Here is a 245,790-nt window from a genome sequence, read left to right on the forward strand (position 1 = left end):
TTTCTATGGAATATCTCCCTCCCCCCAAAAATGTACCCAGCAACAATTAAAAAAAGGGAAAAAACATTTCTCCATTCTCTTAAAACTCAAACAGTTAAAGGATTTTGCTTGTACTGTGCACTCAGGCAGGATTTTTTGTGTGGAGACACCAAGCATGGAAAACTTCAGCCCCAAGAAGTTAAAAAAAAGTCTGAAAACTGGGGCTTATCACAGAAACTATTTTTCATTCTTTACTATAGAGGTTGCTACAGTTACATAACAAAATGAAGAGCTATGCACATCCTCTGATTATTGGATTTTATTTACAGTTTATCATTAAAATTAAAGATTGATACATAAAATATCAAATAAACCTGTACAAGATCACAGCCCCTGGATTATACATTCTCACAGGACTCAAAATAATTTAACATAGCTGCACCAGCACTTGGGTATAGTACTCCATGTAGTTCATTACTGTATCAGAGACCAAGGGCCTGGAGGTAAAAGTTACAACCTGAATTAGACATTTTAAAATTTACCATAAATGTCTTCCTAAAACAAGGAATCTTCAAGTCTGGAAGTCATAACTGATGGGTTAGCCATGCTCCAAGACCAGAGGCAGCTAATGCCCTCAGATTTTTTTGAACTGATCCCTCTATAAAACACATTGCAGCCCTAGTTGAGAAGTGTTCGTAGCTTTTAAATCCTAGAAACATTCAAAACGTGTATAAGGAGGGAAATGCCAGAACAGAGGATTCCCTGTTAGGAGGGGAGATTTATAGTATTTTTAAATAGTCTATTCCCTATATACAGCAAATCCTCCATTTTTACATCATACCAGATGGGAGTAGCAATCAGTCCACCTAGAACAGAGGAAGGATGAGCAGAATTAAGAGCAGAGGATCATCTCATAAAATACTCAAAAAATAAAATTCTTTCCATCTTAAGAAATTGAAATGGATCTATGGAACATGCTGAGACCTGAAGGGCTTATACCTGTCTTATAATATAGTTCTATATTGAATAGATGTTTGAAAATATACAAAGACGTGACATGCTAGCTTACGACACAAAGCACCAGATTTTAGGACTTTGTCATGACTAAACAGCATTTAATTGCCCGGCCCACCTAGGAGATGGAAAATAAGGTACTAGAAATGAAAAAGTTAGAGGGTGACAAAGAGATGAACTATGGAGCAATCCAGTCGCTCACCTGGATGCCCTAAAGTATTAAGAAATTTCTCACATTGAGGAAGGAGCACCTAATTACCACAACATGGGTGGGAGGGCAGGTAAAGGAGAGAAACTAAACCAGAAAGGATCCATTTATATTAACTTAGGGAAAACAGAATGTATGCCATCTGATCAGGCCCTATATTGTAAGTCAGTGGCAGCCTTTGGTCATTAAATCAATCAAAAAACCATATAAAATGGTGAGGGTTATAGCAGAATCTGGAAAAAGGAAGGTATTCTTTCCTTTAAACATATCCCCACATGTAAGCGAAAATCCTGCTCAGCCCCAGAGCTCAGAACAGGGCTGCACAAAAGAGCTGCTCACTGTGGCACAGAAGCAGTAAGACTGGAGTTGTGATGTGAGGCTGGGGGATAGTTTGGAAGCCAAAAGTCAAAACAGTAGCTGCCTCTGTGGTGTTGTAGACATGACTAACCCATTCGTCATGACTTTCAGACAAGAGCATTCTCTTTGTACAAGAAGATAGCTTCCATAAACCAGTCACCACACTCGAAGCATAAGGAACTGGTTTATTTCTGAGGCAAGTCCTTCAGAGTGACTCCACAAATTGATTCACCAATGGTATTCCAAACTGTTCCGTAACACACACAGCTCGTCAACTGGATTGGCCTATTTATTTCCTTATCTTGTGCTGACATGTATCTGAGCTGGTGCATGAAAAAATGGTCTCTTCTCCAGAAGCCCCTTTCTTCAGCATGTCTAATGTTGGCAGAAGCATTATTGAGGTATAGAAATGGGCTAAAATCAGCCTCAATTTAGGTCCTCTTCATCCAATAGGGACTGGACTGTTACATTCCATTCCCACCTTTTGTGTCCCACTCTCCAGGCTATAATTGCAAATGCATTAATCTGAAGGAGAGCATAAACATAATAAGCTTATGGACCTCTGTATACTAGTGGCACTGACAAGTAGGCACTCAGAGTTAAAATTCACGTTTTGGGGAGAGGGACTACAGAAACCTATCGGTGGGTCACAAAAAAATAAATATAAAATAGAGTCTATGCCATTCAGCTTCAGTTACATGATATGCATTGATAGTGCAAACCAGCCTTCTTCTCTTTGCCTCTCCACCTGTGGGACAGAGGGGTAGGAAGAGGAACTGAAGTGAGATTCGTACAGTCCTTTCACTCCCACAAGCTTACCAGTTATTACCAGCTTCTACAGATCCTCTAGCTTCCCACTATATGACTACTACTATGATAACTTCTCTTTCTGCTATCAGCACTATGACATCTCCCAAAAATACAAATGCTGATCAGACAATGGCCCAGCAGATAGTGTTACTCTAGAGTGTTCCTTTTCTTCCTGTTAAACAAGGAAGCTTTGAAGGAAATCTCACCCTCAGCAGGATGCTGGAAATCTAGATTGACCATTTTTCTTTAAGTTTGGAAAAAAATTTAACATTCGTTAAATGAGAGTTACTGACAGCACGAGACTAATGCCATGGACAGGCCAAGTAGGTTCTGTGCAAGCTTGCCAGCCTCCCAACCCCGCCTATGGCTCTTACAAATGTATCTCAATCTTTACTTGAAACCCTGTTTGCTTTTTCAGTCAATGGTTGTTTCTAGTCAGACTAAAAAGAAAAGGAGTACTTGTGGCACCTTAGAGACTAACAAATTTATTAGAGCATAAGCTTTTGTGAGCTACAGCTCACTTCACATCGGATGCATCCGATGAAGTGAGCTGTAGCTCACGAAAGCTTATGCACTAATAAATTTGTTAGTCTCTAAGGTGCCACAAGTACTCCTGTTCTTTTTATGGATACAGACTAACACAGCTGCTACTCTGAAATCTAGTCAGACTGTCATAGGTACCAAATTCTGTGGTGGTTGGATAATGTGCACAAATGTCCACTGGGAGAGTACAGTCCTAGCGTTACAGGAGAACTTCAGAGTTACGAACACGTCAGGAATGGAGGATGTTTGTAACTCTGAACAAGCTATGGTCGTTCTTTCAAAAGTTTACAACTGAACATTGACTAATACAGCTTTGAAACTTTACTAAAAAAAAAATAAAGGGAAAGCAGCATTTTTCTTCTGCACAGTAGTTTACATTTAACACAGTACTGTACTGTACTTGCTTTTCTTTGTTTCCGCTGCTGCCTGATTGCGTACTTCCAGTTCCAAATGAGGTGTGTGGTTGACTGGTCAGTTCATAACTCTGAGGTTCTACTGTACTTCATTTGTATCTTGTAGTGCTTTAACCCAAGTCTCTAGAGGCAAGTGACTAGTTACATTAACACACTGCAAGAGTGTCCCCTGCATGCTGCCCCGATTCGGATTTCTGTTCTTAATCAGAGTAGCTTTTTACTTCAGTTGATTTACTCTGGACTGACACTGGTATAAACAGAGCAGAATCCATCCCAGTATGTGTCTAGAATCCTCAATACATATGTAGAACACAGCAGTGAAAGCCCATAGCTGAAGAGAATGCTAACATGCAGCCTTATTTAAGTCGTACCTTTGTCCTCTGATTGACAGGTGTCAATTTCATACTTCCCGAAGTGGTACTTAATGGAGAACAAGTCTTGCTAGAGGCACCCGTAGATCTATACGCATGTGAGGTGAGGTGGAAAAGAGAAGGAGGAAGCGAACACTAATACAAGATCAGAGACATGTGCCTGGTATCTACATCAACAGCCTCCAACAAACCACTTAAATCTTTGTCACAAGCAGCACTGTTATGCCAACTGCAAGTATTGAAAAGTTACTGAAATGGAAACATCCTCCTTTGTTATAATGAGGGGGAAAATCTTCATCTCTAACCCAAACAACTAAATTCCAGGGTTTTTTTGTTTTTAAAGTATTACCCAATTTCGTTGTCACAAGAGCTTCACTGCCCACTCTTACACCACACTGCCTGCTTGCCATATTAATTCCTCGGGGCTGGTCTATACTACAGAGCTAGGCTGTGAAAAATTTCATGCCCTGTGCAATGTATTAAGTTAAACTAAGCCCCAGTGTAGGCACTACGAGGTCAATGGAAGATTTTTTCCATTGACGTAGCTACCACCTCTTGCAGAGGTGGATTTCCTACAGTGACAGAAGAACCCCTTCAGTCGCTATAGTAGGTAAGAGTTAACAAGCTACACCTGCCACAAAGAGTCAGCAGGGATCAGTCAATCTCCCAAGAGGATTCCAACACTTGCTAACAGGGTGAGCTCAACAGAAGACACTTGCTACCCTGTTACAGTCCATTTCCAATCTCTACAGATTAGACTGTAATGAAACCATAGAATGCCAATCATACCTGGGAGAATATGGTAATTTAACACAGTAGGAAAAACTCTCCCACCATTTGTTTGTCACCCACTCAAACAATCTAATTAGTTGGTTTTACCTTCTTACACTGGCCCCACTCGCAGGGGAAGGAGTATCTCCTTTGGAGTGGTCCATAGTTTCTGCCACTGGAACAGACACCTCAATTGTCCTCTTTTCATTTTCTAGAGAGTAAGGGAATATTGCTCAATTCTGGTGAAGGTGCAGTAACCCCTCCATGCATGAATTATTTAGTATCTTTCATTTCTGTCTGTTTTATGTTTTTACTTCTCCATTTTCTTAGTTTACTATTTGTATTAATATTGCAATGGCACTGACAGACTCTAATCAGGGATCAGGATCCCATTGTGCTAGGCACTGTTCCCCCCCCCCCCCACACACCCTTTGAGTTCTAGCCTTTATGGTTTTTCAGTGGTTTGTTACCTAATGGCGTTTTCCCCTTCCTCAGTTTGCTTGCCATTTCACTTCAAGAAAGGATTAAGTTGTCCTAAGTCTGCAGGACAGTTTAAAAAAAAAAAAGCATGGTAGCTAATCCATGGAGCTTGAACTAGCAGGGAAGAATAAATTCTGCACTGACTATTCTCTAGTGTGCCATACAGTTTAATCATCTCAGAGGATCCTGCAGGTCCTCAGCAAGGAACCAGACCTAAGGGGAGAGACGTCTCAAAAGGCAGATAGCCCTGGGACACGACTAAGAATCAGATGACCAAATTACTGAGTGGGATTTTTAATGAGAAATTTGAAATAAAATATTGGACTTTTCACTCAGAGAAGCTCTGCAAAAAGGAGGCCTCGTCAAGCTGCTTCCCACTGTGGAAGCAGAACGAGGGGAGGGGAGGCATTCCCTTGCTGCCCACGACTGACAAGTCTAGTTCTGCGCCCAAACTGTAAGCAGGCTAACAAACTCATTGTAGTGGCTCTATGGACATTAGCATGATGAAGAGTGAATACAGCAGGCAATGACACAACTGCAGCAATTAGTTACATATAAAAGTAACTTTAGGAAAACGTTAGCTGATGTATTTTTACCTGTCTTAATGAAATTTAGTAGCTGTAAACAAGGAGAGCCTACACCACATGACCAAACAGCTTTCAGTGGATTGTCAGCAAGTGCACTGTTGACTACACTGTTTGGGAATTGCTGATTTAGTCAACTGAAGGTAGTAGGTACAAAGGTAAATACCTTACTGTAGAGAAAAAAAGGAAAAAAAAGGGACTACATACCAGTCCAATTTATGGGGGGAGGTAAAATAGGCGATACTGGTGGAGAGATAGGGTTGACAGTGGCCAATTTTTGCTGGTCTATCAGCTGTAGCAGTTTACCACGGGCTTCTGCACTTTGGCGGTTCAGCTCTGTTATTCGTTCCTCCAAGCTCTTTGATACTTCTGGCAAAGTCTAACACAAATCATTACAAACAAAATAAATTTGGAAGTTTCAAACTTATATAAATGAGAGAGAGAGAGAAACCACAAACACAGAGTGCAAACTGAGGGTAATATGACCATTCTGATGTACTACAGTTCTATACCCGCTTCACACAGCTGTAAATAACTAGACACTGTGTAAGACAATGGATACTTAAGCCCTTAGGCTACAGCTACACAAGGAAAATTAGGACCCCTAGTTCACCAGCAATGCAGCTCCACTGATGGTAACACGAGTCAAGGCTGTAGTGGAGGCAGGCTTCAGGTGTGTGTGTTCTCTATTGCTACTCAAAGCAGTGGCCTGTCTACACTAACCAGCAGTGCAGCTCAATTCCAGGTCCCAATTTTCCTAGTGTAAACAAAGGCCTCTCTTTCCCACAAACATTAAGGCTAAGCCAATCTGGCTTACATGCAACAAGAGAGTAAGGCTTTTTAAGTCTGCCATGCATCCTTCACTCGCCAGCACGCAGACAGCATTGACTTCCACCTTCCAAAAGGCTGCTTGCATTGTTATCATGGCCTCACATGAGGAACTGCAGTTGCAATCTCCAGTTAAAGGAAAATTGGAAGATGAGGGAGTCAAGCTAGCTCAAAGACAGGATGAGGTTTAAAAAAAAAAAAAAAAAAAAAAGAGAGAGACCTCCCCATACACAAACAAGTTCTTTTACTCGCCCCCTTACAGTGCCAGAGAGAGAGACCCAAACCTGATACCCCAAAAAAAAAAAAAAAAAAAAAAAATCAATACTTTGTGGGAAATGGAGATGGGGGATGAAGGACAACCCAATTTTTACCTTCTCTTACGTTCTTACCTGTCCCTGCATGGCTGATCCTAAACTAGTGTTCATATTTTGCATTGTAATTGGCTGATGCAGGCCATCCCCTGCCTCTTGAGAGCGATCTCTGAATTTGCTCAGCTGAGCTTTGATAACAGAGTTCTGCAGTGTCAGCTCAGCTATCTGTCCTAACAGATCATTGCTTTGAGTGTGCTCCTCAGGTGCACTGGGCTTCTGCTCCTCCCCAGAGCCAGCAATGGCCCATCTGTCCATTGGGGACAAGGTGCTTCTCCCTTGCTGACCATCTGACAGTAAAGAACTCTCCAAGTCTTTGTGTATGGGAGGAATTTGCCACCTCTGGGTGAGGAGACGATTCTCTTCATTTGTGTTCTGAGTTCCTGCAGAGGAAGGTGAGCTCTTTTGCCAGTTTGGCTCTCTCTCAGTGGTTTCCATAGATGGAGAGATGTGGGATGCAGGATATGTTTGAACTGTCTTCTTCAATGCTACAGACAAAGAGTAAAGGAACAGCAAACAAGCGGTCTTCAACATGGGGAGTGACTGTGCAGTACTAACCTAATGGAGCTAAGTCACAGAGAAGGGCTTGAACTGTAACACTCAACGAAGGATGGGGACGTGGATAGTTTTCTATTCAGGGTACACCATTGGCTCATGTTCCCCAAAAGAGGTCACTGCAAGTATTTTAACAATTACAATAGAACCGCAGAGTTACAAGCACCAGAGTTATGAACTGACCGGTAGAACCAGAAGTACGCAATCAGGCAGCAGCAGAGACAATCCCCTGCCCCCCAAACAACAAAAAACAAATACAGTACAGTACTGTGTTAAATGTAAGCTATTAAAAATGAAGAGAAAATTTAAAAAAAGATTTGACAAGATAAGGAAATTGTTTCTGTGCTTGTTTCATTTAAATTAAGATGGTTAAAAGCAGCATTTTTCTTCTGCATTTCAAAGCTGTATTAAGTCAATGTTCAGTGGTAAACTTTTGAAAGAACCACCATAATAGTTTGTTCAGAGTTATGAACAACTTCCATTTCTGAGACATTTGTAACTCTGAGGTTCTACTGTACTTGGATTTAAAGCTAGCAGAGGGGAATGGGCTGAAGAGCCAAGGAAGAGAGGAGCTGAACTTTTCAGTTTGCAATATCAGTTGGAAACTTTGAAATAAACATTTATTTTGTGGCTGAGTAAGTCCTCCATTTTATAAAGATTGATCTCTAGTTATTTTCTGCTTTGTTACAGCCCAGAATCAACATCAGAGGAAATATGCAAAATGCTGAAAATAGCGCATGTGAGTTACCCGCTGCTAAGCCAGCGCAGTTTGTCTTTTCCCAAATTACAGCATTTGAGTACAGAGCGACTTCTCTCAGAATTTGGAAGTAAATCTGTAGTTTAGGAGTTAACATTTTTTAAAACAGGTTTTTTAAGAAATTTAACATCTAATGACAGACCATTTATCACCCCTAATAACAATATAGTGCAAACTCTTCAGACTTCCGATATGGTTAAAAACTTACTGAAACCTTGTACATAGGCTACATTTAAAAATTATTTTGGAGGATTAATAGTCATTTTATTTCTGTCATGCTTTGTAACTGAAAGTTTACTCGTCAGCAGGGGCTGCAGAAATTGAGAGTCAGCAGTCGACAGAAAGACAAGCAAACAGGAGAGGGCAGAAACAGCTCCAGCTGCAGAGGCAAGAGACCTGGTTTCTGATGCCAGGCAGCTTCTAATGGTGCCAGGCACCTAGTTGCCCCAACTGAACTTGCATAGAAGGGCTGCCTCCAAAAAAAACACGTGGGCAAGGCCAAATCCTGGTGGAAGTTCATTCAACAAAGAATTACTATTTGAAAGAGGGAGCACAATATATTTGACACCATATGTGAAGGATAATGATCTCATTCTGTCCAAAGACACAGATCACCATCTCACCATTCTGAAAAGGAGGGAATTCCTGGATACTCTTCTGTCTAGGTGGAGATAACAATACAGCTGGCTGGAACACATGAGCTGGCAAACTGCTGCCTGCCACTACAGCATCTGGGGGACTTGACCACTGATGAAGTTTCACAGGCAGCTCCTCCTGTGAGAATACAAGTGTGTTTTCCCTTCTGAAAAGATTGGTCCTGGGCACAGTAGAGTATAATACAGGCTTCTCTGAAGACGACAGACAAGGCAAGAATTGGGGGCATTAGAAACAAAATATTTTAGTACATGAGCAACAGAAAAATAAATTCCTATCAAGATAGGTCCTGCATTCAGACAACTGAAAACGTGGTGGAGGGGGGGAGAGGAGAAGAGGGGGAATTTACCTAATAGTATTTTACCTTTGATGAAGAGCACACTCGGAAAGGATATAAAACCTTAATATATCCAACGTAACCTTCTTTCTGTATTTCTGAAATTGCTTTCCATCTCCAAGATGGAAATTAAACTTCAGTGATCAGATTGTAGAACACCCCATAAGAGACTGTCACCAAGCATGCGACTCGTCAGTTGTTCAGAATGCACACGAATATGCATCTGACGCTTCATTGTAAAGTGGGCTGGTTGACAGAAATTTAGCTGTTACCACTCTATTTCCAGTCATTCTGTGTCGTATACCCTCCTTTTAAATCCACTCTCTAACTAGTATGCACATAGCCATCTAAACCATGGCTACCATTCTCATCTAACTGCTTGCCTATGACTGGTTTGTGTACACGTCGCCATCTGTTTTGGACATGCCAGGGAAGCACAAAATGAAAAACATGACTGCATTGTTACAGTTGGTTGTGAGATCATACTTAGTTGGAGTACACGCGCACACACACACCCACTCCCCTTAGCCCCCATTTGTGTGACCTTATATCTGGATTTCCCCTTAACAGCTTTGTTCAGGGCATTAATGCCTGAAAGGGAAAACCGTAGGAGGGATAAAGCAGGACACGGCTGATCACAGAACTGAATGGCTGCATAACAGCGCTCTTAAAGGTAAAGAGCCAAAAGGGAACTGGTCTGTCAGAGGCATTGCGTACAGTTTGTAGCAGATGTTACTAACTAATGTCAGATTATGGGGAGTCTACTGCTCAGAATCACTGTTCCTCAGTAACCTTAACAAGGAATGAGAAAATCCTTCTTTATGTTTTCTCCAAGTAGAAGTATCCTTCCAGAGCTTCTTTCCTATGTGTGGAGCCCTGTGTGGATACAAAATTTGTATCTGCATGCAATCTGTGATCCGCAAACGTGGTCCACGGATATAAAATGGATATACACCGATTTGCAGGGCTTTACCCACGTGTCATTTGCCTCCTCAGCACCAGCTCCTCCAACTGACTCATATGAGGCAGTTGGCTTCCCTGATTATCAAATACCTGCTGAAGTAACTAATGAGTTAGCCTCCTCTACTACTGCATCAGAAACACCTGGCTTCAGTGTCTGAACCATCCAGAGAGGAGTCAGAAGGGAATAAGAACTCTCCTTCGTCAGGAGGTACAGAAAGAAACATGCTTTGAAGCTTTGACTCTTTTGAAAGAGTATTTTTGGAAGACATCCCAAAGAGGACAGAGCATTTGGAGGGGTTACTTGTGTTCAAAGAAGGGGAGCTTTGCTCTGAAACCTCTGGAGTTACAGCAGGAGCAGCTATAAGGGCTCTTCCTGAACAGAATCCTCATAGAAAGAGTAAGGAATGGGCCATTAATTGTAATAGAAATGTTTGTGGTATAACCACATCTACAGCATAGGTCCATGGTTGGTTACATGACTGATCCTCACAGTCCAGATCGAGGCTTGGAGCTGCCAGTGAGGTGAAAGAGGGGATGTTAGAGAGCTTATTGCTTCATTCTCCCACTTCCCTGGTCCTTCTCGCATGAACAGAGAGCAACAATACCCGAAGTCCGAAGGTGCAAACAATTCAATGTTTATTGGGGTGAACTTCCAGCAAGCTTAAATCCAAGTTCCTTTTTCCTTATTTTCGAATCCCAACTTACTTCCTGTTTGCCCCTAATTTATATAGTAATATTCTTAGCTATACCTTAACCAATCATTCTACTGAAATTTAACTAACCAATCCTAACATATTGTAACATGATTAGCTAACCAATTATATCCCACCACCTTAATTAGTTTACACCCAGCAAAATTAATTATACAGCAGACAATCACAGAACCAGACAGAGACCATGCCAATAAACAATAGCAAAGTGGGAACTATAATGACAAAACAATACAGAAGTGAGGATTTCACAACTACATCTATAAAGACATAAGGGTTTCCCAGCTGTGTCTATTGATAAGTGAGTTCTTACCAGACAGAAAACTATCAACCTAAATTTCCTTTTACATCTTCTAGGCACTTCCCTTTCTCTGGAGGTGACAGGCATTATCAGGACAGGAGTGTATTCCTAACAGCTCAATAGCACCTCCTTTCAATGTGACTAGTTTGGAATGGGAGGATGTGACCAGTTGCTTCCCAGCTTATGGCTGCCTCTGTTGCTTAGCCAAAGGCCTTAGCCTAAGAACAGGGCCTCAGACTGTCACAGTAAGAGAAGGACCTTACACTGGCAGACAGTGATTTTGATTCTTTCTTTTATACCTCTAATTAGCCAAGTGATAAGAATACACCTAAATTCTTAAAGTACAGGCCTTTGCAGACAGGCCTGAATATCTATATCTTAACAGGGGACCAACCAGAACTGTATAGAAGAGAATATTAAATAAACAAACGAGGACAAGATGCCTGTAAAATCCAAAGGTTAGCAGCCGTGTCTCAGGGCAGAGCGTATGAGATAATAGCTGTTTACTGTGGCACAGAAGCAGACAACAGTTCCCAGGTTTATATGGGAGGTACCTAGAAGACTCAAAGAGGATCCATCAATCAGCCTCGGACTAGATGATTGTGTATGACAATTTACTGCCAAGCATGATAGTTACTATCTGGCATAGTCCCACTGAATTCAATGAGATTACAACAGGTGTCTGCTGGGTCAAGTTCTGGTTTGTGTCAATGATTTCTTGGCAACTATTCCATACTGTCATAGGAGTTGCTTGGAGCTGAGGGCGTTTTCCAAAGTGTCACCTAGGATTCTAAAGTTACTAATGTGCTGAAACGACACCTACCTTGACTGTTGACTGGAACTCCAAAATCTGTTGGACTTCGCCCTCTGTTAGGATCTGTTATAGGGAGGCTTTTGAATGTCTGAGTGAGTGAAATCAACTGTTCATCTGTTACCACCATATATTGCTGAAGCCTTTTCTAAGGGAGGGGAAAAAAACCACATAAACAGAGATCTGTGTTCTAGGGACAAAAATTAGACAGATGTATTATTCCTCTGTTTCCCCACTTAGTGCCAAAGCTTTAATCTGATCCCAGTGAGGTGCCACAAAAAGGCATCTCTGCACTTGTCTCCCCTATTTCTCTCTCCTCTTTTTCCTTCCTGACTAGCCTCATCTTTTATTGATTATCCCCCGAATGCTCCCCATCCTCCTCTTCCTTCTCCAGGTTGCTTTCTCTTATGGCTGCAACTTCCATCCTAATTCACAACAGCTGCAGAGTGACACGGTGAAACTAATAAGACCTCAAGTCAGTTCCACTTCACTGCCCCTCTAGTATTAATATTGTGAAAGCAAAGAGGCAGAGTTTTAAGCATGTAGACTGCACAGTGGGTGTCCATTAAAGTAAGGCTAAGCTGTACTAAAATAAATCTTCTGTTAAAGTTTAAAAGGATTTTCTCAAAAAACGTTTCTCATTACTCCTTTTAATGGATAGGAATTTGGAGCTTGTTGAAGTGAGGAGAATATACCACTACTTAGAATGAGGCACAGAGGGTTGGCATTACACTTCCACAAACCCCTCTATCACAACGCCCCCGCTATTACGTTCCTCGTCTCTTTAACTATCATATTTTCAATGCCGATTTGTAGCGCCGTCCCTTGCTGATAAAGTCCTTTGCCCCCTATGCTGCTCTGCCAATGCACGTCAACTCAGACACATCACTCTAGAGATAAAGAGCCTGCTTAAATCTTTCACTGCATTAACTCCTGCCTTGGGCTTCATAGGGTGTCAAAGGAAAGGCTCAACATCTTTGTACCTGTATGGCAGCATTTTCTTCTCTGACCAGAAGGATTTCAGTTGTCAGAGCATCAATCAGTGCTCTGTGTTCATTCAGCACCCCCTCAAGCTGCTGCCTCATCGCTGCTTCCTGACGCAGCTGCATCTCACTCTGGGGGGTGGGGGATGAAAAACACAATCAATCATCAATAGAGGTTCATGTTTACAAGAGGGAGTAACTCCAAACCTTGCTATCAAGTTAACATAGAAATACAGCTTTTGCTACCAGCTTTAAGGTGATGTCAGTGTTACCATTGCAATCCTGTTTTATTGCACATACAAACTGATACTCTGCTTGATTTGTGTTATTGTCCCTTTCCCACTCTCCCATGATGGCACAGGAGTAGGGAAGACCTTTCAAACTCCTATGCTTCTTTCTTCACAGCCTTTACGAAAGAGACATAACCCGCTCTTGGTGAAGCATTCTCATTCTACTCAGACTTCAACTCCATACTATAGGATTACACACAGAAGACAATGTAGTTAAGGGTGCTGGACAGTGCTCTGTGCTGCTCATGTCTGGCTTGATCTTCCTGGCCATTCTGGTGAAGAGAGGTCAGACCAATTGAAGGAGAAGGCATCTGTTCTCCAGTATTGTTTCTACCAGGGCTGGGAGCAGAAGAGATCGGATTTTTTCCCCCCTTGTTGGAGGCAAAACAGGTCTATTTAGAAAATGCCCTTTTAGAGGGACATTAAACAGAGGATATTGTTGTTCAGATCCCACTCCCCTGAGATCGACAGTTTGTAAATTGCTCTTATCCTTTAACATAAGATAATGCAATGGAGAGACATTTCCTCTCTGTCCAGGGAGAATTCTAGATGCTTCCTCTCACTAGCAATGAGGAGCTGAGAGTCCTGCCTTGCCTGCTGACGTAGACCACTGCCATCTTGTCGTCAGTGGTGGTCAAGAGAGGGGAGAGGTGTTTCAGGACTTTAGTGATGGCACTGATCTCCAGCCAGCTGATGCGCCTCCTGGATTCTGCTGAAGATCATTTGCCCAGCTATAAGTGTGACAGCACGAAGGCTGATACAGGGGTCAATGATACTTATCACTGCTGGATCTGAAAGAGGTTTTCCTTGAGTTTTGTATATTATGCTACCACTGTAGGACACCAGCATTGATGACATGAGATACAGAGGACTACACGTGGAATCCTCACTGTGATTTCCCATGGAGAAAACGAGAGCCTGGAGAGGTCGTGTGTGGAGAAAGATCCACTGGACTGTGACTGTGCTAGACACATCAGATCAAGCAGATAGAGTGCTCCTCCAAGTGGTTATCTGTGAGTTATGAACAAGACGATCTACATCCTTTATTCTGAGGATGCACAATCGGGGCCCCAAATGCTGGAGATCCTGAGAAGTGTTGGGGAGCTCTTTTCCAGGTTAAAGACAAAAGCTGCGCCTCTGCGGAGCTTGAATTACCCAACTGAGCATCTCAGATGGCTTCTGCTGGCACTCAGACTCAATGAGAATGTCACCTGTATAGTAGTAAATGTAAATCCTCTCCTCCCTCAGGGAGGTAATCAGGGCTATCAAAATCTTGGAGAAAAGCTGTGAGGCCAAAGAGGGGGACAAAAGGAGGATCATGTATTGGAAATGATAATTGTCCAGAGTGAAGCACAGATACTGACAGGCAGATGTAAGAGGACATGCTGGTATATCTCCTTTAAGCCTATGGAACACAGGTAAACCACTTTCTGAATCTCTTAAAACTAGGAAGGATAGGTTTTCTAGCCTGACTTGGATGCACCAGACTGTTTGATTGGTTTAGGTATGGACAGAGCCAGGACTGAGCAGAACAATTCCATACTTTTGGGGAACTCAAACCAGTCTGAAATAAGAGCTCTGGGCCCTAGTGGTGTTGGGGGACAGGGTCAGTGACTGCAGCCAAATGTGTCTCCTAGTCTTATGTGCTTTGTTTATGGTGTGCCAGGAGAGGAAGGCTTTTGAAGTGGAGGTAGGGCATACACAGCACAAACCAGTATTGTGGTGTGTCAATGCTCTAATTTTTTTTTGTCCAACAGATCTTTGTGGGCAATAGCATTCACAGGATGAGTGGCTTTGTTTTTTATATATATATATATGTAAAAGCAGTAAGAAGATTTTAGAATTCACTTCAGGACATGACCAAATTTATTCCACTTTTCTTTAGGGATTTTATACAGTTTGGCATAGATCTCAGCAGTAGAGGGTCCCCCCCTTTTCACAGAGCTATTCTGCATTTATTGCCTCCTCCAAAAAGAGAGTTTAGTGTTCGAAATGCAGTGTCTCTTGCTTTTATATTTAGAGGGAACCTTAGCAAAGGCTTCAAGAGACCAGAGTTTCCCTTCCTGCATTACTTATTTTAAGGATAATGTACCAATATCCTATCAGAAGTTCTGGATTCTGAGTCTATATCTCCAGGACAGGAGCCAGAGGAGAATTCACTCTCCACAGAGGAAGAGGAAATAACCTCTCTGGAGGCTCCAAGACCTCTTGGAATGCTCTTTTTCTAGGATGTGTGGCCCATCCCTTGGCAACACCTCGCTGGCTGAACGGGGAGGGAGGTTAGCTAGGCAAATAAGCCAGGGCTGCAGAGTCCTTCCAAGCATAACCCCCATAATAGCTTTAAGGAGAAGACAGTGGACTGTGATAGTCTCATACAGGCAGCATCTCAGTAAGGAACAAGGGTCTCTGGGTGCACAAGCACCACCACCAAGGGGACAGTCCCAAGGGTTACCAGTATCAAATATGGTATGGCTGTATTTGGCTTAGCCACTGCAAAAAGAGCAGGAGACAGCCCCACAAGTCACACAGCTCTGGCTGTATCCCTTTCAATCACAGTTTGACTGCATGGCCCACAGACCATATCTATGGGCTGGACATCACTCAACTCTCTCAAGACCTGAATGGAGACTCACTTCCAATGATGACAGTGACAGATGGTCAGGAATCAATTTCAGCCCAACTTCAGCCCTGCTTGGTCAACAGTATTTTTCAGCTAGGGTGAGGGACCAGCCTCTGCTGTTTGCGATGCAACCTCATCTGTGCCTCAGACACAGGGGTATAGCCTACCCAAATCTTCGCAGTCCAGGCCTAGGTCCAGTGCTCCCAATGAGGGGAGCACAGCACAAGGAAGCAACACAACAGAAAGGAGGACTGTCATCCAAACGCAAGGGTCTAAAAAACCCTGTGCTCAGAGCAGAGCGGTTCACTGTGAAACAAGCAGCAGCTAGGTGCTGTGATGTAGTTCCCAGGCACTTGTGGAGGAACCAGGAAGGGATGGAGATCTTTAGCATATAACTAATTCCAAAGCCCACATACCTAAGACAGATAGACAAAAACCAACTGATTGTGAACAAAGAAACATTTAAACACCCAATATTCTGAATATGCATTTAATTTTTATAGTTTTAGAAAGTGTTCTAAGTGGACTACATCTCTCATTGAAGTAAATGGGAGACCTCCTGCATTTCAGTTCAGTGAACTCCTGCCCGTTTATTAATAATTTTACCTTTTTTAAATTGCACACAATCCTAACAAAACTATTACAGATACTGAGATTGCAAAGTAAATGACTTGGAAGTTAGGAAATGTCTAAGTTAAGGTTGTAAATTAATCTATAATCTTTGTGCTTATTCATTCTAGCTACAGGAGCAGTTCACATAACATCTACTCACCTCCTTGAGGTAGCGCATCAGACGACAGAGTGTGTTCACCAGTGACATGGTGAACCCTGTGAGGCCATGACCGTTTTGCATTCTCTGTACTTCACGGCCTGTCCATCGCTCATATTCCTCCATTTCATGTTCCACTTCATGTATCATGTGATTCAGGACATCCAAGCTAGATTTATTGCCACTTGGGAGTTCGAAGGAAACTGCATTAGCAAGAGAATCATTTCTTCTCTGTTTGGAAGCCATCTGTGCAGTTTGATTTCTTTTCACTGAAAGAGAGACAGAGACATAAAAAAAATACTTTAAATTCCAACTGTGAGTTTAACAATGTTTGTGATTCCAATAAAAAAAACAGACTAATTTTTGTTGAAATAAGCCATGGGAGAAGTACTCTGTTCCAGCACTATAATGGACAAAGGAACATCAAAGATGGATGCATCCTAGTCATTCAGATTAATACAGTTTGTTTCTAAATCCTCAGAAACTGGACTTAACTCTGAGGACCACCCTACTGACTTTCAAGGAGGCAGAGACCACACCTGGTTTACACATATGGTAAATGAACATCAAAATAAAGGCACCAACTCCAGCATTTGTTTATACTTTTATCTTCCTTGGCAGATAATTCAAAACTATTTGTGGGTGAACTCCAACAACCATGGAAATATTCAGCTGATCAATAGCCTTCAGCCCACAAGTACAGGGAAGGACAAATGTACATTGAATTTCTCCTCCTTCAGGCCTCACTTTGGGAACCCCTGGTCTAAATTTCTGCAGAACCAACACTGTGTAGAAGAGTTGACTCTTCTACAAAACCCTAAGTATTGAATACATAGATTGATCACCACCATAGATCTGTGCAATACAGCACAGAAAAAGTTCCAGGGAGTGCATGAGGACAGCCATGTAGAGAGGTACAGGTGAGTTAGCAGGGAAGTGAGTAGCATGAAGGTACCCCATCTACATTCCCCAACCTCCCATGGACCTTTGCTATGCTCCTCAGCAGGAGTCAAAGTTTGATAGACCTGCTCAGGCGCATCTGACCAAGACTTAGCTGTGGGGAAGCAGAGCTGAGGCGTAGTGGGTGGGATGGGACTTGCAGCAGAAAGTGCACCTATAATTAAGCTACTAGCTCCACTCCTGAGGCATCTTCTCTGTCTGACAATCTTCTGAAAAACTACAGGAAGCGAGTCCTCATATGAGCCGGAGTGAAGAAACTGGAATAGAACTGCTGCTGAAGAAGGTTATAACCTCCCAGCATCTCAAAACATATGGATGACACTCCATCCCCAAAAACCCTTAAAACACCCTTGTATGTCCTACATGGCAGCTCCCTCAATTGGCTCCCCACAGTCCTGCTGCCTGGTGGTACCAAAATAGCAGTGGCAATATGAAGCCCTGGCAATGCCACACTGCATCCAGAGCTCGTTCCTCATGACATTGTTGCCTCTTTTGCACAGTGAATCAGTAATAGCACGATGTGGATCCCAGTCCATATGAACTGAGGTATTAACCCATGAAGACTGCACTTCCCCTCTCAGCCACTTCATGCAAATTTATTCAGTTATGTGGAGTAAGTGGAATTATTCTTTATGCACAGAATTGTCAAATTTCATAAGTGTCCAATCCATACAGCATTATGTGACAGACATTTTAGAAGTTGGGAGGGACCTGGGTAGAGAGACTGTTTTGGGTCCTCCCTCCTCTTTTGAAGTCAGAGGCATCTAAAAAAATTCAGACAACATCCAGACCAAATTTCATACAGGAAGAATTTTTAAATGTTTCCTAAAAATTAGTAAGTATTTTCCTAAAACAATTTAAATGAAAATTTCAAATTGTCCCCTGAAGGGCTGTTGTGCCAAATTTGGAGACTAAATTCAACACACAAGATTTCAGTCCTTTATGAGCAGATCACAATGCAACCATAACTATGTAGTCACTACTTCTACCTCTGTAATCTTAGCAAGTACCAGAGCTGAAAGTAAAACTCCAAGCAAAGAGAGAGTGTACTGTAACCAGGGATCACAAGCAGTAAAGAATTCTCCTCTTTCCCTATCAGCTTAAGTACTAAATTGCTACTGTATCTTGACTTTTAACTCCAATAAATGACATTGATGATCAGTACTGTTTAATGAAAATATGGTCTCAACCAGAGCTTTAAGGGACACTGGAGGAAGGCAGATACACTGTCTCAGGTACAAGTTACTTTGGATGAAATATTCATTTTAAAAAGGATCAGACCTTTTGTTGAAACTTGCTTTTGCTTTCTTGGGTTTGGGTTCAGCACTTGTCTCACAGTGTAAGAGGAATCTGAAGTCTGCTCTTCATCTTCATTCTGAAGCCTTGAATGGACTCTCTGGACTACTCTGGTAGCATTGAGGGCTGATTAAAAACAAAAAAAACAAATCACACATACGAGCCCACTCACACAACTTTAAGTGATTAACTGTAAAATATTTCATCCAATGCACTAAATGTCTCCACAACAACTATGTGGATGAAACCAGACAATCACTACACTCACAAATGAACTCACACAGCAAAATGATGAGACAAAAACACCGTATCACCCGTGGGCAAACACTTTTCACAAAACAAATCACTCCATATCTGACCTCTCAGTCCTCATCCTCAAAGGAAACCTGCACAACAACTTCAAAAGATGAGCCTGGAAGCTTAAATTCATAACTTTGCGAGACACTAAAAATAATGGACTTAATAAAGACACTGGATTTACGATTTATTCCCACAACAATCTCTCACACACTAACCCCCCTTTTTTGTCCTATGATTGGAGAGATGTTAACAGGTCACTTCACTTAGAATAAGTGTTAACTACTGATGCTAAACCATCTGTTCCACCTTGTATTTAGTTGTGACACGGAGTACATTTACCAGACTGAAGAAGAGTGCTGTCTCGCTCAAAAGCTCGTCTCCCTCACCAACAGAAATAAAAGATCTCTCACCCACCCTGTCTCTATTTATAAACACAATCAAACTGCCTGTGCCTTACTCCGCTAACCCAACTCAGATTTCTGAAACTCTATTCCTGTCCCTTCTCTCCACTAAGATTATTCTGAGTAAGATGCTGTTAGCAGCCTATGTCCTTTGAGAGTTAATGTTCTAGCACAGCCAAACCTGCACCTCCTGACAATGGCAAAGCAGTTGTTGGAGTCACAGCTACATTTGCTTTCTGTGATGGGGTAGGAGTTCTCAGTTGCTTCTCAGCCCGTAGCTGGGAAGTCCCGGCAGCGTTTTCTTCTTTCAGTAAGTGGAGTAGCCTATATATAAGCATAAGAGAGAGAGTACAAGGTACACTGAAATCTGAAATGACAATGCTTACAGCTAATCTTTACCATCTATCCATAAAAAGCCTCTCAAAAAGTCTTTACTCCTGGGGGAATTCTGTGCCACTGCACACGTGCAGAATTAACATCCACTGCAGAGTTCTTTGCTTCCCTAGAGAAAAATGATTTTCTGACAGAGAATCAAAACGAAGCCACAAGAATGCCCTCAGGAGTAAAAAGTACTTAAAATTGCTCAAACAAATTCCCCATTAATGCAAAGCCTCAAATTCCTAGAAAGGAGTTAAATCCTTCCCCACTCTATTTTAGTTATACAAGTACTCCTCCACTGTAACCAACACAAGGCTGGTCTACATTATGAAGGTTATAGTGGCATAGCTACACAGCTGTAACCCCGTAGTGTAGATGCACACTACAATGACAGAAAGGGTTCTTCTGTCACTATAGTAACTCCACCTTCCCAAGTGATGGTAGCTAGGTTGACGGATGAATGCTTCTGTTGATTTAGCTGCATCTACACCAATGTTTTAGGCTGGTGTAGTTGCGGCACTCAGGAGTGTGGATTTTTCCCATTCCTGAGTGCTTTAGCTATGCCAAGCTAAGCTTTAACCTTAGAGCAGGCCATGACATGACATTTGACATTTCCTCCAACGAAACCAGCAAGTGTGCTACTTTAAAAACTCCAACACAACAGCCGTCAAACCCAATGCTACTTTCCTCAATCAACTCAAATACACATTGCTATAGTTGCAAACCAACATGGCCAAATGTAATAAAATTCTATATAAAAATTTCATTCACAATATAAGTTGCTGAAGTCAATACAACACTGATGGAGAACCACAATCAAGGAAACAAAAAAGGTACGTCTATACGAACCTACATCCACCAGACATCCATACTAATCCACCAACACATACAGCAGACCGTCAAACAACGCACACCACTACCCACAATCACTCAAACATCGTAAATACTAGCCAACCTTATTACTGAGCACATACCTTGTACAATGAAACAAATACATGATCTACCCCTTATAGCACTCACAAGACAATCTTCTAACCTCCAGTTATTCAACACATAAGTACATACGCATATGTTTCTGAGAGAGAGAGAGAGAGATCACTACTGAGAGTTAAAACACAAATAATGGAGGTTGTGATGATGAATGGTGTATATGGAGGATATGATGATATGTTAGCTGCAGTGAGCACATGTTTGCATAAGTTAGGTATGATAGCAATATGCTTAACTTCTTTTCCAGGATTTTGAGTTTTGCATGAGTGGTTAACTCTTCAGTGCAAGAGTTCTGGTCTTTGTCTGGCACATGCAAAAAAAAGATGAGGTCTGCTATGATCTCTTATCTCCCCTGTTCTTCTTTCCTCCACCTCCAACTTTTTCACCTCTATGACTAAGACTGAGGCTTCTGACGCACTTTCTATCTCTAATACAGCCATCTGTGCCAATGACCCCATTCCCTCCCAACTCCTGATCTCTCTCAGTCCTTTCCTCTACAGATACAAACATGCTGTAGTCATCATCCTCCACCCCCAAAAGACAACCCCCAAATTTCAACTGCCTCTGACTACTACCCCTCCCTTCTATCCTTCACATGAGGTAACAGTACATACCATATGAAACTGTTACCTCAAGTTCCAAACTCCATCCTTGATCCCCCGCAATCTTCCTTCTAGCCTCTTCACTACAGTGAAACAGCTCTTAAAGTCTAACAGACTCTTCTTAGCCAAGTCCAAAGATCTCTACTCCATCCTCATCATTCTTGACATTTCCTCTGCTTCTGACATGGTTGATCACACCTTTCCTCTTTATATATTATCTGTTCTGGACTCACAGTGCAGTTCTCTTCTGATTCTCCTATTTGATCATGCCTGCCATGTCTGTCAACAGGTCCTTCTCTTCCAATCTCTTGCAGTCCACTGGGGTCCCACAGAGTCCTGTTCTTAGCCTGCCCTCTTTTCCCTTTACACACTCTCCTCGCTGGGTCCTCTTAATTGCTATTAAGGTTTCAACTACCAATCCAATTCCACAAGTCAACCTATTATTTGTACTGAGATAGTGCCTAGAGGTCCAAATCAGGAATGGGAGCCCACTGCACTCTGCACTGTCCATACAACTGAAAGAAGACCCCTGTCCCCAAGTAGCTTACAATGCAAATATGAGACAGTGGGGTGGGGGAGGTAGGAGAACACAAGGTAACAATGAGACTATTATGGTAACTGTAATAAATATCAGTCACAGCTCACCAAGTGCTCAGTCACTGCCAAGTGTTTTGTAGGCATCATGGGAGAGGTGAGTTTTAAGGAGAGATGTGAAGGAGGATATATCATAATAGCTTTGTGGATATTTATGGGGAGCAACTCCTGTGCATAAGAGATAGCGATGGGAGAAAGCACAAAGGTGTTTGGACATCTGATAGTGCTATTAAAATACTATGGACAAGAAACCTTACGATAGTGGACTGAGACAGAAACACACACTGACCTGTTTGTGTCAATGTTGGACTTGAAGTGCAAAGACACATCCTGTTCATTCACACTGCCCTCTGACTGACAGTTGGAGGAACCTTCCCCTTCTACTTCATTGAGAGCCTGTCTCAGAAAAACACAAGACATCTCAAAAGTTACATGACAGCAATTTAAACCCACCCTTCAGAAAGGAAAAAAATAAAGTAGTTGTTTTCTGGGAAGTGTTTCCAGTGAAGTCTCTGTATTGTAGTTCCCCACCTCTAAAATATGGACAAAAATAATCGCATCTTACAGAGAAGACAGGAAATAAATTCATTAAAGTTTGTGAAGCACTGGGATACTACAGTGATGAGTACTCTAGAAAAGACCACAGGAAATGAATACTTCAGTATTCAATGCTTTGTTTGGTTGTGTACAGTAAGGCAAGGGCAACACAATGACTGAGGGTAAAAAATATTGAACAGCTGCCTCATTTCCTTAGTAGTGGCCTTTCTAGCCATCAAATGAGACAGGGATATTGTGGAAAAAACATAACATATGGTCATGTAATTAAGTGGAAAAATTAATACTGCCACAACAACTAAATTCTAGTATTTCTTAAGTTTTGAAAGATTCACTTTGCAATCTAAACAACATTCTTTTAATGTAGGTTACATATAAAAACCCACACATAAATTGCATTTCCAGCACATGCATAAAAAAAGTGACGTAATGCAATGAAAAGGGCGATATTTCATTGTGCACATAACTTAGGAAAGTCAATTCAGAATTAAGATCTCCTGCAGTAACCAGAATTTTGCCCTATGTATGCTGTACAACAGGATCTTTGGGCAGGATTTTCAAAAGAGCAGAAGAGTTGGACACCCAAATCTCACTGAAATTCAATGGTGATTGGGCACTGCCTCCCTTAGCTTCCTCTGGAAAGCCCAGACTTTCAACCTATCATACAACTCACATGCAGCGATACAATATGCTACATAGATAAATCCTAGGCCACAGCAAAAAATGCAAATAATGAATGCCTTCATTTAAAAAGAACCCAGTCTGACTGGCAGAGCAGTCCTGAATTCAGTTTAGGATATTATGTATTTGTGCAAGGTGCTACGGCGTAAATATTAGTACAGAATCATAACAGGAAGATTACACTTATGGTAGATATGACACTTTCATGCCAAGACCCTATTTTCTGTCATTTGTAACTTTTCAGAAAAGTAGCCCTTTGGGATGAAGTCTCTTATCCTTGTTCTCACCGTCAAGTTAATATTTTTGGTATGATTTCAGATATCAGTTATCTGAGGGGGGAAAAGCACATTAAAAGTTATTCAAATTTTTCTTGTCTAAAGCAAAAATGATTTTGTTTTAAAAGTTCAAACTTGCAATTTATGCAGGTTCTGCTATGGTTACAAAAAAAAATAGTTAACAGACTTAAGTGAACATCAAAAGAACACTCTGAATGCAGTCAGTGAAACAGCCACATACAGAGATATCACTGCACTGAAATAAAGGCATCTGAGTATCTCTCAATGTGTGTGCATTCAGCTAAATGTCAGGGAAATTAGTTCCAGATTTAATCACTTCTACTTTTACTTTTTAAGAACTAAAACACAAATGAAACCACGTTAATGCAACATCAAAGTTGATGCTTTTTGTACAAAAAGGTAAGGAAATCCAAAGTCAGGGTTCCCAAAGCAACCCAAAATATTTTCTGCATAATATATGTAGTTTTATCTCTGTATGCAGTATTAAACATAAGTTATAATAATATATACACTATACACAAAAGACCTGATTTAGGATAGCTTAGGAACCTTAATTTTGGATTCCTGACTTTCACGCAAGTGAAGACATAGCCACAGAACTCTGCATTGAAAACGTAGTTTACTTGCATTTACTATACAGTCCATATAAAGAGTACATTACCTGGGGATCCATGATAGATTCACTAAGGATGGAAAGCTGTGTGGGAGGATCACTTTTTTGTACAATGGGACCTTGAGAGGATTCCAGGTCACAATGAGGAGCCATTGTTACATTAGGGAAACCTAGAGTAGACAGAGGAAGACAGGAAGTCATAATACACAAAGGGCTACTTAGCTGATAAACCATTATCTCAGGAGAAACCAGGTCCAAAGTCCTACCACTATCTCAGGACTTCTGTACCATAAATTAAGCCCCTTTTGTCTCTGAGATATATCACACAAGTCAAGGGGAGATGAACATCACTCCTGAGTAACCCTAATGGCCAGCCACAAAGTCACACTACATACTGGGTGGAGGGTTAGGGTTGCCACTGTACATACTGATGTAATCAGAGAAATGTGCACATGCACAGAGGAACATACGGTCATTACAAGTGAAAGAGAAATGGCAATCCACAGAAAAGAGATGAATGAAACTGCAGAGCCCACCATTCTCTCTGGTGAGAAGGGCCAATAGGTTTTGCATTCTCGATCAAGAGCAAGCAAGAGAGACCCTCATTCATCCACTGACAAAGCTCCAAGGGCACCCAGGACTATGCATCAGAGGCATTCAGGAGTGAGACCACAAGAACTGCCATAATGAATCAGATTCTGAGGTCTATCTAATCCAGTACCCAGATGCTTCAGAGGAAGGTATAAGAACCCTGCAGTAGCAAGGTGTGTGATAACCTGCCCCTCACATTAGGTGTCATCCTGATCTGTAATAGTTAGGAAGAGCTGGTTCTCCTTTGTACTATGTTAAGGGAACCAACTATGCTATGCTAACTAACCAGATCAACCAAACAATCTGAGCTAAACCAAATTATCCAGTCTACAACTTTGCCACACTTTTTACAAATTTTGTCCAATTTCACAATCTTAAATGAACTGCCTTACACAAATTAGATGGTTTACCTGTATGCCTGCGAGGAGCATCGCCAAACAGGTCTTTCACCACAGCCATGGCTTGATCAGATCTCTCCAACACATCCTGCAGCTGATACTGATCAGAGAGAATCTGAAGGCACAGCACAGAAGAGACTTCATACCATCATATACAAACTGATTTCCCAAAAAATCAGGATAAATACATGGATTATGGAAAGGAATTTTGGTATCATTATCCTTAACAGGTAATAACAGAATAGCCAACTATCATAGTTCTGGGGTTAACTCTGCCTCTGCCCCTTCCATGGTCTGCTCACAAGCACCACTTTAGTCTCAGGTCCCCAGCTGTCACCTCTATATGGGCTGGGACCCATGTCCCTCTCCCTTCAGACTGGGGATTTAAGCTTGCAGTCCCCATGCAGTTCATGGTGATTATCCCAGCAGATCAGACTTTAGTCTGGCACATGCAATTCACTTTCTTTCAAGGGGAAACATCAGGAATAGGAGTGGCCAGCCAGCTATCACAAAACACAATATATGTATTTTAAGACAAAAGCATTACTGAGACAACATATAATAAAAACACCTACACACACTAAGATTACCAAGTGTTGCCTTCTTCCATGTGTAGACCCTGGCAGGTTCTAGTCCTTCAAACCCTTCCAGCAGGGTTTGCCTTTTTGATTACAATTCCATGTCAGTTTCTGGATCAAAGTGAGGAATACCTAACCAATTCAGGCTGACCCTTTATACGACAAGCTCTTTCCTTGTCCTCTTGAACCCAGTCTCAGCCTACATAGGCAAGTCCCCCCAGAAGGTGGTACTTCTCTAGAGTTGTTTACCTGTCCTGGCAGCTGCAGTAATTACCCTCCACTGATGTAATTCTTAGGGGAAACTTGGTAACCCTCCACCATGAAGCTAACATACAATCCCTAGCTCACAAACTTTTATAGATACAAGAACTTGTGACTAATCCCATGGCCCACAGCAACTGGCACATCTCAAATAACCATGCTGCAGGGAATTACTGGCTGTTTGAATCAGGGGAAATAATTTAATTGAGTAAGAAGCTATTGCCTCCGGACTGGAGTCAGATAGTGCTGCTGCAGTCAGAACTCAAAAGCTGGTTAAGTAGTAGTATTACATAGTGTTTAAGGCAGGCCCAGATAGAGAGGGACAGAATTAAATTCCAAATTTAGGAACACCAGATCACCGGCTAGTGCTTACAGCTCCTCAACCCGTTTTGTCAATTTTCTTTCGCTTCCCCCTCCCCACCCTTCCTGCCCCTCTTTTTTACACTCCCCTTCTTGCTGGCCTCCTTTCTTTTGATTAAATACAGCCATTGCAGGTACAGAGGTTCCCCAGACACAAGAACCTTAGCATTTCCACTAAACAATGGAGTCCATGGTGTGTGTGAGGGGGAGAAAGAGACAAGCACAGGATACATCGCCCTTTCACAGCTTGGAATTTAGAACTGTAAGGATCCCTGCACAGCAGTATTCAAAAAATGGCTGGGGCCAAGGCATGGGCAGGGGCCAGGAGTAAGATCTGATACTATGTAGACCACGTGATCACATCTCCTTGGGGCTTGGGTGCCTGTTAACCATGGAGCCTACTCCAACCAATGTTCTGCAGTAGCTGAAAGAAGAACACCTAGGGGTGAGCAATTCTGTACATCAGCCAAGCTTGATTATTCAGCCAGGCAGTGGATTTCGACCTACAGGCAGGAACAATTTTCCATTTTGCTACAAGTCCTTCATAGCAAAGGAGATGAGGAAGAAGATGCAAAGTGCGAGTTTCGTGCTCCTGGCAAATTAAAAACATGTGTTGAAAGTCCAGACCTAGCTCTTACCTCTCGCATGAGGGCCAGCTTCCTTTTCTCTAGGGAATCAGGAGCCCCCTGCCTCTGCTTCTTCCATTTTCTCTTCAGTGCTCTCTCTTGTAGCTCCACATGCACCAGTGCTTTGTTCTTGGACTTGTGTATCTCATGACGCCGCACCTATGCGAGCATGGAAGAGAATTTGGTTCAAATCTAAGGGACAGGCTAAGGCAGTGGTTCTCAATCAGGGTTCTGGGGACCCCTGGGGGGCCACGAGCAGGTTTCAGGGGGTCCGCCAAGCATGGCTGGCATTAGACTCACTAGGGCCCAGGGCAGAAAGCCAAAGCCTCGACACACAGGACTGCAGCCCAGGGCCCCGAGCCTCACCACCCAGGGCCGAAGCCAAAGCCTGAACAATTTAGCTTTATGGTGCCCCCTGTGGTGTATGGCCCCAGGCAACTACCCTGCTTGCTACACCCTAATGGTGGGCCTGGCTTTTATATGCAGAAAAACAGTTGCAGTGGCACAGCTGGGCCATGGAGTTTTTATAGCATGTTGAGGGGGTCTAAAAAAAAAAAAGAAAGGTTGAGAACCCCTGAGCTAAGGCACTCTTACCAAGCAGCAGGGAAACTGCCAGTGGGCTCTCTTTTTTGGATCTACCAATTTATGCATTGGGTACAGTGAAGTCAAACCACATGTTGGTGATGCCAGTAATGTCACCATCTATGAATGGCAACTGCAATCACAGAGTCGACCACTCCGTGAAGAACAAAAGTTTAAGTTACCTCACAGAGCAAAGGGCAAGGGGAAATGTATGGGTTCCCATCTGCCCTACATTACTGAAACAACAGCAACAGCTGTATCCAACAGTCCCAGAAATAGTGTCACCCAGAACACTGAAAACAAGGCAAAATGCATTGCCTGATTCAGCACTGCTGTTGAGTATCAGTATCTCCACCCCCTGAATGGGATGCATGTATCCAATTCAGATTAATAGCACATTTAATGTATTAGATTCTCACAGGCCTCCAAGCACCCTGATTAGAGAATAATTAAGTTATAGAATTTAGAAAGAGACTTATGTCATCAAAACTATTCTCCTCACAAGAGATATAATCCTAAATGAGCACAACACTACACTATATGTTAGTGCTATCAGCTGGATGGAATTGAACTCATACTTTGCGAAGAATAGCAGCTCTACATAGCAGGAATAGTAACAGTGGTGTGAACCTGTTCAACCCCCTGCAAGAATTAAGGAAATGCCAAGACTAAAGAACATATTTTTCAGCCTTTTCTTCAGTGAAGATGATGCAGGTTAAACTTATCTATTGGAAGGTTTTCTTTTCCCCCATTACCCCATGTTGGAAAACATTCTAGAGGGATCCACTGGAAAATATATCAGAATATTGGTTAAAATAAGCTGGTTTAAGGAGACGTTAAGCAGATGGACATTGCTAAAAGAAGGAGTTGTGCATATAGTTATTGGGGGTAAAAAGCTATATTTAAAAAAGGTTTCGGTGGGTAGGGAAGGGAGATTAAGATGTTATAAACAAAACACCTCATAGAAATAAAATGAAATATCTGCCCCAGATTACCAAGTAGATTGACCAGCTATGGAATAGAGGTAATGACAGATTTTTGACTTACCATGTCTTCAGGAGTTGCACGATGAACTGTTAAATCATGGACAGTGCTCTGCAAAAAGAAACAAGAGAACACAAATGCAAACACAGAGGTGGAATCAGGCACTGATGTTTTTTAATACCCTATTGATTTGCTCTTTAAGTTACGAAAATAATAAGCGCTCCAAGTTTAGAGACGTGTCTATTGATAAATAGAACAGAGATGGCATAGATCACTTTTACAGTTCTACACAATATTCCATCAAAAAACTATGTTAAAAGAATATTAATTTTGCTTTCAAAAATCAGGCAATGATAGTGTGGAATCCTAACTCTGCCCCCTTGGGCGCATACATCATGACACAATCTTTAATTATGTGATGATCACATATTACTTCTCAAAAGGAAGAGAGGGAGGATGGACCAATTTTAAGGCACTAGCATAGGATTTGGTTTCAAGTCCCTGTTCTGCCAGACTTCTTGTGTGACATTGGGCAAAATACTTAGCCACCCTGTCTCGGTTCTTTATCTATAAAGCGGGGATAATACCTCACAGAGGTGTTGTAAGGATAAATACTCTAAAGGTTGTGAGGTGTTCAGATACTACAGTGATGGTGGCCATAAGAATACTTAGGATAGAAATAATACAATATTTTTCCCCCTACAAGCTCACATACATGTGTATGCCAGAGAGTCACTCTATAGAAGATGCACAGTGAATGAGCCAAGTGCTTCATTTAGCCTACATATTTCTGACTGTGCAGGCAAGATCCAGGATACTCTATAACAAATGACTTCTACTTCAAGGTCCCTGGCTTTTAATGATGCTTTGGAGCCGCAGGCTGAAAATCCTGCAGCACCTTCAGATAAGATAAAAGATGGATGTGTTCATTTTCATATTTAATTAAATGAAAACCAATATGTTTGATAATCCGTATGATAATCAGTATGATAATCCTTGTAGAATTTAAGTTTTCAGTGTGCTGCAGAACTTTGTGTTGAAAACTCAATTTCATTTGTAGAAGTTGTCCGGGGTGCATGCAAAAAGAAATTGACAATGATGGCAGTGGATTGGGGAGCAGCAGGGCCTTTTTGTACCTGGGGAGCAGGTTTTGTATTTTAGCACAAGCATATTCATTGAATATTCCTCCACCAGTGATGAGCAGTGAAAAGAGTTTTAAATGTCAACATTGATATTACCACTGGTAGATTTCAAAGTCAATACCTTGTTTCTGTCTAAGGTTTATGCAGCCTGTAATAAATGAGGCAGTTCATTTTGTTATTGTTTCTGGCTGTCTACATACTGACACAGCACAGAATCAGTAACACTCTGTTCACTTTTGGAAAGTTCTTTTTACAGCCATAAGGCACGTACACACAGGGCCCAATTCACCATTAACCTATGTGTCTAATCCTCATAGTTCAAAGTCAGTCATGGAATTTTACACCTACTTCACATTGGTGTAGGCAGCTATAGAAAACATAGAATGAATGCCTCTCTCTCTTTTTTTAAGTACAGAAGCTTAGATTCTGGCGCAGGAGGTGGAGTCTACAAACTGTGACCATGAAGTAAAACAGGACCCTGTGTATTATAGAAACAGCAAATTATATAATATTGTATTTCTATAACTTTTTGTAAGGTGAAGCTTATACAGCACATGGTGAATGGAGTAATGGATCCTCAGTGAGAATTATCTACCTATCAAATGTTAACCTGTGTATGCAGATCTGACTAGAGGATTACAGATTTCAAGGCCAGAAGGGAGCATTGTGAACATCTAGTCTAACCTTTTGAATAACTCAGGCCATAGAATTTCCCCAAAATAACTCAGAGCAGATTTTTGAGAAAATCACCCAAGCTTGATTTAAAAGTAATCAGTGATAGAGAATCCACCCCGACCCTTAGTAAACTGTTCTAATGGTTAATTACCCTCACTTTAAAAAATGTGAGTTATTTCCAATCTGAATTTGTCTTCCAGCCATTGGATTGTGTTATACTCTTCTTCGCTAGATTGAGCGGACCATTATTAAATATTTAATACCCAGGTACAGAGACTGTAAGCAAGTCAATCCTTAACCTTCTCTTTGTTAAACTAAATAGATTGAGCTCTTTGAGTCTACCATTATACAGCTTGTTTTCTAATCCTTTAATGAATCATTCTTGTTGCTTTTCTTTGAATCCTCTCCAGTTTATCAACATTCTTCTTGAATTCTGGGCACCAAAACTGGATACAGGACTCCAGCAGCAGTCACACTAGTTTCAAATACAGAGGTAAAATAATCTATTCCTACTCAAGATTCCCATGTTTATGCGTTCAAAGATGGCATTAGCTCTTTCGGCAACAGCATCACATTGGCAGTTCATGTTTAGGTGATTATTCACAACCTCCACATCTTTTCAGAGTTACTGCTTCCCAAGGTAGAGTCCCCATTCTGTCAGTATGACCCACATTCATCGTTCCTAGAGGTATACATTTACATTTAGCTGTATTAAAACATATATTGTTTGCTTGCACCCAGTTTAGTGGTCACTTCTGTTTAAAGACAAAAAACTATGCTCTTTCTACATCCAGATGATTTGGTGCTGAACTGTTTTATCCCAAATTTTCCCAAAAATTCAACTTGGGGACAGAGCCCTGAAAACTTTCAGCCTGGAAGGTGAATTTTTTGAACAATTATAAACAGCCAGCTGACGAGAGAGGCAGAGACTGGAAAGTGCTAGTACTCTTGCAATCTTAAAGAAAGATGTCACATGCCCATGAGCTGTAAGAGAGCACCTTAAAATGAAAGCCCGTGGAATAGTCTCTTCAAGTCTATGCATTCCAATACCAGACAGATTTGTATCACAAATTTGACAGATTTCAGAAAGTTGGGGAACTGAATAGATTAAATTACAATGAACAGATTATAGGTTTGAGCCTTCATTCACTAGAATCCAACAGGGCCAGCTCCACTGAGTTCAGGCATTGGAAGAGACAAACATGTCTACCTTGGCTAAACCAGAAAGGCTTTGTCTAGACTAGGATTTAAAGGTGTGATGTTAGTTGACAAATTTTTAAACTTTAGTGTAGACAGGGTCCACTGCATTTAATGTAAACTAAACTGCTCAAGTCAAAGCCTGTGGTCTGCCTACTTATCACATTCTAATATCACACCTTAAATAGTAGGTCTAGACTATACTCTAGATATACTGGTATAGCTGAACTGCCAGACCCCCTAGTACAGACGCAGCTTAAGGAGTTTTTCTGTCAGCACAGTAGCACCACCTCCCCAGACATGAGCTATGCTGACAGAAGCACTCTTTACTCCTGGGGGAATTCTGCACCACTACACATGAGCAGAATTTATATCCCTCACAGATTTCTTTGCTTCCCCGCAGAAAAATGACTGATGGGGAAGCAAAGTGAAACCACAAGAGTGGTCCTGCGACCCTTCCCAGCAGTATGTTTCAGGTGCCAAGAGCAGCTGGCAGAGAGGTAAATCACTGTGGGGAAGGGAGAGGGACTGGCGAAGACCCGGCTGGTGGCTCCTACCCTGTGCCGGGCTCAGCTGCTAGTTCTGGCTGGGCTGGGGAGGACAGGACTTCCTCTTTCCCTACATGGCATCCAGGACCGGGTCAAACCCATCCCCAGATTTCTCCCCCAGCGGCAGTAAGATCTGCCAATTCCACCCTGCCCCCACTTCCTGCAGCCATCACTCCTCAGCTGCAGGGGAAGGGATCCCTGTGCAGAAAGCTGCTCCCACATCTGCCCAACCGCCATGCAACCAGCCGCCCTCATACTCGACCCTCCCGCCGAGCCCCACTCCCCCTGCACCTGGGACCACCTTGCCGAGCCACCCACACGCAGAACCCCACTCGGCTGAGCCCCAACCAGCTGCATCTGGACCTTTTTTTGGCATCAGATTTTTAATTGTTTTGGTGCAAAATGCCCGTCCAGGAGTCAACCCCCGGTGGGGGGGGGGGGGCCTTTGCCAGCGTAGCTAGGTTGGCGAGTGGCTGTGGTGTTTCCACGCCCCAGACAGACACATCTGGGCCAACAAAACCTTGTGGTGTAGGGCTGGCAGCGGCCAGGATGAGGCCACAGGCGATGCCCCGGCTCTCGGTACGCCAGGGGCACAGCCCCTTCAAGGGAGAGGGCTCATCAGCGGGGGGCAGCCACCGGGCGCAGGAAGAAAAGGACACGGAAGGGGGAACCGCAGCCAGGCTGCCCATCAGCGCCGGGCCGGGCACAGGCTGGCAGGGGACGGCAGCCTCCACTCGCACGCGCGGCAGGGCGGGCTGGGGGGAGGCGGGGCCCCGGGGCTCGCCTGCCCGCCTCTCCGGAGCCCGCCCCCCGCCGCTCGCACCCGCGGTGCCCAACCAGCGCAGGAGCCCGCGTCCCCCGGCCCCCTGCGGCCCCAGGCCTCCCGCACCCCGACTGCGATGGGCGCGGCCCCCCCGTGCCTCAGTTTCCCCCGCTGTACCGGGCGGGGGGCTCCACTCACGTCCCAGTCCCGCTCGGCCGCCGGCGGCTGCTTCTTCTTCGCTTTCGGAGGCTTCTTCCCCGGGGCGCGGGGCCGCGCCACCCGCACCAGGGACATCGCGGGGCCCGGCAGGCGGCAGGACCCGGAGGGGGCGGGGCCGGAAGCGCAGGGGCTCGAGCCGCCGCCGTTAGAGGCCGGCTTGACCCCGCCCCCAGGCCGCTCCCGCTCGTCACCAGGGAAACCCCGCCCCGGCCACCGGGCCCCGCCCCCGAGCACGAGGCAACCCAGCCCCGCCCCCCCGCACATCACGGACCCCACCCATACCCCTCCCTGCCCCACTGATCCCCCCCTCCCATACTACCTACTGTCTTAGTGTACCTGCACCCCACTGACCCCCCCGGCATAGTAGCCATTGCTCCACTGTACCCCCCATATACCCCACTGCCCCCCCACCCATACTACCCACTCTCCCAATATACCCCCAGCTCTCAGTAATCATCCACCCCACTGTCCCCATATACCCCGCACTGCCACCCCAACAACCCGCTGTTTTCCACTGCCCTCACAACCCTCATTAATCTTACCCATTTCCCCCACCGCATTCTGGCCGGTCATACTGCCCTTAATGTGCCCCGGTCCCCATTGATCCTCCCCAACTGGCCCAATACACCCCACCCTGACTGATCCTCTCACTCCCTCTCCACCCTCATTCCTTCCCACAGTCACCTCACAGCTTCTCACCCAAACCACCAGCCCCTTCTGTACCCCCCAAAGATCTTCCTCGCTGCCCCCACCCCTCACTGCCCCCCAATGTTCCCCCACTGTTCCCAGACCACCGCCCTGCCCCCATTCCCCATCACCCCCTCTCCATGTTCACTGTGAAGGCATAAGAAGCAAAGTTCTAAGGGGAAGTCTCCATTGCAGTTAGACATCTGTGGCTGGCCCATGCCAGCTGACTCAGGCTCGTGGGGCTCCAGCTTAGGAGCTGTTTCATTGCGGTGTGGACCAGTGGTTTTCAACCTTTTTTTCATTTGCAGACCCTTAAAAATTTTTGAATGGAGGTGCGGACCCCTTTGGAAATTCAAATTGTGGTCCGTGGACCCCCTACCATAGAAGCCTTAGGGCTTGTCTACACTATAAAATTAGGTCGACTTAATTTAGATTGACCTACAATCACCACAGTAATTCAAGAGGCTGTTGGTGTCCACACGATCCTCCTTCTGTCAGTGGAGCCCATCCTCACTAGGAGCACTTGCAGTGCACTGACTGAAGTGGGGCATTGGGGGGCACTTACAGTTGAGTGGGGGGGGCACTGACAGCCACATGGGGCTCACAGTTGTAGTTCCCCATCCGCTCTGGATGGGGAACTCCTCCCACGCTCAATTTCACAGCATAGAGCCTGTCAGCAGTGAAATTGCTCAGAGCAGCCACACTCTTACAGCTCTGGGAGCTCCCTGGGGAGCTGAGAGCCCTGGCTCTCAGCACCCAGCAGCTGGGCTTGGAGTGAGGAGCCTGGGCAGCAGCCCAGCGGGAGCCCACAGGGCTCCCAGGAGGGAGAGGGGAACCGGGGCAGCAGCCTGCTGGGAGCGGGTAGCCCGGGGAACAGCCAAGCTCTTGCTGGAGCCAACAGCCTTAGCTGTGAGCTAGGTGCAGGGTTCACAGCAGGGAACCTACTAGACTTTCTTGTCAATTTCAGGGCTTTAGCCAGCAGCCCATGTAAGTAATGCAGTGGCAACACAGACACTGCGTCGCCCTAACTATACAGACATAAGCCGTATGCCTTTGGTGCCTTACATCGACCTAACTCTGTAGTGTAGACCGAGCCTTAGACAGAAAACTGACTGAACAGAATTCAAATAAAAATGCTGCGTGTGTTTGGCACAGCATTTGATGCAGCATGAGAAAGGGCACTAAACTGTGGGCTTCTATGGTAACAACACTTCCTGGTTTTGACCTGTAGGTGGGGGTATTCACCTATTTTTGATTGATCAGAGAACCAGAATGCATTTTTGAAATCACCTTTTGCTAGGGTTGCCAGTTGTGGCTGGATATATTCCTGGAGGTTTCATCACATGACATAATCTTTCATTAAAGATTAATTTTTAATTCCTGGAGAGTCCAGGACAATCTTGGAGGGTTGGCTAGCCTACCTTTCACTGACAACCTTAGACATACCACAGGTTGAAAACAACTTGTGTAGATGTTGGAGCTGGGACTGCGGCCCCAGCTCTGGGACCATCCCACCTCGCAGGGTCCTAGAGCTTGGGCTCCACCCCGGGCCTGGACATCTACATGGTAGTTAAACAGCCCCTTAGCCAGAGTCAGCTGGCACAGGCCAGCTGTGGGTTTTTAATTGCATTGTAGACATACTCTTGCCCAAATACTCAAACAGCTCCTCTACCTAGCATACACAGACAGCTTCTGGTTTGCTAACAGGGAAATGCTGATACCACAAGCCTGAGGACTCAGAGGCTCGTTACAACTGATTTGTTGAGAAAGGAGCTGTTGTGCTTTAATGGAGCTCAACACTGGGGGGCTATTTCGAGAGGGCATGGGAGAATCATCTCCAAAGTTATCCAGAAAAACAGATGGAAGGATAAGAATGTAAAGAATGAAGCCAGAGCCATCTGCCATTGTAGGCGTGCCATTGAGCACTTGAAGAAACATGTAAAAGGGGCCAACCAAAAGAATCCCTCTGTCAAACAGGTGGGCTTGTCTATACATAAAAATTAATCAGGAATAAAGTAGGGTATGAATTTCAGGTATATATTTCACATATGTATTGTTAGAGGTTGACAGTGTAACCAAACAGTTCCTGTCTATCGCTGTATTCTGTTAATTCAGAGATCACAAGGAGATGTTAACATTTAAATGAACTGTGCATGTAATGATATCACTATCTTCATTTCTCTTTGAAGTATGTAGTAAGATTTCAACAATTTCCATCCCACCATCAACCTCAGCCTGGACCAGTCCACACAAGAGATCCACTTCCTGGACACTATGGTGCTAATAAGGGATGGTCACATAAACATCACCCTATACCGGAAACCTACTGACCGCTATTCCTACCTACATGCCTCCAGCTTTCATCCAGACCACACCACACGATCCATTGTCTTCAGCCAAGCTCTACGATACAATCGCATTTGCTCCAACCCCTCAGACAGAGACAAACACCTACAAGATCTCTATCAAGCATTCTTACAACTACAATGCCCACCTGCTGAAGTGAAGAAACAGATTGACAGAGCCAGAAGAGTACCCAGAAGTCACCTACTACAGGACAGGCCCAACAAAGAAAGTAACAGAATGCCACTAGCCATCACGTTCAGCCCCCAACTAAAACCTCTCCAATGCATCATCAAGGATCTACAGCCTATCCTGAAGGACAACCCATCATTCTCACAGATCTTGGGAGACAGGCCAGTCCTTGCTTACAGACAGCCCGCCAACCTGAAGCAAATACTCACCAGCAACCGCACACCACCCAACAGAACCTCTAACCCAGGAACGTATCCTTGCAACAAAGCCCGTTGCCAACTGTGTCCACATATCTATTCAGGGGACATCATCATAGGGCCTAATAACATTAGCCACACTATCAGAGGCTCGTTCACCTGCACATGTACCAATGTGATATATGCCATCATGTGCCAGCAATGCCCCTCTGCCATGTACATTGGTCAAACTGGACAGTCTCTACGTAAAAGAATAAATGGACACAAATCAGATGTCAAGAATTACAACATTCAAAAGCCAGTCGGAGAACACTTCAATCTCTTTGGTCACTCGATTACCGACCTAAAAGTTGTAATTCTTCAACAAAAAAAACTTCAAAAACAGACTCCAATGAGAGACTGCTGAATTGGAATTAATTTGCAAACTGGATACAATTAACTTAGGCTTGAATAGAGACTGGGAATGGATGGGTCATTACACAAAGTAAACTATTTCCCCATGTTTATTCCCCCCCTCCACCCCCCACTGTTCCTCAGATGTTCTTGTCAACTGCTGGAAATGGCCCACCTTGATTATCACTACAAAAGTTCCCCACCTCCACCCCCGGCTCTCCTGCTGGTAATATCTCACCTTAAGTGATCTCTCTTTTTACAGTGTGTATGGTAACACCCATTGTTTCATGTTCTCTATGTATATAAATCTCCCCACTGTATTTTCCAGTGAATGCATCCGATGAAGTGAGCTGAAGCTCACGAAAGCTTATGCTCAAATAAATTTGTTAGTCTCTAAGGTGCCACAAGTACTCCTTTTCTTTTTACCTGTAAATGGTGGGAGGTAGGCAATTGCCTTATGTTAATCCATGTAGCTAATTACCAGTGATGCTTAGGAAATTGGAGGCTACTTCAAAACCACTAATCTTCACCCAAGGAACACCTGCTGTCAAGAGGCTGACAACAGCCTGCCAGGAATTTATAGAAAACTCTTGGGCCCTGATCCTTTCATCTCAGATCTGCTTAATCTTCATCAGGGGAAGTCTGAGTGTCAAGACTGAGGTCTCCAGTCCCATCTGGATTACCCTGATATTGAACATTGGACTGTAACTAATGAACTGATTCTGGAATGGACTCTTTGCAATGCTGAAGCTCACAATCTCTACTATGAAAATTACCTAAGAACTATATTCATGTCTGTATGCATAATGATCTTTTAACCAATAATCTCTTTTATTTTTAATAAATCTTAGTTTCATTAATAAGACTTGGCTGTAAACATGTGTTTGTGTAAGATCTTAAATATTCATTAACCTAGTGTGTCCAATCCTTTGGGATTGGTAGAACTTTTTATATGATGAACAAGATTTTCAGTAATCCTTATCATATTTGACTTTGCTGTCTGGATGGGAGCTCAAGCCTGGGTTGCTTTAAGGGAACTGTGTTTCTGGCTTCTGGCTAACCAGTAAGGTATTATAGAAGCTGTGTTTTTGCTGGCTTGGTGAATCTAAGTATTAGAATAACCACCAGTTTAGAGGATTGTCTGCCCATTCTTTGCATTTTGCCCTAATTAAGCAATCTCAGCATGGCCCCCCTGGGACTCCAGTCACAAAGCCTAACTCCAGTACTATGCAAACTGGTTGAAACTAAAGAACAGAACTATCAGACTCATATGTGAACACTGCCTGTTGTGGAAGAGTCACCATAGCTTTTGCCTCACCAATCTATTTGAATTCTTTGAGGAGTCCAACAAACATGTGGACAAGGGTGATCCAGTGGATATAGTGCACTTGGACTTTCAGAAAGCCTTTGACAAGGTGCCTCACCAAAGCCTCTTAAGCAAAGTAAGCAGTCATGGGTTAAGAGGAAAAGTCTTCTCATGGATCTGTAACTGGTTGAAAGATAGGAAACAAAGGGTAGGAATAAATGGTCATTTTTCACAATAGAGAGAAGTAAACAACAGGGTTCCTCAAGGATCAGTACTGGGATCAGTGCTGTTCAATGTATTAATAAATAACCTGGAAAAAGGGGAAAACAGTGAGGTGGCAAAGTTTGGAGATGATACAAAATTACCCACGATAGTTAAGTCCAAAGCAGACTGCCAAAAGTTACAAAGGGATCTCACAAAACTGGGTGACTGGGCAACAAAATGGTAGATGAAATTCAATGTTAACAAATGCAAAGTAATGCACATTGGAAAACATAATCCCACCTATACACACTAAATGGTGGGGTCTAAATTAGCTGTTACCACTCAGAAAAGAGATTTTGGCATCATCATGGATAGTTCACTGAAAACGTCTGCTCAAAGTGCAGCGGCAAGCAAATACACTAACAAAATGTTAGGAACCATTGGGAAAGAGAGAGATGATAAAACTAAAAGTATCATACTGCCACACAACTATGTTATGCCCACACTTTCAATTCTGTGTGCAGTTCTGTTTGCCCCATCTCAAAAAATATATATTAAAAATGGAAAAAATACAAAGAAGGGCAACACAAATGATTAGGGGTATGGAACAGCTTCCATATGAGCAGAGATTAAAAAAGATTGAGACTGTTCAGCTTGGAAAAGAGAGGACATCAAGAGGCTATGGTAGAGGTCTATACAAATCATGAATGGTATAGAGAAAATGAACATAGACACACAAACCAGGGGGAATCCAGTGAAATTAACCCATGAACCAGGGGTCATCCTGTTAAATTAATAGAAGAAAAAAATAAGGAAGTACTTCATGCAACACACAGTCAACCTGTGGAACTTGTTGCCAGGGAATGTTGTGAAGGCTAAAAGTATAACTGGGTTAAAAAAAAATTAGGTAAGGTCATGGAGGATAGATCCATCAATGGCTATTAGCCAAGATGGGCAGGGATGCAACTCCATGCCCTGCTTGTACTTAAACCTCTGACTACTAGAAGCTGAGACTGGATGACAGGGCAGGAATCACGCAATACATTTCCATGTTCTGTTCATTTCTTTTAAAACATCTGGCACTGTCCTTCTTCAGAAGACAGGATACTGGGTTAGATGGACCACTAGTCTGACCCAGTATGACCATTCTTATGTAGACCCTCAATTGAGTCTGATCAGCTCTAGCTTTAAACACTGGAGAGGAGAGGCTCAGATGGTGTCTGTGATTCAGAGTTCACACAACCAGGTAGGAACACCTGCTCCCACTCTCTTTGTCTTTTACTGCTTAGCAAGTGAGGTTCAAGTTAGGATGCCTCCCTCAATCAGGGTATGCTAAGTGCATCTCTGCTGCCCTTTACTCAGACAATAAGTACAACAAAATTTTGTTACCCCTGTATACAGTACTATGTATATTGCAATGTACTAATGCAAATTGTAACCCAAAATCAGCCAAAATTGATCACTTTGGCAAAGCAGCTCTGTCTGTTGAACACGTAGGCAGAATAGGCATGTTTATGCAAATATGGTCTGCTCCTGAAGTCTTTTCTCCCAGTTCATCCCTAATGTTAGGGGATAGCTCACTCAGACCCTGTTTACACTTGCAGCACTGGATTGCTATTGGTCAGTAGGCAATCAGTTTGGAGTTGGAAAATCCTCAATGGAGGCCATTGTCATCTGAGTGTGTAACACCATTAAGTGTCTCTTGCTATACAGGAGTGTGGCTCTCGGTAATGTACAGAAAATAGTGGATGTTTTTGCAGCAATGGAGTTCCCAAACCGTGGAGGGGCAATAGATAGCACGCATATCCCTCTTCTGGCACCAGCACACCTTGCCGCATCTCACCCCTAGCCACTGAGGACATCAACAGAAAGGGATACTTTTCCATGGTTAAGCGATTGCGAGTGGATCACTGGGGACTCTTTGCTGATATTAACGTGGGCTGATCAGGGAAGGTGCATGATGCTCACTTCTTTAAGAACACAGGACTGTTCAGAAAGCTACAATCAAGGACATTCTTCCCAGACCATCAGGTTACCACTGGCAATGTTGAAATGCCAATAGTGATTCTGGGAGATCCAGCCTATCCGTTGGTCACCTAGCTCATGAAGCTGTATGTTGGCCACCTCAACAGCATCAAAGAAAGATTCAACTACTAGCTCAGCAAGTGCAGAATAACTATTGAATGTGCTTTTGGTAGACTGAAAGGATGCTGGCACTGTTTATTCACTAGAACGGATCTTAGCAAGGCAAACATCCCCATGATTATAGCTGCAGGTTGTGTATTGCATAATATCTGTGAGGCAGAGGGAGAAAAGCTACCCGCAGGGTGGAGGAGCAAGATGGAACAGCTGTTTACTGAAACTGAACAGCCAGACACTAGGGCTATCAGAAGACCCAACCATGGAATTACATGGCTCAGGGAGGCCTTAAAAGTACTTTAACAGTCAGCCACAGTAGTGTTGTCTGATTCTTTTATGAAATAATGTCTCTTGTGTGTACAGGGATTAAATATGGGTGGGTTACTGCCTCCCAGTATGAATCCTGTGTTGCTTGCTGTAAACTATTAAATATGAGCGGGTCTTGCCTCCTGCTATGAATTCTGTTATGCTTGGTGTAAACTAACGAATATACTCTGAGTTTCCAAAAATAGAATGTTATTGTGTGCAAAGAAACAGGCATCAAAAATAAAGTGCAAACAAAAGCCTTTTACCAACACTGTAAGAGGGTGAACCATACTTTAAAACCCCAAATAAAAATAGAAGCAAACAGTGAACATTTATGTTCACGGATGTAAAACCTACTGCAACATAATAGGTTGTAGTTACACATTCACAACGCTTTGGCTTTCCCAGGTGGTGTATGTGTAGCTATGGTCTTCGTCTTGTCCCCAGTGTGGAGTGGTAGGGGTCAACATTCCCTTTAAATTTTCTTTGTACTGAGGGGGACTACAAACTCCACTGACCACTACATTTTTGTCCTTGGGCAACAGAGAATGCGAATATTGTGATATTTTAATTAAACTACTAAATAAAGAAAAATGGCTGGGAGCGCTAATGTAATCAGTGAAATATATATTGTGCATATATTCTCCTAAAATCAATATATTTATTAAAAACTACACATTTACAGAAAATATAAAATAAAAGCAAATATTAAATTGAGTGCCTGGCAGATACTATACATGTACCTGCAATGTGGTAAGTTTCATGTTTAATGAACATGATTTACTCATTATTATGCTGGAAATTTCTTTCATCTGTATTTCTCAGTTGTCCAGTGATGGTAAATTTTGTCCAGGTTGACATCTCCGTTTGCTATGAGGAAGTATTTTATTCTTACAAGCTGGTCCATATGGTTAACCTCTAGTCTGTTGCAAGACTTAGTTTTGATTGGACTCATTAAACTAAACCCACATTCACAGTCAGCATTTGAGGCTTGAAAGGTGCCATGTATATCAACAAACTGAACCTGGCCTGTCAACTGATTTTCTTTCAGCATGTAAGTTACCATGTCAGCAAATGTTCTTATTATATCCACTTTCATTTTTTCCACAATGATAAATTTATCCTGTGTGTACTGCTTGCAGATGCATTCAGTTATTGATCCATCTATTTGCACTGGTAGATTCAAGTCTGCTTTGTACTTGCCCATGAGTTGACTAACATGTTCTGTGCTGTAATCAAATTAGGCAAAAACCAGTGCTTCAGTATTAAATGCAGGCCACTCTTGCAGCTCATTCTCTGGCAATCAACAATCTAGATGGTCACCGAGTTCTGTACTAAAGTGGAGAACAGCTGCTGCATAAACAGTATTGGCAAGAGATGCCATTTGTTCCCTCACCTTCTCACTCCAAAGAGCTTTTTCTCCAAGACACTGTGAGCAAAATGTTGCTATTTTGGCCTTAACATAGCTCAATGGTTCTCGAACTTTTTGTATTGGCGACCCCTTTCACACAGCAAGCCTCTGAGTGCAACCCCCCCATATAAATTAAAAGCAGGGGATTTTAATTAAATTTAAATTTAACAGGGGCTCAGGCTGTCAGCCCTGCACCTGGGGGGGCTGACAGCTCACAAACCCCAGGTAATAACCTCACAACCCCCTGAGGGGTTGCAACCCCCAGTTTGAGAACCCCTGGCATAGCTAAATGCTTCAGAGGTAGTGAGATAACTTCTCTGAAAAATTAGGCCCAGCTGAGACAATTCCCCTGAAATATCATCAAGCAGAGTCAGTGCAATACAGTACTGGGGATGTGTAAGCTTTTTGAGACCATACTTAGCTACGGGATCATTTTTTCTCATTGACATCTGCAATACCGTGGTCTACTGTTACATCATGATTTTGCAGGGGGGCATTTATAGCAGAGTGATATAATAACCAACACACTTCATTCAAAAGCCTGAATAATAATGCATAATAATGTATGCTGGCCAACTTCTCATATTTAGTTTTCTTAACAGCTGATCTGCTAAATATTGTATATACAGTGTGTCATAGTATATAATGCACTGACTATATGTTTCCAATTCTTTCCTCATTGGTTCATGTTTTCAGGCACCAGTGATGCCTAGGTCTTCTAGAATAAGGCTCGGCAACCTTTCAGAAGTGGTGTGCCGAGTCTTCATTTATTCACTCTAACGTAAGGTTTTGCGTGCCAGTGATACATTTTAACATTTTTAGAAGGTCTCTTTCTATAAGTCTATAATATATAACTAAACTATTGTTGTATGTAAAGTAAATGAGGTTTTTAAAATGTTTAAGAAGCTTCATTTAAAATGAAATTAAAATGCAGAGCGCCCTGGACCAGTGACCAGGACCCGGGCAGTGTGAGTGCCACTGAAAATCAGCTCGCGTGCCCCCTTTGGCACGCACGCCATAGATTCCCTACCCCTGGGCTAGTAAGTATGGTACACATTCTCTAAGTAGCACAGCTACACTGTTATGCTTACCATCTGGAGGCACCATCTGAAGTGAACATAGGCATTAGCTGTATATCCAGATTGTGATCCATGTAGAATTGTTTGATGGCTTCTTTAATATGCCAAGTATTGCATGCAGGGGTAATGTCAGCAAATGCAGTCTTGTGGGTAACATCATTCGGAGCTCAAAACTTGATGTTAAGGATTAACATTTTGTGCATTACAATGTCAGTGCTCTCGTCAACTATCAGTGTATGAATTACAGATAACTGCCATGATGTCACTTTGGACAACTGCATTAATAGACTGAACAAATTCAAATGCGCAGTTCTTTCTTCTCTAGCTGGTAGGAAGATTAACTTATTTTGCTACCTGGTCTCAAATGTGCTGCAGGAACATCATGGATTAATTTATTTTCATAGCAAGGAGTACTTTATCAATCAGTGTTTTTATTTTGTCTTGGTTTGCTCTCTGATATTTCAACATGCTTCTCTCAGCTTTCAGTAGACTCTGCTAGTAAATGTTGGATTCCAAAGCCATGTTTCCAATTGTGTAGAGTTTTCACGGCATCAACGTGAGCTTTCTGAACTAAGTGGCATTTTAGATAGCCCAGTTTCCATTCACTTAGCTTTAGCTTCCGAACAAAAATTATATATGACCTAACACTGACTGAATCCAAAAAAATGTCTCCCAATTTCAAGAAGCCCCTTCCTAGGACGTCAGTTGTTTTGGTTTCCATAGTTTCCAAATGCCAATTGTCTTTAAATGTCAAACTGTATTTTTTTTCTGTGCCACTGTTGGTGTCTGTACTCCTAACTTATGCTTGGATGTGGGGTTGTTTAAACAAGGTACCAGTCTAAACCGGTGGTTCTTAACCTTTACTGCAGCCTGCACCCCTTTGGTTCTCAAAATATGTTCTTGCACCCCTTATCAAAAATCATTGAAGGAGGTCAGTTCTTTAAACCTAGATATATTTTTTGTTTATATATTACAGTAATTGTTAAAAAATGTATAATGTTAATAAATACGTAGGTTTGATGAAACAAAGTCGTTGTACTTACATGCCTGTGCTTAATTTGTGGTTTTGGTGATTTACCTTCTAAAAAAATCTGGCATGTCTCACACCCCCAGAAAGGGCATCTCGTACCCCCAGGGGGTGCGTGCACCCCAGGTTAAGAACCACTTCTCTAAACTGTTTGCAACTGACACAGCAAAGTGTGAGCTACAAATACAGAGGAAGCAGTGAACAGCACAGTGTTGTGAGGTAACCCAAGTCTTGTATTGCAGGAAGATTTTGGTGTCCCTGGCCCTTCTACATCCACATCTGGGCTAGGGAGAGACAGAGGATGGTCACTGAGTGGGCTCACTGCTCCTGATACCCACTCTCCCTCTCCCCAGCCCAAGGTGGAATGGTCACCAAGCCTGGCCCAGCTGAGCTCTGGCACTGCAGTGTGATACAGCCACCCTGACACTCCGTTCTGAAGAGCCGGGGAGATAGATCCCAGTGCCCCTGGCCAACACCCTACCTAGCTAGAACAACTGAGGATATTCTCATTCATATGAATCTCTGATATAAATAAAAAAATAACAGCATTATATACAGTAAGATTAGCACAAAATAAAAGAAGCATTCATCTCAATGGAAACTTAAGCATGAAGTGGTAGAGAAAGGCGGTCATCAGTAGATCTATAACAAAACAATTGGTTGCAAGTTGAAGTTTCCTAAAAGATTTAAAGCACTTGCTCATTGACCATGTGGTCGGGATGTAATGTGGTTGGGGGGCACAGCCCCCAAAGCAGCAACAGGGGTGAGGCAAATAGAAAAGGCTGTGCCCCCCCACAGTACCTGGCCCTTTTCCCCACACCTGGGGCCACAATCCTCCCTCCTTGCCAGGTCACCTAGACACACAGGAGCCCAAGACCCCCTCCCAAGAGCCTCAGCCCCTACTGTCCCCTCCCAGGAGCTCCTGCCTTCCCCACCCTTCTCCTTACACCTCCCTGCTGGCTCAGGTCCCACCCCACTTCCCAGACCCCAGCATCCCCAGTTTCAGCAGATTGAGGACCCAGCATGCAGACCCAGGTGCCAACTGTGCTCCCAGCATGCATGGTAGTTACAAGATCGCTGCGTGGCCATGTGTGCACACAGATTACAGTGACCATTGGTAGGGATATGGATGTACATCATGCTTGCCACCTGGTATCTTGGGAAGCTTAGAGATCTTTGACCATGGAGTTCTCCAAAGACTGGAGTGTCTGCTGAGTCTGGGGTCTTTGGGCACGTAGGTCAGCAATGGGTTGCAGCATCTGAGTTTCTTGCCTGAGCAAACCCATGATGTTCTAATGCATTTCCTGATGCACTTCTTGGGCCTTTTCCCTCTCCAGCAGCAACTGCCATCTCCATTCTTGGTCATTCTCTGTGGTCACAGGCTCAGTGGATCCTCCCCATAGACTGGGGGAGGGTCCTTCAGCTCCCGGAACCCAAAGAGGGAGACACACCAGATCCCCCACTCACCCAGTGCATGTATATCAACACATATGTTACCTTGCTGGGGCTAGAATGAAGGCTTTGCATTGTCGAGTGAGCAAAATTACACAATGCAAACTCCTGTGAGGAGGCATAGTGATCTTGTAGGGGGGACTGGTCTGTGTGGGGTACAGAAAGAGACTGAAGTGCTGCAGGGAGAGAGAGGGGACAGGGAAGTGCTGTCAGCAATAGGCCTCGATCAGAATGTAGCAAACGCTACTGAGTCACTTTTTATGCTGGGGATCGCACCTAAATTTCAATTTCCAGTCAAACAGTAAAGTTTAAACTAAATAAATAAAAATTAAATAAATGAATACATAAATAAATTTCTTAATAAGCTAATTTTGCACTAATATTTTAAAAAGGTAAATAGGAGGACTGGGGTAATTATAGGCCTCTCAGCCAGACATCAGTTCTGGACAGAATAATGGAATGTCTGATATGGGACTCAATAAAGAATTAAAGAAGGATCATATAATTGAATTAATGCTAATAAACATGGGTTTATGGAAAATAGATTCTATCTAACCGGATACCTTGTTGTGATGAGATTGCAAGTCTGATTGATAAAGGTAATAGTGGTGATATAATATACTTAGACTTCAGCAAGACATTGTTGCCATATGACATGTTGATTAAAAAACTAGAGACAACATGTTGCTCATCAAACGGATTAAAAACTAGCTGACAGGTCTCAAAATGTAATTGTAAACAAGGAATCATCAATGAATGGATGTGGTTCTAGTGGGGTCCTGCAGGCATCAGTTCTTGGCCCTCTGCTATTTAAAATGTTTATGATGACCTGGAAAAAAACATGAAGTCATCATTTCAGATGTCACAAAAATTGGGGGAAGGAGTGGTAAATAACAATGAAGACAGGTCAGCAAAACAGGCTAGAGGTAAACGTATACATGTAGGGACAAAGAACGTAGGCCATAGTTAGCAGAAGGGGAACTGTGTCTTAGGAAGCAATGCCTCTGAAAAAGACTTGGAGGTTATGGTGGATAATCAGTTGACCGCAAGCTCCCAAGTGCAACAAAGTAGCCAAAAGGGCGAATGTCATCTTTGAATGTATAAACCAAAGGAATATCAAGTAGGGAAGGTATATTAACTCTGTATTTGGTGTGACCAATACTGGAACACTGTGTCCAGTTCCGGTGTTCCCAATTCAAGAATGATGATTAAAATATGAGAGGGTTCAAAGACGAGCCATGAGAATGATTAAAAGACTAGAAAACACGCCTTATGGTGATACAGTAGAACCTCAGAGTTACGAACACCAGAGTTACTGGTCAACCACACACCTCATTTGGAACCAGAAGTACAATCTGGCAGCAGCAGAGCGGACAAAAAATAAAATAAAAAAAGGAAAGTATAGTACTGTGTTAAATATAAACTACTAAAAATAAAGGGAAAGCGGCATTTTTCTTCTGCATAGTAAAGTTTCAAACCTGTATGAAGTCAACGTTCAGTTGTAAACTTTTGAAAGAACAACCTTTACATTTTGTTCAGAGTTACGAACATTTCAGAATTATGAACAACCCCCACTCCTAAGGTGTTTAACTCTGAGGTTCTACTGTAGATTCAAAGAACAAAATCTGCTTAGTTTAATAAAGAAGAGATTAAAAGGTGACTTGATCTCAATCTGTAAGTACCTACACAGGCAACACAAATGTGATAATAGGGGGCTTTTCAATCTAGCAGACAAAGGTATAAGAAGATCCAATGGCTGGAAGTTGAAGCTAGACAAATTCAAACTGGAAATCAGGTGCAAATTTTTAACAGTGAGAATAACTTTTCCTTTAATTTACAAACAAACCTGATTTCTAAATTAACATGATGGCTAGAGAAGTACTAGTTATGATTATAATTTATATGATAGGTTGCTCCAAATCCTGTTTTTGAGTGAATATTTAAAATGTAGGTAAAATCATTTTGCATTTTCCCTCCAGGTCGTTTGTTTGTTTGTTTCTATGACGGCTCTTGGTGACTCTGATGCAGGTACTCTTTCTAAATCACCTGTGGGTGAGGCTGAGCTCAAGTTGTATCTTCTTTTAAAGATCAGAATAAAAATCATTTAGATTCACCAAGAGGCGCTAATATATCTTAGATCTTTCTCCTCGGCAGCAGCATATACCCATGAAATGTTCCTGACCTGTAAAAAATGTTAGACTAGACCTCTGCTGCCTTTCAAATGGACTGACACGTTACTGGTCTGTAGGGTCACGAAACCAGGTTTCTCTTTAAAGAGTAAGGTAGCCCTGAGCATTAATTAGAATGGCGCTTGATCAGAATGGCGGTAGGTCTGAAGCAATTGAGTGCTGCAGGAGCGGACACTTAGCCGTCTGTCTCGCAGCATGGGGAAACCACATTGCATTGAATAATTGATTTCCAATCCGGGTAAATCAAAACAGTCAGCAGAGCTGGAAGAGCAGCATTTAAGAATGCATCCGATGAAGTGAGCTGTAGCTCAGGAAAGCTCATGCTCAGATAAATTGGTTAGTCTCTAAGGTGCCACAAGCCCTCCTGTTCTTTTTGCGGTTTTCAGAGAGGCTCCTTTGAACATGTCCATACATTTCCTAAAACCTCTTAACCCGTAAAATAACTGGGGCTGTGTGACAGATGGGAACTATGCGGTTACGATACGAAGGCAGGTCTTGTTATTGACGGTTTCCTGCTTCCGACAAGGCACCTGCTCTTCACAATTTTGTCCTGGATTTGTTTTACTCGACTTGAGCTTGCTCCCCCCGTCTCAGCTGGTCGAGGCAATGCAGAGCCAGGATTCCTGCAGGAGAGCGGCTGTCGGTTTTAAACCAGCTAGAGATGGGGGTTAAACACGGCCCCCCGGCGCCGAGCGCTGTTTCCAGCCCAAGCCCCCCCCGCAAGACGATCCCATTTAGAAACCACTGGGCTACGAGCCGGGGGGGGGACCAGCCATAGAAACGATTGCGGCGAGGCCAATTGCTTCGGCTCCCCCTCCCTGCCCGGGGGCAGAGTCTGACTGCAGCTCCCCCCGCCGGGGCCGGCTTCCCGGCTGCCCACGCAGGACTGGGGGTTTGTAAGCCGGCACCTTGCTGGCTCTCTCCCAAGTCCCCAGGAGAGCGGCGCGGGAGCTGCGCGGGCGCAGGGGCAGGAGCGAGCCGCAGCCCCTCCAGGGGAGGAAATGAAGGCGAGGGCAGGGAAACCAGCCCGGCCCCGCTCTCAAGGTTTCCTCCGTGTGTCACCCGCGGCGGGCGAGGGCAGCAGCCGGGAGCCCCGCGCGGAGCCGTAGCCAGCCTCGGGCTCCGGGCGGCTTCGAAGGGCACTTTGCAGTCCGGGGCCAGCCGCGGCGCGGGGACCATGAGCGGCCTCGCCTTGCTCTGCGGCTTGCCCTGGCTCCTGGGGGTGCTGCCGCAAGAGCTGCAGGCCGGGGCTGGTGGAAGGAGCGGCCGCCCCCCCCCCCACCAAAGCGGCGGATTTCGACCGGGTCTACGCAGGGACGGTGACCATCAACCGCGAGGAGATCTACGCCTTCAATTACACCAGCAAGCCGGGCCAGGTAAGGGCTGCCCAGCCTCCGCGGCCGGCCGTCGCTCCGGACGCCTCCCGAGCCCGCCCAGCTGCAAGGCTTCCTGAAGACTTATTGCTAGGGTGGGAGGTCACCGCACGCTCCCGCTCCTCTCCCGAGCCCTTGCCTGGATGTGGCTACCCTTCCCTGTGCCCAGCCACGCAGGGAGTGCTGTTCCCCAGCACAGCGAGGGGTGCTGTGCTTTCCCTCCCCGGGCATGCGGGACATGCAGGGTCTCTGACCCCCCCCCTTCCCCACAGCCCCCCCCCACACACACACCCCGCGCTGCATTAGCTTCCCAGCCGCGCAAGAAATGGATGCGTCCCCCACCATTCCGCTGCTCTTTGCACATGCCGCCTCCCTCTTTGGCTGGGGATTACGTTATTGTGATGTAACGATCTATCCCCAGTCGCCACCTGCAGCTTTGAGCCTTTTCCAGGGCTCCCCCTCAGCCCTGAATTTCGCAAAATAAAAGGGAAGCAATCACACTCATTTATCCGGGCAGGAGGAAGGACGTGGCAGCCTTCAATTGCATAGATCGATGCTATCCTAAGAAGGTCACATCAGCTGAGAGGATAGCGCTGTACCAACGCAATTATCTAGGCAACACACCGGTTTTGTCTAACTGTTCCCAACTTCCTGTGGTCAATGTTTAAAGGCCATAGTGGAGTTCAGTAACTAGTACATGGGCAAAACATCTATGCTCACAAACCTTTTTGTAAGTATCATTTTTCACACTTTAATGTCTAAGTAAGATCAGCATTCTCTTCCGAGACCTGGGACCACACATCATTAGTTGAGATGTAAGGGTCTCTATTGCAAGTAATTTAGATGATTCACAGTCGGGGGGAAAAGGTTGACTGATAGAGGTGTGCTTAATTTTGGTGGTGGTGGGAAGAAACTTATGTTCTAGCCTAGTGTTTTTCTGCAGCACCCTTCTCTATAAGATTTAAACGCTAAAAGTCTTTCCCCATCATCACAGTCCTGAATTATCTCTTAAATTAATATAGTACCTTTACATCCTAAAGCAGTGGTTTTCCACCTGTGGTCCATGGACCCCTGAAGTCTGCAGACTTTCTAAGATTTCCAAAAGCCTATCTCTCCATTTGAAATTTTTAAGGGGTCAGCAAATGAAAAATGGTTGAAAACCACTGACCTCAAACAATGGTTCTCAAACTTTTTTTTTTTTTTTTTTTTTTTGCAGACCACTTGAAAATGGCTGAGGGGCTCAGCAGACCACTTAATGAGCTTTCCAAATGTTGTTTGTACCGTTAGCTAACTATTGTAAAGCACTTTGGATAAAAGGGCTATATTTAAAAACACCCTTAATTATTTTTGTTCTACAAATAAAAGCACATAACTCATATTTTAATCAGTAGTCTTACCTTTCTAATGTGATGGATGTGCTCTCTCTCCCCCGCCACAGCAGCCCCCAAGCTGGGGCTGGGAAGGAGCGGGGGGGTCTCTCCCCCGCCACAGAGGTGAGGCTGGGAAGGAGGGCCATCTCTCCCCGGCAGCTGCAGCCCTGGAGCTGTGGAAAGTCGCCTCTTTCCCTGGCTGCCGCAGCCCTGCACATCCCACGTTCCCCCCAACCCCCTCTTCTCACCCACTCCCTATGCCCCCCAAGGTCACCACCTCACCTTAGATGTGTGTCTTCTCCAGGGTCCAGGCACCTAATTAGTGGAGCCATGTCTGCCCGGCTCCACTAATTAGGTGGGTGGCCCTTCATTCTATCATGTGCGACTGCCAGGCACGCACCTTAGAGGGAACTATCCGCAGACCACCTGAATGGAGCTCATGACCACTGGTGGCATAGGCGCCAACTTCTCATGGCGCCGGTGGGTGCTCACGCTGGCCCCGCTCTGACTCCACCCTGCCCTGCCCCTATTCCAAACCCTTCCCCAAAGTCTCCACCCCCTCCCTGCCCCTATTGGACCCCTCCCCAAATCCCCAGCCCCGCCGCCTCCTCTGAGTGTGCCGCGTTCCCCCTCCCCTCCCAGCTCTTGCTGTGTGAAACAGCTGGGAGCTAGGGGGAAAAAGCAGGCATGCGGCACTCTCAGGGGAGGAGGCGGAGGCGAGCTGGGGAGGGGAGCTGCCGGTGGGTGCAGAGCACTCACCAATTTTCCTTGTGGGTGCTCCAGCCCCGGAGCACTCCCGGAGTCGGCGCCTATGACCAGTGGTCCACGGACCACAGTTTGAGAACCTCTGTCCTAAAGCATACCAATATGGACAGACTTGTTCTGTCTTCAGTTATACAGAACAAGGGATTAAGGAATATTTTTTGTAAGCTATATTTCTAATGCTCTCTAATAAAATGAAAAAGGTGTTAATGGATGCTAACAAGAAAAATGGGATTTTTAAAATAAATTGAACTCTGGAATATAAAGTAATCCAGCACTTTATGGATTTCCCTTCCTTCTCCACCTCCCCCTCCAAAGTGTTATGTAAAATATATTCACCATTAAGGCTACAGGGCTATTTCAGTGTTTTGTTGATGTTAGTGATCTAACCAAGTTTTGCTCTCCTGGTTCATGGAAGCACTGGATTGAGGAGGTTGAGAGGATGTATAAGCAATAAGCGTTATTGCAGTGTCTTTTGCTGATTGGTGATATGAACTATGCTTCCCAAGGTGATTTGGTACTATGATGATGGCCATATAAGTGCATAGCTAGCCAAGTAAACTCTGTAGAGCAAGAGGTCTGTTAGTAGAGAACACAGATTTAGTGATTTTAGTTAGTTCATTTTACTGAATTAATTTCTAATATGTTATAGAGAGCTGAATGCCTTTACAACTTCTAAAAATAGGCCCATAGGCAGGAATGGTGATGAGGGTAGGCAAGCAGCCTATGTTAACTCCCAGATGTTTAACAAAGTCTGTCTGGTACATCCCAAGCCCACCCTCTACTTTCATGCCATTGCAAGAATTCAGAGCTCCTGCAACGAGAGAGAGAGAGACAGCAAGTTCCAGGCTCCATTGCAGCTGTCTGTGTTTCAAAAACCCCTGTCTCCGTGCCCCATCAGACTTCAGCACAAAGACTTTTGCACTGAAGTTAAACCTGCAGTGAACACCTGACATTCAATAAGGTGGAGAAGTCTGGATACTTGAGTAACTAAAGTCAAGCTTCATTTTTAATTAATTTTTTTAAATGAATAAATTCTTCAAATATAGCCCATGACACACCTGCCGGGGGGGTGGGCGGGGGCACATTGCCAACTCCTGGTGGGAACAGGGAGGAAAATCGTTTTGAAAATGTTATTGTGCTAAAAGGCTTCTACTGTGAGGAGAACCCAGAATGGACCCAGCACAGCCTCTAGTGAGCTTGGGTTTATTCAGCCAGAAGCCCCACAACTGCTGGCATCAATTAGCCTTGTCAGTATCCTCCAAGAAACTCTGGCTTATTAGAGGCAATTGGCATCCGGCATGTGTTTTCCCCCAGAAGGTGGGGATATAAACCAGCAGCAGAGGCCACCCTAGGTCAATCATATGGGGGCTCTTGAACACAGCTGGGTGTACATATGTCTGCATTTTGTCCCATAATTGATTCAGAAAGGTAGGTCTGTCCTAGGGTATTTGTGGTCTCACTTTTTCTTTGGTTGCTGGTTGGAGGGAGGCTTTACTTTAAATTGAGACTCTACGCAGGTGGGCAGATTCCTTTTGTACCTGGTCAACAGCTGCAGTGTAACGGAACCTCTCAGGATCCTTTAGCCATTATAAGCTTTGGCTCAGTGAACCTCGAGAGTCTGAGCAGCTATCAGGATTTATACAGTACTAAAAAATGATACAGCAGAGTTTACCTTCTAGTAGTGTGACTTAATATTCATTCCCCTTCAACAATCTCCCCAGTCCCCAAAGTGCCTCTCGGTGGTGAGTCAGCTAAATTTGGCTAATCTCGTGCCATGCCTCTGGTGTTCCTCCGGAGTTTCCCCATCCATTCGGATTAATTTTGTGTTCTGGCCGACTAGCCAGAAGCTCTTCATGCCTTGAGATGGAAATTGATGGGGGCCCACAAGTCTTCTGCGTGGATGATTAATCCTAGTTATGGCAAGTCTGTGTTGAGTGCAGGAGCATTTTACTCCTGGAAGGGCTGCAGAGGGAAAATGTGATTCTAACTGGCTTCATCTGGCCTCCTACCTCTGGGTAACTCCTCTTCTCCTCACTGTTCTGAGGGCAGATATACAAAGCAGGAGACAAACATTCAGAGAGCCAAAGTAATAATGACAAGACCTGTGGGTCACCATTTGCCCTAGCAGCAGGCCCGCTGACTGGGGAAGGGGACAATTACCCAGGGGCCTGGGCGATTTAAAAGGGCCCGCAGCAGCCGGGAGCCCCGGCCCCTTTTAAATTGCCCAGACGGGCCGCAGGACTCCTAGGCACGCGCGGGGTGGTACCGGTGGTGGTGAAGGTAGCTGGGCGGGCATGTGGGAGCCTTGGCCATGCTGGAAAAGCGTGCCCAGCCGCGCAGCCGGCGGTAGATCACTGGGTGCCCAGCAGCACAGGTGCAGCACCCGCCCTGGGGCTTGGAATTGCTGTCGGGAGCCTGCCTAGCAGGCTTTGTGTAGACTCCAGTCAGCCATGCCCATTTCTGTGGCTGCTGGGCTGCATAATGCCTGCCAGCATGCCTGGCATACAGTCAGTGAGGGAGATGGGCTTAGACTTCTCTTAAGCTCTTGCTGGATGGCAGGCTGGGAGCAGAACTGTTGTACCTAGCTGGTTCTCCCAACACCTCTCCGGTTTCTAGAAAGGACTTGGGCCTGACTGACCTCAAGAGACATTGGCTGCCTCTAGTCGCTCCCTTCCCATGCTGGGCATAGACACACATGGTTAGAGGAGGAGATGGCATGTGTAAGACCTACATCTGTCTCATACATGCATGCAAAGTCTAGTGGCTGTAGCACCAGGGAAGATGGTTCTGTTCCTGGGTCTGCACGAGATTGGCTGTGAGACCTTAGGTAAGTCACGGCCTTCCTGTGACTCAGCGGCCCTCTGTGTAAAATGGGAATAACAGTATTATTTGTATCTATCAGGTTGTATAATGTCCACAATTGTAATAGATTTCCATTCGTTTGGGCTCCTCTGGAACATAAACTTCTAGCCCACATGCATCACCCTGCAGGATCAAGCCTATATATAAAATGACCTTATATTGTTTCTCTCAGTCTTTCTGATGGTAATTTAGGAATGTGCACCACATAGTGATATTAACATATGGCTCTCATGCAACACTCTCCTTGTCTGAACTACACTGGCTGCACTGTCTATCACAAAACTAGTCGTGGCTCTGAGGAAAAGGCAGAAAGCCAGCAAGCTGCAGGGTCTGGAAGCACTGGAGCCAGCAGCAGGAGGTGCTCTGTGCCTGTTCACTAGGCTACTCTGCATTGTTTGGCTTCTCTGGAGGGGGACTGAGTGGAGCAAGCCACTCTCTTCTACCCCTTTGCTTGCTTTCTCATGGACTTGGCTGCAGAAGGGCCCAAATACTTCGTTCAGTTTGACTTGAGGGCTATTCTTCCTAACAGAGGGAAAGCAGCACAGAGCCAGAGGAAAGCTGAGATAATGGCTGTAACTGATTGGCAGAAGTAAAGCACAGGAAGCCACGATGGCACTGGAGGAACCAGTGGGTGAAATGTCTGTTTGGTGGGACTAAAAAATTTCTGCACATACTTCTTTTTAAATTAGAAAATATTTAAAACAAAAGTGAAACGTTTCTTACACTGCCACAATACGGCACACAAAGGGGAACATGGTCCCTGCCCTAAAATTATTAGATGGCTGGAAGGCCAACTACCTCATCTGAGTTTTCCCATGTAGCTTTGCTAGCAACTGCATTGTTCAAACAGCTGGAAGTCCTTCATTGTGGTCTCCCCAGCAGCAATCTGAAATTGCTAACATTGCTACCTGCATAGCTGTTTGTTTAATGGGGAACTGTTAATTGGTTTTTTTAATGTTTACATTATTACACAAGTGCATTCTGGCACAAATAACAAAGCCAGTTGTGTGCCCCGCAAAACTCAAGCAGGCAATTAGGTAAGTAAACATCTAAATGATGACCTTACTGGGGACCTCAGGGCTTGGAAGAGGGTAAATATGGAGCAGCAGTTAATTTTACTAAGTCCTAGTGAATTTTACTCTGCTGGCAAAACAGAGAAGGCTCCATGCAGCTGGTGAGAGAACCTACCCTGCTCCTATACAACACCAACCCAGGGACTTTGTGTGGAAAGAAATATGCCACAGTTATGGAGGAATCCAAGAGAGCTACCTTCTTCATCCCCATCAACTCTGCCAGTCACCCCAACTGCATTAATCGTATTGGACAGCCAACTGTCTTCTCTGTGCAGAGCTTTGGCTACTTCCTTGCAAAGATTAACTCTGCACAGGACAGTCTCTGGGCATGAGGGATGCCAAGCTAGAACAGAAATCAGAACTTCACCCTCCTTGACAGAGGTTGGACCAATTGCACAAGTGCATAAAATAGAAGCTCTGTGAGACATCTGGGCCATCATATGTGCCTCAGGCCACTGGACGTAATGGCTAGCAAAATCCAGCAAAGAACAGTATCACCCCCTACTGACCAAAATCATGAGCACTTCTCCTGGAGCAGGCAACTTACCTGCTGGACCCCCAAAAGAGTGTGATAGTCCAAGGATGATCGAGAAACCAGAACTGTGCTAACGATCTTGCAAACTGTTGCCCTGTCTCCAGCTTCCCTTTCCTGGGCAAATCCATTGGATTCTGAACACCTCCACTTTACAACAGTCTGCTCATATCCTGGCGCCTTCCTAATAAAGATCCAGCCCAGCCACAACACAGAGCTGGCTCTAATAGGGTTAGTGGATGACACTTTCCCTCTCCCTGCCCTTGTGGCTATGAACAGAGGCCAAATCTCAGCGACCCTACTACTCATCCTGTCAGCAAGTTTTTGACAGAGTGCTCAGAGGCTAGCTACTGGCTCAGGTTTCATTCCAAATCTGGCTCCTGGTGGTGCAGGTCACCGGAACAGGGGGAATAGCTCCTGGGTCTCCCACCACCCAGGTGGGTGCCCTAACCACTGGAGTACAGAGCCCTTCTCATGCTCTCTCTTTGGCCCTCTGACTCTTGAAGCTGTTCCGTTGTGTGTAACTACTTAAACAGGAGAGACTGAAGGAGCCCTACACCAGACTATCCTATAGCTCAGTGGTCAGAGCAGGCACCTGCAGCGGGGGAAATGCTGGTTCAAACCTGTTTGCCCCATCAAGCAGAGGGGGGAAATGAACCTAGGTCTCCCACCTCCCAGGTAAGTGCTCTAACCACAGGGCTAAAAGTAATGAAGTGACCACCAACTCCCCCCAACTCTGTGTGGAGTGAGGCAGGTGCCTAACTCATTCTCACAAGAAATGACTTAAGCTGCCTGATGCCAGGAGAGAGGTTCCTGGCTGTGACTCCCAAACAAAGATAGGCACTTCCCTGCAGACCAGACTCCATGAGTGGGACGGAGCTCAGGATACATCCCTCTCATCAGAATCTCCCATTGGCTAACTTAGGCAGCTCCCTGCCTAGCATGCTGGCTTTGGCAAATTGCATTCTATGGTGCCTATCTCTCTCCATTCATTGTCCAGGAGTGGAGGTGACTAGCATAGGCTGTATGAATTGCATTGTTTCAGTGATGAGTTGTTTTTTTGTGTGTTTATTATTATTATTTTTTTTTAGGGGCCTAAAAGTTGGGCATTGCAATGCTCAGCATAACAATACTTATGTCCCTTTATGTGGACCCTGGACTGGCCCTTCACACTAAGAGTTTATGGGGATTAGCAATAGGAAACAACAATTTACAGAGAAGGTAGGGAGGCAGCAGTTGCATCATCTTGGAGCTCCAAATTTATTTTCCTTCAATGACTTCCCACTCAGATTTGTCATTCAAAACAATTGGTAGGGGGAGGAGGAGCAACGTTCTGCACTGACAGTCAGTTCATTCACTGCCACCACCCCCCAGCTCAGCGGAGATTCAATTGAATTCTCTGGTTTCAGAAGGTGCTTTAAAGCCTACTGGGCCAGTCGCTCTTGGCCACCTCCAAATTGGCATGATTCTGCCCCTTCTGCAGCCCTGTCTCTTGCCTGTCGAACTTCGTAACAGCTTGTGTGCCTGCACGTTAGAGATGTTCCCTGCCCAGTGCTTTGACTTCGTGCCCTCAGTTTGTCAGGCCCAGGACCAAGCACTGAGGGAGAAGCGTGAGACCTCTCCCTTTTCCCTTCACAAGTGTCCCTAGCATCTGCAGGGGATTGCATCAGCGATTCTGCACTAAGGCCAAAACTTTCTTTTACCCCAGCCTGTTTGGGGGAGGGAAGAAGGGGAGACATTTCCTCTTTCCTCCACCTTCCGGCAGAGTAATTACAGTAGCCACTGCAGCTCCAATACCTACCCCCTATGACGGACAGGAGGCGCCATATAGTAGGCTTTCCTCTGGGAGACCCTAGTGTTGAGCCCTCTGCCACCCAGGAAGTGTGCACCCCATACATGGGTACCCCAAATCCTCCCTGCATGATTAGGGGAACCCCACTGGGGTGCCCTTTGCTCCCCAACAGAGGGAAGCCGGCTTTGCCCCCCTGATGCTGTCCCCCCAGCTCAGCAGACCCAGAGTGTGACTCTAACTAGAACTGATAACATTGCCCCTGGGGGAAGGCTGCCGCAACTGCAGCACTGCCATCCCCACTGTGGCATTCTCCAGTTTGGGGATGCGAGGGCTGTGGGGAAGCTCGGCACTTCCTGGGCCTTGCGCTGCAGGTAGATAATACAAGAAGCACAGGTTAACTAAGGGTGTAGCCTGGGAGAGGTCTGTGCTTTGCGGGTGAGGTTAGTGCTCCTGACTTTAGATAACGACATGAGGATTAATAATTTACTGACTTGCACAAGCAAGATTGCTTGAGGTCTGTGGTTGCAGCCAAAGCCTTGTCAGGAAGGGAGATGACCGTGCGTGGGCAGGCCATTTGTCTGGTTTTGACCCAGATGGTCCCTTTTTTGGGGTGGTTTGTCCCCGTCTGGTACTGGGACACACTCAGTCGTGGGTTTGTCTGGCATTGGCCAGGGGGATGCCAATTTGAAGAGTGCGCCCCTCCACTCCTGCCGGCATAGCCTCGCACACACTAGGTATGTGAGGTCACGCCTGTGGGGCTGGAGCGGCATGCTCTGCAAATTGGCATTCTCTGTATGGTGTGACCTTATACGCATCGGGCATGTCCAGTCATGCAGCAGAAGTGGTTCCACGTTCTTTCCAGAATAGCTGGTATTCTGGGAATGCGTGAGTGTTCACGCTAATGATGTGTGAGGCAGGTTCAGGACAGCCGGATTTTAAACAGGATGCCAGCAAGCCATGGTTCTGGATGGAGCGCTCAGGATGGCATCTGGGCAGTCCTGTATTGCACCAGTAGGGCTCAACCTAAAGTGTAGAATAAAACGTAAAAAGAACAAAAGCAATGTGCAGGTAGAAATACAGACTTTACATCTTGGTGTATCTACAGCTCTCCTCTTACTCCAGTATTTCTAGGATCAGACAGGAGATGTTCTGACCTCAGCCTCAGTTACTGCCTCCCTCAGTGTGTCCCTTCCCTTCTGTGTGCCTCGGTGTCCGCACCTGTAATATGGAGATAATACTTGGAATCCTCATTACAAAGGATTCCGAAGAAATTTGCTATCTGTATATCCTACATACGTTATACAGCAGATTAATGCTCTCAACCTGAGGCCAAGGACCAACGATGTCTGCAGAGCAGTTCCAGGTGACTCATGAAGCTGCAACTGCCAAAATTGTGAAGCATCTATCTTCAGGCAGCAACAGTTCCTGTTAGTAATAGCCTGGTCTGGGTGCCTCTTGGAACTTCCTGAGGTGTCTTTGGCCAAGTAAGCTTATAAAACCAAGCACTGTATGCACCTGCTTCAGGCCTTTCTTTGAAGGAAGTGCTCTTGTAATCAGATTTGTGCAGGGCATCAAAACTGGAGGGGTCACAAACTCAAAAGGACAGAAGCAGTCCACCCAGTGACCTAGTGAGATGCGAGCAGTGGAAAATGCAGACAATAGATGATAATGTTACCATTAGTAAGCATTTCCTGTATGTCCTATTACTAGCTATTCATAGGTCTTTTTACAGTATTACTGCAGCACCCAAAGGCCCCAGTCAGAATCAGGCTCCTATTGTGCTAGGTGCTGTACGAACACCTGGACAGACACTCCCTGTGCCAAAGCGCATCACAAGATTACAACGCATTTTTTTTTTTTAAAAGCTCTGAAAAAAGATGTAATGAACAGGAAGAAAGGAGGATGAGGGTGGTGGTGAGGATAAAAAAGCTATGTTATCCTGACTGGATCACTCCAAATAAAGACGGCTTTTTTTTAAGGAGCAAACACGAAAAAACACCACACAGTCAGACACTCTAGTGACTTTGGCATTATTTAAAAATACAACAAAAATAATGCCTAAATATACGTGAAGTACAACAACACAATGCAATATAACCCAGCACCAGCAAATAAGGCAATTCCAAAGCCTCAGCGTCCTGCAACGGTTTCCCAACTCTACAATTACCTCCCCCTACATCTTCATTTTGGAATATCGGGGGAAGGGGTTAAATTTTGCAGCATGCCCTGAAGATCACTGGATTTGGTCTGTTTCAGATTCCTGTGCATGTATGTGGAAAATTCCAAAGCCATGGGACCCTCACAGAAAATGCCCTGGCAACAGCCCAGTTTATGTATGCCAGTCAAGCTTCAGCTCAATGGCCGCTGATCTTGAGTGTGGTGCTGTGGCATGGGGAGAGAGGAAGTCTCCCAGATAGGTAGATCCTAAGGCATTTATGGCTTTAAAGGGCAAAACCCAATGCTCTTTAGTCTTTAAACTAAACCCACAGAGCACGGAACACTGGCTTAACATGCTTGTGGCGAGAGATTCCCCTTACCAAGTGGGCCACCATATTCTGGCTAGTTTTAAGGTATAGTGCCATGCAGAAGAGCTCACAGATGGACAGCACTGGGCAAAGGTAATTGGTACGCTAGGGCTGGTCCCATCTTTACTCCATCCCAGAACTCATGTTCTATTTGATCCAGTGTTGGATACTGGTGGTTGTCTTATAGGCAGCTCAGCAGTCTTGAGGAGAGATTTATAGGAGGAAAGGGTAGTGGCCTTACAGATTGATTGATTCAGGGAGGAGTTGCCATAGGCAAGTAACAGCATGGAGGACAGTGCTGAGTAATCTGTGGGGAGAAATGGGCGGTTGAGGTTGGCATCAGGTGGAGGAGCAGAGGTGTGAGGTCGTTGTAACAGGAGATGAGTGGATAATTGGGAAGGATTAGAGCTGTACAGGGCTTTGAAGCTTGAACTCTGGCGGAAAGCAGGGAGCTATTCAAAGAGGAGAGCCAGAGTGATGAAGATAGCAGCTCCATTTTTTTATGGACTGTAGAGGGGGCAATATGGGCATCCAGGAGGAAGTGAGCTGTAGCAGAGTGTGTTTTCGCAATCTGTTCTAGAGATTACCCCAAGTGAGCCAGTGAAAAGGGAGAGAGCAGGCAGTGAACCTGGAGGAGTTCACTGGGCTACAGTAAAATATACTTTGTTCGGTAACATTTTAGCCTTACGTACGAGAAGCTCAGGGTATGTCTACACTACGGAATTAGGTCGAATTTATAGAAGTCGGTTTTTTAGAAATCGGTTTTATATATTCGAGTGTGTGTGTCCCCACAGAAAATGCTCTAAGTGCATTAAGTGCATTAACTCGGCGGAGTGCTTCCACAGTACCGAGACAAGCGTCGACTTCCGGAGCGTTGCACTGTGGGTAGCTATCCCACAGTTCCCGCAGTCTCCGCTGCCCATTGGAATTCTGCGTTGAGATCCCAATGCCTGATGGGGCTAAAACATTGTCGCGGGTGGTTCTGGGTACATATCGTCAGGCCCCCCTTCCCTCCCTCCCTCCGTGAAAGCAAGGGCAGACAATCGTTTCGCGCCTTTTTTCCTGAGTTACCTGTGCAGACGCCATACCACGGCAAGCATGGAGCCCGCTCAGGTAACAGTCACCCTATGTCTCCTGGGTGCTGGCAGATGCGGTACTGCATTGCTACACAGTAGCAGCAACCCATTGCCTTCTGGCAGCAGACAGTGCAGTACGACTGGTAGCTGTCCTCGTCGTGTCCGAGGTGCTCCTGGCCACGTCGGCCGGGAGCGCCTGGGCAGACATGGGCGCAGGGACTAAATTTGGATTGACTTGACCAGGTCATTCTCTTTAGCCCTGCAGTCAGTCCTATTGAACCGTCTTATGGTGAGGAGGCAGACGATACGGATTGCTAGCAGTCGTACTGTACCATCTTCTGCCAGGCAGGCAAGAGATGAGGATGGATAGCAGTCGTATTGCACCATCTTCTGCCGAGCAGCCATGAGATGTGATGGCATGCAGTCCTTCTGCACCGTCTGCTGCCAGCCAAAGACGTAAAAGATAGATGGAGTGGATCAAAACAAGAAATAGACCAGATTTGTTTTGTACTCATTTGCTTTCCCCCCCCCCCCCCCCCGTCTAGGGGACTCATTCCTCTAGGTCACACTGCAGTCACTCACAGAGAAGGTGCAGCGAGGTAAATCTAGCCATGTATCAATCAGAGGCCAGACTAACCTCCTTGTTCCAATAAGAACAATAACTTAGGTGCACCATTTCTTATTGGAACCCTCCGTGAAGTCCTGCCTGAAATACTCCTTGATGTAAAGCCACCCCCTTTGTTGATTTCAGCTCCCTGAGGCCAACCCTGTAAGCTGTGTCGTCAGAAGCCCCTCCCTCCATCAGAGCAACGGTAGACAATTGTTCCGCGCCTTTTTTTCTGTGCGGATGCCATACCAAGGCAAGCATGGAGGCCGCTCAGCTCACTTTGGCAATTAGGAGCACATTAAACACCACATGCATTATCCAGCAGTATATGCAGCACCAGAACCTGGCAGAGCGATACCGGGCAAGGAGGCGACGTCAGTGCGGTCACGTGAGTGATCAGGACATGGACACAGATTTCTCTGAAAGCATGGGCCCTGCCAATGCATGCATCATGGTGCTAATGGGGCAGGTTCATGCTGTGGAACGCTGATTCTGGGCTCAGGAAACAAGCACAGACTGGTGGGACCGCATAGTGTTGCAGGTCTGGGATGATTCCCAGAGGCTGCAAAACTTTCGCATGCGTAAGTGCACTTTCATGGAACTTTGTGACTTGCTTTCCCCTGCCCTGAAGCGCATGAATACCAAGATGAGAGCAGCCCTCACAGTTGAGAAGTGAGTGGTGATAGCCCTGTGGAAGCTTGCAATGCCAGACAGCTACCGGTCAGCTGGGAATCAGTTTGGAGTGGGCAAATCTACTGTTGGGGCTGCTGTGATGCAAGTAGCCCACGCAATCAAAGATTTGCTAATATCAAGGGTAGTGACCCTGGGAAATGTGCAGGTCATAGTGGATGGCTTTGTTGCAATGGGATTCCCTAACTGTGGTGGGGCCATAGACGGAACCCTTATCCCTATCTTGGCACCAGAGCACCAAGCCGGCGAGTACATAAACCGCAAGGGGTACTTTTCAATTGTGCTGCAAGCCCTGGTGGATCACAAAGGACGTTTCACCAACATCAACGTGGGATGGCTGGGAAAGGTATGTGACGCTCACATCTTCAGGAACTCTGGTTTGTTTCAAAAGCTGCAGGAAGGGACTTTATTCCCAGACCAGAAAATAACTGTTGGGGACGTTGAAATGCCTATATGTATCCTTGGGGACCCAGCCTACCCCTTAATGCCATGGCTCATGAAGCCGTACACAGGCAGCCTGGACAGTAGTCAGGAGCTGTTCAACTACAGGCTGAGCAAGTGCAGAATGGTGGTAGAATGTGCATTTGGACGTTTAAAGGCACGCTGGCGCAGTTTACTGACTCGCTTAGACCTCAGCGAAACCAATATTCCCACTGTTATTACTGCTTGCTGTGTGCTCCACAATATGTGTGAGAGTAGGGGGGAGACGTTTATGGCGGGGTGGGAGGTTGAGGCAAATCGCTTGGCTGCTGGTTACGTGCAGCCAGACACCAGGGCAGTTAGAAGAGCACAGGAGGGCGCGGTATGCATCAGAGAAGCTTTGAAAACAAGTTTCATGACTGGCCAGGCTACGGTGTGAAAGTTCTCTTTGTTTCTCCTTGATGAAACCCCCCGCCCCTTGGTTCACTCTACTTCCCTGCAAGCTAACCACCCTCCCCTCCTCCCTTTAATCATTGCTTGCAGAGGCAATAAAGTCATTGTTGCTTCACATTCATGCATTCTTTATTCATTCATCACGCAAATAGGGGGATGACTACCAAGGTAGCCCAGGAGGGGTGGTGGAGGAGGGAAGGAAAATGCCACACAGCACTTTAAAAGTTTACAACTTTAAAATGTATTGAATGCCAGCCTTCTTTTTTTTGGGCAATCCTCTGTGGCGGAGTGGCTGGTTGGCCGGTGGCCCCCCCACCGCATTCTTGGGCATCTGGGTGTGGAGGCTATGGAACTTGGGGAGGAGGGCAGTTGGTTACACAGGGGCTGAGGTGGCAGTCTGTGCTCCAGCTGCCTTTGCTGCAGCTCAACCATACACTGGAGCATACTGGTTTGATCCTCCAGCAGCCTCAGCATTGAATCCTGCCTCCTCTCATCATGCTGCCGCTACATTTGAGCTTCAGCCCTGTCTTCAGCCCACCACCTCTCCTTCCAGTCATTTTGTGCTTTCCTGCACTCTGACATTATTTGCCTCCACACATTCGTCTGTGCTCCCGTCAGTGTGGGAGGACAGCATGAGCTCAGAGAACATTTCATCACGAGTGCGTTTTTTTTTTTCTTTCTAATCTTCACTAGCCTCTGGGAAGGAGAAGATCCTGTGATCATTGAAACACATGCAGCTGGTGGAGGAAAAAAAAGGGACAGTGGTATTTAAAAAGACACATTTTATAAAACAGTGGCTACAGTCTTTCAGGGTAAACCTTGCTGTTAACATTACATACATAGCACATGTGCTTTCGTTACAGGGTCGCATTTTGCCTCCCCCCACCGCGTGGCTACCCCCTCAACCCTCCCCCCTCCCTGTGGCTAACAGCGGGGAACATTTCTGTTCAGCCACAGGCAAACAGCCCAGCAGGAACGGGCTCCTCTGAGTGTCCCCTGAAGAAAAGCACTTTATTTCAACCAGGTGACCATGAATGATATCTCACTCTCCTGAGGATAACACAGAGAGATAAAGAACGGATGTTGTTTGAACGCCAGCACACATACACTGCAATGCTTTGTTGTACTATGATTCCCGAGTACGTGTTACTGGCCTGGAGTGGTAAAGTGTCCTACCATGAAGGACGCAATAAGGCTGCCCTCCCCAGAAACCTTTTGCAAAGGCTTTGGGAGTACATCCAGGAGAGCCGCGAATGCCAGGGCAAAGTAATCCTTTCACGTGCTTGCTTTTAAACCATGTATAGTATTTTAAAAGGTCCCTTCTCCGCCTGCCGGGTCCAGGAAGCAGCCTTGGGTGGGTTCGGGGGATACTGGCTCCAGGTCCAGGGTAAGAAACAGTTCCTGGCTGTTGGGAAAACCGGTTTCTCCGCTTGCTTGCTGTGAGCTATCTACAACCTCATCATCTTCTTCTTCTTCTTCATCCCTAAAACCTGTTTCTGTGTTGCCTCCATCTCCATTGAAGGAGTCAAACAACATGGCTGGGGTAGTGGTGGCTGAACCCCCTAAAATGGCATGCAGCTCATCATAGAAGCGGCATGTTTGGGGCTTTGACCTGGAGCGGCCGTTTGCCTCTCTGGTTTTCTGGTAGGCTTGTCTCAGCTCCTTAAGTTTCACGCGGCACTGCTTCGGGTCCCTGTTATGGCCTCTGTCCTTCATGCCCTGGGAGATTTTGATAAAGATTTTGGCATTTCGAAAACTGGAACGGAGTTCTGATAGCACGGATTCCTCTCCCCGTACAGCGATCAGATCCCGTACCTCCCGTTCAGTCCATGCTGGAGTTCTTTTGCGATTCTGGGACTCCATCATGGTCACCTCTGCTGATGAGCTCTGCATGGTCACCTGCAGCTTGCCATGCTGGCCAAACAGGAAATGAGATTCAAAAGTTCGCGGTTCTTTTCCAGTCTACCTGGCCAGTGCATCTGAGTTGAGAGTGCTGTCCCAGAGCGGTCACAATGGAGCACTCTGGGATAGCTCCCAGAGGCCAATATCGTCAAATTGTGTCCACAGTACCCCAAATTCGACCCGGCAAGGCCGATTTAAGCGCTAATCCACTTGTCAGGGGTGGAGTAAGGAAATCGATTTTAAGAGCCCTTTAAGTCGAAATAAAGGGCTTCATCGTGTGGACGGGTGCAGGTTTCCATCGATTTAACACTGCTAAATTCGACCTAAAATCCTAGTGTAGACCGGGGCTAAGACACTGCATTTCCACATCTGCAGGCATGGTTTCGATTAAGTTTCTGTGGCTAGGACATCAAATGTAAAACAGTAAAAAATCTTATCCTTTTCAGTAACAGTCACGGGGAGCAGGAAAGGAAAGGTGTGAGAGTAACAGTCTAGTGAATGGTGTTGTAGTAAAAGCTCTTGGATGAAAAAATTAATCTATTTATGAGGCCTACACAACTTATCTGGGAAAGTATTAAAAGATTAATTAGAGGTTGCTTTCTGGTCAGCTGTACTGCAGTGTATGTGTCCTGAGGCCTTTACACATTGCAGCTTCCTCCCAGGGTACAGTGTGGCAGATACAAAACTCTGTAATAACCCTGTGTTGCTATGGGGGCGGGGCGGGAAAATGTACAGTGCAGTAAAAACAATGCTCCTCCTCCTCCCATGTAATGGTGGACTGCCCTTCCAAGAGGTTAAATGTATTACGGAATGGCTCTAGTAACTCCATAATTTTGGTTGCATCAGGGTGTCTGCTATCATCGCAGTTTGCCCCCTCTCGGCCCTACTCCACAAGTGTATCGTTTTCTGTTTGTAACAAGCTCTCTCTGTTTGCCACGGGAGCTCTCACACGTTCTTGTGCACAATTTGCTAAAACTGGGCTAAGTTCCACTAGTACAAATCACAAAAGCTTCCTCGGCTACCCTAGGGGCTTGCACAGTGCACCTACACCAATTTCAGTGCACCAACTGGGGCAGTTTCAAGTGTAGATGAGGAATGAGAATGACAGCTGTTTGCAATGTGTTTGTAGAGTAAACTGTGAAAGATGGCTAGGGCTTTTCATTTTCAGTTTTTATTTTATTTCATTTTTCCTGGGAATTTATCAGTGTTTATTTCCACAACAACAAAAATAGTTGAAAATCAGTGCAAAAAACTATTAATAATTTTTCTGGGTAAATATCAGGGTTTATTTTGGTGGATGAAAAGTCGATGGGAAAAATATTCGGTAGATAAAAGCTTTGAATTCCGTTCATCAATGCAGAACTAAAACAGAACTCAAAACACAATGCCGCCTCTGAGTTTAAGAAAACAATACATCTCTAATCCCAGATAAAACTTTTCATTTGAATAAACCGTTTACTGTTGTAGACTTAGAACTACTAGTCTATAAATATTTACATTTAATAATTGGGCCACATCATTTGCAGTGCACACACTCAGCTTCATCCTTTTTCTCCTGTGGTGTGTTGTTGTTGTTTTTTATTTATTATTTTTTAAATATTTTTCAAATATTTCCTTGTGTTCTGAAGCATATTCTGATAAAGATTTTTGTTTTCTTTCCATTGTAGTGTGTCAGATCTTTAGACTGGTATCTGCTAACAGCTTGAAATGTGTACATGGTGGGTGTGAGACTCATCAGTACCTTAAGCAACCATGCACACAAGCTCTCAAGTGCATGCACAACTCGTTTATGGTGTGTATCTTCTAGACTAATCAACAGGCAGCTTTGCACATACACACAGACTAATGTGTTATCGTAATACATAGATCTCATGCAATGTATTGTACTTTCCTCATAAAACAAGTTATTTTTATATATTTGAATGATACAAAAGTGGGGTGAAAATCAGAAGGAAAAAAAAACTTTGTAAAACCTGGGAATTTTTCGGTTAAAAATCAGTTTAAACTGAAAACTAAGGGGCTTAAAGATGCCTAACCACAATCATGCTTTGTACCTGGTTGCACACCCTTTAGGAATGAGGGGGAGGAGGGAAGGTTCTGGGATGAGAATGAGCTGAGAACATCAAAGTGACCTGAAAGGTATAACAGTGCTACAAATCAAGGAAAGAGGAGTGAGCAGCGGCTGGATCTGTGAAGCCTTCAGTCTCTACAGCTGTCAATCACTAGCACCTTCCATCTGCTAGAACCTGCAGGGCTAGAAGCTGTGACCATGGTGGTTCTGGGCTGCTCAGGCCTCTGCATTGCCATTGGAGGCTTAGGCTGGGCTTCCATGGGAGGACCCTGCAAGGCTGGACTTGGCAGAAAGTACTGCCCAGCAGAACCTGAATGGTGGCCCCTCATAGCTCACTGATGGGCCAGTACCACTGCTTCAACCCAGAAGCCGTGAAGGGAGCTGTCTGAGCAACAACACAGACTGCCTGCCCATGTTTGCTCCAGACCCTAGGCTCCAGCACCTGACCCTGTTTTGTCCTTGTCTTCACTATTCAATTGCTAATCTGCCCTGACCCTGATCTCCTGGTAACCAGACTCTGCCTGCCTTGGGACACCTGATTCTCGGTCTGTCCACTGGTCCATCTCAGACTCTGACTTCCTGGAACCTGACTTAGCCCGACTCCCGCTCTGACCGCTCAATCTGACCACCCATGTTGCAGTCATGACTCCATCAGTTCAACACTATTTTAAGGCTCAAAAAACCCAAGACCTAGAGACTAATCAGATCAGAAGGGTTGGGGGAGAAATTCAAGTCACAGGGTCACTGAAGTCACCTGCACCACCCTCTTTTGCCAGGAACCCACAGTGAATCTGCAAAAAGAAAGGGAGTACTTGTGGCACCTTAGAGACTAACAAATTTATACAAGTCCTCCTCTTCTTTTTGCGAATACAGACTAACACGGCTGCTACTCTGAAACCTGTCATTATGCAAGACAGTGAATCTGGTTTCTTATTTGCAAGCAAGATGAATTTGCAAACCTACAAGAATATATTGAATGTGGGAGTATGTGTCTAACTCTGAGTTGTGTGGCTTCTTCACAGTTATGATGCATTGAGACCACTTATATTTTTAAATTAACTAGCACTTCTTGTTAGCTCTCCCAAAGTGCAACTTAATGCAAACATGCCGCTTAAATGAATAAGATTTACGTTTATTTGGAACAAAAGAAGGAGAAGAAAATCAGAGAAGTCATTCAAATTATAGTAACACTTTGGCAAAATGTGTGTCAGGTTTGATCTAGGTAAACCTGGCTCTTCCTTAATTAGTGATACCATTAGCTGTACACTCAGATTATAGGCCCTAATATTGCAATTGTACTCCTAGATTAGTATTTTGGTAATATTACAACTGCTCCATTTCCAGTAGGTGTTTCAGCCAGAGCTATGTGAAAGGAAATCCATCAAGCCAACTTCACTGTGTCATGTGAACACAGTGGAAAGTGGGGGGCGCGGAGGAGAGATCACTAAGATCAATTAAATCCCATTAATAGCTGAAAATGACGACTTCATTTGAAGGCAGCTGTCATCATTTCAAAGCCAATAGTTAGTCTCTCAAGGATGTAGCAGAACTCTGCCTCTGTCATTGGACTTATTATATCCCTGCCAGCCTAGCAGTGAACAACACTGCATATATATATATTCCAACCCCAGCTGCTGAACTGTACTGATAGGCATGATGTATAAATGCTGACGGGGTCATCATGTGTGAGTGCCTACAGTCAGAGCTGAAAGATGGGTGTGGTATCATCCATACATCCTCTATTGGGTTTGATAGGCTCCTCTGGTAGGGAGATGGACTCTGACCAGATGGGTCTCTTCCATCTATCACAAGGATCCCCTTCTCAGATTGTTAGAAATTCAAAGGACTCCTCAGAGCATATGCGATAAAATATAGAAAGGTCATGTCACTGGTGCTGCAAACATCTTGTAAGTGTTCCCAGGACAGGCAAGAGTGGATGTCTAGTCTTAAATCTACCCTGTTGTGCATGTGTCTGTTATGATATGATATGACATGGCATTTAATTCTATGACCATGTATTTACTTCTCAGATAATGCACTCTTTAATAAAGAGGCACATGTATAGAATCTTGTCTTATTGTGTTCATGCTCTGTATGCCAGACAGTCCGAGAAAGTAACTTTAATGTGAAAAATATGTTTTATGCTCTAGTCCTGCAGCTTACGGCAGACGATGAAGTGCGGTGTGTTTATAGTGGAAAAAATGCTGATATTTATAGGGGGGTTAGAATTAAATTACATGAATGAAACACCAGAGACAGTATTGCATCTTTCTGTGCATGTATAATTGCTACTTAATTGTATTACGTTATTCGCACATGGAAACCCACCGGCACCGTTTTTTTGGTCAACTTATTGAACACTTCAGTTTTCAATTTAGTTCTAGTTAGATAAATATAAGTATATGGATAACCTTCAAATCAGCTGCATACAAGTAAAAAATATTTCCCTAAAATTTTCAGTCACGGGGGGAAAATAATGTGATCATATTTTAAAGAAATCATATCCAGTATTGGGAATACATGGCATTTGCGCTCTTAAGACATTTTGTGGATAAAGCACCTGAAAAACATATAGTTCCACTATACATCTAAAAAAATTCTGTAGCTGAGTTATTTCTCTGAGAAGCAGTTTCTGAAATACCAGTCTACCAAATCCACTGTTCAAAGGGGCATCTGGCTATTAAAGAAGTGACATCATGGGCGGGGGGGTATCAAAGGCAGGGGGAGGCTGTGCCCCCAGGCCCGTTTCTGCTTCCCGGGCTGTGCTGCGGGAGGCTTTTCCCCGATGTGGCTGGGGCTCCAGGCTAATGGGGGCTGGCCTGTGCTCTGGGGCTGGGGGAGGGAGGCTGTGCTGCCCGCCCGGCTTGGGAGGGGTGGGGGGGAGTGTACGCTGCCCAACCTCACAGTGCTCCGGGCCTGGGGGGGCGGGGCGCGCCGCCAGCTCCTCTGCCTGGCATTCCGGGACTGGGGGGCTCAGGTGGCCGGGAGGGGGGGAGAAACGGACTCTGGGCTCCAGCAGGAGGGGCAGGGCCTTGAGCAGAAGGGGTGGTCCCAGCTGGGGTCTAGCCTCCCTGAGCCCAGGGTTCATCCACCGCTCATGAGTGACATCCTCCTAAATATACATGGCTTATTTCTCCCCTGCATCCAAGTCCTTAGAGTGCACAGAGGAGGGCCACAAGGGAGCTTGTTATAGCTCCCTGATTGTGTGCTGGCCTGGCCTGGGTGTTAAGTTGCCATGTAGCTGATATAAGATGCCAGTAGAGAGAGAGCTTTGTCATGCTATGCCCCATTCACCCACAGCCTGTCCCTTACACTGGGATAGAGTGGGGCAGCTGCCAGCAGGTATTCTCCAATGCCCATTTATGACCGAGGATCTGGCCCTCTTTGTGCTGAGTGGCACAAAGATTGCACCAAGAGAATCTGTCCCACAGTACCTGAGGTGTTGAGAAAATTTAGCAAATTAAGTATTACAGAACTAGATTTATATAATATGTGCTGAGCATGTTTGGGTTGAGTTGAGAGGCAAGAGCAACAAGGGTGATGTTGTGGTGGGCGTCTGCTAGAGACCACCAGACCAGGAGGATGAGGTAGATGAGGCTTTCTTAGGACAACTAAAAGAAGTTTCCAGATCACAGGCCCTGTTTCTCATGGGGGACTTCAATCATCCTGACATCTGCTGGGAGAGCAATACAGCAATGTACAGACAATCCAGGAAGTTTTTGGAGAGTGCTGGGGCCAACTTCCTGGTGCAAGTGGTGGAGGAACCAACTAAGGGTCGTGCTCCTCTTGACCTGCTGCTCACAAAGAGGGAAGAATTGGAAGGGGAAGTAGAAGTGGGTGGCAACCTGGACAGCAGTGACCATGAGATGGTCGAGTTCAGGATCCTGACAAAAGGAAGAAAGGAGAGCAGCAGAATATGGACCCTGGACTTCAGAAAAGCAGACTTTGACTCCCTCAGGGAACTGATGGGCAGGATTCCCTGGGAGGCTAATATGAGGGGGAAAGGAGTCCAGGAGAGCTGGCTGTATTTTAAAGAAGCTTTATTGAGGGTGCAGGAACAAACCATCCCTTTGTGCAGAAAGAATAGCAAATATGGTAGGCGACTAGCTTGCCTTAACAGAGAAATCTTTGGTGAGCTTAAACACAAAAAGGAAGCTTGCAAGAAGTGGAAACTTGGACAGATGACTCGGGAGGAGTACAAAAATGTTGCTCGAGCATGCAGGGATATAGGCCAAAGCACAAATGGAGTTGCAGCTAGCAAGAGATGTGAAGGGTAACAAGAAGGGTTTCTACAGGTATGTTAGCAACAAGAAGGTCAGGGAAAGTGTGGGACCCTTATTGAATGGGGGTGGCAACCTAGTGACAGATGATGTGGAAAAAGTACTCAATGTTTTTTTTGCCTCAATCTTCACAGACAAGGTCAGCTTCCAGACTGCTGCACTGGGCAGCACAGTATGGAGAGGAGGTGAGCAGCCCGAAGTTGTGAAAGAACAGATTAACGACTATTTAGAAAAGCTGGACATGCACAAGTCCATGGGGATGGGTCTAATGCATCTGAGGGTGCTGAGGGAGTTGGCTGATGTGATTGCAGAGCCATTGGCCATTATCTTTGAAAATTTGTGGCGATGGGGGGAGATCCTGGACGATTGGAAAAAGGCAAATATAGTGCCCAACTTTTAAAAAGGGAAGAAGGAGAATCTGTGGAACTACAGACTGGTCAGCCTCACCTCAATCCCTGAAAAAATCATGGAGCAGGTCCTTAAGGAATCCATTTTGAAGCACTTGGAGGAGAGGAAGATGATCAGGAACAGTCCAACATGGATTCACCAAGGGCAAGTTATGCCTGACCAACCTGATTGCCTTCTATGATGAGATAACTGGCTCTGTGGATATGGGGTAAATGGTGGACGTGGTATTCCTTGACGTTAGCAAAGCTTTTGATACGGTCTCCCACATTATCCTTGCCAGCAAGTTAAAGAAGTATGGATAGGATGAATGGACTATAAGGTGGCTAGAAAGCTGGCTAGATCATCGGGCTCAATGGGTAGTGATCAATGGCTCGATGTCTCGTTGGCAGCTGGTATCAAGCGGAGTGCTCCAGGGGTCGGTCCTGGGGCCAGTTTTGTTCAACATCTTCATTAATGATCTGGATGATGGGATAGATTGCACCCTCAGTAAGTTTGCGCATGACACTAAGCTGTGGGGAGAGGTAGATATGCTGGAGGGTAGGGATAGGATCCAGAGTGACCTAGACAAATTGGAGGAGTGGGCCAAAAGAAATCTGATGAGGTTCCACAAGATCAAGTGCAGAGTCCTGCACTTAGGACGGAAGAATCCCATGCACTGCTACAGGCTGGGGACTGACTGGCTAAGCGGCAGTTCCGCAGAAAAGGACCTGGGGATTATAGTGGACAAGAAGCTGGATATGAGTCAAGAGTTTGCCCTTGTTGCCAAGAAGGCTAACAGCATATTGGGCTGCATTGGTGGGAGCATTGCCAGCAGATCGAGGGAAGTGATTATTCCCTTCTATTTGGCACTGGTGAGGCCACATCTGGAGTATTGTGTCCAGTTTTGGGCCCTCCACTGCAGAAGGGATGTGGAAAAATTGGAGAGAGTCCAGCGGAGGGCAACGAAAATGATTAGGGGGCTGGGGCACATGACTTAGGAGGAGAGGCTGAGGGAACTGGTCTTATTTAGTCTGCAGAAGAGAAGGGTGAGGGGGATTTGATAGCAGTCTTCAACTACCTGAAGGGGGGTTCTAAAGTGGATGGAGCTCAGCTGTTCTCAGTGATGGCAGATGACCGAACAAGGAGCAATCGTCTCAGGTTGCAGTGGGGGAGGTCCAGGTTGGATATTAGGAAACACTATTTCACTAGGAGGGTGATGAAGCCCTGGAATGGGTTACCTAGGGAGGTGGCGGACTCTCCATCCTTAGAGGTTTTTAAGGCCCAGCTTGACAAAGCCCTGGCTGGGATGGTTTAGTTGGGGATTGGTCCTGCTTTGAGCAGGGGGTTGGACTAGATGACCTCCTGAGGCCTTTTCCAACCCTAATCTTCTACGATTCTATGATCTATGTGCAACTTCACTTGAAGTCAAGGGAATTTTCAGATGTTCAGCTGTCTTCGAGATTTGGAAGACAATGCACCATTGTTTTAATTATTACAATATTAATTAGAAAATCAGTGGAAAAATATATTGTGATCATGTAATTTGACTGAATGATAATGTGTGCACATAAGGAGGTAGGGTTATAGTCACAGGCAACTTTTGGCAATGTCCATCTTTGGAGAGCTGAATTATGCAATTCTTGATTTTTTTTTTTAAAAGAGAAATACAGTATTTAATCTGTAGGATGCAACTATCTAGGCTTCTATACATATAATGTATATGTACACAAATTATCTGAATTCGGAATAACCAAAATGAATTTGTCCTCGAATCCAGAAATCACATGGAAACTAATTGTAGGAAGGCGTTTGTTATTCCTTGATAAATAGCGTTTACCTATCATAGGTTATACTAGTGCAAGAGTGGATTGGCCAGTAATATGCACATCCAGTGCACTGTTCCCGGGAGCTGTGCCTGGACTGACCCACCAAAGGTTGGAGAAGGTGCTGTGTGTGTGTCCAGCCTTCATCAGTTTCCATTAATTGTGTTGGTTAATGGTTCCCGTGTGCCCTCTGTTACCAGATTTGCCTGTTACTTTGGGGTATGCTCATTTATTAGGGTTACTCTTCTGTAATTCTATCAATGTACTACTTGTGTCACTTGTGTTCTCATACGGAGCTCTACTTCTCCCTTCAGCAAGTTCCCTCCCAATGGAGGTAGCCTGCAGGACCTAAGTTCCCCCGGGCTGGGTTCTTCCAGCCCCAGAATCACTCAATCACACACACACACACACACACACCTCCAGACGTGCTCTATTAATCAGCACTCCCAAGCTGACCCCTTATATGTCCCTGGACTCAACAGTCTGGGTCGAGCAGCACTTCCAAGCTGCCACCCTCATATGCCCCAGGTTCAGCACATCCCTATCCCCACTTTCACATTACAATTCTTCTGGTAGTAACGCACTTGATGAGCAAACCCTACAGGATTTTTGGGTGCTGCAGGGATCTTTAGCTTTAGCTGCACAGCGAATGGGGAAGCCAAAAACACCCATGGCGGGGGGGAGGGAGGGAGAGAGAGAGAGAGAGAGAGATTGAGAAGCAACCAGCATAACCATGAAAGTTATTTATTGCCAAGTAATAACCATACAAGGAGAGCCAAACAAAAAAACCAGTTATAATATTAAATTTAACTTAAATTTGATTTTTAAAGTCAGGTTTAGAAAGCTATAACTGATCACATAAGTCAGGGTCAGAAGGCTACACCTACAGAAAGAGCTGGGTTCTCACCACTCTGTGAAGCTTGAATGGAACAGGGTTCCCAGGTGTTGGTGGTAGCTCAGGGTTCGGAGTGCTGGAGACAGGCAGAGCCCCCAGCATGATCAGTCAGGAGAAGATGAAGTCCCAATGGAACTCATGCAGATTTGGATCCAGGCATCAGAGCACTTACTTGAGCGTGGGTAGGAGTTTTTGTAGGGAAAGAACAACGCTTCCAGGGAGAACACTAGATTTGTTTATGGGTAAACTGATGGCTCAAGAGAGTATACCAAAGTTTTGTTCAGGCTAGACAATAGGAACTGATTATTCCTGGCTATGGGCAGTGTTCCTTCAAGGGAGCTCACAATGCAATTAGGTAGCTTCAGTATTTTGGATACCAATCAAGGATTTATTACTAGAGTTGGTCTGATAACTGCTGAGCTGGGTGTGTGCAGGCGTGGGTTCATTAACATCTGGAGCAGAGATCCCCCATGATGCAGTGCTTCCCTGCTTTTCTGGTCCCAGAGTTCCGTGCGGTTCTTGCCTTGGAATCTCCGTTCTCCATTCTGTATGCTAATAGAGAGGCCTCCCTGTCCCACCTTTGACGCAGATGAGGCTAGGGGAGTTTCCTTAACCCTGTCCCCCTTGTCCCAGGGGTTTAGGTGTGTCTCCCACGGCCTTCTCATTGGTTTCTGTAAGTCCTTCTTCTGATTGGCTTTGGCTCAAGCAGAGGCTTGGGGGTGGGGGGAAGGTCTTTCATGAGTCAGACAGGCTGGGTTCTGGGCCTTGGTTCCCCAAGAGCACAGAGCTGATAGGTAACACCTCATTTGCGGAACAAAGGGTGCTGGAATCACTTCACTTGAACATTTAACCTTGCAATGGTTTGGTTCTCTAGTGTAGATGGTGTGACACTGCACCCCATATTTTCCATAGTGATATTCTGATATGGTTATAGCATAATTATGATGCATTTTATGCAAGATCAGTCATGTGAGGTGTCATTGGCAAAGTCATGACTTGCTGAATAGGGTAATCCTGTTCGTATGCATGTATCATTTTTGCATCTGAAGTTATGAATATTGACTCTGCATCTGTATTTCAAATGTAGTTATACTGGGGGAACACCCACTAGACAAGATACTTTCAAACTAGATAGTGGGTGGGGAAGGACCTTTTTCAGGGCAATGGGCCATTAGGGAAAAACAATAGGCCTTAAGAGAAGATTATCTCCCACATGGGGAGCCTTCCTGAGAATACTACAGACAGCCTGTGAGTGATTGCTGCTATGACTTGACAAGGATCTGTGATCAGACCACATAACTCTAGACTCCATCTTGGAATGTTAGTATTTTTCCACAGCGGTGTCTGGGAACCAAAGCTTTGAAACAAAGTGTTCTTGCCATATGCAAAAGCTGTATAAGGCAGGGAGTGACATCATCTGTGGTTCTTCACTCCCCATACAAGAAGACTCTGGGAAACACCTGAGGAACAAAGATTGAACTGGGGGAAGTGCTAGACCCAAGCTAACAGCATTTCTAGTCTGTGAATGAAACACCTGGGGATTCCAAGCTGTAAAGCAAGTGTAGCTTGCCCCTTAAGAATCTGCAGCCAGTTTGTATCCTCTCTTAGGGTGAGAATCTGCTAATGCATATCCAATCTATTTAGTATATTATGCTTAATTTGTGGGTTTTTTTGTTTGTTTATTTGCTAGGTAATCTGCTTTGATCTGTTTGCTATCACTTAAAATCTATCTTTTGTAGTTAATAAAGTTGTTTTTGCTTTATCTAAACCAGTAAGTTGGAGTGATGTGTATGGGAATCATAGCTCAGGGGCAAAGGCTGTTGCATATTCCTCTCCACATGGAAGAGGGGGGTGAACTTTATGGGTTTATGCCATACAGTTCTCTGTGCAGTACACGACAGTATAATTTTGGGTTTATACTTCAGAGGGGATGCATGCATGGGGAGCTGGGAGTTGCCTTGGCTGTAGCCATCCTATGCAGGGGCTGGTCAGAGAGCCTGCATGTAACTGCAGGTGGGTGTGGCCCTACCTGTATGAAGGCTGGTTAAAGTGCAGGTTCGAGGGCTTTGTAGCTTGTCACAGCAGTACAGTGTGAGAGGGAGCCCAGGCTGGTGGGTCAGGGGGCTCAGTGGTACCCCAGTTCCAAGTGGCACACCGGGGGAAACCTGTCACAGATGGATCTAGAGAGAGAAGAGGAGAGAATTTGAGACTAGGATTTCAAAAATCTTCCAGCCTTTTGTTTAGGTGCAGCACGTACAGGAAATGTCAGATGTAAATTTTCTGTGTATAATCACCCTCTCTTTTCTCTCCTTCACCCTGTTCTAGGCTTACTTCTCTTTCCTCTGCCCCATTTTGCAGTGCCCTTTGGCTGAGCTGAGAATGTTTACAGAATTCATTCTATGTCGGGTACAGGTGTGGAGCCGGTAAGGGTACAGTGATTTGTCAAATGACAAAAGATACTATGAGATTAATTCTATTCCATTCTTATTTTATTCATGTGAGTGTCTCTATTCAGTTGCACAGGCAGGAGTAACAGCAAGCTTTCCTATGCAAATACACACGCTTCCTCGCCAATGTGCATGACCTGTAGGGACCACATCCATGCATATAAAGAGAGCTCAGCAACACTATCCCTTCTATCCTTTAGCCTCTCGGCTGAGATCGCTAGCAATGGGGAAAAATGTGGCAGAGCCACGTAGGAGTAGCAATAGGGTAGAAGGCTGATTATTTCTGGACTTGACTTGGTTTGCACGTTGCATGCATGCATGGTTGCTGATTTCTGACATGACATAACTCCCTAGATCTCAGCCTATCTTGGATACGTATGACCCAGCATTGGATGGGGAGGACTGGTGTGTTTGGGATGCCTGACTAGAGGGGAGTGGCAATGAGTCAAGCTCCGTCTACACAATCACAAACCCCACCCGTGCTCTCAGAGAAGATACACATTTTCTCCATTAAGATCAGTGGCAAATTAGTTATCATTGCCGTGTGTGTGTCTCTCTCTCTCCCTGTGGATTTGGGCAGGCAGCCTTTGGAGTTACATTGGGAATTTTTTGTTGCCAGCAGTGCTACAAACTGGATTCCTTTTATTTTTAATGACAACATACATTCTGCAGAAGCTGCTATGGTGGGTCCCCAAAGCAGTCCCAGTCTGTATCCTTGGGTGTACTGGGTCATGCGCCAACCCTGATGTATGCCCCCTCAAACGAAGTGTGTGTGTGTGTGTGTGTGTGTGTGTACACGCGCACACACATGCAATACCTAAAAATGCCCCAAAAGAGGGTTTTTCTAAAGCTTCTTGACCCCTTTGTATCATCGTTAAGGTAGAAGACTTAAATGGATGAGTTTCTATCACTCCCCTGTCTTGTCTGTAACATAATAAAATAGTTCTTGTTGCCATGGCAACATGAGGAAACTGGCATCTGGCGTGGGAATACCTAGCCTCTCTAGAGCAGCTTGTCTCCTGCAGGCTGCCAGGGCCCCACGCTCACAGCAGACTGCAGTTTCCCTTCTTTTATGACTTGTTACCTTGCTGCTCAGAGTTAATTGAATTTGCATGCTGGAGATGGGCCACTGGGGGGAGGAAAATGGATTCTGAACAGCACTGTTTTCTGGGTCACCTGGGATAACCGATTTGCTGTAGATCAGGACCCAGCAGCCAGATGAAGCAGCTTTCCCTTTTTTGCTTTGGTGTAGGATCTTGGTGGTAACTTCCTGTTGCAAAGAGACTGGCAGCATGTTTGCTCTATAAATAAGGAGTGGCCTGGCCATATGTGTTGCTATAGCAGCAACAATGAGATTCAGACCCTGAATGACAACTGCATATCCTACTTCTTAGTTTCAACGTTCCTTGATTGTACTCACGCTGTCTTCCTTACTCCCTGCCTCACCTGCTGTCCACTATAAATGTATAGCAAACCCACACAAACAAAAGGCAGCTTCTTACGCAGGGGGTTGATCAATATCCATGGTGTAGCCTTGCAGAGTCAATTCAACTACAAGGAAAGGAGCTCAAGTCTACTCTGCCTCGTATATCAAACTCTCAGCTTATGGCTCTGGCAGTGTTGCCATCTGTCACCATTTCATTGCCAGTCTCTCATTATTTGGTGTTTTCCCTTTAAAGCCTCAGGTCCTAGAGTTGAGGTAATATGGGATAGATAAAGCATAGTTACATGCTTTAATTTTTAAAAAAATGAAGGTTTGTTTCTAGCCTTCATAGCCACAGATACCAGCTTGAAAATGTGACTGGAAAGTCCCTCAAAGTCTCTGAAAGCAGAAAGCAAAGAAAAAGGGTCCAGCATTTATCATTATTTAAAATCTCATGACTTTTTGAGGTTTGACTTATGATTTTGAAGGCTGAGGGGTTGACAGTCCTGTAGAATCTTTATTACCAGTGATAAGGGATATGGTGGAAGGTGCCTAGCTTGACTTCTAGATTGCAGGCTATGAGAAAGCGTGTTGATGTAAACTGAACCCACATGAGCTTGGAGTCATTAAGCAAGAATAAATGCACCAACAGTCTTCTCAAGTATAATTGCGCTTTAACTTGCACACCGCCATTTACATGCAGTTGTAAACCTTTGTTTTGGGCATGATCTGTAAAGACTTTTGCTACAGTGCAGGCTGTTATCTCAGTCTCCATGTCCTTCAGTGCCCTGCTATTGGGCATGCTATTGCCATTATGGAGTGGGGTGGCACTTTTACAGGTCTAGCTCTTAGGGATAGAAAGATTCATAGATTCATAGATATTTAGGTCAGAAGGGACCATTATGATCATCTAGTCTGACCTCCTGCACAACGCAGGCCACAGAATTTCACCCACCACTCCTACAAAAAAAAACCTCACACCTATATCTGTGCTATTGAAGTCCTCAAATTGTAGTTTAAAGACCTCAAGGAGCAGAGAATCCTCCAGCAAGTGACCCGTGCCCCATGCTACAGAGGAAGGCGAAAAACCTCCAGGGCCTCTTCCAATCTGCCCTGGAGGAAAATTCCTTCCCGACCCCAAATATGGCGATCAGCTAAACCCTGAGCATATGGGCAAGATTCATCAGCCAGATACTACAGAAAATTCTTTCCCAGGTAACTTGGATCTTACCCCATCTAAAACCCATCACAGGCCATTGGGCCTATATACCATGAATATTTAATTACCAAAACCATGTTATCCCATCATACCATCTCCTCCATAAACTTATCGAGTTTAATCTTAAAGCAAGATAGATCTTTTGCCCCCACTACTTCCCTCGGAAGGCTATTCCAAAACTTCACTCCTCTGATGGTTAGAAACCTTCGTCTAATTTCTAATCTAAATTTCCTAGTGGCCAGTTTATATCCATTTGTTCTTGTGTCCACATTGGTACTGAGTTTAAATAATTCCTCTCCCTCTCTGGTATTTATCCCTCTGATATATTTATAGAGAGCAATCATATCTCCCCTCAGCCTTCTTTTAGTTAGGCTAAACAAGCCAAGCTCCCTGAGTCTCCTTTCATAAGACAAGTTTTCCATTCCTTGGATCATCCTAGTAGCCCTTCTCTGTACCTGTTCCAGTTTGAATTCATCCTTCTTAAACATGGGAGACCAGAACTGCACACAGTACTCCAGGTGAGGTCTCACCAGTGCCTTATATAACGGTACTAAAACCTCCTTATCCCTACTGGAAATACCTCTCCTGATGCATCCCAAGACGACATTAGCTTTTTTCACAGCCATATCACATTGGCAGCTCATAGTCATCCTATGATCAACCAATACTCCAAGGTCCTTTTCCTCCTCCGTTACTTCTAGTTGATGCGTCCCTAGCTTATAACTAAAATTCTTGTTATTAATCCCTAAATGCATGACCTTACACTTCTCACTATTAAATTTCATCCTATTCCTATTACTCCAGTTGAAGTGTGGCTGAGGGGCCTGTTGTGGTCCAGGTGAAAATCCCTTAGGATTCAGCCATGTAGGAACAGGCCGTGCTTGGTACATATTTAATTGTTATTTCAAAAGCTTCGATCACTATTGCCTAACATTCCTGATGACTTGCAAAAGGAAGCCACTAACTTGTGTCAGCATTCCATGCAGCTTCTTGAAAGAACTTTGCACCGGGTTTCCAGCAAACATGAGCCAGAATACAGTGGGGCCAGGCAAAATGCTGCTTGGTTGCTTCTTGAAGCAAGGTTTGAATCCAGTGCCTTCCATACTACAGCACTCACCTCAGCCCCTGGAGCTAAAGTAGTCATTTCTTTTACTTGTCAGCAACAGTAGTCGCTCATCCTCCTACATTGTCCAGCCATGACAGGGGAACACACACCACTCATTCAAGCTGTAGGCTATGCTGACACCTTCTTTTGAAAAAAATACCCTTTGACCGAGGAGAGGCAAGTATCAATCACCCCTTATACCTATGTGGCAAATAAGGACAACAGAGGTTTCACAAGGTCATCAGTGGTAGAGCCAGCAATAGAATTCCAGTCCCTCCATATAGAATCAACCCTTACCCACACCGCATCTTGTTACATTTAGACCAAACCTTTGTGCTTGGCTTCGCAATCTGAAAACTGACCTCCCCAGAGCCCCGTGAGAGGCTCAGCTGAGTTGGCCTGGCACGTAGCTGTATGCACTGCTGGATTAAGGTATAAATTAACTAAGCTACAGTTTAGGGCCTCGCAATATGAGGGGCCTCTAAAAAAGAAAAAACTGACTTCATTTCAAGTTTTATCAAAATCGGTTGATAAATAAAGGAGATATGGGAAAAAGAAGATTCTCTCTCTCTCTCTCTCTCTTTCTGTATATAGATATTTTCATTCAAATATGACAAAAATATACACATCTGGCTACACCAATACCCTTATCCTACCCTAACCCTTCACTAATTGTTCATTATTGACAGGCAGGAGGCCAGGGGTGAGATAAACGATAATTGCACTTGTAAAATTTAGTATTTCTATGAGTAAGTCTGCTATCAGTCTCCTAAGGCAGCATTTTGGTGGCCAGCTACTGGTAAAATTCTGACCGTGCCTTCATAACTTATTTAAATAAATAAATAATCTCACCGCTGATAAAATTGGGGGAAAATGTGAGGTCGGAGATGCCAGTGTCGTGCAGCAATCCTGCCAAGCTCAGACTCGTACGTTAGTGTGTTCTTTCTTCTTTTGATCTGTACATACGGCGCTTTCTGCTTCATGCACTATCCATACTTCACATGATTGACTTTTCAGGTGATCATCTTATGGAGTTGGGTCGAGTGGATCTTGAGGAGGATAAATTTGTGTTGGCTTCCCTCCGTCAGTTTCAAGAACCTTCACAGTAAATATTAGAGAGTGCTGATGAAAGGATAAATAGAGGGGTTTGAAAGAAATGAAGAAATGCATATATATCAAAATATTCTGAGTACTTGCTGAGCAAGTTATTTCAAACTATGTGCATATATGGTTTATAGGCTATTAAAGCCTATAATATTCAATATATTTGCTTGAATATAGGCTAGTTTTTCTCACTTTCTCAATGCTGTCTAGAGATTACCAGTCTTTCTTTTGCTGGTAAATTATTTCTTTCTCTTTGTGCGTATAGCTTGTTGTCACTCTGTGTGTCCGAGGTGTTTACTCAAGATTAATGAGTGGGCCTGCGGGAGACAGAGGACAGAGAATTGAATGCAAAGAGAGATGTTTGCTTAGAAAAATGGCTGGGATTTTCTGCTCTGCGGGTTTGGAGCACATAAGATAATATTTTATTCTAGGTAGTATGCTATGTAAAAAATCTTACATAGACTTATAAATCACATATCCTATGCATAAGACATTGTATTTTTATAGTATGGCAAAAGAAAAATCCCAACAATTCATTGTTTCGTAGCAAAAATTAAATTGGAATAAACATTTGTAAATATACTTTATATATAGTCTGGATAAACTTTTTGTATTTCCCTAACAAAATTAATCAAACATTTTTTCATTTATGAAAAGATGGATAATTTTCCTTACTCATGATGTAAAAAAAAATTATATATCCTCTCTTCTTTTCCTGTGAGAACATAGACAAAATAGCACTAACTTTCACAGAAATATCCTGGTAAAATAACACAGTTTTTTGGCATATATATAATAAAGAATATTTGTTATTGTATAGATATATAAATCTCAATATTTATAATATACAATTCATTTTTTACTGGTTTCATTAAAAACTTTCTGCTACTAATTTTAGTACCAATATTAGGTAATTCAGCATAACCTTCTATAAAAACAAAACAAATCAATTTATTGGAAAACTACAATCTGCAAACAATTTTCAGATAGTTTGCTACTTACCTGGGTATAATTCATATTAGGGCTGTCAAGCAATTAAAAAAATTAATTACATTATTAATCGTGCTGTTAAACAATAATAGAATACCATTTATTTAAATATTTTGGATGTTTTCTACAGTTTCAAATATATTGATTTCAATTACAACACAGAATACCAAGTGTACAGTGCTCACTTTATATTTATTTTTTATTACAAATATTTGTACTGTAAAAAAATAAAAGAAATTGTATTTTTCAATTCACCTAATACAAGTACTGTAGTGCAATCTCTTTATCATGAAAGTTGAACTTACAAACGTAGAATTATGTACAAAAATTACTGCATTCAAAAATAAAACAACGTAAAACTTTGGAGCCTGCAAGTCCACTCAGTACTACTTCAGCCAATCACTCAGACAAACAAGTTTGGTTACAATTTGCAGGAGATAATGCTGCCCACTTCTTGTTTACAATGTCATCTGAAAGTGAGAACAGGTGTTCACATGGCACTGTGGTAGCCGCCGTTGCAAGATATTTACGTGCCAGATGCGCTAAAGATTCATATGTCCCTTCGTGCTTCAACCACCATTCCAGAGGACATTTGGGGAGCAAAAGGGGCAGTGACGTTAAAGTGCCGCTGTGGTAGCACTTTAACGTTGGCTGCCTACGAGCCGGTGCCGGCAGCCACGTCTTCGGTACACCGTGCCTACCCGTACCGGCCCACTCCCACATCTGACGGCACTTCAGGTTCTTCAACCTTGGGTCGAGTGCTGTAGCTATTTTTAGAAATCTCACATTAGTACCTTCTTTGTGTTTGTCAAATCTGCTGTGAAAGTGTTCTTAAGTGTTCTTCCCCACCACCACCATGTCGTATAGTTTCCACTAACACTTGCCTTTCCAACTGTCTCCCCCCAGGTGGATGCAGTGCGGGTGTATGTGAAGAGTGACTCGGAGGACCTGCAGTATCCCATCCTGTTTGTAGTTCGCCAGCAGAAGGGGGTCCTGTCATGGCAAGTCCCTCTGATTTTTCGAGGCCTGTAAGTGACAGAGATTCTCTTTGCAGTTTGTAACAGGCCCTCCTTTCCCAGTTGCTAAATCTCACCATTTTACTGTAAATCTGGGAATGCTTGGTGCGGTGGCTTGTTTAAGTTTCCCATGGTCTCACAATTGCTGGCATCCAACTTGTGAATTTCTCTTGGTCAAAATGATTGACATTTCCCATTAGCAAGGTAAATTGAACAGATTGATTCAATTTAGCAGTGCCCGGTTTCCAAAGTGTATGTGCAGAGCATCCTGGCCCCTGGCTCTCCGGTTGGCAGCACTGCCAACTGGCCATGCTATGGGCTACTCACAGTTGGCAGACAGCCTCTACACTTCCTCTTCTTATTCACCAGCACACACTCTTCTCCCCCTCATCCCTCGAATGCTGTGCAAAATAGGACATGCTGAGAAATACAGGGGAGACGCTTCTCAAAAGCATCAAGCTATGTCCTCAGGCATTTCAGTCTGAGATTCACACACCACACCTGTTTTACAGCTAGTTGGAGGGGTGTAGTTAAATAATTCTTGGCTCTTGTCAAGATTTTCCTGTATCTGGCTTCATGAGCCAGGGGAGCAGATGGTAGGCTGGGACACCCAGAATAAGTCACTACAGTTGCAGGAGGGAACATTTCTGCAATGGTTGGTGAACCTGCCTCTGTGATCCACCAAGTCCTGCAGAGCATCCAGTTGATAAACTGTGAGAGGAGGGGCCTATAACTGGTACATGCATCCCATCACTAGCATTTGCACAACTCAGGGACTGTAATTGTTCCTAACCAGAGATCTCCAGCACACCTCAACCACATGATGCTGCAGCACACAATGGGTAGGCAGGTGCGCCTCCACCACCAAACTAGTTTCCAACTGACTGGTGGCAATCTGGGGTTAAGCTTCCAAATGCTAATCCCCATTCAATTCTCCTTGCTGAGGCAGGCTCTGAGGCACTGCAGCGTCAGGGAAAACTCAGTGGAGTTCCAGGGAAGTGGCCTTGCAAAGCCTGAGGTTCTGAAGCCACTGCTGGTCATCCAGGGTCTGTCTAAATAACTGTCTGCTAGAATAAAAAGAAAAGGAGGACTTGTGGCACCTTAGAGACTAACCAATTTATTTGAGCATAAGCTTTCGTGAGCTACAGCTCATTTCATCGGATGCATTCACGAAAGCTAATGCTCAAATAAATTGGTTAGTCTCTAAGGTGCCACAAGTACTCCTTTTCTTTTTGCAAATACAGACTAACACGGCTGCTACTCTGAAATCTGCTAGAATAGAAGGAGGGTGATTTTCTGTTCCATTTTATTTGGTGGCTGTTGGCTTTTTTCCCTTTTGGCTGCTGTAGTTACCAGAGGACCTACAACTACCAGGAAGTGAGCCGTACACTCTGCCCTTCAGAACCCACGCCTGAGATGGGACCTTCTGAGCAGATCATATTTGTAGACGTGGCTTCCATGGCGTTGTTTGATATTAAGTATGAGCTGCTGGTCACGAGGCTCAAGAGCTTCCAACTCATGTAAGCAGGATTATGAACATATGCAAGTGGGATTGGAGTGTGTGTGTGTTCATACAGGGTGGAAACTGCTCCCACTCACATCTAGGTAGATACAAGCATAGTGTCTTCAATTATGCTCTCTTCACATCCTAGGGGTAGCCAACACCTGATTCAGACTAAGGTGAAATCTGCCCATAATGCGCCTCAATAGCTATGCACTGTTGTGTGGGTAGGGGATTCCTTCCTGACTGATGACCTGGGGCCCTGAAGCATGAGGTCTGCTTACTTCTGTGGAAACCTGAGCAAAACATTCTCCTGTCCTCTACCGAAATCCATCCCCAGTCTGACTCCATGACCTTCTGCACTATTTTTTCTTTAGTTTAAACTGAGCTTGGAGTTTGTCATTGTGCAATAGGTGCTGACTGGCTGGGTCCTCTAGCTGAGCACTCTATCAGGAGCCCGCTCATTTATTTCTCACAAGACATAGGGAGTCAGGACATATCCTTGGGATCAGTGCTCAGAGGGGAGCTCCTTCCAATGTGTGTGGGGTGGGAAAGGATCAGTTGCTTTGGTAGCAGGGTTCCCTGCACCTTCCTGAGCATGATTCCTGGAGGTGTGGGGGGATTTGAGTGGAAATGGGATAGGCAATGGGAAGGAAGCATATCTTTCTCTGACACTTGCTGGGACAGCCAGAGGTGGTATTATGGTTCCAATGGAAAGTTACCGGCAGGGGCTCTGCTCCATGAGGGAATCCCCAGCAGAGCAGCTCCGATGAACCTGTGCTGGCAGAGAGGGGGCATAGAGCCAGAGGACTTCTATGCAGACGGCCCTGTGCCCCGATGGAGCTCTGAGATCTGAGGGGTTTGTGGACTAGCTATCCTGCTTTCTTCTGTAGGCTGGGGTTAGGGGGGAAGTCCCCAATCCCACATATGCAAGCTGTGGCCATTTCTTGGCCCTTGCATGTGTATGTCTGCAGAGGGGGGCACAATTTAGACTAGGATTATTTTCAGCACTACTGCTGTCAGATGGGCTGATGCAGGGGGAGGGAGATGCAAGGCCAAATGGGGAGGAGCCTGCTGGGACTGTTAGGGGTACATATCTGAGCGCAACAGGAACAGCAGTGACATTGATTGAGAAACCCCCAAAACTTCTAATGGTTCCCACCAAATCTCTTCGGTAGAAGGATCTTAGAATCTAGACTGTAGGCTGTCACAGCTAATGGTGTGGAGGGACCTGGCACCACTGGGATCTGTGAGTGCAGGAAGGCATTTTCCCATTGTAGCTGGCCACTTGGTTCTGGAGGGCGTGTCTGGAGATTTAATTTTGACTGTTGGGAACACCTGCAGGCATAAGCAATCCATCCTGGCCACTGGCCTGACAGGTCAGGCTGCTCAAACGGTTAGAAACCAAGATGTAGAGAGCCATGCCTAGTGGCTGGAACAGTGGTAGTCAGGTCTAGTGGTCAGTGCAGTGGCAGCTGAGCCAAGAACCGGAGCCAGAGGTCTGAGCTGGAGTCAAGAGCAAGTCTGGAACAAAGCAGGAGCAGGGCTGGGAACAAGGCTGGAGTCAGAGCAGGCTAAGGCCTGTGGAGTTTATCATCACAATCAGGCAGGGGAGACTTCAAGCCACAAAATTATGTTGGGCAGACTGAGGTGCTGCTTCTCCTGTGAGTCTTCTATACCTGCTCTCAGAGATAAACCAGCTCCTGGTTTGTAGATTGGCTGGGGCCTAGCATAGAATGACTCATCACTGCATGTGGCTTAATCAGGCTCTCCTTCAGGGATGACTCACACCTCACACCAGGTACTTAAATGTGATCCTCCCCATGCCAATATGAGGGAACTGGGGTTATTTAGTCTGCAGGAGAGAAGAGTGAGGGGGGATTTGATAGCAGCCTTCAACTACCTGAAGGGGGGTTCCAAAGAGGATGGAGCTCGGCTGGTCTCAGGGGTGGCAGATGACAGAACAAGGAGCCGTGGTCTCAAGTTGCGAGGGGGAGGTCTAGGTTGGATATTAGGAAACACTATTTCACTAGGAGGGTGGTGAAGCACTGGAATGGGTTACCTCGGGAGGTGGTGGAATCTCCATCCTTAGAGGTTTTTAAGGCCCGGCTTGACAAAGCCCTGGCTGGGATGATATAGTTGGTGTTGGTCCTGCCTTGAGCAGGGGGTGGGACTAGCTGACTCTCCTGAGGTCTCTTCCAACCCTAATCTTCTCTGATTCTATGAGGCAGTTAGTGCAGCAAACTCCTTTGAGACCTTATTCTGTAACTAGGGAGGACCAACACCATAGCTATGCAGCAGCATCTCCTGATCAAGCAGCATTGAGATCCCCTCCACGCCCCATCCTGCTGATCACTTTCTCCATGCACCACTAGAGCTGGTTGAAATGTTTTTTGGCATTGCTTTTTCCATTGGACAATGCCAATTTGTCACATTTGAAATATTCAGCAGGAATATGTTTTCAACAACTTTTTTTGTTTTGGGGAAAAAAAACTGAATCAAAGCATGTTAATCAGAGTTAACCTTACTGGAATGGAACACTTTGATTTTTCCATTTCAAACTGCCTGTTTCTAAATGTATTTTATAAATCATAGTATAATATAAAATAAATAATTCAAAATAAAGTATGAAAAAATATAGATTTTTTTTTAATTGAACCATTCATTTTGCAGGAACTTTGTGAAATTTCAGCTTTTTATTATGATTTGGATTTTTTTTTTAATATTGGACTTTCCCTTGGAACAGATATTCCAGTTCCAGATCAGCTCCGTGCTACTACCCTGTCCCAGCAGGAAGGGCCTGACTCTCTCTCCCAGTGCTTAAAGCAAGTAGGACTAGTTTGAAAAGAACCGTTCCTACAAACATAGAAGTGTAAGTCCCTCACTAACGCTTAGCTCGCAGCCTTAAAGTCTCCCTGTACTTCATGAATGCAGCTTTGAAGTGCAGTTCTCTGAAGATGCTGTGTGTGTGTTGGAGCATTTATGCTGTGAGCGTTAGAAAGTCTTCACTCTATTTATTTCTATCTTTTTTAGGACAGATAAAGCCTTTAACTTCACTGCCAGCCCTTCTCAGCCTCAGGTAAGCAGGAGCCCTACGTGACATCAGCTGCATGTGTCTTTTCACACACAAATGAGTTCCAGTGTGATCCTAGCAGTTAGAGATGGCAAAGAGCTATAGGATCAAACCCACTTCCCTCTCAGGATGCAACCTAGTCCATTGCTGTGGCATCTGTAGGGTAGAGTGAAGGGGTAGCACTGCATAATCTCTGCCCCTCCTGGAGCAGGTGCCAACCCTCACATAAGATATTCAGCTCAAGCAATTGAACAAACCAGAAATGTGAACTGGTGCAAACAGACATCATAGCTTGCTGTGGGATGAATGCAACACTCCACAAGCCCGGCAACCTGCACTGGATGCGGATGCACGGCGCTGTGTGCTGCTGGAACAGAGTGCCCAGTATGGACTTCTGCACTGTTGCAACTTACATTGGTTCAGTCACTCTACTACAGTTTGCTGAGATGCAGTCAGTTCTCTAGTGCAGACAAAGCGGCAAAGGATGCATCAGACTTCAAACTGCTACCAGCGCTTGAGTGGTCTGAAAAAAAAGTGGTGGGGAGGGGAGGGGTGTCTGTCTGCCCATAGCCCTGCCTAGCAATCAATTTTGCTCCTCCCCACCATTGTCTCTGCTCCCCCTGCAGCTCCTGGGGCTCTTTCTTCCCCACCAGGCCTGGGAGAAGAGGGTGAGCTGCAGCAGGATCCCCTCTTCCACTTCCCAAGCTGAGCGTTACCAGGAGGAAGAGGGAGGAGCAGGGGAACCATCCTGTCCCCATTGCTCACAAGGAGTGGAGCCTGCTCCTTTCTCCCTCCTGTGAGGAATGATGTTGGTTTTTGAGGGGACAGGGGCGAGCTCTGCCTGCTTCCTGCAGCAGCCCAGATTGGCTGCTCTTCCCCAGGGAAAGCAACTAAACAAAGGGGTCTATGCCTCCCCCCTCCCCTCCAGTGGTACTAAAAATGTGCCCCTCCCCCCGAGCATCCCGGCTCACTATTTATCATAGAATCACAGAATATCAGGGTTGCAAGGGACCTCAGGAGGTCATCTAGTCCAACCCCCTGCTCAAAGCAGGACCAATCCCCAATTTTTGCCCCAGATCCCTAAATGGCACCCTCAAGGATTGAACTCACAATCTTGGGTTTAGCAGGCCAAAGCTCAAACCACTGAGCTATCCCTTCCCAGAGCTGCAACCCTCAACACTTTAAGTACTATTACCTCAGCTGCAGCCGGAAGGTGATGTTCCGATTGATGAAATCATGACTCACTGATAGGTACAGACTCTTGGTTCAGTCCAGCCCTCTGACATCTGGAATGTCCAGGCCAGCAGCCATTTGGGGTTTTCCATTGCTGCCTATGCCAGCACAAGCAGATTTTTCTAATTCACAGCACTGAGGATCATTGTAGCAGCTCTCTTTAGCCATGAAAACCAGCCACCTCTATGGATGTGGGGATTCAGAGGGTTTCTCTTTGAAGATGAGTGGGGAAGTCCACCCCCCGCAGAAGTAGTGCCAATTAATCTAAGATCCAATCTGCAGATGCTTGCCAACAGATCCCTGGTGTGGAAAATCGGTCCACTGGCTGCAGATAACTGTTCTTTCCAAACCGCAGCATCCTGGAATCTGTTCACTCATCACAGTCAAGACTGTGTCAAATACCCTCTTCCTAACCAGCAGGCTCCTATTATAGCCTTACTGGTACATCTGCATTTAGATGACTTGGGTTTGTATCCTGGCAGACACTATTATATGGTTCTTTCTACTCAGAAACTCTCTCATTAGGTACTATGGATTTTTTTTAGATACAGTGATATTTTCCTGCCTCTTGGGCCTCGTCTGTCCTTTTTCTATTATTTATAGCCAGGCATTATAATATTCCCCTCTTCTTATCTTTCTGCCATGTTTAGTAGCTCCTATTAAGTCAAAGTAGTCTTCTCTTTACAGGAATCCCCATTGATCCATTTTTTGCCATCAGGCTTCTTATATTATTCTATGGACACTTTCATATAATTTTTATTTACCATTAGGAACACGGAGATGGTGCTGTTAGTTTCTTAGGCACTTGTACAAAGCCCAATAAAGTCCATAGGAATCTTTTCATTGAATTTAGAGGGCTTAGGATCAGGCCCTGAGCCATCTTTGATGGAACTGCAGTCCATTTGTCACAGTGGATAACATACGAGATTGTTAATTTTACTTTAGGGTCAGGATGCCCAGAACACCATTTTAAAAAAACACCCTAATATAGGCTCACACTATATGTATACTCCAACTAAAAAAAATACAGCAAGAGGACACCCCCAAATATGCCACTATGGCTAAACAACAGAGTAAAAGAGGCAGTTGGGGGCAAAAATGCATCCTTTAACCATTGGAAGTCAAATGCTACTGAGAAAAATAGAAAGGAGCATAAACTCTAGCAAGTCAAGTGTAAAAGTATAATTAGGCAGGCCAAAAAAGAATTTGAAGAGCAACTAGCAAGAGACACAAAAATTAACAGCAAAAAAGTTTGAGTATATCAGAAGCAGGAAGCTTGCCAAACAATCAGTGGGGCCACTGGACAATCAAGATGCTAAAGAAGCGCTCAAAGAAGACAAAGCCATAGTGGAGAAGCTAAATGAATTCTTTGCATCGGTCTTTACTGGAGAGGAGTTATTATTTTTAGTTGACAAATCTGAGGAACTGTCCCAGATTGAAGAGTCCGTAGAAGAGGTTTTGGAACACACTGATAAACAGTAATAAGTCACCAGGACAAGTTGGGGTTCACCCCAGAGTTCTGAAGGAACTCTGATATGAAATTTTAGAACGACTAACTGTGGTATGTACCCTATGGCTTAAATCTGCTTCTGCACTAGATGATTTGCAGATAGCTAATGTGATCCTGATTTTTAAAAAAGGATCCAAAGGCAAATATGGCAATTATAGGCCGTAAGTCTAACTCCAGTACCAAGCAAACTGGTTGAAACTATACTAAAGAACAGAATGATCAGACTCCTATGTGAACACGATTTGTTGGGGAAGAGTCAACACAGTTTTAGTAAAGGGAAATCATGCCTTACCAATCTACTGGAATTCTTTGAGGGGGCCAACAAACGTGTAGACAAGGGAGATCCAGTGGATATAACAGAAGTACTTATGGCACCTGAGAGTATGGCACTTATGGCACTAAATTTTTGTTAGTCTCTCAGGTGCCACAAGTACTCCTTTTCTTTTTGTGGATACAGACTAACACGGCTGCTACTCTGAAACCACTGGATATAGTGTACCTGGACTTTCAGAAAGCCTTTGACCAGGTGCCTCATCAAAGGCTCTTAAGCAAAGTAGGCAGTCATGGGATAAGGGTAAAATCCTTCTGTAACTGGTTAAAAGATAGGAAACAAAGGGTAGGAATAAATGGTCAGTCTTCACAGTGGAGAGAGGTAAATAGTGGAGTTCCTCAAGGATCTGTACTGGGACCAGAGTTGTTCAACATATTCATAAATTATCTGAAAAAGGGGCAAGTAGTGAGGTGGCAAAGTTTGGAGACAATTCAAAATTAATCAAGATAGTTAAGTTCAAAGTAGATTGCAAAGCTTTACAAAGGGATCTCACAAAATTGGGTGACTGGGCAACAAATGGCAGACGAAATTCAATTTTGATAAATGCAAAGTATTTAAACATAATCCCAGCTATACATACAAAATGATATGGTCTAAATTAGCTGTTACCACTCAAGAAAAATCTTGGAGTCATTGTGAATAGTTCTCAAAAACATCTGCTCAATATGCATCGGCAGTCAAAAAAGCGAACAATGTTAGGAGCTGTTAAGAAAGAGAGATAATAAGACAGAAAATATTATACAGCACTATATAATTCCATGGTATGCCCACACCTTGAATACTGCATGCAGTTCTGTTCACCCCAACTCAAAAAAGATATATTAAAAATAGAAAAGGTACAGAGAAGGGCAACAAAAATGAATAAGGGTATGGAGCAGCTTCTATATGAAGAAAGCTTTTTTAAAAACTGGGATTGTTCATCTTAGAATAGAGACAACTTGGGGGATATGATAGAGATGTATAAAATCATGAAAGTTTCTCCACTTTCTGTGGAGAAAGTGAATAAGGAAGTGTTGTTTACCCCTTCACATAACACAGGAACTAGGGGGCACCTGATGAAATTAATAGGCAGCAGGTTTAAAACAAACATAAAGAAGTATTTCTTCACACAATGCACAGTCAACCTGTGGAACTCGATGCCAGGAGATATTGTGAAGGCCAAAACTGGGTTTAAAAAAGAATTAGATGTTTTTATGGAGGATAGGTGATCCATCAAAGACTATTAGACAAGATGGTCAGGGATAAAACCATGCTCTGGGTGTCCCTAAACCTTTGACTGCCAGATACTGGGACTGGACGACAAGGGATGGATCACTGGACAATTGCCCTGTTCTGTTCATTCCCTCTGAAGCATCTGGTATTGGCCATTGTTAGAAGCAGGGCCGTTCCTAGGGGGTGTGGGTCCCGGGGCAGAAGTGATGTCACTTCCGGGACAAACCGTGCTCGGGGCAGGTAGGGGAGCCTGGAGGAGGCGGTGCCTCCCCAAACAGACCAGTTTGCTCCCCCCACCCAACACACTCACTCAGGTTCACCTGCCACCTAGTGCTGGACAATTGTGCCAGCCCGTGGGGCCCGGAGTGGTCACCCCGATTCGCCGTCCACTAGCGACGGCTCTGATCAGAAGACAGGATACTGGGCTAGATGCGCCATTGGTCTGACCCAGTATGGCCACTCTTATGTTCTTATACAACACAGGATGGGTGCCTTTTAATTGGCACACCACCATTTTTATAAATCAAATCAAGTAAGTATTGAATGAATTGACCTAGACTCTTTTTACAATCTAGAGCAATGCAAGAATAACCCCAAACAAGAAAAGGAAATACAACTATAACAAAAAGTGCTCAGTGACCTTAGTGCTCAATTTCTGCCCATTTCCCAAGTGCTGAGAAAGGAATTTAATAAAATTGCAAGTGAGAGAGGTGTTTTATTATGCAACTAAGGTGTGCAGATAAGGAAAAGGTTACTGTTTTAATTGTTTCAAAGAACAAGGCTAGGACTATAACAGGGTTTAAAAGAGAACTGGATAAATTCATGGAGGTTATGTCCATTACTGGCTGTTAGCCAGGATGGGTAAGGAATGGTGTCCTTAGCCTCTGTTTGTCAGAGGGTGGAGATGGATGGCAGGAGAGAGATCACTAGATCATTACCTGTTAGGTTCACTCCCTCTGGGGCACCTGGCATTGGCCACTGTCGGTAGACAGGATCCTGGGCTGGATGGACCTTTGGTCTGACCCCGTATAACCGCTCTTATGCTCTGAACTGAGTGTCTGAGTGGTGTGGGTCTGACGAGCCATAACTAATCTCTATGAGAAATTACAGGGCAACTAGAGTAAATAAGTTTCATATCTGATGTTAAGAAACGCTTCAGTTACATTCCCATTAAAATGGTTTCCCCTTTAACTGTTTTCACTATTTTTTTCTTGGTTGTAAAGTCCATTGCTCATTCGTACAACCAGAGGAAAAGAGCTGTTAAAAGGTGTTTACTTAGATCAAATGCAGCAGCAGTCAGCCAGGAGGTGAGCAACTATAAAAGGAACAGTGGGAACTACGAGACAGGTTTCCTCCTGAAAATTTTGGAAGCTCTTGTAGATAATCACTCAACAAAAAGTGACCCATTTTAGCATGCCCTTGTGATGAAGTGGGACTGTTCTTAATGTTTCCTCTGAATACTGTAGGGGTGCCTCAGTTTCCCCAATGCATTTCTTAAGCCTCTAAGTGGTGGGATAAGGGGGTGTACTTGTTGCAGAGCAAAGGGCCAGTGTACCTAAATGGCCGACACTCTGTCTCCTGGCAACTGATGGCCTGGGCCCTTCCCCCCTGCAAGGTGATAGCTAAAGGGGTTGGAGAACAAAGGAATCAGGTGACCTCCTGGCCCGGGAAAGGGACAAAGCCCAGAGGAGGAGGGGCTGAAGAGTAAGTCAGTTGGAAGCTGTCTGGGGACAAGAAGTGAAGTGCAGATGTGGTTGTCTGGCTCACTGCCCCCCAAAATGAACCCGGCTGAGGAGTCCTGTTCTCTGTACCTACAAGCTCTGTTTTAGACCGTGTTCCTGTCATCTAATAAACCTCTGTTTTACTGGCTGGCTAAGAGTCATGTATGACTGCGAAGTTGGGGTGCCGGACCCTCTGGCTTCCCCAGGACCCTGCCTGAGTGGACTCACTGTGGGAAGCGCACAAAGGGGCAAAGGATGCTAAATGCTCTGAGGTCAGACACAGGAAGGTGGAAGCTGTGTGAGCTTTATGCCCTAAAAACAGTCTGCTCACAGGGAGGAGACTTCACCAAAGTCCTAACTGGCTTCATAGGAAGCAGTTCCTGAGCATCGCACAGGAACTCCATAACAGCCCTGTGCTGGGAACTGCTCAGGAGGATGCTATGAGACTTCCTATGTTGGTCCTATGTTAATTCCGTACTTGGGGAATTACCCAGGGGGCTGTTCCACCCCTTTTACATTCAGAGGAGTATAAAGTTTTCCACCCCTGCTGAAGGTGGGGTGTCTGTGTAACTGGTTCTCAGGCTCTGTCGGCAGGTAGCTGCAGATTCTTGTGGTTTTTGGCCAGAACGAAGGGACTCTGCATAGATCTGAAGGAACAGGTTCAGCTGATTTTCCAAGTGGCATTTGCTAGGATTTACAGCTGTAACACAGACATATTTTCATTTCACAGTAAGCCCTTCTTGTCTGTAAAATGGATACAGAAACTGGAAAACTTGGAAAAATTCTGGTTCAGTTCTGCTTTGCGCTCAAAATTGGAAGCAGGAAAACTGCTTTGTGAGGGAAATGATTCTTGCCTGTCTCCAAAGATAGGAGTATGAGGGCTTGCTCACATATAAGGGCTGTGAAATGAACTTAATTATTAACACACATCCGTGGAAGAGCTGAGATTAGAATTTATAGTCCGCTGGATCACAGGCCAGCATGACTTAAACCCACAGCCAAAAGCAAAGGGTATCTTGCAGTTGGTGCTTTGCCTGTGTACTGCCTGGAGTCATGCAAGAAGCAATGCAAAGCTGGAAACATGCTCAGTGCAGCTGAAATGTTTGGAGATTTTAGTAGCCGGTCTCTAACACCCTGCACTTAGCCTTTGCAATTGGCAATTTTCACAGGCTTATCCTCTGGCCAAATCTGGATGACTTTTCATGGGGATAGAAAAAGATACTTCTGTGGCTCCAGGGCTATCCCTTAGCCAAATTTCGAATCCCAGCTCCAAAGCATGGGGGCACTACAGTTCTTCAAAGAAATTAGGAAAAAATTGTTAGCATTGGCAAAGCTACCCTAACATCATTCTCAGCAATGGCGAACCCAATCTCCCTGAAACTTCAAAAATCAGCCGGAGGAAAGTAGCAATCACTGACTTTTTTTTTGTTTTGTTTTGTTTTTTTGTGGCTAAGTCAGAACCAGAGGAAAATGTTAGGCAATCACAATTATAGCCTACAGGCTTCCGCCCCTCCCCTGCCTATGTAATGGCATTCTAAATCATACAGAAACTGCTGGAGGCAATTGTTGCCATTGAAAACACTTTACTATAAAATCCCACCTTTTTAAAAACATTATTGTATTATGTTGGAGTATTATGATGAGCAGGAGTTGAAACTGAAACTGCTGAAATTCTGGTGCCATGGAGGTATCTGGGGTTAAACTCTGTGCGTAGAGGGGCTGGTGCAGTCTGTATCTTTGGCCAGCCATTGAGAGGAATACAAAGGCCTTTCAAAACACTTGAACTCCAGGTGACTAGTTGGACTGCAGAAGCTTTCCATGCCTGATTTCTCAGCCTAGATACAGGGGGCTGTTCTGTTCTTTTGGGGATGTTCTGGAGCCAGTGGCAGAGGGACTCCTGAACTGTAATGCACAAATGGGAGCACTGATCCTGTTTTTTCTGCAGTATTTTCTGTACAAGTTCCCTCCAGATGTGGATTCCATCATCATCAAGGTGGTATCTGAAACAGTCTATCCCTGTTCTGTTGTCTCCGTCCAGGATATTGTGGTAAGTCTAGAGAGGGGGCTCTCAGCTTTCAATGGCAGATAATCTAGAGTGTAGGCTCTGGGCATTGGTATCCTACCTCTATCACCATGTGTGATGTATTTCAACCAGTAGAGATATGAAGCCTCAGGGGCCTGTACTGCAGAGTAACAATACAGGAGGAGCTTGAAGGGAGGTGAAGGGCCTGTGGAAGGAATGGGAAAGGACTAGCTGCTGAGTTCTAAGTAGCTCCTCAGGTGATATTTTTACCAGTGTTAGTGAGGGTAGTGAGCAAGTTAATGATTACGCTCCCATCCCAAGATCTGAAGGTGCTTTTCCTTACCTGGGAAGTGGGACAGTACCATTCTCTCTTCATTTTACAGATGGGTAAATGGAGGCACAGAGAGATGACATGAGGTGTCTTCTTTCCCCCCATTTTCTCTCGCCATCCCTCTCCCTCTCCCAACCTTCTTTGGTCACTGTTCCCCCTCTCTCTCTATTACCTGGCCCTTTGTCCTCCCCTTTTCCTCTGGCCCAATCTCCCCCCTCAATCTTTTTCCTGAATTCTAGTTCATACCCTCTGGTCCTCTCCCATTCATGCCATGACTGCCTCCTGCAGGTGGAATTTGCTGTTGCTCAGAGCCAGGAAGCAGCAGTATGGGCCACCTATTTCTTCTCCCTTCCTGCCCTGCTATGCAGGATGGAGAGGCACACTCAGAGTGAGGGAGCAGTGAATAGGGGAGGGAGAGGTGAAGGAAGCAGTCTTGAAACCCTGAGAGCAGCCTCTAATAGCTGGGAGGAGGTGGTGAAGTGGAAACAACAATCCTGGCCTGCAGCCCTGCTCATGAGTGGCCTTTCAAATGACATGACTGAGAGGGCGACAATGCGGGCAAACGTGTGACTGTCACTCCACATGGCAGGTACAGAAAGGGGAAACATGGAGCTAGGGGGTCTGTCGTGAGGAGGTTCGGGATATCAGGAAAATGAGGACCAGGCCTAGACTCCTAGTAGAGCAGCTTAGATTGCTATAACAAATGTCTTCTCCCCTCTGCTTTATCGGGGCCTTCAACTGAGAGATTCAGAGTAAATGACCTGGCTGTTTGAAGCTGGGTCCTTGCTGAGAGAGACCACTTGAGCCCTGGCCATGGCTGGTATTCTCAGCACAGCTTCGCTAGCCCCTGTATGCCGCTGAGGTTGCTGCCTGTGGGACTCCAGGCTGGTCTCCTTCAGTGCTCTTCATGAAGCCCTGGTGGGGAGATGAGGGGAAGATGACAAAGCCAACTTGAAAGCCCAAAGGAGTGTATTTTTATTAGGTTTATGGGAGTTTTTTCCACATCAGGCCTATCGAGGAAAGCCAGTTTGTGCTCCTCCTGGCTCAGAAAATGCAGTTGGATTTTTCAATTTTTTTTTATTACTTATGCTTGTTTTAGTGTCCTGTGTATGATCTGGACCACAATGTGGAGTTTAATGGTGTTTACCAGTCCATGACAAAGCAAGCTGCCATCACTGTACAGGTGAGATGTTGATTTTGTCAGTGCTAATTTCCAGTGACCCTGTGTGCCTCCTCTCTGCTTAATCTTTTTATCTGTGGGATACTGGTGCTCAAGATCAGGGGTTCCTGTGCTTTTGGATAGCATGGCCCACATCTTAATACAAATGGAGAGCCAGTTTCAGAGAGAGATGGTGACTTGCCTCAAGCCACACAGCAGGTCAGTGGGAAAGCTGGTTTAGGAACAAGGAAGTCTCCCAAGTTCTAGATTTCCTTCTTATTTCTCTAAGAAATGACTGACTCCTAGAATACATTTTGTGTGCTTGAGCCAGTCACATGCTGCTTTGCAAAAAATGGGGACCTATTTTTATGGGTAATCTCAACAGAAGGGCTGAATTTCTGGTATGTGTCCTAACTTCAGGCTTTTGAGCCTGCCAGCCACTGTCTCCAGGGTCTTCACACTTTACCCTAGGTGGGCAGGTAGGGAAACCCAGATCTGCCCTTTGCACTGAGCTGCAGCCCAGGGACCCTGTATGAAGCAGAGGAGATCTGTTTGTTCAGACCCTCTTCTGTATCCCTGGGCTGCTTCCTACTGTGACTGGCATCTAGTCCTTCCTCACAGTAGAGTTGTCAGGCATCCGGTTTTCAACCGGAATGCCCAGTCAAAAATGGATCCTGGAGGCTCTGGTCGCTGCTGACTGGGCCATTTAAAGTCTGGTCAGCAGCGCAGTAGGGCTAAGGCAGGCTCCCTGTCTGCCCTGGTTCCATGTGGTTCCCTGAAGTAGTTGGCATTTCCCTCTGGCTCCTAGGTGGAGGTGTGGCTATGGGGCCACTGCGCACTGCCCCTGCCCTGAGCACCAGCTCCGCAGCTCTCATTGGCCAGGAGCTGCTGCCAATGAGTGCTGCGGAGGCAGTGCCTGAGGACAGGGGCAGTACGTAGAGCTTCGTGGCTGCCCCTCCACCTAGGAGCTGGAGAGAAATGCCAGACACTTTTGGGAACTGCCTGAAGTAACTGCCACCCAGAGCCCGCACCCTGAGTCCTCTCCTGCACCCCAACCCCTGCCCCAGGTTAGAACCCCCTCCCACACCCTAACTCCCTCCCAGAGCCTGCACCCCCTCATGCACCCCTACTCTCTGCCTCAGCCCTGAGCCCCCTCCCGGAGCCTGCACCCCATGTCCCTTCCCACACCCCAACCCTCTGTCCCAGCCCTGAGTCTCCTCATGCACCCAAACTCCACCCAAACTCCCTCCCAGAGACCGCACCCCCTCCTGCACTCTGAAGCTCTCAGCCCCAAACCAGAGCCCACACCCCCAGCTGGAGCTCTCATCCCCCCTACACCCACACCCAAACCCCTGCCACAGCCCAGAGCCCCCTCACTTCCTGAACCTCTCATTTCTGGCCCCACCCTAGAGCCCATACCCAAAGCTCAGAGCCCATTCTGCCTCCCACACCTTATTCTCCAGCCCAGAGCCCATTCCCACACTCCGAACCCCTAATTTCTGGCCCCACCCCAGTGCCCTCACTCAGCCTGGGGAAAATGAGTGAGAGTGGGGGAGAGTGAGCAGTGGAGGGAGGGGAGAAGGAGCGAGCGGGGCTTGGCATCAGAGAAGGGGCGGGGCCTCCGGAGGGGGTGGGGCAGGCGTGTTCAGTTTTCTGCAATTGGAAAGTTGGCAAGCCTACTTTAGTCTTTTCCCCAGCTGACTCTTCTGCTGGTCCCAAAACAAAGGGGATCCAGACTAGTTATGAGAAACAACAAAGCTACTGTACGAGGCCTATCTGTCCCAAAGGGGCTCTGCTCCTTCAGAATCTCTAGTTAGGCCCTGTCCCAGCTGATCCTGCTTTCCAGGCAGCTTCAAGGCAGTCATATCACAATGGTCCCCTCTGGCCTTTTGAATCAATGTAATCTGGATAGGCTCTGGCCCCAGCCAGGCTTTCTTTCACAGGGCTCGCTCAAGAGGCCCAGTCTCTCTCCCAGTTAGCCACCATTGAGCAGTATTTTTTCCTCTTTTCTCTCCAGGCTTGACACTTTGCACATGTGCAACGGGGTGGGGCTGACTGATCCCACAGGCTCTCATTAGCTCCTTCCTGATGATCAGCCATCACAGGCTGCTAGGTCTGGTGTTTAGGCATTTGAATCAGTGGCCTGGCTTTCAAGAGTGGAGAGCACCTGCAGCTCCCAGTCAAATAAACTGGTCTGCAAGTGCTCAGTACGCTTGAAAGTCGGGCCAGTGATTTACATGCCTTAATATAGACCTAGCAGCCTAACTTTAGGCCCCCAGTGTTGAAAAATCTTGCCCTGAAGGCTTAAAGGAACGCTAACCGGCTCTCTGGTTTACAACGTACTTCTCATTCTAGTGTCCCTGTGCGCTCCCACCTGACTCACCACTTCAACTTCCTGCTTTATAACTCATGGGAGGCGTGCCAGTATCCTGGTGTAATGGCACACTACAACCTTAAGCTGACCTATATTAGGTTGACTTACAGCCACGGCATTAATTACTGTGGTGGGTCATGTCCACGCTACCTTTCTTCTGTCAGTGGTGCACGTCCTCCCCAGGAATGCTTCCACCGACTTAAGAAGGGCCGTGTGGGGAGCTGAGTACCTGGGCTCTCAGCTCCTCTCTCAGCTCATTGCTGGGAACCTGGCTGGGCTGGCCCTTCTGATGCCCTGCTCCCTGCCAGGAGCCCGGCTGCCCCACCCTGGGCTCTCAGTGGGGAGTGGAGAGCTGGAGGGGGCAGCCAGGCTCCGGGCAGGGAACTGCATGGAGCTGGGAGGAATGACAGCCAACAGCCAATCTAAGTAACCAGCAGTCTCTATGCAGACACTGTGTTGCCCTAACTACATCAGCATAAGCCCTATGGCTCTCAGGGAGTTGGAGTTATGTCGGTGTAGTAGGGCACTTACATTGGTGGGAACAAAGCTGTTGTGTTTACACTGACATAACTAAGGTGACGTAAGCAGCCTTACGTCGACCTAACTCTGTAGTGTAGACCAGGCCTTAGTCCAGTGTAACTCTCATACTCCAGGTGAACATACCTGGTATGTATAGTTGTACCCTTTGTGGCATGTTATTGCTTGTGACTGGTTGAACAGTTGCTTAGAGAGGCAATGTGGACTGAGCTGAGCACAGGTCTGGAAACCAGGACTCTTGTGTTTTAATCTTGGCTATGCTTCTCCTAATGGGTGCTAGAACAGGACTTTGAAAATGTAAAGTGCTAAGTGTATGGCAAGATCTATATTCAAAAAGTTACACCGGTGTACTAAATTGATTTAAAATGGATCAACTTACACTAGTGCAGACCCCTAATATAGGCACACTTATCCTGGTTTGAGCTTCACTGAAGCTAAACTGATTTAAGTGAAGTTTACATGCAAGTGAGGCTCAAACCAGCGTGTGTCTTTATTAGGGGTTTGCTCTAGTGCAGCGGTTTTCAACCTGTGGTCTGTGGATCCTTAGAGATCTGCAGACTATGTCTAAGCTTTCCAAAGGGATCTGCACCTTCACTCCAAATTTTTGGGGGCCTGCAAATGAAAAAAAGTTGTAAACCACTGACTAGTGTAAGTAGATCACCTTTTTTTTCTTTTAATTGATGTAGTTAGATCAGTGCAAGTTTTCTAATCTAGACCAGGCATTTAACTACATTGAGTTCTTTAACTGGCATGGGAGAGGAGACTCCTCCTCTGCAGCCCTGTCCTCCCTCGCTTTTCACAAGGTTCTCTCTTGTTTGTTTCTGTGCAGAAGAAGGACTTCCCAGGCGAGCAGTTCTTTGTTGTGTTTGTCATAAAGCCAGAGGACTATGCCTGCGGGGGCTCTGTGCCTTCCTCTATCAAGGGTAAGATGAACTAGGGGACTGGCACAGTGCACCACAGGGGTGGGGAAGGGTGAACACCTTATGTTACTGTTTGTGGCCCTCCTGTGGAATGGCAATGCTGTACGTCAAAGGGAGCCACTGCAAGGAAGGGTCATTGAAACAAAGGGAAATGGGAGATCCCAAAGGAGGAGTCTGGGTAGAATGCATCTTTGCAGACCCAGAGCTTCTTGCAAATCTTGTGGGGTGGATCCAGGAGCTGTATCTGTAAACAGGATCAGGCCAGCCCCAAGAGTTGAGATGACAGTTTGGAAGCAAGGAAGTGGTTCCTGTGATTGGTAATTACTAAGCTGATCCACTGTAGACATGGAAGAAAGTAGAAATTTAAAAAAAAAACCCTAAATATTTTTTTCAGCTGGTGATAGAACCTTCCCTGCCCCCCAAAATTACATTGCTCTGTCAATGCATGTGCAAGCCCTTCGAGAGATACTATGCATATGAACTAATAGTCATCCCATGCAGGCCAATGCCAACAGTGTGCTCGGCTCTGTAGAAGATGCAAAACTAAGGACAGTGTGTGCCCCAAGAAGAAGAGAAAAGTAGAGGAAATAGAATGCACTGGGAAACTAGAGGGGAAACATTTAGGTCTTGCTTTTACCCAGTAGTTATGATAAGTGCACTTTTTACAGGCATCTCGGAAGAAGTGGGCTTTTACGGGGATTTGAATAATGAGAGGATAGTGGCTGGCAGGACAGGAGAGTGGTAACTCCATGCACAGGGTGAGTGTGGAAAAAGGCACAGAGATGAGTGTAGAGAAGGAAATGAATACCAATGACATCAGTCTCAAAACCCTGGAGAGGAGAAGGTGTGAGGGAGACTAATGCAAAAGGAGACAAGTTATAGGCCATGGTGGGATTGTGCAGAGCTTTGAGAGGGAGAAGAAAACCTGGAAAGTTAATTCTGTGAGCAAGAGGGGGCTGCCATGGTCTGAATGAGTGAGCCATCCAGAAGTAAGTGTCAGCTTGATAATCAAGCAGAGCTGGTTAAAACTTCATCCCCTCCTCCTCCAATACAGCCATCTTCCTTACTTGAGGAGATGGTCCACATGGTCCTTCTCCAGAGGTATTCAATGGTCCAGGAACAGGAAGAGAAGAACCAGGTGTTGCATGTGAGCCGGGGATTGGGAATTAACAGGATGGGTGGTGAAATGGGAGAGAGGGGCTTGCAATGTTCAGTGAAATGATGGGGTGGCCAGAGAGAGGATATTTTAATGACTGAGAAATCACACTGGGAGCTTAGTGAAGACACGATGCAGGGAGAGGACTTGTTGGGCAGAGGGCCAGTTAGCCCAGGATCAAAGATCAAATGAAGGCCAGGAGACTAATGGTTGGAAGGGATCTCTATGTCAAAGTTGAAGTAATCAAGAGTGAGGGTGGGGGAGGGAGAGGGAGAGGAGGTGGTGTTGCCAGAGAGGAGGAGGAGGAAATAGAGGTAAGCCATGGATTTGACAAGATTTAGGTGAGAAGAAGAGGCAGGCCTTGTGGGAGCAGGAGAGGGGAGGGAAAGGAGGTGTTCCATGGAGGAGGAAGGACAAGGTGACCATATGACAGAGAGATGACATACACTCTGTGTGTATGGTGCGCAGAGTGTGGCTGATTGGAGTGATGACAGGCCTGGCAGGGGGAGATGTATTTTAAATATGTTGCACTCCTACCTTCCCCTTGTAGCCTGAAGAAGGTTTATGTTCATTTTCTTAGCTCCTGTCCGTGGCTCTAAGCCCTGTGCAATATTTCAGATCCACAGGACACCTATTAAACTGGCATAAAGCCAACCAGCCATCGTGTGTGTAACCTCTGCATCGAATTCCCAATTCCATGCACCCATCAACCCATCTCTGCCCCAAATGCCTGGAAGAAAACAACACCCAACAACCACCCCATGAGCTTTGTAATGCACCTGGCAGGTTAACAAGTGCAGGCTCTGGTGAACCAGCCGGAAAGCAACCTCCCAGTGCAGATTATGGAGCACTGGGGTAATGTGCTCTCAGCAAGATTCAATGGAAATCTGCACTTGCTTCAGATTCCAAATGGTCTTGCCGAAAGTTGTCAGATGTAGATTGTGCTGCAACAGTCTAGTACTGAGGCACAGATCTGTGTACTAAGGTAGCTGGCACTGGTGGGAGAATATGATCTTTGCTGCAGCTGCTACCTAGCCCTCTAAGAACAGTCCAGGTTTGTAATAAAATTCCCCTTAGGAAATCAGTAATAATCTACCGATAGCACCTCTACAGCTTCCCCAGTCAGAAAAGACATACGTCTAACACCCAGGTGGCGGTCCAGAGAGCCTCAGGAACCAGCCCTTGAGTGGATGACACTGGCTAAAACTCGAGCGGAGAAGCGTTTGCCTCCATTGAGATTGACAGCTCAGCCCAGAACAGGAGAGGTGGTTTTTTGTTTTGTTTTGTTTTTTTTATCCTCAAAGTACTGTGAAAATTCCTCCCGGTGAGAGAAGTGCGACTGTCATCAATGGGCTGCTCAGGTTCACCAGGCTTTCTCCCACCTGGAGCATGGTGTGCGACTCCCTGCAGTATTTTCTGGTTTGCACAGCTCTGTCCATTATGAAGCATTTGACACATTTACACACCCACAACTGTAACAGCCCTCCCCCCCCCAGCATTCTGCACAACCGTTCTGGAGGGAGGCAGGAGAAGTTTGTCTAAGGATTCAGCACGAGTCTTGCAGCGTGAGATCTTTAACAAGGGAGCCCCCTTGATCGCCTCTCCACGGGTGTCAACGTCTCCTCGTGCGTTCCACAGGCAGCTTTGTGGACCGATCGCAGACTGAGAGCGAAATCCCATAGTTTACGGGGTGGGGGTGATGAAATACACTTTGGGCTCAGCCACCTGAAGCATCACAGGTTTCTAGCGTCAAGATGTAGGATCGAGCAAGAGCCGTGGGAAGACTTTCCCAGCCATGCCTGTGGCTTCACCACAAATGGTGACATGTGGCTATTCACCGTACGGTTGTGCCAGGATTCTAGCCTCACGCAAATGGAAATGGGTACATCCAAGAACAGTGCTGGGTCCGGGCTACTTCTCAGGTGAACGAGTCCCAGCAGTGTTAAATAATGTGTTTCTGATCCAGTGCACCTTGCTTCTTACAGGAAAGGGCAACCACACCTGGAACCTACAACGAACGAAGAGCCTTCAAGTGACCATTGTACCCTCTATTAAAGGTTAATGTCTCTCTGAGGTATGGTCCAGTATTGCTGGGGAGCTCCAAGGTGCTCCACTCTGGGCTTCTCTTACCAGGAGGTGTGGTAGGGAATAGTACGGGGCACTCTGTGTGGAAGCTCCCAGCTAATTCAGTCCCAGCAGGAGGCACAGCAAGGACTGGTATAGGGGTGTCTGCTGAGGGACTGTTCCAGCACCAGCCTTTTCCGGCAGGGAAGAAATGCCGTCTAGGAGGGGGATGGTGGCACTTGCAATGACTGGAGTTCATGCAGTCTGGGGCACTGGCACTGGGAGACCCCCCCCCCAGCTATTTCAGTCACAGTCTCTACCAGCAGGAGGTGCTGTAGTGAGCAGGGCAGGGATGCTAGCTGCGAGGGGACTGTTTTCCCATAAGCTGACCATCCTCCCGTTCCTCCTTCCCCAGAGTCTGACTACGTGCAAGCCATGCTCTTCAGCTTCCTGAGCTTCCTCTCCTTCTACCTGGGCTCACTGATTGTCGCCTTTGTGCACTACGTCAGGTGGGTGAAGCAGTTGGACAATGACTATGTTCAGGCTATGCCTGTGGCTTTTTCTTTCTCGGCTGAAATGCCCCACCCTGCAGTGAGCCAGGCATCCGAGCCCAGCAGGCTAAGGGAGTTCCTGGCCACCCAGTGGGCCCTTCTGTGAGGGAGGAATGGGGGGGCGTTTGGCACCCTGTGCCCCAGCCCGCAGAGAGGAAGGCAAGTGCCAGGGCACTAGAGAGACACCAGGCATCTGCTGCATGTGTGTGGGTTGGTACTTACTCTGCCTGCACTCTCTTGTGGGGCAAAGAAGAAACGCGACATAACCAGGACAGAGCAGAGGCCTCCAGGGCACCAGAGAGGCAAGGAACCCGTTAAATTGCCAGGCCAAGCCCCGCTCACAGCTCAGCAATGCCTCGATTCCCCACTCCCTTGAGCTCCTGCCCTGCACTGAGGGGAGAGGCCCTGCCTTTGAGATGGCACCAGATGCTTCCTCCTGCTGCAGGTTGGAGAAAGGCCGAAGCTTCCTGCAGCCCTCCTCAGCCAACCCAACGATGGCTTTTTCCTCCCCTTTTTCTGCTGCTTGCTGGCAGTGGGATCAGAAGCTGTGGGCTACATCTCTTTGGAGTGGCTGGCATGTACTCTCATCCCTGCCAGCCCCTGCAGCCCTCAGGGGCGAGTGAGGCAGCCAGGAGGGTGTTGCTACCCTACAAGAGCTCCCAGCAGTGAGACTCCTTGTGCCAGTTGCCCCAGCAGCACAGGGCATGATTGTAAAGTGGTGCTGGACAAGGAACCCTGGTGTGTCAGCAGTTACACAAGCTGCCGGCTTGGGCAGTGATTCAAGCGAAGCATTTCTTCTGTTCCAGGACATAAGGGCTCAGCAAGGAGGAATCTTTCTCCCCGCCCCATGCCAAACATTGCACAATTGGCCAGATGCATTGGGGTTGGTTATACCTTCCTCTCAAGTTCCAGATGCTGGCCACTGCCAGAAAACAGGATGAGCTCTCTGGATCCTGTCCAGTAACTTCCATGAACCCTACCTCCTGTGTACTACACTGATTCAGATCCCTTGCAAGCCATGTGGGTTCCAGAGTGTGGGAAGCTGGGCTGTGGAAAGCAGATAGGTGGGTTTTCCCAGTACACAGGACCGAGGGTAGGGTGTGCCATATTAGATCGCATCACTGGTCATGCCTCTGACTGTGGCCAGTAGCTGATGCGTCAGAGGAAAGTGAAGCCTTTTCTTGATTGGATCTGTCTGATTAGGCATTGCTGGAAGTGGAGATCTAGATAGCAGGAGCCTGGGGTTTGCATTCCCCTATGCAGTGCTGCGGTCTTGCTTTTGAGATGATACTGCAAAGACTGGCCTAGTGGCAGAAATCTGGAGGGTTTGTTGAGTTTTCAGGAGTACCGTCTGTGCTTGTTTTCAGGATTCAGAGGAAGACGTCAGCTGGGCGACATATACCTGAGGATGGTAAGCCTCTCACAAACTATGCTACAGTGTCAAGGGGTAGAGGATGCCGCGACACCCTCTGCCCATGCAAAAGAGAAGCTTTTCCCTGCTACCTTCAGTGAATTTCAAACCTCTCCTTGTCCACTCACCCCAGGATCTTTTTTTTAATTGTGCGTTTTAGTGCTGGAGTTCCCCTATTGAGCTATATAACCGTGCTCTGGACGAACCAGTTCAAGGGAAGTTGATTTCTCATGAGACACACAAAGGGCATTCCGTCCCTGGGGCTGATGCCGGGGGAGGGGTGGGGCACTTAGTGCTGTTTGATGGTTTTGTGAGGCGGACCCATTTTAAGCAAAGGAAGCTAGAGTCGGCAGGAGCTCTATTGATTTGTGTGTTACAGATTTGGATTATTAAAATGCACAAAATGCAGATTAACGTTCATAACTCCCTGGCTGAGTCACCTGTTCCTTTCTAAACAAGTGTATTCAGTTGCTCATACTAGCCTCAGGAATGTTTCTTTTGGACTGAAATGTGCCCTGCCCAATCTAAACTTTGGGTCAAATTTTTTTTAAAAGGTCGGGTTTATAGAGCTCAAGGAGCAAATGACTCATTCAGTTAGCACGTCTATTATGTCGTGTTTACTTTACATGGCACCCACATTTCAACATGCTCCAGATTTGTATGTTGTCAAAGCATGATTGCATCGTAGAGGTCATTAGGGGAAGATGGTGGTTTTGGCAGGTGAGTGTAGGGTAGGGTAGGGTGACCAGGTAGCAGGTGTGCAAAATCGGTACCCTTTTTATGGGGGGGGGTATAGTTGTGTATATAAGACAAAGCCCCTAATATTGGGAGGTCTGGTCGCTCTAGCATAGGGGGCAGTTGGGGTTTCTGGTTCCTGGAGAGGTATGGGAGGCTATGTCTGAATGTTTAGTGCCTAGGAGGAAGTTGAAGCGTTAGTCATAGGGGAGAATGCATCTTCTTCCATTCATCTGCACCCCTAGGAGGGGAAAGAATTACATTTTGACAGTGGGAGGAGCTTGAATACCTAGCTTCCCACCCCAGCAACCAGCTACCCCACTTTCCCCTGCTCTAATATTTACCACTGGCTAGGCACAGTCATGTAACTGGAAGTTTTTATACTAGAATGAAATAGTAAGCAACAATGTAAATTGGCATTATTAGGGATTTGAGTTAATTATTCAGTTTAGATGAATGGGGGCAGTTCACTTCTCAGAGCTAACAGTTCAGGCTGATGGCTGACTGCATGCGGCATCGTTTTAACTCTGGTCCTGTTTGGAAGGTTTTCTCTTCACAACCACGAGGGCGGGAAATATAATGTGGTAAATGAGAACTTGGGTTCTAAAGCTCAGTTCTGTGGCGGGGGTAGCTTCTGCTGCAATATGGTAGAACATATGGGGGGACTCATTATAAGTCACTAGAACCAGGAGTCGAGAATAAAAGTGCCCATATCCAGGTGGAATTCAGGGAGGCAGAATGGAATCTTTCTAGGGCCTGGGAGGGGATATCCAGATGGTTGCAGAAGGGAACTTTTTCTGAGCACAAGAAGCCAGGACCTCAGCAGGGTAAAGGGGCATCTTCCAAGAAGGTGAAGCCTGGGGCAATATTTCCTTGTGCTCCCTGTGCTGGAGCCAGATTTCTGGAGACCGATTATCTGTTCCAGAGGACGGAGATGCTCAGAGCATCTGATGCACAACCACCTTTGTACAGGAGAGGAAAGACCAGTGCTGCTCCGGATGTTTCCAGCAAGACCATGGGCTACAGAAGCTGCCCTTAGCCTAAAGGTGGAGGTTTGAGACTGGGCTCCCTGGGAGAGAGGATCAGCTGGATAAAAGACTGCGATCAGACATGCCCTCAGCCATTTGGTGCGCGTGTGCGCTCGTGCGCTCTCTCTCCCCCCTATTATGGGAACTGCCTTTCTCTGTTCTCTCATCCATAGGTTTTCTCCTCCACCCTGGATGACTTGCCCCTCCTGTTACTCCACTTCACCTCACCTCAAATGCCCAGCACTCCCTGCCCCTCTCCCATTGCCACTCCCCTACCCCTGCTCAGCCTCCCCACACCCCTTTTCTGCTCCCCTTTCCCCCATGTTGTTCCCCTCTGCAGCATAGTCTAGAGGAATGAACACAGGAGTGGGAGGCTGGAGGTCCCAAGTTCTCAGCCTGGCTCTTCAACTGACTCACTGCGCGGCTTCAGGCAAGTCGCTTCAGCCCTCTGTGCATTTCCCCATCTAGGTTCCCTTGTGCCTCTCAGGGCTGTGAACACTTTAAAATGCTAAATAAATGTTAAGTATTCCTACCCCTCCCTTCCTCTGTCTGGAATGCCCTGACCCCACTCAGCTCCCCTTGTAATATCCAGTTCCCCACTCTGGTCCCCTGTCATTCAGAATACCCAGCCCCTCCTGACCTGCTCTCAGTTGCCTCCACCCCTTGGAATTTCCCATGATTCTCTTTTGCCTGCTCCTGTCTCTTGCAATTCAGAATACACCTACTCCTCTTTCTCTCCCTCCCTCTGGAATAGCCCTTGCCCATCCATCTCCCCTCCTGAGAATGCCATGTGTCCCTGTTCACACTACTTGTCTCTCCTGTCACCCCTCTCTCCTCCCCATCTCTTGAATATCCTGCTACCCTGTCTGTGTCCTTGTTCCCCTTTCCCTTGTGTTCTACATTGCCTTCCTTCTGAGCTGGGCTTTATCCTTGGGCCCCTCCTCCCTCTCGGACTTTGTTGAGGGAGAAGAGAGCTGGAGGAACCAGTTGCTCTATCCTGTCACAAAGTGCACCACACCCAACAAAGCAAACACTTCCCCAAAGAGCAAACTGGCATCTCCAGAACTGACTCACATCGCCTCCAGGAAGTGAGGCTGAAATAGGTGGGTGAATTTACAGCAGCGCTGTCTGCTTATCTCTCTCCTGCCTGGAGGTGCCCCACTCTATCCCACTCTCACAAAGACTCGCTGCCTTGTACACTCAGTATCAGTTTTCATCAACTAGACATGGAAAGTGGGAAGCTCAAAGCACAGTCTAAACTTAGAGAGGAGTGACCCCGTGTGACTGAGGAGAGGCTGGAGTGGAAAGTGCCTCTGTCTCAGTGCCCCAGATAAGAGGGAGTGCAAGAAAGATACTTCCTCAAGCAATCAGGAGCCGCAAAAGATGTCCGCTCAAAAAGCGATGAAGACAAACTGTTCCCATCTGTGGAGAAAGCAAAGATATCTCACTAGGTGGCAGATCAGGAATGGACAGGGGCAGGGGTGGCAGGTTTGTAGAAAATTTGGTGGTGCCCAGAACCCGCCCCCCACCTGCCTAAGGCTCTGGGAGGGAGTTTGGGTGGGGGGAGGAGGTCTGGGGTGCAGGCCCTGGGCTGGGGATTAGGGTGCAGGAGGGGTGCAGGGTTCAGGCTCTGGGAGGGAGTTTGGGTGCAGGCTCTGGGCTGGGGCAGGGGGTGAGTGTGCAGGAGGCGGTGAGGAGTGCAGACTCTGGGCTGGGGTGGGGGTGTAGGAGGGGGTGAGGGGTTCAGGCTCTGGGAGGGAGTTTGGGGGCAGGAGGGGGTGTGTGGGAAGGGGTAGGGGGTGCAGGCTCTGGGAGAGGGTGCAGGGGTGAGGGCTGTGGGGCTGAGGATGAGAGGTTTGGGGTGTGGGAGGGGGCTCAGGGCTAGGACAGAGAATTAGGGTGTGGGGGGATGAGGGGTTTGGGGCGTTGGAGAGGCTCAGGGTTAGGGCGGAAGGGCAGGGTAAGGTCAGCCTGCCCTGCCATTAGTGAATGGGGGGCATTAGGACCCTGCAGCAGCAGTTGATGAGGGGAGCCGAGAGAGCAGGGGTGGGGAGGTGAGCGGGGGCAGCAAGTGGGGGCCGGGGGACACTCGGGGGAGGTGCAGGGGGGGTGGCAGGCGAGGCTGGGGGAGAGACCCGGCCCCAAACATTTGTGGAGCTGGGCCCCCGGGCCCTGAATATTCCTGGAGCCCGGGCACCACGAGTGTATATAACTCGCCGCCCCTCGACAGGGGATCAACCCCCAAATGCAGTGCCTGGCCATATCCTGGACCAAATCCTGCCTATCTGTGACAAATACTGTAGCAGCCTGTTTAGCACTCTGGCAATCATGCTATTACAATAACTTGTCGCACCAGTCAAGTGTCATGGAGCGGAAGGATTTCTTGTGCCTATGCATACGCACCCCTGCACAGATGTACACTGTGCAGTATTCTGTCTTGCACATGCTGTCTGCACTGCATGGACCATTCCAGAAATTCATCCAAGCTGGACAATGTTCCCTTAGCAATAAGAAAATAAAGGAGAAAATGGCAACGTGCCAGCTCCCAGACACAGCTTAATGGACAAAAGTTAGTGTGTCAGTGGAGAGTAATGAACTGGGTTCAGGCAAAGGGAGAGCTTTTGATGGTGTAGAGCCTGGGAGGACCTGGCTCTCTCTGTCCGTCACTGTTAGAAATCATGGAAACAAGTAGCCAGAAGTGAGCATGCTTTTTTAGTCTTCTTCCGCTGAAGCCTTAGGGATGGCCACGACTGGAGATGGGTCAATGCCCTGAGGTGGCACCAAGCATTCTATCTCTCTCAGGGGCTGGGCTGGCTGCTTCTTGCTCACATGCTCAGAGTCTAACTGGTCCCCTAGGTGGGGTCGGGATGGAATTTCCCCCCAGGTCAGATTGGCAGAGACATTTTTGCCTTCCCCTGCACTGTCTGGGTGGGTCACTTGCCAGGTTGTCTGGGTATATCTCATTTGATCATTTCCCTGCCATTGCAGGCACCTCAGGTGATGGTGCACCTCAGTCCCTCCTATTCTCTGCCTGTGGCCCATAGTAGTCTAGTCTTCTGTGGTACTTTGGTCTCATTTCAGGTGTTGGGTTTAGTGGGTGGGAGCTGGGTGGTGTCGGTGGCCTGTGGCATACAGGTCACACTACATTATCTGGTGGTCATGCTTCCTCCTGGCCTTAAACTCTATGACTGTAGGACATGTTTCAGGCCCTCATATACTATGATAGAAAAACCTAGCTAGGCTTCCAAGAAGACATCCAGCACCTAGACTTGCCAGTACAAGGCGCAATAGCCCCTTGCCGCCCCTATCAACCTGAAGACAGGCCGTGTGCCTGTAAATCTAGCACAGGTATCTGGAGAGAACCCAGTGACTCTGCATTAGGATAAAATGTATCAGCTTTGCACACTGGTTGTCCAAAGAATGGGTGTGACTGACTGACTGGACTCGTTCAGTTTGACTTTGCTGTGTGTAAATTGGTGCTGCAGCCCCTGTATGGCTTCACTGGGTCATTTCAGCTGCATAATGTGTTGCCCTCAACACATTATCCAAAAGAGATGAGTGAGGGGCGAAAAAAGTTCACAGTCTAGGCTTGTACTTGTCTCTGCTCCTTCCTTCATGATTTAGAGCCTCACAGACTTTCTTGCTTAAGTTTTCCTCTGTCTCTTGCTAATACTGGCAGTCTTGGGTCATCCCTCCTTTTGCTTGCTGGACAGCTTTGATAATGTGTTTCAGGAAGACCTGGAGAGCAAAGTCAGATGAGGCTGTTATTTGAAGGGCAGCTCCTCCTGCCTCAACTCAGTGTGTGTGGGTGGATTCTGAGTCTTAGGAAGCTGTCCCAGTGCTAATGATGGGAGACCATTACCATCTTTGGTGGGAGCAGCCTTGCTTTCACCTAACGGGGCTAAAAGAACGTGGAGGGCTGAGGGCATGTGTGGCTTTTCCAGTGATAGTCATGGGAATTAGCTGCCATTTTAGGTGAGGGCAAAACATTGTGAGACTGAAGGCAGAAATTCATGATTGCCACTGAGAACACCCCAAATCTCATAAGACTCGTACAAAAATTGCAGGAGTTGGCAATGCTGGAATATGGAGGGAACAGGGGAGGGGCCTGGGCTTTGCCGCACTTCTGACTGGGGCTGAGTGGAATGAAGGGCAGGGGTTTGTGGTTTATGATGCCCCCTCTGCGGAGGGCAGGGGGATAGAAGGGGGCTATGGTTTGTCATGTGTCCTGTGGGCAGGGAAGGAGGCCTGTGCTTTACAGTAAACAGGACAGGGATGTAGGGTGGGTTTGGAGCTCCTCTTCACACTGGGGAGCCTCCTCTACCAAGTCTCTCTCTCTTTTTAAAATGGGGTCTGAGCAGATCAAAGGCTCTTTGTTGTATCCGTTGCAGGATCCGGGACTGTGGCTACCTCGCATCCCATCACGACTGGCACCCCCGAGGGAAGCAGCTACGGAGCTATCGGTACGGAACGCTTGGGAACCTGAGCATCTGGCAGCTCCTGGCATCTGGGCTGCCTGGACAGCTGCTTCTGGGGGAAGGAGCCAGTCTGGTAGAAGGCCTCCACCTCTGCCATGGCCCCAAGATGTCTTATTGTCTGCAGAGGAGTCTCTGTCCCACTGGCTGCCTGCAAATCCAGAGACATAACCCCACTGCTTGTGGGGAAGGGGAGGTGCACAGAGCAATGAGTGGGCTGCGGGGGGTGGTGGTGGGGCAGTCCATGGCTTTAGGCAGCTCCTCTTCCCCAGGGGTTGTTTTCCCTGTATTTTTGGCACCATCAAGGCCACAAGGGGCTGGGCTGTGAGTTCCTTCCTGCTGAGCCTGCCCATGTTGCCCTGGAGGGGAGAGCGCTCACCAAATGCAATGCTGCCCTCTCTGAGAACGCCCAGGCTCTGCAGCTCTGAGATCAAGACACAGGGGCCTGGGTCTCCTGCATGGTGGTGTAGATCAGGTCCAGGGGACCTAGAAGCCTGAGGATTTTGAACCGATGTTGGGGAAGAGAGTGGCTCTGTTTTTCACGCAGCAGTGTGGAATTTTTAATTCCTGCTCCGGGTGCTTAATGTGATTGCTACCCTGGTTCATTCCTGCACTAAGAACACACTCTAGCCCTGAAAATGGTACCCAGATTCCAGCCGGCAGGTGTGTGATATCTGGTGGGAAAGAAAGTCAGAACCAGGTGCTTATCCAGTGCAGGGAATAACATGAGGGTTTGGGAAGTGGAGTAGAGTCAGGGCTTTCTTCTGGGATATATTCTGACCCAGATCTAACTCCAGATCCATCATGAAAGACTCCCTGCTCAAGCAGGTTTTTTTTCTGTCTTTAAGAATATCTGGAAAATTTAGAAGGGCCCCTTAAGACTCTCAAACAAATGAGCGAGCTGACGTCACTCTCCCCTGCCTCTTCAACCACCACAATCTGTATGCTTGATCCACATTGCTGCCCTGAGCCTACATGGGCAAAGAGCTGGTATACAACCTGGGCAAACACAACACAAGATACAGGCAAGTCCAGCTGGTCCCCAAGCTGGTGATGCTGTTCATGGGACCATTCATGTTCCCATCTGCTTCAAGAAACACATGGGGGCCGGGGTCTGACTCTCTCTCTCCTCGTTGGAGGATTTCATTTTCTTCTCTCTTTTGTTTTAAAACTTCTTTTAGAAAAGCTTGACATACAAACTCTATCTTCAGGGCAGTACTCAGAGGCTGCTGCTAACACCAGTCAGAATGCTGCAGCCTTCACTGGCTAGTACATCTCACATTCATGATCACACAGGAGCCCGGCTAGTTAGAGGTAGTAAACATTATGGAAATCTAAGAGAGAGAGAGTGGAGAAAATGCTAGGAAGAGCAGAGGGGTGGACTATGAGTGTGAAGTGCTGAGTGTTCCTGTATCCTAGATCAGAATTTTGTGGGAATTCCCAGATAGGGCAACAACCATCTACCAACCTATTCCTTGGTCTGTGTATGCTGCGTTCCGCCATCAGAAGCTCCTGGTATGGTGAATGCTCCCTTGTTTCTTTGTACAGAGGGATTTACCCTTTACCATGAACCCTTCCTTCCTCATTTCCAGATGAGTCAAGCTCCAGTGGCGGCCGGCAGTTATCCTCCCCGGAGCGTGGGCCCCCACATGGTTCCGACACAGACAGCTCTGTGGAGGAGGAGAGTGATTTTGACACCATGCCCGAAATTGAAAGCGATAAGAATGTCATCCGCACCAAGGTATGCCTGGTGCTGCGTCCTTGTGCTAAGCACTGTGTGGTGGGGTCAGCTCTGTGATTCCAGCTATTATTGCTGGTCACCATCTCTCCTTTTAGCTCTGCTCTTTCGAGGGCAGATTAATGGCCTTCATCTGATTAATGTATTTAATAATCCTCCAATGCCCAGAAAGTTTTCCCAGAGCACTGATAGGAAACCAGTGCTATTAAAGGCTAAAATGAACAGCATTGTTTAGGAAACTGGAGAGATGCTGCTTTGGTGGAGGATGGTGCAACCTAGAAGGTTGGAAAACAAATGAAGGGGCTGAAGCGATGGTGGAAGAAAGCAAGCAGCTGGTGGTGGATACTGAGACCTTAGGAGAGCCATAGCCCTAGAGAATGGGGATGGGGAAGGGGAACACCAGCAGGGGATACAGAAAAGACAAGGAACCAAGTGACTGATATCTTGGATCAAGAACCTATGTACCATCTCTTAGAAGCTGCCTTCTCTTCTTGTCCCCAGTATTTACGGTTGGTCAAATTAATCTCTGGGACAACTCTGTGAGTACATCCATTATTATAGCAGGGACAAATTGACCCATGATCTGTCTCCATACAGAACTTGGTTTGAATGGTGTCTTACTGGAAAGTAATTCTACTAATAACAATTTTTAAAGTTCTTTGTTTTGTCATCTTCATTCCAGAGAGAACTTTTGGACTTTTATTTGTGGCTCTTCTGGGCTTTCTTCCACAGAGAATTGCAAGAGTTACTGTAGGGAAAGGACAAGCTTTACCCATCCACTTGGATCATCAAAATGCATTCAAGCTTTCTAAAGGTTTCCTTCTCCTTCATGAATTCTCCTTTTCTCTCCCCTGTATTGTGTTATATTGCAGATGTTCCTCTATCTGTCAGACTTGTCCAGGAAGGATCGGAGAATTGTCAGCAAAAAGTACAAAATTTATTTCTGGTAAGTAGAGGACAGACAGATGAGCTCCGGTCCCTAAATCTGGGTCCAGTCTTCAGATGTGGGCCCTCAAATTGAGTTCCCGGATCCCTCATTTGGGGGCCCACTTAGAGGCACACACATACTTTTTAGGAACCACTCTAAGCTTCCAGCTATAGTACTGGTCGCTCGGATGTATATATACACATTTGGAGTGTGTGGTGCGCGTGGGCATGTGCACATGTATGTAGGAGTGAATACAAGGGCTTGTGACCATTTGTATGCATGGACTGCTGAACACGTTCATGCTGCGTATGGGACCGTTCATCTTTGCTTCATTGCATCACACCAAATTTCACCTACTAGCATAAGTATTTGCTGGGGGAATAAGTGACTGTGGCCCAGACCCTGCAGCTCCACATGCCTAACCTTCTGCCAGTGGCCATTTATGCCCGCCCCTAAGACCTGAAATGGATATATATTTTAAAGGGCTGTTGGCTGGGGATTAGTTGAACAGCAGTAGAGGAGCTGGCTTGGTGAGAGGACAGTGTGACTCTTGGCTGTGGTGCACACTTTGATGTTGAGAGGGGTGGTATGAAACACTTCTTTCTGTCGGTGAGTTATGCCTTAGCTCCAGGAACAGCTGCAGGGTTGGGGGAAGGGGCTGGTTAAGAGCCCTGGGAGAATATGGACCATGAGGTCAGGCACTATCTCAGTGAGCACTGTGGGTCTTCATCCTGAATGCTTTAAAGGGGTACAGAGCAACCACTTGCCTACATGCCTCTGTGGAAAATAACAGTGTGACAGCTTTGGCTCCCTCCATTGCCTTGCACCCGGGAATCTCTGTTTTTCCTCCTGCTCCTCTGGGAGGTAGGTGTATTGTTATCCCCATTTTACATATGGGGGGTACACAGCAAGCCAGGGGTAGATCTGAGGAAAGAACCCAGGAGTTCTGACTCCCAGTCCACTGCTCTCCCCACCAGATACCACAGGTCCCTAAAAGGGAAAGAGCCAGTGAGTGGCTGGGGGAAACTGGGTGGCAAACCCATAAGTAGAGCCCAGACTCTGTTCTCGTGCACGTGGATGGCTGCGTTGCTGTGGTAACTGCCGCGCTCTCCCCCTCTGCAGGAACATTACCACAATCGCTGTGTTCTATGCACTGCCTGTGATCCAGCTGGTCATCACATACCAAACGGTGAGTGCTCCCTGGCGTTGCCCTGGGCTTGGCCCTCTGCTGTTCTTCCCCTAATGCTCTCTGAGGTTCGGCAATGCAAGTAACCCCAGAATCAAGCACAGTCTGGAGTATGGGCTGAATGCTTCTAACTGCTGTCATTTGCGACCCCCATGGTGCTTCCTGCATCTAGCCAGTTCAAATCCACTACGAGCTCCTGGCAGAACATTCATCTCCTGGCGGGGCACCTGAAATGCCACATTCAGTTGTCAGCATTGCAAATGGTGAACTCAGCCAGTCTTCCAGCCCCACCAACATGAGCCTCTGGTTGGTTGGTTGGTTTTGAGGGGCACGGTGATCCCTGTTATGGGCCAAATCCTGTTTTGTATCAGTCCTTACCTAGGCACTGTATTATCTTAGCTGGCCCTCACCACATTTGAGTGCCTCCCAATGCTATGAAGTGCCCACACAGATCTGTGTCTCTCTCTCCCTGTTCCTCTGTGTTCTCGTGTGCTCATGCGCGCACGCTCTTTCTCTCTCGCGCTCTCTCTCTCATGGGCGGCACGTGAGCCTCCCCTTTGAGGAGTCTAGCCCCACAGTCCCGCCCCTACACCCCATCTGCTGGAGTCCCAAGCCGCCGCCCTGCCCAGCCCGCCCCTCCCTCCTGGTGGCAAGAGGAGCCGCCAGCCAGCCCCAGTACTGCGTCACCTGCTGGCCCCAGCTGCCTGCTGGCCTCCAGCCGGAGCTGAGCTCCCGCTGGCTTGGTGGAGTGTGGGTGGGGCCAGGGCTTGGTTTAGGGGAGACTTAGCCTCCTCTGGCCTATTATACCTGCTGCCCATTCTCATTCTCTCTCTCTCTGTGTTATTGTGGAATTGGTGAGAAAAGTGTGTTTTGCACTGAGGTTCATTGTCACCATCCTGACATCTTCCAGGAGCCAGTTCCACCTTCGTTGGCCAGTCACTGAGAAAGCTCCATCTCTTGTGCATGTGTGAGCCTTGGTCTTGAGGCTGATCCATTTCTTTGTTCCAGTGATTGGGCAAAGCAGTCCTGGTTTGCTCCCCCAAGTATATTTTTGAGACACTGTTGTCTGGATCCAGAACACAGCCGTACCTGTGTCCAAACTTACCTGCCATATGGCCCAGAGCACATAAACCAGGCAAATTAAAAACAATAAAGGAAAGTAAATGCTATAGACTAGAAGCGTGGATTCAGCAGACGGCCCCTGAGGCCCTGTCTGATGCATGGGCTGGCAGCTGAAGCTGGGCTAGTAAGGGATGGAAACCCTTGGGCAGCTCCCTCCTGTGGTCAGAAAGGTGCAGACACGTCTGTGTTACAGCCCTGGCTCTTTAAAATTCATGCTGTGTTTCTTTAAAAGAAGACACACGTCCAGCAGGACAAGAGGGGTTTTCAAGAGCCAGGCCTGTGTGTGTGTGTGTTGTAAGTGCCTTGAATTCTATCTCAAGGCTTCAGTGTGACAGGGACACTCAGTCAATGACATGTGTCTGTTAACTGAGAGTGGATTGTGACAGCAGTTTTCTGGCCACAACACTAGGCTAGGTTGCAGCCAGTGGTGGTTGGATGCTGCTGTGAAATGCTAATTCTATGCTGATCGGGTTCACTTTGCCCTCCTCCTCAGCTTGTGCACACTGCACTTCACCCCAGCTCTAACACCAGTTCCCCTTCCACTCTGCAGGTGGTGAACGTCACTGGTAACCAGGATATCTGCTACTATAACTTCCTCTGTGCTCATCCTCTGGGGGTCCTGAGGTGAGTGAACCCTTTGTATCCATTCACCTGCTGGCTCACTTGGACTTAAGATTCATCCTCTTGGTGGTGCATGCTGGAAGGGCGTTGCCATTCTTTAATACCCCTTCAGAGGGGGTCAGGGAAGGCAAGGTTTTGTACCTGCCAAGCTTATAAAGTCAGTGTGAGGTCACCGTACGTTCAGGGATGGGACTGGAGCCCCTCTGTGCAGTTGCTGGGGTGGCTTTCCACTGAGTTGTCTGAGAGATAGACCCAGGGAAAATGTAGGGTGGGGCACCAAGGCAAACCCACCAAATCGCAGCTAAGTTCATTTTTCAGACCTTTTCACATACACGCATGTGAGCAGCGACTGTACAAAGGAGTCCAGGTCAAACCTTTCATCCAGAGAAATGATCCATTTCAAATAGCAGTGCAGAAGTGCTCTGAGGGTTAGGAGTCCAGCACTGAGCCAGGCTGAATCTACTGTACCTGGGTGTTGCTGCATATTCAGTATGTAAAATCAACCCATTTGTAGAGCTCTGCCGAATCCTTTGACTGCTGTGGGGCGGGAGCCTTTGCCCTGCAGAACCAAACCTTTACCCTTAGCTTAGTTTAATTTGGATGATGTTCTGTGGCCTGCGTCGTGCAGGGGAGCAGACCAGGGGTTCACAAATGGGCGTTTCTGGCATTAATATCAATGGATTTACTGCCAGGGTGGATCACCTTGGGTGTGGGAAGATGTCCTCTGGGATGTTTAAAAATATGTATTCTCGCCCCACAAATCCCTTAACTCTCTCTCGGGGGGACTCCTCTTCCCCGCAGCGCTTTCAACAATGTCCTGAGCAACGTGGGCCACGTGCTGCTGGGCTTCCTCTTCCTGCTGATCGTGTTTCGCAGAGACATTCTCCACCGCCATTCGCTGGAAGCCAAAGACATCTACACGCTGGTACGGAATGTGCCCCTGCTCAGCCTCTGCAGCAAGCGGAGAGAGCCCTGTGACTGGAATCCTCGCTGGGTCTGCACGGACGGAGGACAGTGAGCCCCAGGGAAGGAAAGGGGTAGAGTCGTTGGGCAGGAATCTGTTCTAGTTAGCGCCCTGGGGGCAGTGAGAGGAGGGGTGCTTGAGAGATAGTCCCCGGACAAAGACCTAGCTTTGGATTTGTAATGTGGCCATCACCACATGGCGTCCAGGTGTGAAACACGTCACTCCATGGAGCATTAATGCAGCATGAATGAGAGCCTGCTCTCGGCTCTGCCAAACGGACTGAGGAGTTCTGAGCAATCAGCTTTGGATAGAGAACCTCTCCTGTTTATCACAGGGTATTTTTAAATTTTTTTAGAAGTCCAGAACATCCCCCGAGAAGAGCACAAAGCCACAGGGTGAGACTCGAACCTCTCCACTCCTTTGTAAGGAGGTGGAGACAAGTCCATTTTATTCCACAGGAACTTGGCTGGCTCTGCTTGAGCTGCACTGAACAGGAAGCTTATTTTAACCATAGATCTAGGAACCTTTAGTCTTCCAGCCAGTGCTTAATTTGTGCCCAGGCTGAGCCCCAGGAACTCTAGGCTTGGCACAGAATAATAGAATATTAGGGTTGGAAGAAACCTCAGGAAGTCATCTAGTCCAACCCCGTGCTCAAAGCAGGACCAACCCCAACTAAATCATCGCAGCCAGGGCTTTGTCAAGCCGGGCCTTAAAAACCTCTAAGGATGGAGAAAGAAAAGGAGTACTTGTGGCACCTTAGAGACTAACCAATTTATTTGAGCATAAGCTTTCGTGAGCTTCAGCTCACTGCATGCATCCGATGAAGTGAGCTGTAGCTCACGAAAGCTTATGCTCAAATAAATTGGTTAGTCTCTAAGGTGCCACAAGTACTCCTTTTCTTTTTGCGAATACAGACTAACACGGCTGTTACTCTGAAACCTGTAAGGATGGAGAGTCCACCATCTCCCTAGGTAACCCATTCCAGTGCTTCATCACCCTCCTAGTGAAATAGTGTTTCCTAATATCAACCTAGACCTCCCCCACTGCAACTTGAGACCATTGCTCCTTGTTCTGTTATCTACCACCACTGAGAACAGCCGAGCTCCATCCTCTTTGGAACCCCCCTTCAGGTAGTTGAAGGCTGCTATCAAATCCCTCCTCCCTCTTCTCTTCTGCAGACTAAATATCCCCACTTCCCTCAGTCTTTCCTCGTAAGTCATGTGCCCAGCCCCCTAATCATTTTTGTTGCCCTCCGCTGGTCTCTCTCCAATTTGTCCACATCCCTTCTGTAGTGGGGGGACCAAAATTGGATGCAATACTCCAGGTGTGGCCTCACCAGTGCCAAATAGAGGGGAATAATCACTTCCCTCGATCTCCTGGCAATGCTCCTACTAATACAGCCCAATATGCTGTTGGCCTTCTTGGCAACAAGGGCACACTGCTGACTCATATCCAGCTTCTCATCCACTGTAATCCCCAGGTCCTTTTCTGCAGAACTTCTGCTTAGCCAGTCAGTCCCCAGCCTGTAGCGGTGCATGGGATTCTTCCTTCCTAAGTGCAGGACTCTACACTTTTCCTTGTTGAACCTCATCAGATTTTTTTTGGCCAATTTGTCTAGGTCACTCTGGACACTATCCCTACCCTCCAGCGTATCTACCTCTCTCCCAAGCTTAGTGTCATCTGCGAACTTGCTGAGGGTGCAAATCATCCCGTCATCCAGATCATTAATGAATATGTTGAACAAAAACGGCCCCAGGACCGATCCCTGGGGCACTCTGCTTGATACCAGCTGTCAACTAGACATTGAGCTGTTGATCACTACCCGTTGAGCCCGACAAAATAGCCAGCTTTCTATCCACCTTATAGTCCATTCATCCAGCCCATGCTTCTTTAACTTGCTGGCAAGAATACTGTGGGAGACCGTATCAAAAGCTTTGCTAAAGTCAAGATATATCACATCCACCGCTTTCCCCTCATCCACAGAGCCAGTTATCTCCTCATAGAAGGCAGTCAGGTCGGTCATGCGTGACTTGCCCTTGGTGAATCCATGTTGACTGTTCCTGATCACTTTCCTCTCCTCCAAGGGCTTCAAAATGGATTCCTTGGGGACCTGCTCCATGATTTTGCGGTTCACAGCCCCGGCACCTCTGAGCTTGCTGCTTCAGTTATGAATGTAAAAAAAAAAAAAAAATTAGTTTGAGGCCCAGCACCTCTTTCCTTACAAATTAAGCACTGGTCTCAGCTCTGGTCTGATCAGATCTCACAACAAAGAGGGGTTGTGTCTGTCCAGTATGTGCATGGGTGACATTACAGGCTGCAAGTCCTGGCGGCAATGGCAGTGCTGCTTCAGTAGGTGGCGCTGTTCCCCCAATTCAGTTCTAAACAAGTACCCCGGTATGGTAGGGATCCGTGTTCCTGGACTTTCAATGGAGACCTAAACCGGGTCCTGGCAAAGATCTCTTCTCAGAAGGGCTGGGGGGCTCAATTCCCCGCTGCTGTGCACCGGTGTTCTCATTTACATCTGTGGAAAACGGGTGTAAAATGCTACTTTTCTGATGTGATAGTGCCTTACATCCGTGGTGTGCTCCCTTTGCCCGGGTGTAAATCACCGCACAAGGGGCAGGGGAGTGGGGAATCTGGGCTGGGGTTTTTCAGTGTCAGTATACTGACAGATTCCCCCCGTGGTCAGCTGCATTCTGCCCCGTCAACCCTCCCTACAGTTCCATCTAGCTGGTTCTTAGACTGCTAAGTAGCATGGCAGTGTGCTGTTGTGTGCCATAGACACCCCAAAGGTGGCTACCCTTCATTGGAATGTGAGTGTGTGTAAACTGTAGTTTGAGCTCCATAGGAGTGTAAGCTCTCACTAGTGAGGATATGACACTGTGTCCCTTGTGTTCTCTTCCCTCCTCCTCTTCCAGGAATTTGGAATCCCCAAACACTTCGGTCTTTTCTATGCCATGGGCATTGCTTTGATGATGGAAGGGGTTCTCAGTGCTTGTTACCATGTCTGCCCCAACTACTCTAATTTCCAGTTTGGTAAGTGGAGAACTCCAGCCAACAGAGAAACTTATGGGGAAGGAGGGCTCAGATTTCACCCGTTCAGGTTTGAAGCAGATCAGCCAAGTGGAACTTCGGCATCCCCCGGGATGCTAGGCCTGCAGACCTCTTCGGAGCTTGCCCACATGTTGGGTGTGCAGGGACCAGTTAGTGAACGTTGTGTTTTTTGTACTCCAGTTGATGATACACTGTCCAGGTGACTGTGTTAGCACTCTGCTGGCAAGAACCATGATTCCCCTCAATTCTGGCACTCAGCGTTCAAAGGTAGCGTAGACAAGGCCTAAATTGTTTGCCTCTGAGGCCCTGACAGCTCCTGATTCCCCCCTGAGAAGATTCAATGGCCCATGTATCTAACATGTGAACCTCAGCCCCATCAGGCTGGAAACTGTCTCCCTGTAGGTCAGTTCACCTGTTCCCAGCAATAATCCCATGTGGCCCTGTGTTGCGCTGGCATATGCCAAGCACTTAAGTCTCATTCTGCATTGCTTCACAGCACCCAGGGAGCTCACAGTGCAAATTGGAGAATGGCCGGAGCAAATTGGCATATGTCTAGGGAGCTATACCTACCAGCCAAGGGTCTGGCCTGTGGGCTCAGCCCTGATTTACAGACACACTCTGAAAAGCCATCCCAGTCCCCTGGGCAGTGAGTAGGGAAAAAGCCTGTCTTCATTCTCTCTGTTCTCTTCCTTTCACAGACACCTCCTTCATGTACATGATTGCAGGACTCTGCATGCTCAAGCTGTACCAGACCCGCCACCCTGACATCAACGCCAGTGCTTACTCTGCTTACGCCTCCTTTGCCGTGGTCATTTGCCTGGCTGTCCTTGGAGTGGTATGGCTCTCTCCTACCCACCCTGCTCTCCAGGAAGGAAAAGCACTGACCCAGTGGAGAAAAAGTACAGGGGGCGGGGAGCATAGGGTAGCATTTGCTCCCAGCCTGCAAAGTCTGATGGCCCCTGGGTGAGCGTGACCAATACCGCAGGGCCTTGGCTCTCATTTTATCTTTGAGAAGTCATGGAAGACGGGAGAGATTCCAGACAATTGGCACTATATTTTCCCTTTGCCAATCTATAAAAAGGGAAATAAGGACAACCTGGGGAATTACGGAGCAGTCAGCTTAACTTCTATACCCGGAAAGACAACAGAGTAAATAATTAAGCAATCAGTTTGCAAACACCTAGAAGATAATGAGGTGATAAGTAACAGTCGGGCATGGATTTGTCAAGAACAAACCGTGTCAGACCAACCGGATTGCTTTCTTTGACAGGGTAACAAGCCTTGTGGATAGGGGGGAAGCAGTAGACCTGGTATAGCTTCACTTTAGTGAGGCTTTTGATACTGCCTCGCATGACCTTCTCATAAACAAACTAGGGAAATGCAACCTAGATGGAGCTACTATAAGGTGGGTGCAGCTCCCTTTTATTCAGGTTGGGCTTGTGGGTGCTCAGCACCTCTGGAGAACCAGCTCACATTTATTTAGGTACCTAAATACGGATTTAGGAATCTGACCTGAGGTTGAACGTTTTGGCCCTACCCTTTTGCAGAGTCTGTGTTTGGCAAGTGTTTCTGATAGCTGGGGGAGGCTTTGGGGGCTGAACGATGGGCGGCAGAGCCTGAGAACCCACCATTTTTTCTGTTTTGCTCCCAGGTGTTCGGAAAGAATGATGTGTGGTTTTGGGTCATCTTCTCAGTCATCCACGTCGTGGCCTCGCTGGCTCTCAGCACCCAGATCTACTACATGGGCCGCTTCAAAATAGGTAAGCCTGGTGGCTGAGGAGAAATGGGCTTTTTGCCCCTGGTGCTCACGTGCCTCTCGCTCCCCACCCTGAATTGGGGCACAAGAATTAGTAACCCCGGCAGCCTATGCCACCTCTGCAAAGTCAGTCTTCCTGCTAGCGCCTGTGCGCCAGGCCCGGGGGTATGCCACTCTTCTAACGCTGTCTTCCTGTTCTGACACCTCTGCTGCCTGGCACTGGGAGAGCCCAGCACAGTGACCCACTTTGTGGCACTCCAGCTACAGGGCTCCTAAGCATGCTGTCACAGGGACTCTCTGCCCAGAGTGTTTCTCTCTGTTATGTGGCGCCCAAAGGTGGTGCTGTACCTGGGTGCACTACAGTATTCCTGTAGCGGTCAAACCACCCAGCACTCAGAGAGGCATCTGTGAGGCATCTGCTCTCCTACCTAGATGTGCAGGCCCCACACAGCTGTTGCGCTCCACTCACAAACCTCTTTCTCCTTTTTCTTCTGCTGCCCTTGGTCTCAGATGTCCCTGACACAGGTAACCAGCAGCTCCCTTTCTTCCCTGTTTGGATTGAGTGAGCAGCAGTGGAGCAAATGGACGGGGAACATATGTTCCTTTAGCCTGCTGTGTGGGTTCTTTAGGAGTGAAATCAGTGGCAGAGTGTGGGCCACAGGAAGTGCACACGGCAGCAGAACCACATCTGTTCCACTGCAGAAAGGGGCCTGCGGTCAGAGCAGGCATGCAGGAGGGCTCCAATCTTGGTGCTCTGGACTCCACCAGTTCCACACGTGTCTCTGAAGGGGATGGGCCTATGAGAATGTGGAACTGTCTGCCACAAACCCTCCAGTCGGGGCAGTGCAGTAGTTTCAGGGGCTGGAGGAGGAGCTGTCCTCCAGCCTGAGGGGAGGATTCCAGCCCCTTCAACACCCTGCAGCCGTTTTCTCTGTGGGTGGGACCAGATGAATATCTCCCTAGGTGAAAATTCCTTAGAGAAGGGAAGTGTGGAGACTGCTTGGCCTTTCCCCATGCCTCAGCACATGCTCCTGCCTCCCTCTGAGGATCAGCCACAGAATATGCCAGGTACATGTTAGGGGGACTCTCGGACAATGCCAATGGGTGATAGGTGGGTGTTGAAACTCTGCATGGCCAAATGCCATTCAGCTGACAGCTGTCTGTATTCCAGTGTCCCCTTGTCACATTGACACCCCCTGCACTGTGAATCACGAGCTGCTGCACTAATGATTTGCTTCCCAAAGGGAAGGCAAAGCAATCCGGCTTGGTGGGTGTGGGCTCCCCACTTGCATGCCCTCCTCAGTTAGTGTCACCCTGCTCCCTGGGCAGCGATACTGCCTCACTGCCCTGTCAGGGCTACTCGGCTGGATACATTGGCTTTCCTGTCCTCTTATCTCCAGCAGACTTTGGGATTTTCCGCCGGGTGGCGATGGTGCTGTACACGGACTGTATCCAGCAGTGCAGCCGGCCAATGTACATGGTAGGTGGTTTCCCAAGCCCCAGCCCATCCTTGGCAGTTACTCAGTTGCCGGCTAGGGAGTGGTTAAAGCTGTGCAGAGCGTGTGTAGGCAGCACATGTGGCTCTTCAAATGAGTGGACAAAGAAATCTTTTTTTTTGAAAACCCTCTCCAACAAAATAAAGCTTCTGTCCTTGGTCTGGAATTCCACGCTCTTTGTCTTAGGTCGCAGGATGCTTTTGTGGGGAGTTTGAAGTGAATTGGTCAAGGAAGGGGGATATTTTTAAAAACATCAATGATTCGGAAGCTGTTAGCATAGGGAGGTCAGCACTGCATTCCCAACAGTTGCTGTCCTACAGCCTTACCCTGGTTGTTGCTTTAGCTGCAGACCTACAGCTGCTGTTGTTCCTGCTTTGCCCTGGGGCTGACGGGGTTTTGCAGACAAAACCAAGATGTGGTTGTTACCCAAGTCCCTTAAACTCACTTCTTGTCAGAGGCTGTTCAGCACTGACTCCAGCCTGGCGCCTCGTGTGCCTTATGGGCTGAGCCGTTCCTGGCTGTCCTGGGTGACTGAATTTTCAAGCAGCTAGGCTCCACACACCCCGTCTGTTTCTTTTTTAAAAGAGGCTTCTTTTACTTCTCCTGGGACATGACAGACTGAATTTCCCAAGCAGTGTACGACCACGGGGATCTTAAGAAAACACTGTTAATTAGGAAGAAAAATTCAGACCTACAACACCAGAACAAGTTGAATGTGATGACAGCAGGTCTAGGCTCAAAGGGGCATCTTCCACTTAAAAAGCCTGCAAAGTTTTTCACCCGTTATAATTGCTATAGTTAGTTACAAGAACTACCTGAGCTCACTGGAACTGAAAAGGTTGGGGAGAAGGGGGAATTCTCTTATGTGTTTGACAGCGCTTTGTGCTTAATCGTTTTCCCTGTTTCCCTTGTGTAGTCAGTTCCTTTCTGTGTGTGAGATTATTATTATTATTATTTATTATTAAGAAATAGGAAAAATACTATTTGTAAAATCACAAAAACTGACCAGGGGATTCAGGGGCTGGTGCATTACCGGAAACATCTTGGAACTCCTTTTTTGGAACAGATTAGATTTCCACTCCGCAATATCCCTTTAAAATCTATAAAATTGGAGCGATTTGTTTTCCTAGCACAAATGTTCACCAAAAAAAAAAAGGATCTGACACTCACGCATTCATGCATTTGTGAGAGGCAAATTTTAAATCTGTGAGAGTCTCTTGAACTGCCGTAACAAACTTCTCTGCCTGCACTCCTCGCCACGTTTTGTATAGCACTGGTGAAGACTGAACATTCATCAGCTGTGATTATTGTGCCTTCTCCCCAGGACAGAATGGTGCTGCTTATTGTTGGAAACCTGGTCAACTGGTCCTTGTAAGTAGTAGTGGGGTGTGCGCATGTTTCAGCATTGATTGTTGTAGGTGGCTGGAATGGGGGTAGAAATGTAGTGGTCTTTGTGTGGGAGTCTTTCAGATCCTTCTGCTGGATTTCAGCAACCCTAAAGTGGAGGTGAGTTCCAGGCTTTACAGAGCTGAAACCAGGGTCATGATCCTGTTAGAGCTGAGAAGCTAAAATGGGTCAGGCCTGCTCAATATGTACGTGGGAGACCTCCAGCAAAACGGAGCTGTTGCAGACTGCAGTGTTGGTGGTTTTGTAGGTGGCACTTGTCCGTCCCCTCTGGTAGGGCCCGCTGTTCATGGGGTAGCCTACCCAAGCGAGCTTGAATCCAGCGAGTGTGGCTAAGAACAGCAGTAGAGACGGTGCAGCACAGGGTTCAGCGTAGGTAATACAAGGCCCAGGGTACGTACTCGGCTCGCTAGACCTCACTGTGCAGTTGTCACTGCTGTTGTCACCCATGCTAACTGGATTCAAGCTTGCTAGCCCCTGAACTGCTTGTGCTGTGTAGATGCACCCTGAGTCAGGACTTGTCCAGTGCCCTGCCATGCTGTTAGACCACGTTGCTAGAGGGGCCAGTTCTTGGATGAGATGTAAAATCAAAATCCTGGCCTCTTGTTAAAGTTTCCTTGGTCCCTTTTCCCAAGAAAATTCCTTGTTAAAACCTAGTTTGGGTAATTGTATTGTGCCTCCTTAAATCCACCACCAGCAGAATTCTTCATTTTCTATCCTGTCTTAATTTCCTCCAACAGCCAGGATCACCAAAACGCATTTTGTTCCAGCCACTCCCCTGCACCAGGGGTAGGGCAGGAACAGCTGGTGTAGCTTTGCCATAGCTGTGGATTTCACTATATGGAGGGTGCTGCTGCTTTAAGGCAGCTTTCCAGGAATGTTGTGCCCCTGGAGTGGTTCAGAAGAGATGAACACATGGCTAAAAATCTGGCCTTTTATTGCTGAAATGAAGCCACCTCTGGCTGCTTAACAGTCCACAACCACAGCACAACCACCCAGGAAAGGGAGCGAAGAATCCCAAATTCAACTGAAAAACAAGGGAGGAATATAGGCTGTCAGAATGTAAACTTCTCAGCTGGAATGCAGCTCCTAGCTTATGCTCCTAGTCAACGTCCAGTGTAATTTTAACAGATAGTCTGTGTGCTCTGTTGTTTGTGTGGATTGGATCTTCCAAACAGCAGCATGCCACAGGGAGATGTGACTGCAAAAGACAAGAAGTTGGCAGGGGCTCTGGGTCAGGTGTAGGCCCTGAAACTACTTGAACGCCTTCATTTAAAACTGACTAGAGATTTCAAGCTCACTCTGAAGTGGATCCAACTGTCAGATATCCCCTGCTGCCCAGTAGGGCCTGGGAGAAAGGAGGTCCTGCAAGCCAATAAGAGGGGCAGCAGGGGGCGCTCTAGTTATTTCCTCTCAGCCTCTCACCCGCCCACTCACAGGTTCTGAATACTGAGCAGAAAAGACAAAATAGTGTCAAATAAGATCAGAAACCACAGAAGTGAGGGCAGGAGTGTGATATATGAGTTGGCTGCGTGGGGGTGGGGAGAGGGCGGGCTAGGACTCCTGGGTTCTGTTCTTAGCTCTTCCACTGGCTCCCTGTGGCGAATCACTTTCCCCCACCCCGCCTTAGTTTCTCATTTGTAAAATAGGACATAGAGTATTTACCTGCCACCTCAGAGGGCTGTGAGGCCAAACTGGTGTCCGTCAAGTGTCCTGTGATAGCAGGAGCAGTGTGTGATTGACACATTCTGGAGTCTCCCTCCCTAGTATGGGTGAAGAAGTTGGTTAATGTGTCTGTCTCTATCTCTCCCTTCTCTCAGTGCTGTCTTTGGACTGGTGTATCGGCCAAGGGACTTTGCCTCCTACATGCTGGGGATCTTTATCTGTAACCTACTGCTGTATCTGGCCTTTTACATCATCATGAAGGTAAAGGAGGCAGCTTGCCCTTATCAGCCCTTATTTCCTCTGCCTTCCCGTTGGGGGAACAAAGGCCTTTCGTGCAGCAGTTCCTTGTGTCTCCAGCACTCCTGCAGTGCAGTGTGAAGGGGGGCTGGCTGCCCAATGTCTGCACCCCTCGCTGTCCTCTGCAGTGTCCACTCCCGCTGGGGACTTGCTAATTCTGCAGCATGGGGGGCCTTGGTGTTAGGGGCTTGGGGGAAGCCCATCGGCGACACATGATCAGCTATTTTACAGAAACCATGTGGGGCAGCCATACATCAGTCCACTTTACACTATGAGGGCACCAGTGCATTCTGGGACTCCAGAGCACCTATCCCGTAGGTAGCACTGTTGCTGGGAGCAGGGGTTTCTGGGTACTTTCCACACAGGGTGCCCTGCACTTAGGGATGTATTCGGAGGATAGGTTGAGCTGTTATAGCTGCAACACTTGTGATTGCCCTGCCGAGGAGCCGTCGCAGACAGCCCATCTTGGGTGTCTCAAACCGAGCTTGTAAAACTCCTGGGCTGGCATCGGCAAGAGGATGCAGGGCTTTGTGTAGCATTGCAAGCCTGCCAGACGCTGCTTGTTATGTCTCTTTGCAGAGTGCAGATCGGGCCTTAGATTCTCCTAAAAGGGGCAATAAATGAAGCCAGAGCTTTCAGAAAGTTGAAGAGGCAGATGATTTTCTGATCCAAAATTGAGAATAATGGATGCCCTGCGCTACTGACTACACCCTCCTGTTTTCAGGGGTGTGCCGGGACTGTGCCCTTTGCTGTGATTGTGGGTACAGCTGGATGGTTCTTGGAAAGGACATTGTATGTTGCCTCCCTGGGCTGATTTTTGAGGCCTTGTTCCTTTTGATCGTTGCAGCTCCGCAGCTCTGAGAAGCTCCTGCCCATCCCACTGTTCTGCATTGTGGCCACGGCTGCGGTTTGGGCTGCAGCCCTTTACTTCTTCTTCCAAAACCTCAGCAGCTGGGAGGTAAAGGTCACACATTTATCTGTCTTGAGCCCCATCTCTCTCTCTCCCTCTCTTCCGCCATCATTTCTGCTCCCTTTTCCTTCCCCAGTCCATACTTCTGAATATCCCTTTTTATTCTGCAAAAAAATGTTTTAGAAAAAGGCATCTGGATCGTTAATAACCGTATGTGGCAAAGAAAGGGCAAACTCCTTCAATGTATTGGAAGGATGGGGACTATTACAGACATGAGCCAAAAATAACTGCACTAGCACAGGAATAGCCAAGGGCATCACGTACCACACTGTTGATCCCGTGTGTTCCTTATTACATTAACGTGAATTGAGAGGGTGGTGTGAAAGTGATCCAGAAAGAGTACTGGCTGTTGGTGGAGAAAGAAAATATAGCTATACCTTGGTAGGTCTGTAACATGAGCTCTTGTAGAAGCTCACAGATCTAGAATTACTCCAGGTGGCTGTTTATTTGGAGGGTAATTTCTTTTCTCCTGTTTCTGTTTGTATAATGTGGGAGGATTTTTGTCTTTCCAGTGTCTTTCTAGATTCTCCTATGCACTGAATGCTTACCATGCAGAATTCATTATCCCTGAACACCAGTGTTCATACAGAATATTTATTTAAGATTTTGGTCTGGAGGAAGCACAGAGCAGCTGATAAAGAAGTTAGCTTGTATGCAGTGGTGGTGTAGCCGTGTTAGTCCCAGGATATTAGTGAGACCAGATGCGCGAGATAACTTCTTGTATTGGACCAACTTCCACTGGTGAGGGAGACAAGCTTTTCAGCTTACACAGAGCTCTTCTTCAGGTCTGGGAAAGGTACTCAGTGTGTCACAGCTAAATGCAAGATTGAGCAGATAGAAAGTGCACAAATGTCTTCTGCTAAACTAAGGGACCATTCAAGGTGAAGTGGCCCGTTAACAACCCTGTAGACATAGGACAAAAGGAGGGATTAGTGGGTTACAGATTGTTGCAATGACCCATCAGTCGAGTGTCATTATTAAGACTATGGCTGTGTCTACACTCAGGACCTTACAGCAGCACCGCTGTACCACTGCAGCTGCCCCGCTGTAAGGTCTCCTGGGTAGCCGCTCTATGCCAATGGGAGAGAGCTCTCCTCCAGCCAGCATAATTTAACCACCCCCAATGAGCGGCGGTAGCTGTGTTGGTGGGTGAGTGTTTCCCACAGACATAGCGCTGTCCACACCAGTGCTTTTGTCAGTGTAACTTATGTTGGTCAGGGGAGTGTTTTTTTTCACACCTGACTGACCGAAGTTTTGCTGACAAAAGTGGTAGGGGAGACAAAGCCCATGATTTTTAGTGTATAGCAGAGGTATGAATTTAAGCTCCCAGGCTCGTCTTTTGTGTTGTGCAGGTTTCCTTGAGGATGAGGACTGAGAGGTCAGATATGGAGTGATCACTCTGTGAAAAGTGTTCACCCACAGGTGACGGTGTTTTTGTCTTTTACTAAAATGTTTTCAAAAGACGTGCCTGGGAGCTTAAATTCATTCCTCTGCTAGACAGCAAAAATCAGGGACTGAACAGAGACTCTGGATTTACAGCTTATTACAACAATCTGTAACCCACTAACCCCCCTTTTTTGTCCTCCAAGTGCAGAGGTGCTAGCAGACCAGGTTGTCTGGAATGGTCTCTTACAATATGTGCTAACTACTTTTGCTAAACAATCTGTTCCACCTTGCATTTAGCTCTGACTCTGAGAGTTTCTTCCCCAGTCATAGAGTTGTCAACCCTCCAGGATTGTCTGGGAGTATCCAGGAATTAAAGATGAATGTTTCGTTATAGATTATGTCTTGTGATGAAACCTCCAGGAATAGTCCAAAATTGGCAACCCTATTTCCAGACCTGAAGAAGACCTGTGTGTGACTCAAGAGCTTCTCTCTCACCAACAGAAGTTGGTCCAGTAAGATATTATCTTACCCAGCTTGTTTCTCCAAAGTTTGTTAGGTTCAGTTTGCCATGAGGGGCTAGAGATGGATACTTTCTTTAGTAGGTCAAGTAGCTTTAGAAAAAAGGATAGTAGAGAGCTGCACTATGGAGCAGGATGCCTTTTTTGGGTTGGTAACCACAGAAGGCAGAAATTTCTCTGAATGCTTGTAAGTCATTGTATATATCTCTTACCTGCATAATGTTAAAAATCTCATAGACCCGGATCCCTGTGCCGCTGTAGTGCTCCCAGTATTGAGACCGTGATGGTGTTGCCTGCACATGGAAGATCTCATTGAAATAGAAAGTTTGAACTGCTGTTTTCAGTGGTGACAGGGTCAAGGGATAAAGATTGATAGGTGGGGAATCATAGTCACTGTTAGACTTTTTGTGCAACCTATAAGCTAAAGGTGTCTGGAATCCAGGAGTTGAGTCTATAGAGATTTGTTGCGAGAATGAGCAAATGTCGATAGATGGGGGCGTGTTTTCAGATCAGGTTCTGCCCCCAAGTAGGTCATCGTTTTGGTTAATTCCAAGGGCATGTCTGGTGTTAGAAGGCTCGGGCAGTCTGAGGTAGGCAGAGGTTTGAATTTGTTTGCAGTTTTGTTTATAGCAGCCACAGGAGGGCAGAGAGTGGGGATGGATTTTATTCATGAGTATCACTGAGATGAAACTATCAAGTTCTAGTTTTGTTGTTTTTGTTTGTATTCCACTAGCACCTAGTGGCCCCAGCTGAGATCAGGGCTCCACTGAGCTAGGCACTGTACACAAACAGTTTAAGAAACCATCCTTGCTTTAAAGTGCTCACAATACAGTAAAAGCTGTTTTATCCAGCATGTTGGGGGAATGGGGAGTGCCGGTAAGTGGGAAAATGCTGGTTAACTAAGAGGGAAGGAGCTTGGGTGTGGGAGGGGGCTCAGGGCAGGGGATTGGGGCACGGGAGGTGGCTCGGGGTGCTGGATCCAGGGGACTATCACCTCAGGCGACTCCCCGCAAGTTGCAACCCGTCCTGGCTGCGGCTCTGCACGCTGCCCCTGCCCCAAGCGCTGGCTCTGCAGCTCCCATTGGCCAGGAGCCACAGCAGGGGCAGAGCCTGCTGGTGGAGGCAGCGTGCAGAGCTGCCTGCTGCACCTCCACTTAGGAGCAGCCGGGACAGGTCACCGCTTGCCGGGGAGCTGCCTGAGGTGAGTGGCCCCTGGATCCGGTGTCCTGTGCCCCAAGCCTCATTCCACACCCAAACTCCCTCCCAGAGCCTGTGCTCCGCACCCCCTCAGCCGCCTGCCAGCCCCATGCCAACCAGACTATAAACCGGACTTTCAATGAAGATCAGAAATGCCGGTTTATAGAGCTTTCCGGTTGGTGAAGTGCCGGATAAAACAGCTTGTACTGTATAAAGAAGGGAGACTGAGTGGGAGGGGAAACAGAGGCTGAAGGTCACGGGGCAGGTCAGTGGCACAGCTGGGTGTCTGAAAGCTGAAGTGGAGAAATTGAGACTAGATCTTGGGTGCACATTTTTAACAGTGAGGGTCACTACTATTGGAACAAGTTACCTGGGGTTCGGTGGCTTCTCTATCTCTGGAAGATAAGTTGTAACTTGACCAGAATTACTGGGGAAGTTCTATGGCCTGTTTTATACCAGGGGTCAGACTAGATGGTCACCATGGTGCCTTCTGCCCTTGGAAGCTATGAATCTGGGAGAAGAACCCATGTCTCCAGACTCCAAGTCCAGTGTTCTAGCCCCTCTCTGTCTCCTCATGCTACCACTTCACTCTCTCCCCTTCATGTTCTCTGCCCACTCGCTCTTACTAAACAGATGCTTCTCCCCGGTGCAGCTCTTTGGTCTGACATCCCACATGGTACCGAAGGGTTAAGCCGGGGGAGTTTTGTGAAATGTTCGGATGGGCAATGCCAGTAACGTGCCATCAAAGTGTCTGTCCCCACTCTGTGTGAGAGAGAAGATATGGGAGCCTGCTCCTCCTCAGCCCTCTGCTCTCTCTCCCTAGGAGACCCCGGCGGAATCCCGAGAGAAGAATCGCCCATGCATCCTGCTGGGCTTCTTTGATGACCATGACGTCTGGCACTTCCTCTCAGCAGCTGCCTTGTTCTTCTCCTTCTTGGTGAGCTTCTCTCTCACTCCATCTCCTGCTCATTCTCCTTCCACCTCTCTCTCCTGCTGTTGTTCTTCATCCCTCACTCTATTCCCCCACGACTCCCCATCTTTCTTCTGTTTCACCCTAGCTGGGGCACATATGTAGCCTTGGCCGTGCTGGCAGCCCCCTGGCACCTGGTGGTGTGCTACGTCCTGACCCCTATTCATACAGCCTGCTTCTGGGGAGCATCAACCCCATCCTTGACTTGTCTTTCCACCTGCTCTGCTCCTGAGACTGCCCCTGCAAGGGGATGCTCCAACTCTGAGTTCAACAGCTGTGTCTCCTGCTGTGATTGGGTTGGCTCATTTTCCACCACTCCACCCCCTTCCATTCTTTTAATTACTTCCTGGCCTGGAGTCCCCTTGAGGATTGTGGCTGATGCAGCCATAATGGGGCGGGGGGACATTGCCCTTGTTCCTCTCTTCTCTCCCCCCACCCCATCTGAGACTCCCTCTTTCTCAGCTGTCACACTAGTGCCCTGCTGGGGACCCCACTGGACCCCCAGTGAAACCCCTAGTATGGAGCTTTAGCCACTCCTGGGATTCCCTAACTAAAAGTGGCAGGTAAGTTGTATTAGCCAACTGGACTAAGCTTGCTGCCCTTTCTGACCTTGCTGTGTAATGCCAAGGGGGTGCCCCTGGGGGTGGGAGAACAAACTGTCCTTGGGCTGGGGGAGGGAGAGAGGCAGTGGAGAGGTGAGGTTGAGCCCTTGTCCCCCTGCTGCCTCTCCCCTGCCCCTCCTGAAGCGCATAGTCAGGAGGTGCAGCCAGTTTTGTTTCCTACCCAGCTGTGTGGTGCCTAGTGCTGCCCTGGTGGCATTTGCTTTCCTACGACTTTAGTGCTGGTGAAAGGTGTTGGGCTCTGTCCTGAGCAAAGAAGCCCTCTAGTCAGCAGCCACAGAGCAAGTGCAGGCTGGGGAGAAGCACAACAAGCTCCCACCACGCCGCATTGCTCTGGGGATCATCTCTCTCAAGGGGAGAGGAGAGTTCAGTCTCCACAGCCCATTTTGGCCCCAGCCTCTTTGCTGAGGCACCTGACGAGGGGCCAGCCAGTGCCCATTCAGATGGGTTTTTTGTGAGGGGGGCACCTGTGTCACGGCTAGGAAGTGGACTGAGCTCCCCCATCTCATGCCAAGCAGCTGGCAGTTAAAGCTATGTCGCGCGCAAGAGCTGTGTGCTGATCTCTCCCTCTCGTTTTAGGTTCTGTTAACGCTGGATGATGACTTGGATTCTGTGCGCAGAGACAAGATCCCTGTGTTCTGAGTGACAGGAGGTGGGGTGGGGATGGTGTTCTTCATTCTGCTCAGTGGAAGGAGCAGAACCGGCAGCCAGCATTGTCTGGGGAGAATGAACCTGTTGTTGTACAAACAGCACCGACACCCCAGCCAGGTGGAGAGGGAGGAGCAGATAGATCCCACACCAGCAAATAGGAGGTTGCTGTAATAAACAAGGCAAAACCTGAAAGGCAGACAGAGCCCTGCCTGTTCCTCCTCCCTGCCACTCATTGGATCAGGTGTAGCCAGCCAGCATCCTGGAGTCCAGTGCAAGGCAGGTGAGCAGTGCTTTGGCTGGTTCCTCTCCCAGTGGCTGCTGGAAGAGGGAGCTGTGGCCATGTTCATTAAAGGTAGTGTGTTCCTCCAGGGGTGACTTAAGCTGTGTTCACCTTCTCCTGCAACCTCTGCCAACCTGAGAAAAGCCACCCAGCAGTCCTGAGCTGCCCCAGGGAGCAGTCTCTTTCTCTCGCTCACTGCCTGGCACTAACCCCAGCAGTGCAATGGGGACATGAGACACAGCGAGCTCCTCAGATGGTGAAGAGCATCTGACACTAGCTCTTGACTCCTTTACCTGCCTTTGTGTTGTGTTGCACTTTCTCTCCCATGAGTATGGTCGTCCGAGGCGATGCGGGTCCCTGTCATGTTTTGTAACTGTTCCCTGCATTCCACGGGCCATTACTGTCAGCACTCTCCACATCTGACCACATCCACGGGCCCCTGCAACCAGCACTGGGAAGGTGTTAGCTCTCACCTTGTGCCAGCCTGAGGAGCGCCTGCTGAGGCTACAGGTAGCAAACAAAGACCAGGCTCAAATCTGTAGCCCCAGCCTTAAACTTGAGCTACTTCATCCTGCAGCTGGAAGAACCTCAGGCCGATGAAAAGCAATGGGCTGAATGAATTGTTCCACCTGAAAAAGCAACAGTCCTGGGAGATGGTGCTCGACAGTGGTGGGCTCCTACTACCCACGTCCTGGCAGCCCCAGATGCCAATATGTTTGCTCCTCCTTGGCCTCCCTCCCTGTGCTTTTCTGTGGAGGAAAAGTTCGTGGTTGGGTCTTGTCTGGAGATCAGTTCAATGGTAGCTCCCCTCTTGCATCTGAAATGACATCCCGTGACCCTAACACAGCAACTCTTCATTAGAGCCCTCCCTTTGCTGTCCACTCCCTGAGTGGGTGTTTAGAAAAGGGAGCTGTGGAATTACAGCGTAGTGCAGTCATGCATCAGGGCACTGTCCTGTGCATACTAGTGGCGATTTTGCTATTGACTTCAGTAGCTTCAGCTGGGTCAGGCCCATAGCGAAGAAGCTACTTATGAACCTTGGTCTTTCAGGGCTTCTGAATTTACAACCAATCCTTTGCTGTGGACTGAAAGCTAGCAAAGAAGGCTCCCACCGCAGGAGCGAAATGTCCGTATAATAAAATTCTGAACCAAACGCTGTTTCCCCTCAGCCCTGCTGCAGCCACAAAACAGATTTTGGATTTTTGTTAATGGCTTCTGCATTTTCACTGTTGCCAGAATTGCTACATCATTAAAAACAAGAACAAGGTGTGAAATGTTGCTAATTTTGAATTTAAAAATAGTATCGATTACCTGAGGCCTCCTGTAACTTTTTTAAAAAGTTGCTATTGGAATATTGTTGAATTGTCAAAAAGCAGTGTGTGTGTGGGTGTTTGATTCTATGGTAACTATTACACAGAGGCCCTGGGCCACTAGCATTTACTTTGGGGAAAAAGTCTACGGTGAAGCTGTGCTCTGAAAAGTGTCTCGCTCCTGGAAGATGTCCTATTGATTGCTTGAAATTTGTTAAGACTACAAATAAATGAATTCCCAGGCCTCTGACTTCAAGCTGGGTTCTTCTTGTCTTCTGCATTAGAACCGATAAAAGTTGTGCAGACCCAATTCTGCCCTTACCCATACCTGTACAACCACACTGCTGGCAGTGGGCGTATTGAAGAGTAGAAACTTGGGTTGAAGGTTTCTCAAGTCAGGTACCCAAAATCAGTGACCCCTTTTGAAAAGGTTGGCCTAATGTTTTGGAGAAACTGTGGGAAAGGAAACTGCAACCCCTCAACTGTTCGCCAGTCAGTTTATTTCACTGCTGGCACTGTTGGACTGTGAATAATCCGCATCTGTTACAAAATCTCCCAGCAGCTCTCACCATATGTTCTTTGTTTAGAATAAATGACTCAGTCCAGAATCTGCTGTGCAAAGCTGCAAAGAGACTAATACGAATGAGCGAGAAACAGGTTCAGGAAGGTACCTAAGAGGGATTTAAATTTTTTTTTTTTTTTTTTACAGTAAGATCCCATATTAAGGGTGAGCTTTTACATGTACAAAGTTCATGCAAACAGCATTAGATGTAGCCCTGCCTGTGTCTCTATAGTGCTACCTTAAGCAGTATCTGAACACCCCTCTACTTTGATGTAATAAGGAACTCACCACCAGAAGTTGGTCCAATAAAAGCTATTACCTCACCCTCCTTGTCCCTCTAATATCCTGGGTGCAACATGGCTACAACTACACAGCGGCCAACACCTCTGTGAGTGCTGGGAGGCATGACAGAGCTGGATGCATGGGGACACTTGGTAGCCCTGCTGTCAACTTCTCATAGTCCAGCTCCACCCTCAACTTCAAAACAACTGCTAGGATGAGGAAGATTAGGACTGTTGTCCTTTTCCTCGCTCCCATCACCCTGCTTCCCCCATTCCAGCTATTGTAGGGCTGTCATCTCACCCTTGCAGTCACAGCCTGTGCTTAGAGAATGGGTAGCCTTGCTCTTGTGTGTATAAATATATATTTATATTCTGTGGCTCTGGCACAAGCATATGGGGCCAATTGCATTCCCTGCTGGGCACCCTGTTACCAGACAGCTAGTGCCAACTTGGAGAAGGGGGACAGTGGGTTTCAGAGCAACAGCTGGAGGGACTGACACAGACCGAAACATTAAAAGCACTACCCATTTAGTTTGGCTAAATGACAAATAAAGGGGCACATGAGCCTACTGTGCAAATGTGAAGGGTATAACCACAATGGAGGAAGAGGAATTACACAGCAGAGTGTGGGAGAGAGCTAGCTCGAAGGAAGGGCATGAATATGAGGAAAAGCCACTCACCCACCGGAGGTAGCAGGGGGATGGACTAGTCTCCTAAGGGAAGGGACAGACATGGCAATATTTGTGGTTTTTAAATCAAGCTGAGCACTAATATTGTAAATGTCCAATAAAGAACCATCGTATACTGGCACCCATGGACAACTGAGGGGCTAGCTTCACAAAGGGATTTAGGTGCCTAGTTGCTAAGGTACAACATTTATCTACTCAAAACATCTGCTCAGCTAATGCCTAAATCTGGAGATGCCTAATGGCCCTAGGCACATACACTGCTGGGGATGGCCCCATGGCACCTAAATGGCTGCTGGTGCACTTGTGCAAAGATGCCCAAGTCCTGATGAGGCTAAACTGCTCAGCTACTCACTCAGTGGGCTTCACACACTAGCCCTGCCCCACCTAATCTCCTGGGCCAACACTAGTACATGTGTTCAGAGCATGCCCACCCCACACAAAGGCCACCATTGGGCTGGAGAATATTATGCTGTAGTCCAGTGGGGTGTAGGACATGCTCCTTAGAGCCCCACATTCCAGGACCCTTCTCTGCATCCATGACTAACTCTTGCATACATTGTGGAACAGTTTCAACAGCAGTGCTTGAAAGCCCCACCCCAGAAGCCACTGGTTAGGACACACGCAGGGAAGGTTCAATTCCCTGCTCCAAATTAGACAGACTATTGGACCCCAGGTTTTCCACCTCCTGGGTGAGTGCTCCACTGCCTGGGGCAAAGGGTGGCACGGCCCCACCATCCCCTTGGCGCTTTTTTTTTTTTTTTTTTGGGGTGCAAGAAAGGGCTGACATGGTTTAGGCACCTAACTCACTTCTTCCTACCAGCTCCCATTCAGCTTGCTGGCTTTTGTAGCTCCCGTTCTTGGGCAACTATAGCAGTCCCTGCATTGCATTGTTGGGCAAAGCTGGGCACCTAACTTAGAGATGTGAAGTCCACTAGACAGCAGGACACCTAGCCTAAATCTCTTAGCCTAAATCTCCCTTGTCACGCCCATCCTAGGTAATCTACCCAATAGATGTTTCCCTTTTGTCATCCTCCCCTCTTTTAAACTATCCGCAGTCCTTTATTTTCTCTCCGTTGAATTTACACATAGACTTAAAGTACAAACAGAAAGCAGTTGAGAGAAGCTACTACCTAGTGGGTGTAGGGGGTACTTTAATTCCCCTACTTCTTGCGGGGCCTCTGTTCTTCTGAGTTTATAATTTGTTTGGAGTTTGTGCATTAAACATTAAGATGTAACCAGGCATTGCATGGTAGAACCTCAGTCAAGGAGTGCTAGGGCAGACTGATGTGAGCCACCTGAGAAGTGCAATAAAGCTCTATAGGATACAGGCTGGACTTTGCAACGAAACTTACATTATCCATATGTAGAAAAAGCAATCAGATCATCCAGCAGAACTCAGAGAAAAGACTATGTACACCAACCAATGGAACAGAGGGAGCAGTTACCAGCAGGAGAGAAGAGTTTATGTAACTAGAAAGGGATGTAATAATCAAAGAAAACTTAATTATCAAGGCTGAATATTAAGGAAAACTTCCTGAGAGTGAGATATACGAAGGAGAGGAAGGGAACAATCTCCTAGGGTAAGAGAGAAGCCCCATTGCTTGGGACACTTAAAACTAAATTAATCAAAGCACAAGCATACACACCCTAGGAAACAATCCCACCCTGACCCTAAGGGTGGGAAATAAACAAGGATATCCATTGATCTTTTCCATCTCTGATTTGTACGATTCAATGAGGATTTTGTGGGCAGGATTCTACAATCAGAATGGAAAGCTCTGTTTGCTGCCAACATTCCAATCCAGCTCAGATAAATTTAGGAACCAAACGTCTATCAAATATATTTTATCTCCAATCAACTGAGGTCCTTTGTGTGAAAGGTGCTTGTAGCAGGCAGATTTTCTCCACAACTTCAGCAGCTGTGTTTGCAGCAGTAGCAAGCAAAAGCTGCTCCATCTCATTGCACACTATTGTTGGAGGGCCTTGAAACCTCAGTCACAAAGGTATGGCTACTGCTACTGCCAGGAAACCGAACAGAAGTGGAAGAGCAGATGAGAAATGTAGTGCCTCATTTTGGTGCTTTCTCACTGAAGAACAGTTGAGAAAATCCATGGGTTTGCTACAAGTGAGTCTATGCGTCTGAAGAAGCAGGGTTTTTACCCACGAAAGCTTATGCCCAAATAAATCTTAGTATTTAAGGTGCCACCGGACTCCTCGTTGTTTTTACAAGTGAGAGTGTCTCTAAAAATCTCCTCTGGAATTTCCTGAGCTTCAAATGTTTAATTTTTTTAAAATATTGTTTAAGAAAAATTAATTTACAACTTTGGTTTTTCTAGAAGCTTGATACACTCTAAACATCATCCAAAAAGAACACAGTACACAAACAGTCATTTTAATTTTTTTAATAAAATACTTTAATGTTCATATCTATACAAATAATTATTACAACCATTAAACAAAGTGTTACATTTAACAATAAAAATCTCAGAACTTTGAACAAGATCATGGTTTGGGATATTTACACCTGAAAGCAACACATTTGTAAAAAGATGCCAAAATAAACAGAACAAGATCTTATTTACAATTGCAAGATGTTCCTGATCATGTTTATTATACATTTCTGCTCTGGATTTCCTTTTTCCCTTACAAAACAGTAGTGGGAGTTTCCACTGGGACTATAACCAGGTAATGTACAGCTTGTAGCCGATTGTACACAGCAGAAAATTCTGGACCGAGTATAAATAAAATTATTACGTTATGGAAATCAAGAGCATCTTTGATTACTTTCCTATGGTGAAATCCATATTGGCATTCCTTCTCACTGTGTGTGGGGAAATGGGTACTGTACATTACCATTTTAGTCATCCCCATGTTTGTGGGCTATGCAAGAGAATGGCATGACAAAGTTGGAGTCTGTATTGAGACTGAGAAAATGGGACAATGTAGTGAGGGATGGGGAAATACCTAAACTTCTCTTATGCAGAATAGTTGTGTGTACACACGAACATTTAGCCACTAAAGAAGGCCACCCATTTACAGATACAGTGCATTGCAAATGATAACTGTTCTATTATATTTACTCTATCAATGGAAAATGTGGTTATCTGCAAATAAACAAGTAATATGTTGCTTTACAAGTTGCACACTTAAAGTAACTGTCATCACCATGAAGAGAAGAAGGTTCTGTGACACCATGGCCTTGTCTGCCACAGGAAATTTTTGCTAAAATTTCCAGCCACTGCTACATCAGGCTCAGCTGTCATGGGTGTTAGGAACTGCAGGAGTGCAAGTGCAGATAGGGTGTTGGCAGCTGCTGGCCACCTGTGTGATGTAGACCTGCTCTGAGCCGCATTAGACAACATGGTGCTTAAAACACTAGCACTCCTGCCCAAGTTACCACCGACAATGCTGGACTCGTGGTAGAAAGAGTGGGAAGTATTACCAGAAATACTGAGTGTAGACAGCTAATTAATTAAGGGGCCTTTAAACCATTTGACATCAAAACAAACACTGGAACAATTTGGCATAAATTGATCTTACTTCTACACCCTTTCCTCCCAACCGTCTCCAGTCAAAGGAAGATCGATTTAGGACAAGCCAGTTCTCCAAAAGGGGGAACGGGGGATAGAGAAAGGAGAATCACAGCTCTCAGTAAGTGTTTGGCTAAATAAGATTAAAGGACAACAGTAGGTCAGAAATAACAATTTGAGTTATTTTCTCTGGGTAGTCACTGGGTCTCTGGGATGCTGCCAGGCCGCTGGCTTTCTGAAATAGCATTACAGTCACTTGTCATGGTGGCAGCAGAGCACAGTTTTAAAGTGCAGTAGGAAATCTGTGCAAAATTCAGGCGGTACTGCTCACAGAGAATACCAGAGCATTTTGCAGAGATGTGTACTTGCATCTACACCGCAGTTTAGTGATCAGAGCAGAGGAATAGGAGTAGAAAGATTTGTGTTCTAATCTGTTACTGACAGTGTGTGGTCTTGGGCAAATCACTTCACTTCTTTGTCTATGAGGTTTTTCTAACTACTAAAAATGCAGATAAATACTTGCTCATTTTTGTAAGACACTTTGAGACCAACTCTTGATGAAAACTGTTAAAGAAGTATTATTATATTGTCTGCTTCAAACTGAACCTGGTCCTTCCCTGATTCTTCAAGATTCTTCACAGGATGCATGTTAAAAGGAGACAAACGTTGCACTAAAATGGATGGGACCCACTCCCTATGTCCTTTAGCTATTGTTTGTTGAACTGACCTATGGGAAGCTGAAACTTATACACAGTGCTTGCCAGATGTGGCAATACCATCACAGCGTGAAAAGAAGAAATACTGTGAAGGTTGATAGGCTCAGAATTCTTTATTATTATTCTTTGCTTTGTAAAATCCAGGTAATACTGCTTGTATCTTTTCCCTTCAATAATAAAAAAGTAACCAAAATATAGTTAGCACCCTTTGACAACAAAATAGTGCTCACTCATGAGGAAGAAAAAATTCCAGTTTCAGGGGTTATTATAAACTGTATGTTGGAAGGAAAGGAATTTTTAAATTGATTCTAAAAATACTTTGTCTTTTTAATTGTCAGTTGATACTTAGGAGAAACAGCTGCCAAATGGCTGTTGGTGCCATAGATATTTGATGAGGGGAACATTTGCCTGTAGAAATTCCTATTTATATTTTAACTGAACATACTGAACTCATGTTGCTATTTAAAAAAAGGTGCTCTCAGTTTGCATAATGCCTCTGAATTCCTGGTCTTTAATGTACACTGAAGATATGTAATAATTATAAAAATAGAGTTATCTGGTCAGTAGAAGTTACAGAAGCCCCTTTTCCAAATGAACTTGTCCAGAAAATAATATGTTGAAGACATGCCTTACATCAAACTCTTCCCATTAATCTGAAACCTAAACATAACCAATTCAGTGTCCGAGAAAACAGAGATACTTGTTCCCACTGAAAGTACTTCAGATGTTAAGTCTTTCCTCTTGCCAATCCAAAAATGAACAGAAACACCTGCTCCCAGCTTGCACTGGAAAGAGTTTGCAGAAACACCACACTTACCAGCAGGGCTAGTCCTTTCTCACGGTCACTTACACAGTCACAGTTTGGCCACATATATATATATCTCCATCCAAGTGTCCTGGTCCTGTTATTTTAATCAAACTAATCTTCATTTGCAATAAAAACTGTTAAAAGCTATTTAATTAAATTTAAATCCCCTCTACTGATGAATGATGTTTAGTTCACCAGCATCAACAAAGTAGGAGAGAGAGAGGTGATTGCTTTCTCTTCTGCTTTTTTACACATTATCAGCTTTAACCAAAACCACCTGACAACTGTGAATCCTGTAACAAACCATTAGCCCTGGGAGTGAGTAACGAATAATAGAAAAAGGTGCCTTAGGGAAGCCTGTGCTCTTAGGCTACTGGAGAGGATACATATATATTACCTTAGGGCAATATATAGAGAAAGCTTAGGGCTTGTCTACACAGGGAAGCTATTGCAAAATAAGCTAGGTTGTGAATTTGGAGCACAACAGCTACTCCACAATAGCTCTCTGTGAGGATGCTCTCATTCTGCACTGAATGCCTTTTAAGCTAAACTGCTCAAAGGCACTCTTCAGTGCAGAATAAGAGAATATACACAGGGAGCTAGTGCAGAATAAGTATAACTACTCCAGGCTATGTCCCCAAGTATACAATCTCCTAGGGGAGTAAGATGAGAAATGTTTTAATTCATACAATGCCATTTTAGCACAATAAAACAAAGGTAACTTTTTAGTTTGTACCCGTGTTCTAGCCATTATTTAGCACACAGTCACCTGTCAAGACCTAGCACTTGCTTGCCTGCCCCAAAGGATCAGAACTAAGTTACGACCAGCCAATTCCAGTTGACAGATTTACATGTTAGGGACAAACTTTCCTCTCGTTTACGCGAGCGTGAAGCCTGAGTAACTCGGTGAAGTTACGTTGCTGTAAATTTGGATTAAATAAGAGCAGAATGTGGCTCTCTGCAATTTGGCTTTTGACTGCTGTTCCCTTGGATAATTTAAAAACAAAAACAGAAGAGGACCATGGAGAGGAAAAAGTAGATAGATTGATTTAGTTCTAGATTACCACCTTAAAGTAGGTGAGGTGGGCAGTAAATCCTTAATTCAGGCACCCATAAGGAATGTATGTTTTGTAACAATCTATCTGGTCACTGGGAGGTTGCTGTTAGGAAAGCAAGTGCAGGGCCATTTCTCCAGGTAGAAAATGATGAGCCCTTTAAGAGGGAAATCCGGAAAAAGCTGTTTCAGGGGAACAGGCAATCTTTCAGGCAAACAAGTCGTCATCATCATGCACCCCTTCAGACTGATTAAGCTGCCAAACATTGACCCCTTTTTCAGAAAAAGGATGGAGTGCAACAGAATGGCCAAGAGATATTCAACATGGCTCTTTCAGAAGGAGAGGGTCCATTATCAAGCTTTCTAGTTTGTTTTTATGCTTCTTTTCTTTTCTCAGCAGTCAGCCAATTCTGATCTCACACAAACCATCAATATACCAACTTTAATGTGATAAATGTCAGCAGGATAAGTTAAAATATCATTTAACTGCCCTTAATATTAGCTATATACATATATGGCTTACACTGGAATTTGGTTAGAGTTCAAAAGAAAGTGTTGTGAACAAGATGGGGAAAAGACAGATGGAATTTCCCCCTTCTGCACTCAGTAAGTAGTTTCTACAAAAGTCACTAGATAGTGGCACTATGATTACATATCAAGTATCAAGAGGGGTAGCCATGTTAGTCTGTATCCACAAAAACAATGAGGAGTCCGGTGGCACCTTAAAGACTAACAGATTTATTTGGGCATAAGCTTTCATGGGTAAAAAACCCACCTCTTCAGATGCATGGAGTGTAAATTACAGATGCAGGCACAAATATACAGACACATGAAGAGAAGGGAATCTCTTCGTGTGTCAGTATATTTATGCCTGCATCTGTAATTTTCACTCCATGCATCTGAAGAAATGGGTTAGTCTTTAAGGTGCCACCAGACTCCTCGTTGTTTTTGTGATTACATAGGAACTACCGTGCTCTGTAACTGTACTGCAGGATTACGTTCTCTAAAGAGTATAGGTTACCTGATAATTACTTTTGAGCCATGTGCCGCAGCAATGTGTGGTTCCTGCAAAGTTACAGGGTCTTTATGTCACTAAAGACACCTGTATTCATACTTAGACTATCGTTGTCATATGAAATGGGGCCACTCTTTTCTACATTCTTTGTAGGTGGACAGGGGGGAGTGCGGGGAGTTTAGGTTATTTGTAAAATTACTATGCTATTAGTTTACATCCATTCAGAATAACATACACAACAAGCGAAAAGATTGCCCTGCATCCCCTGAAAAAAACACAGGACCTAATTTAACCCTGGTATAACTTCAGTGAAGTCAACAGAGTTATATGAATGATGAATTTGCCTTACTAATTTCACACATTCACTTCAACTTTCAGAGGCCTCATGAAGCAATTGAGACTTTGTAGTGTGGAAACTGCAACGTGAAGCTGTTCTATATGAATGCCTGGAATGAGGAGTGGGAATAAAGCAACACCTAGGAACTTAAAAAAAATAATTAATCTCATTTTATGAACGTGACCCAATCCTCCACTGCTTTGTCTCTTGTGTAGCCACTTACATTTGTGAGTGCAAAATACTACCACATCGGCATGGCTGTGTTTTACACTCACTTTTCACAGGTATAAATGCTGACATAAGCGGTCTCAGTTCTCCTGGCTTCATGAGGCAGGCCAATGACACTGTTCAACATTATGGAACTTGTACCAAGGCATAAGGCAGGGCATGGGACATTACAGTATTTGAAAACTCCAGACAAACAGTGATTAGCTGAACCCCATAAAGCCCTTAGGATGTCCGGTTAGCCACAAAGCTGAAACTGGTGGCAATTCCTACCCCTATCATTCTGCATAAAATAGTTGCCTCAGGCTGTGGCACTGACCTCTCATAGGTTTTACCTTTCAGTGTAACCTGAAAATGGAGCAAAAACATGTTTACTTTGTAATAAATAAACTTTTGCAATTTTTATTTCATTCGTTGTTTCTGACAAACACTGAAACTTGAAGCACCAAATACGTTCAGTGCCCTCAAGATACTTCCCATTTGAATTAGAATGGGATTCCCAGTTTGAGACAGAACCATTTCTCTTTACTTTGGAGGCTGAAGCACAGCCATTCATACCAGGCCATATATAGCGTTACCAATGAAATCACCCTCAGGACAGATTATAGACACAGGGCCTGATTCTCATATACACTAAGGTCTCCTTGCATTTGTGCCCTCTTTAAGACTCCTTTACTCTGCCAGAGCAGCGCAAAGAGGACTACTATATATGAGAATCAGATCCTCAGTCTACCAACAAAACTGGCTTCATCCATATGGGGCCACAGCTGGGGGTGAACAAGGAGACTCCTTTTTTTAAGCAGATCCACAAATGAGAATGGGCTAGGCTGTGATAGTTCATAGCCACGACGAGGTGTGGCCTGGCATCCCCCATCCCTCAAGCATTTGGCAGCATACACAGGAGATCATGCTGCAGCTTTCAGGAGCAGGCCTATAGAGCACTATACAGCTCAGTACACCTAGTGCTGCTTGAAGCATTTTGCCTGCACCTGGTCTGCACAGGAAGGATGCCTCAGAGAAACTCTGGCTGTCACCCCTCATTGTGGCGCCAGCTTGATCCTAGAGTTTAGGGAAACAGGGATAGGAGGGCTGGTGGAAGCAAAAATAGGAAATGTCTGGAGTGATGGTTTTGGATGAATACAAAAAAAGACTTCTGCCTTCCTTCAAGATAATTATGTTGCAGTAGTCACTAAATAAATACCACTTACCTAGGTCTGTCCTCATTTTCACTTAATGAAATGGGACCAAACAGTGTACAATTCTCTTGCAAATATTAAAAAAAATCAAAAGAAGATCAGTCAACATCTGTCCCTCTCGCCCTTCCCCCACAAAGCAGAAAGAACTTCCCAATATGCTGTGTGTTTAGGCATTGACACATTCATCTCTCTGCCCCACCCACAATCACACTGGGTTAGCTAAAAGGTGCTATTTAAGTGCAAAGTATTAATATTAAATTGGGCCTTGATCCTGCCATTGACAGTGAATGCGCAGATTGCTGTGTCCACAGGGAGCCCTATTACCTATAGTGGGGTTCCATGTAGGTATAGCAGTTTGCTCATTTGCTGCGAATTACAGGAAGGGTCCTTAATCCAAAGATTTGAAAAAAGCGGACATAGATTCAAAGACATGGATTACAAGAAAAAAAAACAAAAGACTCATAAAGAAAGTGCTAAACAAGGTATAGGTAAGATACCTTGATGTAACTTGCAGCATACAAACAACTGACAGATGACAAAAAACATGACGGCTGTGTCTATGTTGATTACACTAAAAGGGGTAATAAATTATATTAAAAACTCTATACACAGTTCAGCAGGAACTGATGCCATTCCAAATACAAATCTGAATAAAATTCTTCTCCACAGAAAGTGACAGCAAATCAAGTTTTAAGGGAAACTGAATGTTTTAAAATAACATAAATGTTTTACTGCTGCTCAGAAGCTGACCCTGGAAACATACACACAAATTTTTACCTGATTAACTCTGCCTTAATTAGTATGTATGTCACAGGCTTTAACAGACAAAAAGCCAAAGTCTCTATCAACTAAAACTGGCTTGATACCAATTTGACTTAAAGACCAGGTATGTGCGAGGCTCTTTAAGATACTTTACAAAAAAACCCAAATTCTAAACAGTTCACTTTATCTTCTGGACAAGTTAATTAACAAAGAATTAAAATAAAAACTCAAGCACTTATTTCCTCCAGTCTCATCTCCCACAAGGCTAATCTTTTACTTGGTACTTTAGATCCAAGAGCTGAAAGAATCAGTTATTCTGGAACGATCAGATTTTTGAATGCTGTAAAATCAACATTCAATATTTGTATAGCTCTAGATGTTGCATTCTTACTGTTAATGATAAGAATTGCTATAGGCACTGGTGCTTTAAAGTCAGTAAGTGGGTGGATATACAGTATGTATATAAATACAGAAGTACCCACATATATACATACTTTTAGACAAACAGTGATGCTATGAATGGTCTCTTCAAGGATGCCTTTTTTTTTTTTTAATATAAACATAACCCTTCAGACTAAACCGTCAATCTATCAATTTTCATACAGCTGAACTACAATCATGACCTAGAATATGGCTTATGTTGTGGGCAGGTCGGTTTGAGGACTGCTTGGAAGAATCTGAAGCTGACGTGTTTGCTATTGAAAGCAAAGGTGACATTGCCGAACCATCTGGAGGAAGAGCTGTGGCTATTTCTGGAAACAAAGATGTCAAGTTAAAATTGGATAAGTGTGACGTATTGGTCATGTGCATTGGCGGCATATCTGGGAGAAGAGGAAAACTTGGCTGAGCAAAACCAACTGGTCTGGGAGGAGATAAAATGGATCCAAATCGATTGTTTAAACCTCCGCTACTGGGCTTTTCTGTGCTTGGATTAGGAAACATTTGATTGGGAAAGTAAGGGATAGAAATGTCATTGGAAAGAGTAGGATGAGCAGGAGAATAAGGCGGATAGAAAGATGGCAGTGTATTTTGAGGATCTACTGGGATTAGGGCTGGTGTTCGAGTGGCACTGGGCTGAGTAACTGGTGGAATGAAAGAAGTATTGGCATTTATTGGTGGATTCATACTTCCCTCTGGAATAAATGGGAATCCAAAATTTTGAGACAAAGCATGCTGGTCAGGGGCTGCATTATCATTAGACACTTGAGGGCCATCAGACATAAAACGGACAATGCTGCCTCTTTTTTCTATCGTAGATTGCTGGCGCCCAAGGATCATACTGCCACCAGTAGACAGGGGAAGATGGGGCAGACTAGGGTCAAATACATTTCCATGTCTTTGATTTCCAGATCGATTCCTTTCAGGCTGGCGGATTTTAGAACCACTATTATCCTGCAGAGGATGCCTTGATCGCTGAGTAACTGAAGAATTTGGCTGACGAACAGATGGTTGCCCTTGCTCAGCATTCCCATGAGAGATAGCAGGGTGTGGGAGAGCTGGCCGGACAACTCCATGCATGTTGCTAGAAACAGGTGTATTCATGTGGCTCTTGGTTCCATGACTGTCAGTCATTCTCATGGGATTGGACTTCTGTACAGAAATATTTGGGCTTGTGTTTCGACCTTGAATATCTCCTGAGGAAGAAGAACTTGAAAAAGGAATATTTAAAGAACTATTCCTAGTATTAATTGTACCCATAGACATGTCACAACTTTCTCTATTCTGACCTTCACCATCTCTTCGAATGTGGACGCTCTCTCGTGCTGGGGGACAATTATATTCAATTGTGGAGGATGCACTGCACTGCGTATTCCTCTGATGTTCTGAAATTGATCTTTGGCTTCCACTAACCTGATCTCCAAGATGAGGGGCAAGTAAACTCTGCATAAAACTTTGGTGGCATGTATTTTCATTGTCCCTTGGCGGAAGAGCATTTCCTGTTGGAATACCCCGAACCGGTTGATAGGGCAATCTCTTTTGTCTCTCTATGGGTGGCCCAGCATTTTGACTAATTCGAAAAGCTTGTGATTGCATGCCCCTGAGGGATGATACAGAGTTACCAATTTCACTATTTCTTGAGGCCTGTACATCAAAATTGCCTGTTGGCTGTTGGCTGGCCCCATTTGGTTTGAATGTCTGACAATCAGAAAGCCGTTGAACTTCTGGGCCAACCGCATGGTCTACAGATATACGACTCTGCATGTTATGAATTACCAAACCTTTATTCCTAGAAACATCTAGGTAACTTCTCATTTCAAGCTGGTCTGGAACCCGAGAGCCCTGAAGGGATATCCCTATTCTCTGTTCTGAATTAGAAGGCGTCTTCCCAATAAGTGCCTCTGCAGAGTAACTAGAAACTCTGTTTCTTTCTTGTCTATGTGGGGCACAGGTCATATCTGATGGCCTGGTTACAATACTTGGCTGGGACACCATTTGTTGCTCCAAGCCCCTGGCGGTCAGAAGTCTCTGCATCTGATTATGTCCAGATACATGTTCGGATGAAACCCCTGAGCCTTGCTGTCTGTTGCCAACATCCTGTTGCTGATGATGCATAATATCTTGATTTAGATGGTTCTGAGGATGGTTATGATGGTTTCTGCTTGTTGAAGGGTTTTCACAGTTCTTTTCAGGCTGGGAAGCTCCAAAGTGCTGCTGCATCTGCTGCTGTATTTGCTGGTGGTGGGGATGAGGCTGCCCACTTTTTTGCCGAGTTTGATCATTTCCATGATGCTTCTGCTGTAAAGAAAGTTGACTCGCTTGGGTTCCCTGGACAAGGCTTCGTTTCTTTTGCATTTGCACCTCTTGCTGTATTGCTCTTTGTTGGTGGACACTGTGGGATTGAGAATGGACTGAGCTCTCTGCATGAGGAACATGGTGCTGTAGCTGATATAAGTGATGCCTCTCTCTTAACTGTCCAGCCTGCTGTTGTTTTAAGTATGGGTGGTTACTATGAAGATGAGATACGCCTTGAGCAGGTACATGCTGTATAGGTTGCAGATGCTGACCTCCTGTCTGACCTTGCTGCTCTGAAATGGATGGCTGAGAACTGCACTGAACTTCAGTTTGCCTCAAAGCAGAGGTCACAAAGTTGTTGTTGGATGGGAATAATCTGTTAAGACCATCTGTGTGCCCTTGATTGCTCACTGACACAACCGGATTGGATGAATTAGGAGGGATCTGACTAACCAACATTTGAGTTTGGTCAGCAATACTGTCTGGTGTTCGGTTCGTCAATGCCACGCCTTCAAGCCTGACAGGTGTTGTCTGACACTGCTTCTGCCTCTTTGCTGTAGAAAGCAGAAGGTCCTCTTGGACAGCACGTTTAGCAGAGTCTTTGCGACTTTCATGGTTTTGCTGCTTTAAGTGGGGTTCCTGCATCTGTGGAGCCTGCATGGCGTTTGCCCTAATAGCACTCAGTTGATCTTGAACATATTCAGTCATCATAGCTGATCCTGGAGACTGATTGACATAGGAACTAGATGATATGGACCGAATCTCTGTGGCAGGAACAGTGGCTTGCTCTGAAGGCTGGGATAAACCTGAGCAACTTACAAGGGGGTGGATGATGCGACTTTGATGTATGAGATTATTTACACTTAAACTGGTTACATTTGGTGATTGGGAAGTTGATATCTGTACAGTATTTGATGTTTCCACTCCTACAGAACAGCTGGGTTTTTCCACTGGTCTATCAACATTTGTTTGCACTGGATCCTGAGCTTGGAATTTGTTTGGTGCTGCTTCCAACTGTCCTACATTAGCTTTACCTGTTTGTGGTTTAAAAGGCTGCTGCTCCCTTTCCAAAGGTGCAACTTCAGAAGATTTAGAGGCAGCATCCCTTAAATTAACTTGTATCCCCCCTCCACTTTTTTCAAGGTTCTCTTGGTCAAAAATAGCTCTTGCTGCAAGAGCTACAATGTCAGTTTGCTCTGAAAAAGTGCAACTGTTACATGTATTTGTTGATGTGCTGCTGGTTACATCTTCCCTAGATGTGTCTGGCAACATGGATGCAACTGAGAAGCCACGACTGCTCCCAGAGCTAGTTGACATTGGAGAGTCCGCCTGCCTGCTAGCAATAAGAGAACCACTAACAACCTCTTGATCGGAAATGCAGGAATGATGTTGCGTGAGAGTGTCACCTTCAGTGTTCATTAACAAAAGTTCCTGCTTCTCAGGCAAATCAACATTTGATTTTATAGTTTTAGAGTTTTCTGGGGGGAAATCAGAGTGTTCCACCTGAAGCGAAAAAGAGGGTTTTAGCATCGCTGTTCTTTCTTTAGTAAGGTCAGACAGCATTCTGGTTAGACCTTGTCCCTCTAACAAGTCTGTGGTTTGCATCACAATTGATGACTCTTGCCCAACACTGCAGGTCTCTGAAATGCTTTCTGCCTCAGAAGCATGGTCTGTCGTTGCACTGTTTTGTGGAGCTAATGCCCCAGAAACCTGAGAAATTATCACGTGTGCTTCAGTGGCAGAGGACATTGAGATGCTGGTGGTAACACATGATTTGGAAGATTCTGGCAACACAGAGTTGGGTAACGGGTTATTCCGAGATGTTTGCAGAAGAGCAGTGGAATCTTTGGAACTTGATGGAACCAGTACAAACTGTTCTGACATCACAGATTCTAGCGGTGATGAACTCGGTACCTCTGTTGAACTCAGCTCTGGTAAACTCACCATCTGTTCAGAACTCAGAGTCTCTTTGGATTGACAGTCAGAAATGCTTACATCAGTTGGTGCTGCCACGCTGTTTGCTTGTGATACAGCTAAGGCTTGTGATACTACAGGAATGTTTTCAATGAGTCGTTCACCATCTGAATGCTCTGCTGTAGCTTCCACATTAGTGCAATCAAGCTTCCCTGCATCTCTGCAAGGATTCGCTGGACATGATGCTTTGCTGTTGGCTGCTAAATGTTTTTTAGTACTTGTCTTTTTGTTTGTCCTTTTTGATTTTATGTTTGATGGCAAACCAGCAGAAGCTTTTTTTGGAGAAATGTTTATAGAATTAGAAGCACTGGATAACACTGTTGAACTTTCAGTAGCTATGGAAGATGCTGCAGAAGTTGGTAATGAAACACAGTTAATTGGGGCAATCTGGCTGCTGGCAGTTGTTGGATTAGTAGGCTGACTAAGGGACAGCTGTAAACAACTTTGCCCAGCCATTTGTGATATACTCTGATTGAGGTTAGCTAAAGCACCAAATGTATTGAGGGCAACATTGGTATTCGGATCTTCGCTAGTGGTAGGTTGAATAATTTGCATAGGGGCTTGATTTGAAGCTCCAGACGAGGACATCATAGGTTGCAATGCAAACAGCTGTCCATTTAAAGAAATAGTCTGAGGCTGTTGTTGATTTGACATTGTAACTGAAAAAGTTTGTGTAGCGCTAGAAGATGGTAAAGAAGGTGGTCTTGGTAATATATGGACAAGATGTTTCCCTCCAAAAGTTTGTGGAGCAGAGGCATTTTGCACAGAGCTGTTAGAGCTTGCTATTGGACTGGCTCCATTCACAGGAACTCTGAGAGAACCAGGGGGCTGGGCAGAGAGGAGAGGAAGAGAATTCTGATTAGCTGCTTGTATAATTACAATCTGTTGACTAACGGTTTGGCTGGGGACTTCAGCTCTCACCACTGGGGGACATGGAGTGGTGTTAGGAGGCTGGAGAATTATGACATTCTGATTAGCTGGTACCGCAGTAACAGCTGACCCAATTGTCTGAGCCATCTGAATTACCTGCATAGCTGAATTCAATGGAAAGATGTTTCCAGCAGGCTGGGTTTTAACCTGTGGTTGAGTGATTAATGGCTGCATAGGTACAGATGGGCAAGAGGGCAAGGTAACAACATTTTGTTCAGCTGCCTGCCCATCTCCAGGCACAGAAGTATTCAAACTGATGCTTGGAGCCAAATGTCTGTTATGGGTGGAAGATATGGTACCAGCACCATTAACTGGCTCGTTTAACAATGCAGTCATAACACTGGACGGTGTCTGGGTTAATGGCTGAACAGTGTTTCCTGCTAGTTGCAAAGTAGTCCATGTGGTTTGTGTGATTCCAGCTGAAGGGATCCGTGTAAGGCTACTCATGTTTTTCAAATCAGAAGTGCCAACACCTGAAGAGCCTGAAAAAGACCAACAGTTGTCTAATGGACCAGCAGGCAGTGTGCTTATTGCTGTAACAGCCTTAACAGTTTCTATTGCAGAAGTTACAGGGACCCCAGCACTACTTAATAAGTCTGTAGTTTTGAGGATGTTTACTGAAGGGAGGCTATCCACAATGGAGAGTCTCACAGATGGGGTACAAGTGGTATCAGTTGCTGAAACGACAAAGCTTTCTTGAAATTCACTTCTAGGATCCTGTAAGCTTGAAGAGGTCACATTCACCTGTTGAACTTGAGAGGCCTCTATGGTGGTGTTAGAAGGAATGCTGATGCCATGCATGATTGTTTTTTTCATCAACTTGGTGCATTCTTGTCCATTTTTAATTTTGGGGACATTTTGATCATTCTGTGGTGTGCTACTTGAGGAACACTGTAATTCTTGTTCTGTCCCAGACTGACAAGCATTCTGTGAGCTTGCAGTAGCAGAGGTAAGCATGTCCTGCTCATTCTCTGAGGTGGAAAGTTCAAGCACAGTCTCAGCAGGAACTGGTTGACTGGACGCCAATGGAGAAACTGTGGTCTGAGACCATGGCTTGTTTTCTGTGGGGTAAACACCAGAAATGGTCACAGGAGTCACTAGGTTGCAAGTTCTCTGAACTGGTACAACATTGGCTGTTTGTTTTTGTAAGTTATGACCAACATTAAAAGTTATTCCCTGGACAGATGCCCCCTGGTTATTTCCACCAGGCTGACTCCCATTCGAATAGACAATGATGTTCTTTTGAACCTGATCGCTAGGAATAACAACAGAGACCTTTGCACTTTTGAGATTCCCTTTCCAGTGAATTGTGGGATCATCATACAGGCAAATGTCATTTGCTTTCAGTAGTTCTATGTATCGCCCATTTTCCTTCTGGAGTTCATCCAACTGTTTCCGGAGCTTTTTTATCTCTTCAGCTGCAAAACAGTGAGAATACAACTTTACAGTGGTGTCATTAAAAATGCTAGAAATTATTATTGTCATCATGTGATTTGGGAAATAGACTCTAAGTGTCACTGTAATAAACTCTTAATATGACATGCTGTCTCTAAAACCGTACTTATAAGGGCTTCTAAGTACGACCAAGTCTCTTTTACAGTATGGCACCCTATCACCTTCCTGCTCAGTTTAGCAATGTCACACCAGAGCACTCAATCACTGTAATAGACAGAGACATTTGTTTTTCCATCTAGGCCATCTGTTAGTGGACTAAATCATACTGGAAGTTTAGGACAATTGATGAAATTCTGTAACAAATGAAAAAAGCATTGGCACATTAATTTGTCTTTTCTCTGTGGCCAAACACCTGTAATGCATTTATATTGCAAACTGCATTGGTATTCTCTTGGCTTCCCAGTTCATTTTTACATTTTATTAAACCCACTGTAGTATTTACACAGAAAGGGGCAAGAAAATATTTTTGCAATGGACCGAGGGACAGGTGTGATATCTAAAATTAATTTTAACTCATTTTTAAAATTGACTATATTTCAAGTTAAAATTAGCCATTTAAAAGCACAGTCTGTAGGGACAAACAGAATCATAGACCACAACAAATTACAGTAAAAGAATAGCTCAATGGTACCTGTTGCTGTTTTATAGTGCTTACTTTTAAGAAGGTTGCTCTCAAAAGCAAAATATTTTAACATGATTTTTGGGGGGATCCCAAAAACCATGCTATTAACTTTCAAGATACTTGAGTAGAGAGGCAGCAGCCCCAGACTAGTCCCATAGGAAGACCCCCCCCCATGTTTATAATGAGATCACTTAATTCTGAAATTTGTGAGAGGTTTTTCATAGATTCCAAGGCCAGAAGGGACCATTGTGATCATCTAGTCCAGGAGTCGGCAACCTGTGGCACGTGAGCTGATTTTCAGTGGCACTCACACTGTCTGGGTCCTGGCCACCGGTCTGGGGGGCTCTGCATTTTAACTTAATTTTAAATGAAGCTTCTTAAACATTTTAAAAACCTTATTTACTTTACATACAACAATAGTTTAGTTATATATTATAGACTTGTAGAAAGAGACTTCTAAAAACTTTACAATGTGTTACTGGCCCGCAAAACCTTAAATTAGAGTGAATAAATGAAGACTCGGCACACCACTTCTGAAAGGTTGCTGACCCCTGATCTAGTTTGATCTCTTGTATAACACAGGCCATAGAACTTCTCCCAAAATTTTCCTAGAGCATATTCTTTAGAAAAACATCCAATCTTGATTTAAATATTTCCAGTGATGGAGAATCCATGACAAACCTTGGTAAATTGTTCCAACAGTTAATTATACTCACTATTAAAAATTTACATCTTATTTCCCTTCTGAATTTGTCTAGCTTCAACTTCCAGCCATTGGATCATGTTATAAAAAACTCTCTCTACTAGACTGAAGAAACCATTTTCAAATAATTTGTTCCCTAGGCAGGTGCTTATAGACTGTAAATGAAGTCATCCCTTAACCTTTTTGTTAAACTAAATAGATTGAGCTCTTTGAATCTATCATTGTAAGGCATGTTTTCTAATCCTTTAATCACTAAGAATCATAGAATATCAGGGTTGGAAGGGACTTCAGGAGGTCATCTAGTCCAAACCCCTGCTCAAAGCAGGACCAATCCCCAACTAAATCATCCCAGCCAGAGCTTTGTCAAGCCTGACCTTACATCCTCTAAGGAAGGAAATTCCACCATCACCTCCCTAGGTAACCCATTCCAGTGCTTCACCACCCTCCCACTGAAATAGTTTTTCCTAATATTCAACCTAAACCACCCACACTGCAATTTGAGACCATTACTCCTTGTTCTGTCATCAGCAATCACTGAGAACAGTCTAGATCCATCCTCTTTGGAATCCCCTTTCAGGTGGTTGAAAGCAGCTATCAAATCCCCCCTCATTCTTCTCTTCTGCAGACTAAATAATCCCAGTTCCCTCAGCCTCTCCTCATAAGTCATGTGCTCCAGCGCCCTAATAATTTTTGTTGCCCTCCGCTGGATTTTTTCCACATCCTTCTTGTAGCGTGAGGCCCAAAACTGGACACAGTACTCCAGATGAGACCTCACCAATGCCGAATAGAGGGGAATGATCATGTTCCTTAACCTGCTGGCAATGCTCCTACTTATACAGCCCAAAATGCTGTTAGCCTTCTTGGCAATAAGGGCACACTGTTGGCTCATATCCAGCTTCTTGTCCACCATAATAACCCCTAAGTCCTTTTCTGCAGAACTGCTGCCTTACCACTCAGTCCCTAGTCTGTAGCAGTGCATGGGATTCTTCCGTCCTAAGTGCAGGACTCTGCACTTGTCCTTGTTGAACCTCATCTGATTTCTTTTGGCCCAATTCTCTAATTTGTCTAGGTCCCTCTGTATCCTATCCCTACCCTCCAGCGTATCTACCACTCCTCCCACTTTAGTGTCATATGCAAACTTGTTGAGGATGCAATCCATGCCACCCTCCAGATCATTAATGAAGATATTGAACAAAACTGGCCCCAGGACTGACCCTTGGGGCACTCCGCTTCATGCCGGCTGCCAACTAGACATGGAACCATTGATTACTACCCGTTGAGCCCGACAATCTAGCCAACTTTCTATCCAGCCCATACTTCTTTAACTTGCTGGCAAGAATACTGTGGGAGACCGTATCAAAAGCTTTGCTAAAGTCAAGGAATAACACGTCCACAGATTTCCCCTCATCCACAGAGCCAGTTATCTCATCATAGAAGGCAATTAGGTTACTCAGGCATGACTTGCCCTTGGTGAATCCATGCTGACTGTTCCTGATCACTTTCCTTTCCTCTAAGTGCTTCAAAATGGATTCCTTGAGGACCTGCTCCATGATTTTTCCAGGGACTGAGGTGAGGCTGACTGGCCTGCAGTTCCGCAAATCCTCCTTCTTTCCTTTTTTAAAGATTGGCACTACATTAGCCTTTTTTTCAGTCATCCGGGACCTCGCTTGATAGCCATGAGTTTTCAAAGATAATGAGTAATGGCTCTGTAAATCACATCCGCCAATTCATTTAGCACCCTCGGATGCAGCGCATCCAGCCCCATGGGCTTGTGCTCATCTATTTTCTAAATAGGCCTGAACCATTTCTTTCTCCCTTAGAGGGCTGGTCACCTCCTCCCCATACTGTGTTACCCAGTGCAGTAGTCTGGGAGCTGACCTTGCTCGTGAAAACAGAGGCAAAAAAAGCACTGAGTACATTAGCTTTTTCCACTTCCTCTGTCACTAGGTTGCCTCCTCCATTCAGTAAGGGGTCCAGACTTTCCTTGACCTTCTTGTTGTTGCTAACATACCTGTAGAAACCCTTCTTGTTACTCTTAACATCCCTTGCTAGCTGCAACTCCAAGTGTGATTTGGCCTTCCAGATTTCACTCCTGCATGCCTGAGCAATATTTTTATACTCCTCCCTGGTCATTTGTCCAATCTTCCACTTCTTGTAAGCCTCTTTTTTGTGTTTAAGATCAGCAAGGATTTCACTGTTAAGTCAAGCTGGTCGCCTGCCATGTTTACTATTCTTTCTACACATCGGGATGGTTTGTTCCTGCAACCTCAATAAGGATTCTTTAAAATACAGCCAACTCTCCTCTTCTGTGGCTCTTCTCTGGACCCTTTCCAATTTATCAACATCCTTCTTGAACTGAGGACACCAGAACTGGACACAGAATTCCAGCAGCCAAATAACCTCTTGCCTCTTACTCAGTATTCGCCTACTTATCCATCCAAGAATCATATTAGGTCTTTTGGCCACAGCGTTGCATTGGGAGCACATGTTCAGCTGATTATCCACCCTGACCTCCCATACCTCTGTTACAGTCAATACTTCTCAGGATAGAATCCCCATCCTGTAAGTATGGCCTACATTCTTTCTTCCTAGATGTATTCTTTACATCTAGCCATATTAAAATGCATATTGTTTACTTGTGTCCAGCTTAACAAGTGATCCAGATCGCTCTGTATCAGTGATCTGTCCTCTTCACTATTTATCACTCCCCTAGGTTTTGTCATCTGCAAACTTTATCAGTGATGATTTTGTTTTCTTCCAGGACATTGATAAAAATATTCAACAGCATAGGAGCAGAAACTGATCCCTGAGGGACCTGACTAGAAACACACTTGTTCAATAATAATTCCCCATTCACAGTCACATTTTGAGACCTTTCACTTAGCCAGTTTTTAGTCAATTTAATGTGTGCCGTGTTAATTTTATAGCTTTCTAATTTTTAATCAAAATGTCATGCAGTACGAAGTCAAATGCCTTACAGAAGAATAAGTATGTTACATCAGCACTATTACTTTTATCAACCAAACTTGTAATCTCATAAAAAAAAAAGATACCAGGTTAATTTTGCAGGATCCATTTTTCATAAATCCATGTTGATTGGCATTAGTTACATTACCCTCCTTTAATTCTTGATTAATCAAGTCCCATATCAGCTACTCCATTATTTTGCCTGGGCTCAGTGTCAGACTGACAGACCTATAATTACCCAGGTCATCCCATTTACCCATTTTAAAAAGACTGGCAAAATATTAGCTTTCTCTGGCCTAATTACTCTGGTCTATTAATTTACAGGCAACAGATATTAGGACAGTCAAATTAAAACGACTTGAAGTGGAATCTGCAGAAATGATTGCATTAAGTGTAAACTTATCAATGACAGTATACCATGATAGGGATGCTTCAATTTGCTATAGTTAAATGCAAGAATGTGCGGTAGGGCATATGCTTCAACTTTCTTGTTTTCAAGTTTCCTTAAGCAACCATTTCTCCTCTCCACCCCTATAAACTCTTGGGATTCCCCAGTTTGTTGATCCAGCTGAAGTAAAGAATTGCTGATTTCATTACTAGGCTCACTAGCCAAGGAGGACAGGAATGAAATGCATAATGAACACAATGGATTCATTAATGTTCCAGGGATGAAGCTGCTGCCTTGTAGCAGAGAAAAAGAACATGGGATGGGAACAATGGTGATGTCATGTCAATATGCCACATCCTCACTGGATTAGTAAGGAGAGGAGAGTATTAATACACTGTTGTGGGAAAAAACAGCACTGATCTAATACAGTACACCCAGTGCCACATTACCACAGTGGAAGAGAAAGGGAAATTCAAGAACCTTCACCACATTTCATACTTACCTTGTTCATTGTTCCCTCCATTCAACAGGAGTTCATCATTTTGCCTTTTCATTTCTGTTATATATTTAAAGGCCTGATCCAGGATCATGTTCTTACTCTACAAAAGAATGTGTGTATATTAGGGAAAAAGATCTATCAATGAAACTTTTAAAATCAAAAGCAGACCTACTAGTGAAAAGTCTGTACACATCACTTTTCAAACCTGGGATTTCAACTGGAATGTTCATTTTAAGGACGTGCCAAACTTGTCTGACATTTTTAATTATTTCCCTTGTATTTTCCTTCCAAAAAAGATTGGCTACTTTCTTCACAGTATGTGTGATTCTTTGGGATGCTCCATCCACATGGTTTCCACTTCTTTTGACATGTACCCTGAAATAAAATTCCTTTTGGTTAGCAGTGACCACTGGGGCCATGGCTGTGCCATCAATGTCCTTGTGCCCCTCCACTCCAGGGAATAAAGAGCAGAGTGGGCACAACTGTTCCTCAGTTTCTTTGATGATACTGAATCCTACAGCCATAGGACTCTGTAGAAGCAGGGAAGGAGGGTGGGTCGTGGAATCCAAGTGAACAACACATCTTGTAAGGTAAAGTAACTGTTCTTAGAGTGATTGTCCAGATGGATGCCAGTTCTGGTGGCTAGCAAGCAGTGATCTCATAGTTAGAAGGTGGGTGCTTGGAGTCCTATTTAAATTAGGATTTCAGGACAGGTCTGTCATCTGATCTTGAAGCCTCAACAAAGGAATAATATTTGATAAAAGTGTGGACTGATCCCCATTTAGCCATCCTGCACATTTTGGAAACACAGGTGCTTCTCTGAGAAGCAACAGAAGCTGTCTAAACTCTGGTGGACTGATCTCTAAATGATATAATACAATTAGATACCCATTTAGACAACTTTTTAGTGATACCAACTTGATCCTTAATCCTATCTCCGAAGGCTACAAAGAGCATGGGAAAGCTCCTGAAGGATCTTGTACTGTGTCCAGGTACTATGAAAGAGCCCTGACCACAATAAAGGATGTGCAGGTTTGGCTTTTCCCTGGTTTGAGTGAGGCATGGGAAAAAAAACTGGGAGATGAATCAACTGATTTAAATTAAAATCTGAAACAACATTAGGCAGAAACTTGGAGTGAGGCCTAAGAGTCACCATGTTTTTATGGAACACTGAGTAAGGTGAACCAGTCAGAAGGGTCTGAATTTTCCCTATTCTACAAGCTGATGTTATGGGTACTAAAAAGGCAAACTTCATAGATAGAGGGTAAAAAGAGCAGGTTGTTAGGAACTCAAAAGGGGGGCCCTTTAAACCAATTAACACTATGTTGAGGTCCCAAGAAGAAGAGGGCTGAAGGAAACGTATGAATTAAATCCTTGAAGAAACAAACAACTGTAGTGTGGGAAAATATGGTATGACCCTGAATTGGAGGATGATGTGCAGATATTGCTAAAAGTACTCTTATGGAGCTGATAGATAGTTTTGAATGTTCTAGGGCTAGTAGATAGTCCAGAATAGCAGAAACAGTGGCTTTCATGTGAGTCAGGAGATGTTGTCCTGCCCAAATAGAAAATCGCTTCCACTTTGCTGCATACCAGAATGCTATATATCAAAATGCCCTGGATTTCAGCTGAACAGCTTCTTCTGCAGGGAGTTAATCAGACAGCACCCAGGCTGTCAGATGTAATCATGCTGGATCTGGGCATAAAATCTGACCTCCATTTTGCAAAACCAAGTTAGGTAGACCAGGTAATATGATCAGAGGCTATGCTGACATGTTCACCAGATCTGAGTACCAGAATTGTCTGGATCAAGTTGAGCTGAATGTTGTCTAAGTTTTCTCAGAACACTTGGTATTAACGGGATTGGAGGGTAGGAATACATGAATGCTGGCGCCTATGAGAGGATGAAGTACCCAACTGGGAGCCTGGGCTTGAACTCTCTCTCTAGAACAGAATGCATGGCATTTCTTGTTCTGGTCGGTGGCAAACAGATCTATTTTTGGGCACCCCCCATATGTGAAAGATGCTCAGTAGAACTGAGTCTTTGTCAGTCCACTCGTGGTTGGCTGTGAATTCTCTGCTGATCTGATCTGCTAGAGCATTTTGCAAGCCTGGAAGATGCAGAGCCTCTGATGTGATTTGATAATGAATGCACCAGCCTGAGACAGATGGCTTCTTGGCAGAGTGGATATGACCATGCTCTTCCCTTGTCTGTTGACATAATACATGGCTGTGGTGTTGTCTATCATCACCTGGAAAGTAGATCCCTGTAACAAGAACAGAAATGCCATTCAGGCTAGACAAACTGCTCTGAGTTTCAGGACATTTATGATAAGATGAGCTTCTGGAGGGGAAAGGGTAGTGACAGGACGCAAAGGCTTTATGTTTGAAGTGAGTCCAGATGAGCTCCTCATCCCAGTAAGCATCCATCACCAGTATCTTGGTAGACAGAGGGGCAGAAAAGAGTACTCCATTGCACACGTGAAGAAGATCCTTCCCCCAATCCAATGAGGAGAGGACTTCTCATGGGACCTTCATGGCCATGTGGTGCCTGCTGGATAGATACTTGCTGGATAGTCTCGTATGCTGTGTGACACTGATGCAGGAGGTCATGTGACCCAGGATTCTAAGGCATGCTCTTGCGGACATCTCTGGTTGAGCCTGCAGATGACTGAGGAGACCCATTATAGTCTGGAACCTCTCCTGCATGAGATAGCTGACCTCAGATCTAACACAGCTCCTATGAATTCTATGCTTTAGATCAGTAAAAGTGTGAATTTGTCTTTGTTAATCTTGAGCCCCAGTGTGGTGAAAATCCCTAAGATCATATAAATCAAGTTGGTCAGCTTCTGAGATGATTTTACCTGGATCAGTCAGCCATCTAGGTATGGTTATACCAGAATGTCATGTCCTCTTATGTGGGCTTCAATGACCTCTAGATACTTGGTGAATACTCTCAGTGTGGTGGAGAAACCAAAGGGCAGGACCCTATATTGACAGACTCCCGCACTTCAAATTTGAGGCTTGAACTTGATGGAGTTATTGCCCTGGAAGGGGTGGGACTTTAGAGGAATGTGATTAGAGGGCGGGGCCTGAATGCAGGAGATCACTGAAAAAAGCCACTGGGGTGGTCTGGGATGATAAGGCTGCTACAGAGGGATAAGTTCAGGGTTGCCACGCTGAACCTGCAGTGAGGATGAATCTGATGAGATGTCTCAAGTCTAAAATGCCTGCCTTGCTTTTCCTTGGGCCTAAACAATAATGGGAGGAGAACCTCTGATCTCTGAATCTGAAGGGCACCTCTTCCAGAAGGGAGCACAACTCCTGTTTTAACAGTATCTCATGAGAAGAGTCCCTGAAAAGGAAGGGTGAAGGAGAGTGCAGGGTAAGAAAGGACTGGAATTGGATAGAAAACCCCGTTTATAATTTCCAGGAACATTCTGGTCTGAGGTGATCCAGGTCCATACGTCCCAAAAATAAAAAAGACAGTTGTCAAAAGGGTGTGGAACAGGGTATCTGTTGCCGACTGGCCGTGGGCAGTCAGGCCTAGAGGTGAAAACAAGAATTCAGCCAACCGGTTAGAGCTGGATCCAGGATGGGTTGAATCCAAGAAACGAGCTGGGTCAGTACCAAGGGACAGAAATCAAATGCCAAAGCTGTGGGGAGAGGAGCGGGGGTAAATCAGAGTATAAGCCAGAGATCAGAACCAGAGAGACAGAATCAGAATGCCGGAACAAGAAGGTCAACTGGAGTTGTAAGCCAGAAGCAGAACTGAGAGCTGAAGCCAGAGGGGAGCAGAGCAGGAGCAGGGACTGGAAGCAGGCTGGAGCAGGGACTGGAGCAAAGGCAAGCGCAGCTGCGGGCATGGTATATGCTGAGCAGCCACTGACCTGCTGTGGGGGACAGGCTTATAAGCCAATCAGTGGCTCTGGCCACTCAACAACATTGTAAGGCAGTATTCGTTGCCTAGCAGCACAGTTAGTCAGTGAGCAGGCCAGCAGTTGTTTCTTGCTGGTCTGATCCCTGGCAGCATCAGTCTTGACATGGTTGTGATCACCAGTCTATAGTGGCATCAAACCTGCTGCTGTGAGGTAGACACAGAGAGTGTGTCGCAGGGGAAGAAGAGGCTGGAGACCTCTGTTACAGTCTCTGCAGACTATAACAATAAGAGGTAGTGGGTCTCTGTTTGGCAAAACTTTGGGGTCTATCCTGCTTCCTCCTTAGGGTTGGTGAGTATGCCCAGTGAGCGGAAAGCGGCTCTCAAATCCTGTAATAAAGGAAGAAGTTCATCAGTTTGCACTTTAAATAGTTCAGAGCCTTTGAGCAGGATGTCGTCAATGGTTGTTTGCACCTCCTTGAGTTTTCCAGAAGATTGGAGCTATGAAGCTCTGCGCATAGTTATGGAAGTGGCTAATGAATGTGCCACAGCATCAGAGGCATCTAGAGTAGCCTGAAGAGATGTTTGGGCCACAAACTGTCCTTCAGAAACCAGAGAAATTAGCTCCTCCCTATGTTCCCGTGGAAGCTTCTCTATGAATTATACCACCTCATCCTTACTCAAAGAGTCACATTTTGACAGAAATATGCATCTGGAGACTAACAGAACAGTAGATCTTTCTGCCAAGCAGGTCAGGATTTTTAAGGTCCTTCTCTCTTGGAATCATCTTTAGAGGTGGCCCTTGGTGTTTTGGTCTTTTGTGCACTGCTGCCACTGCCCATGATCCCAGGACTGGGTGGTTGTAAAAATATTCAACTCCTTAGGTGGAACTGGATTACGTCTATCAGCTTTCATGGGATGCCAAGGGTGCTAGGGACTGCAACAGAACCGCAGCCAGTTCCAAAAACCCCTCATTGATAGGCATGGCAAACCTCCCAGAGTGTAGAAGAGTGCAGAATGTCCAGTAATTTGAGGGATTTTTTCTTGCACTCACATGCCTCGAAATCTCCAAAGTGTCTGCCATCTGGGCCATGAGCTGCCCTTCAACTGAGGGACAGGAGTGGAGGCAGAGACATCTTTTGTCTTATTTTACTAGGCATCAGAGCGAGTGACTTATATCTATGTTTGTCCTGGAAACGATGTTCCTTCCTAACCCTTTCTGGTGATGAATGGATGGAGGAGATCTTGACTGTGCTGTCATACTCAGTAGTCAAGGGGTTCAATCCTTTCAATGAACAATGAGCCCAGGAATTCAGTGTAGAGCTGCAGCTAACAGGAGCACTAGCCCAAAGTAACTATTCAGACTTGGTGGGATCTTTTACCTTAGGCTCTGGAGGGGCTCTCATCAAGCACTCCAGTAAAAAAGAGCTTGAAGAAGGCCTCTCTCACTTTCTGTGTCCTTTTGGAGAGGGAGCGACAGATTGAGCATTTGTCAGGTGTCTATTCCTTACTGAAGCAAAAGAGGCACTTAGAGTGCCCATTACTGAGCAGGATAGCAGCCTCACAAAAGGGGAAAGTTTTAAATGCCACGGATTTTGTTTCAGCCACAGTACCTAAGGTCCCTGTACCAGGGATATTCCATAAACTAGTAGAAAAATTATTTTTTTGGGGGGGTTCTTTGTATGTTTGCTTGCTTGCCAACAGGCATTAAAGAAAAAACCTGGTAACTATACTAACTACACCAACTATATTAACTAGTTACTACTGACTAGCCTAATAAGAGATTGCACACTTCACAGAATAAGTGGACAGTGCAGAGGTTCCGTGTCACTGCCATGGATGGTAAAAAGGAACTGGTTGATCACTGGGCCCATTCTGCCCTTTATGCTGGGGGTACAAGGACATCTAGGGCACAGTTGCAACCCCAATGGACACCGCCAGCCAAAAAGAATCCAATCTTGTGCGTATGAGGGCACGTATGCACCAGGAGTGGAATCCCATTCGGACAATCCATTTGAAGCAGCAGCAGTACTTTTGTTGTGAACAAAATAAAACAAAAAGTAGAAAAAACAGCCAAACAGCTCCAGCCTCGGCCCCTGGCCAGGACCGTGGCACTGGCCATAGCCCCGCACTATGGCTTGGGGTGGGGTGGGGTGTGTGTGGGCAGGGGTAAGGGCGGGGTCGCGAGATAAAAAGTTTGGGAACCACTGCTTTAGTGGGATTTGAAGACAGTCTGCTAATCTTTTCATGCAGTCCTAGAAGATCTTAATATCATCAGTGAAGCAGCACAGTAGTGGCATTACTCCGTTGTCTGGAGAAGACGACGACTTTACAGATGGAGGTGAGATTTCCTCAGCCTGAGATTCTTTCCCTTCCTGTATATCGTCTGGTATCAGAGAAGTCTGTGACACCAATGTGTGCAGTACTGGAGGGCAGTTTGTAAGTGCTGGTGTCTGGTATGGTATTGGTGGGTGCTGGTGCTTTCTTTAGGCATCCAATGCAGCTGGTCGTGCTAGTGGCCCCATGGGTCCAGTAACTGCATGGGGGAGGCGATAATGAAGAGACACCAATGATAATCATAATCTCTGGGCCTGTGATATTTAGGAGGTCCCCTAAGATCCTCTTCATGAAAGGGACTCGAGTGGGTAAGGTAGAATGGTCCTGGGATGGATCCCTGTACCAAGATCTCTAAGTCTAATGAATCTTTTCCAGAGCTAAGGAGGGGAGCCTCTGATGTCCTAACCAGTACCAAAGGCTGGAGACATAAGCAAATCTAAATTTGTTGCTTTTGCAGCAGTACCAGCACAGTGGCACTGGTAGACCTTCCCTGTATTGGCGACTCAGGTTCATCAGAGATAATGAGATCCTCTGAAAAGAGGAACCTGGAAGAAGATGGACGACTCTCATAGTTTTCACACAAAGTTTGGGTCAGTATTGCCTGGTGAGATGAAGGTTGTTGTGGTACCAATATGACTGTGGTATCATCTCCCCTTTAAGAAATAGAGAGAGAGGCCACTACTGGGGTATGAATGTGTCTTGCAGCAGGGATTTGGAGCAATCAAATTTTTGAATTGCTCCGCTCCAGCTCTGCTCTGGCACCAATCGTGACTGCTCCAGCTCCGTTCTGCACTCCGACTCAAATTAATTTTTAACAAAATAAAAAAGTGCATACTGTAATTTTGAAAAAACATTATTTTTATTCAGACTTTTAAAACAATTTAAATGTCATCAACAATGATACAAACTAGAATCATTCATAATTCACTCTGTAAAAAATTATTGTAGCAATCAAGTCATCTTTCATAGCCTGCCGCAAATCATTTAAAATTAACTTTAAAGCTGAAAACAGTCGCTCTATACTAGCTTGAGTTGTTGGCATGCTCAAACCAATTCTACAGGCAGGCTGAATGTGATGTGGGTAGCTATGAATGGCCTCAAAAACAGACTTAACTTTTAGCCTAACAATAGGCTCCATCACCTCACAATGTTCCCGAAAGTTTCTCTCGAATAATGCTTCATTACAATTATGAATCGCAGAAACTCGCTGGCGTCTTTCTTGTTTATCCAATTCCTTTTCGAAGGCGTCATCTTCTGAAGAATTGGCACTTGAATTATCTCCATTTCCCTGTGATGGCTGAAGACGTCTCAGAGATGGAAGTTCGAACAAGTTCAGAGTGGAGACAGAAGTTTGAGAACAGCCTGCTATTACTGAAGGATGTGAACTTTCCGAAACCGCAAATTCGATTGTTGATGACTCCTTTTGTTGTGTTTCGTTTTCTTCAACCTCTTTCGCCAAGTTCAAATGTAGCAATAGATTTTGTTTTTCGAGTCATCAAGCAATATCAAGGAGCCCTTCCTTTGCCTTTGGTATTCCCCTTGAGGTAAGAAGAATCCAATACAGTGGGTCAACATGAACTCCAGCAAGGAAACGATTATTGTCAAAAAGCTTCTCTTCGCGTTTCTGCATGGAGGATAGAATTCCTTCTGCAATTTGTCCACTCTTTTCTTGCAAGAATTTTGACAGTTTTCGCCATTCCTGCATTAAAACTCCTGGGGTTACATCGACAGCTTGAAGATTCACAGTTTGGTTTGGCTTTGCCAAGAGGTCTCACAGGTTCTTCACTTCGTCCCATTCAGCTTTTGTTAAATTGAGTTCTCTTGTTCTAGCAGCAACCACTTGTTCACAGTAAGATTGAAAAACGAGAAGCCGATCAATCATCGTAGCTGTTGAACCCCAGTGAGTCACAGTATCCAATGATCGAGTTACCTCTTGTAGATCAAGCAGAACACTTCCAATACTTGGGGTTCGTAGTTTGAGAACGACTTGTCGCATTTTTGCCAGTAATTTCTTCGCATGTTCTTTGTTCAGTCCATCCCAGATTGCCAACTGAAGAGTGTGAATTCCACACCTTGTCAGTTGGACTTTTGAGTTGTCCTCATGAAGCCAAGTTGGAAGTATGAGGCTAGGGTCATTAACCCATTGCGCAGCAGCATCTATGTTGAGTTTGATTTCATCCATTCCTTTAGTTCCTTCATCAGACAAAATAGCTTCAGTACTGTCCATATCCCTGTTCTCAGAGGTAGAAATGGTTTCATTGTCCTCCCTGAAATTTTTGACAGCACACGTCATGTTTGCTGCGTTGTCAACGCAGATGCTCTGTACTTGCATTTCACTGATCCCAAATTTTTCTAAAATAGCTTTTACTTGACTTTTCACATACGAAGAATTGTGACGCCCTTCAGTGTTGATTATGTCCAAGGTTTTTACCGCAGCTTTATCTTTTCCTTCTTCGTAGTACTGAGTATTGACTGCAAGGAAATTTCTGTTTCCACGGGTTGCCGCATCCATTTTCAGGTAGCACAATTTTTGCTCCAAAGCTTTCTTGAGCTTTTCGTGACCAGACTCAGCTGAGCTGACAACTAAATGACAAACCGCATCGTGCCTCATTGAAACACCAAGCTGCCGACCCATTTCACCTGCAATTTTTTTGAATCCTTTGTTCTTTAGCCTAAAGGTAGTGAGCAGTGTTGAACTCAAGCAAACCATTTCCATCAGCCTTTCACGGAAATTATTGGCATCTATGGTGACTGTAACCTTTGAGGACTTCAAATATGAGTCAAGTTTTGTTTGCTCAATTTTGGGTTTCTTTTCAGATGAAGCTCTACAAAAAAATCTTGTCCAGGAGTTTTCAAAGAGCCAGATGAATGTCATTTAGCTGCGTCAGCTTTCTGTTTTGCCTCATCTTCCTGGACCTTTTTTATAACCAGAGCCGCATAGTTTTCAGGATGGTTACATTTTACATGCCACCAAAGGTTGAAACTTTTCACGGCACTTGCTTCACTTGTCTTGAAGCTACATGTTTTGAGCTCGCCATTCACTTCCTTTGCCACCTTGCACATTGCCGATTTCTTCTTTGCTTTTCCCAAAAGCCCCAATTTGGGCTTTTCAAATTCAAAAGTAAAGCTGTTGTTGAGATCCTTTTCCATAAATCGGCTATCAATCATGGGGTGCAGATTTGATTTTTTTCTTGAAGCCATGGCCAAATCTTCTTGTGCTGCTACCACATCCAAATGTTTCTTGTTATGATCTTCGAAAAGCAATGAACAAAAGCATTACATTTTTTTATAACGTACCTGCTTGTGATATTTTAACCACTTAAGGTACTTCAAATTTATTTTGGATTTTCTGGACAAAAGTGATCACATTTTCTTTTTACACAAAATTATTATTAAAGTATATTAATATTTTAACATGTTTCTTCCAGTTTTAATGAAGTAAGAAGGATTTTAATATACATAATATAAATTTTTATTTATAAACTGCAAGTTAATTTTTCTCATGAAACTTTGTGGTAAAAATATTTGAAATATTTTCCAAGTTTTTAATTAATATCTCAGAAAGACTTTAATGTAGATATAGCAATGAAATTTGGTATTTGCCATAGCATTAGTATGTGCTATCGCTGTTCTACAACATCAATTGTTGGGAAGTAATGAGGCTACATGTTACAAGTTTGAAAATAAACTTTAATGGGAAAGCTTTCCTGTTAAAGTTTATTTCCAACATTCTATCATACAACATTATTCAAATAAAATTATTTAAACTACAGGTGTTGTGAACTGGGGGGACTGGGCCAATTTTATTTAATAATTTTTAAATCTTCGACTATTTAACAGAGCCGACCCTGGAATATGATTTAATGCTAAAACATGAATTAAAATGGTACTCTTCATTTATTTTGTATAATTGACCATTTCTGAGAAAACTGTTTTAAAATTTTAATCTGCTTAGATGCCTAGAATGGTACAAACAATTTTACTTGTTACTTATTTTTCAACTTTGGAACCATACATTTTAAACATAATAATAAATAATAACCAAAAATTATTCACTTATTATGGAACATAATATTACTGCTCGTAGCCAGGGGCAGTCGATGACAAGCCTTTCTTGAAATATGAAATAAAAATGACCAACCGCCAGTTCGGTACGCCTATGGTTTAAATAATTTTGGATAATGTAATATGGTAGCACATACTAAAGCTAAGACACAGACAATTTAATTACTTTAATATTAAAGCGTTTTTGAGATATTAATCAGAAATTAACTTTTCATCACTTCCTTGAAGGGACTGTCGCTCCCTTAGGAAGAATTTTAGGACATGTGTTCACAGAAATGTTTTTTTCTTAAAATGACCTAAGGATTCACCCCCAAAGTTGTGTTGGACATTTTCCAATCACTCTGGATATATCACAAAAATCACTCTTAATTTATGCAAAAATGTTTATTGTATATTTATATGCCTGCTGCACGCGACTTTTTCAGTAAATTTAAAATTACAAACAACGCTACCAAAAGACCGTTGAACAGATGACATATAAAATAAGTCCACCAGAGCGATATGGGAGCATGTACAAAAGAACAAATGTACCAGTAACGGGAGCCTGTGTGAGAAATGAGCATAAGTGGTTAATATTTCTGGCGATATCTTAATATGTCCATAAACAAAAACATTATTTTTTTTGCAATATACCTGTTTGTGATATCTTAAACGTTGTGTCTTGCATCACACTTTTCCGTAATCGCAGCACTCAGCGCGTCTCGTTGATCAACCCTTACAAAAGAAGTATCAACACATACTAATCTAACTAATCTATGCGAGTACGTACTCGCCTAACCTTGGCACAAGGGTGGGAGCAGTCTGCAGTGTTGCTGGATGTCTGATAATTATCTGATTCTTTAATAAAACATATCTCCAAAAGCTTTATAATTTTGTATCTGTACATTAAATCTTGATTTTGGCCGAAGTGAGAATAACTGTGACATATTACGTAAAGTGGTAAAGTAGATGTTAATATCAATTGTTATACAATCTGAAACTTTTTGGCACCTTTAGGACTTTCTTGCTAAATACCATTCATTCTGGATTGAAAATGAAAGAAAGAAAAAAAAAAAAAAAAGGAGCAGTGGAACAGTCAAGATTTTCTGTGCTCTGGCTCTGCTCCAGCTCCCGGCAAAAACCTGCAGGTCCACTGCTCCGCGCTCCAGCTCCGGGCTCCGCTCCAAAGCCCTGTCTTGCAGTGTCGCAAGGTGTCAGACGATGCCACTGTGAGTTGCTTTGGTGGTAGGTATGCCTGAACGGGGCTTCTTCCTCGATACCGATGCCTCCGTATCAGACTCGGTCAGAGCCTCTACAGTACTCTTAGAGGGATGAGAAGTCTCTGAAGAGTAGATCTTATGGGCTCATCTAACCCTTTTCTTCATTTCCTTTCTTGGAGAGATATGTTTCCTCTTCTTTAGAGTTTTACGGTGTGGGGCTGAAGGCAAGGCAACAAACAGGACCAAGGTGGTCTGTGATGTAGAGGCCAATGTACAGTGGGGCAAAGCAGACCCCTTCAGAGCTAGGGCACATTCCATTAAAAGGAGGTTAAGTCTAGTCTCCCTTTCTTTCTTGGATTTGCCTTTGAAACCCTGACAAACTTTGTATTTAGAAGGGTTTGGGGAGCCCCCAAACATCACAGACAGCTGCAGTGTCCATCAGTGTGAGAAAAGGACCTGTAGCAAGTCTCATGTCTTAAATCCCGGGGTTCAGTGCCTAACAAATTGTGGACTGACACAAACAAAAGATCCAAGAAGAAGAGGGTAAGGAGCCCTCCCACCTCCTCAACAGTGTTGGTGCCATGTGAAAATAAGTAATGAAAAGAAACTACAAATACAAACAAATAAATAAGGTAAAGAATTCACAAAGTGAAGGCAGGAAGCTGAATACAGCAGACAGAAGAACTTTCCATCTCAAGTAGCAGGCAGTTGAGAAGGCATTGAGTAGGTAGGTAGGTTTGCACCTCTCTATAAGCCCTTGTTGGGAGCATGAGGCATAGTGTTTGCGGAGACACAGGCCCATTGACACTATTTTGCAGTCTCTGATTGAGAATGCATGGGCATGTGCACATCGTACAGTGGAGCACGTACCATCGTACCATAGAGACATGTACAAGAACAACCTTCTTCTCTGTAGTATGTGCCACCTTGAAAAACCTCCTATAATATCTCTGCCTCATCAACTATCTATATCATTTCATATCTCACACAAACACTTTTCCCCTTACCTAGACTTCTTTGTTTCCCTTCACCATTATTATTTAACACAATAAACTACTTCACGACCATTTAAATAAAAGACTAAAAAATAAACATATATAGAATTGCATTTGCATCATATAGCAGGATACTGAGTGAAAACATGAAAGGGGCAGGCACGGGGAAGAAGAGTCAACAGAAAACTCCTCTCTCACAGTCTATAACTTTCTTCACTTTTGCATGAAAGAGCATCATGACAGAATACACTTAGTAGTGTCAATAGGAAAACAGTCTAACAACTAGAGCTTCTGGGAATTGTGAATCAACTCCTAAGTAGGTACAACCAATCTGACTAGAAGAGTATAGGCAAGCAAACCAGCTTCCAAAGTTACATGTTTAAATGAGAAAAAAACAAACAATCATAACCCTTCTGCAGCTGATTCTACATAGCCTGCTCCCTCCATTCTCACAGTCCTTGAATTCATGTTGCCAGTGCAGGGTCACTACTGCTAGCTGGGCAAAGGCTTTTCAAAAATATCTGCTCCAAAGAGTCGAATATATGAACTAGGACACCTGATGGAAGAGAATGTCTTTCATGTGTCAAACCCAGACCACTCCTTCAGAGTGATACTGAATTCCAAGTCAGCTGGGAGATTCAAGTTTCAAAGAACTGCATTCAAATTGTCCTGTCATTTCCAAGGGCATTTCCATCACAGATAACTTTGTAAATAAGATTTTCATCCAGGTTTTCTTGAGTGTATCAAACCTCATTGGGCCTCCAGCATAAAGTCTGAAGCAAGAAGTATCCCTATGTATTTACAGCTGCTAAGAACCAAGACCAAATGAACACCATTTGGGAGATAGCTGTGCACATTTAAATGTCCACTTACTTGCTTAAGTGCTGGGGAACATGGAATGAGCTCTCCAATTCGGTTTATCCCAGCATTGATCTTCTTCTTTCGATGTCTCTCCACTAGGTAAAAAATAAAATGCATTGTCATTGGGCTACTCAGACCAACACACCAACTACACACCTGGCACCAATGTGTGCACTCATAAATGTATTACTTTATGCTTATCACAACCCCTACTAGGCAGTTTAGCACCAAGAATTAGCTCTAAAAAAACTCTTCAACTGTTGAGTTCTCACTCAATGGAGTTTGAGGGCTGTGACAGAGAAGGGGCTATTTTAAAAGGTGAGGATCATCAGAAACACTCTGTGAAAGCAGTGACATATATAACAACACTTCATATTTTTATAATGCTTTTCAGCTGAGGGTTTCAAAGGTCGAATAAGCATCTCGAAGTTGGGTAGTAATCATTATTTCCATTTCACAGTTGGGCAAATTAATTGGCACACAGACGCACAAAGAACTAGTTGCAGAGTGCGGAATGAAACCCTGGTCTCCCACTCCAGTTCTCAGCCCCCAAACAAGAAATGGCTCTGATTTTCTAAGCTGAAGCACCAATTCTATATGCTGTTGGGTGCAACAGAACACAGAGAACATGGTTCAGGCTTTGGGTGTGTGGAGCATCAACCATACATTTTTACCATCTTCTAGTTATGGTTACTGCAGGGTCTAGCTATGAGGGGCAGTGAAGGACTCACCAAGAAAATATTTTATGAAAATGTTTCCACTTTATGGCTCTTTTGGGAGAAGAGAAGAAAAGCCTGAATTAGTTTTAGTCCCCTTGTGACATCGTTAGTCTCCGTGCAACACCTTAATCATGACAACTGTGGTTAAAAATTCACTAAGTGCAGCTATGCAAACTCACATGGCTTTTGAGCTTGACCTTTTCAAAGCTTATTAGCCTCTCCCCCCTCCAAATGCAATCAGATGCCTTCAAATGTTGTTCATCCACATGGTAGCATGGTTGAGCAGCTGCTTTTGCAGCTGATTCCGGAGATGTTTTGGTCCGTTACTCAGATCAAAGTTGACAATTGGAATAACAGCTTTTTTCCAAAGAGAGTGAATGAGTTGCTGACATGACATGTTCCACAGTTCTTTCAGCTGGCAAATCAACAACCAGAATCCACTCACATACCCAAGTGGCAGGCCAGCATGCCTCCATTTGGCAGGAATCAGCATCTGCTTACGTTTCTTATAACAGGCCACCTTACAGTGGAGGTGGGGGAGAAGAACAAGAACATATATGTAGGCAGGTTTAGCTACAGATATGCATATTTACTACAAGTGGAACAATGTATTAGTTCTACCACATCCATTTAAGATGAGTCAATTCACGTTTTTTAAAAAATTGCATTTATAGTTTCAGCATATCAGTAACTACTGACACAAGTCCATAGAGCATTTTTACAATTTGTATTACAGTAGTGGCTAAAGGTCTCCAGTCTGGGGCCAAATTATGCTAAAAAAAAATCCTGTACTAACAGATAGTAAGAGGCAGCCCCTGCCCTGAACAGCTTACAATCTAATCAGAGCAGACAAATGGTGGGAGAAAAAGTATTATTATTCTTATTTTACAGATGGGGAACTGAGGTACAGGGAGTCATAGGCACTAGTTCAGCAAGGTACTTAACCATGCGCCTAAGTTTAAACACATGAGTATTTCCATAAAGTACGTTGCTGAACTGGGACCTAAGTGACTTGCCCAAGGTCACACAGCACATCTGCAGCAGAGCTAAGCCCTGATCTCCTGAGTCCCAGTCCAATACCTTAACAACAAAAGACTATCCTTTATAAACAGTGAATGCAAAAAAAAGTAGATCCTCAAAGAGATAAAAGACCTATAAAATGAACAACAGATTACTGCAGATCAAAACAAATAGACTGATTTTCCATAGTATAATTTCTTATTCAGAAAGCAGATATTGCAGGCATATATTCTAGAAGCTATTTAATTATAATATAATATTAACTATGTACCTTATTGTGACACCCCCTGGGATACAACCTGAAACTGTGGGATCATTGTGACTCCTTAACTCTCCAGCCTGGGCTGTCTCTCACAATGCTTTGCTAATGACAAGCAGCAAACCCTTCCAGGTGCTGTGGTCAGTCAATTAACAACATGCAGGGCCACACCCAGCTAAGTTGCATGAATGCTCTCTAAGCCACTCAAGAAATATACATGGTGGAGACAACAGCAAATCCCCCCAGCTCTTAGCCTTGCAGCCCAGAAATGTACCATATTACACTGCTCAAAACTTTCTCTTGAACAGTGCAAGCTCATTAATTAGTTTGCCACTGCATCAAAGGATAGTGGACATGCACCAGGCTTTGTAATCTGAGCAGATTCCCCAGGCTGGAGAGTTAAGGAGTCACAATGATCCCTAGACAAACTCATTGGTAAAGATAAAACATTAAAATAAGAGTATTAACTACAGAAAGATAGATTTTACGTGTTAGGCATAGTGGTCAGAGTTGATTACATTAGAAATATCAGACCAAGCAAGATTTGAATCAAGCAATTTTTCTCATACTACTGGATATTGCAGGCAGAATTCAGTTCACAGTTCATGCTAGCTAGAAAGCATTCTAGCTGGGACCATCCCTTCCCCCCAGTTCATGAAGGCTTCTCTTTTTCTTCCAAAAGATCTTATTTCCGGGTGTTGAGATGGGGGAAGAGAGAGGTGGTCTCATGATGCTACTGTTCATTATTTTATACTCTCAGTTCCTGTACCTGGAAAAATACTGACCTAAACATGGAGTCTAGCATCACATGTCCTGAAACCTTGCTGAGTCACGGAGGTAAACAATCCCCATTGTGTGGAGCTTGAGAAACTGTCTCTTATTGAATTGTAAATCTCTTGCTTACAATTCCCCTGCTGGTCAGTGGCTGGTGGTGGTCACTTAACACCAGCCTGGGTGTGGGCCACCTCCCTTGTTGCCACTGCAGAGCTAGTTGTGGGTGTCTCCTAGACTCACAACATATTTCAATAATAGCCATATAGCAAAATCTCATAACTCCATATACAGTGATAATACATATAATTCAACAGGGTAGTAATGTTCAGCAGATCATGATTTCTCAAATGATACCTCACAAGGCATACTTTGTACAAAACGACAGGTTTCAGAGTAGCAGCTGTGTTAGTCTGTATTCGCAAAAAGAAAAGGAGTACTTGTGGCACCTTAGAGACTTGTGCTCAAATAAAGCTTATGCTTTAAAGCTTACGCGCAAATAAATTTGTTAGTCTCTAAGGTGCCACAAGTACTCCTTTTCTTTTTACTGTAACGAGAGTGATCACTTAAGGTGAGATATTACCAGCAGGAGAGTGGGGGGACGGGGGGCTTTTGTAGTGATAATCAAGGTGGGCCATTTCCAGCAATTGACAAGAACGTCTAAGGAACAGTGGGGGGTGGAATAAACATGGGGAAATAGTTTTACTTTGTGTAATGACCCATCCATATATCTATTCAGGGGACACCATCATTGGGCCTAATCACATCAGCCACACTATCAGAGGCTCGTTCACCTGCACATCCACCAATGTGATATACGCCATCATGTGCCAGCAATGCCCCTCTGCCATGTACATTGGTCAAACTGGACATTCTCTACGTGAAAGAATAAATGGACACAAATCAGATGTCAAGAATTATAACATTCAAAAACCAGTCGGAGAACATTTCACTCTCTTTGGTCACTCGATTACAGACCTAAAAGTGGCAATTCTTCAACAAAAAAACTTCAAAAAAAGACTCCAACGAGAGACTGCTGAATTGGAATTAATTTGCAAACTGGATACAATTAACTTAGGCTTGAATAGAGACTGGGAGTGGATGGGTCATTACACAAAGTAAAACTATTTCCCCATGTTTATTCCACACCCCACCGTTCCTCAGATGTTCTTGTCAACTGCTGAAAATGGCCCACCTTGATTATCACTACAAAAGGTTCCCACCCTCCCCCCCCCCCCCCGCTCTCCTGCTGGTAATATCTCACCTTAAGTGATCACTCTCGTTAGTGTGTATGGTAACACCCATTGTTTCATGTTCTCTATGTATATAAATCTCGCTACTATATTTTCCACTGAATGCATCCGATGAAGTGAGCTGTAGCTCATGAAAGCTTATGCTCAAATAAATTTGTTAGTCTCTAAGGTGCCACAAGTACACCTTTTCTTTTTGTACAAAACATATCATAATCATATCAGAGAGGTGAATACGGGGGTTCCAGGGTGCTATTTTGAGGTAGTGTCACACTTATCGTCTGTAACAATTTCACAACTTCAAAGAGCAAAGTCTATAAATGAATTAAAGGTTCATTAAATTACAGTACCAATGGGCTTGATAAATCATCTTCAGTATCAAGCTCACAGTATTCTTAGTAGTCAAATGCCTAGCTAGAACAGCTTTAGTTTCATTAAAACCTTAGAACAGAAAGTTCTCTGGAAGCAGGGGTTGCATCTCCTTCTGTGTGTGTACAACACCTTGCACAAGACGGCCCTACTTTTGACCAGAGCTTTTGGGTGCCACTATGATATAAATACCAAATTAATAATAAAAATAACAGATAACAAAGATAATAAACACTGTTGTTAAGACAAAGTTTAGATGGAAATAAAACAGGTTTAAACCTAAAGACATACTTGGCTCTTAGAAGCAATAACTTCTTTCTCCAAGCCAGTGTGCTTTTTGATACATCACAGTTCATTTTGAAAAAATATTAGCTCCCCCATCCCAGACCTGGCATATTAACCTTTCTCAATAAACAGGTGATAGTAAAGATCACTGTAAGTGTCAAGGATTTTGCTGAAAGAATTGCAAGATAGTCCTTATTTGGGATACAGGACAGCTTGATATTTTAAGTAGAAGATTAACTTCATTAACATAAAATTACTTAGGTCCTTCCACTCCAAGTCTTCAGGGACATCCAGAACACGCATAGTGCAGATATTGGTAAAAATTTTCTAAGACTGAAACTTTCCTATGAAACAATATATTGTCTAGTCTAGTTAGGACATCAAAAAGGATCATTTGGTGTTCTTTTATTTAGTCTTCACATCTATTTTTTCTTGATGTTTATTAATATTCTTTTCAGATGATTACCCTTCTCTCTCTCTGCATCGTACAACATTACAGATGATCAGTGAAATCCTGGCATCATTGTAGTCAATGAAAAAACACCCGATGACTTAGTGAGGCCAGGATTTTATTCAATAAATCTAATTTTAAACTCAAAATAATCAAAAAGGGCATCTAAACCTTGGAGCCCAAGAAAAAATTTTTAATCCTAAACTCAGAAGTAGCTATGGAAACTAAAGACTTGTACCAAGTTCTTTTTCAGTCAATTCAATACTTCATACACTGAAGAAGATAAGGCTGACCATTGGAGGCACTGGGAGGCAAGGGTGGGGGGGACTTCTCAATTTCAGCCCACCTGATCACAAGCATATATGTTACTATAAACTTCTCTAAGGATTCCTCAACCTTATTTTTTTGCTTGTATTTGTAAATAAGTAAACTCCCTCTTCAAGGCACAGGAAAAAAGAAACAAAGATGGGGTGTCTTGAAATCAATGAGAATTAGGCACCTAGGCATTTCTGAAAATTGCAATAGGAACCAATGTGCATCTTTAGGCATCCAAATACCTTTCATGTCTGGCCCAAGTGGTCTGATTCATCCCAGACTTAGGGCTTGTCTACACTACAAAATTAAGTCGACTTTATCTAATTTGACCTCGAGCCCCCAAATTAATGAAGTTGATTGTGCGTGACAACACCATGCTCATTGTCTCGATGGAGTGTGTCCTCACTAGCAGTGCCTGCATTGATGCACAAAGCAGTGCATTGTGGGTATCTATCCCAAAGTGCAACTTGCCGCAGGGTATTTTGGGAAGTTTGTGCAATACCCCCTGGGACCAAAACATTGTCGCAGAGGAGAATGGGAACGCTGCGTCGGCATCCCATGATGCACTGTGCTCCCTCCCTCACAACAACGGCAAACAACCCAGTGGTTTTCGCGTCTTAAAACCGCTGCATGTACACCATAACCCCAGAAGCATGGAGCCTGCTCAGCTGTGCACTCTTGCTGTCAGCATCTCAAACACCTCATGCCTTCTCCTGCAGTATTTCCAGAACCAAAGTACGGTCCACCGTGCAGAACCTAGCAATGTCCTGCAAGCAGCCCTCCTGCAAGCCATTGGAAAAAACAATTCACCATTACTGATGGCAGTCACAGAGCAGCTGCACTCTGTTGAGCACCGTTTCTGGTCCCATGAAACAAGCACTGACTGGTGGGACCACATCATTTTGCAGGTATGGGATGACGAGTAGTGGCTGCAGAACTTCTGAAAGTGGAAGGCCACCTTCCAGGCACTTTGTGCAGAGCTTTCCCCTGCCCTGCAGCTCAACAACACAAAAATGAGAGCTGCTCTGACAATGAAGAAGCGAGTGGGGATCGCTACTTGGAAGCTTGCAACGCCAGTTACCGATCAGCGGTGAATCAATTTGGAGTACGTAAATCTACCATGGGAGCTGCTGGGCTCCAAGTGTACAGGGCCATTAATTGACTTCTGCTACGAAGGGTAGTGAGTCTGGGAAATGTGCAGGACATAGTGGATGGTTTTGCTGCGAGGGTTCCCTAATTGCGGTGGGTTACAGATGGCATGCATATCCCCATCTTGGCACCAGACCACCTTGCCAAAGAGTACATGAACCAAAAGGGATACTTTTCAATGGTGTTGCAAGCGCTGGTGGATCACAGGGGGCATTTCACCAACACCAATGTAGGATGGTTGGGAAAGGTTCATGATGCACACATCTTTAGGAATGCGGGTCTGTTCAAAAAGCTGCAATCCAGAACTTTCTTTCCAGACCACAAAATTAACATTGACGATCTTGAGATGCCTATAGTTATCCTGGGGGACCCAGTCTACCCCTTGCTCCCATGGCTCATGAAGCCATACACCAGTTGTCTGGACAGCAGTAAGGAACGGTTCAATTATAGGCTCAGCAAGTGCAGAATGGTGGTTGAATGTGCCTTTGGTCACTTGAAAGGGCGCTGGAGCAGTCTGCTAACAAGGTTGGACCTTAGTGAGGAGAAAGTCCCCATGGTTATAGCTGCCTGCTGTGTGCTCCATAATATCTGTGAAAAAAAGGGGGAAAATTTTCCACAGGGCTGGGCAGATGAGACCTGCACTGCTACAGACTAGGGACCGAGCGGCTAGGCAGCAGTTCTGTAGAAAAGGACCTAGGGGTTACAGTGGACGAGATGCTGGATATGAGCCAACAGTGTGCCCTTGTTGCCAAGAAGGCTAATGGCATTTTGGACTGTATAAGTAGGAGCATTGTTAGCAGATCGAGGGATGTGATCATTCCCCTCTATTTGACATTGATGAGGCCTCATCTGGAGTAGTGTCCAGTTTTGGGCCTCACACTACAAGAAGGATGTGGAAAAATTGGGAAGAGTCTAGTGAAGGGCAACAAAAATGATTAGGGGGCTGGAGCACATGATTTATGAGGAGAGGCTGAGCAAACTGGGATTATTTAGTCTGCAGAAGAGAAAAATGAGGGGGGATTTGATAGCTGCTTTCAATTACCTGAAAGGGGGTTCCAAAAAGGATGGATCTAGACTGTTCTCAGTGGTACCAGATGATAGAACAAGGAGTAATGGTCTCAAGTTGCAGTGGGGGAGGTTTAGGTTGGATCTTAGGAAAAACTTTTTCACTAGGAGGGTGGTGAAGCATTGGAATGGGTTACCTAGGGAGGTGGTGGTGGAATCTCCTTCCTTAGAGGATTTTAAGGTCAGGCTTGACAAAGCCTTGGCTGGGATGATTTAGTTGGGGATTGGTCCTGCTTTGAGCAGGTGGTTGGACTAGATGACCTCCTGAGGTCCCTTCCAACCCTGATATTCTATGGTTCTATGAGATCACATGGCAGCCATTTTTGAGCAGCCAGATACCAGGGAAATAAGAAGAGCACTGCAAGACGTGCTGCGTATCTGCAAGACTTTGAAAAGCTAATTCAGTAATGAGTCACAGTAACGTGAGCTGCTTGTCCTCATTGTGCTTTCCCAAACCTTCACCTGGCTTGTATCACTGTCCCCGTAAAGCAAACCCCCCTGCTTCTACTCAATAAAGAACTTTTATTCCTCAAATCCATTTACTTTATTTAACAAACATAAATAAAGAGGGAGAGCTGAAAGAAAAGGTAACCTTGGGGAAAAGTGGTTGTAAAGTTGGAATGGGAGAAACATTTTCATCTGTGTAACACAACACCGCAGTCCAGACCATGAAAGGTCTGTGAATAGGCACCTTCTGCTCCTTGTACCCTTCCCCGCCACGAGTTAAGTGAAAGGGATAATGGACTTTTCGCCCACACCTCATGGAATGCTTATGGGAGGGTGATTCTGCGCCAGGCGATGCTGGCTGGCTTTCCACCAGCGTCTGCAGAGGGACTCTACCCTCCTGCTTCTGTTCCTGCAGTTCAACCCAACGCCTCAACATGTCTGCTTGGTCCCTCATAATCCAAAGCATCTCATCCTGTGCTGCATGCTCTCGCTCATTGGAAGCTTTCCTGCTCTCCATGTCCATGTCTAACTTCTCGGACAGTGAAATCCTCCCTGTTCTCAGCTCTGCGTCAGTTGTCCCGGAGGCGTTCATTATCTTGGTGAACATATACTCCTGCATTCTTTGTCCTCTTCTAATCAGCGAAAGTCTGCTTTCAGGTGTTGATGACCCGCTGAAGGACACAATTCCAGCTGTCAGTCAGGGGAAAAAATAAAGGAGCCATTGTACATGAATAAAACGTTTCCATAGCAAGGCCATTTTCATAAAAAACAAACAAACAAAAAAACCCCACCCTTATTACACTAGGTGCAAGCCATAACAATCAGAATCCATAACCATTCACTGTGCTGTTTTGCTGCTCCAGCCATGGTGAGTAGGCCCCCCCAGGATCTCTCATGTGGTGCCCCAGTCCCCTATCAGCCACTTTAAACTACTTGCCAACCCATGCTGAGCATTGTAAAGTCACATTAGCGGTTGTGTGGTTTGGCAATCCGGAATGGGGGTGGGGTGGGGTCTACATGACCTTTTTTTCCCCATGTAAGAGCACTTTTAATGAGAACTTCCCCCGTTTCCCCTAGGCAACCCAATGTGATATCAATTTTCTGAGGGTAATAGAGGCGGAAAGGAAGGAGATGTAACAAGCGTCTGGGAATAGACCCGGTCCTTATGCTGCTATGTTGTGTACCGCAATGATGCCAGCAGAATTAATTCAGGAGTTGTGTGGGAAAGTGTCCTACCATGGTGGAAGAAATAAGACTGCCCTGCCCAGAAACCTTCTGCAAAGCATTGCAGAGTAACTCCATGAAAGTTTCCTAGAGATATCCATGGAGGATTCCTGGGCTATCCCAGTCCACATAAACAGTCTTTTCCAGGAGCCACCGTCTGCGTAGCTGGAGTGGCCTCTTGTAAGCAGAGAGCCACAGCACCTCGCTTTTTCTTCACAGTAAACATGCAATACCACCGAATGTGTGTGCCCGCTAAAGTTTAACTGGACTTTCAAATTTAAATGTATAATTAGCAGAGGTGCCTTCCCTGGCATCACAGTCAGCCACCATGCTGTCCTGCGACCCAAAGGGCTGCAGGGTTAAAAATATTTCCTGGCTCTCGGGGAGAATGGATCCACCACTCGCCTGTCTCCCATTATCCTCCTCCTCCACCGTATAATCCTCCTTATTGTCCGTAGACTCACACACCCTTGAGGTGTCCACGTTGCTTGTGTGGGTACTGGTAGGGTCACCCCCAAGAACTGCATGCAGCTCGCTGTAAAACCGGCATGTGTGGAGTTCAGCACCAGAACGACTGTTCATCTCCCTTGTCTTCTGGTATGCCTGACAAAGTTCTTTTATTTTCACACGGCATTGCTGTGTGTCCCTCATGTAGCCCTTCTCCCCCATTCCAAGAGCGATCTTCGCATAGATATCAGCATTTCTTCTGCTGGATCTGAGCTCTCCCTGCACAGACTCTTCTCCCCACACAGCGATGAGATCCACCACCTCCTGTGCAGATCAGGTTGGCGCGCGTTTGGGGTGTGTAGTCTCCATGATCAGCTGGCATGCTCCCAGTGCTGATCAAACAGGTGATGGGCATTCAAAAGTTCCCGGGGCTTTAACAGGAGAGGGGCTGTTTCCTGTGTACCTAGCTGCAGTACAGCAGAATTGAGAATGATCTCCGGAGCGGTCACAGATGAGCATTGTGGGATACCACCTAGAGGCCAATTAAGTCAAATTACACAATGCTGCGTCTGCACTACCTCGCAGACGGCCCATGAAAATTGAACTAAGTGTTACGCCTCTCGCAGGGGTGGATTACAGAAGTCGATATCAGAGGCGACTTAGGTTGATGTAAAGGACACATACATTAACAAGTCGACTTAAGGCAGCTTCCTTCGACCTAACTCTGTAGTGTAGACCAGGCCTCACACACTGTGCAGTCACATTAATATCTGTGCCAAGTGAGGGAAAAAGTGGATTTGCTCAGGTGCAAGGTAGTAAGAATTCAGGCCCCATGACTGGAAAACTTCAGCCCAAAGGGTGAAAGTTTTGAAAAAATAAGAGCAACTGAAATCAGGGGCCTAGAATAGCAACACTTTGACAATCTTAAGTATATATGTCACTAATTAGAATACTAGATTGCAGAAAGTCTGTTTGTTAACACTTCTTAACCCTTAAGAAATTGGCTAATCTTCTAGCATTCTACATCTGAATAATACTCTGAATTACTATAGCACCTTTCACCCCAGGAGCTGAAAGCTCCCTGCAAACAATAAATTTCACCACTTTTCTGTAATATGGGGAAACCAAGGCACAGAAGTGCAGAGACTTGCCCATAGCCACCACAGTAGGACAGTGCCAGAGCTGGGAATAGAAACCAAGACCCCTAATTCCCACAATCCTGCTCTAAGCACTGAACAACTTCCTTGAGATTTAGGAATGTCACTAGTTACCACTATTCCAGGGAGGAATAGATTCTGACTGCTTGGAGGCAGAACTGGATCAGAACTCTTGGGATAAACTAGTTCAAACATAGAATCATAGGATTCGAAGGAACTGCAAGGGTCATCTAGTCTATCCCCCTACCAAGATGCAGGATTTGTTGCATTAAGCCATCCAAGACAGATGGCTACCCAACCTCCTTTTGAAAACTTCCAGTGAAGGAGCTTCCACAACTCCGTAGGTAGCCTGTTCCATTGTCCTACTGTTCTTACAGTTAGGAAGTTTTTCCTGAGATTAAATCTAAATTTCTTTTGCCGTAGTTTGAACCCATTGCCTCTTATCCTGCCCTTTGTGGCAAGAGAGAAGAACTGTCTTCATCTTTTTTATGAAAGTCTTTCTAGTATTTGAAGACCACTCTCATGTCCCCCTCTTAATCTCCTCTTTTCCAAACTAAACATACCCAGTTCCATCCCTTTGATCATCTTTGTTGCTGGCCAGTTTCTCTATATCCTTTCTATACATTGTTGACCAAAACTGGACACAGTACTCCAGTTGAGGCCTAACCAGTGCCGAGTAGAGCAGTACTATCACCTCCTATGACTTGCATGCCATGCCTCTGTTAGTGCAACCTAAAATTGCATTTGCTTTTTTTGCAACAGTATTGCAATGCTGACTCACGTTGAGGTTGTGATCCACCACAACTCCCAGATCCTTCTCAGCAGTGCTGCTGCCAAGCCAGTTATCCCCCATTCTGTATTTGTGCATTTGGTTTTTCTTCCCTTAGTGTAACACCTTAAATTTGTCTTTGTTGAATTTTCAATAGCCCAGTTCTCCAATTTATCAAGATCCATCGGAATTTTAGCTCTATCCTCCAAAGTGTTGGCAACCCCCTCACCCCCCACCTTTGTGTCATCTGCAAATTTGATCGATATGCTCTCTATTCCTACATCCAGATCATCAATAAAGATGTTAAACAGCACTGGATCCAGAACAGTTTGCTGTGGAACCCCACTTGAGACTTCCTTCCAATCTGACACCATTCCATTAATAATTACTCTTTTGTTTGTCGTTGTTTAATCAATTTTGTATTCACTTAATGACAGTTCCACCAAGCCTGCATTTCTCCAGCTTACCTATCAGAATGTCATGTGAGACTGTCAAAAGCCTTGCTGAAATCCAGGTATATTATCCAGGTATATTATGTATATTACTGCATTCCCCCTATCCACCAAACCAGTTACTCTGTCAAAGAAGGAAATCAAGCTGGTTTGGCATGATTTGTTCTTAGTAAATCCATGCTGGCTGTTAGTGATCACCCCTTTGTCCTCCAGGTATTCACAAATTGAATGTTTTATACATTGCTCTAGTAGCTTCCCAGGTATCTAAGTCACACTGACTGTTCTATAGTTCCCCAGCTCCTCCTTTTCAAGCTGGGCATTATGTTAGCCCTTCTCCAGTCTTTTGGGACCTCTCCTATCATCCATGAGTTTACAAATATTATTGTTAGTGGCTGCGAAATCTCTTCAGCTAATTCTTTCAATACCCTGAGGTGTATAGCATCCCGCCCTACTGATGTGAATTAATTCAAATTGATCAGAAGATCTTGGACATCTTCTTTACTTATCCTCATCTGCATCCCTTCCCCTTTATCATCTATGGTAACTTCCCTAGGCATCCACCCACATGTTATTTTTTGAAAGAAGACTAAAGCAAATAGGCATTAAGCAGCTCTGCTTTCCTATCATCTTCTGTTACCAGCTCATATTCTCAATTGAGCAGCAGACCCACACCATCCTTGACCTTTCTTTTTTGTCTGACATTTTGAAGAACATCTTCTTGTTATCTCAAACACTCCTTGCCAGCTGTAACTTTGCCTTGGCTTTCCTGATTTTATCCCTACATGTTTGTGCTATTCTCATGTATATTTCCTTGGTGACATACCCCTCTTTCCATTTTCTGTATAGAATCACAGAACTGCAAGGGACCTCGAGAGGTTTTCTAGTCCAGTCCCCAGCATTCAAGGCAGGACTAAATATGATCTAGACAATCCCTGACAGATGTTTGTATAACCTGCTCTTAAAAATCTCCAATGATGGAGTTTCACAACCTCCCTAGGCAATTTATTCCAGTGCTTAACTACCCTGACAGTTAGAAAGTTTTTCCTAATGTCCATCCTAAACCACACTGGCTGCAATTTAAGCCCATTGCTTCTTGTCCTATCTTCAGAGGCTAAAGAGAACAATTTTTCTCCCTTTTCCTTTTATGTCTTGAAAACTGTTATGTCCCCCCTCAGTTCTCTTCTCCAGACTAAAAAAACCCCATTTTTTTCCATCTTCCGTTATAAGTCATGTTTTCTAGGTCTTTAATAATTTTTGTTGCTCTTTACTGCACTTTCTCCAATTTGTTGATATCTTTCCTGAAATGTGGGGCCCTGAACTACATAGAATACTCCAGGTGAGGCCTAATCAGTGCAGAGTAGAGCAGAAGAATTACTTCTAGTGTCTTGTTTACAAACACTCCTACTAATACATCCCAGAATGATGTTTGCTTTTTTTGCAACAGTGTTACACTGTTGACTCACATTTAGCTTGTGATCCACTATGACCCCCAGATCCCTTTCTGCAGTACTTCTTCCTAGGCAGTCATTTCCTATTTTGTATGTGTGCAACTGATTGGTCTTTCCTAAGTGGAGTACTTTGCATTTGTTCTTATTAAATTTCATCCTATTTACTTGAGGCCATTTCTCCAGTTTGCCCGGATCATTTTGAATTTTAATCCTATCCTCCAAAGCCCTTGCAACCCGCCCTAGGTTGGTTCATCCGCAAACTTCATAAGTGTACTCTCTATGCCATTATCTAAATCACTGATGAAGATATTGAACATAACCGGACCCAGAACTGATCCCTACGGGACCCCTCGATATGCCCTTCTACCTTGATTTTGATCTACTGATTACTCTCTCGGAATGGTTTTCCAACCAGTTATGCACCCACCTTATAGTAACTCTATCTAGGTTGTTAACAAACTAGGCAAATCAGAGAAGGTCATGCAAGACAGTATCAAAGGCTTTACTGAAGTCAAGACTTACCATACCTACCACTTCCCTCCATCCATAAGGCTTGTTACCTCATCAAAGAATGCTATTACATTGGTTTGACACGATTTATTGCTGAAAAATCCGTGCTGACTTTTTATCTTCAATGTACGTATCCCTTTTGGTTTTTAGATAGCTAAAAAGCTCCTTGTGCAGCCACATTGGCCTTCTGTGGTTCTTCTTAACTTTCCTCTGCACTGGAATAGCTTGCTGTTGAGTCTCCAGTACTGTATTACATCTTTTAGGAACTGCCAGCCCCCTTCGATTTCTTTATTCCTAATTGGTCTTTCCATGGGACCATGCCCACTATTTCTCTGAGTTGGTTGAAACCTGCCCCTCCCTGTCCTGTTCTACAGCTGTGAGTTCCCAAACACTGCTTAAGCTGGGAACCAACAGAGAGGAAAGGGCATGTGCTAGGAGATCGGGGGGAATCTCCACAAAGCACAGATTGGTTCTAAGGAGGATTTCTGGACTGGTGGTGTTCAACGGAATGCAATGGAAGTTTATGCTGTGGAGTAATCCCATCTCAAAATATTTAACCCAAGGCCTCTAAAAGTTAAAATGCATTCTATGTGTTAGATGCCTGCCCCTGATTTCCATATAGTTTATATGTTTATTCCCAAAAATATACTCACACAAAACCAATATCTGCTTTTGCTTATATCTTCTTTTGTAAGTGAATAGAAATTGATTCACTGAGTTTATTAGCAATGAAATGAAAAGCCAAGGTGTCCACATAGGTGTTTGGGAGGAATAAGGGACATGAGGGTCACATTCAGAAAGCCTCTCCTGTTTATTCAAGATATTATTTCTATTATTCTATACATTTTCCATAGGCTAGGCAAACTAAAGGATGGTTACAGCTGTCCATGAAGCAGCCCTGCTTCAGGTGTTCCATGTGGGGCTCTGGAGTCTTTTCATGTAAATACACTCCAATAAATGGATCCTTCCCCATTCCAAATGCACCAGTCCTTGTATGCTTTCAAGCAGATTGGAGTAAGGAACTCAAAGAGCTGTGCAGCTCAACTCTGAACAGTAAAATACTGTAGTTCCTACCTGCATTGTGTGTCTCCCGGTTTTTCTTTCTGTAATACAAAAGTTCAAAAGAAATTATGTGAAATAAAAGGGAAAACCTCCACATGTACAATTATTTCTTTTATGTTTTAAAGCAATTTTATTGTTACAGTTAAAAAAATACATTTAATACAAAATTCTGCTTTCTTGGCAAGAATGAATATAGAGAAGAGAGAAATAAAAACCCACAAAAGTAGTTCTTGATATAGGAATATATTATATTAATGTTTTCTGAGAAAAGATCATGAATGTTCAGACTAAATGGATTAGAGTGCAATACTACATGTGCGTTGTGTGTGTACTTGGTACAATTTATACATGTATAGGGGCAGGGATGGTTTCTTCCTGTGTGTTTGTACAGCACCTATCACAATGGGGCCCCCTTGCTCACTGGAGTCTTTGGGCACTATCATGATACAAATAAATAAAAACTAATCAGATTTCTGACCAGTGGAAAAGCTCATCTCATGAAAAAGCTGCACTAAACAGAACACACTTAATTTTTTGTACATACAGCCATGCTACATGCACAAGTATTTTATTGTTCCCAGAGCTTAATGGAAAAGGCAGAAAAGGAACAAGTTACTTACTTTACAGCAAGTACGGTCCTTTACAATGTTTGTCCACATGGTTCCCACTCTAGGTGCACATGTGCCTTATGTGCACGAGATTCGATTCTTTTGGCCAGCAATGTCTATAGGGGCCATGCTGGCACCCTGCATGTCCTCTTGCCCCCTACCCAAGGGCATAAAGGGCAGAGTGGGCCCAACTACCATTCAATTCCTTCACCAAGATTAAAGGACTCCTCATTAACAGGAAAGGAGGGTCATGAGATCAGTGTGCTTGAGCACTTGCTGAGTGCAGCTTGGAGGTAGTAGCTGTTTCTTTTTGATAGAGGGTTTCGGAATCAGACGTACCCTTCATTGATTGCTCCAATAAAAATAATTTCAAACAATCATCTCGGACTTTCTGAGGGTGTTTTGAAAAAGCCCTGCATGTTGAACACTTGTCTGGAAAGGCAAATAAAATATTTAATATTCCCATCATTTAAGGGAATAGCTGCCTCATAAGCAAGACAAGCTTGTCAACCTGCTAGAAAAAAATACAGAAAAATTAACATTGAACTAATACTAAAGGTAACAAAGAGCTATGGGGTAGCAGTTGGACACTATGGAGGTCCTGTCTCACTGTCATGGGCAGTAAGAAGGAACCAAGTTGCAGTTGAGACTCACTATGCCCTGTATGCCCTCGATTAGAGGCATGAGGCCATGCAGGGTGCATGCACTGCCCCAGACACTTGCAGGCCAAAAGATTCCAATCTTGCATGCACAGGTACATGTGCACCTTGAGTGGGAGCCATATGGACAAATACTTGAAGAAGCACAGCTACTTGTGAGGCAAGGGGGGAAGAAATGCAATGGATCTCAACACTCACTTTTATTAAGCAGCAGGCTGTGGCCTAGCTTAAAGAAGGTCAAGGCCTCAATTCAGGAAAGCACTTAAGCACGTGCTTAAACATCCTTCCTGAATAAGGACTCCTTCCTGAATCAGAGACCTAACACAAGAACAACTTTTCCCATATCCTTTGCCACCAAATAAATAAGTTTTCTGTTGGGAAGAGTGAAAATGAATGCTTAATTGCAGATCTTACTCAAATCTAATTGTTGAGATGATCCTATCAGCTAATCCAGTGCCTGCTCCTGGTCCCACTGAAATCAACAGGAGGACAACACAAGACCAGATCCTTGAGGGTGCAGTCTTTCAGATGACACATAAAGCTGACAACCTGGTGAAATTCCATCTTGGGAAATTACATTCTTAGGCCTGCCAAATGCTGTATCTTGTGTGACACTCACACATTTAGCAGATCTGTCATGTCTTCTCCCACAGCTGATAAAATGCTATGCATGAGAAACTCACACACCCTTCCTCTGCCCCTCTCCCAAAAGCTTTTAGCCTATAGAATGTCTACTTAACCTTTCCCACAAGTCCTCCCCACTACTCTTTTCTTGATCACTGTGGACAACACCACCAACCTGCTTGTCACAGACTCCCATAATCTGGGTGTCATCTTCAATTTGGAACTCTCTCTAGGTCCTTACATCGAGGCTTTGTCTAAGTCTTACAGATTCTTTCTGCATAGCATCTCTATTCATCCACACAGCTAAAATTCTCATCCAGGCTCTCATCTCAGTTACTGCAATATTCTTCTCTTTGACTTTGACAAATGCAATCTTGCTCTGCTTATATCCATTAGGAAACATGTCTTTGCAGCAGCATTCTAACTCGTCACTTTGACCATGTCACTCCTCTCTTTGCATCCCTCTTCTCTGTTGTGCCAAACATAAGCTACTTGTCTTCACTTTCAAACCTCTTCTCGACCTATCCCCAACCCATCTATCATCTCTCATTCAAATATCAAAAAGGACGATGGCTGTCTCCATTGTCTGCTTGTTAAACAAGTACTTTCCTGCTTTCTCCCATGGTGTCCCTCAGGTTTGGGAGGAGCTCCCTGCAAACATCTGCAAAACTAAGTCATTATTCTCCTTAAAACATTCCTTTGCCACGATGCCAACAAAAAAAACTTGACAACAATTAGGCTGCTGGTACACTGTCTCATTAAAACAAATAAAAGGAAGTTCTTCTTCAAACAGTGCACAGTCAACCTGTGGAACTCCTTGCCAGAGGAGGTTGTGAAGGGTAGGACTATAACAGGGTTTAAAAGAGAACTAGATAAATTCATGGAGGTTAAGTCCATTCATGGCTATTAGCCAGGATGGGTAAGAATGGTGTCCCTAGACTCTGTTTGTCAGAGGGTAGAGATGGATGGCAGGAGGGAGATCACTTGATCATTACCTGTTAGGTTCACTCCCTCTGGGGCACCAGGCATTGGCCACTGTCGGCAGACAGGATACTGGGCTGGATGGATCTTTGGTCTGACCCAGTATGGCCATTCTTATGTTCTTATAGTTTCCTTGTACTCCCCCATCAGTCTGTCTGAAGCCATCTGTTCTTTCTTCTATTATTCTTAGATGGTAAGATCATTAGGGAAGGAACTGTCTCTTTTCTGTGTTTCTACAGTGCTTAGCACAATGGGGTCATGGTATGTGTCTGGGGCTCCTAGGTGCTATGATAATACAAGTAAATAATAATAATGAAACACCAGGAAACCACAAGCTCTAGTCCCACCTTTCTCCAGTGGCTGCTGTTAATATTGCTATGAATTTCAAAACCTATATTATGAACCACAAGGCGAAGCAATTGTCATTCACCCACTTCATGGATAAAATAGCAGAGAGGTTGTACATGGTAATTTCAACCACAGCAGGGAATAGAATCCAGGCAATTAATATGTTGGGCCTGAATCTGATTTGTTTTGCCACAATGCCTTTCAGAATGATTGTGCCATCCGATGAAGTGAGCTGTAGCTCACAAAAGCTTATGCTCAAATAAATGTTAGTCTCTAAGGTGCCACAAGTCCTCCTTTTCTTTGTGCCAAATTATGTGCTTCAATATGCTGCCTCTACCACATCCTGAACACATTCTGCTTTCAAGAGCCAGGAGCAGAATGCATGAATACCCAGCATTGTAGCACTGCCTCAAGTGGAAGGGGCTTGTATCGTGGATCTGAAGGTCCTGGGTTCAAAGCCTACTCTTGGGGGGAAAATAGTATGTAGTTATGTGATTAAAGACTGTGGGTAACATTTTCAAAAGCATCCACATGACTTAGGTGCCCTAAGTACTATTGACTTTTAATGGACTTAAGCACATTTGAAAATTTTATCTTGTATCCCAAAGCATCATAATTGAAGTGATACAGCTAACCTGAATTCTGGAATTTCCTAGCTTTTCTATGCTGACTTTGCGACCTTAATTTTATCTTCTACCCTAAGTTCTTTTAAATGTGTTTTTATATACACATATACATACATATATGTACACACACACACACAACACACCTATCAAGCTAGTGTGAGGAACCTAGAATAATCATATTTGTTGAAATGATATTAGAGGTGAATGTGGATAATGCATTAATCGTTATTTTATTACTGCACTATTATTAATAGTATTTTTGTTAATGGAAGCTGTCCCTTCAAGAACAAAATAGAGCAGTTATACAGTGTTTGATGTAGACAAGGCAGTATGTGGGAGATTTTACCTGTGCCCCCCCAGAGTGGGAGACGGTGCCTGTGCAAGCGCCAACGAGATCAGAATTTGATTTAACAAACATCCCTCTCCAAAAAATAAGCCTCATTCTTGAAGGTTAGCACTTACTTGGGGACTTGATACCTCAGTGTATTGCTAAGGAACTACAGAGCCTTTCACCAGTTTGAAACCAGCCTAGCTCAGTAGTAATTAAAAGTTGTTCCCATCTAATGGATATTTAGTGGCCCCCTATGTGAGTCTAATGGGTCTTAATTCCACATCAAAACCCACCGTCACATACTGCACTAATTGGCAGACTTTGACTAGAATCCAAGAATTGTATGGGCCACAGAGACTAAATTACCCCTTTTATCTCTAGAGGAAGCTACCGCTAGACCAGGGTTGGGGCATGCTTAGCAGGGTACTATATGTGAGAAAGAGAAGGTCACACCCTGTGCAGTAACTGAGGTTCTTTGAACTGCGTCCCACTATGGCTGCTCCACAGTAGGTGCAGCAGCGCCCCCTATGCCTGAGATCGGAAATCTTTGGTAGCGTGCCCACTGGACCACAAATGTGCTCCTGCTCATCTCACGCTGTGAATGGGATCTATATATAGCGCTGTGCGGACCAACTGCCCTCAGTTCCTTCTCTACTGCAAAGAGTATCTTTCAGCTCTGAAGCAGAGGGGAGAAGGGTGGGTAGTGGAGCACTCATAGGGACACACATCTCAAAGAACATCAATTACTGCACTGGGTGAGTAACCTTCTCTTCTTCCCATGTCCCTATGGGTGCTCCACTATAGGTGACTGTAAAGCAGTGCCCCTAGTTGGAAGGCTTGGGCTTGGGCTTCGGAGTGGAGTTTAGTGCAGATGACAGGACAATGTGTCCTGACAGGACAATGTGTCCTAGCAGGGCAGCTGATGCTGCATAATAATTGCGCAGTGATGGCTAAAAGTGTCTATGGAGGCCCAGGTGGTTGCTTTGCAAATGTTAATAATTGGGATATTGTTGAGAAAGGCAATCGAGTTGGAGAGAGAGTGGGTAGAATGTGCTCAAGTTCCAGGAGGAGACTGTTGATTCTGTAATTGGTTGAAAAGGTGTATACATTGGAAGATCTGCTTGGAAAGGCATTGTTTGGATATGGCCAGGCCTTTCTATCTTTCGACCATTGACAGGAATAAGCATGGCTATTGTGTGAAAGATTTAGTTCTATCCAGGTAAAAAGCTAATGCTTGCCTGACATCCAAGGTATGTAACGTCACCTCCTGCTGGTTGCTATGTGATTTGGGAAGATAGGTTGATTTAAATGGAAGGAAGTTGGTACCTTTGGTAAGAATTTTGGATGTGGACATATTGTGACCTTGTCTTTATGAAAAACTGTGTACTGGGTGTATGCCGTGAGAGCGCCAATTTCTCCTACCTGTCGAGCCGATCTGATGGTGATGAGAAATGCTGTTTTCATGGATAGATGAATACAAGAGCCATGGGCTCGAACAGTGGTCTGTTGAGGCAGCGCTAGATGAGACCAGGGTCCCAAACTGGGGTGGGATCTCATGAGGGTAAAGGTTTTGGAGACCCTTCAAGAATCTCTTCCGGAATGGATGGGTGAAGACAGTGTGGCTGTCTGGGATGGAATGTTGTGATGGAGGCTAAGTGTACATGAATAGAACCTGTGGATAACCCTGATTTTTTAAGATCCAAAATATAGTCCAAAATAAGTAAAATCATGATGTGACTGGTGGTGCCCCAGGATCAGAACCTTGTCCATTTTTGGAGGTAAGTGCGTTGAGTTGCGTCATGTGTGCTATTCAAGAGGACCTCTTTTACTGCCTCTGAACAGGTCACCTCTGAATCCTGAAACCATGGAGGACTCATGACTTCAGATATAGGGGCAATGTGGATTGGGATGGAGGATTTGACCTGCATCCTGTGAGAGAAGGCACGGAGTTGGTCACAGAGTGATCAGAGAACATATACCTCCTTCGTATGGTGGTGAGTATACCAAATCGGATGTAGCCATGTTGGAGTTGTAAGGATGACTCGGGCTCGGTCCCCCTGTATCTTGTGAAGCACTCTGAACAACAGGGGAATGGTTGGGATGGCATAGAGTAGTGGGGCATCCCACGTAATTAGAAACGCATCTCACAGGCGCCTGAGGGCATAGGCCTGCTCTTTAGCAGAATTGAGGGCATCTGACATTCTCCGTTGTGGCAAAGAGATCTATGGTTGGGAATCCTCAACAGCTGAATATGTGGTGTAGAGTTTTTGTATCTAGCTTCCACTTGTCGTCCTGCTCATTGAGTCTGCCAAAGCGTTCTGGTGTCCAGGGAAGTATGCAGCTGAAATGCTGATGTTGTGTTGGACATATTTCCATAATTTCAGGGCTTCCGAGCATAGGGAGTGGGACCTTGCTCCACCTTGTCCAGTAATGTAGAACATGCAGGCCATATTGTCTGTCATATTTCATATAGTGCAATGTCTGATCAGTGGTAGAAAATGCCAGCAGGCCTTGTGGACTGCCTGTCACTCTAGAAGATTGATGTGTAGGGTGGATTCCACTAGGGACCACCTGCTCTGCACTATATGGGTGAGAAGGTGTGCTCCTCAACTAATTAGGGAGGTGTCAGTTGTTAGTATCAGGGATGGAGCTGGTTGAAGGAAAGGTACCCTGACACAAACGTTTTTGGGTTCTGTCCACCAGAGTAGTGAGCCACTGACCTTGATATGCATGGACAGGAATTTGTGAAGACTGTGCCTCTGAGGTACGTAGACAGTGCGTAGCCACACCTGGAGACAGCACATATGCAACCTGGCATGCTTTACCACAAATGTGGCTGCTACCATGTGGCCGAGCAGCTGGAGACACATCCTGGCAGAGATCTGGGGACAGGTTCTCACTGTGGACACGAGGTCGACTATTCCTGAAAATCTGTGAGCTGGGAGGAAGGCTCTTCTTTTATCACATCCAAGTGTGCCCCAATAAACTCCAGGTGTTGTACAGGTGACAGTGTCAATTTTTGTATGTTTATGAAGGCAGAGATTTGAGAAAAGGTTCATTGTCTGCCGTATGGCATGAACTGAGTCAGGTTTGGATGAAGCCTTGAGGAGTCAGTGATTTAAGTATGGGAATATGACAATGCCTTGTTTGCATAGGTAGGCTGCCACTTCTGCAAGGACTTTGGAGAAGACTCAGGAGGCTGTAAAAAGTCCAAAGGGAAGTACCCTGTACTGGTCATGAATGGTCCCCATGATGAATCTGAGGAACCATCTGGTGATGTGAAAATACATGTCTTGGAGGCAGAGAACCAGTTCCCCTGTTCCAGTGCTGGGATAATGATGGATAGCGTATTCATCTTGAAGCTTTGCAGTTTGACGAATCTGTTGAGATTTCATAGGTCTAGGATTGGTCTCCGCCCACTGGATTTCTTTTGGATCAGAAAATAATGTGAATAAAAACCCTTCCCTCTGTGTTGGGATGGGACTGATTCTATGGCTCCCATTTGCAGGTGGTTTATTTCTTCTTGTGGAAGGTGTTCATAAGAAGAGCCCCAGAAGAGGGATGGAGGGGGGGGGTGGGCAGGGGAGATAGATAGGAATGGGATGCATTCCATTTGTTGATGATTTCTAGGACCCACTTGTCCAAAGTGATTTGCCGCCACGATGGTTAGAAAGGAGCTAAGTGGTCACCAAACTGGTGGTTATTGAAAATGGTTGCCATGACTGGAACAGAGGGAGATTTCTCAGGGCGTAGACCAAATCTTCAAAATTGCTGTTTGGACGTGGATATAAGAGAGGTAGCCCCTTGAGTTGTCTATTGTCTGCACTTTGTTGGGGGCCTCTGATGTCTTTGCTGTGAGTCATACCGCCAATGGAGGAGTGAAAGGTGGAGGCTGGGACCTCATGGCACGTTGGCATTTTCGCTGATGTCTCTTTGGTGCTGGCATATATATGCCGAGAGAGCAGAGAGTCACTCGAGAGTCCTTTAGGAAACGTAGGGACTCATCCATGCATTTGGCAAATAGCTTGGAGCCTTCAAAGGATAGGTCCTCAACAGTGGTTTGCACTTCCTTGGGGACTCTGGAGAGGTGCAGTCATGATACTCAGTCTCATCACTACGGCTATCCTGATGGAACAGGCAGCTGTACCAGTAGCATCTAAGGAGGCTTTTAAGGCCATACGGGCCAACTGGTGTCCTTCAGACACAAGTGCCTGGAGTTGCTCCTTCTTGTTGTCGGGAAGATCCTGGAAGAAATCCTGTATCTTAGAATAGTTTATGTAAGTGTATTTGGCCATGGGAGCCTCATAATTAGAGATATGAAACTGCACATGACAGAGGAATAAGCCTTGCGACCAAACAGGTCTAGTCGCTTCCAGTCCCTGTTGTAAGGGGTTGAACTTAGGTGGTATTGGTGCCCTTTTTCATGTACTGCATTGTCAACCAGGGAGTTTGGAGTAAGGTGGGAAAAATAAATTCCATGTCCTTAGCAGGGACATAATATTTTTTGTCTGGCTGCTTGCAAGTTGGCGGGATGGAAGCTAGGGTCTGCCAGAGCACCTTGGCTGCGTCCAAGAGGGCCTCATTGATAGGGAGAGCTATCTTCGCTGTTGCTCTTTCACTTCCTCCAGAGGGATCTGGAGGGAGCCCACAATCCTATGGAACAGCTCTTAGAAATGTTTGAGATTGTCTGCTGATGTAGGGGGTGGAGGCACGATTTCCTCCCTTTCCCTCAGTGAGGCTAAGTGGAGGGTTGGTATAACCTCCTCTTGTTCATCTTCCTATTCCTCCACAGGTAGTGGATCAGCCTTTGGTGGTAGAGGGACGGATGACGATGATGAGCATAGATGTCTGCAGCTCTATTCTATGGAAGCTTTGAAAACTGTGCTCTGTACATAGCCCATGGATCCCAATGTGGAGGGACTGACACATGGGATTGCATCCATGGGGGTCCAGACCAGTGCCCTGGTTTGGTTCCGGTTTCCGAGTAGTGAGGACATGTAGAGGATGCTTTCTGTGTATGTCCCGAATCTGATGGGGGGGACAGAGTATTCCTCCTCCTCTTCCTTGCTAGGGAAATGTGGTGCCATCCTCGGAGGGGAAAGAGAGTAATGCTATGACTCCAGAGAAGAAACATGAGGTGGAGGGAGCTCGACTCTGAGTAGCGGTGACTCAGGCATGTCAGATACCATCAGATCTTTAGGGTATCTGAACTCCTGTGGAGGAGGGAGGAGCATCATCCTGTCAGTGCAGAGGGGAGGGTGCATTCTCTGGAACAGCCAGCAGATGGAATAGAAGGCTTACTCAGTTCAGTGCCGAAGTCTTGCCTGGTGTGGAGGGTCTCGTCAGTTCTGGATATTGTATCAGTGCCGAGGACTTGCTCAGTGCCACGGGTTTGGTCCGAGCCAGAGGTTATATCTGTGCCGAGGGCTTGCTTGGTGCTGCGGGTCTGGCTGGTGCCAATAGAGATGTCAGTGCTGATGGTTTTGTCAGTGCCGAAGTGTCTGAAGTTGATTTGGCTGGGGAAGTTGGTACCATTTTTGAAGGTCTCATACTGTGCTCCTTGGTGCCAAGAGACACTGCAGTGGCCTGTGGGCCTGCCTATTTAGGATCCTTAGGCTTCTTCTTAGTGCTGGTACCAAAGGCACTCAGGTGCTCACAGGAGCTACCCCTGAAGATGTCGAGGCTACTTACCTCACAGGGGATGGTGTTCTACCAGACAATTCCTTACAGGGTGATGTGGCACCCCGTTTCTTCCCATCTGAGCGAAAGAGGATTTTATCTTGGAAGGACGTGACAAGTGGGGGTCAGCTGATGATCTAGTCGAGCAAGCAAAGTGTCTAGACCTCTCCATGAGGAGAAGTGTCAGCCAGATGTCTCAGTCTTTTCAGGCCCTAGCAGTCAAGTTGTGATAATGAGTTCACTTTTGTGTGACATGTTCTTCACTGAGGCAGTGGATGCACTGTGGGTGCCCATCATTGACAGGAATGGTTTCATGGCATGAAAGGCATCTTCTAAGCCCAGGTATAAGTATGAGGGAAAGAGCTTTCCGGTAGGGAAGGGCAGGTAGCGGGAAAAACATATTCTAAGCTAAGTACTAATAGGGAGGGAAGAAAGAGGAAGAAATTTTTTGTTTTTCTTTTTTAGGGGAAGAGGACAATTAAAGGAAACTACTAATTACTATGTTAAACAGGTAAGGGTACTATCTAAAGACTCAGAGGATAGAAAGGCTCTGCTACAGATTCCATCCCAGACCAAAGGCGGTTGGAAAGAACAGAGTGGTTGGACCACAGAGAGCTATATATAGATCTCACTCACGACGCAAGACAGGGAGGAACACATGTGTGGTCCAACAGACAATGCTACCAAAGATCTCCAATCCCAGATGCAGGAGTAGCCATAGGGACATCAGTCAAAGAAGAACTTGTCTGTCTGCTGCCCTGTAGATAATCAGAGGCCTTCACTTATGTTGTCAAGATACGCTTGCCTTGGACAGACTGCCTAGCAGTACAGCAGACAGAGGCTCTATAGAGTTTTCAGCTGGCCAACACGTGCCAGTCAATTGGCCACAGATACTTACCGGTGCTGCTTCTTCATAGGAGTCTCATTCTCTGTCATCTCTGGCATGGTTTCAGACAGAAGGGCCTGAAGAGGAATGGGCAAAAGAATTAGCAAATACAGATCTCTCTAGAACTCTATTAGCACAAAAAAGTGTCAGCTTGATCTTTAACATTTCAGCTGTAAGTGCAAGATCTATTTGAATGAGCCAAGAAGTCCAGCACCTTGATTTAGCACATCTTTAGGCAAGAGCACATCAAAAGAGTAAGTGCGATCCCTGTAGTGCACTCTTGCTATATGTATTGAACAAATTTCCATTCCTTGAGTGTGGCTTAAAAAAAAAAAAAAAAAGTTTCCCATCTTTTCAGGGAAGCCACTAACAAAGTTACACCACTTGATTGGGGGTGGGTGTTTCAATTTTTCATGAGATACTCACAGAAGATATGATGAAACTGGACAGTCTTTCATTCTAATATGTGTACAGTTCCCAGTTTTGAATAAAGCAAATAATTGCTGAGCAAAGTAACAAACTAGATTGAGAGTATTTTATTCAATAAAAAGTATAACAGTGGCAATGTGGTTTTTCTCGTCAGCTCTTGTTTTTGTACAGATGATATATAAAAGCTCTTTATCTAGGTTTCTTGAACCCAGCACTAACTAACTATCAGACTCCTTTTGGGCATTACTGTGGCAAATATACAGAGCTGAGCCCTGGTATAATTAGACCAAAAAACAAACAAACCTCACATCAATATACAGTTAAGGTTGCTACAAATAATATACCATGGTCTCAAAAACATAAAAGTCAGTAAAAACAAAGTTAAAATATGACTACATTTTCCAATGCACAACATGACTTTACATATAACCTTTCCAAAGATTAAATACAAGCTGTGCAGTTTGTAATAAGACCATTAAAAATGTTAAGACGACACGATAGTAGGGTTACATGAATTTGAAGATGAAGTTATGCCAATGATGGCTATTTTATTTATATACATTATGTAAAATCTCTAAAAATCTTTCCTCTCCATAATGGGTGTGGGTGTGTGCGCGCGCGCATTATGGAAAGGAAAGATTTTAGAGATTGTACATAAGGTGGAACGTGCTGTAGATGCCAGCAGGAAGATTATTTCTTACCGAATTTTTTGTAACCTTCTTTATTCTAAAAACTCAAATATGCTTTATGTATGTTTCTGTGTTTGTATGCAGGGATGTTTCTACTGATCTTGTAATGAAGTGGAGATGTCAAAATGTATTCAAAACTACATTATCAATCAATTAAAATAATTCTTAGCTATCAATTAGCTTCCAGTACCTAGACTATATTTACATTCATTTCTAAAAAAAACTGGATAGGGAATTTCCCCAGACCTCTGTTCACCCACTTTAAACCCTACCCAAGAGTCTGTGGTGCAATTACATTCTCTCTGAAAAAGACAAGAACGACTCTTTCAGGCTCATCAACACTGCCTCTTAGGGATTTTCTATACACAAACTGGAACCAATATAACCATTTAGAGTTAAGTCAATTTTTTACTGACTTAAATCAAAATTTGGAAAAAAGAAAAGGAGTACTTGTGGCACCTTAGAGACTAACCAATTTATTTGAGCATAAGCTTTCGTGAGCTACAGCTCACTTCATCAGATGCATACTGTGGAAACTGCAGAAGACATTATATACACAGAGACCATGAAACAATACCTCCTCCCACCCCACTCTCCTGCTGGCAATAGTTCATCCAAAGTGACCACTCTCCCTACAATGTGCATGATAATCAAGGTGGGCCATTTCCAGCACAAATCCAAGTTTAACCAGAACGTCGGGGGGCGGGGGGGGGGAGTGGGCGTAGGAAAAAACAAGGGGAAATAGGCTACCTTGCGTAATGACTTAGCCACTCCCAGTCTCTATTTAAATTAATAGTATCCAATTTGCAAATGAATTCCAATTCAGCAGTTTCTCGCTGGAGTCTGGATTTGAAGTTTTTTTGTTTTAAGATAGCGACCTTCATGTCTGTAATTGCGTGACCAGAGAGATTGAAGTGTTCTCCTACTGGTTTATGAATGTTATAATTCTTGACATCTGATTTGTGTCCATTTATTCTTTTACGTAGAGACTGTCCAGTTTGACCAATGTACATGGCAAAGGGGCATTGCTGGCACATGATGGCATATATCACATTGGTGGATGTGCAGGTGAACGAGCCTCTGATAGTGTGGCTGATGTTATTAGGCCCTGTGATGGTGTCCCCTGAATAGATACTATTAATAGATACTATTAATAGATACTATTAATTTAGGCTTAAATAGAGACTGGGAGTGGCTAAGTCATTATGAAAGGTAGCCTATTTCCCCTTGTTTTTTCCCTAACCCCCCCCAACGTTCTGGTTAAACTTGGATTTGTGCTGGAAATGGCCCACCTTGATTTTCATACACATTGTAAGGAGAGTGGTCACTTTGGATAAGCTATTACCAGCAGGAGAGTGGGATGGGAGGAGTTATTGTTTCATGGTCTCTGTGTATATAATGTCTTCTGCAGTTTCCACAGTATGCATCCGATGAAGTGAGCTGTAGCTCACAAAAGCTTATGCTCAAATAAATTGGTTAGTCTCTAAGGTGCCACAAGTACTCCTTTTCTTTTTGCGAATACAGACTAACACAGCTGTTACTCTGAAACCTATCAAAATTTGGGACTCTTAATCTGAAATAAGAGTGTCTACATGCAGACTTGCACCAAAATAACCAAAAGGTGTGGCTTACAACCAGTTTAGTTATTTTTATTACAGGTTCTGCAAAAACAAGCCCTTAGTTAGCTTGAAGGATCACTATGAAGAAATGCAATACACACATGCCAACATGCAGGAAAACAGCACTCTGCTCCATACAGTGACAGAGTTGTTGCGGATTCAACAGAAGTAAATCTTCTATGTCCCCTTCAAAAGAACCAACACAAACCCAACTGGCTACTCACAGAATCACAGCTGCAGAATCAGTCATGATCAGTCAGATTCATGATCTGAATAGGACTTTTCAAAATTCCTTGACCATGAAAAAAATTACTGTGCAAGGAATCTGGGTGACCTGGGGTGTTGAAAACAACCAAATACAATAATGGGCCAGACCGTGTTTCCCCTTGATATATACTGTCGAAGGTGGGTTCAACCATCTTCACAGCATTGTTCTCCCTGAACCAGATGAAGCGCAGACCTCTGAACTCTCTACACAGTTCAGGGGTCTGCACTTGGGGAAGGGCAGAGTCTTGGCAGGAGGAGTGAATAGGTTGTAATATGCAAACATATTTAAATTAATTTCAACAATTTTTAAATTTAAGACTCTCTTCTGGAGTTTGTGTGTCTCAATCAACACTTGGTTAGAGCATGGAAACCCATAAAGCGAAAAAAACTAGATATCAGAGTGAAACACCAAACAGGTATGCACTGACCAAGTAGAGGGACATGCAAAAAAGTCAACTGAAAAAATACTGAAAAGTCAACTACATTTTTAAAAATCATTTCATTTAAAGTAAGAAAAACAACTTTTTAACTGTATCTTTTTATGTTATTTTCCTGATAGGTGATAAAAATCCCTTACCAGCTGCATGATGGCCCCAAATGAGCAAGATACTTAAGGAGATGAACAGTCCCTCTGCTTCAGAATTTGGCACATGCTTGAATACCTTGCTGACCTCTATCACTATATTTGGTTACTTTACACCCTCTTCGTTGGGCTTCATCCCCTTTTTTATATTAGTCAAAAAATTGGCCTCTAAAGGAGAAAGGAGTATGTTACAAAAGGGTATTTGAGATGGATTTAGAAAGCAATGTGCGAAGCCCAGAAAACGGTATCCCATATTATCAACTGGGTATGGTATCCAGTAGATCTTTGGGTTTTGCTAACATCCTTTCACCCACCAACCTGTAGCTGGAATTCTTCACATGAATTCTCAGACTCCTCCCAGCTTCACCTCACATCAGTTTCTGATCCAGACACATCAGGTTCCACTGGCAGACTTCTTATGTTTAACTTTTTTTGTTACTATACAGGAGAAAAAAAGAAAAAGAAAAGATATTAAATTTGGCTACCAGGAAATGTTTTATGTTTCTGTAACTTGACCCTGATGATACTGATGTTGCAAGTAAGAAGATTGCATACAGTCTAAAAGTCAGCCATCTAAAGAACGCCAAAGTTTAGAACTGTGTATATGAGAGAATTGAGGGTGGCATACAGAAATGAAGTTCGGAATCTAAGCTTCTGATGTCCTAAATAGTTGACTGAACAAGAGACCTATGCTTATCAAGTCAACCAAGAAAAATAGATTCTAGCTCTGAAAGTTGTACATCTCTAACATCCTTTCCCTGAGCATGAGATTGATACAGGGAATATCACCATCCTGTGGAGGAAAAAAAAAACCTGAGATCACATCTAGTTGGAGATACTGAAGATCCAATTCTGCAAAATTCCATATACCTTCAACTCCTCAGTCAGACTTGACGGTGCTCAGAGCTTCATAAAAAGTTGCACCCTTAATCACCTTTAAATCAAGTTTCCACAGTGTCACCAGAGCCCAATTGGTATTATACACCACCCAACTCCAGGCCATTTAAATTACAGACATCAAATGACTTTCCTATCCCAAATATCTGAGCACGTCACACCCTCTTTGAATACCTTCTCTGGCTTCCCCTTCTCCATTTATTGTATGAGCTCTTCCTGTTATCAAGATTCTGCTTGAGAACATTCTGCCCATAATTTGAGAAGAATCCAGCTTTAAAATTCTTCCACAGAAGCTGAAAAGTGTTTTAGTTATATAAAACACCTGTGGCTGGCCCATGTCAGATGACTCTGACTTGCGGGGCTTGGACTGCAGGGCTATACAGTTGCAGTGCAGACAACTGGGCTCAGGCTGAAGCCAAGGCATCCTATAGCCTGGGCTCCAGCCCAAGCCTGAATGTCTACACAGCAATTTTATAGCCCTGCAGTCCAGGCCCTGTGAGCCCACGTCAGCTGACATGGGCTAGCTGCAGATGCTTTATTGAAGCGTAGACATATATTAGAGTAAGAGTTTGGAAGTCTGAGGGTATTTCCCTAATGTTAATGTTTTTTCTAAGGCCTGGTCTACACTACAAACTTAGGTCAGCATAAGCTGCATTAACTTGATCTAATAATGTATATAGCTACGCTATCGAGTCCCTTCCGCTGACCTAAGTGGCTGTAAAGTCGACTTCTGTACTCCACCTCCGCAAGAGGCACTTAAGTCGACATCCACGGGTCGACATGAGGATAGCGTAAACACTGCTTTGTGTAATTTGAATGAATTAGTCTCTAGGAGGTGTCTCACAGTGCTCCACTGTGACCGCTCTGGAGAGCGCTTTCAACTCCACTGCACGTCAGGCAGGTACACAGGAGGTGAACAGTCATTATGGTTCTGCTCCACAGACATGCTACTTTTATGAGGAGCTGCATGTGATTCTTGGCGGCAATCCCACCATTACCCCAAAACGCTCCATGGATGTTTCCCAGGAGCCCCAGGCATCCTTGAGCAACAACCAGGAGGACACTGTTGATGAGGAAGAGGAGGAGAACGTAAGGCAGGCAAGTGGAGGATCCATTCTCCCCGACAGCCAAGAACTGTTTTAACCCTTGAGCCCATCCCTTCACAGGACCAGTTGGCGGCGGAGCGTTATGCAGGGGAAGGCAGTTCTGGTGAATACACATTTCCAGTCAAACTGTACAGGTTACATGCTATTATTTTTTATGTTTAATCTGAACAAAAAAGTAGGTATCCTGGGTATCGGTGGCTACTCCAGCTACGCAGAGGGTGCTCTCCAAAAAAGACAGTTTACATGCATGGGGATGGCCCAGGAATCCTCCATGGAGATCTCTAGGAAGCCTTCATGGAGGTACTCTGCAATCCTTTGCAGAAGGTTTCTGTGAAGGGCTGCCTTATTTCATCCACCACGGTAGGACACTTTCCTGTGCCACTCCAGTATTAACTCTGCTGGCATCATTGCAGCACATAGCATTGCTGCATAAGGACTGGGTCTGTACCCAGATGCTTGAGTATCTGCTTCCCTGTTGCCTCCGTTACCCTCAGGAGAGCATCTCATAAGATCACCTACGGGAAACGGGGGAAGTTTTGAATGCTAGCCTTTAAACCGCAAACAATTCAACAAGTAATCCGTCCTGTTTGGTGAAATCCAGGTCACACAACCACGCTTTCCCAAATGTGCTGTGGTTGAAAGGAATCACCATGTATTGCAAGCAGCATTGAAGAAAAACAAAAAAGCGGGGGGGGGAGGGGAAGAAAAGAGGGGTAGTGGTTTCCTGTTTGTCTTCCTTCCCCCCCCAACCCGATGCCGCTTTTGTAAAAACAAAACAAAAGACAAAAAAAAAACCAACTACTTGGTGGGCTATACACTGATGCCTGTCCTCAAGTACCATCCACGTTGCTAGGGGCAAGGAAGCTTTTCTCAAGATCCCAAGGATGTCTTCACAAAAACAGCAGCACAAGACCTCTTGCCCATGCCTTGTGGCCTTACTCACCATTGCTGGAGCAGGAAACCAACTCTTGCAATAGCCAGTGGTTGTAATTACACTGTGGCTTCAAGTGAAGTGTACTGAGGGGTGGGTTTTTTTAATAAAAAGAATTAACCTTGCCAGAAATGCTGTTAATGCTACCCTTGTGCTTTGCATTCCTTGCAGCTGAAATCTTGTCCGTCAGCACGCCCTCCACACCGGGACAGAGACTTTCCCAGATTAGAAAGCGGAAAAAGACGACTTGGGAAGACATTTTCAATGAGTTAATGCACGCCTCCAAGAGTGACAAGACGGAGCTCAGAGCATGGATGATTACACTGTTAGAGAACATGGACAAGGAGGACAGGAGAGCATGCAGGGAACAAGAGTGTGCCACGCAGGAAGAGGTGCTGTGGGTTATGAAGAAGCAACAGACATGTTGAGACATCTGGTTGAGGTTCAAGAAAGGCACTGGATGCTAGAATCCCTCTGCAGCCTATGCTGAACCTGCTGCCATAATCGCCCAGTTCTACATCCTCCTCCCCCAAACATCCCATGAGGCCGGGGGGGGGGGGTGTGTGAATTTGGTATCCCTTGCACTCAACAGCAGGGGAGGGTACAAGGACCAGAAGGCACCCATTCCCATTGTTTCTGCAGTCCATCTGTAAGCAAGCTATCCTTGTTTCTCCCCCCACAGTGTTATCTTACTTTTCTTTGCTGTGTTTGTGTGCATAATAAAACTTCACGATTGAGGAGAAAAGGCTCTTTATTAATTCAACACACGGTGGTTGGTGGGGGTGGAGTTTACAGGTGAGAAAATGCACTGGAGTAGACCGTTTGGTAAGGTACACCACAGATAAGTGTCACATTACTCTGGCTCATTGCTGCAACTTGTTTTCAAAGCCTCACAGAGATGCAGAGCCCCTCACAGTGTGCTCTTCTTATTGCCCTGGTGTCTGGCTGCTCAAAATTGGCTGCCAGATGATTTGCCTCAACCCCCTCTCCCCGCCAGAAACTTTTCTCCCTTTGTTTCACAGATATTATGGAGCACACAGTAGGCAGCAATAACAATGGGGTATTGCTTTCACTGATTTCTAACCTAGTAAGCAAACAACACCAGCGACCTTTTAAACGTCAAAAGGCACATTCCACCACCATTCTGCACTTGCTCAGCCTATGGTTGAGCCAGTCCTTACTGCTGTCCAGGCTGCTTGTGTATGGCTTCTTGAGTCGCAGGAGCAAGGGGTAGGCTGGGACTCTGAGGATCATGATTGGCATTTCAACATCACCAATGGTTATTTTGCAGCCTGGAAAGAAAGTCCCTGCTTGCAGCTCTCTGAACAGACCCGTGTTCCTAAAGATGCATGCATCATGCATCTTTCCCAACCATCCCACGCTGATGTCGGTGAAACGGCATCTGTGATCCACCAGTGGTTGCACCACCATTGAGAAGTACTCCTTTTGGTTTATGTACTCTTTGGCAAGGTGGTCTGGTGCCACTATAGGGATATGTGTTCCGTTTATCACCCCACCGCGGTTAGGGAACCCCATCACGGCAAAACCATCCACTATGTTCTGCACGTTGCCCAGGGTCACTACCCTTCTTAGCAGAAGTCTGTTGATGGCCCTGCAAACTTGGATCATAACAGATCCCATGGTAGATTTACTCAGTCCAAATTGATGCCCCACTGACTGGTAGCGGTCTGGTATTGGAAGCTTCCACATAGCTATCCCAACTCGCTTCTCCACTGTCAGAGCAGCTCTCATTTTAGTATTGCTGCGCTTCAGGGCTGGGGAAAGCTCTTCACACAGTTCCTGGAGAGTGGTCTTGCGCATTTGAAAGTTCTGCAGCCACCGTTCATCATCCTATAGTTGCATAACTATGCGGTCCCACCAGTCAATGCTTGTTTCCCAGGCCCAGAAACAGCGCTCAAGGTAATGCATGACTGTCGCCAGCAACTGCGAATTGCTCCGCTCTAGGTCTTCCAGCAGGGCTGCTTGTGTGGCATCACATTGTTTCATTCAGCGGCTCCTGTATCAGCTGTGCAAATATTACAGGATAGGGTGCAAGGTGTTTGTAATGCTCACAACAACAGTGTACAGGTGAGCGGGGTCCATGCTTATCGTCATATGGCGTCCGCATGGGTAACCCAGGCTTATGAAAAAGGCTCGGTTTGTTTGCCACTGATTTCAGGGAGGGAGGCAGGTAAGTGCATCATGGGAGCTAAGGCCATTTCCCATAACCATCCGTGCTAACGTTTTGGTCCCATAAGGCATTGCAAGCCCAACCCAAAATTCCACTTGGTTATGTGCACTGTGGGATAGTTACCCACAGTGCAGTGCTCCATGCGTCGATGCAAGCTTTGCTAGTGAGGAAGCACTCCACTGACACAATGAGCATAGTGTGGACGTGCAAGATCGACTTGCTTAAATCGGAGGCTCGATGTTGACATACTTGAAGTCGACTTAACTTTGTAGTGTAGACATGGCCTAAGTTTTGCACTCACTACTTTAGTGCAATCTATTCCCATGACTATTTCTTGAGAGAACTTAATCTCTCTCAGCACAATTACATTTTGAAAACATTTAAATACTTTCTACTAAGAATTCTGTGGTTGGGTCCATATTAAAGGGATGGTATTTGTCTGGCAGGTAAGTTATTCAGGGCATCAACATCTTAAATTCTACTTGGAAGATGGGGCACTGTTGTGCAAGAATGTTAGCGGATGCCATCAACCATTTCTTTCATCTTTAGAGAATTACCTGACTGAAGTTGCTTGGACTACCAACCAGATGCCCGGGGAATCTATGTATCCCCCCAATTTTCCTCTTCGTGTTTAGATTTTCACCAAAATAAACAGAGTTCTACCTACCAACTGATATGTAGAACATCTCCCGAAATTTTGGAATTGATTGAATGTGGTGTTCAAAAGTCTTCTGTTGCATCCAAATAGAAAAACGTTATCAAGTTGAACACAGGGCTTTGCAAGCTTGGCCAATGATTAGAAGTATGTTTAAATTTATATTCCTTACTCTCCAATTTAAATCTTCCTGTATTCATCCACAACCCAATTTTTTTCACATCTGAATTTGTTCTGAGGGTTAGTACAGAATTATCTGTTTAAGGTGAGAGTTTTTAAAGGCTTGCAATAATCAAGCAAAGGGTTGTCAATTTTGGTTGGACATATTCCTGTATGTATCATCACATGACAATCTTTAATCTTTAATTCCTGGAGACTCTGGGACAATCCTGGAGGGTTGGCAACCCTAAACGAGCAACATTCCTGATACCCTCCAACCGCTCAATATTTCCAAGTGTTTTTAATCTGTAGCACATAGAAAAAGTAAAAGACACAAGGCAGCCAGTTAACACATATCGCACACCATCTTCCTAAACAATTCATAGGAAGTTCATTCCAGATTTTGGTTTTCTCCTGGAATTTTTGAAGAACAGTGAAGTTAATCTTATAAAGTGTGTCTACTGTGTCAGTTATACATAACCTTAAGTGTTTTATTTTTGTAGAGGCCAATGAGAAATTACAGCAAGTTTTGATTTTCACTGTAGTTTCTTGCTTCACATTGGTATGAAGAAAAATACGGTGTTATTGCCTATCTTAACAACCCAAGACATGACTAAAGCTAGAAAGTCCCTGGAGAGGTACAAATACTGAAGGTAAGGGTTATATAAGATATAATAAAATGCCATCTGCACAGATGGTGTTTTTGTTCTATGGTTTTAGTTTTGGGTCCTGTAACATTTATAGTAAGTCCAAACAACTGCTTTGTAACTAGAGCAAATAAAAGGAGTGAACTTGGACATTCTCATTTTGCTCCCCTTTTAAAGGGATTCACTTACACCGACCCTCGCTAGAACGTGGGGTTCGGGATCCATGCATGGTACCGCGGATCCCAATTTAAATATTTAAATTTGGGATCTATCGCCGCAACCACGCTATATGCGAATCCGCGCTATAATGATGTGTGCTCTAGTGATGGTCCGCTGTACTAGAATACTAGCTTTCTGAGTTCAGTATAAGGCATTCACTTGTTCTGTAAAGCTAGACATTTTGTGCAACTCAAGCTATCAAAAATGGTCACTCAACCCAGCTCAAGGCCTTCTCTGCATCAACAGATAAAAAGAACAAATTCCTGTTTCTTCAACCGATTGAATATATGGAATTCAACGTACATCACAAGCTGGCTTTATAGCCATCCAGTCCTGGGGTTTTGTAAAGCTTTAAGGTGTTCATTCATAGCCCTTTAAATTTCAGCTCTAGGTATTGGGTCTTCTAATTTAATTGAATAATCTTCTGCTAGAAATGACAGAGATGGTTTTTAGGGAGTATGGTGGTGGGAGATAAATGTTAATTTTGCCAACACTGTAAGATTGTGATGTATAAAAATGGGATAGAAATCCTGAAAAGATGATTTAACTGATCTAAAGTCTCTCATTCCCCCCTTCCTGTTTTGACAAATTACCTTCTTAGGAGCTCTCCTTCTCAGACAAAAATCCAGAATGTTATCAGTTGTCTCATCCTATCATAAAAAGGTTATTTTAGCTAGCTTTATTTGCTACTATCTTTTCACTCAATAGTATAATAAATTATCCCTTTAAATTTTATACGTGCTCTGTACTGCTTTTGATTTAGCATATCTTTGTGAAGAGCTTCCTATTTTGCAAAGTAATTCTTTCCATTAGTTTTTTCTTTAAATTATTAGCTATATCAAACAATCTTCCTCAGATTACTGCTTAAACTGTTTCACAAGGAGCAGCATCACTTGTATCTTCCACATAATTCATTTTTATATATTTGAGAGCATCCTTTTTAAAATATTGTGACAATTCAGGTTTTGTAATAGAATATCGTATCATTTTAATGGCTAGGAGCCCTACTCATGGACCAGGACCCTCACTGTGCTAGGTACCGTACAAAGAAAAGAAAAAGACTATCATTTAATGTCCAGCGCTTGCCTTATTTTTCCTCCTTTATATCCTGTAAAATACCCCAAATAGGGGCATGCTCTGTTACAATAATACTGCTTATACCAACTTCACACATCTTATATAGATTACCTTAACCATTGCAGACGGTGAACAATTTCAGAGCATGAGCACTGATTACTCAAACAAAAGGTCAAGTTTTCTCTCCAAGATGTAGCTCTCTCTACACATTCACTAACTACATTATAGTGAAAAGAAAAGGAGTACTTGTGGCACCTTAGAGACTAACCAATTTATTTGAGCATAAGCTTTCATGAGCTACAGCTCACTTCATCGGATGCATACTGTGGAAAGTGTAGAAGATCTTTTTATATACACACAAAGCATGAAAAAATACCTCCTCCCACCCCACTCTCCTGCTGCTAATAGCTTATCTAAAGTGATCACTCTCCTTACAATGTGAATGATAATCAAGTTGGGCCATTTCCAGCACAAATCCAGGGTTTAACAAGAACGTCTGGCGGGGGAGGTGTAGGAAAAAACAAGGGGAAATAGGTTACCTTGCATAATGACTTAGCCACTCCCAGTCTCTATTCAAGCCTGAGTTAATTGTATCAAATTTGCAAATGAATTCCAATTCAACAGTTTCTCGCTGGAGTCTGGATTTGAAGTTTTTCTGTTGTAATATCGCAACTTTCATGTCTGTAATCGCATGACCAGAGAGATTGAAGTGTTCTCCGACTGGTTTATGAATGTTATAATTCTTGACATCTGATTTGTGTCCATTTATTCTTTTACGTAGAGACTGTCCAGTTTGACCAAGGTACATAGCAGAGGGGTATTGCTGGCACATGATGGCATATATCACATTGGTGGATGTGCAGGTGAACGAGCCTCTGATAGTGTGGCTGATGTTATTAGGCCCTGTGATGGTGTCCCCTGAATAGATATGTGGGCACAGCTGGCAACGGACTTCGTTGCAAGGATAGGTTCCTGGGTTAGTGGTTCTGTTGTGTGGTATGTGGTTGCTGGTGAGTATTTGCTTCAGGTTGGGGGCCTGTCTGTAGCCAAGGACTGGCCTGTCTCCCAAGGTTTGTGAGAGTGTTGGGTCATCCTTCAGGATAGGTTGTAGATCCTTAATAATGCGTTGGAGGGGTTTTAGTTGGGGGCTGAATGTGACGGCTAGTGGCGTTCTGTAACCTATCCTGAAGGATGACCCAACACTCTCACAAACCTTGGGAGACAGGCCAGTCCTTGCCTACAGACAGCCCCCCAACCTGAAGCAAATACTCACCAACAACCACATACCACACAACAGAACCACTAACCCAGGAACCTATCCTTGCAACGAAGTCCGTTGCCAACTGTGCCCACATATCTATTCTGGGGACACCATCACAGGGCCTAATAACATCAGCCACACTATCAGAGGCTCGTTCACCTGCACATCCACCAATGTGATATATGCCATCATGTGCCAGCAATGCCCCTCTGCTATGTACCTTGGTCAAACTGGACAGTCTCTACGTAAAAGAATAAATGGACACAAATCAGATGTCAAGAATTATAACATTCATAAACCAGTCGGAGAACACTTCAATCTCTCTGGTCACGCGATTACAGACATGAAAGTTGTGATATTACAACAAAAAAACTTCAAATCCAGACTCCAGCGAGAAACTGTTGAATTGGAATTCATTTGCAAATTTGATACAATTAACTCAGGCTTGAATAGAGACTGGGAGTGGCTAAGTCATTATGCAAGGTAACCTATTTCCCCTTGTTTTTTCCTACACCTCCCCCGCCAGATGTTCTTGTTAAACCCTGGATTTGTGCTGGAAATGGCCCAACTTGATTATCATTCACATTGTAAGGAGAGTGATCACTTTAGATAAGCTATTAGCAGCAGGAGAGTGGGGTGGGAGGAGGTATTTTTTCATGCTTTGTGTGTATATAAAAAGATCTTCTACACTTTCCACAGCATGCATCCGATGAAGTGAGCTGTAGCTCATGAAAGCTTATGCTCAAATAAATTGGTTGTCTCTAAGGTGCCACAAGTACTCCTTTTCTTTTTGCGAATACAGACTAAGATGGCTGTTACTCTGAAACCTACATTATAGTGATTGCTTTTGAGTCATTTATTAACATGTTCCCCTCACTCAATGTCCTTTTTTTTAAAATTTAAAATCAGACTGTCTATCTTTAGGTGTGGGATCTAACTAAAATCCGCTATCAAATGAAATACTTTTGAAATGCATGGCGAGATTCAGCTATATGTTAACTATGTTGCATTTTTTTTAATTGGGTGTACACAGATTTATAAAGAGAAATATCTAGTCCAGTGGTCCCCAACCTTTTTGTGGCCAATCGCACATTCATGTTTTCAGAAGAGTGTGGCGGGTGCCAACAATTTTTCAAGGCTTTTTTTAATTTGTACATTAAATACAAAAAAATCATATTTAATATTACATAATATATGAATCCATAAGATAAAAAAAGGTAATTTTGCATGTAAAAAGGTATTAATTAAATTATTTGGCAATTACTGTTTCACCTTACCATGTGAATTTGCTCCTTTTTAGCTACCTGTAAGAAAAATTAAGGAGTTTTTACTAAATAAATATCATAAACAGTTTTCATCTTATTTTAAAAAAGTAAAACTATTTTTTGATTGGACAGTTTTTTTGAAAAATTTAGACTAGCTGTCGGAGAAAGTGAGGCTAGTAATATTTCAGCCCTATATATAAAACGTTGTTGAACTGCTGGTCCAAATACATTTATTATTCTTACTTTAACATAGATAGCCAGTTATGGTTAATACAAAAATATTCTTTGTATTGTTACTTGTATCTGGATTTCAATAAACAAACAAATATGAAAAAAGTTAAACACAAGTTAATCATACACGCTCCTTAGCACTTAATGGAAAATAGATATCATTAATTCACGTGTTTTTTCTAATAAAGTCAGTGTGATTTTTGACACTGCATTTCTTCAGCCAATTTTTCATAGTTGGGAGAGTAGAATGATATTCCCGTTTGTAAGCAATCGTCAAGATGGGCATCTGTAAGCCGAGATCTGTATTTTGATTTTATGATGTTCATTGCTGAAAACAGAACTTTGCATAGATAAGTGGAACCGAAATAAGATTTTATTTTGTATGCTACATTTAAAGCAGGAAACTTTTTTCGGTCAACCAGATTCCGAAAGTTTTCATCCGTTGCGCAGGATTTTAGAACAATATAATTTTGAAGGTCCAAAATCTCCAGTTCCACGTCTTCTGTTCTTACTTGAATGAGACTCGCAATTGATGTAGTCATTTCTGTTACTTCTATTTGGCAAGTAAAAGGATTCACAAGAAAGGCAACTACAGGCTCAATGATGGTGAACTGTTAAAATCTCTTTTCAAATTGTTCCAGAAGTGTTTGAATGTGGATAACAAATGGTGACGGGTTAAAATCACTGTCACATACCATTTTCTTCATACTAGAAATGTACGAGAGACTTCGTCTTCATATGTGACGCCCACAAGATCAGTTTTGCTTTGAATGATTTTACAGAACCTATCATTTGAGCCACATGTTTGTCTTTTCCCTGGAACTCAAGATTTAAAATGTTCAATTTGTCAGTGATGTCGGCAAGAAAAGCCAAGTCCATTAACCAGCTGGAGTCTTCTAGTTGCTTGAAGTTCTGATTTGTGGACTTTGGAAATTCTTTGATCTCCTCAGTTAGACTTAAAAACATGCAAGAACTTTATCTTTACTGAGCCATCGGACTTCTGTGTGCAAGATCAGATTGTTTATCATAAACATCTTCCAACAGGGCCTTAAAAAGTTGGTGCTGCAAAGGTTTCGCTCGAATAGAGTTAATTATTTTAATAACGACATTCATGACGTGTTGAAAAGAAAGAACTTTGATGCACAAAGCTTCTTGGTGGATAATGCAATGATAAGACGAAGTTCGGAAAGGATTCATTCTTCTTGCAGAGTGCAATGAATCCATTGGCGCTGCCCATCATTGCTGGTGCCCCATCAGTGGTGATTGCAGACAGCTTGTGTAGTGGCATACTAATTGATGTTGCATATGATTTGAATAAATTATAGATGTCCTCACCCTTTGTTCGCCCCTTCATAGGCAATACTTTTAGTGACTCTTCTTTAACAGTGAAGTCACTAAATACCATCCTCACCATAACTGCCAACTACGCTGTATCCGATATATCTGTCGACTCATCGAACTGCAGTGAAAACCAGTCACATATTTCCAAGTCATCATTGAGCTGAGTTTGCATGTCGCTTGAAAGTGCATGTATCCTCCTCGTAATTGTGTTGTCTGATAACAAGCATGACATTTTGTCGGCAATACAAGACTTGCAGTTAGGAAATCCTTGCCAGGCAATCAGCACCAGTCAAAAATGCTTCCTTCAACAATTCACCATCTTGAAAGGATTTTTTCTTCTTTGTGAGCAGATGAGCAATTTTAAAAGAAGCAATAGTAGCACTTTTAGACTTTACCACTTGTCTAGTGAAAACAGATTGCTGGGCAGATAGAAGAAAATTAATCAACTCAAATCAAACCTCTTTCAACTCAGATTTAAGTGGATGGCTGTCAAAAGAGCCGTGATTAGTTTGGAAATGGCGTTTGACATTATGTTTTTTTGGCACTGCAACAGTATCGCCGCACAATACGCAAACACATTTCCCTTTATTTTCAATAAAACAATAGGATTCTTCCCACTCTGTGTTGAAATAATATGTACGTTGTCTTTTATTTGAACCACTCATTTTTGGGCAAAATGTTAAAAAAAAATAAATCGCAAAGCACGAGAAAACAGCAGTATCAGTGCAGCGGACATACAGCGCCCGCTCCAGACACCAGTGGAGCAAGCACGTGCTTGGGGCGTCACTTGCTAAGGGGTGACATTCTCTCCATTCTTGGGGCGGAAGAGTCTGAGCGGTTTTTTCCCCCCCTGCTTCAGCGGTTTTATTTTTTTTTGAGCTTTGGCAGTTCGGGTGGCGACAGTCTGAGCTACTTTTTTTTTTTGGGGGGGGGGGGGGGAGAAGGGGCAGTTCTGGGTAGTGCGGAGAGAAGCCGGAGAGAAGCTGCAGTCCCACACCTGACAGGGACAGAGAACACCAGCACCTGCAGCCTGCAGTTCTCGGTCCCCGGCAGGCATGGGGTTGCAGCTTCTCTCCCCTGCTGGGAACTACTTTTCACACAGTGTCACTAGACGGGTGAACATAAATGCCATGGCACCCGCGGGCACAGTGTTGGGGACCACTGGTCTAGATCATCATCCACAGTTGCCTAAGGCAAGTATGTTTCTATACTCAGTATCAGATAAGACCTGCATTACTTGAACCGGTAAGGAAAGAAGCCCCTTTCGGCATTTTCCCCTCTTATAAAAGAGAATACACAGATTTCCCGTCTAACCTTTTTTCAGCCCAGTTAATGGTCCTCTAGGAAGATAAGTTTCTTGTATACTTGCAGTATCTGGATGCAATTTTTTTTTTTTTTTTTTAAAGATAGCTGGGTATCTTTTTTCTCCCTACACCTTTCCTGGATTATTAGCTAGATTAACAATCAGTTAGACCAGTGTTTCCCAAATTTGGGATGCCACTTGTTCAGGGAAAGCCCTTGGCAGGCCGGGCCGGTTTTTTTACCTGCCGCACCGCAGGTTCGGCAGATCGCGGCTCCCACTGGCCATGGTTCGCCGCTCCAGGCCAATGGGGGCTGCGGGAAGCAGCACGGGCCGAGGGACGTACCAGCCACCGCTTCCCATAGCCCCCACTGGCCTGGAGCAACAAACCGAGGGCCTGTGGGAGCCGCGATTGGCCGAACCTGCATACGCAGATGGTAAACAAACCGGCCCAGCCCGCCAGGGGCTTTCCCTGAACAAGCGGCGTCCCAAGTTTGGGAAACACTGAATTAGACTATTGCATAAATTCTGTTTGTCTGCATTATGTGGTAGAATCTGGAAGAGGTAAAGTTTTCCTTACTTCCCAAAACCTTTAAGAGGGGAAAAAAATCTCCATTAACAAGATTTAACAACATTTTACATGGGCATGCCTACACTTAAACCTCTTCAGGGGCACAGCTGCAGTGTAGAAACTACCTACACCAATGGGAGGGGTTCTCCTGTGCAGGAAGATAACCCACCTGCCTGAGAGGCGGTAGCTAGATCAACAAAAGAACTCTACCATCAACCTGGCACTGTCTACACCAGAGGCTAGGTTGGCATAGGGATTTTTCACACCTCTGAGAGATGCAGCTATGCTGATATAAGTAGAGCAGGCCTTAGATATTGATACAATTAGATATTGAACAATCACTTTTCCCCTTATAACAGTTTCCTTATTTAAAGAATGTTTAAAATATTTTATACAGCATTTAGCTACTACAACTGTGTACATTTAAAAATATTGTAACAAATAAAAAAGTAAGAAAATAAAGGAGACACTGGTGCTTTTAAGAGCTCATTTGTGCTCTTCTCATCTAGCTTCTGTTAATGGAGATGACACATTAGTTGCTTAAATCCATCTTGATTTTCCACAAGCTGTAGAAAATGTCATCAATTCCTCCAGATTATTAAACAGTTTAAACTGATTCCAACAAAAGGCAGGATACCATATCTTTTTGTCTGAGGGAAAAGTTTCTCCTTTTGTAATTAAAAAGTTTTCTTCCCTGGCTAACTAAGATTATTTTGGAAGGATGAAGAATTTTATTATTGCTCTTGGTGGTTTGATCAAGTTTTTTCAAGAAGGTGTGGTAGTGGGTTCATTCATCTTAAAAAAAAAAGTGTCATATTTGCTTAAATTACTTATGAAAAAGCAACTTCACTCCTTCCTCTTCTTCAGGAAGACCCACTGTTCTTACAAGAGCTCTTGTTCTAATCTCTAAGCTACCTACATTTTCCTAGACCCTAGCAATTGCAGTTGAGTTTTACAGATTTAAGCTTGGGGTGAAGTTTTTCCCCACTCAGTGTTCAACCTCTGAAAATCTTGTGGAAACCACCCACACTAGCTATAATATCTACATTTTAATGAAGAGAAGTCATTTTGCTCAGTAGGAAATATATTGCCTTTCTGAATTTTTTTTAGAATTTTGTGTTTTGCAGAATTTGTTTTCCCACACATGGACCTCTCTGCTTGGAAAGGCAAGGAGGGGTCAATTCCCCATCACAGAGGTCTAGTCAATCTTGATTAAAAAAAAAAAAAAAAAAAAAAAAAAAAAAATCAGGAATTTATCTTTATTTTCCCTGAGTTCTTAAAATTTGCCATATTTATATTTGATGACCCAGTGAACCCTACTAATGCATTCTTAGTCCCATTCAGCAGAGCGATCAGCCCTCTGCTACTTTGGGTGACAGTTTGCGTCAAAGCCTCCAGGATCACCAACTGAATGACAGGGATAGATGAAAACTATGGAGAGGATAAAAATTTGTGGAAGATTGCTCCTCCACCTCTCACTTTTGTAACAGATGATTCAGCATCTCTCACTGAAGGCTAATAGAAAAAATATATAGCTGGGAGAACCTCCCCCCCCAAAGAACTGATGAAAAATCTTCCCATTTATGTAGGTTTAAAAATAATTTTGCAATACATTGTCAATCAAGCTGAGAATAACTGTACTAAATGACTATTTTTGAAGTGACAGATTCCAAACCCACAAGGGACCATTGTGATCAGCTAATTGGACCTCCTGTATAACACAGGCCAGAGGACTTCCCCAAAGTAATTCCTAGAGTAGATCTTTTAGAAAAGCATCCAATCTTGTTTTAAAAATGGTCAGTGATGGAGAATCCACCACTACCATTGGTAAATTGTTCCAAAAATCTGAAGATACATAATGTACACCTACCAAAAGTTGTTTGAGCAATGCAACACCAACGTTAAGCAAGGTGGGAAATCCAGACTTCAATCTAGACATGGCATAAAATTTTCAAAAGCATTTAAGTGACTTAGGAGCCCGAGTTAGTTTTTGTCAAACTCTGCATATACGTTAGGCCTTGTTCACACTGAAATATTTTAAACAATTTAATGGAAAGTGAGATGGTTTTCAGTACTTATATGATTTTCATCAGCAGACAACAAAGCAGAAGTCTGTAGAGAGCAAGGTCACAAGATCTGCAATTTGCACCTGTGCATAGCTAAGGGAACTGGTAAATCGCTAGGTCAGTAGTGGTCTTCTCTAGGATGGCTTTTCACTGTTGCACGTGAAATGAGTTTGATGGTTCCAGCTGAGTCTGGAGTGGACAGATGCTCCCATCACTAATGGTGACATGCAAATGACTTTTAAAAATTGAGTTTGTGGGATTTTATTTATTTTTTTGGTTGTTTATGATGGATAATGTGATAGATTAACTTTCTTTGTCTCTTATTGGATCATCATTTACACCAACTCTCTAGTCACAGAATTTTCCAGATTACATACGGAGTGTATTTTTGAGAAAGACCCTTTTCAGTCCTCTTTATACACACTAAGGAAACAAAAAAGTGCAGGGACAGGATAGCTTTTTTAAAATAATGAAAATCAGCATCCTTGGTAACAGCAGCAAAGGTGCCAAGGATGGACAAGGTTCCTCAGTATTCACAGTCAATGTTTATCTGAATCTCTAGAGATGATTATTCCATGAAATGGTTTACGTGAGGATTTCCAAACTTTTTAAAGCTTATGCTTCCCTTCAGAAAACGAAGCCAATTAATCCTCCACCTTCAACTCCAGCATATGTTAAATGCCTACTCACAATTTTAATTAAAATTATAAAATATTTGAAAATATGTCCTTACATTTTTATTAGAAGTTAGGAAATGTCAGAATTTCTTGTTGGAAAAAAAGAGTTGTTACTTAACACTGAAATAGAACACTTTCAAGTTTACAATAGCAGCAATAACTATAAAAAATAATCACTAGTAGGTAGCAACATTTAGATGGGTAATATGTTAAGCAACCCTCTTGTGAAGCTTCAATCCAGGTTGCTGCATGTGTACAGCAGCTGGCAGGCCTGCACCAAAATAATGGATATTATTCGGTAATTTGTTTGAATCTTCCTAATAGGATATCCTTCCCTTTTCTTACAAGCTTTGCTCAACTGTGAAATACTGTCCTTGGCTTCTGAGTTTGCACTCACTGAAATAAATGGTGGAGTTGACACCTCAGAGCTATTATTTCAGACTCTACAAACTCAGAGACCTGGTCTACAGAACAGTTTTGTACCAGACACATGTCTGTATTGATTACACACTGGTCACATTTGGAAGGTTCTCTTCCCAACTGCAACAGCTGGACACTTAAGACTGTTTTTCCTTTAAGTTTTGCTGGCATAGTTACATCAGTTAGGAATGTGAAAAAGCCACACTGCTAACAAATAAAGCTATGCCACTAAAACTCCTAGTGTAGAGGTAGTTATTCTGGCAAAAGAGTCCTTTGGAAGTACAGCTTATTTAGTTTAGAGAACTGTCAAATAAAGATATACAGACAAAAGAATTCTTGCTAGTGATAGAATTTAACTTCCAATTTTTAAAGGATGCCTTTTTGCCTCTAACTGCCATTTTTGCTTCACCATTTACCATGTTGACACTTTTTTGGTCTTTTTTTTTAAATTTATTTAGGGATTACATTTAGTTTGAGCTTCTATTATGGTATTTTAAATAGTCTCCATGCAGCTTGCACACATTTCATCCTTGTGACTATTCCTTTTAATTTCTGTTTAACTTAGCTTCTTTGCAAGAGTTGCCTCTCTTCCCTTGTGGGTTCCAGGACAGGCTGCTCCAAGAAGCAGTCATTTAAGGTGTGTATAAATTTTATTTCTGCATCCATTACTCAAGTGAAGTCACTGAGAATAATTGAATTCACCCATTATTACTGTGTTTTCTGCCTTTGTGAAACACTCAGGAAGATTAGAAAGGACAATTACCAGCATGTTGATGGTCAGGTAGTTGGTAGCATATTCTTACCGCTATACTCTTATTGTTCAAGCATGGAATTTCTATTGCTAGAGACTATGGTATAGTTTGATTTAAGATTTTTATTTTGACTCTATGCTTTCTTTCACCTATAGTGCCACTCTCCCACTAGCACTTCTACCCAGGACATGAGTAAGGCTACTTCTCTAAACAGCACAGAAGGTTTAATGCTTTACACACACTCCAACCCTCTCTATCTGCTGGAAATAGAGGCATACTCTTGATAGTCCATAGTATGAGACAAGTTATATTCTGTGTGCCAGATATCTGTACTGATGATCAGTTTCTCAGGACCCAATATCAGTTAGCTGTTTAATATTAAAGAAAATCTGCACCAAGATCTTTACACAGTGATTTGCTGCAATCGCTGGCTGGAAACAAAGCAAGAATGGTGTAGGGTATCCATATAAGAGACGAACTAGCCCAGGAGCTAAGTCAAATATCTTATTTTAAATAAGGCATGGTAATCTTCTCTCTCTCCTGAAATAAGAAGACTGTCTTGCACAATAACTTAGATGCTGGAGTTTTGTGAGGGCTGTAATTGGCCCTTCCACTTGTTTGCTTAAAACCATGTTAAGGTTTTTAAGGGACTGTTGCTGGGCCCTGATAAATGATATGGTCATCCCGATGAGGGTACACATGTATCCCTTTCACTTGAAAGAAGGAATGATGTGGCATTTGTGAATACCATGTAGAAGTGCAGAGTCCAAAACGGGAGTAACTGCTCAAAATGCTTCTTGCTGTAGCAGAAGCCAAAGTATTTCTAGTTGACTCTATAGACATATCTTCACTAGATCTCTAGAAGGTTTATTTTCACATTTTGAAGTTTTGGGAAGATAATATCGTAATGACAGATTTCTGAATTTCCATCTGAATACCAATCTCCATAGGGACTTGAGACCCAAGATCTAAAATAGACTACATGATACAGTTTCTTTTTGTGAATCCATAGAATCTTGTGCCCTGTCCAAAACAGCTGACTCTCCATAGAACTGGTTGCATCACTGCAGCATGTAGAAGATAGACTATTGCACTCTTCATCTTCTGATGCTATGAAGGGTCTTAGCAATGTGTTGGTTTATTTTAATATACCTTTGGGAAAGGATAAACTTGTACCTGGGATAATGAGTGAGTTCTATTGAACTTTCTTCCCTGATTATCTCAAGCACCCATTTTCCAAGGTGGTTTACTCCCAGATGAGGGCCCATGCTGAAGCATCTCCCACAGAGGGACAGGGAAATCTGTCCAGACTTGGAATGAAAACACATACACCCCTTTTGGGTTGGATGGCTTGCCAGAGAACCCCAGCAAGAGGATGCCATTGCTATCTTTCCTGAATGTGTAGTCTCTAGGCTAGAACCTGGAGAAGCCATGGCTTCAAATGAAACACCTGCTTAGATAAGGTAGTTTGAAGATTCTCTCGCTGAAAGGAAGGAGGAAATTCTCACCTTGTCTAAACCCGCAAGCTTCAGCAAGTGGTCTGTGTCTATGCTCTCTAAAGAGCTTACCCTTACAAATTTTTAGTTACCAGTTTAGCCTGCAATTCCAATTTCTTCAAGTGGGACCATAGTTGCCTGAAGGACACATCTTTGTAGTTTTGAAAGTACAGCAAATCAAAGATGAAGCTTCAGACCTGAAAAAGCTATAAGAGAACTAATTTTATAGTCCATTTTACGTAGGGTTTTTAGGGCACAATCCCAATGACCTCCCAGTTGAGCACATGCCTTCACAATGGGAAAATGCAGCCAAAACTTTCAAAGTGGAGGCTGCTGTATCCAAGTTTAGCTTAAATGATTATCTTATTCTCCTGCCTGTGGGTCTGGCTAGAATGGTTCCTGATCTGGTAAGACTACGTCCTTTACTAAGGACTTTTAAAATGGGTCGGCAGCTTGGCATTTCGACGGGGTACGATGCGGTTTGTCATTTAGTTGTCAGCACAGTTAAGTCTGGTCGCGAAGAGCTGAAGAAAGCTTTGGAGCAAAAAATTGTGCTACCTGAAAATGGATGCGGCAACCCGTGGAAACAGAAATTTCCTTGCAATCAATGCTCAGTACTACTAAGAAGGAAAAGATAAAGCTGTGGTAAAAACCTTGGACATAATCAACACTGAAGGGCGTCACAATTCTTTGTACATGAAAAGTCAAGTAAAAGCTATTTTAGAAAAATTTGGGATCAGTGAAATGCAAGTACAGAGCATCTGCGTTGACAACGCAGCAAACATGATGTGTGCTGTCAAAAATTTCAGGGAGGACAATGAAACCATTTCTACCTCTGAGAACAGGGATGTGGACAGAACTGAAACTATTTTGCCTGATGAAGGAACTAAAGGAATGGATGAAATCAAACTCAACATGGATGCTGCTGTGCAATGGGTTAATGACCCTAGCCTCATACTTCCAGCATGGCTTCATGAGGACGACTCAAAAATCCAACTGACGAGGTGTGGAATTCACACTCTTCAGTTGGCAATCTGGGATGGACTGAACAAAGAACATGCGAAGAAAAGTTACTGGCAAAAATGCGACAAGTCGTTCTCAAACTACGAACCCAAAGTATTGGAAGTGTTCTGCTTGATCTACAAGGGGTAACTCAATCATTGGATACTGTGACTCACTGAGGTTCAACATTTGCCATGATTGATCGGCTTCTTGTTTTTCAATCTTACTGTGAACAAGTGGCTGCTGCTAGAACAAGAGAACTCAAATTAACAAAAGCTGAATGGGATGAAGTGAAGAACTTGCGAGACCTCCTGGCAAAGCCAAACCAAACAACTGTGAATCTTCAAGCTGTCGATGTAACCCCAGGAGTTTTAATGCAGGAATGGTGAAAACTGTCAAAATTCTTGCAAGAAAATGGTGGACAAATTGCAGAAGGAATTCTATCCTCCATGCAGAAACGCGAAGAGAAGCTTTTTGACAATATTCATTCCTTGCTGGAGTTTACATTGACCCATGGGATCGGATTCTTCTTACCTCAAGGGAAATACCAAAGGCAAAGGAAGGGCTCCTGGATATTGCTCGACGACTCGAAAAACAAAATCTATTGCTACATTTGAACTCGGCGAAGGAGGTTGAAGAAAACGAAACACAACAAAAGGAGTCATCAACAATCGAATTTGCGGTTTCGGAAAGTTCACATCCTTCAGTAATAGCAGGCTGTTCTCAAACTTCCGTCTCCACTCTGAACTTGTTCGAGCATCCATCCCTGAGATGTCTTCAACCAACACAGGGAAATGGAGATAATTCCAGCACCAATTCTTCAGAGTATGACGCCTTCGAAAAGGAACTGGATAAACAAGAAAGACGCCAGCGAGTTTCTGTGATTCATAATTGTAATGAAGCTTTATTCAAGAGAAACTTTCAGGAATATTGTGAGGAGATGGAGTCTATTGGAAAGCTAAAAGTTAAGTCTGTTTTTGAGGCCATTCACAGCTACCCACACTGCATTCAGGCTGCCTGTAGAATTGCTTCAAGCATGTCAACAACTCAAGCTAGTGTAGAGCGACTGTTTTCGGCTTTAAAGTTAATTTTAAATGATTTGCGGCAGGCTACGAAAGATGACTTGATTGCTACAATAATTTTTTACAGAATGAATTATGCATTATTCTAGTTTGTATAATTGCTGATGACATTTAAATTGTTTTAAAAGTCTGAATAAAAAGAATGTTTTTTCAAAGTTACAGTATGCACTTTTTTATTTAGTTAAAAATTAATTTGAGTCAGAGTGCAGAGCAGAGTCGGAGCGGAGCTGGAGCAGATACAATTGGTGCCAGACCAGAGCTAGAGCGGAGCAATTCAAAAATTTGACTGGTCCAAATCCCTGGACCAAGCAACCAATTACTAACTGGCTCCTGTCTGTGGGTGAAGGAAGATTTTATATATCCTACATAGAAAGCATTAAGAATGTCCAAGTTGCAAAATGAAGCCATAAAACTAGTAAATACTAGTAAAGGTTGTATGTGAGCCATACTGTACATCAACATGATAACAGTAACTCACAGATTAAGACCAGAAGTGACCATCATCTAGTCTGACCTCCTGCACATTACTCCTGGGGGAATTTTGCGCCATTGCACATGCACAGAATTCATGTCCCCCAGAGATTTCTTTGCTTCCCCACAGAAGAATGCTTCCCTGTCAGAAAGCCAAAGGTAAACTGCAAGAGCACTCATGCACCACTCCCTAGCAGGTACATTGTTTCAGGCACCCAGAGCAGCCGGCAGAGAGGTAAATCACTGCAGGGCTGGGGACACTCAGGCACTGGCTCCTACCCTGAGCCAAGATCAGCAAGTCCAAGCTTGGCTGGAGGCAGGAGAGGACGGGTCTTCCCCTTCCCCTGCAAGAAATGGCTGGGGCTGTGTCAGATCCACCTCCAGAAACCTCCCCCAGCTGCAGGAAGCTAAGCATCCTCCCCTGCTTCCTACCGACATCGCCCCTCAGCTGCGGGGGGGAGGGATCCCTGTACAGGGATCTGCTCCCCTATCAGTGTAACCCCCATGCATCTGGACTTCCCATACCTAGACACCTACACCAAGCCTTACCCCATACACCCAGAACCCACCTAGCCCTCCATACCCAAACCCTACCCCATTGAACCTCAACCCCTGCATCTGGATACCCCCTGCCTCCGGACTCCCACCCCTGCACCCAGACCACCCCGCACTGAGTTCTCTGCACTCAAGCCCCCACCCTGATGATCCCCACCCCCTTGCACCACCCTGAGCCCCCATATCGAGACCCACACAGCAATGACCTTCAACTAGCTGCACCCAGACCCCCACCTCACCAAGCCCTGCTCCCCCAGCACCTAGACCCCCCTGCTGAAACTCCCCCCCACACACACCCAGACCCCTTTGCTGAGCCCAAACCACTTTCACCTGGAAGCCCTGCAGAGTCCCAATGCCCCCTGCACCTGAAACCCCATGCCCAACGAGCCTTTGTGCATTCAGATCCCCCCCACACCTAGACCCCCCCCACCGAGCTGCCTGCACCCAGATTGTCCCACATAGAATCCTTTCACTCCACGCCTAGATCCCCCCCCACTGAGCCAAGACACTTGGATCCTGCCTGGTTGAGCCTGCCTGCCCCACACCTGGTGCACCTGGCATAGAGGGGCAGGACCCCAGGGTGTTTCTGGGGCAGGCCCAGCCCTTATGCTGTGTCAGGGTCAGGTGCAACCTCACCACTGAGTCTGTGTCCCAGGGGTGGGGACGTTGCAGGGTGATGTCCCACCTTTGTACAGCCAGTGGCCTGTGCTCCCCACTGCCATGCTGGAGCCTTTGCATTTATTTTTTGGCAAATAAAACCTGCAGAATTTTAAAATATTGTGCACAGAATTTCTTTGCAAGGTCCAATGTTTTGGTGCAGAATGCCCTTAGGAGTAGCACATTGAAGGCCACAGAACCTCAACCACCCACTGCTGTTGTAGGCCCATAACCTTGGGCTGAGTTACTGGAGTCCTCAAAGCTTGAGTTAAAAAACTTCAAGTTACTGAAAATCCACTATTTATTCTAGTTCAAATCAGCAAGTGATCTGTGACCCATGCTGCAGAGGAAGACAAACCCTCTTACCCCCGCGGGGTCTCCGCCAATCTGACCTGGGGAAAAATTCCTTCCCAACCCCAAATACTGTGATCAGTTAGATCCTGAGCATATGGGTGAGACCCACCAGTCAGACACCTGGGAAAGAATTCTCTGTAGTAACTTAGAGCCTTACCCATCTAGTGCCCCATATCCAGTCATTGGTGATATATGCTAATAGCAGTCATGGATAGGCCATATGTCATTGTAAGCAACCTCATACCATCCATAAACTTATGACGGTCAATCTTAAAGTTTTTTTGCCCCCAGTACTCCCCTTGGAAGGCTGTTCCAGAACTTCACTTCTCTAATGGTTAGAAACCTTTGTCTAATTACAAGCCTAAACTTTACTGATGGCCAGTTTATATCCCATTTGTTCTTGTGCCAATATTGGCCCTTAAACACCAGGGAGGTAAAGAGAGGAGTTATTTATTCCTCTGCTATAATGGCTGCTCGCTATAAAATCTCCCCAAGCCTTCATTTTGTTAAGCTAAATAAGCCAAGGTCCTTAAATCTCCTCTCGTAAGATAGGTTCTCCATTCCTCTGCTCATCCTAGTAGCCCTTCTATGCACTTGTTCCAGTTTGAATTAATCTTTCTTAAACATGGAAGACCAGAATTTCATCCCGTATTCCAGATGAGGGCTCACTAGTGCCTTGTATAAAGGAAATAACACTTCCCTATTTCTATTGCAAATACTTCACTGATGCATCCTAGGACTCCATTAGCTTTTTTACAGCTGTACCACATTGGCAGCTCAGTCATCCTGTGATCAATCAAATAGACCCAGGTCTTTCTCCTCCTCTGTCACTTCCAAATGGTACATCCCCAGCTAATAGCAAAAATTCTTCTTGTTAGTCCCTAAGTGCATGACCTTGAACTTGACACTATTAAATTTCGTCCCATTTCTATTACTTGTTTTCAGGGTGATCCAAATCTTCTTGCATGTTATTCAGGTCCTCCTCTGTATTGGCAATCCTTCCCAACTTTGCATTATCTGCAAATTTTATTAGCACAATCCCACTTTGTGTGTCAAGGTCATTAAAAAAAAAAATTAATGAAGATTGGTCCCAAGACTGATCCTTGAGTAATTCCATCAGTAACCTCCTTGCAGCCTAAAGGTTCATCTTTCAGCATGCCCATTGTAGTCCCCCCTGTAACTACCTTCTTACCTATCTTTTAATTCTAATACAGTTTGAACCTCTCAGTCTGGCACCCTCAGGACCTGACTGGTGCTGAACCAGAGAATATGCCAATCACGGGAGGTCAATGCAGAGTGCCAGCGGGTCTCCATAGGCGCAGGAAGTAGAGGTGCAGCATGCCCAGGCTTTGTGCCCAGCATACCCTCCTCCCAGACGTGATTATTTCTACTTCCATATATTTGTTCCCATTAGCCACCCTGTCACTGCTCCCAAGCTCCTCATTGCCTCTATTTTTAATAAGGCTAAAGTAGTCATTTAGTTGGACCATACCTAGATTACCTCTAATCTCCACCACGTCCTCAGTATTTAGCAATCCCACTTCTTTCCTTGTTGTTGTTGTTTTTTTAATTATTTATATGGCTAAAGATCCTCTTACTAGTGATTTACTTTTTCTTTGCAAGGTCCAATGCTGTTTGGCTTTTGGCTGCTCCCACTTTCCCCCCTATACTTTCAGGCCTCTAACTGGTAGTTTTCCTGACTGATCCATCCCTTCGTCCATTCCTTTTTGGCTTTCTGCTTTCTCTTAATAACTTGTTTGAGATGCTTGTTCATCTAGTTTGATCATCCTACATGATGTGTTTAGATTCAATCAATCATCAGTCCTTCACTTGAAGAAACCCACAGCTAGAACATTTTGCTCAAATTTCAAAACAAAAACAAAACAAAAAAATCCCCTTGGGGCAGAGAAGAGTGCTGGAAAATTTCAACTCAAAAAGTGAAAGTTTCACAAAACTACGAGGAAAAGTAACTGCTACCTCCGGTGAGTGGCTCTTCAACATATGTTGTCAATATATATTCCATTATTGGTGCACATTTATTTGCCTGTGCCCTGACTGTCTCTGTGCCTCCAACCAAAGGCATAAAGGGCAGGGCAATCCCACCTGTGTCTCACTTTTTTTCCAATACAGAATCCAGGTGTCATCAGACTACATAAGAGGTGGGTGGGAAGGCAGGTCATAGACTACATATAGACATCACATTTCAAAGAAATACATTTACTGTAAGGTATGTAACAGTTTCCTATTCTCTGAGTTCTTGTCCACATACATTCTGCTATTGGTGATTCACCTACATTACAAGAGGTGGGTGCAACAAGTCTAACCAATGATTGTAGGATAGCCCTACCAAAATTAGCATCGTATCTTCATACTTCCACCATGGAGTAATGCTGGGTAAGTGTGTGCTCTGAACCCTTGGTAGCCGCTCTACATATTTCTAGTACTGGAATATTTCTCAGAGAAGCTCCTTGTGCTCTTATAGAATGAGCTGTCGCTCATTGGTGGGTCTATGTTGGCTCATTCATAGCACAGGCTGATACAAGTAGAAAGCCCATTAGAAAGTCTGTTGAAATAGCCTGACTTTTCAACCTGTTCCCATAATCTATGAACCATCTGGGGAACGCTCTAGGGCTGCATCTATACTACACACCACTGGTGGAAGTCTGTAGCATGTGTGTAGCTACAGTGAAAGGCTCCTCCCTGCTGTCTCCCCCATGCCAGAATCTTTTCCTGTGGCAGGAAAAGGCTCCAGACGTGGGCAGGCAGAGGAACATGACACTGCTAAAAACAGCAGTGTAAACAGGGGAGGAATGACTTGGGTGAGTAGAGAGCCAGGTACACACTGTGACAAAGTTCCTCCTCTGCCTTGGTGGGTCCTGTGCTTATTGGAGGATTTGTTCGCCTCAGAGATTCACGGCAGCCCTCAGTTTGGCCGCTTTTATTAGTGGCTCAAACCTGCCATTTACTCAGCTAACCTCATCACTGGCCAGCATGGGGAAAAGGAAGAACAATTCCCGCAGTCTCTCCTGGTCCACCTAGTGGGTCGGGGAACAGGCCAGAGACCTTCCCCTCTGGTAGGACCACAGTCCAGGTCAACTCCTCCTGCATCCAATAGGGAGTTGGGGGGGATGTGGGGAACCCGGCCCGCCCTCTACTCCAGGTTCCAGCCTACGGCCATGTGGATCACAGCTGTCCACAGTGTTTCATGTAACACCTGTGTTATTGTTACAACTCCCTGGGCTACTTCCCCATGGCCTCCTCCCAACACCTTCTGAATCCTCACCACAGGACCTTCCTCCTGATGCTAGATAGCATTTGTACTCCTCAGTCCCCCAGCAGCACGCGCTCTCACTCTCAGCTCCTTGCGCACCCCCACACTGACTGAAGTGAGGTCCTTTTTAAACCAGGTGCCCTGATTAGCCTGCCTGTCTTAACTGATTCTAGCAGCTTCTTAATTGGTCCAGGTGTCCTAATTAGCCTGTCTGCCTTAATTGGTTCCAGCAATTACCTGATTGTTCTGGAACTACCCATTACCTTACCCAGGGAAAGGGGACCTGCTTAACCTGGGGCTAATATATCTGCCTTCTATCACTCTCCTGTAGCCATCTGACCTGACCCTGTCACAATACCCACACCCTTCAGACATGTCTCTACTCAGCTAAGCCATGTCTCACTGACTACACTGTAATTTATACCTGTATTAGGTGGACTGTATATGTACATACACTACACACTGCCAAAAGAAGGATGCAGTGTAGAAGCACCCTAGGAGTCTTAGTTCTATCAATGTAGAAAGAGGGCATCATAAGAATATCTAAAGCGTACAGCTTAACCTCACTTTTTTTTGAATGTGGTTTTGGGAAAAATACAAGTAGGTGCATACAAGTGCTTAGATGGAAGTGACAGTAGCTTCAGCACATATTTAGGGTGAGGTCTCACTTGTCTTTCACCTTGTCTTTATGAAAGATTGTAATTAGGGGGTCTCCCATTAATTCTCGTATTTCCCCTACCTGAGAGTCTATACTGATGGAAAGACAGAACAGAAAATGTTTATATAATGGCTTGAAAGGTGGACCAATGAACCCAACCAGTACAAGATTTAGAATTTAGATTCTAGCAAGGACGTGGCTCTCTGACTAGGGGATATACCCTCACAAGGCCTTTTACAAACCAAGCCACTGTAGGGTGTGAAAAAGTGGAAAACTCCTGACCTGAAGGGTGAAAAGCAAAACTGACTGATAAGGTTAGTCAGAGTGCTCACTGAGAATCCGGAATTCTTTAATGATAGAAGGTACATCTGTATGACTGGTACCTGAGATAGAGACTGAAATGACTGGTTTTGAGCAAAGATAATGCATCATTTCCATTTGGCAAAATACACCTCATAGAGTTCTTTCTATTGTGGATAAGAATGTTGTGTGCTTCAGCTGAACAGATTGTCTCAACTGATGTTAGCCAGCCATGCTGTGTGGTGTAAGAAGTGTGGATCCAGATGGAGGACTTGACAGTCTGAGATATTACACTTGGCTGGAGAGGCAATTTTTGGTTTTTTTTGAGGCTGGATTCTTTAGGCCCAAGAATCATAACTACTTCAGCCACACTGGAACTACTATGAACATTTTGCCTGAATTTTCTGAGAATCATTGTGATTAATGGAATTGGAGAGTAAGTGTATATCAGATCCAGAGATCATATATTTGGGCTAGGGATCCCCAACACCATCCTCCTCCAGACCGGTCTGGACCGAGCTTAGGTCACTGTGATGTGCGTTGCTCGGAGGGTCTTTTTCACATCGCTGTGCGATGTAAGTTAGATTAACTTAGGCAATACTGTAGACATGCCCTCAAAAAGCAAAAGAAAAGGCAATACGTGAGGGAGGAGCGACTTGTCTCTAAAGGCTGGGAGGAGGATTTCGTTTGTTTTGGAACTTTATTAATAAAGCTAGACCCCCCCTTCAAGAAGAGCTGTTACTGGACTGGTGAAAGGCTGTTTTGAGCTTACTGAAGCACCATGAGGGGAAACTGTGGAAGGGCACCACAGACCCACTTCTGGCCTCAAGGAGATGCACAGAAGGTAGCGGACTCTGTTACAAGGACATTGAAAAATTGGAATGGGCAAAGAAAAGAGCCACAAAAATTATTTGAGGGCTAGAGAAATGCCTTACAGTGAAAAAGTTAGAGTTCAGTCTGTTTAGCTTATCAAAAAGAAGACTAAGACATACCTTGATTATGATGTATAAGTATCTTCCCATGGACAAAATACCAGGTTCTTAGGGGCTATTTAATGTAGCAAAGGAAAGCAGAACAAGAAACAATGGCTGGAAACTGAAGACACATAAATTCAAAGTAGAAATTAGGCGCACATTTTTAATAATGAAGATTATGATAAATTGAAACAGATTATCAAGGGAAATGGTGGATTCTCCAGCTTTTGCTGTCTTCAACTCAAGAGTGGATACCATTGTAGAAGATATTTTAGTCAAAATAAAAAGTTGCTAATGGGTTTAATAGAAGGATGAAATTCTCTAGTGATATACAGGTCAGACTAGATCATCTACTGATCCCCTCAGACTTGAAAATTTCTGAATCCTGCAACTGGCTCTTCTGTGCCCATAATTTTAATCAAACTTTCTCCCCCATATGGATGTTTGGTGAACATCTCCTTATGGAAGGCACCGAGGACCAAATTAGGCAGAAATTCTGTGCAAAAATTCACAAAGAAACTTCCCTTCTGTGCAAAACAGGGTCTTATACAAATACTTAGGAATGCTTAAACATAGGTGTTGTCAGTGGTCAGCATTAACAGCAGCAACAAATGCTCAATTTCACTTATTTTACAATGTCAGTGTCAAAGGGAACAGGTGCAATGGATTAAGTCAATTGAATACATATTTTATTAACGGTGAGCCATGCATTTCAACTCATTACACTTGCAGTTAAGTCTGATCACAGAAAGATTAAAAATGTGACCCTCTGCTATCTATTTTCATCAGATATTTTTGTGCATGATAGCAAATGCACTGGAAGAAAACAAGACACACTTCGGCAAATGCATCTCACAGTAGTAACCTATGTTTTTTCAGGTATCATTTGCTGACTATTCAGACAAAAAGGAAATATGCCAACTTCCAGAAAAATCCTTTATCTGCCCTCTCTGTAGAGCTTGTACATAGCATTAATATTAGGACTGTCAAGCAATTAAAAAAATTAATTGTGATTAATCACACTGTTGAACAATAATAGACTACCATTTATTTAAATATTTTTGGATGTTTTCTACATTTTCAAATATATTGATTTCAATTACAAACCAGAACAAAAATAAATATAAAGTGAGCACTGTACACTTTTTTAATTACAACTATTTGCACTGTAAAAAAACCAAAAGAAATCGTATTTTTCAATTCCCCTAATACAAGTACTGTAGTGCAATCTCTATCATGAAAGTTAAACTTACAAATGTAGAATTATGTAAAAAAAAAAATGCATTCAAAAAACAAAACAATTTAAAACTTTAGAGCCTACAAGTCCACTCAGTCCTACTTCTTGTTCAGTCAATCACTCAAACAAACAAGTTCGTTTACATTTGCAGGACATAATGCTACCCGCTTCTTGTTTACAACGTCACCTGAAAGTGAGAACAGGCATATTCTCATGACAGTGTTGTAGCTGGCGTCGCCAGATATTTACATGTCAGACACGCTAAAGATTCATATGTCTCTTCATGCTTCAACCACCTTTCCAGGGGACATGCATCCATGCTAATGAGGGGTTCTGCTCAATAACAATCCCAAGTAGTGCGGACCAACACATGTTCATTTTCATCCTCTAAGTCAGATGCCACCAGCAGGTTGATTTTCTTTTTTGGTGGTTCGGGTTTTGTAGTTTCCTCATCTGAAAATTGCTCTCTTAAGACTTCTGAAAGCATGCTCCACACCCCATCCCTCTCAGATTTTGGAAGGCACTTCAGATTCTTAAACCTTCCGTCGAGTGCCATAGCTATCTTTAGAAATCTCACATTGGTACCTTCTTTGTGTTTTGTCATATCTGCAGTGAAAGTGTTCTTATAAAATAAACAACATGTGCAGGGTCATCATCCAAGACTGCTATAACATAAAATATATGGCAGAATGTGGGTGAAACAGAGCAGGGACATACAATTGTCCCCCAAGGAGTTCAGTCAGTCAAATTTAATTAACGCTTTTTTTTTTTTTTTTTTTAAAGCCTCATCAGCATGGAAGCATGTCCTGTGGAATGGCAGCCAAAGCATGAAGAGGCATACGAATGTTTAACATATCTGGCACGTAAACACCTTGCAATGCCAGCTACAAAAGTGCCAAGCAAATGCTTGTTCTCACTTTCTGGTGACATTGTTAATAAGAAGTGGTCAGCATTATCTCCTGTAAATATAAACAAACTTGTTTATCTTAGCGATTGGCTGAATGAGAAGTAGGACTGAGTGGACCTGTAAGCTCTAAAGTTTTACATTGTTTTGGTTGAGTGTAGATATGTAACACACACAAAAAAATATATCTACATTTGTAAGTTTCACTTTCACGACAAAGAGATTGCACTACAGTACTTGTATGAGGTGAATTGAAAACTACTATTTCTTTTGTTTATCATTTTTACAGTGCAAATATTTGTAATCAAAAATATACACATTGATTTCAATGACAACACAATACAATATATATGAAAAAATGTAGAAAACATTCAAAATATTAAATAAATTTCGAATTGGTATTCTATTGTTTAACTGTGCAAATAAAACTGTGATTAATCACGATTAAATTTTTTAAGTTAATCGTGTGAGTTAACTGCGATTAATCGACATCCCTAATTAATATTTAAAATGTTTCAAACATTGATTAGTTCATTAGATGTCGTTATCAAAATTACCTGTATAACAGAGTTTGTTAAATCAAAGGTATTGTGATTATAGAATCATAGAAGATTAGGGTTGGAAGAGACCTCAGGAGGTCACCTAGTTCAACCCCCTTCTCAAAGCAGGACCAACCCCAACTAAATCATCCCAGCCAATACTTTGTCAAGCAGTGCCTTAAAAACCTCTAAGGATGGAGAGTCCACCATCTCCCTAGGTAACCTATTCCAGTGCTTCACCACCCTCCTAGTGAAACAGTGTTTCCTAATAGCCAACCTAGACCTCCCCCACTGCAACTTGAGACCATTGCTCCTTGTTCTGTCATCTGCCACCACTGAGAATGGCCTAGCTTCATCCTCTTTGGAACCCCCCCCCCGCATCAGGTAATTGAAGACTGCTATTAAATCCCCCCTCACTCTTCTCTTCTGCAGACTAAATAACCCCAGTTCCCTCAGCCTCTCCTCATAAGTCATGTGCCCAGCCCTCTAATAATTTTTGTTGCCCTCCGCTGGACTCTCTCCAATTTGTCCACATCCTTTCTATAGTTGGGGCCCAAAACTGGATGCAATACGCCAGATGTGGCCTCACCGGTGCCCAATAGAGGGGAATAATCACGTCCCTCGATCTGCTGGCAATGCTCCTACTAATGCAGCCCAATATGCCATTAGCCTTCTTGGCAACAAGGGCACACTGTTGACCCATATCCAGCTTCTCATCCACTGTAATCCCCAGGTCATTTGCCAGTAGCAGTGCACGGGATTCTTCCGTCCTAAGTGCAGGACTCTGCACTTGTCCTTGTTGAACCTCATCAGATTTCTTTTGGCTCAATCCTCCAATATGTCTAGGTCACTCTGGACCCTATCCCTAACCCTTCAGCATATCTACTTCTCCCCCAAGATTAGCAACATCCGCGAACTTGCTGAGGGTGCAGTCCATCCCATCATCCAGATCATTAATAAAGATGTTGAACAAAACCAGGCCCATGTCCGACCCTTGAGGCACTCTGATTGATTACCAGCTGTCAACTAGACATCGAGCTGTTGATCACTACCCATTGAGCCCAACGATCTAGCCAGCTTTCTATACACCTTATAGTCCATTCATCCAATCCATACTTCTTTAACTTGCTGGCAAGAATACTGTGTAAGATGGTATCAAAACCTTTGCTAAAGTCAAGTTATATCACGTCCACAGCTTCCCCCATATCCACAGAGCCAGTTATCTCATCATAGAAGGCAATCAGGTTGGTCAGGCATGACTTGCTCTTGGTGAATCCATGTTGACTGTTCCTGATCACCTTCCTCTCCTCCAAGTGCTTCAAAATGGACTCCTTGGGGACCTGCTCCATGATTTTTCCCGGGACCGAGGTGAGGCTGACCAGTCTGTAGTTCCCTGGATTCTCCTTCCCTTTTTTAAAGATGGGCACTATATTTGCCTTTTTCCATTCGTCTGGGACCTCCCCCGACTGCCACAAGTTTTCAAAGATAACGACAAAGGGCTCTGCAATCACATCAGCCAATTCCCTCAGATGCATTGCATCCAGCCCCAGGGACTTGTGCATGTCCAGCTTTTCTAAATAGTCCTGTATCTGTTCTTTCACCACTGAGGGCTGCTCACCTCCTCCCCGTACTGTGCTGCCCAGTGCAGCAGTCTGGGAGCTGACCTTGTCTGTGAAAACCGAGGCAAAACAGCATTGAGTACTTCAGCTTTTTCCACATCATCTGTCACTAGGTTGCCTCCCTCTTTCAGTAAGGGTCCCACAATTTCCCTGGCCTTTTTCCTTGTTGCTAACATACCTGTAGCAACCCTTCTTGTTACCCTTCACATCCCTTGCTAGCTGCAACTCCAGTTGTGCTTTGGCCTTCCTGATTACACCCCTGCATGCTCGAGCAATATCTTTATACTCCTCCCTAGTCATCTGTCCAAGTTTCCACTTCCTGTAAGCTTCCTTTTTGTGTTTAAACTCACCAAAGGATTCTTTGTTAAACCAAGCTGGTTGCCTGCCATATTTGCTATTCTTTCTGCTCATAGGGATGGTTTGTTCCTGCACCCTCAATAAGGTTTCTTTAAAATACAGCCAGCTCTCCTGGACTCCTTTTCCCCACATATTAGCCTCCCAGGGGATCTTGCCCATCAGTTCTCAGAGAGTCAGACACCTGGTTATCAAAGTCTGCTTTTCTGAAGTCCAGGGTCCGTATTCTGCGGCTCTCCTTTCTTCAGGATCCTGATCTCGACCATCTCATGGTCATGTCTGCCCAGGTTGCCACCCACCTCTACTTCCCCTACCAATTCTTCCCTGTTTGTGAGCAGCAGACCAAGAGGAGCATGGCCCCTAGTTGGTTCCTCCAGCACTTGCACCAAGAAGTTGTCCCCAATACTCTCCAAAAACTTCCTGGGTTGTCTGTGCACTGCTGTATTGTTCTCCCAGCAGATGTCAGAGTGATTAAAGTCCCCCATGAGAACCAGGGCCTGTGATCTGGAGACTTAGTTAGTTGTCTGAAGAAAGCCTTATCTACCTCATCCTCCTTGTCTGGTGGTCTCTAGCAGACGCCCACCACAACATCACCCTTGTTGCTCTCTCCTCTAAACTTAACCCAAAGACACTTAACAGGCTTTTCTCCAGTTTCATACTGGAGCTCTGGGCAATAATACTGCTCTCTTACATACAGTACAACTCCTCCACCTTTTCTCCCCGACCTGTCCTTCCTGAACAGTTTATTCCCATCCATGACAGTGCTCCAGTCATGTGAGTTACCCCACCAAGTCTCTGTTATTGCAATCACATCATAGCTCCTTGACTGTGCTAGGACTTCCAATTCTTCCTGCTTGTTTCCCAGGCTTCTTGCGTTTGTGTACAGGCACCTAAGATAACTAGCTGATTGCCCTGCTTTCTCAGTCTGAACCAGGAGGCCTCCCCTGTTGCACCCTCCTTGTGTTTCCTCCCATTATCCCACTTCTCCGCTTACCTCAGGGCTTAGGTCTGCACCCCCCAGCGAACCTAGTTTAAAGCCTAAAGTTTATAGGTATGAAGTTGTTGGGATAACATGAAACATTGGGAACCATTTTGCATGTTTCCATAAACTTCATAATGGAACAGCAGTTGCAGTGACATGTCACTTAGGATGACCCAGTAATTTTGTCATATAGCCAATCAAAAGCCAACTCCTTATTCAACCCCTATCATAGAAGTGGGATGAAGTCATGACAATTAGCAGCATATTGCTCACAAACAAGGTTTCAGTCTGGGGAGTGGCATGTCCCTCTCCTTCAGACCACTAAGTTGCAGGGATGTCTCTTTTGGGGTGTTGTCACCTACAGCTAGTCAAACCTCAGCTCCTTAATTATATATTAAATAGTCAGATAAGTAATAGGTAATTTAACTATTTATCATGTTCACTCACTTTAACTTGATGAACATTCTAAAAATTTAGTTGATATATTTTTAAATAATGTTGGTCTTTGAATAAGGAACTAGAAACCACAAGTAAAGAGTTAGTCCCATGATTAAGGAATCAACTTCAGCCTCACCTAGTATGGATGCAACTACAGCAGTATAAAGGTAATTATAATGCTATAGCTTATTCCAATAGAAAAAGCAGAATATGCTATACTGAATGCATCCGATAAAGTGAGCTGTAGCTCACGAAAGCTTACGCTCAAATAAATTTGTTAGTCTCTAAGGTGCCACAAGTACTCCTTTTCTTTTTGCGAATACAGACTAACACGGCTGCTACTCTGAAACCTGATATAACGGTATATGTATTCCTGAAAAGTGCATCCACACAGGAGCTGTACTCATGTAACTATTTTGATTAAAACCCCCACACCAGCGAAAGTCAATTATTTTTGTCAAGTTCCAAATTTCTTGATCAAGGTATAGTCAAGGTCCAGACTCTGGAGAAAATACAACAACAACGATAATAAGTAAATTAAAAGATTTCAGAGTCCATTCAAAAGCCTCTGGAAGTCTGGATTTGGCCCATGGTCCATCTACTAACTGCCTCTCCCCTGCCCCACACCCATGGGCAAAACAGTTATACCCATATACACAACTACTGCTCTCCTGGGTCTGTCCCAACAGGGCATCCCAGCTCAAGATTAAGGCCTGTGGACTCACCAATCACAGGCACCTTTGAACTGCGCTGACCTGTACCACGGCTACAGCAGGCGCCCTTTCCTTGGGGCGGGTTTGCCAGGCTGCACAGACAGACAAAGCCACAGGCGCGCACGGGGGCTTCACCGCAAGGATCAGAGCGCCCGGGGGTCCCCGCGTTGGGTCCGGCGCCCCGGGCAAAGCCGGATGCTTCCCGCCCCCGGCCTCTCCAAGGAGTCCTCCCGTTTGACATCCCGGGCGTCGCTCGGGTCCCCTCCATCGGCACCAGCGCCCCCTCCTCGCCCGCAGCGCCCTCAGCAGCCGGCCCGAAGAGCCCCGCTCCGCTAACGGCTGCGGGACGGGACGAGGCTGCGCCGGCCCCCGCCCAGCAGCCCCCGCTGCTGCGTCGCCCCCCGTTGCGGCTCCGCCCGGAGGCAGCGAGCGGCACTCACCGGCGGGCAGGGCAGACGCGGCAGCCCCACCGCGGGGACCATCCTCCGGACGGGCGCCCCGCGTCCCCCACAGGCTCCACTCCGATCCCCTCAGCGCCCCTCACTCGCACCCTAACCTGCTGGACGCACACGCGGCCCGCAGCAGCCAATCAACGGCCACATGCTGCGTTGCCTGCACCAATCCGCGAGCCAGCCGCGGGGGAGACCTGCGCCGTACCCATCGCTGCCCTGGACTGACCAATCAGATACAGAGAGGGTGGAAAAGCGTAAAAGCAGCCAATAATTTAGGTTGCACAAAACAGGAACTGCTGATGATTGGCAACCCGCGGAGCAAGTGAGCAGCAGGACTAGGAAGCAGAGGGCGGGAATATGCCTTAAAGGAGAGGTGGGGGAGCGCGCGCGGAGAGGCTGGCCGGGAGTCACTAAAGGGGGATAGGTCTTTGGCGGGTCGGGCGGCGGTTGCGGCCGCCGGGGAGTCTCTGAGCTGGCCCGGGGCCGACCTGGCCGAGCCGGAGGGGTCGCGGCCGGACTGTCAGATGCTGGGGCGGGCTCTTGGCGGATCGCTCCCCTCGCACCGGCCCCTCCTGCAGGAGCCCTCAGCCCCGCCCCAGTGCTCCCAAGCCCCGCCCTCGCCGGCTCGCCACGCCCGGGGAGGGGAGGGCAGAGCGGAGCCACGTGCCCGGGTTGTGTAGGGCTGAGGGGAGCGGGGCTCCCTGCCCCAGCGCTGATTGGCTGCTCTTCCTGAGGAGGCGGGCAGCTGGGGCAGGCAGCCAATGGGAGGGTCCATACAAGGGTTCCCTTCCCTCCAGCTCTTGTTGTCAAGCGGGGGTCCAGGTACCACTGGGGGGACACAGAGGTTTTCTGGGGGCTGCAGACCCTCATCTAGAGCTTTGCCTAGTTTTACAACAGGCTATGTAAAAGCACTAGTGAAGTCCTTGGGAAAGAAAATTTCATGCTGTGACTTGTTTATAATAGTATACCCTGATGTGTAAGTACAGTACTTCTATTCCAATTGATTTATGACTATATGGTGAAGACGAGCCATTTTTCAGTAACAGTACGCAGTGACGCTTTTGTATTTTGATGTCTGATTTTGAGTTGACACTTGGGGTACACAAGACAAAGCAGATGCCTGAAAGGGGTACAGGTAGTCTGGAAAGGTTGAGAGCCATTGCCCTCAAGGGCTAGAGCTTGTATCCCCAGGCAGAGCCCTGGCCCCTGGGAACCTAGTGCCAGAGCTGATAATACTAAGCTGGGGTGAAGGTGGGCCGCTGCCATCCTGTTGCTCAATCCCTGGGGAAGGGGGAGATTTTTATACACCTGAAGGCTCATATGAACTTCCTGCACTGGACTTCCCCAGAAGCCTCAGTTGCCACATTGAGGTCCCAGCCCACCACAGTGGGATCTGAATGCCATGCCAGCATCGTTTCCAGGGCCCGCGTGAACTGCATGCCAATAGGAACTGCATGATTGCCAGTGCCCTGCATGCAAGTTTACAGTTGGTTGTAATGTGCCTTTTTAATTTTTTTCCCCTTCTTTACAAATGTTTTTTTGCATTTTCTTTTTTTCCGCATTCCTCACAACCCTCCAGTACACTTTTGCAGCCCCTTTGGAGGTCACATCCCACAGTTTGGGAAATGCTTGTTTAAGGCCTTCCCTACCAGCCTATCCCCAGCAGACCACTACCTGGGTTCTGTGCCTGGTTCACTCTCCATAAGGACCCACCACTGGGTTCTTCATACCCTCAGACCCTAGACAGTTCCCACAGCTACTTCTTGTTCTTCCATCATGGAGAGAGACACACAAGGTCTCACTTCATTTCTGCACTCCCCTACTGAAAGAAAGGCAGTCTCTTACATAGTCTTGCCCCAGTAGGCCCTGCTTCTAGCTTGCAGTCAAGTATTAGAGAGGTAGCTGTGTTAGTCTGTAGCCACAAAAACAATGAGGAGTCCGGTGGTACCTTAACGACTAACCGATTTATTTGGGCATAAGCTTTTGTGGATAAAAAACCCACTTCTTCAGATGCATGAAGTGAAAATTACAGATACATAAATATATACTGGCACATGAAGAGAAGGGAGTTACCTTACAAGTGGAGAACAAATCTTGAAGGCCAATTCAGTCAGGATGGATGTGGTCCACCCCCAATAATTGATGAGGTGTCAATACCAAGAGAGGGAAAATTGCTTTTGTAGTGAGCCAGCCACTCGCAGTCCCTATTCAAGCCCAAATTCATGGTATTAAGTTTGCAAATGAATTGTAGCTCTCCAGTTTCTCTTTGAAGTCTGTTTTTGAAGTTTTTTTGTTGAAGAATGGCTAAAAGTGGGGAGGGTTAAGTGTGGGCTGGAGGAAGCATTTGGGGCTCACCTAGGAAGCTGACAGAGGTTAGATGGATGGAGAGAGCAGAGCTTGAACAATGGGATTCACTACAGCTTGACTAGGCTCTGAACTAAACAGAATGAACTATGCTTTATTCTTCATTCCTCTGTGTTAACCTAGGGACTTCCTATGCTGTGTTCCAGATGACTAATAAACCCTACTGTTTTGACAACGCTGCGTGAGTGTCACTGCAAATGCTTGGAGACATGCCATCAGTGTACACATCTCCATCAGGGGTCTGTCTCATCTAGACTTGCTGAACAGGGCTCACCGTGTGAAGGAGATGTGGTGCAGGCCAGAGGTCCTGCCTAAGGAAGCAGTAAAGTCACGTGGCTTATCGTGGAGGAAGAGTGAGACACTTAGAGTCTGGCACACTACAGAAGTTACTTTAGAGACCATTCCAAAGCTGGGGCCACAGCACTGATCCTGTGGATCCCTGACACTACCTCCCTTTCCATTTGCAATTTGACAATATCCATGTGGCAATCTTAGCAAATTCTCTCACTGAACAGTTAAGAGAGGTAGCTCAGTATGTCCAATCTGATCCCTGTAGACCACCCACAACTGCACTTATTCCAAGCAGCTCTGTAGGTGAGTGGATTTGGATCTGACATAGAAAAGACCTGGCTTCTATTGCCAGGTCTACTTGAAGTGATGTTGAGCAACTTCACACTTGTAAAATGGGGTGGGGCTAATACTCAAGTGTCTTGCAGGATTGGGGTATAAGAAGAGCCCTGCAAATCTGTGGACCATTTTTGTGGATTGCATGCAGATACAAATTTTTTATCCGCACAGGGCTGTAAATATAGGATCTCAAAGGTGGGGAAGCAGCTGTCTGGAGCTCTTAGCCTATGAGTTTGCTCCCCGCCTTCCAAATCTTATATTCCCCCCCTCCCCCGTACTTACTTACTTACTTAGCAGAAACAGCTGCCTCCCTCTCCAACTGACCTCAATAATGAAGTTGGGAGAAGTTTCCTAAATAGCTTGGCTACTTAAACTGTTGTGATAGGACCATAGGGGATTTTGCTGCCTGTCTTGTTCTATCACGTCCCCTATTTCAGTATGCAAGGGAGAGGGAATAGAGGCTGCTTCCCTGCCATCCAGATCCTCATAGGCTATGAGCTGCAGTCAGCTGCTTCCCTGCCTTTGAGAGCCTATATACCAGGGGTGGTCAAACTTACTGACCCTCTGAGCTGCGTACAATAATCTTCAGAAGTTCAAGAGCCGGGCGCACCGCCTGGGTCTCGGGACTTCTGCCCTGTGACAAGGTAGTGGGGCTTGGGGCTTTAAACCTGTGGGGAAGGGGATCTCTGGGTTTCAGCCCCACTCCTGCTGAAATCCCGAGCCCCAGCAGGTGCCTCCCCAAGGGCTGAAGCCCCACCACGCTGCTGCAGGGCAGAAGCCCTGAGCTTCCCTCACCCCCTCCCAGTCTGGTAGGTGGAGAACGGGGGGAAGCACACTGTAACTAAAAGAGCCACATGTGGCTCAGGAGCTGTGGTTTGGCCACTCCTGCTATATGCAGTGCATGCATGCATGCATACAAGCTGCTCCTCCTGAGAGGCACTGTGAGAGAGTGTGCTGCTGTGGGTGTAGTACAGATAGATAAAAAGACTGAGTGCAGATCACAGGTCGATTCTTGCAGATGCGGATCCACATTTTTGTATCCACGCAGGGGTCTAGGTAAAAGGATCTGGTCAGCAATAAGGGGTATGAAGTGCAGATATATAAACAGTAGTAGACAGACATGAGACCATAATTCACATTCTCCCATGTTCTCCTAAGGCCCATGGTTATGTCCATCTCATAGATTGCGGGCTAGTTGGATGGTCTGTCATTTACAGCAAAATCATGTAGACTTCAGCTGTCTGTTTCCTTCTCTTTGTTTCTATTATGAAATTATTGATGCCTGTTTAAGCAAGACACGTACCCCTCAACTGTGCTGTGTTTTGGGTGACAGCGAGCAGCAAAGACACACCTACAAGGCAAACTGGATGAGATATGCTAGATGGACTTTGGTAGGGGGTGGGCTGTAATACTGCAAGGGACAGAGATTGCAGTCCTCAGCTGATGACTCTCAGCAGAAGTGAAGAGAGCAGTCCAGGGGCAAGCAGACATGCCCCACAGCAGCCTCTGCTGCAATCCCGTCTCCCTGTCCTCTTTCTAGTCCTGAGATATCACAGCTAAGGTGCTTGAGATGACAGCAGCTGCAGCAGTGTGGAGCACAAATTTGCCAGCTTCTGCTGCTGGTGAGACCAGAGCTCTAAGCTCCACTCCTGATACAGCTTTAGCACCAGCTGTGCCCTTCAGGTTCCCCAGTAAGTCAAGTGACAGCTGGTATCTTCAGCATTGGCAGCAGTGCATTCTATCCAGGCTCACAGCAGCCTGGCACACCACACTGCAGAACCAGAAACTAAGACCAATAAGTTCAACTACTGCTTTGGGAGCAGGTTTTTTTGTGACAAGACAATGGCTGTAAACTGGGCAAGATCCATGATGTAAATTATGGGGGTACTGCCCATAGCACTGTCCAGCTTTGCTAAAAAAGCTAAACTGGAAATTTTAAAAGCAGGTAATTTTAATGGGGGAGTTTGTGTCTTGGGAATCCCTTGATCAAGCGATCACATCTGCTTGCACAGCAGTTTTCAGGCCAGTTTGACTATGCACATACATTTTAAAGTACTATGAAAAATTGCTCTTATTCAGAAACTGCATCAGAAGCTTAATTCTGGGGCATCTTCTGGTGCCTCATATTTAGCATTTTGGGATAAAGTTACTTTGTAAGTCAGTTTTGCTGGGATGTATTAAGGAAATAGATGTTGCAATTACTTTAAATCGGTCATTTCTTTCGTTTGTAGTGCTTAAAGATTTCAGAGTGGTAGCTGTGTCTGGATCAGCAAAAAGAACGAGTACTTGTGGCACCTTAGAGACTAATACATTTGTTAGTCTCTAAAGTGCCACAAGTACTCCTCGTTCTTAGTGCTTAAAGAGTCTCTCACAGCCTTATCTGAGTTAATGGAGCTTTTTAAAAAGAAAAAACAGAACAGGTAAGTTTTGCCCCTTCCTAGGCAGTGCCTGGAGCTACTACTGACAGATTGTCCATGCCTCTTTTAAAGAGGACACTACCAACAATCCTAAGGAAACCTCTTAATACTTTACCAATCTCAATCAATTATTGTCTAATTTCACTTCCCAGGGTAAGGTTACAGTGATGGATCAAGTCCAGCAACATGTTTGCCTCCTGCAGCATCTTAGATGATGATCCCTTCCACTGTGGTTTAAGATCAGAATATAGCCCAACTTTAAAAAAGAAAAGGTTTGGGGGATTTCCAGCTGCTTCTGGAGGTTAGGGAACTAAGTGTGGCCAAAATCCTTGTTATACACTCCTCCAGATTATAATTGATATTGCAATGGTGTCTGAATTGTGCTTGGCAATTTGCATGCAGTGTTATATATTTATAATATAAAAATATGCTTTTTGGGGTAGCTGTTGAAGCAAAGGAGAGCAATAGTGGGAAAGAACCGCTGGAATGGAAAGAGCAAGTGAAAAAGGGCAGGAAGAAGGTCTGAGCAGGAAACATTTTTCCCATCCTGCAATATATATATTTTTTAATCTCAAAGTTCCCATCCCATATCAGGATGAAAAAAAGTTTTT

General features: G+C 44.9%; 3 protein-coding genes across 8 annotated transcripts; 1 reads left to right on the forward strand and 2 right to left on the reverse strand.

Moving 5' to 3' along the window:
* Positions 1–280: 280 nt before the first annotated feature.
* On the reverse strand, positions 281–33,191 carry SPICE1 (spindle and centriole associated protein 1). 4 transcript variants are annotated; one of them, XM_077823006.1, is made up of 17 exons: positions 33,025–33,191; positions 28,586–28,633; positions 26,969–27,115; positions 25,144–25,246; positions 24,191–24,312; positions 22,287–22,393; positions 19,621–19,757; positions 18,718–18,858; positions 16,480–16,745; positions 12,798–12,929; positions 11,827–11,962; positions 8,662–8,886; positions 6,748–7,214; positions 5,738–5,909; positions 4,575–4,677; positions 3,696–3,783; positions 281–2,306 (listed from the first exon to the last, which is right to left on the reverse strand). In XM_077823006.1, exons 1-17 carry the CDS (start codon positions 33,139–33,141, stop codon positions 2,253–2,255), a joined length of 2,565 nt encoding a protein of 854 aa, XP_077679132.1. In that variant the 5' UTR covers positions 33,142–33,191; the 3' UTR covers positions 281–2,252. The 4 variants fall into 4 exon arrangements, with proteins under 4 accessions (XP_077679132.1, XP_077679123.1, XP_077679141.1 ...); XM_077822997.1 differs by having other exon boundaries at positions 19,615–19,757; XM_077823015.1 differs by having other exon boundaries at positions 19,615–19,757; positions 33,046–33,180.
* Positions 33,192–49,168: 15,977 nt separating this feature from the next.
* On the forward strand, positions 49,169–136,070 carry SIDT1 (SID1 transmembrane family member 1). The gene is given in 27 exon segments (XM_077823065.1): positions 49,169–49,261; positions 49,263–49,367; positions 84,082–84,203; positions 85,541–85,711; positions 88,726–88,771; positions 96,718–96,819; positions 98,226–98,309; positions 102,026–102,119; positions 105,258–105,329; positions 105,752–105,845; positions 107,255–107,298; positions 113,453–113,524; positions 115,129–115,277; positions 116,147–116,220; positions 117,325–117,391; positions 119,061–119,134; positions 119,933–120,056; positions 123,014–123,131; positions 123,848–123,984; positions 124,801–124,909; positions 125,416–125,430; positions 126,306–126,385; positions 127,726–127,772; positions 129,626–129,731; positions 130,615–130,725; positions 134,662–134,775; positions 136,008–136,070. Coding segments are annotated over 27 exon segments (2,487 nt in total).
* USF3 (upstream transcription factor family member 3) lies at positions 122,054–239,882 on the reverse strand. 3 transcript variants are annotated; one of them, XM_077823044.1, is made up of 8 exons: positions 239,760–239,882; positions 204,266–204,385; positions 200,373–200,437; positions 189,631–189,659; positions 174,462–174,544; positions 132,854–132,934; positions 129,471–129,568; positions 128,759–128,832 (listed from the first exon to the last, which is right to left on the reverse strand). In XM_077823044.1, exons 3-7 carry the CDS (start codon positions 200,417–200,419, stop codon positions 129,479–129,481), a joined length of 330 nt encoding a protein of 109 aa, XP_077679170.1. In that variant the 5' UTR covers positions 200,420–200,437; positions 204,266–204,385; positions 239,760–239,882; the 3' UTR covers positions 128,759–128,832; positions 129,471–129,478. The 3 variants fall into 3 exon arrangements, with proteins under 3 accessions (XP_077679179.1, XP_077679170.1, XP_077679162.1); XM_077823053.1 differs by lacking the exons at positions 128,759–128,832; positions 132,854–132,934 and adding an exon at positions 122,054–122,254; XM_077823036.1 differs by lacking the exons at positions 128,759–128,832; positions 129,471–129,568; positions 132,854–132,934 and adding exons at positions 149,012–155,899; positions 161,119–161,215.
* Between the last annotated feature and the right edge of the window lie 5,908 nt (positions 239,883–245,790).

This window comes from Eretmochelys imbricata, chromosome 1 (assembly GCF_965152235.1).
Source record: "Eretmochelys imbricata isolate rEreImb1 chromosome 1, rEreImb1.hap1, whole genome shotgun sequence".
Classification (NCBI taxonomy): Eukaryota; Metazoa; Chordata; order Testudines; family Cheloniidae; genus Eretmochelys; species Eretmochelys imbricata.

Excerpts from the sequence above, each read along its gene's own strand:
- USF3 (XM_077823036.1), bottom strand. The coding sequence starts at position 200,419 with ATGCCAGAGATGACAGAGAATGAGACTCCTATGAAGAAGCAGCACCG. Across the intron at positions 189,660-200,372 it reads CCTATGAAGAAGCAGCACCG|AAAGAAAAACCGGGAGACAC; the intron begins GTAAGTATCTGT and ends TTTGTATTACAG. Across the intron at positions 174,545-189,630 it reads CCGGGAGACACACAATGCAG|TGGAGAGACATCGAAAGAAG; the intron begins GTAGGAACTACA and ends TTTTTTACCTAG.
- SPICE1 (XM_077822997.1), bottom strand. The coding sequence starts at position 33,141 with ATGTCCCTGGTGCGGGTGGCGCGGCCCCGCGCCCCGGGGAAGAAGCCT. Across the intron at positions 27,116-28,585 it reads GTGCAACTCCTGAAGACATG|GTGCGGCGTCATGAGATACA; the intron begins GTAAGTCAAAAA and ends ATGCTCGCATAG. Across the intron at positions 24,313-25,143 it reads TGCTCCTCGCAGGCATACAG|GTTTCCCTAATGTAACAATG; the intron begins GTAAACCATCTA and ends TGTCTACTCTAG.